General features: G+C 40.3%; 2 protein-coding genes and 1 non-coding gene across 6 annotated transcripts; 1 reads left to right on the top strand and 2 right to left on the bottom strand.

Moving 5' to 3' along the window:
- Positions 1–24,287: 24,287 nt before the first annotated feature.
- Positions 24,288–124,181, bottom strand: TLCD4 (TLC domain containing 4). Of its 4 annotated transcripts, XM_047871536.1 has the most exons (8): positions 124,107–124,181; positions 121,701–121,896; positions 74,186–74,351; positions 69,635–69,724; positions 67,911–67,969; positions 65,453–65,547; positions 45,035–45,108; positions 24,288–30,185 (listed from the first exon to the last, which is right to left on the bottom strand). In XM_047871536.1, the coding sequence occupies exons 3-8, from the start codon at positions 74,338–74,340 to the stop codon at positions 29,867–29,869; spliced, it is 792 nt and encodes a 263-aa protein (XP_047727492.1). In that variant the 5' UTR covers positions 74,341–74,351; positions 121,701–121,896; positions 124,107–124,181; the 3' UTR covers positions 24,288–29,866. The 4 variants fall into 4 exon arrangements, with proteins under 4 accessions (XP_047727492.1, XP_047727491.1, XP_047727493.1 ...); XM_047871535.1 differs by lacking the exons at positions 121,701–121,896; positions 124,107–124,181 and adding an exon at positions 96,056–96,366; XM_047871537.1 differs by lacking the exons at positions 121,701–121,896; positions 124,107–124,181 and adding an exon at positions 95,595–95,666.
- Positions 124,182–130,923: 6,742 nt separating this feature from the next.
- ALG14 (ALG14 UDP-N-acetylglucosaminyltransferase subunit) lies at positions 130,924–233,122 on the top strand. Its single transcript, XM_047873644.1, has 4 exons — positions 130,924–131,123; positions 137,154–137,305; positions 168,113–168,244; positions 232,252–233,122. Exons 1-4 carry the CDS (start codon positions 130,985–130,987, stop codon positions 232,480–232,482), a joined length of 654 nt encoding a protein of 217 aa, XP_047729600.1. The 5' UTR covers positions 130,924–130,984; the 3' UTR covers positions 232,483–233,122.
- On the bottom strand, positions 200,685–200,788 carry LOC125174176 (U6 spliceosomal RNA). Its single transcript, XR_007155305.1, has one exon. It is a non-coding gene; the product is annotated as a U6 spliceosomal RNA (small nuclear RNA).
- Positions 233,123–280,269: the final 47,147 nt, after the last annotated feature.

A 280,269-nucleotide genomic window follows, 5' to 3' on the forward strand; every position in this document is an offset into this window, starting at 1 on the left:
GCTTACCCACCCCAGCTACTACGCCAGATCCCCAGCACCACAAGCCTGGCAGTGTGCAAGTAGCCCAGACAGGCCATGCCACCCCACAGTGAATTCCGCCCCTAGGAGAGGGGAAGAGAAGGCACACACCAGTCTGACTGTGGCCCCATCGGTGGGCTGGGGGCAGACATCAGGTCTGACTGCGGCCCCGCCCACCAACTCCAGTTACACACCACAGCACAGGGGAAGTGCCCTGCAGGTCCTCACCACGCCAGGGACTGTCCAAAATGACCAAGCAGAAGAATTCCCCTCAGAAGAATCTCCAGGAAATAACAACAGCTAATGAACTGATCAAAAAGGATTTAAATAATATAACAGAAAGTGAATTTAGAATAATAGTCATAAAATTAATCGCTGGGCTTGAAAACAGTATACAGGACAGCAGAGAATCTCTTGCTACAGAGATCAAGGGACTAAGGAACAGTCACAAGGAGCTGAAAAGCACTTTAAACGAAATGCAAAACAAAATGGAAACGACGACAGCTCGGATTGAAGAGGCAGAGGAGAGAATAGGTGAACTAGAAGATAAAGTTATGGAAAAAGAGGAAGCTGAGAGAAGGAGAGATAAAAAAAAATCCAGGAGTATGAGGGGAATATTAGAGAACTAAGTGATACACTAAAAAGAAATAATATACGCATAATTGGTATCCCAGAGGAGGAAGAGAGAGGGAAAGGTGCTGAAGGGGTACTTGAAGAAATAATAGCTGAGAACTTCTAGGAACTGGGGAAGGAAAAAGGCATTGAAATCCAAGAGGCACAGAGAACTCCCTTCAGACGTAACTTGAATCGATCTTCTGCACGACATATCATAGTGAAACTGGCAAAATACAAGGATAAAGAGAAAATTCTGAAAGCAGCAAGGGGTAAACGTGCCCTCACATATAAAGGGAGACCTATAAGACTCGTGACTGATCTCTCTTTTGAAACTTGGCAGGCCAGAAAGGATTGGCACGATATTTTCAGTGTGCTAAACAGGAAAAATATGCAGCCAAGAATCCTTTATCCAGCAAGTCTGTCATTTAGAATAGAAGCAGAGATAAATGTCTTCCCAAACAAACAAAAACTGAAGGAATTTGTCACCACTAAACCAGCCCTACAAGAGATCCTAAGGGGGATCCTGTGAGACAAAGTACAAGAGACATCACTACAAGCATAAAACATACAGACATCACAATGACTCTAAACCTGTATCTTTCTATAATAACACTGAATGTAAATGGATTAAATGCGCCAACCAAAAGACATAGGGTATCAGAATGGATAAAAAAACAAGACCAATCTATTTGCTGTCTACAAGAGACTCATTTTAGATCTGAGGACACCTTTAGATTGAGAGTGAGGGGAGGGAGAACTATTTATCATGCTACTGGAAGCCGAAAGAAAGCTGGAGTAGCCATACGTATATCAGACAAACTAGACTTTAAATTAAAGGCTGTAACAAGAGATGAAGAAGGGCATTATATAATAATTACAGGGTCTATCCATCAGGAAGAGCTAACAATTATAAATGTCTATGCGCCGAATACCGGAGCCCCCAAATATATAAAACAATTACTCATAAACATAAGCAACCTTATTGATAAGAATGTGGTAATTGCAGGGGACTTTAACACCCCACTTACAGAAATGGATAGATCATCTAGACACACGGTCAATAAAGAAACAAGGGCCCTGAATGAGACATTGGATCAGATGGACTTGACAGATATATTTAGAACTCTGCATCCCAAAGCAACAGAATATACTTTCTTCTCGAGTGCACATGGAACATTCTCCAAGATAGATCGTATACTGGGTCACAAAACAGCCCTTCATAAGTTTACAAGAATTGAAATTATACCATGCATACTTTCAGACCACAATGCTATGAAGCTTGAAATCAACCACAGGAAAAAGTCTGGAAAACCTCCAAAAGCATGGAGGTTAAAGAACACCCTACTAACGAATGAGTGGGTCAACCAGGCAATTAGAGAAGAAATTAAAAAATATATGGAAACAAACGAAAATGAAAATACAACAATCCAAACGCTTTGGGACGCAGCGAAGGCAGTCCTGAGAGGAAAATACATTGCAATCCAGGCCTATCTCAAGAAACAAGAAAAATCCCAAATACAAAATCTAACAGCACACCTAAAGGAACTAGAAGCAGAACAGCAAAGGCAGCCTAAACCCAGGAGAAGAAGAGAAATAATAAAGATCAGAGCAGAAATAAACAATATAGAATCTAAAAAAACTGTAGAGCAGATCAATGAAACCAAGAGTTGGTTTTTTGAAAAAATAAACAAAATTGACAAACCTCTAGCCAGGCTTCTCAAAAAGAAAAGGGAGATGACCCAAATAGATAAAATCATGAATGAAAATGGAATGATTACAACCAATCCCTCAGAGATACAAACAATTATCAGGGAATACTATGAAAAATTATATGCCAACAAATTGGACAACCTGGAAGAAATGGACAAATTCCTGAACACCCACACTCTTCCAAAACTCAATCAGGAGGAAATAGAAAGCTTGAACAGACCCATAACCAGCGAAGAAATTGAATCGGTTATCAAAAATCTCCCAACAAATAAGAGTCCAGGACCAGATGGCTTCCCAGGGGAGTTCTACCAGACGTTTCAAGCAGAGATAATACCTATCCTTCTCAAGCTATTCCAAGAAATAGAAAGGGAAGGAAAACTTCCAGACGCATTCTATGAAGCCAGTATTACTTTGATTCCTAAACCAGACAGAGACCCAGTAAAAAAAGAGAACTACAGGCCAATATCCCTGATGAATATGGATGCAAAAATTCTCAATAATATACTAGCAAATCGAATTCAACGGCATATAAAAAGAATTATTCACCATGATCACGTGGGATTCATTCCTGGGATGCAGGGCTGGTTCAACATTCGGAAATCAATCAACGTGATACATCACATTAACAAAAAAAAAGAGAAGAACCATATGATCCTGTCAATCGATGCAGAAAAGGCCTTTGACAAAATCCAGCACGCTTTCTTAATAAAAACCCTTGAGAAAGTCGGGATAGAAGGAACGTACTTAAAGATCATAAAAGCCATTTATGAAAAGCCCACAGCTAACATCATCCTCAATGGGGAAAAACTGAGAGCTTTTTCCCTGAGATCAGGAACACAACAGGGATGCCCACTCTCACCGCTGTTGTTTAACATAGTGCTGGAAGTTCTAGCATCAGCAATCAGACAACAAAAGGAAATCAAAGGCATCAAAATTGGCAAAGATGAAGTCAAGCTTTCACTTTTTGCAGATGACATGATATTATACATGGAAAATCCGATAGACTCCACCAAAAGTCTGCTAGAACTGATACATGAATTCAGCAAAGTTGCAGGATACAAAATCAATGTACAGAAATCAGTTGCATTCTTATACACTAACAATGAAGCAACAGATAGACAAATAAAGAAACTTATCCCATTCACAATTGCACCAAGAAGCATAAAATACCTAGGAATAAATCTAACCAAAGATGTAAAGGATCTGTATGCTGAAAACTATAGAAAGCTTATGAAGGTAATTGAAGAAGATTTAAAGAAATGGAAAGACATTCTCTGCTCATGGATTGGAAGAATAAATATTGTCAAAATGTCAATACTACCCAAAGCTATCTACACATTCAATGCAATCCCAATCAAAATTGCACCAGCATTCTTCTCGAAACTAGAACAAGCAATCCTAAAATTCATATGGAACCACAAAAGGCCCCGAATAGCCAAAGGAATTTTGAAGAAGAAGACCAAAGCAGGAGGCATCACAATCCCAGACTTTAGCCTCTACTACAAAGCTGTCATCATGAAGACAGCATAGTATTGGCACAAAAACAGACACGTAGACCAAGGGAATAGAATAGAAACCCCAGAACTAGACCCACAAACATATGGCCAACTCATCTTTGACAAAGCAGGAAAGAACATCCAATGGAAAAAAGACAGTCTCTTTAACAAATGGTGCTGGGAGAACTGGACAGCAACATGCAGAAGGTTGAAACTAGACCACTTTCTCACACCATTCACAAAAATAAACTCAAAATGGATAAAGGACCTGAATGTGAGACAGGAAACCATCAAAACCTTAGAGGAGAAAGCAGGAAAAGACTTCTCTGACCTCAGCCGTAGCAATCTCTTACTCGACACATCCCCAAAGGCAAGGGAATTAGAAGCAAAAGTGAATTACTGGGACCTTATGAAGATAAAAAGCTTCTGCACAGCAAAGGAAACAACCAACAAAACTAAAAGGCAACCAACTGAATGGGAAAAGATATTTGCAAATGACATATCAGACAAAGGGCTAGTATCCAAAATCTATAAAGAGCTCACCAAACTCCACAACCGAAAAACAAATAACCCCGTGAAGAAATAGGCAGAAAACATGAATAGACACTTCTCTAAAGAAGACATCCAGATGGCCAACAGGCACATGAAAAGATGTTCAGCGTCGCTCCTTATCAGGGAAATACAAATCAAAACCACACTCAGGTATCACCTCACGCCAGTCAGAGTGGCCAAAATGAACAAATCAGGAGACTATAGATGCTGGAGAGGATGTGGAGAAATGGGAACCCTCTTGCACTGTTGGTGGGAATGCAAATTGGTGCAGCCGCTCTGGAAAGCAGTGTGGAGGTTCCTCAGAAAATTAAAAATAGACCTACCCTATGACCCAGCAATAGCACTGCTAGGAATTTATCCAAGGGATACAGGAGTACTGATGCATAGGGCCACTTGTACCCCAATGTTTATAGCAGCACTCTCAACAATAGCCAAATAACGGAAAGAGCCTAAATGTCCATCAACTGATGAATGGATAAAGAAATTGTGGTTTATATACACAATGGAATACTACGTCGCAATGAGAAAGAATGAAATATGGCCTTTTGTAGCAACGTGGATGGAACTGGAGAGTGTGATGCTAAGTGAAATAAGCCATACAGAGAAAGACAGATACCATATGGTTTCACTCTTATGTGGATCCTAAGAAACTTAACAGAAACCCATGGGGGAAGGGAAGGAAAAAAAAAAAAAAGAGGTTAGAGTGGGAGAGAGCCAAAGCATAAGAGACTGTTAAAAACTGAGAACAAACTGAGGGTTGATGGGTGGTGGGAGGGAGGGGAGGGTGGGTGATGGGTATTGAGGAGGGCACCTTTTGGGATGAGCACTGGGTGTTGTATGGAAACCAATTTGACAATAAATTTCATATATTAAAAAATAAATAAATAAAGAGGAGTTGTTCCGTATGTAGTGTGTCTGTGGGTGGAGATCAGTTCAGGATCTTCCTATGTTGCCATAATGAACTGGAACCAGGAGTCAATTCCATATAAGAGGAGGGAACACTTCCAAACTAATTTTATGAAGCCAGCATTACCTCGACACCAGAACCAGACAAGGATGCCACAAGAACATGAATATAGATGCAAAAATTCTTAATAATATATTAGCTAACCAAATTCAACAATGCATTGCATTAAAAGGATCACACACCCGACCCTGATCAATGTAATTTATCTCAAGGATGTAACAATGGTTTATCTTCTGCAAATCAGTGTGACACATAACAATAACAAAATGAAAGATAAAAATCATATGATCATCTCAATGGAAGTAGAAAAAGTGTAGAAAATTTTATCAAAATTCAACATCCACTTATGATAAAAACTCTCAACAAAGTGAATACAAAAGGAATGTACCTCAACATAATAAGGCCATATATGATAAGCCCACAGCTAATATCATACTCAATGGTGAAAAGCCTAAAGCTTTTCCTCTAACATCAAAAATAAGACAAGGATGCCCCCTCTCCTCATTTTAACATAGTGTGGGAAGTCCTAGTCAGAGCAGTTAGGCAAGAAAAAGAAATAAAAGGCATCCAAATTGGAAAAACAGAAGTAAAACCATCATTATTTGCAGATGACATGATATTATATATAGGAACCCCTAAAGATTCCATCAAAACACTGATAGAACTAATAAACTCAGTAAAGTTGTAGGATACAAAATCAATAACACAAAAATCTGTTGCATTTCTATACACAAATAATGAGCTATTAAAAAGAAAAGTTAAAACAATCCCATTTGCGATTGCATCAAAAGAATAAAATACCTAGGAATAAATTTAACCAGGAAGGTGAACGACCTGTATGTTGGAAACCACAAGACACTAATGAAAGAAATTGAAGAAGACACAAAAAAATGGAAAGATATTCTGTGCTCATGGATTGGAAGAATCAATATTGTTAAAATGTCCATACCGATCAAAGCAATGTACATATTCAGTGCAATCCCTATCAAAATTCCAGTGGCATTGTTCATGGAAATAGAACAAATAATCTTGAAATTTGTATGGAACCAAAAGACCCTGAATAGCCAAAACAATCTTGGGAAAGAACAAACCTGGAGGCATTATGCTCCTTGATTCCAAACTATATTACAAAGCTATAGCAATTAAAACATATTGGCATAAAAACAGATACATAGATCAATAGACACAATAAAGAGCTCAGAAATAAACCCATACATATATGGTTGATTAACTTATGACAAAGGACCCAAGAATATACAATGGGGAGAGGATATCATTCAATAAATGATTCTGGGAAAACTGGACCACTTTCTTACACCACACACAAAAATCAACTCAAAATCGATTAAAAGACTTGAACTTTAGACCTAAAATCATAAACTCCTAGAAGAAAACATAGGCAGTAAACTCCCTGACATAGATCTTGGCAATAATTTTTTTGGATGTGACACCACAAACAAAAGCAACAAAAGCAAAAATAAATTTGGAGACTACAAAATTAAATAAAATTGGAGACTACATCCAATTAAAAAGCTTTTGTACAACAAAGGAAACCATCAACAAAATTAAAAGACAACCTATTGAATGGGAGAAAATATTTGCATATTATATATTTGATAAACACACAAAGAACTCATAAACAATAGCAAAAAAAAGAACCACCCCACAATCCAATTAAAAATGGGCAGAAGATCTGAATAAACTTTTCCAGAGAAGACATGTATGACCAACAAGTACATGAAAAGATGCTCAACATTATTAATCATCAAGGAAATACAAGTCAAAACCACAATGAGTTGGCCCTTCACACTTGTCAGAATAGCTATTACCAAAAAGACAAGAAATAACAAGTGTTGGCAAAGACGTAGAGAAAAGGAAACACTTGTGCACTGTCGGTGGGGATGTAAATTGGTGCAGCCATTATGAAACATAGTATGGAGGTTTCTCAAAAAGTTAAAAATAGAACTGTCATATGATCCAGTAATTCCACTTCAGGTATTTATCTGAAGAAAATAAAAGCACCAACTTGAAAAGATATACACGCCACCATGCTCTCTGCAGGATTACTTATAATAGCCAAGATATGGAAGTAACCTAAGGGTACACTGATGAATGAATGGATGAATAAATTGGGGCATATATCCACATACAATGAATATTGTTCAGCCACAAAAAAGAATGAAATCTTGCCGTTTGTGATGATATGGATGAACCTCAAGGGCATCATGCCAAGTGAAGTTAAGTCAGGCAGAGAAAGAAAAATACCATATGATCCTTCTTATAGGTAGAATCTGAAAAACTAAATAACTAAAACAAGCTCAGAGATACAGAGAACAGACTGGTGGTTGGCAGAGGCGAGAGGTGGGGGATGAGAGAAAGGGGTGAAGGGGGTCAAGAGGTAGAAAAACATTTTTAATAATAATAAAAAATTATTCCAAGCTAATGGTATGACACAATCCCAGACAGAAGTGGGGTAGGGCCAGACAGAGCCAGAGTGAATAAGCTCTTTGTAGGCTGGGGATCGGCTTTGAAATGGAGTAGAGCTTCCAGATGACCATTTTAGATTGCTGCAGGGCCTGGCCAAAGATTCGGGAGCAAGAAAACACCGTTGGTTGCAGCGTCAGGAGCAATTTGGAGAAAGTTCTTGCTGGAGACCAGCAGGGGTGAAACGATTTAAGTTTAGCTTGGGTCCCGTGTTAGCCAGATGGTTCCAACAACTGGCGAGAAATTCGCCTGACGTTTTGTCATTTGGCAGCAATGGTGGAGCTGATCTCAGTCATTAGAGGGAAAGCGTATAGCTCTCCTAATCTAGTGGGAGGTGAGGGGAATGGCCAGGAAAGTGAGAAGCCTGACACCCCTGGTGGAGAAGCAGCGTCCAATGGCATTTTTGCCTCTTCCCCCCCCCCCGCCCCCCCCATTCAAACTACAATGAGAACTCACAGTGGAATATCTAAGAAGTACCAGGGCAATATGTTTTACTGCTGAGAGATCAAGAATGCAGGAGGAGGTTATGCCTGGCTGGCTCAGTCAGAGGAGTATGTGGACTCTTGGTCTCGGTGTCATGAATTTGAGCCCCACGTTGGGGGTAGAGATTTCTTAAAAATAAAATCTTAAGAAAATAAAAAGAAAAGGATGCAGAAAGAGGAGACCTGAACCAGAAAGTTGGTGAAAAAATAAACAAAACAGTTTATTCTAAACCTACCTCTTTGGCTCTTTTCTCTCTCCGTAAGAATAATGTTCTACAAAGGAAGGGACTGATAAGTGCCAACTGAGCAGTACGTTGAGTATCTGTTTACTATAAAAAGCTCAAAAGGAGCAGAGATCACAGTAGGTTGGAGCCACTGAGGAAACAGCGACTGGAACTTGGTCTTCAAGGATGGGTAGGATTCCCATTAAGTGGAAAGGGGAGGAAAAGGAGAGGCTTGCTATGTGAAGGAAGACGCCATATACAAAGGAAGCGGAAAGCACAAGGCCACTGTTACTCCTAGTCTTAACAGATGAGAAAAGGCTCAGAGAGACTAACTTATCTAAGGATACACAGCTCATATGTTACTATGCTGGAAATTAAAGCAAAGCTACTTGATGCAGAAGTCCACATCTCTTCTCTCAGGAAAAGGAAAAGAAAAAAGAACTGGCGTGTCCTGACACTACCCCGGGCACTGAATTTACTTCTTGGGTCTCAGGTCTCAGCTAGTACTCTGCAGCCAGGCATCTCTCCAGCTTGCTGGCACCCTGGCTGCCTAACCCACATCTGGGAACTGTAGCCCCGCAAAGAGACACCGAGAAGCTGAAAAACAAAACAAAACAAGACCAGCTATAACCTAGTGCCCAGTGTATGGCACTTCTGCGATCAGCACAGCCATAGATCAGACCAGCAAGGGCATCCCAACATCGTCCATCAAACTGCAAAACCGGTCTTCAATGGTGATACCTGTGGACTCAAACGGAGGCAACCGACTTATCAGAGTCCAGTGTTCACTTGATTCCTGGAAGAGGACAGACCCACAAAGCTCCGCGCTCGGGTTGAATCTGTACTTGCCATTATTGGACATTTTTGAGGAAGACGAGTATGGAAACTCCTTGCTAACATGGACTCAACTTATTAAACGAAACATGTGATCATGTTTGTAAATTTGTAAAGGTCACACCAGCGACACGGGTTTTGCTCTCTCTGCCTAACCCACAAATATTGCCATTTTGGAAGATTATGTGCTTCATCTAGAAAATTCCGTCCAGTCTGTCACTTTACTATCTCCATGTTATACGACTCTGAGAAAAAACGCAAAGGTAATTATATTTTTCTTCTGAAATGTATTGAGAAAGAGAAAAGCAGCTCTTGACCTCGGGAAATTGGCCTGGTACTGTCAGCTAGGCCTTGGGGCTCTCCTGTTGCACATCAACAATTTCATAGAACGTCAACATCAGGCAAGGCCACTTTGTGACCATGACCATGAAGGACCATAAAAAAGGCCACTCCGTAATCATGTCTGCACACAGGCATAAACATTGTGCAAACCACAGAAATTACTAAACAGCCTTCTATCCTGCCTGATATGAATGACTGCTGCTTCTTTACCAATTATAGTCTAGCCTCCATCTAGTCTTCTCTTTTTTTAATGTTTATTTATTTTGAGAGAGAGTGTGTGCATGTGAGTGGGAAAGGGGCAGAGAGAGGGGGAGAGAGAGAATATTTTTTTAATGTTTATTTACTTTGAGAGAGAGAGCATACAGGAAAGAGAGAGAGAGAGCAGGGGAGGGGCGGAGAGAGAGGGAGAGAGAGAATCCCAAGCAGGCTCCACACTGTCAGCGCAGAGCCTGAAGCCAGACTCGATCCCATGAACCATGAGATCATGACCTGAGCTGAAATCAAGAGTCAGACACTTAACCGACTGAGCCACCCAGTCACCCCTAGTCTTCTCTCCTTTTAGGTAAGATTGATTAAAATAATCATAGAATTACCTGTTTCCTGACAACATCCAATCCTAAGCACAGCCCTACTTCCTCAAGTTCTCCCCAAATCACTTAGCATAAGCCCAAATCCTATCATGTGGAGACACCCCACAGCTCCCCATGGTGTGCGTTCTTCCTTTCTGGCATGAGCGCTGCTAAACGATGGATTTTCCTGGATCTATCCAGACAAAAGAAAGTTTTGGCCGGCTTGTTTTATTTTATTTTATTTTATTTTAATTTTTTTTTCCCAACGTTTATTTATTTTTGGGACAGAGAGAGACAGAACATGAACGGGGGAGGGGCAGAGAGAGAGGGAGACACAGAATCGGAAACAGGCTCCAGGCTCCGAGCCATCAGCCCAGAGCCTGACGCGGGGCTCGAACTCACGGACCACGAGATCGTGACCTGGCTGAAGTCGGACGCTTAACCGACTGCGCCACCCAGGCACCCCTGGCCGGCTTGTTTTAAAGGAGAGTTCCAGATGGGTGTGTGATCATACGTAGCTCAACTACCAGCTCCCTGCCTCCCTTAGGAAGCATGAGCTCATGGGTGACATTGATACCATGTAGTACAGGGCAGATACAGCACCTCGCACAGTGAGAAGACTCAGATGTTGGACTCATCCTGTGGAAGCAGGAGCCCACAGTTCCTTTCAGAGTATTTGTGCTTGTGTCACATCAACTCCTTTGTTTTCTCCCCTTTTGGTAAAGCCTGCAGACAACATCTTTGTTCAGGTGGATTTTTTGAGGAAATGAGAGAAAGGCCAGGTCTCGCCTCTGAGTTCATTCCATAAATTGTGGGAAAATCTTTGGTTTTTCAGAGGCTACAGAATTAGTGATGTGTTTTGATATAGTTTTATCTAGATCTTGAGAGGGAAGAGAAGCTTTCTGTTGACATCTGGGTTGTACACATAATCTGAAAAATAAGCTGAGACTTTTCGAACTACAGTGGAGAATGGAAATGGCTGTCACTATGCTATGGACTTTCTGAGGACGGACCATTCCCCCATCCTTGCTACTCAAAGTGTGGTCTAAGGTACCACAGCATTGGCATCACCTAGAAGCTTATTAGAAACAGGAATTGTAAGTGATGAATCACGGGAATCCACCCCCAAAACCAAGAGCACACTGTATACATTTTATGTTAACCAACCTGACAATAAATTATATTAAAAAAATAATAAGGGGTGCCTGAGTGACTCAGTTGGTTGGCTCAGGTCACTATCTCATGGTTCGTGGGTTCGAGTCCCGCATCCAGCTCTGTGCTGACAGCTCAGAGCCTGGAGCCTGCCTTGGATTCTGTGTCTCCCTCTCTCTCTCTGCCCCTCCCCTGCTCACATACACTCTCTCTCTCAAAAATAAATAAACATTAAAAATAATAATAAAATAAAATAAAGAATAAAATAAAATATCCTAAAAAAAACCAAAAAACAGGAATTCCACTCAACCCCAGCACCAACCCTGCACAAACTACAGAATGAGAATCTGCATTTGAATAAAACCCTTGATTCTTTGTAAGCACAATGAGAAGAGCTTTGAGTCTGGTCCTATACCTTACTCATTGTGGAAGGAAAGAAAGTAGAAAGAAAGAAGGAAGGCAATCTTCCCTTATGCTAGGCTATTAATAAATGAGTATTTGAGGTCTTTAAAAATGGAGAGATAATAAGGAAAATATTTTTCACTGAAATTCATAAATGTTATCTAGTCCATAATATGCTTTTTGTTCTGTTTGTTCTCTAAGATCTCATATTGTTGCTACAAAACTTCTCCCAACTGATTTTTTTAACTTAAGTGCTATTACGGATGAAGTAATACATGAAATCATCTTTTTCTATAGCTTACTTAATTTGACACAAAAATGCTGCCAACTTTGACTTAAAAAAATAAGGGCATCTATACTCTCTCTTTCTTAGCTACCCTGATCAGCACTGCAGTTTTTACATATTATGTCCCTTTGATAGTTGTTGTTGTTGTTAATATTCTCCACCAGAGTTGAGCACCAACTTTCATTCATTTTGTTTTGGTAGACAGTAAGGTGCCAAAACTAAAGTTGTACTAAGTCAATATTCACTTTATAATTTCAGCTCCCTCAACATTGTGAAATAAAATTACAAGCACCCTTCAAACTTTTTCAGGCTTTGGTAAAATTAAAGAAATGTTGGAGGTCACAATGACATTTGATAATGAACCTTGTGCTGAAGTAATCCTTTTTGTAGAAGTGCTTTGAGAATTCTAAGTGCTGTGCTGGCTCTCATCCTCCTCAGCAAAGATAAGAGAATGTTGGAAGTGCTCACACTCCAGTGACCTCAAGAGCACAATAAACAGAGCACTAGCCTGCCGGGGTAAAGCTTTACTTAAATTTAATTGCACTTCTCCTCAACGTTTGCTGAAGAGCAAGAAGTTCTCCCAAGATAGTCAACCATTAGCTATAATTTTTTTGTTTATTTCCAGGAAATCAAAAATTATGTGAGGACCACGCAGCTTACAAATAATATTTGTTATAGGAAATTTTTTTTCCCCATGGAATCTGTTTAGGATGTTTATTATTTAAATGTTTGTTATTGAAACCATTTAATCAATAGATTATTTAGTATTTAAATTTAAATTGTTCAGCATTCTATAAATGAATCCACCAGACTTGTACAGATTACCCTCCCTCAATATTTAGTGTGAAAGTTCTCCTTAGTCAGACTCTAGCCTTAGCTTTCTACCAGCAGTCTGCTCAAAATAAAGGATGCCCCAGGTAGATACAATTCCAAGCACACCAGAAAGCCTCATTCTTCCACAGAACCATAATTACACAATCACTATTTTTCGCTAAGTTATTAAAGACTTTCCTTCCAACCAAAGTACTTCCCCACAATTAAATATTATTTTAAAATATTAGCTTGAAAATACTGTGTTCTGGGGGAAGAAGGAGAGAGAAGCTCTCCCTACAGCATAAAGTAAGTGTTTCAAGTGTTTTAGAACAAACTTTTAAATCCAATATTCTAAAGCCAAGGAGGGGTGTTGGTTCCCTTTTTGGGCAATGAATCCAAGAAGGCTCCAGCAGGGGATGTTGCTCATTATTTTCCCCCTAAAGGCTCATATTCTTTTATATCAAACAACTGTTAAAACAACCATTGGGAGCACACATTTACATGGTTTTATTTTAAGTAAACTTTTTATTGCTGTATAGCATCCAGAAGTTTGCACAAATCACCTGAATTTTACCAAATGAACTCACTCATGTATCCAGCACTGAGATCAAGAGACGGAACACGGCCAGATCCCAGAAGCCTCCATCCTGCCCCCTCCCTATATTTCCCCAGCCCCCATCCCTCTCCAAGGTAACTGTTAACATCATAGATTAGTTTTGCCTGTTTTTGAAATTTATGTAAATGCAATTATATGGTATTAACTCTGTATCTGTCTTCTTTCACTCAACAATAACATGAGTTCATGTGATTCATCCATATTATTCCTTCTAATTGTGTTCATACTTTGTCGTTGCCGTGTAGTGTTCCGTTGTGGGAATAGATAGTAATGGGTTTTCCATTCTATTATTGATGAAATTTGAGTTGTTTCCAGTTCAGGGCTATTATGAATCATGTTGCTACATATATGGTTTCAAACCCCAAGTATTATAATCAGTTTGAATAGGGAAGAGTTTGTCTGATACTTTCCTTTTCATCATTATTTTCTTCTAAAAAATGAAGCTATTGGATTAGAGCAGTGTTGAACCTTAGAGGCAAACATTCTATAATCCTACAATATCTTAGGAATACTTTCTTCTTTTTCTAAAAAGTAGTCAGCTTACCAAGTGCACTAGTTTCTATTGCTGCTGTAACAAATTACCACCAATTTGGTGGCTTAAGGCAACACAAATTTGTTCCCTCATAGGTCTGGAGGTCAGAAGTCCAGAATAGGTCTTAAGGAACTAAAAGCAAACCACGGGCAAGGCTGCATTCCTTCTGGAGGCTCTAGGAAAAACTGTTTCTTGCCTTTTCCAGCCTCTAGAGGCTGCCCATGTTCTCCGTCTCAGAGTCTCCAGTCGGTAATCCCATCCCTGCCATGGGCACCTCTTGTCACCTCCCCTGTCTCCTTCCCTATACAGATCTTCCTCAATTTAGGATGAAGTTACATCCTGAAAAACCCATCAGAAATTGAAAATAACATCAGACAAAAATGCATTTAATACTCCTAACCTACTGCACATCGTATCTCAGCCAGGCCTACCCTCAATGTGCTCAGAACACCAACGTTACAGTTGAGTAAACTCATCTCACACAAAGCCTATTTTATAATAAAGTTGTGAATACTCATGTAATTTATCGACTACTATAAAAATGAGAAACAGAATGACCGAATGGGCACAAAATGGTTTTGGTTGTTTACCCCCGTGATCACGTGGCTGACTGGGAACTGGGGCTGCCGCTGCCCGCCTCTCAAGAGAGCATCATACCGCATTCTGCTAGCCTGGGAAAAGATCAAAATTCAGAATTCAAAGCACAGTTTCTACGGAATGCATATTGCTTTCACACCATTGGAAGTTGAACCACTGTGAGTCAGGGACCATCTGTATTATAAGAACTCTTGTGATTACATTGGACCCATCTGGAGAATCCTGTATAATCAAGATCCTTAACTTAATCACATCCGCAAAAGCCCCTTCGCTATGTAAAGTAACATTCACAGACTACAGGGATTAGGACATAGACATCTTTGGAGGGCCATAATCAGCCTACCACAACAACCCTCTGAAACTACGTTCAGCTGTCTTTACCCAGTACATTTTGCCCTTCCCACTTCACCGAAGGAAAGCAGAAACTCAATGTCCTTTTATTCTGTGATCTCAACTCAAAAACATTTATAAATTACTGGAGAGTAGGGAAAGTAGGGAGTGAACAGCTGTATTGCTGTTTCCGTACCAACTGAATAATCTCTGATATACAGGGGGCATTCAGTGAGCACTGGGTGGTTGAATGACTGCATGAAGGACTATTCCCTACATCCTCACATCTTCTCACTGGCAGGTGAGAAGCAGCCATGTTATACTCATGGACCTGGGGATGGGCGCCTTCAGCTGTGGTTTTACTTCATACTCTGGTCTTAACCTCCACTTCCTCATCTGATGAATGAGGTAAGTGGCACAGGGGAAATCTAGAGTACCTGGCTAGCACTAATATTCACTTTAAGTGGAAACAATACTTATGATCTACTGTAAAGTGAAAAGTTGAGAATTCAAAATTCTATAAATGGTATGATTCAAACTGACTGTAAAACTATGTACCATAGTAACAAATGATAATAAAAGGGGAAACTGGGTTTGGTATACGTGGGCACTGTACTATCTTCACAATATTTCAATAAATTAAAACTGTTCTAAAATTAAAAGTTTATTTTTTTTTATTTTTTAAAAAAAATTTTTTTTTCAACGTTTATTTATTTTTGGGACAGAGAGAGACAGAGCATGAACAGGGGAGGGGCAGAGAGAGAGGGAGACACAGAATCGGAAACAGGCTCCAGGCTCTGAGCCATCAGCCCAGAGCCCGACACGGGGCTCGAACTCACGGACCGCGAGATTGTGACCTGGCTGAAGTCGGATGCTTAACCGACTGCGCCACCCAGGCGCCCCAAAAGTTTATTTTTTTAAAGTTATTTGATGGGGTGCCTGGGTGGCTCAGTTGGTTAAGTGCCTGACTCTTGATTTTGTTTCAGGTCATAATCTTGTGGTTCATGAGATCAAGCCCCACATTGGGCTCTGTGCTGACAGCAAGAGCCTGGTTAGGATTCTCTCTCTCTCTCTCTCTCTCTCTCTCTCTCTGTCCCTCTCCTTACCCCCTCTCAAAAAAATAAGTAAATAAACTTTAAAAAGATATACTTTATATTTTTTAAAAAAGTTGTCTAATGAGGAGACTGGATTTATAAACTCCTTGAAGCAAGGACCATGTTCTTCCTCATATTTGTTTATATAAAGCCCAAGACAATGCTTCAACAGAGTGACTAGTAAGTGATGAAATATAAGAGTATGTATTTTTGTGGGTTTGAGATTACTATAGACACAGTATCTAACAGTTATCAGAACCATGAAATAAGCTTTGCTGTATGTAAAGACCAATCGGGCTTGATGAAAGCCCTGGTCATCAAGGAATGGGGTCATGGAGTAAGTTTCAAAGTATAGAGATTTTAAAGAGATGCATCAGAATGAAGAGTGAAGGAGGCCAGAAATGACACATGTAGTTTGGACAAGCATGTTTAGTTATTATTTTATATTTGAAGAAAATTTTAAATCCTGGATGTTGGAGAGTGTATGGAGTATATATGTCCCAATCTGGGCACATATATGAAAGTGATGAGAAAATATGATGGATCATGTGTGTAGATATTTAAAGTTTGAGAAAGAGTGGATTAAATAACTGGGTTTCCCACTAAAATCCCCTATTATTACAAAATAAAGCTACTTATTAAGCATCGATGACCATGAACCTCACTGTTTCCAAATCTACTGATTAGCTCTAAACTACTTACATAATTCCAATCCTAAACAATTATCTGTATAAAAGCCTAGGTGATGACAAAAAAAATGCATAGAAAAAGTTACATTAAGGAAACATTTAAAACATTCATCATGGGGAGGCCTGGGGGGCTCAATTGGTTAGAAGCATCTGACTCTTGATCTTGGCTCAGGTCATGATCTCATGGTTTGTGGGCTGGAGCCCTGTGTCAGGCTCTGCCCTTGACAGTGTGGAGCCTGCTTGGGATTCTCTCTCTCCCCCTCCTCTGCTCAAGCATGTAGGCATGCCTCTGTGTGCTCTCTCTCTCTCTCTCAAAAATAAGTAAATAAACATTTTTAAAAAACAAACTTTCCTACATTAAAAAAAACAATCGTGGTCATTTTTATGCGGCCATACCATGGATCCCATTTCTTTTATTTTAGTAACCAGGCTTTACTTCTATCATGAAAATAAAATTAACATTTTAGAAGCATTTTTAAGAGTCTACATGAAAAGATTTTTTATTGTTGGTTTGTGATTTGCGCAATTAATGTTACACATATTCTATATGTATATGAACATTTGTAATCAGAATTTTTCAAAGTGTTTAAAGATTTCTTGATTTCCCCTCTACCCCTCCCTTCAGACATATCCCTTCCTTGGTCTTCCCCATCTCAGGATATAGAGCCATCCTCCCATTTGTTCAAGCCAAAATCATAGAGAATCATCATTTATCATGCTTTTTTCCTTACCTCCCCACAAGTCTGTCAATAACCGCTGTCAACCCTACTTCTAAAATATACCCCGAATCTGTTCATTTCTCTCCATCTCTACTGTCAGCACTTTAGTTTGAACTAGTATTTTACAAAAATCGCGAGTTGCAACCCATTGATGAGTTATGAAATCAGTTTAGTGGATGACAACCAGTATTTCTTCTTTTGCAGTGAAATCGAAAAGAAAATCTCAGAGCACATCACTCATGGTAAGGGGACTGTCTCATGAACTTGTTGTTTATGCATATGTGTTTACGTACAGAGTCATAACATAGAATATGTGTCTTCTTGGGTATTGTGCTAACAAATGTGTGAAAGCCTGCATGTAAGCCGCAATATTTCTCCCCTGGACTGCTTCCAACCTGGAATGCTTCGTCTAAGCATGATGAGAAGCCAAACACCTTACAACGGCCTAACGGCCCAGTATGATCTGGTGCGTGCTTACTTCTCAGACCACATCTTATCTCTCTCCTCCCCCTCACTAACCATACTCCAGTCACAGCGACTTCCTTTAATGAAACACACCAAAGCATCCCCACCTCAGTGACTTTGCACTGGCTATTTCCTCTGCCCGGACTGCTCAACACAACACTTGGTCTTAGTACAAGGGTCATCTCCACAAAATGGCCTTTCTAAAATGCCTCCCAATCCCCACTGTCTTTTATTTCTTTCACAGCACCTAGCATTGCCTGAAATTACCTTGTAATTTCTTTTTTTCGGGCTTGTTTACTGCTGTTCTCCAGTGGCTAGAATGTAAGTTCTAAGCAGGCAGAGCCTTCCTTGTCTACCTTGTTCAGTGATGTCCTCCAGAGCCTAAAATAGAGCCTGGCACATAGTAAGTGCTGACTAGATGTTTTCTGATCGCGTGACCTACTATATGTGAAACACTGTGCTAGATCTGGGATGAAAGAGGAAAGGAGACATGGCCCATGGAGTCGCTTGACATATATATGCTTTGCTGCTCCTTACCTCTGTTCCCTGTGGAGAAGGACCCGACAGTTTTGTTCACTGTTTATACCCTCTGCCTTGCATGGTACCTGGTACCTAATGTGTAAGTGTTTTTTAAGTGAATGACTGAGACCATGAACTTGTGATGACTCCAATTACACAGGCTTTCCGGCAGGTCTCTGGAGCCCGAGTCAAACATAGAAAATGTAGGCATTTGGTTAGATCCGGGATAAGGATATTTAAGAGTTGAAGCTAATGACTGGGGAGTCCGAAAGGGACGGACAGTGGAGTGTAGACTTATTTCTGGCTTTGCAGTTTTAATATTTTTTTAATGATTTTGAGAGAGAGAGAGAGAGAGAGGGAGACAGAGGATCCAAAGCAGGCTCTGTGTTGACAGCAGACAGCCCAATGTGGGGCTTGAGCTCAACGAACTGTGAGATTATGACCTGAGCCAAAGTCGGACATTTAACTAACTGAGCCCCCTAGGCACCCCAGGGTGCCTCACATTTTTAATACACAGCTTAGACGCCTTACTAAATAGAATGGTCCAAAGTTATAAATAAAAGTATTTTAGTCATTTTTAAAGAAAAAAATTAACATACTGACATATTCATTTTCTCACTCCATTCTTTAGAACATAAATCCTAATTAGTATTTATTTTTACTCATTAGAATGCTAAGGAATCATTCACATCTTCCCCTAGAGCAATGGAGATTTACTTATTTCATTACTTTTCTTCATGACATGGTGTCTTAGGGTGCAAAAACCTGGAGTGGATCTTTACTATAGATTATTCCATTACCAGTCAGCTGAAGACCAATAAAGTTACAGGAAACAACTAAGTGTACCGCCCAACTAAGTCACAGACAATAAACATTGTTAAAATAATTTCCCCATCCTAGTTGATCCTGGACTTCACTCTGCACAGAGCCCATCAAATAGCCCTAGCAGGCCATGATGCTTAGAGTCACTAAGAACACAGAAATCTTATGGAAAGTCTGATTTACCCAGTACTGAGTCAACCAAGGTAATTGACCTATTAGTGGTAGACTGACTTCTCAAGATAATTGGAGGATTCAGATTTTTTGTTTTGGTGAGACAGGAAAAAATAACTTACTATTTACATTTTCATTAGTTGTCTCTTTTCCTTTCTGATTATATTTTCTTGTGGGAAATAAAGAAAATGGGTTCCATTTTTGGATACCATGATCAAGATGTTTACATCTTTCAAAGGTTAACACTGGGAAGAGTATTTAAAAAATCAACTTGGCTTCAAGTATAGTGGGAAAGTACATCATTAAAACTTTATCTCTTTCCCCTAAGAATCTTGAAGCACTCAGCAAATATTATACTCAGCCTCTTTTGGCTAGGTTCATCGATTGCAAGTGATACCATCTCCTCCTGCAAGTGGGGAAGAAGGAGGCATAGACAAGGGGCCTTACTCAAGGGCACACCATCACAATCAAAGCTTGAATTTAAGCCACCTCCAAAAACTTATGCAACTGAAACCAATATTCTAGAATTGCTGGCTGATGAGAATTATGCTCATAGGCTGCCCAACCTCGATTCCAATTACTATTATCATAGGATGTTGGAATTTGAAAGAAAAGGGCCCTTCGATTCACCCAGCCGAACTCATCACCTGACAGATGAAAACCAAATGTCAAGAAGGTGAAAACACTTGCCTAAACTGGTCACTAGCAGGTGGTGAACTGGAACTGGAATCCAGGTTTTCAGACTCCCAGATGAAGTCCTTCCACCGTGCTACTCAAAATATGAAAGCCTGTGCAGAAGTCTGAGGAGGGCTGAGCTCCTACTACTTGCCCTAGCCGGTAGGGGTGGTGAACTAATGTCTTTGATCTTTAGGCTGACAGAAAACATAACAGCTTGGCTATGGCCGTAGAAGCTTCCCCAGGACAGAAAGTTCTGAGATCCAGGCTCAGTCAAGAATGAATTTATTTATCCTGGTTGTTCCAGGAACTCACTGGGCAATCTAGCCAGTGCTTAATAAATACTAACATGATTTAATGAGTGTATTCCTCTTAACTCTATCTGGACGTGTTTGTTTTGTTTTTAGTGGAGAAAAGAGGAACGGATTCTCTTAGCATGTGTCTTGAGGATACGTAGGTGACAGATTTGTGAGAGTCAAGGCCCTCTAGGCTACAGGCACAGCAAGTGTGCAAGGGTATGTGCAGCTGGCCGAGCAGGTGCAGATAGTGGCACCCGCGTGCTGGAACCTGGATGGCAAGATCATGGAGAACTTTAAATTTCCTTGTAGGAGTTTAGACTTGGGAGGAGAGTATTCTCAGAATATTCAGAAATTCTGAGCAGGGCTGTGACACATATTGAGGATGTGTTTGAAAGTGAGTCAGTCAGTAGCGTGTGTGACAGATGGGCAGGAAGAGAGTGTGTAGTGGGAGAGACCAATTAGGAGACCGTATGGCAGTCCAAGAGGGAACGTTTTAGAGTGCTTCTCCATGTCGCCTTCCTGGCAATTCATACACAGAAACTGGAGACCTAACACATTCACGGCAGCCTCTCTGTGCCTGCTCCAGGTTATACCGGCTTCCGCTCCCTGCTTTGAACCTTGCCCCCCACCACCATCCAAAGACCACCGCATCCTAGGCAGTTAACACCCCCCCCTCCAAGGCTGCAGCTCTCTCCATCTGCAGCAGCCCCCCAACTACCGGACCTGCAGCCAGACTCTCCAGAAGGGGCCTTAGTACGGTCTAGAGATGATACCCAGAGAATAAGTCCCCTGGGTATCATCTCTAGGCCGTACCCAAGCTCTGAAAGGACCGTGGGGAGACTATGGGTGACAGTCAGGAACCCGGAACACACAGATATGAGGGGTCAAGGCAAGGCCATGGTTCAGAAATGAGAAAAGCAATAGAAACTACAACAGTGAGGCATTTTGAGAGACTTCTTCTTTCCCCCAGATAGAATTCTTCACATTGCCATTATGTTAGAAGTCCACCCCAGGCTCTACTCTGCTCTTCCAACTACTGTACCTTGTCCTTCCTCATTTATAGAAAAATGCCTCAGTCCCTGACTTCCCTCTTTCCTCTCATCCACAGTGTCCCCTTAAGAGCTGCCGACAGTAGTCATTCTCCAACCTCCAGCTGAGTCCTGGGCTCCCCACGTTCTGACATCACATCCAATGGCATCTGTCACCTCCCCGCTCCACAGCCTTAGCCGTCAGTTCCGTTCAGTTTTTCTAAACCATTCTGGTTCTCCCTTTGCAATATTTACCAGATCTGGCCCTTTTGTTTTTCTTCCTTGTCCAAGGCCACACATCAGGCTTAACCATTTCACCATTGCTTAGTCAATTTCTCCATTACTGCCTATTTCTCTGTACTCCCATCTGAGAAACTCCCTCAGATGCCGTTCCAATCACATTCACTAAGCCTTAAAACTACACTTGCTCCGTTCTAATTGCTTTGTTTCGAATTAAAGCTCTTACTAACAGGATGGGAGAGTTGGAAGGAACATCAGAGATACTTGAAACATGATTTTACAGATCACAAAACTAAGACTCTCAGAAATGAAGATACTTCTTCACCGGTACCTTAGGCTCTCGGGCACCTCACTCTTTGCACATTGCTCTTTTCCAATTTACAATTCAAACAAAATCCTACCCTCTTGTGCCACATCCATTCAGACATCCTTTCTGTCCACAGCACAGTATACTTTTGAAACTGCTCATTTCATCTTCTAAAACCTCTCATGATGAACCTGACAACACAAATCATTCCACAAAGCTTAATCATTGGGCATAGTTGGGTTTTTTGGTAACTACAACAGACCAGGACTCGGGGTCTGCTGTGGGCTCAGGCAGTCCACCAGAATCACTGTTCCACTGGGGTGCCTGCTCAGTCCTGCCTCTGCATGGAGACATCCATCAGGGGCACCCAGGTGGCTCAGTCAGTTAAGCATCTGACTTCAGCTCAGGTCATGATCTCGCGTTCGTGAGTTCGAGCCCCACGTTGGGCTGTGTGCTGACAGCTCAGAGCCTGGAGCCTGCTTTCAAATCTGTGACTCCCTCTCTCTCTGCCCCTCTACCGCTCAGACTCTGTCTCTCAAAAAAATAAATAAATGTTAAAAAAAAATTTAAAAAAAAAAGACATCTGTCAGCAGTGGGTGACATACTGCTAAGGTGGAAAGATGATAGATTCATGCACACACACCATACCTGCATGTATATGCATACACAAAGACAAATACCATAGGATTTCACTCATAAATGGAATTTAAGAAACAAACCAGATGGTTACCGGAGTGAAGGTGGGTGGGGGGATGGGTGAAATAGGTGATGGGGATGGGGGGGGGGCAATTGTGATGAGCACTGGGTGTTATATGGAAGTGATGAGTCACTAAATTCTACACCAGAAACCAATATTACACTGCATGTTCCCTAATTGGGACTTAAATAAAATTTTGAAGGAAAAAAGGCATATACAATGAATGTTCATATTGCAATTTAATAAAGAAAAGACAAAAATTCTTGCAACGTGCACACGAATTTCACCGTAGTCACCTTTGAGAAGTTCGTGTCACCCAAAATGCAAAGCTTACCTGCATAGCATTTTATTACTTTGTTTTTCCTATTTCCTGAAGTTTACCTTGCCTTTTCTGTGTCGTTCTTCCCAAATTTCCATCTATCCCTGAACTTTATACTCCCTAGAAATGCAGCCCATCACCCATATTACATTTCATTTCTCCCTACAAGTCCTCTTTGAAAGTACTTCCCGGGTAACTTCTGGAGTGGTATAATTGGGTAAGAAGACAAGACTAGACGTGGAAGAATTTAGCGGGAGGCAGATGAGCAGAGGAAGGGGCTATTTCGCCAAGGTGGGAGTCAGGCTCCAAGCCTAGTAGCACTGTGCCGTAAGCAACCATGGGCTACTCAAGCAGCTGCGAAGAGTCTGATTTGTGAGGAGCATCTAGGAACAGATTATCAGTTACTAGAATGGGGGGAAATTGCAAATTTGCCAACTTGCTTATTTTGTGCATGTCCAAGACCCATGACAGGGAGGGAAAGCAGTAAGTTAACTTTGGTAAAGACGAAGGAACAGGAAATAAAGGGTGGCTCATCTTTGAGACCGCCTGAGGTGTGAGAGAGAGAGCACCCATTTACACTTGCTTCGAGGGGTTTTCAGTCCTTGTAATTTTACCTGTGGCCTATCTCCACTAACAGCTGTGGCTGCTATTTTAATTTTGAAATTCAGCTGTTCCTTTGCCAGTCTTGACACAACATTTTAGGCATGTTCTGAAGCATGACTCATGATACTCTTTCCAAAGGCCAAACCACTTCAGTATTCTATTCAATTAGCTCTCTGCTTCCTGATCTACTGGATATTCTCGGACCAAGATGCAAGATTAAGGCCAGGGGCAATTTGAGAAGGGAGGAATTTCAGCCAAGACATTTGGCAAAAAACACTTGAGACCGCATGAGAGGCCTAAAGGACACGGGGAGGGAGATTAAAAACATAACTGCCAAAGTTTTACCTAATCTAAAAGAGCCTATTGATTAGATAGCACCATTCCTTCCATCAACAAGCATGACTATGCTGTCTGCTGGGCCTTCCGGGTTGTTCCAAGGCGGGGACCTCAGGGAGAGAAGGGAGGGAGCAGGGTGAACAAGTCCTATAAGCATCGTGAAAAATAAATAGGAGCTTTAGGATTCAAGAGCTAGAAGAGAGGATTGGGTTGGAGGAAAGTAATTTTTCTCATCAATGTATTCATTAATTACTATTAAAGTGTACACTTTGCAGACTCGAACTTTTGCACTAAATAACTGTGGTTTTATTAATTTTCTCTCACAAAATACAAAGCTTCGCACCACATTAGTGTTCTAACACAAGAAAATCTGAAGGTTTTCCTTGGGAGGTGGGATGATTTATATATAGGATATTAATTTTATACACATTCTTAAAATTCATATCAAATAAAATTGTCATGATAAAGGAATGCCAACCTTGTATAACATGCAGATTATTGCTTAGGAGTTGCATATACCTTAAATTGGCACACATATAAAGTATACAAACATTTGAAAATGTTAAGGGAATTACCTAGAGATATTAAGTAATCCCCTCCAAATTAAGCACAACCAGAGACGAAAGTAAAGAATACTAAATTGCTATTTTAAATGCTGATAAATCCGAAGAACACTGATGTGTAAATTACCAAGTCTCACATTTTGTAAAGAAAACAAAGTTCTTCATTCAGCCTTATGGAAATAAATTAGAAGGCGTGTTCTCAAAGTGTTAAATGTATTTTGAAAGACTTCCAAAATCGTTCTAACAATTAAGTAGTAATGTGTATATATTCCTAGAAAAAAAATTGTATATATCACTATAGCTATCACATTTGCTGCAATTTTCGAGTAACTTTTTCAAATGAAATCTATGTCTAAAGGTTATTTTTACAAATTCTAATAATTACCAGAAAAACCTCATAACCATCCTAGTTACAAGTCAGTAAGAGAATATTATCTATGCAAAAATTCCTTAAGTAAAAAGCAGATATGACCACACTAGAAGCAAACCAAGCAAGAAACAGAAAAAATATAGCATATTTTATTTACAGTTATATTTTCAGGCTTCATTAACCAAGAAGCAGCAAACACCTAACGCGCGCTTAATTACAGAAAGAATTATGTAAAGATATAAAGAAAAACATATACAGATGATAATTAACGAGTTTTTAGCCAGAGGTATTGTATTTCTATCTTTAAGATTTAGAAATATTTCTCATTGTTTTTGGTCTTATATATAGGGCCTGATACCAAAACTGTCTACTGCTCAAAGGAATCAGTGTAAACATTTTCAATGCAAACAACCCAATCTTTAGCAGCTAGCCTTCAGTTCTTCATTGTTATCCAAAATATCTTCAAATAAAGGTACAACTTACTACCAGGGCTATATAGAGGCAGTTGGAAGTCTAGGCTGGAAAGGGACAGGGCTCAAGTCCTTGGGTGTTGCACTTGTAAAATATGCTGAGTAATCCACTTGCTGATGGGCTTGTTTTTAAAGGATACACGACCATAACTAAATTTGGTCAACTAAAGAGCAGGACTCAGTAACGCTGCCACAGACACCTCAGTTCCTCCTCTTCCAGTCATAGGGTCTAAGGAAGAGCATTTAGATAATGTGCATGCCTGCAATGACTCCCCAGCTGAAACGTATTCTAAAGCTCTTCCTGCTGAGCCAGTTTAAGAAAGAGACTACAGATGTTTCTCAATAAAACTATAGTCTCATTAGCCTTGTCTCATCTTGTAACAAGTGTTATTAAGTACTAAATGGCTTCCCAAAGCCTCTTAGCAATTATGGTTTGTCTGATTCCCACTTAAACTTACTGTAATGCTTCCCCCCCACCCCCCGCCCTGGAAGAACATACTTGAATACTTTGAAATTTGCCACAATAGGCTGGGAAGCTTAAGGGCATGGGGAAGCCTCGAGAGTTGACATTGAAAGGTGTTGGCATAAGAGATGGAGGTGCCGATAAAATTGTCAGGGTGTTAAGAGGAGGAGATGGAAGGGCTGGGAGGATTCAGAGAGAAACTTCTACATGATGGAGGAGCATCATGACTTTTAAGGGAAAATCAGTCGTGGTGTCTCCAACTCCAGGTCCTGCTGGCTTCCCACTGTTCTCACACGTACTACGTATGTTTCATGTCAAAACTCACTTTCGGTAGCTTTAGTGTGCCTGTCGTCAACCAGCTGTGGGTAAGGCTGGGCGGTTTGTGCGTGTGCCCACGGTCTCCAGACACAGGAGGGATCTCACTGCTGTGCTGGTTCATAACTGCGGAGAAACACTGTGCCACATTTCTGATAAAATTCTACGAGTTTGCTTCTTCTGGAATTCAAAACATATAAATGCATAGTCTTCCACGAATATAAGTGATGATGTCAACAATGACATGGACTTTTCCATTTCAAGCAACAGAGTAAACCACTGATAAGCCAATTCATATGTATATTTATGTATTGGAGTTAAGAGTAACCTAGAAACAGAAATTTGTTCAAACGTTTATTTTAATAGTGTCTTTTGGAACATGTTTATTTCCCTCAAAAGCAAAACAGAACATGAATATTACAACTCTCCCCTAGACATCTCCATAAGACTGTTTCTAACCCAGGATGACAAATGGTGTAACGCATAAAGCTGGCCCTTCATGCCCGTGAAGGGACGGTTCTCCAAACACCGGATACACCTCAAAGAAAGTATCCAATTTAAAAACTGATAGTTTAGCAAGAGATTGAATCAAGTAGGTTAAAATTTAGAAAAGGATTTGATTCAAACACCCATATACTAGGCAGTTTTTAAAACTAGACCTTTACAATAGTACTGGGGCATCCACGGTATATCAGTCACCCTTAGGAATGGTGAAGACATTATTATTTCTCTTAACACAGTGCTAGCCCATGAAACAACAAAACTAAACAGGTGGGATAAAACAGGTGGAATAAAAATTGCATCTTAACTCACTATAAGGTATCAAGACACAACTTATGCAGGAGTTAATTTTTTTTTACTCATATGTAACTCCATTTTGAATTTTAAATAAATGCAAACAATACTCACTAGAAAGATTTTCGACACAAGAATGCAAACTCTATGAACTCAAACTCACGATTTTTAAATTCTCCCAAATGTCAGATGCAGAATCTATGATCTTGCATGCTGATTTTCATTCATTTCTAAAATTTTGTAAGAATCGTTTATTTTTTTAGACTACTACATGTTCAAAGAACATCTTTATAGTTACAGGTTGTCACTAATCATTTTCTATAAAAATAGAGTTGCTTAAAAATTTATACCAATTTGCTTTTATGTTCTACAAATATTTTAATAGAGTTGTTAAATATCAGAACGCCTAATAGAATCATTTAAATTAATCCATGTAGTCAAAATATTTAATATGTAAAATGTCTAGCAAAAGTTTGTCATTTAATAAATGAAAAATTCATCGTTTAATAAATGATATGTTCTGTCTTTAACGCCTTGTATCTTAGGTAGGTGGACACAATCCTAGAAGAGCGAAGTATAGTTCCTATGAAAATCTGATTTAAAGTAGCACGGCAGTTTGCAGTGTCTCTTCCATTTCATGTGCGTTGTGAGAGGAAACATGGAGCTTCTACTTTTGGGTATTGAATCTGGATGTTGAATTAGCTGTCATGCAGCCAGCACAAAATAAGAATTGCTGACCAAGGGAATGACAAACTTTAGTTCAAAGCATTGCTATTTTAAACACACTTGCTCACTGAGCAGCTATACTGATGAAAAGTACTGTCAATGAAAGTAAAAATGAAGTTTTAAGCATGAAGTGGCAAGCATAAAAACCCAAACTACTATATGGAAACTCACTGAGCAGTGAGTTTTATATTACAATACATTGCAATATATTGCTTTATACTGACTTCATTTTGTGGTGGGTTTAAAATCTGTTCAGAAACTATAGAAATATCCAAAGAGTCAAAAATATTTATTTCAAGTTTTGCTTCTTTCTAAAGGAATTGATTTCCAAAATAGTTTTCTAATATAAATGTGTTCCTTTTAAAAAGTCAGTTTTCTTGCAAAAGAGCAAGAAAAGAACAAGATAAAACCATGTGCTTTCCTACCCTCTCTAAACCACCAATATACATTTAAGTGCCTATGATGTGGAAGGCACAAGATTTGGTAATAAATTATCAATGTAATATCAGTAGCTTTAAAAGCAAATACCTATACTTTACATTACTTTAAGTCATTCAAAAATAAGTATACCTAGTATAAGCTGATCAATTTGATTTTCTCACTGACTGAGATTTCAATTACCTTCTTTAAATGGTCTAAAACTTATCAGGCTCTATCTGCATTAGACAGCCAGATCAAATCAAATCAAATCAAATCAAGTCAAATTAAATCAAAGTTGATTCATCATAACATGAACAATGAAAGAGAATCATTCTTCTACCAACTGAGAAACTGAGTGGATTCGATCTTTTGGTTTGGGTTCAATTAAATTCAAGTATCTGTCACTGGTTAAATTTCTTTTTTTCTTACGTACGAACAATCATTAAAGTCAAGTACTTGAGAAAAATAAAGGCAATAATAGATAACTATATAATTCTATATTTGGGTTGCAAGAATCAAAGAAAAAGCAAACATATACTTATACACACACACACACACACACACACACAAAACCCAAAAAACAAAAAACCAGAGTCCCTAGTCATGTATTATCGCATAAGACAAGAATATTGATGATCAGAATACTTGGATTAAATTATCTATTTTTTTTCCCCCTGTACTTTAGGAAAGATAGAAAGTCAAAGCACTCAAAATACTGACTAAGCAAGCATGGGTGTGAACTGTGAGTAAAATGTGAATACTGATTTTTTAGAGTTTTGGTCTCATCAAGGAGAGGCCTACCTTAGGAGCATGATATATACACACTGCATAACACTTTGGTGCTGATGATGTTGGGTTCTGAACTTAAGGGAGGTTTTGCAAATAGAAATCATATTTTTTTTTCATGGAAAAAGTGCCAGGGAAACCGAGACAGCAGTGTTAAAGCTTTTTTCTTAATGATTCCTCTTATTAGCCTAAATAGTCATCTACAACATGCATTTTTAGAAAGAGGAATTCATCTCTCAAGGAGCTCTGAAAGATCTGTCTTAAGCCTTACTACAAATAAAAAAGCAGTACTTTGATAAAATGTTAAAAATAGAAATAATAAAGTGAGGTCTGAAAAATCGAAAAATGAAAGAAGGATTTTCCATGACTGAACTAATTAAATATTCCCAAAGCAAGCAAAATACTTCACCATTAATAGATGATAGAATATCTAAACAAAAAAAAAATACATTATTACTAATAGCCTAAGAAAAAGAACAGCTCAACAATTCAGAAATTAAACCCTCCCCAGGTATTGACAGCCATAGCACAAAATGAGCGCAGTACAATGAAAGGTGGAGAGCTATTTACAAATTTAAAAGCAGTTTCCATTCTTTCAGAAAACCTGGTGACACAAAACAAGTGCATCAAATTAGAATAGTCATCTTTTCACAGAGAAAAATACCAATGCAGGTTAACAGATTTCTGGAACGATTCTCCACTATATTTATAATTTTTTTATTTGAACCTTTAAGATTTTATCCATGCTTATAATGCAGAAGAAAATCAGAAACGAAATTTTGGACTAAGAGCTAAGTTTTAGTTTCTCTTTTCTAAAGGTTAAAAAAAAAAGAAAGCACTGAAACCCTCGATAACAAGTATAATTAATAAGAAGCACAAGAACATGCCGAGAATTCATCCTATCAGTAGATATAATGTGGGTAGTAATAAAGTATGCTTATCAATAGCCAACTTTTAGTCAAGTTTTCCATTCTGAAGACTACTTTTGGCTTTCTCTTGTCTGATGAGAGAGATGACTTTGACGCAACCTTTTGTAATTTTGATCATCCACATGACATTCATCACATCCAAAACAATACAAGTAGAGATCCAGGAGCATTGGGTTAAAAATCCAAGCCTTATGTAGGCTTCTGTTCCTAACACAGAATAAATGTAGCTATAAAAAGGAGGCATCGAGACAATCCGCACGATGAAGAACACCACTGTCATGAGAATTCCATTGATGACGTTAGCCTTGGAAAACTTAGGATACTTCAGAGCTTCAAAGAACCACCTGGAAAAAATTTTTAAAAGCATCACATTTACTCTGCATCGCTGAGGATTAACCATTTTAATTTTAGTTTCCAGTTTTTAAAATTCAGTGAACATCCCCCCTAAGATTTATATGGAGAGGCAAAGGGCCTAGAATAGCCAACACAATACCGAAAAGGAAGAAAGTTGGCAGACTCATACTACCCACTTTCAAGACTGACTTGCTATATAAAGCTACAGTTATCAAGACAGCATGGCATTGGTGAAAGATCAACAGTGTTAGCTTGGAAACAGACCCACAGAAATATACTGAGCTGACTTTTGGCTATGGTGTAAAGGTAATTCAATGGAGAAAGCATAATTTTTCCAACAAACAGCTGGAACAAATGGATGTTCAGATGCAGAAAGATGAACCTACACAGAGACCTCACACTTTGCACAAAAAATAACTCAAAATGAACCACAGACATAAATGTAAAATGAAAAACTATGAAACTTCTAGAAGAAAACCGAGAAAAAAATCTGTATGATCTGAGGTTTGGCGATAGTACTTTAGATATAACACCAAAATCATAAACCGTAGAAAAAAAATGTTGATAAGTTGGACTTTACTAAAGTTAAAAACTTGCTCTGTGAAAGTCACTGTTAAAATAGACACCCACACACTGGAAGAGAATATTTCAAAATACATACAGGATAATATACCCAATGTATGAAAAGAACACTTACAACTCAACCATAAGGCAACAACCCAATTAAAACATGGGCCAAAGACCTTAAACACCTCATCAGGGAAGATAGATACACAAAAGGAAAATAAGAATATGATAAGATGTTCAACATCATTGGTCATTAGAAAACTGTAAATTAAAACAATGAGATACTACTGCATATTTATAAACATAATTAAGATCCCCAAATCTGAAAATCCCGATTGCTGGCAAGGATATGGAACAACAGGAACCCTCAAGCATTGCTGGTGAGAATAAAATGGTAAAGCCACTTCAGAAAACAATATGGCAGTCACAATGCTAAACATATTCATAGCATACAACCCAGCAATCACACTCTTAGGTACTTTTCCCAACTGATTTATGTCCACACAAAAAAATGAATGCAAACATACATACAATATGGATCTAGAATATTTTTTACTACCAGAAAGTAAGAAAGTGCTCAAAAGCAAAATGATAAGGTTATATCAAAGGGCCACAGAAGCCAAGTGAAAGAATTCAATGGCAAAAGCTGTAACATTCTGAACAAAGTAAACAATGAATAAATAATGTGGTATTGGATTAAAAAAAAAAAAAACCTGATGTATAAAATAAATATTCATGGATCCATAGTAATATAAACAAATGAAGGAATTAATGATTGGAGGAGAAAAGATAAATATCCTGTACAGAATAATTACAAATGATTTATGTAGATATTGTAATCTCAACGAGTTGAAACATAACTCCCCACTGCTATTCACAGGGACTCCCTTCAAGAGTTCAGTATAGAAGGCAGGTGATGTAGTAAGAGTAACTTTAAAACAGAAATGTGACAAACTCTACTTCAGCCAGGTGAGCAAGGTGAACATCAACAGTGATAAGTCATGTTTATAGTGTTCAGGCCTGGCACACTGTCGTGAGAATGGCACTTTACTTACACTGTCTTCCTCCAAAAACCCATAACCCGAGTCTAATGATGAGGAAAACATGAGACAAATCCAAATTGAGAACTACTCTGCAAAACACCTGACCGGGACTCCTCAAAAAACAACCAAAGTCTGAGAAACCATCACAACAGAGAGGAGTCTTTGGGAACCTTCTGTAACTTCCTTGCAACTTTTGGAGACGTCTAAAATTATTTTTTTATTTTAATTTTTTTCAATGTTTGTTCATTTTTGAGAGACTGAGCACGAACAGGGGAGGGGCAGAGAGAGGGGGAGACACAGAATCTGAAGCAGGCTCCAGGGCTCTGAGTTGTCAGCACAGAGCCCGACATGGAGCTCGAACTCATGAACCGTGAGATCACGACCTGAGCTGAAGTCGGACGCTTAACCAAATGAGCCACCCAGGCACCCCTAAAATTATTCTTAAATGAAGCTTCTTTTTAAAATTGCAGTACTTTCTCTATTCTGCTTTTTTCTCCTTAAAAAAAGATCTTGCCTAATTTTACCTCATTATTTTAGAGATTAAGTTGTAACTATAGTAAAATATGTCCATGTATCTTAATATTTAACTTGGCTGAATTAGTTATGACTAAGCTAGAAACTGCTCAGCCTCGGTAGCTAAAGCTTAACAGTTAAGAAAACCTTAAAATATTTTACTAAGAGAGATCAAAAGATCAAGTAGGAGTAATTGGTAGGATAAGAGGTATGTTACAATTTCTAAGTGTACGTAGGGTGACAAGAGAGAAGCTCAATTATTCAAGGCAATTAAAAGAGAAACTATTTAGGCAGCAATGGTCAAATTAATAAAATATCACAAATGGGAAAAGCGTCACTGAAGCAGTCAAGTCAAAATCTTTTGTTCTAATCCAGATGTTCCATCCTACAGTCTCCTCTACTCCAAGGACTTCCCGTTACCCTCAGCCATTCACCTCTTCGACTATACGGTGGCCTTGGGATCACTCAAATGACCTCTGTCATCACAACCCTTAGCATCCCACGTTTCACTTTGCCTATTTCCACCTAAAGCCATTCTTTGACCTCCTGACTCTCAAGTCCCTCAGTATCAGCCTTCAGACTTTGATTATTTCCGTTCCTACCTCCCTGACCTTGGTTGGCTTCAGAAGACCTATCAGCGCCCTCAGGTCTCTCGCCACTTCACCCATCCCACCCTTGTTGCCTACCTCCAAAAGCTCATTACACCAGCTTTCCCAGGCACGTCACATACACCGCAGGTGGGTGCTGTGCTCTGCAGACAGGCTGCCGGGGCTCAGAGCCTGCGTCTGCCACTTAACACCTGCATGGGCTTTCCTGTTATTGACCTCTATGCCTCAGGTCTAGCTCTACAAACCTGGGGACGATGACAGGACCTCCTTTCTGCTAGGAAGCTGTTACCACACACAGTAAGAATCTCCCCCTGCCATATTAAGAACTCAATAAATAACTATTCCTCACCCACATATATATTTTTTAAATGTTTATTTTTGAGAGAAGGAAGGTCAGAGCATGAGCAGGGGAGGGGCTGAGAGAGAATCTGAAGCAGGAGCAGGTTCCAGGCTCTGGGCTGTCAGCACAGAGCCGAACGCAGGGCTCGGACCCACAAACTGTGAGATCATGACCTGAGCCGAAGCTGGACATTTAACTGACTGAGCCAGCCAGGCGCCCCTCCTCACCCATACAGATATTAAGGGAAATGGCAGGCACAACTATAATTTAAAGAGAGCTGGGCTTCTGCTGAATTCTCAAGTTTGCTTTAGTCCCTTTACTTAACTCTACACTCTCCATAAAGTGCTTCCAACCTCTGTGTCACCACTCAAGTCACTTCTCTTCCTCATTCCTTTCTACCTCTTAGTCCCTGCAGAGGAACTGGCCTCTTCTAACTACTGAGTTATTAAGGTTCCATCAAGCATGAATTCCCCAAACTCTGACCTCAGGGTCTCGAAATTTCTTTTCGGGCACCTTTACCTTTATACTCAGATGTATACTTCTTTGCCATGCTCAGGACCCCACTCCACCTTCTGGGACTTTAGTCCATCAATTCTCCCCTTCCTCTGTTCCATCTAGATCGATCCTTTCTTCTTTCTCACCAACATGCTCAATTCTAATCCAAAAGTCTCTCCTCTGCTTGTCTTCCCTATCAACTTTTTGAGAGAGAAGTCAACAGTATATTCACAGACATTTTTGTGATACTTCACAGCGCAGTACAATATGATCACATTCCCCTGCAAAGGAACTGGTCACCAGTGGCTTCCCCAGGCCCAAGACAGTGGGCTCACCTTAGCCTTCATCTCAGGTGGCCTTTCTATAGCATATGACACTGCCAACCATCACACTTCCGTCTCTCCTGACTTCCATGATACTATTTCCTCTTGATTCCCTATAATCACACTTCTCAGTCTCCACTTCTTCTGCCTGTCCCTTAAATATGTGTGCCCCCAGGGGCGCATGGGTGGCTCAGTCAGTTAAGCGTCTGACTTCAGCTCAGGTCATGATCTTATGGTTCGTGAGTTAGAGCCATACTGGGCTCTGTGCTGACAGCTCAGAGTCTGGAGCCTACTTTGGATTCGGTTTCCCTCTCTCTCTGCCCCTCCCCTGCTTGTGCTCTGTCTCTCCCTGTCTCAAAATATAAACATTAAACAAAATTTTTTTTTAAATATGTGTGTCTCCCAAACACCATTCCCTTCTATATGTGCTACCACGGTCATTTCATCCACTCTCAGAGGCTCACCACCCTAGCACAAATCTTTGACTTCAAGTTCTCTCACACAGACTACTTGTAGTTGCATATTTCTAAGTTACTGTTGAGCATTTTCACCTAATTTTTGGCGAGCATTTACAAATCACAAATTCTCAAATATGCCTAAAACTCAACATGCCAAGAATCAATACCTTACTCCCTGCCTGGCAACCCCTCCTCTACATTACCACCACCACAAAAACCGCCTGTTTCTCTTCTGACCCTCCCAATCATTTGTTTGTTTGTTTGTTTGTTTGTTTTTGACACATGGAAACATTTTTATTTTAATGAATAAATGCCATTCTAATATAAAAATTAAGGAATTTGCACAAGCAAGCTTTCATATAACACTGAGCCATACAAAATTGTTTTGTATAATTAAATGGCCATATTTCAGACAGCCAGATAAGACTAGAAAGAGTGCAGGGGCCATCTTTTCAGTACAGTTTGTGTGTTCATGTGTCACACGCATCCCAATGTCTGCTTTTTCTTTGTTCAAATTCAGGTCTTTCTGTGAAAAATGCGCGTGCGTGTGTGTGTGCGTGTGCGTGGTTTGTAGATTTTATTGATTGATGAAACTGAAGTATAGTTGACATAACATAGTATATTAGTTTCAGGTATACAACATAGTGGTTCCACATTTGTATACACCAGAATTGATCACCACAGTAAGTCTAGTTAATGTTTGTCATCATACAAAGCTGATACATTATTGTATTCCCCACACTGTACCTTACATCCCCACTCACTTTATAACTGGAAGTTTATACCTACTGATCTTCCCAATCTTCAACAACGGTGTCACCAATGACTTAGTCATCCAAATCAGAAACTTGCAGTCACCCTAGACTATTTCCACAGTCTGTAACCAAGCCCTATTTTATTTGCTAAAAGTCTTCCTTATTATCCCTTCCTGATTCATTCCATTCCCGCTGCTGCCATTATAATTTTTGGTCCTCAGTATGTCTTACCTCGATGACTACATTGACCTAACTGGTCTCCCTTGATTCTAGTCTTTTCTCTTTTCATAAGTCCTATATTTGGTCCAGACTACTTCCTGTTCTCCAAGCACTTCATGTACTTTCCAAATTTTTGATTGTGTGGAAAGGTGATTATGTAAAAATCCAGACTTATGGAACTTGTCCTTTGGCTTTACTATGCAATCACCAACCATATTCATCATCTGCCAATTTTTCCATGTGACTAGTGCCTGGTCTTTAAGTCAGTCTCTTTTAAAGGGAAGAGCTCATATATTAATACAAGGTGAAATAATATTTATATACTCTTATCTTCCTCTCTCACGTCATAAGGACCACTTATTTTGTTGGCATCTACATCTTCCCTAATTTGAACACACTTTCATTCCATCAAATAAAGGCCAACAGTTTGTGAACATATGTATTGAAGCTGAAAGGGAAACAGGCAGGAAGAAGAAGGAAGACATGCATGTGAGAAGAAAGAACAGAGGGAAAACACTCTTTTACCCACCATCCACAGTTATTACTAAGACAGGTGTACAGGAAAGATAGAAAATTGTAGGCGTTTATAATCTTCACCCAACCCCACAGAGAAAAATCTGTCTTTGGTCATTTAGCACTTCTTCCTCCACTGCCCTTCTAAAGAAAATTGAATCTTTCAATTAAGTCCTGGGAATTAACTGTGCAGAGTGTGGTACTAACTACAAATCATGTAAAAACAAGGTATTATTTGGTGTAATTCACATCTGGAAAGAGCAGGAAGGTTCTTTGCAGATAGAGAAAGAAAAAACGTGAGGAAAGAGGATGGGATCATAGAATCAATCCCTCCACACAGCAATGGTTCCGGGAGTTTCTGGAGTTGGGAGTTAAGGATCAGAAGTTTGAATGAGCCTTGGGAAAACTGCAGGGTCTTGGAGATATTGTGAGTTCAAGAGGAGCGAAGAGAATTTTAAGAAGTGTTTCTGTGAGTAACAAACGATCTTTGTTGACATCCTTGGAAAAACTCCAAAAAGGTTTTGGATGCTGTACTGTTTCTGGGACTCTACACAGAGACTGGGCAGTGAGCTGACTCTGGTTATATCCTGGTTGCAAATGTAATTCTTTCAGGCATGTAAACACTGGTATTTAATATTAATCCTGAAATTTTAGGGGTTCAGGAACTTAATTTTAGAAAAGTTGCCCCACACCCCAATATTATTTTGGCTCTCCTTCCCCTTCTAAACTATCCCTTCATTGTATGTAATCTTCCTTATCTTATGTTTCAATTCTAGACACTAAACTTTATCACTTAAATGCCATCTTTTCTCATGGCTTCAAATGTCACCTCTACCTGATCATCCCAAAATTCCTCTCTGTACCTCTCACTACATTTCCACTCAGATGCTCTGTTTGTCCTCTTATCTAACATCTCCAGGCCAAATCCACCACCTTCCCCGCCCCCAGTCTTCCTCATACTCCGTATATTTTCGTGGGTAAATTCCTCAAAGGTATATAGTTACGTGATCTTAAACTCATCCCTTTTATCTACCTCTAATTTCTCATCCATTGCCAAAATCCCCTTTTCTTCCCTGAAAATCTCTATTTCGTTGTCTTTTCTCTATCCCCACAGCCTAATTTGGACTCCTATTTATTTTCAGGACTAATGAAATCACACCATTCATTCACAAAACTAAGAGCTGTCTGCTATCCTCCTAACACTACATTTTGCCTCCAATCTTCCAATCTATCCTACAAATACCAAAAACTACAATTAACTCAGGGCTATTTTCAGAACGTCTTCCTCTACTAGACTACATTCTCACTGTCCACTGGATCAAGTTCAATCAGCTCTGACACTCAATACCCTCTATGCCTATCCACCCTCTTCCTAAGGCATACTCTTTAATCCTACAGGTCTGGGTTTCTCTTTCACATGGCATGTTTATGTCACTTTTTAAAAACTCGTGTTCATTTCTTCCTGCTTGAATGGAGGGCCTCCCCTCCCCACCCACTTCTAAAATCATCCCAAAACATTTTAAGGATAGCTCCCACCTTCTCAGGTGAAGACTTGCATGGCAAATATCAATCAATGATAGATCTTAAAATGTGGTCCCTGGACCTCTGAGACTTTTTGGAGGGGGCACAGGGGAAAACTATTTTCATAATAACATTAAAATATTATCCACCTTGTTGGGGCGCCTGGGTGGCGCAGTCGGTTAAGCGTCCGACTTCAGCCAGGTCACAATCTCGCGGTCCGTGAGTTCGAGCCCCGCGTCGGGCTCTGGGCTGATGGCTCGGAGCCTGGAGCCTGTTTCCAATTCTGTGTCTCCCTCTCTCTCTGCCCCTCCCCCGTTCATGCTCTGTCTCTCTCTGTCCCAAAAATAAATAAAAACGTTGGAAAAAAAAATTAAAAAAAAAAAATATTATCCACCTTGCTCCTTGGGCTGACTTCTATAACGACGGTGCAAAGCACTGGTAGATAAACCTGGCATCTTAGTGCAAATCATGGCAATGGCACAAAATGGTACTAGTAGACATTGTATTCTCTCCTGCCACACTCTTGCAGTTTAAAACAAGAGAGTGTAAAAAAAAAAAGAAAAAAAGAAAAAAAAAGTTAAAAAAGGGGTGGGGGGATAAAGCCAGTTTCACTTAAGAACGCCCCTAATGAAGAATAATAATTTCATTGAATCATGGCCTTTGAGTATATTGTTTTAATATTCTGTGTGATAAAATGGGAAGTATATACAACACACGTCTAAGTATACAAAGTATAATAGTTGTCCGGAGGAAATACCCTTGGATGATGATTTGAATTGTGAGCTAAACTACATGCTTTTTCCATGGACCATCATTTGTACTTGAAAAAAAAAAAAAAAACCCTGAAAAACTATGGTTATTTCAACTCGGGTATTTGGCAGGCGTTTTCTCAAAAATGAAAAGTGAGTTTGTCACATTGAGAGAAGAAGCTTGTATTTGTTGCCAATAACAGAATTTGAACTTTCAAATGAAAATCAGAATTTTGGAAAATTTTTATCTGCCACTATGAATTTGGTAGCCTCCCAATACTTAGACTCTTTAAATGAGATCAGTGGTGATACTAATGTGACTTTTTTTAATATTACTAATAAATGTACCAACATTTGGAAGACCTACATAACTCAGTGACCCAAACGGCCAAATGACCAAAGCATGATGTTACATAATTAGGCATGTGCAAAAGATTCAAAGCGCAAGAAAGACCAATGGACTTGAATGTAACTATGTATAGAAAGTTTGTTGATATGGTTTCAGATTCTACATTTAACTAACCTTTAAGAAACTACCTCTTGGTGTATTTTGGTGTAATGTTCAAGAAGAATATCCACAATTATGTGAAAAGGCTACTAACGTGTTTCTACCTTTTCCTACTACGTTATTAACTCTGAGAGGCCAGGATTTTTTGCTTTTTGTTTTTTATTCATGTGCTTCTACCAAAACAACATTTCACAACAGACTGAAAACAGAGCCAGCCCTGAGAATCCGGCTAAATACCATCATGCCAGACACCAGAAAGATCTGCAAAAATGTACACCCGGGACACTGTTCCCTCTAGGATTGTTTTCATTTTGGCAATGTAGTTATTTTTCATACAAAAAACACATTATGTTGACATAAAATATTATTGTTGCTATTAAATGAATTAATAAATATTTTTAATGTCGCAGTCTGAAGTTCCAATCTGGCAAATATCAATAGATAGAAGCCCACAGGAAATAAAAGTTCATTCAAGTCCTCAATAATTTATGAGATCTACAAGTTTGAGAGCAGCTGTTTTACACCATTAATACCAGCACTTTTTTGTTTTCACATAATGTCTTGTTTTACTAGCTCATTATTTTCTATTTTTAAGTCCTATTTTCTCAAACACAGACACACCACTAGACACCATACTTGAAGGTCCCGGAAGGCAGGGACTGGGACATTTGGGTACTGAGGAGGTATTTAGTAAGTACTGAATTCACATATCAAGGAGCATATGTACAAAGTTCTTATAAGATATTGAATTTTAATATCAATGCAATGCATAAATATGTCCTCATGACAGTTCATTGCATTTAGGGAAGAAAGAAGTTACCACCACTGAATTAGTTTTTATAAAAAGAAACCTGATGCACGGGTATAACTCAGCAGCAGAAATTTAACTGAAGCCCAGGTGTCTAAGCTTTATTTTAGTCCTCTTCCCTCTAGAAGCCACCACATGCATCCCATGTGTCTTCTTAAATTATACAAAGCTCCAAAATAGAGAAAACATAAAAATACCACAAACTCTAAAGAAAACAATTAACCAACAGAAAACTCTAAGAGAGCTTAAGTGGCTGCGCTTGATTTTGTTACTATCTGCTTGCTCTTCCGTGATACCATTTCTTGTTCACATTCCAAACACACTTCTCCCTTTCTTAATTTACTAAAGACTCAAAGATTTTAGATAAAGGTGTAGAATTAAGTTATCTCTAATTTTATGAGTTCTCAGAGAGTTTCAAACAAAAACAAATTGAAGTTCCTTTAAGCGTCAGTTAATTTTCTCCTGCTTCAAAGTCTCATAATCTGAATCACATTCAAGAGATGCTAAAGTTTAACTGATCACTTCCCAGGGGTCATTTTTTTCAAAAAGCAATTAAATGGCTACTATGTGCCAGACAATGTTGGAGTGCTGGACCATGCAAAGTTGAACAAAATTGCACCCTTGATCTAATGAACACAGAGATGAACCAGAAGAAACAGAGAGAGAGAGAGAGAGAGAGAGAGAGAGAGAGAGAACACATTATCATAAAATACACTAATCCTAATGGGGTAAATGTATGTCACTATTGTGGAAGCACAGGTGAGGGACACCCAGCTCAACCCAAAAGAGATGGGATTCAGTGATGGAAATAATCCTCAGGCTGAGTCTTGAAGGATGAGCCAGGAGACCTTTTCAGCATATGGACAAGTTGGAATGAGAGGAGATTTTGGAGGGAAAAATGTGGTGGAAAGAGAGAAGACAGCTATTCTTGGAAAATTTTGTATCACATTGAAGAGCCCACATCTTATCCTGTAATGCAGCAGGAGCCACTGAGGGGATTCAACCAGGGAAGCTGCATGTTCGTTTTTGGGTTTTAGGGGGATCATCATGGAAGATACTGAGAGAGAAGAGAGACAAAAGGGGAACAGGACGGGAGACAGGTAGACGATCTAGAGCAGGGATCAGCAAAACTTCTTCCACAAAGAGAGAGTAGACATAAAGTAAGAGGTTTTGGAAGCTGTATGGTCTCTGTCACAATCAACTTTGCTGTTGCAGTGTATCAGCAGTCATGTAAACAAGTGAACAGAGCTGTGCCCCAATAAAACTTCATTTGCGAAAGAACAGCAATGGGTTTGGCCCCCGAGCCTTAGTTTGCCAACCTGCAGTCTAGAACACCACTGTCCTAAAAAGCTTTCTGCAGTAACGAAAATGGTCTATGGATGTGCTACCCAATTCAGTAGACACTAGCCACATGGGGCTGTGAAGCATTTGAAATGTTACAAGTTAGACTGAGAACTGAATTTTTAACTTAATTTAAATGTTAAATAGTTACATGTGGCTTGTGGTTACCCTACTGGGTAGTACAGGGTTAGAGTACTGGTACAGTAGCTTAGGCAAGAGATGATGATCGAGGGCACTGACGGTAGAGATGGAGAGTCAGTGGCCAAGGCAAGAAATATTTAGGAGGTTTTCTGGTAAGACCTGGTGATGGACCAAATGTGGGTAAGGGAGAACAGTCAAAGGTGATTCCCACATATCGAGCGGGAGTGACCAAGAATGGCTGGGCCACATGCTGAACGAGAGGATATGAGACTACAGAGGGAAATATGTTGCATTCTATTTTAGACATGTTGAATTTGATGTGCCACCTGGGAGGAGAAAACACTTGACTAAGACACAAAGAAGTGCGTAGTATTAAATATGTTCTTTTTAAGGAGAAAACAACTGTAGTACAGGGATGTTAAATAACTTACCCAAGGTCAGGGCAGTTAAGTGACAAGGTTGAATTGCAACTTGAGTGTATCTGATTTTAAAACTCACACATTGCTCATTATGCCGAAATGAGCAAACAGGTAATCGCTGCTGCCTTGAAAATAGAACTCACCCCAGGGAGAAGCACTGGGCCACCCCAGAGGAAGATCAGTGGGCCCAGAAGAGAGCCTCAGGGAACACCAGCATGTACGGAACTGTCTCTTACTAAGGAGAGTGAGAGAGGATGGTCAGAGAAATACAAGGACCAGATGAGTGCAGTGTCATGAAAGCAAAGGGAGTTGGGCCTTAGAAGGAGGTGAGGAATAGCATCGAGTCCACAGAGAGACACAAGACAGGCACCAAGGGAGTTCACTCGATTTCGCAACTAGAAGTCACTGGTGCCTCTAATGAAGCGGTGCCAGCAGAATGACAGAGGAGGAAGCCTAACTTTAATGAGTTAAAGAGCAAAAAAGATACAAAAACGTAGAGAAAGTAAGTATAGACTATGCACTTCCAGTTTAGCATACTGAATATGTACGTCATTTAGAACTTATTGAACATATACCAAACGGCAAGCACGAAATCTCATTGAATCTCACAACAAACTGTGAGGCCTATAGGCATCGTTATCCCTGTTTTATAGGTAAGAAACCAGGCTTAGAGAGATTAAATAGTCTTCCACTCATGTCCAATGGTAAGTGGGAGAGCTTGGGTCTGAATGTGGGTCTTTTGACTTCAAAGAACGTGCTCTTTGCTCTATACTTCCACGATTTCAGTCTTTGAGGATTGCAGAAGAATTATTATTTTAAAAAATTAAACGGCAGAGCCCAAGGAACTGATTATCTTCCTCAAAAAATAAGATTACATAGGGGTGCCTGGGTGGCTCAGTCGGTTAAGCGTCTAACTTTGGCTCAGGTCATGATCTCACGATTCATGGGTTGGAGCCCCGCGTCGGGCTCTGTGCTCTCAGCTCAGAGCCTGGCGCCTGCTTCAGATTCTGTGTCTCTCTCTCTCTCTCTGCCCCTCTCCTGCTCATGTTCCCTCTCTCTCTCAAAAATAAGCAAATGTTAAAAAAAGATTACACCATCCGCAACAGTGGCATACAAAATAAGATAGTGTATAAGCACTTGGGAAAGAAAAGGTTAAGCAGCAGATCTATAACCCATTCTTTCCTGTTTTGCGGGTGGAAGGACCACTCCTCCCCCTTCCCCCACCACCTTTGGCAAGAAAAAAAGATCAGGCTAATTGCTTGGTAAGCATACTAATGACAGGCCTCCCAATAAATAGACTAATGGTATGTGTTGCTGGAGAGTCTCATCCACGAATGCTTTTAGGACTTAACCTACTCTAGGATTGCTTATGGCAAACAAACCTAGGATGTACAGATTTATGGGGCCTGACCCTCTGGGGAATGTTACATAAGTTATGTAATTATCTGAGTATTATATGGAGATGTGTCATAACCAAGAAAGGTCCTTCTATGTCCGCAATATGAACTATGCATATTGTTTATGGCCCTCATAGATAACTTCCAGAGTGTGCCCAATGCAAAAAGGACCCAATGCAAAAAGGACCCATTTTGATGTATCAGGATCCTTGAGATTATTAGTAAGGTTTAATACCGGATATATTCTCTAACTCACATGAGTCTGATTTGACAGTTTCAATTCTCTGGGTTATCTCTATACTACATCACAAAAGGCTACATGCAGTCATGGGAGCCTCCCCTGGCTTGGGACTTTGACCTAAGATTTTAAAGATAGGTAAATTTTTCAAAGATGGAGGGTAAATGGATGATGTGAATAAAGAAAGAAACGTCAGAATAACCCAGAGGTGCATGAGACAGTAAGTGTTCAAACCTGACTCTAATGAGTAGTAAGAAATAAGGCTGGAGACACAGGGAGCATGCTGCAATGAATGTCAAAGAGAAGAGTCTAAACAGGATTCAGTTTTTGGAAGAAAATAAGGTATAGAAAATGGAACACAGGGAACACTACGTCGGCAGCACTGTGAGGAAAGGATTGAAGAGAGGGTGAATCTGGAACAAGGGAAGTCAGTTGGAAGGCTATGGCAGTAAGTGAACCATGGACATCCCGAAGGTCCCCAACTAGGACCATGGATATGGAGTGAAAGGAACAGCCAACACTGCACAGAAAAAAACATCAGTAGACCTCGTTAAATGACAGGATAAGGGTAATAAAGCCTCATTACAAATCCATTGGCAAATATGAGTAACTACCTCCCTCCATGAGGTGGAGCTTAATTCCCTCTCTCCCTTGAGAGTGGGCTACATTTTGTATCTTGCTCTTAAAGAACAGAGTAAGGAAAAGAAAAAAACTTCACAGTGGAGAAACCTGGCAAATACCACCTCAACCATGTGATGAAAGTTCAAATCCCCACTGATGTCATGTGGACGCATGTACCTCCTGATACGATGTGATGACAAGGGCACTCTGCCTCCATGGAATTCCTCCCCAAACCCCATAACCTCCATCTAGTCATAAGAAAAACAGACAAATCCAGACTGGGGGACTCTTTATAGAATAACTGGACAGTACTTCTTAATACTGTCAAAGTCAGAAAAACAGGGAAAGACTCAGAATTGTTACAGACTACAGGAGACCAGGAAGACATGACAACTAAATGCAGTGTGGCAGTCTGGATTGAATCCTAGAACAAAAAGGAAAACACTGATGGAAAAACTGGTGTAATCCGACAAAGTCTGTAGGTCACTTAAGAGTGATGTATCAATATCGGTTTCTCAGTTTTGACAAATGTCCCAGGGTAATAGAAGACATCAGCAATAGGAAAAACTAGGTGAGGAGGATATAAGAGTTCCTGTGCTATCTTTGCAACTTTTCTGTAAATCTAAAATTAGAACACTGTTTTTCTTAAATGAGGAACTCAGGTAATGTCAATATCAGAATTTGGGAACAGGAGTAAGTTGGTGTCAAGAATATGAACAGGAAAGGCACCTGGGTGACTTAGTCGGTTAAGCATCTGACTCTTGATTTGGGCTCAGGTCATAATCTCATGGTTCTCGAGTTTGAACCCTGCGTTGAGCCCTACATAGGGCTCCCCACTGACAGTTTGGACTTGCTTGGGATTCTCTCTCTCTCCCTCCCTCCCCCATGCTCTCTCTGCCACTCCCTTGCTCGCATGCATGCACACAAGTGCTCACACATGCTCTCTCTCAAAGTAAATAAACTTAAAAAAAAAAAAAAAAAAGAATATGAACAGGACCCAAGATGAACCCAAGTATTATAAAGCATCATCACCTTTCTGAGAGAGCTCTGTTCAAAAGCTAGGACCACCACTTTCTAGCTAGGGGATCTTGGACAAGTTTCTCCAACCCCTCCAACGTTTACTTTCCTCATTTGCACAATGGTGGTAACAGTTCATATCACATATTCTCATTTTTATTTAGTAGCTTTAGGATCTTGGAAAAAAATTTCCCCAAACTAAAGGTAAACAGCATAAGTGTAAAATAATGATATCAATAACTTACCGCTGATTCACAAAGGGGCTGGAAAGTTCTGCAAGCAGGCGAAAATTCCCAATGTATGCCAGTACTCCATCCTTCTGGATGATAAACATAAAACACGATGTCAGGGAGGCCATTCTTATCAAAATTTCCAAATATTAAAGGAACATTCAATAACTTCTCAGCATAAAATAACAATCAATGTCGGGGCGCCTGGGTGGCGCAGTCGGTTAAGCGTCCGACTTCAGCCAGGTCACGATCTCACGGTCCGTGAGTTCGAGCCCCGCGTCAGGCTCTGGGCTGATGGCTTAGAGGCTGGAGCCTGTTTCAGATTCTGTGTCTCCCTCTCTCTCTGCCCCTCCCCCATTCATGCTCTGTCTCTCTCTGTCCCCAAAAAAATAAATAAACGTTGAAAAAAAAAAAAAAAAAACAATGTCAAAACAGACCAAGTCTCCTAATTTTCTTCATGAGAAATTAGAAATGTCACTAGAATTCTACATTATTTTTAAAAGATAGCATATTGTATACACTTATGTTCATTTATAAAAACAGATTTTAAGCTGTTGTCTCATGTTGAATTAATGAATTCTGCAAATAGCCATCAGTAACGGCATCCTCAAATTGCTGTAGAAATAATTACCAAAGTAGTATGAATTTCAGCACTTGAGGAATTTTAGAGCAATTAAATACCTAATAGAAACTCATTCTTATATCTATTAATGAAAGCACCTTAAAATCTCAAAAGTGTACTTCATATCCTAATTAACAACATGTGAGCCTGTGAGCCGATGCTTATCTGCCAAATGTAACAACACATGCTAAAACTGATCTATCACATTTGACCTGAAAAAATATTTGTCAATCGGAAGATCCTACAGCTAAAACCCATACTTTCAGGACCTTTCTGAATTTAGAAACATAATACCTGGTACACTGTATGAATTTAATAATAGGAAAAGTAGAGCAGAGATAATAAGCATTAGAAAGAACACCAAACGTATACATTCCAAAAATTCATGTAATTTAAAAACTGTTACTAGGTAAATAGAGTCATTCCACCACTTCCAGTTAAATCAGAATTATGATTGTACATAAAAAGAAATAATCCTACCTGCCCCCAAAACATTAGGTATACATGGAACTTCAGTCCTAAAAGCTATATACATGCTGCCTTCCAAATGGGAATATAAAGCAAAAACAAAAAACAAAAAAACCCTTTTTATTTGAAGGGTTTTCAGTTCTTCTCCACGGAAATTATTTTAGAGATTAAAAATTCAGAGCTGGTTTCAAGAATTAGCTTTTCCAAAACTAATCTAGAACTTTTTATAATCTCAAACTCACTGGCCTTAGGGAAACTGAAACGTGTGATGAGGAGAAACGGAAGGAGGAGGGACAAAGGGGCAAAGGCAGTGGGCAAGGTGAGTACTGTGCACAGGGAGTGACTGGCTTTACCTCAAGTCAAGAGAGGCATAGCCATACCAGTCCAAGCACACATGACAACATAGGAGAAATAACTATGTACATGTGTCACGACTTTATCACGGAAATATGAAGAGTCGGTGTTTATTTGAAATTATATATTTTTCTGTATTATTTACTATTCTGTTACAATAAAAGCTTTTATTTAAACAAACAAGATTAGTTAATAGTGGTAATTAGTCGTAATTAAAAATAGGACTAATTTAACAAATAAAGTGCGTGAAACTGTAATATTTTTAGGTTACTTTTGCCCTTTTAACTTTCTTTTGGATATTTAAATTTAGGAGGCTCCATTATTATATATTTTTAAGAGACATAAATCTGAGACTTTGTAAAAGGAGAATGTAAATACAATGGGACTAATTAAATAGTTGTTACCTATATTTAATAAAAAATAATAGTGACATCTTCTTATCCATAATACAGATTTTTCTTTTTCTTTTTCCAGTATTACTTCTCTGAACTGCCTACAGCCTTTGGTGTGTGTGTGTGCGTGTACACAAGCAAGTACACACACACACACACACACACACACACATATACACGCACACACACATATTTTTTTTCAAGAATGAAATACAGTCCAACATAAAATTACTTTGACTTGTAGCTCTGCTCTTAGGAATCCACATTACAGTATCACTCCAATAGGATGACCTCAACCTAAATATTTTAACAAAGGTGTGAGCATAAAATACTTGAGACTTTTACTAGCAACAGTAGGCTTTTTGGAGTTACAAGAATTAAGTTCCCAGCTCTCTGAAAAGGTCCATCCACTTTGTATCTATAGGCTTGTTTTGATAGACCAGCTATTTGTCTCTAAGGTCTTTTGCATGTACAAATTCATCACATAAACTATCCACTTCTAAAATATCCATCCTTTTTCAATACTGCAAAGCATACAAAATGGATTCCAAATAAGTTACAGTTCTAGTGAAGAAAATCCTCTTCAATGTGGCTACCATTTTCTGGCAATGCTTTTGAGTTCAGAAGCAGTCTTATTTCCCCAAATGAGCCATTCTTCCATTGTATGCTTGTCACAACCCTCAGACTACATTAACTAACAGAGGTGCTAATAGTTCATCCTTTTGTAGATGCTTACGGGTTCCTCAGCAGTCATCAGTTTTAAAGAAACAGTACATGAATATCTGATTATTTAATGTAATACTTTTCTGTTTTCTCATCCTCGATTTATTTCCAAATTAAAGAAGGACATTCTCTTTACCTCACACTCTACACATATGATTTTACGGCTGGCCAACGCATGCTGGCAATAATTGTAGCTATCTTATAGGCACAGGTCTATGGAAGCCATCTCCCTCCATTTCTGTGAAGTCAAAACTCTCATTGGTTCTTCAGGTTTTGAGGAAGCTAAAGGTGAGAAAGAACTTTCATTATGAAAGCCTCAACATAGGTAAGCAAATCACATCTCTTTGTGGCACTTTTCTACGCGAGGTGTAGAAGGTGTTTCACAGGTAGTATCTTTTCATTTTCTTTGGTGAGAAGTGTGTAGACCGAATGGAATTTGCCACGTTTACATTTGCACTGCCTGCCAAATGTGCAGACGTATTGAGCAAAATCTAATTCGTCTTTGAACAACACATCAACAATTGTTATTTCATGTGGTTTCTTTATAATCTTCATAGGAGTCAAAAATTCAACTTGAAACTCCATTTTTCAAATCCCAGGAGCTAAGAGCTAGGGGAACACGTTTTTATTGCTGTCATTCCATGCAACATCTGCTAGAGGAAAGAAAGCACGATTATTGGGAATATCCAACAGAATAAGCTCTCTCTACCGTGAGAAACCAACACATCTGTTATTAGAATTTACCCCTTTTTCGCCAACAGGATGTTTTCGTTGCAACCTCTGAATCGGGAAATGTAACTTTACTCAGTTTCATAGAACAGTCAAGGGAACAATAAAATGTGTATATCCATGTGGTATGTCCAAGTTTTATGCCTGCTATTATTTCAACTGAGCATCAGTGTCTTTTTGGAAGATGAAAAAAGTACAGCTCCATTTAGATGTACTTGTCTGTCTCATTTCAGACTTGTGAGACGCAGTCTCTTTAGGCGCTTTTCCATCCCCATCTCTAGCAGGCCTGTATTAGATTGCTGGGGGTGCCATAACAAAGTACCACAGGATGGGTGGCTTAAACAACAGAAACGTATTGTCTTAACAGTTCTGGAGGCTAGAAGTCTCAGATCAAGGTGTTGGCAGGCCCATGCTCCTTCTGGAGGTTCTAGGGAAGGATCTGCTCCAGGCCTCTCTCCTAGTTTCTTGCAGTTCCTTGGCTTCTAGGCATCCCAACTCCAATCTTCACATGGCATTTTCCCTACGTGCATGTATGTGTCCAAACTTCCCCTTTTTATAAGGATACCAGTCATGTTGGATTAAAGGACCCACCCTATTCACCTATGACCTCATGTTCACTTAACCAAAAACATCTGTAATGACCCTATTTGCAAATAAAGTCACATTCAGTGGTACTAGGGCTCAGATCCTCAATATAAGAATTTGGGGGTAGGATACAATTCAATCCGTAACAATGCCCAATCCTAAATTCTTTTCTGCATATTGTACAGTCTAGTCTCTTTTGGTTATCTAATACCCTAACCCATGTGTCTTTCCATCCACCCATAATAACATCATTATATACTAATGTATATAATAATATATATTATACATATTTCCATATATAATAACTATAACCTTCTTTATTGGTGAACTTTGGGGGCATTCTGGTGTTGGTATCATAGTGTTCTCATTCTCATCTGATCTTCCAAAGGGCAAAGATGACTGTTAATGCTCATGATTACAACACACTTCCACGGTATCATTCAGTGTAATGCGACAATAAATGATCCATTATTATGAACTGCAAATCGTGGGTGCCACAATTTTTTTGCATCAAAGGGAAAGACTTCACAGGATACAGGATTTTCAGTAGTAAAACAGTAAAACCAGAATGGACTTGGGCAGACCACTCCCTTCTTTATTATGAATTTTATTATAATGAATCCCAAATGGTAGGTAAACTTTTTCATTTTAATACATAATTAAAATCACATTCCTAGCTCTGAGAAAGAGGAATGAATAAAGAGTAAATGACTGACCTCTCTAACTCATCCAGCACAAAGAAGCACTTTCAAGTAATAGGAAGCAAATTGCCTTTCATATTCCAAGTTCCTGGATGTTTTATGGACTTATTTTTTAGTTTTGGTGATTTATTTAAAGTTTAGGTGAGTGTTTGCAAAGGAAGTGACTGGGATATTTCAGTTAAGAAAAGGTCAGAAAAATAAGTAATTGTGTTTAGTTGGAGACCATCCTGGTAAAATTAAAAAGCTGAAATGTTCTGCTTTCCTCTTCTCCCATAGTTAAATTCTTCAGTGACTAGGGGAAGGGAGAAGAGCTTTGAAAATAGTGCACAAGTAGAACATGACCCTTGGGGAGGCAACAAATGCAAAGAAAAGAGTTACTTTAGTGAGATTCTTACTTGAACCAGACACAAAAATTTCAGAAATAGTTGATTAGTATAATCCTCTATCATAATAACTTCATGTACTTAACACTCACTTTTGTTTTTAAAGATAAATTTTCCCATCTATAACATTGGCTTTCTCCCTCAGTTAAAGGTAGCTCTTTTTCCAATCTACTTTTCCTAACAATCTTCTTTTGTTTAGTTTTTTTAAAATGTGTGGCATTCTAGGTAACTATACCCAATGTTTAGAGAATATGACATACCAAATTGCTATAAAATATGAGTTAATATATTCCTAAGGTCAGCCAAAGCCTTGCTAAATTATTTACTATATCTTTCAAATAAATCATTTTATCCAAATATGAAATGCAATACTGAAATTTTTTAAGTTTTTGTTTGTGATTTCTAAAATATTTTTAAGCAGACAGTCCAAAGTCATGCAAAATATTGAAATAGTAGCAATCGCCTTACTCTTAGATTTTAAGAAACAATTGTAAACATTTCTCTCTAGTGAATTTTAAAAATACAAACTTATTAACTATACTATGTCTAAGACTTTTTTGAGAGTTTAGAATATTTCTTCGAACTCCTTTCAAGTGGTTATAAAATTAAAAGTAACTATTAACCAAAGTGTCAAATTAGTATCAGATAAAACCGGACTCTATAATAGTCTTTAAATACTAAAAGTTACTAGTAAAAATAGTCAATTTGATATGTTGCTTTCATCTAAATTTAGCCAAAATGCAGTATCTCCACACTGAAAAAACCTCTTGAGTTTATAAAAGAAATGGGCATAGCATCCTGGCTTTTCTTCTAATTTCTCTTCCCTCTTCCCAAAGAAAATGGTTCTCTCATATCTAACACAGTCTTTCTCAAAGTGTGGTCCCCAGACTAGCAGCATCACCAACACCTGGAAATTTGCTAGATGTATATTTTCTTGGGCCCCATCGCAGACCTACTGAGTTAGTAACCATGGAGGTCAGATGAGCAATATATTTCTAATAGGCCCTCCAGGTGATTCCAATATTGACTAAAGTTAGAGAACTACCATCCTAGCCTACAGATGATCTAGGCATCTCTAAGCCCTCAGGAAACTAGCTCCATACTTCTCTGAAATTGTAATTAGTGAAGATTTACAAACCCCCCATCAGATCCTACAGCATTATCAAGGTAGACCAGCTGCATCCCTCTAGAAATATTTTCCTGACTCCTGAATCCTGAGCTAGGTCAGGTGTTTCAACAGATTTCTCTGCCTGTCTGTTAAAGTACTTACACCCTTGCGAATTATCTATATTCCTTGTGTCTCGCTTACTGTTGTATCCATAAAGCCTAGTACAGTGCCTGGTGCATATTTCCTGAGTTGAACCTCGCCTACTCCTCAGTATGAAGCAAGGAGAATCACCTCCAAAACCAATTCCTAAGAGTCCTGCAAACCTATATCTGAGTGGGTGAGCACTCTGATGAGAATGTAAGTGTTCCATTGTAAAAGAAAAGGAGGAAAATATCCAGATTTTAATTTTGTAAAGAGATCAGTAGAAAAGAATTAGAGGTCATGAGAAATGTGTTATGATAAAAAAAAGTCTTGATATTTAATCTCCCAAACTTGATACCTTTAGATTAGTGAAACAAGACAGAAAAAAGTGGGTTGGCAAGTAAGAGGTGGGGAAGATCACCTCACACCCATCACATTGGCTAATATCAAAGACAAAAGTAAGTGCTGGCAAGGGTATGGAGAAAAGGGGACCCTCATGCACTGTCGGTGGGAATATAACCTGATGCAGCCACTGTGGAAAACAATAGAGGGTCCTCAAAAAATTAAGAATAAAACTATCATATGATACAGCAATTCCACTTCTCAGTATTTACCTGAAAAAAAAAAAACAAGAACACCAATGCACCCCTATATTCATCACATTATTTACAACAGCTAAGCTGTGGAAGCAACTGAAGTGCCCATCAATAGATGAATGGATAAAGAAGATGTGGTATGTATATACAATGGAATATTAGCCATCAAAAAGAATGAAATCTTGCCATATTTGAGAACAAGGATGGACTGGACCTGGAGGGTTTTAGGCTACATTAAATAAGTCAGACAAAGAAGCAAATACCATATGATTTCACTTATATGTGGAATCTAAAAAAACAAATGAATAAACAAAAGGGAAAAGAAACAGATTCTAGATACAAAGAACAAACTAATGATTGGCAGAGGAGAGGCGTGTTAGTTGGGGGGCGGTGTCAGAAGGCTAACAGAATGGAAAGGGAAGGGTGTTAAGAGGTACAAACTTCCAGTTATAAGTAGGTCATAAAGATATAATGTACAGCAAGGAGAATATAGTCAACAATATTGTAATAATTTTATCTGGTGATAGATGGTACTAGACTTAACATGGAGATCACTTGGCAATGTATAAAAACATAAAATCATGATAATGTAAGCCTGAAACTAATAGGATATTGTTTAAGTATACTTCAATTGAAAAAAAAAAAAAAAAGAGGTAGGAGAATTTGAGACCTGCATGACAGCTATGGATCAGAAGGAAAATGGCTAGAAGCTGGTTATGTATGAGCATGCCAGCAAACTAAGAAGCCCTTTCTTAACTGCATGATTTGTGACTATTACTGAACTTCTCTAACCCCATTTCCATATCTCTCTATAAATATGGTGAATACTTTTTAAAGAGCTGCTATTAGGAGTGTATGGCTGCCCCTCCCACCATCCTCATCTTCCCCATTTTATGAAACAGTGGAATGACAGAATTAACTGAGAAATGGAAGTGTCTATGAACCACTATATCCTGCTGCTGATGGCAGAATTTCCATAAATATTTATTGGCCAGCTGACTGCTAGAATCTTTCAAACTCTTATTCTATTTGGGCAATTCATTATGATAATTAAGCAAGTAAGTCTGGGGAGGCAGGGATGTTAGGACAGGATCACAAGCCTGTGGCATGGAGGCCAGGATTTGAACCCTAGCACTCCTGGGTGACCTCTGGCCAAGCTGATCTAAATTTCAGTTTCTCAGGACACCGAGATCTGGTTAAGCATCCGACATCAGCTCAGGTCATGATCTCATGGTTTGTGAGTTGGAGCCCCGTGTTGGCTCTGTGCTGACAGCTCAGAGCCTGGAGCCTGCTTCTGATTCTGTGTCTCCCTCTCTCTCTGCCCCTCCCCTGCTTGTGCCGTGTCTTCTTCTGTCTCTCAAAAATGAATAAACGTTAAAAAAATTTTTTTAAATAAATAAATTTAAGTTTCTCCATTTGTAAAATGGGCATAATACCATCTTTTTTGACAGAACTGATGTGAGAACAAGATATGTACTAATAGCAACCAAGAAAAATATGAAAATAGAAAAGGCACTCAAAAAGTGGAAAAAAGGGGCATATCGGGGGCTCAGTCAGTTGAGCATTCGACTCTTGATTTCAGCTCAGGTTATGACCCCAGGGTTGTGGGATGAAGCCCGATGTTGTGCTCCATGCGGAGTGTGGAGCCTGCTTAACATTCTCTCTCTTTCGACCCCTTTCCCCTGCTCTCCCACTCTCTAAAAAAAATAATAATAATAAAATAAATAAAAAGTAAAATAGTGGAAAAAATTTTGCAGTTAAAGGTGAAACTGAACCCAGTAGTTTTTCATATCCTGATTGTACAGAAGACTGATTAAGTTTAAGAACAAGTCCTAAAAGGGCCTATGCCATCCTGTCTATGTAGAAGTCTCCACCTCACTGATATTTGAGTGACTTCACAGGACCAAGGGCCCAGCCTGAAACGATAAGCAGAAAGGGATGATAATAAGAATGACAGGTTGCCATCACAATTAGTGAGGACTAAATGTTGGTTCACTATTGCTATTTCAAGATAAAACATAAATTATGTCCACACATCACTTCTCAAAAAGTCGTCAATCTTACTTTCTAATTGTTGCAGGAAAAAAACATCCAGTTTGAAAAGGAAAATAAATACTTCCACGGGGGAACAGTTTTATCTACCAAATAGGTGACACCAACTTTCCATCTCACAACTATATTTCACTCAGCTCAAATTTCACTGTTCAGGACAACTTTATGTTTCTTACCATCATAATGTGGTAGGGTTGAAATGGACTCTGAAGATGGCCTCGTTCTATTACCAACTGATATTTAAATCCCATCTACCAAAGCTCTTCCAATTTGCCCTTCAGCCTGCACAACTCCATGGTGAGAAGTGTAGCATCTCCTAAAGCTGTCTGCTCCTTCCTGGGAGTGCTATTCATAAGTTTCAGAACTCTAATGCACCCTCTCTGACTTCCATCTACCAGTCCTACTTCTGATCATGGTAATCCAAAATCTCTTCTTCACATGATAACCCTTGAAATATTTAAAGACCATTCATGTCTATCTTCTTTCCAGGTACCATTTCCAATTTGCTCAGAAAATTCTGGTCTACCCCCTTCAGAGTTCCTGAACCTTATTAACTGGCAGTCTTCAGACAACAAGAACAAAGAGGACAAACAACAAAAACCAACCAATCTCTTGGTGAAAAAAAAATGTTTACACACAATAATCTCTACACATTAGTCAAACATGTACAAACATCTTTTTGAAGGTGCAGGGTAACCTTTCCAAAGAGAATTTTAGCAGAACATGTCCATATACTTAAAAACGCATCCCACTTTCCCAGGATTTCCTCTCTACAGAATTGTTCTTTGAAAATAATTGTGTATGGCACAAATATGAAAAGATATAAGGATGTTCACGCAAGTTATATACAATAGTGAAACTCAGAACAAACGTATAACAATAGGGAATTGGTTAAATATGATTATATATCCACATGCTGCCAATAGAGCTAATGATCCAACCAGATGGCCTGAGAATAAAACACATTTTCAGAACTTACAAAAAACTTAGAGAATTTACCTCCTTCACACTCTTCCTTAGGAAATCATTTGAAGTTATGCTGCAGCACAATGAATGAGTGAACCAAGAAAGACAGACATGGAATCCAGGAAAACAGTGGCCCCAAACCAGGAAAGTCATGGCAGGAAGCCCGGGACACTGGGCAGCAGACCTAGAGAGCAGTCTGTTCAGACTGAAGTGGAGAATGGAGGGTTCCAAGGGCAGGTATCTGGGAAAAAACGATCGCAGAGATGTGATGCTATCCTTGAGAGTATGGAACAACTCAAATATATGATAAAGGCCAAGAACATGTTGCAAGAAAAAAGGGAAGCATTGGAAACTCTAAACAAAAATTAGACAGGAAATGTAATCTTGTTTGTGCAGTCCACTATTTTAATATGATTGTCATAATTGATTGTCATAATTTTCATATTGGTTTTCTCTGTGTAGGATCAAACAGATGTAAAGGAAAACTTGGTTCAAAATCTTGACAATACAACCCACCCCCCCACCAAATACAAATGACAAACTGAGAAGTGAAGTAGTGGTTAGAGACACAAAAAGTAGCATAGGAGCACTAATACCCTCACCTTAAAAAGTATCAAGAGGTGCTACAGAACCAGAAATGGAAGTTTTCAGAGGAACTTAGAAACTAAAATTCCTTTAACAACACTGAAAGGAAGAAGGGAAAGGAAAGAGAGATGTGAGAGTTAAATGCTTATCATAACAAGAAGATAATGTCATCCAACATTGACAAATAAGACGGTGACAGTCTCCAAAGATGGCTGCCATCACTTCCTTCCCTTCCTAGATGTGCGCAGTGCTCCTCATATGAAGAGGTGGAATCTTATTTTCCTCCCCTTGAATCTAGGCTGCCCTAGAAAACTCACGTGACCACCAGAATGCAGTGGAAGTAACATCCTGGGTCTTCTGAAGCTCAGTCATGAGAAGCTTCGCAGAGGGGCCACAAACAGGCACTGTAGGCAACAGCCCTGCTGAGGTCCCAGCAGAGAGCCAGCACCAATTGCCAGACACTGGAATGAGCCTCTTTCAACCCAGTTGAGCCTTTAGAGGACTCCAGTCCCAAATGCTACTTAACAGCACCCACATGAGAGATCCCATGCAAGAACTGTCCCACTTTTTCTTTTATATTATTAAGAACTCATGAGTCAATGGTTTTCAATGGCTATAATAGTTATTCTAATTGATGATCAAAATGTCACATTTTTAGCCAATGAGAGAGCTTTCATGTTAGTTCTTATGTCCTTTAGACATAACCCCATTAGTCTTTGATAGGCTTCTTGCTTTCTGACATAAGATTGCCAGTTATTTTGTTGTATGCAATACTTCAATGTGTAAAATAAATGTTACATTTTGAGCCCATTTTTGTCATATATAATCAAACACAGAATGCTATTTTTTACTTATGCATACACCCATTGGAAAAAAGTGGAAATACCTAAATGTAAATGGTAATTAAGTAAATATAGTCATCTCTGGGTTGTGGGATTTGGGAATTATTTTTTCTTTTTGCTTGTCAATATTTTCTAATCCTCAAATAAAAATTAATGACCTAATTTCTTCAAATGGCCTCTGCTTATACATTTTTCATAGCTTTTTTAAATGTTTATTTATTTTTGAGAGAGAGAGAAAGAGAGAGAGAGAGAGAGATAAGGGGCAGAGGGAGAGGAAGAGAGAATCCCAAGTAGGCTCCACACTGTCAGCGCAGAGCCGGATGCAGGACTCTATCTCATGAACTGCGAGATCAGGACCTGAGCCGGAATCAAGAGTGGGTCACTTAACCAAATGAGCCTCCCCAGTGCCCTTTTTCAATTCACAGTGTTGCTATAAGGGGCCTTAATCACGGTCTTCCCAAATGTATACTTTTGTGGTTCTCTTTCTACCTCTCTGAAGTTCTCCTCTGCCTCTTTTAGAGGATCATCCTTCTTCTGGTTCCTGCCCCTGCCCCCACAAGACAAACCTTACTTCTAATGCATATGGGCCCCTTGCCCCTGGGACAGCTGTGCTACTGCCACAAGGTCTCACAGCATCTCAAAGTATCTTTCTGCCCAAACGGTCTCCCATGTCCTTCCATGGTATCACATCCCTTTAGTGCTCTGGATCCTTTTGCCCTCTTCTTTCCCTTCATTCTGTGAAATCCAAATTAGTCACCCTGCTCTGTTGACTACAAAATGGCTTTTAGATTTTTTTTTCCCTTCATTAACATGACCACCACCATAACCCCTAAAATTAAATTCCTTCATAATCTATCACTCATATTATTCCAATAACCTCCTACAACATTTCCTCCCCCCATGTAGCATTTTTTTTCTACATATCACCATCAGTCTTATCTTTCTAGTATGCCAGTTGTATCAAGTTTTTTTGTTTTTTGTTTTTTTGGGGGTTTTTTGGCTAATGGGACTACAACAACTCTGTGAAAAGTGAAAATGCAAGTCTGGTGATCTGGGATGTTGACTCCATCAAGTGACTCCATCTTATTCATCCAAACATACAACCACTACCGAGCGCACACAGATCCACCCTGACACCCTAGTCCTTACTATCACCTCCGAAGGTCTGACTTCTCTTCAGGGATTTTCCTCATGTCTTCTGACCTAGGAAGTCTTCCCCACTTTTTCCTGCTAATCTAAACATTTTTTTTTTTGAGAATGAGATTAAGTCCCATCTACCTCAAAAGCTCTTTTAGAAAATTCAAAAAAGCACAAATATATATAGGAAAATTTATGCACAACTCATATTCACTACAAGAATATACATCAAGTATGGTCAGTAGTTATCTCTGAAGAATCAGACCTAGACAACATTGGATTTACTAAGCCCTATATTTCAACAGTCTCAGATTTTTTTTTACATATATCCATGTTCAGACTAAAAAAATTAACAGAAGTTAACACAGTCATCTTTCCGTTCCCTAAATTGTAATGGCATTACCGATTTATCAGTGGGCGATGTGTTCCTTGAATTTTTTGATAGTTTCTTACGCTCAAATCTTAGCTACCTAACGGAATTGCACAGGTTCCATCATATGCCTTGTCCCCTGTACCCCCAGAGTTCCTTCGTTCAAAACCACACAGGGGTGGAGGACTATGCTTCAGTCTTGCTTCTATATTTTCTGCTCCTGTATATCAATGACTCATCACCTGTTTAATCCAGTACACCTGTGACAGCATTAGGTGGGACATGGCAACCATGAGATAAGCTTTAGGTTATGCGTGATTCCTCACCACCGTATCCCCTTCTCTCCTACTCAAGAAAACCTACTGAAATACAAATGAGATAGATGCGATTAAAGGGACAGGCTCAAGTCTAATAGTTTTAGACAAATAAATTACAAATTTTGATACTTTACTGTTAGCAAATTATGACAAAACTCACAATTCACTTCTGGTCAATATGGCTTTTCCACCTCTGCCATCTACCTTTAAGGAGCTCTCTTCCTGTAGTAAAACTCATACTTGCCTTGGCCTCTACGTGATTCTGTGAGGGAAAACAAAACAGGATTTGTCTGATCCCTTCCGGAGCTTAAAAGAAAATTCTCCTTTTGGCCAGTGATTATGAAAATCTGGATTTTCTTACCATGGGAAATTTAATTTTCTAACAGCTGAGAGTAGCTAGGGTCAGGGCCTTCAAAGGGAAGGGAGAAAGAGAACTAAAAGTATGACGCACCTACTTCTGTTGGCGTGGTGCTACATACTGTGCTGCCATCGATGGGTGGGAGTGGGGTGGCCACCCTTTCCCACCATAGGGCTGGAGAGAAATTCTGAGCATCCCACACCGGACACTTGTGTAAAAATGTGACTGTGTTCCATGGGAGCAATAGTGAGGTGTTTTATAGGTTATTGCACGGACCCGGAGCCTTAACACATTTCCATGGAAACCCCTTTCAGAGTTCCACCAATCTAAAAGTGACATTTGGGAACAAAACCCATCCTATATTTAATAACTTTTTGCTAAACTTTAATCATTAAAGGTTTTTGATCATTTATTTACAAGACAATCGAAGGTCTGAGTGAACACACAGGATCAGATGATTGCCAAATCAGACTCATGTGAAACCGTGATCTTTCCTGGTACTGAGCTTTTAGTAAATGTTCCAAGGATACAGGCCATCAAATGATTCAGAGGACACAGAGAGAGGTGCGGGATATCAAAGGCAGCTGGTAAGTCAGGTCCTCCCTGTGCTGTACAGGCAACTCCAGCCCAGAAGGTATGAACACTCTACTAAGCGAGGTTCGCCAAGTTTCCCACACAGCAGTGAGAGTTTAACTTATAAAACATGTCCATTCTATACTCTCCAAAAGCTGTACAGTGCACATGACATTCTCCAAGGAGGCAGGCCTCACATTCCTCTGTTCTCTTTATCATGGGTTGTCTTTAGCCAGGGACATCCTAAAGGCATTCCACAGTTAAGGTCTCTTCTCCCAGCAAGTGTCAGTACTCTGTCTACCCAAAGGTCCTGCTGACAAGGTTAGACTAGAGTCACCGGCCCTCCTTTCTCCCAAGAAACAAATGGTATGGCAGGCCAGCTGCTTTCACCCCTTCCTTCCAGGGTTACTTAGGAACCTGGTGACATAGCTTAGCTTATTCTTACTTGCCCACTGCCTACCCCCCGAGCATTAGAACCAAATCAAATCATTTTAACAAAACAGCTGAATCACAGAATTTCATCATTAAAATAAAACTTCAAAGATTTTTTTTAGTGCAAACTCCTACTCAAAGTTTCTACTTATTATATCTATTTACGTATCTATCTGATTGAAGATATCTTATGGTAGGAAGAACTACTTTAAAAGGCCATTGTTATAATTTTCTTTTTATTCAATGGTGTCTCTTCTGTAAAACAGAAGTCTCACCTGCCTCACTTTTACTGTCCCCAAAGGTCCTAGTTCTAACACCTGAATTAATCCAGAATTAGTCCATTCTCTTCTACTTAATAATCCTCTCACATTCCCCAGGACCTTTCCAAACCATCATGTCCTACAACTTATCTTTTGTGGGCTGACCTCTCTGGGTCCTTCAATTGTTTGTCTCAGGACAATAGCTTCCTATTCTAATCTCTGCTCTGTCATCTGGCAGCCCTTTCCCCTACCCCCGGTATATTCAAGGTCAAGGGCTCCAGATAATGAGCTTGGGTGTGGTCTAACAAGGAAAACTGTAATTTTTGTTTGAATTGGATGCTGTGCCTCCCCTAATAGAGTCTAAATTTGAAAACAGCTTTCTTTTTAAGCAGATGTGACATGCTATTGGCTCAACTGAAGTTGTGGTCATTTATCACTTCCAGATCATTCCTCCCCACCTATATACATCATCATACCTAACCGCAAAACCTAACATTTATCATTATTAGATTCCATCTATTTGTTTCAGCCTACTGCTCCAGCTTGAAACTTTTTAAAAATGTAATACATCATCCAGCATATTATTAGTTCCCCTTCCTAACCTTGTTTCAGTCATTTGATAAGCTTGTTAAAAAAAAAAATCTTTTTATTGTGGTAAAATATACATAACATAAAATTTACTCTTTTAACTACTTTTTAAATGTTTAAGTCTCTAGAACTTTTCATATCCCCAAAACGAAAGTCCTCCATTCAACAGTAACTTTACAATACCCCCTCCACCCAGCCCCTGGTAACTATCCTATTTTCTGTGTCCAAGGATTTAACTGTTCTAGCACATCGTACAAGGAGAATCATATAAGACTGGGGTTTTTTTTTAATCTAATTAAGAAAAAAAAAATCACTAGCTTCACCACACATAAACTGTAAAAAAAAAAAATAATAAAATAAAATAAAAATCTAATTAAGAACAAAATATTGACCTGGGTAGACATGGCAATCATCTTGGCTGACATCTATTTTATCTTCACACATAAGTCCAATATATGAACTATTTCCTTTCCCGGTATTGAAAGGAAACAGGCTTCAAAAGCCAAGCCAGGTTAGAGAAAGAAAGGGAGACAGTTCTGCTAAAATGATCCAACTATGCAAATATGAGGGGATGCTTTTCCACACAGAAAAGAGTGAAGTGGTAAGCACAGTATAAGGAAAGAAGAGGTATACTTGAAATCTTCCTAAAACAAAATGGAGGAAGGCCTTAAGGAGGTTTGTTATGTTCATGAAATATCAGCAATGGTCACTTCAGATATTCTATAAGAAAAAGTAAATATTAGGGGCACCTAGGAGGCTCAGTCAGTTCTGTGTCTGACTCTTGATTTTGGCTCAGATCATGATCTCACAGTTTGTGAGATCAAGCCCTGCCTCAGGCTCTGTGCTTAGGGCAGGAGCCTACTTGGGATTCTCTGTCTCCCTCTCTCTCTGCCCGCCTCTCTCTCTCTCTCTCTCTCTCTCTCTCTCTCTCTGCATCAGGCTCTGCACTGATGGCAGGAAGCCTGCTTGGGATTCTCTTGTCTCCTTCTCTCTCTGTCCATCCCCCCACTCTTTAAAAAATAAACAAACATTTAAAAAAGTAAATATTAAAACAAATTCCAAAACCCAAACACATTTTTTCACCCCTACATATGTACATCACATGTCTTTACATAGATACACAAACATATATAACACATATTATTTTTTAAATGGCCACTTAACATTTTTACCACGACTAAATCCCTCAATTAGTAGAAAGAGTTATAAGCTCACTGTATAATTCTAGTTGTATGCAGATTTGAATAAGTAAGCTATATAAATAATAATAAAATACTTTGAGACTTACTTCTGCTAGTCTATTGCTCATTATAGTATAAGATGACAATATTTTGATAATCTTTTATTTCAGTGGAAAAAAGGTTAACATGTTATTCCAGTTTTTAAAATATTTTCTTTGATGTAAATATTTAATGTTTTTTTTTACTTAAAAACTTTTTTTAATGTTTTTATTTATTTTTGAGACAGAAAAACAAAGCATGAACAGGGGAGGGGCAGAGAGAGAGGGAAACACAGAATCTGAAGCAGGCTCCAGGCTCTGAGCTGTCAGCACAGAACCCGACGCGGGGCTCGAAGTCACAGTGTGTGAGCTCATGACATGAGCCGAAGTTGGACGATTAACCGACTGAGCCACCCAGGAGCCCCAATATTTAATATGTTTTTAAGTTTATTTGAGAGTGTGCATGTGGGGGAAGGACAGAGAAGAGGGAGAGAAAGAATCCCAAGCAGGATCCTTGCTGTTAGTGTGGAGCCCAAGTGGGGCTGGATCCCACTAATTATGAGATCATGACCTGAGCTGAAACCAAGAATTAGACACTTAACTGAATGAACCACCCAGGTGCCCCTAACATGTTATATCATATGAAAATTTAGTGGGAAATAGAAATCACACAGACCTTACTACTGAATCTTGCTTTAGTAAGCTATATTAGGTGGCTATTTTAATACTTGCCTAGTCAACAGAAATGTTAATTTTTGAAATTTTATTACTTTTAAAATGTTGTTGTAACAGCCATGATAGTTACTTAAAATTTTTCTTTAAGACTATCTTAATGGGAGAAAAGAAGGAAATACATTAGTTATGCGTAACTGAGAATAGGCAACACTATTCAAACCATGTTAAAACATTTAAACAGTTTAACACTGTTAATGATAAACTGTTAGTGAGTCATGGCATTTGTTGCATGGTGTTGTGGAAATTCTTTAGACTAAACCTAAGACTAATATTTTTCTAATTCTTGTCTCCTGATATAAATTACAACTTTACTATATCTGACATAACAAGCCTTTCATTTTTCAGCACCACTTCCTACATACCTCCTTGCAAAGTGTTTTTAAAATGTGGACACTGGGGCAGAACATTAAACAAGAAACAAGTTCTCACCTTCAAGGTATTCACACTGCACCTTAAATACCCTTAAATAAAGGCACTGAGAGCCTCTGAAACCAAATTTTCTTCCTGGATTGCAGCTGAATGGTGTAATGATTAAATTCCAGGGTAGTGTAACCAATGCATAAGAGTTGGGGAAAGTCTGTTACAGGAGTGCTTTTCTTTTCGAATTTAAATGTTTTCCAGTGTTATATAACTTGTTACCTAAAGATGTGATTTGGGGAGAGAGGGTGATTCATAGGAAACACAGAAGAAAACTAAGGCTACCAGAGAGATCACAATGGGAGTACAAAAGACAGTGGTTTATCCTTAGAAAGAGACCTTAAAGCATAAATGTGTTCACACCCTTTATAAGAGATTACCCTGTCATATTTTCCCTGACAACTAGGATCCTAACCAAGGGAGGAAAAGCTGAATTTTAGGGGAAAATCTGTAGGATTTTTACCTTTCTATATATAGAAGATTCCTTAAGCTCTAACTTATTTCCCCCAGAGAATCTTAAAATGCCAGTAAATACACTAAAGAAAGGTACAAAACTAGTGATCAAGACATTATATAACCTACATACAACTTATTTCATAACCTAAATCTAGAAGAATCTTACTTTTCAACTATTCAGTACAGCATATGTTTAAAACCTACGGATAACTTGCCTCCATTTTCCACTTTAAGTTTTATTTAGTTACAATCAGAAAATCTTTTAAGAAGCTGCTACAAACAGCTTAAACAGTCTCATACGTATCAAGTCAAAGTACTTTCCAAATACCAGTTCTCATCATATAAGTGAAGAACTTCATAAAAGTTTATATAAAATAATAATAGTAGTAGTAGCTGTTGTTATTTTGTTAGCCTTAAACAGCACAAAGTGACCTGGGAATTCATTATAGTCAAATAGGAAATGTAAAATCTATAAATGACACAGGATCACTACATCTATGAACAATTATTATTTTCTAATTTTCTTGTTTCCCTATGAATAGATTCACTTTAATTCGATAGACTTACTTCATATCATTCATTTCATACAATAGGACACAGGAAGGTATCAAAAAAGCAATCACCTCTAGAAAACACTGCAGTTGATTTTCTTATCAACTTAACTAAATGAAGAGTTAATTTTTTTAAAATATCCAGCATGCACTTTATTGATTTTTTTAATAAAGGCATAAAAGTCCAAAGAGGAAACAGTATCCATCCCACATAATTAAATACTCAACTTGCCAATGCACGCACAGCCAGCCGTTTGCCAAGCCCGTGATACAGTGGCCGAGGCACAATAGCAGCTCATAGTATTCACATTTACAAATCCACGTAAGTGACCTGTTATCTTTCCCCAGCTTATATTCTTTTCATAGCACAATGGTTATTTGTGATTCATGTTCAGAGAACATACTTCTACACTGCAGCATGATATTAAACTCACATGGGCACCCACACATTCTTCCCAGATTTAACCCAGATTTGTTAGTCAGCTTTCATGCTTTTTACCAAGTGTTTAGGAAATAAGCTCTTGTACACCAGATATTTAAGACCTGTAAAAGGTAAGAGTCTATATTTCACAACTACCTATAATCAATTAAAATCTAAAAAGAAGACAAACAGTAGGAAATGCCAGTTAAAAATAGCAGATTTCTTCAGAAAAACAAAGTGATTAAGGATACCTTTTGGGTATACATAAGCACTTATTGATAGCATTAAAACCAGCATAGTTTTTTAAATATTCGTATTAACTTTTTAGATTTATTACTTCAAGTGGGTGATACAGAGAGATATTTTGATATATCTGGTTCTTGCAGAAATAATGCCAAACTGACATCTGATTCACCAGCTATCTTTGTGCAGGCCAATATAAAGAAAAATAGAAGAATACTAATACACATTAATATTTTAAAGCCCTCCAAATAGTCACAGATATCTGGTAACATAAGGACTTTAGCAATACCAAGTCAGAAAAAAAAAAGCCAGTGGCTATATTTAAGTTTTAAAAAGGAGAAAACATGAAATGGTATACCATAACTATTACATAAAATTTATACTATTCTGGTTTACGTATATCTATTATTTCCAAATATCTATTTGGGGCTTGTTGGTATATCTAGATTGACTAAAAAATAATTGCTTGTGAAGAAACCTATCTAATGTAAAAGGAATGTAAAATCACTAATTTACAAATGTGTAATGTAGAAAAATAATTTTAGATCTAAAATTTATTATGCATTACTGCCTGAGATTTGCTGTGAGTATCCTCTATCAGCTCAGGCTTGGAAGTCTGATGAAGTCTCTGAGCAAGACTCCTCCACTGCTCCGGTCTACTTAAATGTAATCACATATGTACATGTAATTGTATGGGAATTGAATAGAGAAGAAATACTGAATCTAGTTATACAAGACTCTATCCCTAGCTCTGGCTTTAAGTCATAAACGCATCTAGAAAGACGGGCAAATACCAACAGCTACCCAATCGTAAACATTTTAAGTGAAAATTCAAGTGAAATTGAATTAAGTGAAAAAATTAAGTGAAATTAAGTGAAATTGGGGTCATCCGCCTTTCTTAAATTTTATGAATCCAGACACACTAATACAAACATACACGTAATTATTTTTGTTAATGAATAAGATAACCTATCACAAGCACGAGCCCTGAATGAATCTGGAGTTGGTCTTGATACACTGGGAACTGGATGTTTAGGTTTCTGCTCACCAGTAAGTCATTACTCCCAATCTTGTCTACTTGTCAGGCTACCACAGATCCTGGCACTCACCAGTACAATGGAGTATGCATACAGCGCTGTACAATGATGGATTATAAAATATTTGTCACCAATCACTTTCCAATACAAAATGAGAATCAACAAATCTGAAAGAAGGAAACATAAGTGAGATATCACATAGGAAGAAAGCTGTCCTGTTTCTCAAGTGTATTTAACTCTGTCTTCCTGACAACTGGTCACAGTCCACCCTGAGCCCACCCCACTTTGTTCATATTGCACCAGTCCCAATACCCACTTTATTGTAAAGTATCTGTTTCCGTACAGCTGTTTCCCCCACTCTACTGTGACTGCTCCAGGACGAAGAACAAGCGTGGGAGTCTAACACAATGCCTATATAGTTAATACTTACTTGCTGAATATATTCACAGGTTACATATTTGTTGAAAGTATAAATAAATAATTTGTTTCTGGGGTTAAATAAAATGGAAATACTATTGAATGAAAACAACTTTTAAGTAAGCTTAAATTACTGATGTTTGTTACTACAACAATTCCAACAGGTAAGCTGGTTGCAGAAAAGGTACATAACGACCAACTCGTTTATAAGACAAATTCAACAAACAACCTTTAAAAATTAAAGGATGTGATTAAATATTAATTCAAAACAGCTAAAAAAAAGGAAAAAACAAAACAAGAACTATGACTATTAAAAAGATATGCAAAGAAAGACATCAAGGCAATTTCTCTTTAAAAGATCTTGAACCTAAACACCACGATTCAGAAAATGGTTTCCTTTAACAAAACAATGTTTAACAAAACAGAAACTTCTCAAAAATGTAAATGCAATTATTTTCTTTACCAAATGGTTAAACGTGAAATTTAGACATGGAAGAAATGGCCATCATAGATGGAAACCAGGGGAGGATTCAGGTTTAATGGGTTGGAGCTTATATAATATGGGAAACTTTTTTCACAAAAAATAAAAATTACTGATGTGAATATGTATAAAAAGAAAAAATCAGATTAGAAATTTTAAAGGGAATTTTAAAGGGAAAATAAACAGCACAAATGTGCAAATCATATTAGTAATTAACTGCATGATATACCTCTCTGGATACATCTTCTCTATATACTTTGGCTGTATAGTCTTTGTTCACCAATTTATATGATAATGACCTTGTAATATTTTCCATAGAGTTCGCTTTTCATTTAGCTTGGTTTAAAAAAGTTTCAGTTCATAATTCATAAGTGCTTCAGATTATTATCTTATTTGGAGAAAACTTTATCAAGTTTCCTTCATATAAGACTTTTTGGGTACTGATTACTCTCTGAACTGACAACGCTCATCAACCAGTGCATGAGGCAAACGTATTATAAATTTTGTGTCATCTTTGTCAATGACAGCACATTCTGTGCCAAACAAGCAAATCTTTTCCTAATGTGTTCACATGATTCACTCTTCTTTTAATTGGGCCATCAAATAACTCAACAGCTTACTCATTATTTTAATTCAAAATTTATCTCTTCCTCATAATGAATGTGTTTGGGTATAATAATCTAATTTTTTCCTTACAATTCACTTCTTGATGGCAGAAAATTTTCTACTGAGTCCCATCACTCATCGTATCACTTCTGTTTCATATCTCCTTATTTTTATTTAGATTCTCTGTCAGCTATTTATTAAATTTGAAAATTATAAAACAGGGCTCTCTATAAAATGTCCAAATCAGGGAACTGTTCTTTCTTTTGTCTTACTGAGATGGTCTACAACATCTTTGCAAAGAGTTTAAATGGCACACCGTCACTTAATTTCCCCCTTTGTCTCATAATGTAAAAGGCTATTCCAACTCCACCCCACACAAGGGGAAATATGACAGAAGGAAACATGGTGTAGGAAGAGTTCTTGATCTTAACTGATTATGACCAAAAGTTTCCCTTTGCAATCTTTACCCAAACACTACAAACCATGAGCATAGGAACACGTTTCAAGGGTCGTTACAAGTGAGAGACTTTGATGCTTAGCTTCGTGAGTTTTCCAGGAATTCCACCTAAGAGACTCTTTAAGCCAAAAATGGACAATTGCTAGTAAAAAAAAAAAAAAGAATATATATATATACATATATATATGTATATATATATGTATATATACACACACACACACACACACACACACACATATATATATATGTATATATATATATATACACACACACACACACACATATATATATATGTATATATATATATATATATATATACATATATATATATATATATATATCCAGGCCTAACTGAGGCCCCACTCTGCAGCTCTATCTTCAAAGAGAACCAGAGAGCCAACAGGAAAAAAGTTTCATGCTCTACCATCACAGCAGATATTTTTTTTCCTGTGTATGAGTCCTACAAGCTACTTCTCAAATAAATAAACCAAAAGCATAGACTATGTATTCTTCGCAAAATCCCATGAGTAGTTTAAAAAGAAACAGACAGTGATCAACTTATCACATACCAGAAATGAGGTAGCCCGAAGAAATAGAGATATTCACTTTCACAAACGATGAGTCACCCCTATAAATATTTTAAAAAAAAATTCTTTTTTTAGCACATGCGTTATAGATGACAGCTACATTTATTCTACTGAAGAGTAGAATTAAAATGCTTTCTATAGATTCTTGAATGGTGAATTGTCATTTGCACAAGGCACTGTGTTAGCTGTGATATACTTCTAACTGCGCGAATGATCATAATTTCTTACATGAGCTAAAAGTTTTACATAAACAATTTTACCAAAAGATAACTTGTTATAAATGTGTTCTCATGTGATTTGTTTGTGAAAGGATTCCAACAGAATTCCAGATGCTGATGTTTTTTGATTCCTTATTCTAAATCAGAGACTCAAATACTTCAAGAAATCTTCTGGCCTGCCCCTGATCTTGAGACCATATACTATTGGGAAATGGTTAGAACAAGACAGCTTAATCCTGCTGTTTCAACACCTATACATATCAAGGTCCTACAATTTGCCTTAATAATCATCTTTACTCCAAGAAAAAAATACGAATTATCAGTCTTTTCATCAATTTATAATGTGAACTCTTGGTGAAATGAAGACAAAATTAAACTGAAATGCAAATGTAAAGGTTAGATGCCCTGTCTTCTTAACAAATGTTGATCTGCAAATATGGCCCAGGAAAATTGAACCTGGAATAAATTACAGCATCAAAGAAAATGTGAAAATATCAAAAATTACACAAGGTAAACATTTGATAGGGACAAAAATTGATCAGTGAATCAAACCTTTGTCAAAATTCATCTCCCAAAAGAACTGGTTCTGTTGACAACCATATTACTCTAATAAAATTATGAAAAAAAACCTTAGAAACTGTTTAGGTAGATTACATAAAAAACCTCATCATGGAATTAAATTCACTAAGTTGATTCACTGAAAAATACCTTCCCGATGAAAATTTACCAATACTGGTACTATCCTGATGGGCATAATTCCATATTTATTAAAATGACATCGTTGCAGTCAAACAAATAGTCAAAAGTTATATCGTCCCACATCCCCCAGAGCCCCACATCTACTGCATCCCTATGCAGGGCTTTCTCAAAACATACCTCACCTCTCAAAACAAGCTGAATTAAGCCCTCTCCTATAATTCTAGGGAACAGTTTTCAGTATCTCTGCCATTGCAACAACATTTAATTTTTTCAAAAAGAATCACCTTACAAATTATCCTATTATGGCTGAACACAGTTATTATTAGTGCTTCAAATCTTCTCGTGTGGTACTAAAGTCCTCTCACATGGATATGAATGATTCTCATTGTTATACCTTTGATATCAAATGATGGGTTAAACACAAAACTGAGTCTTCAGTAGATATTATCCAAGTTGACTATCCTATCTCAATAGGAACTCATTTTTTGCTCAGAACAGTGGTAACAACAACTTGGTTTTACTAAGTCAGTATAAATGTTTACATCGTTATCATCACATTCTCCGTCTTGGGTAACAATTGCAATGCTAGTGCAAAGTGGCCTTCATTATTTGTATTCAAATCTAAAATAAATCATTTTATTGCACCTCGCTAAAATAAGTCTGAGCACAAGCATTTTAATAAACCATGCACCATCAATACATTTTCCGTTTTAAAGTAAGAAATGTTCTTATTAATAATTAATATCAAAACATGAATCAAATGGACTATATTGGAAAGAAACAGCTTACCAAAGTGGATCAGCTTTTGCAGCCTCATCAAAAAAGAAAATGTAGAGGGCAAAAATCCCAGCCACCAAAGAATGGCATGTAGATACTACCCTGAAAAAAAAACAAAATACATACAAAGATTTTAGATTCTTTGCAATAAACTTTAATTCTGGCAAAGACATTTAACATTTGAAGATGTGAAATCTGGAAGCATTTACGTATACGAATGGAGTAGCTCTAAAAGCATAACAAAATTGTCACTTGGAAATCCAAGGGCTACAACTTTACTTTGGAATTAATAACGAGAAGGTTGCCCAGGTCTACAGTTTCCTGCTAGAAGACTGTGGAATCACTTATTCGTTAAAAGTTCCAAAGTGGAAGCATATCTGATGATGCAGCTGACAGAGTTTTGTGCAGACAGACGGCAACTGGTGAGCCCACTACCTGGCACCTGACTCCAAGCTCCATCACTAACAGCACTGCTGTGCCATTAGTTTCCCATTCCAATCAGTTAGGAATAACTTCCAAACCTACTGGCCTTAACCAATTCCATATCCTTGAATCAGGGTTCGAATGGATCATGAAATGAAAACTTACTACCTTGGAGATTTCAGTGTCAAATGCACATTCACATGCATTGCTGCACTTGATTCCTGTAACCAATTCATGAGGAAGCTAGAGCAGCTATTATTAGTCTCTTTTTGTCATTATTATGAAACCACTTCTAAACAGAAAAATTGAGGACCATGAATTTATACAGAAAATCTATTTTTAAAAGACATGCTCAAGCGAAGCAAAATGTTCACGAAATCCAGGCTGAATTTTCTTGTATAGAAGGAGAAAGGTTTAGATGAAAAACATGTTTCTACAAAGAAATCTTGCTAATAATTTAATGGTTCAACCAATACCCAAGCTCTCGGATTTGCTAAAGAACTGTACACAGGATGCAATATATTTATTCACATAATGAAAATGTTGACAAGTAATGAAGATTCTTTTCGTTAAAGGACAAAGGAATGACAAAACTTTCTCTTTAGAAATTAATGGGGCACAATAAACTTCTGTCTAAAATATGACCCCAATTCTTTAACAGTGAAATATATCAACTAATAGGGGTCCCTGGATGGCTCCGTCGGTTAAGCATCCGACTTCCGCTCAGGTCATGATCTCTCATTTCGGGAGTCTGAGCCCCGCATCGGACTCTGTGCTGACAGCTCAGAGCCTGGAACCTGCTTCGGATTCTGTCTCCCTCTCTCTGCCTCTCCTCCACTCAAGCTCTGTCTCTGTCTCTCTCTCAAAAATAAACATTAAAATATATATATATAAACTTAAAATATAGAACATAAACATAAAATACATAAAAATATATAACATAAACATAAAACATATAAACATAAAAATATATATTAACTAACATAAAGCTTGATATTAGAAAATTTTACTGTAACTTGAAAAATCAATATCCTCGATCTAATAAATGATGTGGTCCTAAATAGATATATCATGTTAAATCAAATCATATTTAAATGCTCAAAAATCCTCACTAATTTAAAGGCACTTTGTAATACCAAAGGATCATTTTGAAGTGTGAATAATTAACCCCGTTTATCTGGTTTACAAGTCTGGAATTTTCACGCCAAACACACCTATATACTGAACATAGCAGTCTAAGGATTTAAGTTCCTTTATGTCAAATAAAACACTCCATTTAAATAATCATACAACCAGCATTCTACTGCCATTCAAAAATTCTACGAAAGGAGAAACCACAACTTCTTACTAACTTGCTCTAGTGTTTAGTAAACTTAGATCAGAATGTTTCCCCTTGGAAAAATGACAGTTTTGTTCCTGATACTTAGTCCTCAAATTCCCTTTTGTGTTGAAATGTTACATGGTAAATGGGAAGGATTAAAAAGGCTTAGCTGATTGAAATGGCATATAATTCATGAGAGAAAAGTTAAAACTTAACTTGGGTCAAACAACCTCCCACTACAATGAGCAGAAAAAGAAAAAACCCTGTGCTTACATACTGCACGCTGAATTAAAAATCTATTCATTCAGAAACTTTTGTTAATAAACATTTCAGTGTATTCTTTAAAATCAGATTCCTGGTAAAGCAAGATGTAGATTCCTCACTGTCTAAAATGAAACACCAAGATTCTACCCAAAAGAACATACTTTTTTTTCAAAGAAGGTTAAAAAGAAATGTTTATGCTAATGAAAAGGCAGTGAAATAATGACCACCGTAGAACAGCAATTTAAAGTTACTGACTTAATCATTCACAAGTATTAAGAATATTGCCAAGAGAAATTATTTAGCTCAAACAGATAAGAGTTAAAAATTAGAGAAGTAGATTTCAAAATTAGGAGTATTCAACACAATTGGGCTTTCTATACCATAGGAAAACAAGTGGATATAAGAAAATGTTTTTTAATTATAAGATATAAATAATACCTACAGGTATGCTTTTTTCCAGAAAAAGCAACAATGAATTATACAATTTATCACTTATAATTAATTAAACTGTTATCCCTCGGGTGTGAATTTTCTGGTTTTTTTTCCCTCCTTTTGCTACTGTACAGCTTAGACAACTAGTTGTTCAGAAACTTTCCTGATTATTAGTAAGAATTATGTGAGCTATATTGATCTTGGTGTTTTAAGACTAGAAGCTGAATTTCAAGACATATACATGTACTTTACACAAAAAGCAGCCAATTTTTTTTCTTTCTTTGCACTCTACCTCACAGCTTAAGTCTCATGTAAACCAAGCTGGAGTGGGAACAGGAGTAAATATGATAGAGAAAGAGAGAGAAGAGAACATCATTTGAGTAGGGTAATGAATCTTCTATAATCCTAGACTCCTTTACAAATAGGAACTTGGTTTCCCAAATGGTGATTCCGTGCATCATAGAATGGCAGCGATAAGACTGAATAATGCAAAGTATTTTTCAATTTCGTTTCATTTTCATCTTTCCCCTCTCTCTGTACCATCCCTATTTCTTTGGCCTGCTGCTCTCCAAGATTCAAATGCCCTTACCTACCCTAACCATGGTGAAAAGGAAATGAAAAACAGTTCAAAATTGAATCTCAGCAAATCTGGTCTCCTAACCCAGTCCCTGGCCCCTTCCTTCTCTCTCCCTATTCTCCACCTATCTCCAGGTTAGAAAGGGTTTTTAAAAATAATGGTTAGTATCTTTTGTATCCCACATTTTAACAGCAGCTTCGCACTATTCTTAAGACAAAACAAAAATCCTACTTCTTATTTTTCAAAAATACAGAGAGAAATAATTCTCACTTTTGGGGTAAAAAGAGCTACAGCATGTATGAACTGGACAAATCACTGTAAGGTGCAGAAGGAAACTCGAGTCTTATTCCCAGTCTGAGTTATAAAAGTGGATGCCTACAAAACAATTTGGCTCAAAGACAGGGAATTTCTGGTCAAATGTGACCATCCTCAAATAAACACTTCGACTTTGGCAGAAGTTATTCTAAAAGGAAAATTCAGTGAGAAATCATTATAGCTATTTTAGAGACCTGCTGAATTCATTTTACAGTTAGCATCAACTTCAAGTAAGTAACAACAAAAGAATATACCCATAGTTGCTCCAATGCACTGCAGTTTGCAAATGCCCGGTGGTTTGGAGGCGAAATGCTCCAAAGCACATGAAGCACTCATCAGAGTCATTTTGTGTTTGACATATCGTGAAAGATTAATGAGTTGCACTCACACAAAAACTGTAAACCAACGAATTAAAACTCCTGCAGATTTCTATCACTTACATGTACTACTCATTTTCCCTTTATTCTTTGTTTAAAAAAATCTAAAAAGCAATTTTTATTTTAGCAAAAAAGTCGATTCTGGTCTCTGAATTATAATGAAAAGTTCATTAAAAGAGAGATACAGATGTGCTAACCATACACCATGTTCTTTGGTGAGTAGCATAACTTCCCCCAGTCTGGCTAAACCAGCCAACACTATATATAGGCTACTCACAGCCCTAACTAACGTTTATTTATGTTATCATTTCCAAAGACATGTGTTTGTTCTCATAAATGTTTCAGAGAAGAATGTAAAACAGGACTCTTCTGCAATCAGCTGAAGCCTACTTAACCTTCCCACACTTCCCCAGAAAGTTCAATTTTTTCCAACATCTTTCAATATAAGAATTTTTAGAATTTTCTCATACAAGATCTATCTACTTACTTTCCTTTTATTTATTCCCAAGGTCAAATTAAAAAAAATCTTACCGTAGGGGTGCCTGAATGGCTCAGTCAGTCAAATGTCCCACTCCTGATATTGGCTAAGGTTACAACTCACAGTTCCTGAGTTCGAGGCCCAAGTGGGGCTCTACAGCAGCACAAAGCCTGCTTGGGATTCTCTCACCCTCCCTCTCTGCCCCCCTCCCACTCAACTGCGTGCTCTCTCTCTCAAAATAAAAAATAAACTTAAAAAAAAAATCTGACCTTAAATTTTGTTAGATCTTAAATGAAAGATTTTTTGGAAATATTTTAAATGATTTTATTTCATAAAACTCACTTTTTAAAATCAATTACATTTTCATATGCTTTACCTTGAGTTCCATTCAATCTTCTTTTCAAAGCTGAGACTATTAAAACCTGGAGAAACTTTTGCTGAAAACCAGTAACTTATAAAGTGGAAAAGAAGCTGAAAGGTGAAAAAGCTGGTAAAAACAGTGCTGAAGATCAGTTTGGTGTTGGTATCCATATTTCTTCAACCTGTTAAGAGAAATAATGGCTATAAATTGCTTTAAATTGCTCATAATAAATCTACATTAATTTTTAATTTTAAAAGAGTATGTGGTTATATTTTTAGTAATTTATTTTAATTTAGCACAAATCTAAGAATACAAAGAAACTAAAAGACTTTTAAGTCTTTACCAGCTATTTGTCATGTATCTTATATCTGTATTAAAATAAAAAAGGGGAAAAATCGGTTATCTTAAATATTTCACTCTTACAAATCTCAGGTGGCAAATTTAATAGCATGATATTCAAAATTATCTAAGTCTTAGTGTTTAACATTAACAGGAAATTTCAAGTACTATAACTGAAGGTATTCTTTTAGTAATATTAATTTTTAATTAAACTTAGGACAAATCACCTGATTTCTCTATGCCTCTATTTCCTCATCTATAAAATGAGTTCATTAGATAATTTCTAGGAAACAAGCCAAAAATCATAATAAAACTAAGATTATCTGCAACAGCAAAACAAAAAATAATTATGTTATAAAAACTAATTGTACAGTGAGACAAAAAACTTTTAAACCAAAATTAAAATCTTAAGAAGAATAATACCATCTGGTTCTTTTCTACTTAAATTAGTATTTTACTTTTAAAAATAATTCTGCAATCACACACATCCTTAGACCAAAAATCCTCCATGACTTTTTATCTTTATAATAAAAGATTTTTATAAAAGCATTTCAGGTTTTAAGGGTAGAGTTAGCAGAAAGAATATGCATATATACACATTCAAAGTATGTTTCCTTTCTCATTGAACTGAACTTTATTTGTCTCCTAAAAATCTTAGGAACATTCAGACCAAAAGAAAGATACTAAAGCATTTACTCATATCTAGCAAATATAGCATTTCTAGAAATGGCTCCATCTTTGATAGAGCTGACCCTCAAATAAAAAGGAAATGAATCAATACATATTCCCAGCTGCCTAATGTGAAGAAATAAAGTCACCTCGTGGAGCCAATTCACTAGAGAAAAACCAAGTCATTGACTGCACTAGCAATAACCCCACTTCATTCCCTTCCAACCAGGACCTTGTAATAAGAATCAGGCTCCCACAGGGCCCCTTCTGACAGAACTCATGTGTCTGTAATGAGTTCTTTCCCCATTCTTTCTTTCTGGTGTGTGTGCTCAGTGAAAATATTGATAATACCATTCTTCTGCAGGAGGTTCCATTAACTTTATTGCTCATTTACTTTTTTTTTAATTCAACATGTGTTTTGGGGTATTAAATTTTTTAATTTGTGATCTTTTAGCCTATTAACCAAATAATACATAAAAGTAAGTTTTGTGCATAAATTAAACATCATTATAATTCACTAAGTGACATGTAAAAGGCAAAATGGTTTTCTAAGATTAAAGCAAATGGGGGCCAGGTGGACAGATAAATGAAGAAAATGAAGCCACTAACCAGAAAAGAGTGGACAGTCTAATCTTAAATGTGAGGATGGTTTGCCCTGAAGGGTTCTTTCTACACATTTCCTACGAGTCCTGGAGGGTGCTGGATGTGAGCTACTCATTCACTTTTGTTAAAATTCAACGTATATAATGAGCATTTATTTCATTAATGTTTGCTAAAATTTGTATTACAAAACATAGTATTACACATTATCCATTTTATGAACTGTTGGTGTAATCAATACATTAAAAAACAAAAGCACTCTAACAACTCACCATTAAGAAATTCCCCCATTCCTGGCACAAAAACAGACACATAGACCAATGGAATAGAATAGAAACCCCAAAACTAGACCCACAAACGTATGGCCAACTCATCTTTGACAAAGCAGGAAAGAACATCCGATGGAAAAAAGACAGCCTCTTTAACAAATGGTGCTGGGAGAACTGGACAGCAACATGCAGAAGGTTGAAACTAGACCACTTTCTCACACCATTCACAAAAATAAACTCAAAATGGATAAAGGACCTAAATGTGAGACAGGAAACCATCAAAACCTTAGAGGAGAAAGCAGGAAAAGACCTCTCTGACCTCAGCCGTAGCAATCTCTTACTCGACACATCCCCAAAGGCAAGGGAATTAAAAGCAAAAGTGAATTACTGGGACCTTATGAAGATAAAAAGCTTCTGCACAGCAAAGGAAACAACCAACAAAACTAAAAGGCAACCAACGGAATGGGAAAAGATATTCGCAAATGACATATCGGACAAAGGGCTAGTATCCAAAATCTATAAAGAGCTCACCAAACTCCACACCCGAAAAACAAATAACCCAGTGAAGAAATGGGCAGAAAACATGAATAGACACTTCTCTAAAGAAGACATCCGGATGGCCAACAGGCACATGAAAAGATGTTCAGCGTCGCTCCTTATCAGGGAAATACAAATCAAAACCACACTCAGGTATCACCTCACGCCAGTCAGAGTGGCCAAAATGAACAAATCAGGAGACTATAGATGCTGGAGAGGATGTGGAGAAACGGGAACCCTCTTGCACTGTTGGTGGGAATGCAAATTGGTGCAGCCGCTCTGGAAAGCAGTGTGGAGATTCCTCAGAAAATTAAAAATAGACCTACCCTATGACCCAGCAATAGCACTGCTAGGAATTTATCCAAGGGATACAGGAGTACTGATGCATAGGGCCACTTGTACCCCAATGTTCATAGCAGCACTCTCAACAATAGCCAAATTATGGAAAGAGCCTAAATGTCCATCCACTGATGAATGGATAAAGAAATTGTGGTTTATATACACAATGGAATATTACGTGGCAATGAGAAAAAATGAAATATGGCCTTTTGTAGCAACGTGGATGGAACTGGAGAGTGTGATGCTAAGTGAAATAAGCCATACAGAGAAAGACAGATACCATATGGTTTCACTCTTATGTGGATCCTGAGAAACTTAACAGGAACCCATGGGGGAGGGGAAGGAAAAAAAAAAAAAGAGGTTAGAATGGGAGAGAGCCAAAGCATAAGAGACTGTTAAAAACTGAGAACAAACTGAGGGTTGATGGGTGGTGGGAGGGAGGGGAGGGTGGGTGATGGGTATTGAGGAGGGCACCTTTTGGGATGAGCACTGGGTGTTGTATGGAAACCAATTTGTCAATAAATTTCATAAAAAAAAATAGACATAAAAAAATTATTAGAATAAACTGGAACTATAGTGCTCAAAAAAAAAAAAAAAAAAAAAAAGAAATTCCCCCATTCCTAAAACACCTAGTTTTTATTAAGTCTTTGTTATACTGGCTACTTTATATTTTTAATAGATTTCCTTTCACTTAACTGGGGTCTTTGAGGGACATGTTGAGAGTCTCCCTTCACAAAAACATTTCATTTAAAACTAAAGAGCTCCATATAGTCCAGTTGTGGCTTCTATTAAAGGCTCAACAGACAGAAGCTAATTAAATTGTTCTACTCTCAGCTTTGCTTCTTATTAAGCAGCTGCTTGCTTCATTAGTCATGCCAAATCAAGGACAAATCTTGTGATTTTTTTTTTATAAATTTCCCCCAGAAAACCAAGGCTTCTGGTAGAAAGCAAGTACCTCTGTTCATTCACCAAATCAGGCAAGAGAAGGAGGAAAATGGACAAAGCCAAACAACACTAATTACTGACATAGATTAAGAACTTTTGAGAGTTTGGAGATTATTGAGAAGAATACACAGTAAAAGGAGAAAAGTATTAGACCTGGTTCCTACACCTCTACATGTGGCTAGGAGCTGGTAGAAAGTGGGGATTCTAGGCTAGGAAGGAACAGCCAGAACAGGAAGTGGGAAATATTTCTGTGGCAATTTACAAGGGGAGTGTCTAGACATGAACTTTACAATGTAATTAGCCCATCTTGATTCACACTAGAGAAACTCTTCCAGAGGCCTCCAGAATGCAATGATGTTTGAACATTTTCTCCCAAGACGGTTTCCATAAGCTTCCATTCAAGCTGGTTTCTTAGAAGAAAAACATGAGAAGGTTTGAAGTACATCTCTTTGCCGTCAGCTTATACGAGCCCCCTCCAGCAGGACTCCCAGAGGCAGGGTCACCGGAAAAAGCGCAGCCAAACCGACTCAGCCCTCACTTCAGCCAACAGTTCATTAGACATCTGTCACATGCCCACCAGCCAACTCCTGTGCCAGGTCTCGAATACAAAAAGGGACACGCTTATAGGCCAGTAGGGAAGCAAAGAAACTGATCACTAGCACATAAAGTGCCAAGCTCAGGGTGCTAAGGGAGTATTCCCCACTTTCCGTGAAATAAATACCCAACAGAGAGGACACGTAAACAGTGAGGAAATATCGGAAGGTATTTAGTGCAAACCAACAGGACATCTTCTCTTCTGTTAAAGTCCCAACAAGACTCTTTAAGGCTGAAGTGCAAGACTCAGTTCCGCCAGCTGAATCTAGAACTACCAACCTGGAAACACAATGATTACTCTCACTTCCCATGTTCCTTATTCTCTTGTAATACAAGGGCTTCCCTAGGAAGTATGCCACTTCCAGACACATGCAGAACTGCACTCCTTCCCATTCTGACACAGCATGAACCACTGCGATAGTGATCAGCAGTAAAAATGTTAAAGAGGAAAAGGTCTTGTGTGGTTGTCTTTAAGGGCAGCAAGGAAGGGGGAAGCTGGGAAGAATGCTTCCTTGTGTTTAGCATTCCTTTTCCCGTCCTTCCTAAGTTCCCTTTCCTATTTCCCACATTGATTCCAAACACTCACTGGACTTAAATCTTCAGTTCTCTCTCTCTTATAATAGATATGGTTCCTTCGCATTTCACCAAAAAGTGGAGGCTGTCAAGCATGAACTCCCTCAAGTGTTGAAATGTCTACCTCCCCTGCCCCAACCCAGAACCTCTTCTTTGCACTCTATAGGCTCTGCCTGGGTATATGACCCAAATCTTTAACGTAGCTTCTGTTGTGTGCAACCAAACCTCACCATCCCCCAGCATACTAGTCCTGGATGATCACCTTCCCTCTGGATGGCTCCTTAGGGGCATCTTGGAGGCCCCATGGGCTCTACATGACTCAAGCTGAACTTAATCCCAAACCAGTACTTCTCCCAGAGTACCACAGCTCAGAGAATGGTGCTATCCACCACACTTTCCCATCTTCCAATCTAGAATAGCTCAGTCACTCTGGTCCCCTTCCTATCCCTTATTCCCACAATTAACTGACTGTCAAATCCTGGCAGAATGAAGAATACCAAATGAAGGATAACTTGATTCCAGGAGAGTTCTGAAAGTTCCTCTTGAAAGCTTTATGAATAATATGAAGAAATGTGGCTGGAAAACAAAATTAGGTAAATCCAGAGCTAGCTGAAAAACTAGAAGCAGCCTGTGGATTAATGAGCTAAAATAAACTTGAGAAATATATTCTAATATCCTATAAGGTTCTCTCTTTTTGGTTTGTATTAGTAACATTTTTACAAATATTTATATGATACTCAACCTGCACATAATGCAGAGCTGGGAAGGATAGCTAATGTAATGGGTTAACAGAATCAGGTTCCTAAATTCTCTTCATAAGCGGAAATAGTGAGTCCCAATCAAAAAGAAAAAGTATAACAGGAATAAATTGTCCAAAGGCAATGCCTAAGTATAGGACTTAACATATTGGCTACATCTCTCTCTCTCTCTGACACACACACACACACACACACACACACACACACACACACACAGTGGAAGCCTCAGCAGTTGAAGATACACAAACCTATGAGAGATGATAATGTAATGAAGATACTAATAACAAAAAACAAACTTCAGGCTCAGGTAGTTAGCATAAAAATGTACCTTTGGATCAAGACACTTACCAGTCCCACTTTACTCTGAATTAATCACAAACCATTGGGAACAAGATTACTTAGAAAGGACTCAAGAGCATCCTTCAAACATCTTCATGGTCGTGTAAAAAAGTAAAAGATGGAACTTATTCTGCATTACTCAAAAAGGCACAAATGGGCAAAAATTACAGGGAGAGGAGAGTTCAGCTTAATTCAAGGAAGAACCTTCTAACAATTTAGAGGTGCCTGGGCATCCATCACGGAAGAGATAAAAGGACATGGGGTGGGGGTGGGGGGAGAGATGTTGAGCCCAAGTCTAGCCTTCAGAGAGCTCTCAAAGATTCTGGGATTCTAGGACTGAACTGAACTTTGGTATCTAAAAAGACAATTTTGCATTAAATACTACATAAGCTTCTAATAGTCCATCATTTAGATTTTTAAAAATCACAACTACATCTGTAGGAAAACATTAAGTACACATAACATGATGGGACAAACACAGGCTCAGTCGTGGTCTTGGGATTGAACCTTATTCCACTGCTTGCTGTGTGACCCGGGACAGATTTCTAAATTTGCCTTATCTGGCCCTCAGTTTCCTGCACAATGGAGGTAACAGCAGTCCTAACCTGATACAGCTGTCCTAAGGCACAAACCACATGTGTGCTAGATACTTAGAACAGTACTCAGCATATAGCAGACACGAAGTTTCTGCTTCCACCATCATCCATCCCCGGCAGCAAGATGGCATGCAGTTTCTGGGTCTGTTACCACTCCAGCCAAGGGTAACAAGACCAGTGTCTGGCCACTAGCCCTAGGCCCCTAACTCATCCCTGTTTACATCAGTCAACACACACCCATGCAGGCAGACCCCACTGCAGAAATCTATCCTCTACCTCTGTCATGCTCCAAAGTTCCTTCCCGGCAGCCACCTGACCCAGTCCCTCTGTCCCTCCACCTCTCCAACCTGTCCACTAAACCCCCTGGGGCTGCTGCTCCCCACACATATCCCCTGCCTCTCCTCCACATGCTCCGAAGACACTCCTCCTCCCCAGCAGCCCCTCTCAGGGAGCAGATGCCTTAGTCTCCCACACTTCAGAGTCAGGAGGCCAGCCTATATACTCTTTGCTCCTTGTGGTCTCCTTCAGGCCCTACTCCTCCATCCCCCTGCTCCCTGGAAACACCCAGAGTGTTTTGGTCCTACTATTCAGTAATGCCTCCTCTTCCCCTCCTCAGTGTTATATTCTGACCTCCTGAACATTTCCTTCCATTCAGGGACTTTGGTCTCAGTTCACTGATCTCCAGCCCTGATATCAATCTGAGTGACTTCTTACTATGTAGGAGGCCAAGATTTCCTTAACAACTCAGTCCTTCTTTATCAGAAATGGCACCTCTTCCATGCCACCTCAACCAATCAGGGACCTTTATTGTCCCTTACTCATTGTTTATCTGCCTCAGAAACAGCATTTCAAGTATTCCCCTGTTGACTTTTCCTTCAGGTGTGCTCAGTATTACAACATTCTCAAGACTACTTGACCTCTTTGCTTGTTCCTAATGCATTAGTCCTTTCCTCTGTTTTATTTCCCTCTTTCATCAGCTTAGATCCTAGAGACCATCATTTCAGTAATACTCTTACTAACACCCCACATTCCCTTTCCACTGCCAAGAGCTGGCAAAACTCCAACCCCAGAGCTGCTCAACTATTTACTCAGTGATGAGTCCTAAACAATCAGAGCGCTGTTGGGAAATGTCACATACCCGCAGAGATTGAGGCTGGTGAGTGAGGAATGACAGTGGGATCAAACAACCCTCAAGGCTGCACAGTGCTCCCACGCACTGCCTAGGCCAACCAATCCTTTCCCACTCCACAAATGATTTTCTAAATCATCTCTACTTTTCAAACCTCTAACCATCCACCCCCATTCTTAACAGATAACCCCCATCTGACTTCACACACACACACACACACACACACACACACACACACACACACACAAATAGAAGCCAACATATGAAAACACTACCTGCACACAAACTACCTGCACCTTCACCCATCTGTCCTTCCACCTCAAGGCAAGCTCTCTAACCCGTGCACTTTGAATCCATCCTTTCTGGCTGCCTTGGGAGTCTTCTGTTCCCCATTACCCTTTATTCTCTGCAACTTGATCTTTCTATTGGCTACTCCCGAGTTAACTCTCAAACTTCTTCAGCTCTCAGGTCAACCCTCACTTCCTCAGAGAAGCCTTCTCCAAGCTCCAGCACCAGATCAACCCCCCTCCCCTCATCTGCTCTCAGAGTGCCAAGTCCCTCACCTTTACAGCTGCAATTTATTTTTAAAAATTTGTTTTTAACTTGAGTATAGTTGACACACAATGTTATATTAGTTTATGTGCACAACATAGCAATTCAACAATTCTGTATGTTACAGCAGGCTCACCACAGGCATAGCTACCATCTGTCACCATAGGACATTACTGCAGTACCACTGACTATATTCCCTACACCGTGCCCTCCATCCCCGTGACTTATTCCTTAACTGGAAACTTGTGTCTCCCTCTCCCCTTTCCCCATTTTGCCTACTCCCCACCACCCTCCCCTCTAGCAACCATCAGTTTGGTCTCTGTATTTATAGATCTGATTCTATTTGTTTGCTTGTATATTAATCTGGTTTTTTTTAGATTCCACATGAGTGAGATCATATGGTATTTGTCTCTGTCAGATGTAGCTGCAATTTCAATGAATGTCTCCTTCCCCCAGAGAAATGTGAGCCCCATAAAGGCGGGAAACATGAACATTTTCTCCCTCACCACTGCATCCCTATGCCTAGCGCAGGCCTGCCATATAGCATGTGCTCAATAAATGTCTATTAAATAAAATGACAATAACAGATACTCATATTCTTATATGTGCTTTTCATTCTGCTAGTATCTCATCAGCAACAGGTCCCTCATTTTACAGTGTAGTCAGAACATTGGGAAAACCTGAGAACATATTTCCTTCAAAAGGAAAATCACTTCAAATGTCCAAGAGCAAAAAGTACCCATCAATATTTTAAAGTGACCTAATACTGAATAAGTGCTTCAGTCCATTTGTACAGCTGTAACAAAATACCACAGACTGGGTGGCTTATAAACAACAGAAATTTATTACTGCCTACAGTTCTGGAGGCTGGAAGTTTGAGATCAGGGTACCAGTATGGTTTGGTGAGGGCCCTCCTCCAGGTCACAGGCTTCACCTGGCAGAAGGGGCAAGGTGGCTCAAGTGGGGTCTCTTACAAGAGGACTGATCCCATTCATGAGGGCTCCACCCTCATGACCTAATCACTTCCCTAAGACCCTGCTGGCTCATACTACCACCTCCTGGGGGTAGGATTTCAACATATGAATTTGCAGGGTGGGGAGGGGAAAACAAACATTTAGGTCATAGCAGTAGCATATATAGTTTGTCTACCCCAAATTCCTTACAACAAATAGTATGTGTTCAAAGGTTTCATAATAATTATCTGCACTGTATTTTCATACTCTTACCAACTACAGAAGTACTTACTGATTTATCTACCATGTCAGTAAGCCTAACACGTGAAAGTGTTTTAAAAGTGTCTACTTGCAAACTATAAGCCATTTATTTATTTATATATTTATTTATTTATTTATTTTTCAACGTTTATTTATTTTTGGGACAGAGAGAGACAGAGCATGAACGGGGGAGGGGCAGAGAGAGAGGGAGACACAGAATCGGAAACAGGCTCCAGGCTCTGAGCCATCAGCCCAGAGCCCGACGCGGGGCTCGAACTCACGGACCGCGAGATCGTGACCTGGCTGAAGTCGGACGCTCAACCGAATACGCCACCCAGGCACCCCACTATAAGCCATTTTTAAATGAACGCATGACTGCAGAAGATGAGACATTTACCAAACCAAACAAAAACTCTTTCAAAAAAGCCAAACCAGCACCTCACCTATTCATTCTGGTTTCTGTTTGCATTTACATATGGGTAAATGCTTATCTAAGTGCTTGTGAAATGTTAGTAATTAACGGAGACAATAACATCCCCCCCTTAGTAAAAAATAACTAGCACACTACCCACTTTTGTCTTTTTATTCTTGTAAAAACCATTAAACATCTAATCAAATATGTACAAAGCTCTCAACTAACTACAGTTATACTTTTTGTTTTTTATTGTCATTACTGTTATTTTCATTCTACATCAAAAGCTATATGAAAAAAAGTTAGGAAAACTATGTGCAGAAACATTCCACCTCCTTTCATTTCCTGAGTATCAAGTGCCATCAGCATTAGTGTGAAGGTCTACCAGAAGGCAGCTACATAAGAAATCAACCTAACTTCCATAAATCCTCCAATATTCATGGTACTGCTTTTTAAACAGAAGCAATGGGAAGAAAATGAAGACTAAACCAGGAAGGAGTAAGGAACCCTATATTAAAATGATTAAATTACACTCCCTTTCTCAGATATATGTTACTTAAGATTTAACAAGGAACTGCTCATGAGGATAAGAAAAGAATTCTCTATGGCTCTTCCCTGTCACTTAAGATACTAAACTTTGAATAAGGGTATCCTTTATATTTTTCCCATTCCTTCAATCCTTTTTCTTCCAAGAGCATATAACAGAATTCAAATCAAAGAGAAATCGTTCAATTCTCCATGTTACACACCCTGGCAATGGACACCTCCCTGAAATTTTTTTTTGTTTGTTTATAGATTGTCTTAATAACAAAATTTTAAATATTTAAGGTTAAATATTCATACTTTTCTACCTGACCTTTATTTTTCCCACCGTCCTATGTAACAATTACAATCACAGGATGTACAAGCAGGAGGGAGGCTAAAATTCTGTTCCCCAAACTGGCTCTGTAAAAGACCCCCACACTCAGGGGCTGTGGGGTGGCCCCATCTTGCAACAACTTGGAGAACTGTTGTAATAGCTAATTCATATTTCTACAAATCACTTTAGTCCAAGATTTCCCTTTTGTCTCCTTATGCTAGTGCCTTCTAGATCTTTCTCTGACCCTTCTCATTGTTTTTCAAAATTTCATATCCCAGAGCTTCTCCCTGCCCCTCTCACATGTGCTCATACAGTACTTTCTCTGTATGTATTCTTATGCAGACCAGTCAAGAAGATTCTGTAGTCTTCTTTTTAAAGTTTGGTTGTTGTTGGGGGGTTGGGAGGTTGATATTTTTCCACTCAGCCCAGAGTCCCCACCACGGCATTCTGGCACAGCAAGGACGGGTGGGTATCTCCTCCTTAACCCCTCCCTGAGAATTCCTGCTCTTTCAAGAAATAATTTCTCTCCTCTGTTTCCCACAGCACTTGATTAGGTCTCCCTTCTAGTACAGGTTTTGTTTGTTTGTTTGTTTGTTTTGTTTTGTTTAAGAAGGCTTCATGCCCAGCGCAGAGCCCAATGTGGGGCTTGAACTCACAGCCCTGAGATCAAGACCTAAACTGAGATCAAGAGTCAGAAGCTTAGGGGCACCTGGGTGGCTCAGTCGGTTGGGCAACTGACTTTCACTCAGGTTGTGATCTCACAGTTCGTGAGTTTGAGCCCCATGTCAGGGTCTGTGCTGACAGCTCAGAGCCTGGAGTCTGCTTCAGATTCTGTGCCTCCCTCTCTCTCTGCCCCAACCCACTCACATTCTGTCTCTGTCTCTCTCAAAAATAAATAAGCATTAAAAAAAAAAAAAAAAGAAGAGTCAGAAGCTTAACCGAGTGGACAATCCAGGTGCCCCTATTACAGGTATTTTCGATTAGGATTTTAATAAAACATTTATTCTTATTTTCCTAACTTATGCTCATTTATACTTTTTACATATTCTGGCTACTAACTTAAAAATAAATAAAATGAAATCTAATATAGTTAATCTATGTTGTGTCAACTTTTTAAGTTTTTTGTCTTATTTACATTTTTTAATTTCATTTTACACCTACTCTCTGATATGGGATTTGTTTTTTAATGCCTAACAAGAAGTATAAGGGAGTGACAATTGAAAAAAGGCCACCTTCCCCAGCTTTCCCTTCTACTCTGCTGGTTCCCAGCCCCCAATCCACCATAGAATTCTCCCCTTAGAAATTCAGTTCACTTTCTAGGGCCTTAAGCCTGAGAGCACGATGGCACATTTTATTTACTTGGTAAATGTTTCCTAGCATCTCAACCCACTTAAAAGTTTATTGTAAAGAAGTTTTTGTTTTTCAAACCTAAGAGCTCCAATGGTAGCCATTAGCTTTTGGTTAAACCAGAATGCCTTAAACCAAGAGACAACAGTAATTGGAAGATCACACAAATACAGTACTTGGCACAAATAATAAGGGGTTGAAAATGTGTACAATTGGAGGTGTCACCTTTAAGGAAATCAACATTTCAAATACAACAAACACACTCTCCTAGTCTTAGAAGAGGTTAGCGTGTGAGGAGCCCTACAGCTGAAGCAGGTGGTGTCATATCACCTGGGGGACTCAGGAAGAGGAATGAGGTTCTGCAGCCAACCTCTACCCAACTTTGGATGTCCTGATTTCCCTGCAATTCCCTTTCTGGAAGGGAGCCTCTTGGCTTGGGATATCTCTTGGGTTCCTGCCAACACTGTGAAATCAAGGAAAAGCTGGACAGAGCACGATTTTTCAAAATATGTTTTGTTCCTTTTCTAAAGGAATCACTGCCAAGCAAGCTGGGAAATCAGAACCTAGGAGAGAGGGAGGTCCATCCCACCTTCAAATTGTTGATCCAATTCCCCCTGAGAGAGTCTCTGGGATGCAGGGAAGTGGCTGAGGTAGAACAAAGCCTGCCTGCCTTCTATGTTTCTCTCTGTTTGCCTGCTCTATACAGGAATCAGAGACAATATTAACTGCGTTAGAGGAGCTGAAGAACAATTGAGCAAATCTCCCACCTGTTGAGTCTTAAAATGCATTTCATTCAACTAGAGAGAGACCTAGAATCAAATCCTAGTCCCAGGATTTATCAAGTTGCCATGGGCAAGAAGAATATGACCTTTCTAACTTGCAAGTCCGATGAAAGGGAGTAAGAACGCCTACAGTGCAGGAGGGTTGTCTGGCTTACGTGAGATGAAATCAATGCACCAGGCACAGTGCTCGACACACGTAGCTACTTGTGATAATTCCTCAGTAGTGTGACATTGCCACCCCTGTCACCCAGAAGTAAGAGTTTATGTCTCTGCCCCCATGAATCTGGGCTGACCTTGCCATCTGCTGACACGCAATCGGTAGGAGAGAGGCTGTGAGGTTTCTGAAGCATAGGTAGGCCTCAAAAGACCTTGCAGCATCTGCCTTTTGCTCTCTTGAGCACTGCTCTAAACCTGCCATGTGAAGAAACCGGTCTAGTCTATTGGAGCATGAGACCACCTGGAGAACCCAGACGCCCAGCTGATAGACAACACTCAGTACGGGCTCCCAGCCTCACTAGGAAGCCTGTTTCCATCTTCCAGCCCAACGGACCCTCCAGCTGAATACTGCCATACGAATGAGCCTAGAAGCGTCAGGGTAACTGCCTGGCCACCCACAGAGTCACAACAAATAAGAAATCATTGTTGTAAACCACTAGGTTCCGGGGTGGTTATTCAGGAATACATCAAAACACCACTCAATAAAGGATAGCACTTATTATCACCACCTTTTCCTAACCAAGAAATGTTACACCCATCTCTCAAATGATAGATATTTGGTATCTGAAGCTGTGTCATCGTTTCCCTCTCCTTTTTCACCTTCGGCTTAGGAGCCCGGCAGCTTACCTTCACCTCTAATCTGATTGGGCGGTGTAGTGGCTTAAATGAGAAGACAGCCAAGGAGTTTCTAAATTTTCTAGGTGAATTTTCATGCTGGTCCCTAAGGGCCACTTAACACCCTTACTAAGGTACTTTGAGAGCGGTTTCTCTTCTGACCTCTTCCCATAGATTGCCTTTGCCAAATGCACTGTTTCCCAATACATGTGGCACTTAGCAGCCTGATTCAGTATCTGGTTTGACACTTAATCAGGCAGCCAAAAAAATCTGAACACACAGACACGTTTCTCTGAAACACTTCACAAGCTAAGAGGTGATGTGCAAATCAGTCACACGTTGCTCTGGGTGACCTCAAGGTTAACACTGACAAACATACAAACCTCACGTTTAACTTTAGGGTAAGTCCTGTTAAAGTACCTCAGCTTGACCGACAGACTTGGTAACAAAGAACTGTCCTGGGACGATGTTCTGAGGCAAGACTTATGTGGATGTGGTCATGGAAACGCAGACCCAGGTGGCTCATGAGAGTGGAACTTTCCCAGCTTCACAAAACAGGGTCACACTGCCCCAATCTGTAGACCTCTGAGTCTTGCTAATACTCTCCCATGCTACCACCTAGTAATAACTGAAAGCTTGGAGATGCTCTCAAGATTTCTTGGAATGATGGCTCTGGGCCTTCTCACTTGCAGAGCTCCTCAGTGTCAACACATACCATCCTTCCTGCATGGACCAACTGCAGACTTGGGCATGTGTGTTTTTAAGAGGAAAATATCTTGTTCATTGTTACAGTCCCAATACATTAATGCCATTTAAACATAATCCTCACTTCTGGGAGGTGGGTGAGGGGCAGGGGTTAAATAGGTGATGGGGATAGAGAAGTGCGCTTGTCTTGATGAGCACTGGGTGATGTACAGAAGCGCTGAATCAGTAAATTGCACACCTGAAACTAACATTATACTGTATGTCAACTAGAATTTAAATAGAAACTATAACAATGGGGGCGCCTGGGTGGCTCAGTCAGTTGGGCATCCGACTTCGGTTCAGGTCCTGATCTCATGGTTTGTGAGTTCGAGCCCCATGTCGGGCTCTGTGCTGACAGCTCAAAGCCTGGAGCCTCCTGCTTCGGATTCTCTGTCTCCCCCTCTCCTTGCCCCTCCCCCACTTATGCCCTGTCTCTATCTCTCAATAATGAATAAACTTTAAAAAAAAATAAAAAAAAAACCATAACAATAAATATCCTCACCTCTTGCTTTGTAAGTTGCAAGGCTAGTAATCTTAGGGAAGTGGGTTCTACTCACAGAAATTCCACTAAGATTATATATCCTGTTCTACCTTGTAGAAAACAAGGTCTAAGAATAATACCAGATTGCTACTTTCATTGGTACTCCTAAAGCTCTCTCTGGATTAAACCCATGAACTTACCCCTCACCCTAATGACTCTTACTGAGGAGGGCCAAGGTATGTTACCCCTTGCTAGCAAGGAGGAACAGGACATGAAATGGCATCTTGAAGCAAGGTCACTAGGTTTTGTACAACATTGGGGACATCGTTGAGAATGCTGGCCATTGCATATGCAGTGTTTTCTTGCTGAAAATCCAAAGAAGTTTCTCTCACCTCCCAGAATCAGGAATAGATGGATTTCTCCAATTTGGTTTCTCTTCTGGACACCTTAAACCTTGCTGTGGGCTGTTTGTCTCTTCTTCTAGGCTGCTGCAAAGCCTACAGCCAGAACTTGAAGGTACCCTTACAACCTCACTCATAACTCCATCTTATTTTCTTTTGGCTTATTTTTCTTTCTCATCCTAAATCTACTGTATCTTGTCATATTGTATGGATCTTTGTAAGCCATCCCAGATCACTTTTGGAACAAGGTAGGGTATAAATAAAACTAAAGGCATTATGGGGTGCCTGGGTGGCTCAGTCAGTTAAGCGTCCAACATCGGCTCAGGTCATGATCTCGCAGTTTGTGAGTTCGAGCCCCGCGTCGGGCTCTGTGCTGACAACTCAGAGCCTAGAGCCTGCTTCGGATTCTGTGTCTCCTTCTCTCTCTCTCTCTGCCCCTCCCCCACTTGTGCTATCAAAAATAAATAAAATGTAAAAAATAATTTAAAAAAAAACTAAAGGAATTATAACCAGTGTTTATGCCTAGCCCCCCCCCCCCCTACTTCAGATGGGGAGCTCCTGGAAGCAAGGGCTGTGCATTGCCCCACTATGTGTCTAGCACTCTACTTTTACAGCTGAATATTTGGGGAACTAAATGGTAGAATATGTAAATTTTGATAGCACTGTGTTAACTAGATTATAAAATGAGCAGTATACTGATGATTTCATCTTTTATCATCAAAACAAATGCACAGATGTGTGAAAGGATGCATGTCTAAGGGTGTTTAATACAGCATTCGAAGAAACCCTAAGGTCCAATGATGGGGAAATGATTATACTGGCACAGCCACACCATCACAGCTTACACAGACATTCAAATGCACAAGATGATACAGAAGGGCATTCACCATTCACTATGGAGTGGGGGGGGGGGGGGGACAAAAGCAGGCTGTGAAATAATACATATTTCATAAATACCTAACTGGATTATTTCGGCATTTGTAGAGAAGAAGGGCTGTGCCCCCAAATTGCTACCTGGCTGTGTTTGGGAGTCAAACCAGAGGAGACAGCAGGTGGAGAAAGGGGAAAGTGTAAACTGTCATTCTCTTCAGTGTTGGCTGTTTTAATGGTTTTTCTTTTTCTTTCTTTTTTAAATGAGCAAGTTTCGCTTTTGTCATTTAAAAATAAAGAACACTGCAGAAAACATGTAGCGACTTGAGGGTTTTTTTAATTTTTTTTTTAACGTTTATTTATTTTTGAGACAGAGAGAGACAGAGCATGAACGGGGGAGGGTCAGAGAGAGGGAGACACAGAATCTGAAACAGGCTCCAGGCTCTGAGCTGTCAGCACGGAGACTGACGCGGGGCTTGAACTCACGAACCGTGAGATCGTGACCTGAGCTGAAGTCGGCCGCTTAACCGACTGAGCCACCCAGGCGCCCCACGACCTTAGGTTTTAAAGCATTTGCCAATCCTCAAGATGCCTAACGTCTCGAGGTTTTGGTTAGGAGATCCTAAGCTGGGATACTCCCAACCAGCTGCCCTTCAGTCCAGGCAGCCAGGCCTCCCAGGTGGGCAACTTGGTTCCCCCCCCTTATAGCCTTTATCCCACCCTGGGTTCCTCCACTAAGCAGGTAGGAAATTGGACTGTTTCCTGACATTCACACACGGTTTTAAAATTTGAAAAGGCAACGAATCTTTCTCAATTAGCATACAGCTGAAGTCTTTACAAATCCTTAAAATAGCAGGTAATAAATTAGAAAACATTTAAATTCTTTAACTGTCTCAATGTTTTTGCACGTATTAGAGCAAAACATGTTAATTGAGCAAGACCAGTTTGGGGAATTGTGTCCCTAAAATGTTAACACTTTGTAAAGGAGGATGGGGGGTTAATTGTTCTAAATTTTTCCCTGAATGAAAATTCCTTCTTCCCCATCGCACCAAATAAATATATACCAAATAGAAGTTTTCTCTGTCTTCAAAATGTAATTTTGAAAGGTATTTTTAAGCCTATTTGGAGAAGGTAATTAAATTAACTTGACCAAGATAGATTCTCCATGTCCCCAAAATGTAAAAATTAAATCAAAACCAATGTATTAACCCATCAATGTACAGTTATTTCTAGGGTGGCCATGACGGGATATGGTGGTGACCAACACAACACAGGCCAGAATCCAACCACAGGACTCTATGCAAATAGTCAGGTGGACACCGCTAAGTCCAGAGCTCAGAGGTAACAGTGGAGAAAGCATTAGATATATATACCAGACAGCTGAGGAGAAGTAAAGCCACACACTGAAAACATATCAACTGAGGTAAGAAAATCAAACAAAGCAAGGATGAGTCAAAGGGAGTCTCCACCTAGGTCAGAGTATGGATGATGAAAACAAGCAAATAAGGAGGCAACCAGAGTGAACCCTGACCCCCGTGCACGTTTTCTTCTGTGCTCTGTTGTGCTTGCCCACTAGTGATGGTGTCAGGTGGGGAAGGCAGGTGGTAATTGTTATGAAAAGGCGATCAAAGGCGTGCAGATACACTGCCCATCATTAACTCCAGGCCACAGATCCTGGAAATTAGCTCAAGGATGCTGCATGCTGCCTCACCTATTTCTCCAAGAAGCTTTTTTTGGCAATCCCAAAGCCTATGGATGATGATTCCAGTTTGATTGTAGATCTTGAACTAGAGGTCTAAGGAAGCTTTGATAACCTAACCCTTTTACACAAGGTAATGAGAGTACTTTTCCATTTCTCTGGGAGGCAAGCAGCTAATTTCCTAATGAGTTTGATCAGCACATGGAGTTTTGAAACAACACACTGCACTGACTTCTTCTGTAAGAACTTCTCAAAGCTGTGAGGAAAGTTATGAGCCTACACTTCGCACTATGAGCCCCTCTGCTCCCTATCCAGCTGATGAAAGTGGACGTGGCCTAAACCCACCAGCCAATTTGTTTTGGATCCATTTGTCCTCTTCACCTACAGAGAAAAATCTGCTCTAAAGACACTGTTTTCAAATTCAAGTTTACTCCTTCCACGCTACCTTTTCCCTCAAAACCATTTTGCTTTGAAGTGGATACAATTGATAGGAAGTCCCCTTTGGCACCTGTCCATCCAGGTGCGTTCACTAACGTGAGTCCTGCATGAATGAGCATACCAGATGGGCTCCCACACTCCCACCTGTCCCATGTGGACCAACAGGGGTCCAGATTTCCCGATCAACTCTGTGCTCCCCTCCACCTCCTCCAGCATCTCCAACCCAAATGCAACCTGTTTATCCATCCATTAGGCAAATGGTTTCCTGACAATGGACTCTGATCCACTAATAGATGATGACTTTTTCAGAACACTGAATAGGAACAGAAGCATAGAAACAGAAACCAGAATGCGGTACACAAGAGAGTACATATTGTTTCATGAAACTGGTTTCAGACTCACACATACTTACTTCTCTCCTGGGTCGCAGTGCAAAACCCATTCTGTACTGTGTTGTAATCCAAAAACGTTTGAAACACTGCTATAGACAAGCCTTTGTCCCTCTAGTCAGACTCCCCCCCCACCCCCCACCCCTTGCTATCCGTCTCACTGCTCAGCAACTCTCTTCCTCATGCTGGCTCAAGCTCTGAACTGACTTCCAGCTGTCTTCTTTACCCGCTGTTTTCACAAACCTTGGCCTTTTACAATGATTCACAAGCTCCTTCTCATGTAGCCACAGGATTGCCTTCTCCTTGAACAGACCAATGTTCTGAGAAAAAAACAAAAAATCCTTTGCTATTCCTGCCTTCTTTTCAGGTCTGGGATCTGCTTGCAGAACATCCAACTGTCTCCCTATGAATAACAAACCTCAGAGCAGTAGGACTCCATTTCTTTGTGTGCTACCTTTCATCTCCAACAAGAAAAAACCACCACCAAAGTCACTCTCACAATACCTCAGATTTTCTTACAAAATGAACCTTGCTTTCCTGATGTAATGCATTCTCTGGTGTCATACGTTCAGTGCCTGATAGCAATGGCAGGTGAATATAGCTCATCTCGAGTGGTGAGTTAAAGTCTGGTTCCCATCCTTGAGAACAGATGGTTACTCCACCTCCATATTGCTATCTTCTTCCACTCACAAGACAAATGGAAGGAGGGAGAGCACAGCAAGGTGGCTCCACGCGTGTGGTGGCATCCTTTCCTCTCTCAAGGACGAGAGCACAAGCTGTCCGGCACAGTTCCACCACCCCCTCCTGCCCTCCCTTGTACAACCGCCCACAATTCTCGCCCAGACAATTAATTCATTATCTTCCTCCACAGAAAAAACTAGTTTGCTGTATCTTCCTGTACACTGTTCAGTTTACTTTTTTCTGCCAAAATGACTACCCTACTTTTTAACCTTCCAAGAGATATCAAAGCTAAAAGGAGCCTTAATGTGTAGGATATGGGACACTGATCTGAGAAGAAGGGGGTGGGGAGACATGGAGGTCTGAAGTTTTCTGCTCAGTTTCTTCTCAGACTTGGAAGGCCAGCTTGGAGGGAGAAACATAAGAGCTGGGTGGGCCTCTTTTAGAGCACCAGGGGAGGGGAGGGCTGCACTAGACTCAGAATGGCAAGAAACACTCTCTGAGGGTAAGGGAGAGAAGGAGAGGTCACACCTAGGGCACATTCTAGAATTTGCCTGGAAGCTCCACTGCTCCCTTTCTGTAGCCCGACTCCTTTCCCACTTCCCAGTCGGGATTCCAGGGCCCCTTCACTACCTCTCTGGTTGCTGGGATGGCCCTCCATCCCCTCCCAAGTCGCCACTTCCTCCTCCCAACTCCGTTGCTGGGAATGCTCTCAACCAGTGTAGCTCGGAGTTACGTTTCTGATAGCTCCCTGCTCCCAAGGCCTCCGTCTCCCTTGGTAATCAAATCAACCTCTCTCCATGGAGGTTTCAAAAAAGCAAGGAAAAGATAAGCCAACTCTTGCACCATACCCCCAGGGTCTTTGAGAAGACCCAGCTTCTTTGGGTTACCTTCAGCTTCTTGACCTTCAGCTTCCTAGGCACCTCCAAGTGTACACAGCTTTAGCGGCAAAGAGCCTTTATTCTTTCCAACAAGGTCAAGAAGGCTTAGACTGAAATGCGTAGGCATAGAAAGCTCATAGTGTAAACAATTATGACCGCTGAGCGGCTGGATGCCAGGTGCCCAGCTCCAGCAGGTAAAACTCATAGGAGATCACACAGCAAGGATCCCAACGCTGGAGGGAGGTATTGCAGCAAAAGGAATTGCAGGGGCAGGAAGAAAAGAAGCACTCTCCAAATACATTCTCCGGATCATCTGATGATGGCACAGGAGCAGGGAGGTGGTAAGTCATCCGAAGTCCACCGCTCCCCACGCCATTCTTTCCAATTTTCTAGCACGGCAGGGGGCCACGTGTCTAATTCAGTTTCATCCCTCCAATTTAAGGAAAAGATTAACACGGGGAAAAAAATCTCTACTTCACACGTAAAAGGAAACTGGGATTCTGTCATGTTACCTTCACTGGCTCCACAAAGACGAAGCTGCATTCTAGCCTATACCATGTGCCCAGAAGGCAGTATCTTTCTTAACACACACACAATCCAAGATCCATTTGTCTCAACTCCGCTTACGACTGAGCGAAAATTTCACCAAAATGACGGTTTCTTCCTGATTCACATGTCAACTCCTAACATCCACACAAACTCTTCCATCTTGTCCCCAAACTGGTATCAGATTCATTTCAACCTGGTCACAGATCACTCTTTAAGAACAATTTTATAATTTCACATTAAAATGTGAGCTAAACTAACACTCAGATGTGTACTTCAAAAAAAAAAAAAAAAGAATACTGGCTAGCAACAGTGAGCCTTTCTTTAATGAACTTTGACAACTCAAAGTACTTTCACAGAGGGTTTCCCACCCTCTTGGGCTGTAGGAAAATGCTAGCATTAGGGATCCCATTTCAAGGCTGGGTAAACCGAGGTTCTCAGTTCAATAAACTTGAGGGGGTTACAATGGTAGAGCTGTAAACAGAACCCAGCCCCTTTCCCACTAGACCCTACTGCATGAGTTGGCTAAAAATGGGACCCACTTGAGAACTACAAGGGTGAATAAAAGCTTGTTTTATTTAGTAGAGGGGAGGTGGGAGAGGGGGAGACTTACCCACTTGATGCACCAGACTATGTACCGGCCTCTAACAAGAAAGCTTTCCCTGGCTGCCCCACGCACCCATCCCTTTGAGCTGAGACCGGAGAGGCACCGCCGGGCAGACCCCGCAGCACGAATCGCGCACACCGGGGGCGGGGGCGGGACGCTGAGCTCCCGGGCGGCGCGGGGCCGCGGGCCCCGGGACACGCGCCAGCGCCCCGAGCGGCGCCCGAGCCCGCGGGGCCGGGAAGATGCTGCGCGGCCGCACACACCTGCTGCAGCCCGCCCGGGCGCCCCTGGCCGCCTCCCGCGCTCGGGACGCCCACCCAGCTCCGGGCGCCGGAGCCCGCGGCCGCGCTAGGCCGGGGGCGGGAAGCCGCGGCGCCCCTGCCCGGGGACTGCGCTCGGCGGCGCGGGGGAGCCGCGGGGCAAAGCGAGCCCGCCCTTTTCCCCGAACCCCCTCCAAACAGCGTCACCTGTGCCGAGTCCCGGGGCGACTAGCGCGCGGGCGGCGGCTGCACCGGGCCGGGGAGGGCGGCGGGTGGTCACGGGCGCCTGGTCAGCCGGCCCGGCCCGAGGGCTGGCGCCGGCCAGAGCCGCCCCTCGAGATGCTCGGCGGGAGCCAGGGGAGCCGCGGGCCCCGGGCCGCTTGGAGGAGCAGTCACACGGAGGCTACAGCTACCGCCGCGGCCGCCGCGCCCGCCCGGACTGCGGGCTCGGGTTACCGCAGAGCGGCTTCTTAAAGGGGCCGCGGCGGCTCCGGCTCCGGCTCCGGCTCCAGCTCCCGCTCCGGCTCGTGGCGGCTCCGACCCGCGGCCAAAGGGGGCGGGGCCCCGAGGCCAGCTGTGGGGCCGACCTTCGGGAGCTGGGACTTGGGTCCCGGAAAGGGCTCGGAAACGGGAACACCCAAGGCGGGCTGCGGTGGGATCGTGCAAAAACCCACCTCGCTAGGGACAGGGCGTACGGTGCCTCGGTTTCCCAAAACAAGTAGCGAAACTAGCAAGTGACGAGAACGGTCTCAGTCCGCATCCGCAGCGGTCAGTATCCGGGCTCGCCACGTAACCCAAATTCTTTTCAGATTATCAATTTATATTGTATTTATAACAGAAAGGAGATGGAAGAGTAACTGCTGATTTTTCATGCCACGTCTGACTTGGCCAAATCCGAGTCAGCCCTATTCTTGCTTGGGGCTGCAGGTGCACTCCAAACTGGGTAGGGGGCGTGTGGAAGAGGCACGTTCTCTCGGAGCAGCCTCCTCCGGAATCCCTGAAAAACCCTAGAGAGTGCACTAGCAAAGCGCCTACACCCAACACCTGGAGCCCCTCTGCTGTCAGGGTGGGGAAGTAGGATTTGATTTTTGGTGCTGGTAGAGAATTCCAAGTTGTCCAGCGCATAAAGTTTGCCATTCAATAGTAGCTCTTCTGACCTACTAAATAGAGCCTCAAGAACCTTCAAATGTTCTGGATCAACAGGATGGAATTGTTTTGAATAAAACAAAACAATGAAGAAGTACATTTAGGCTGTTATAGTTTGTGAAAAGTGATCACAAATATTTTCTCAGAAAGAGGTGAGTTCTAATGTTAATTAGTAAGCACCTCTATTAATAATGTAGAGCAGTTATTTGTAAGAAATGCCTATCAAGGGGCGCCTGGGTGGCTCAGTCGGTTGAGTGGCCGACCTCGGCTCAGGTCATGATCTCGTGGTCCGTGAGTTCGAGCCCCGCGTGGGGCTCTGTGCTGACAGCTCAGAGCCTGGAGCCTGCTTCGGATTCTGTGTCTCCCTCTCTCTGACCCTCCCCTGTTCATGCTCTGTCTCTCTCTGTCTCAAGAAAAAATAACCGTTAAAAAAAAATTAAAAAAAAAAAAAAGAAAAGAAATGCCTATCAATAGAGCTAATATGTTTTGCCTAATATTTACATGCACACAAATACATGTTAGCTAACTGAACTTCACTGAGGCTCAATTTCTCCATCTATAAAATGGCGATAATAATTCACAGTTACCTATGGAGACCCAGTCTTGGCTAAAGTACCTCAGACTAACCTAGAAAGACAAAACCTATTCTACCCTATGGGGACAGGAACCTGCTTGCAGTCAAGCAGGGAGGAAGATCCTGTAGGCCTCCAAGTGCATTTCTCCATTCTCTCCCCAAGACTAGGGACATACCAGGGCACCAGTGCCGTTTGACCACAACCTGCCCCATCATATTTATTTCACACAGTTCTTGACAACTTTGGTTTGCCCCATATCTGCGTGGGCAGGATGGTTGTGTGTACACTTCTGTGGGGTCAGCCCTAAGTGTATAGACTGCACGTGTCATCTCAGGACTCTGCCTCAAGATACTTCCTCCAGACCCTCCCCTGTGCCTGTCTCGTGTCTGATAGTTGCTTTTTTTTCCCTGATAAATGCACCATCATTATCTTTAATATGCATATTTTCTAAAACACCCACAGCAGCAGCCAAAGCCAAGTAAACCCACAGAAATCCACTCTACTCTATGTCCCACTATATTCCTTCATGTTAGGCCTCTGCAAATGCACCATCAAATCTGCAGGATTATTGTGAGATTATACAGAGCATGTAAGTGAATACATCAAGAACAAGGCCTGAGATAAGGAAAGGAATTCAGTAAATATTAGGTGAATTTTGAAATTTTAAACTAGTCAAAACTCAAAATGACCTTAGGAGGTAGAAAAATGTATCAACTGCATATTTTTCATGAAAACTGTAATGCAGCTTAATTTCTTTAAAAATAGTCATTTCATTATTCCCATTTAAGTCTTTAATCATTCTTAACTTTGTTTTCCCAATATTTCCATGGAAAGTTCCCCCCAATTCTATATTTACTATCTGAAGTTTGTCTGCTTGTTAACTGTGAACTATCAAAGCTGAGCAGTACTTTTCGTACTTTTGTTCATTGAAACAGAGAAATGAAATTCAGAGAGATGAAATTTATCTTTGCTTAAAAATAGAGGAAAATACAAAAATTCTTGAGGCAAATTTTTCTGATAAAATTTTTTTCATAGTCTCTAGACAAGAGATATGGTTTATTACATCTGTTCCTCTCTATGTATCTTTTCTGTATTTGTTTTTTTAATTTGTTTTTTTAATTCCAGTATGATTAACATAAAGTGTTATATTAGTTTCAGGTGAGCAATATAGTGATTCAACAATTCTATAATTCTATACATTACTCAGTCCTCATAAGTGTACATTTAATCCCCCTCACCTATTTCACCCATCCTCACACACGTGTATATACACACACAATATCTACTTTATCCATTCATCTGTCAGACACTTGGGCCGTTTCCATAATTTGGCTATTGTAAATGATGCTAAAATAAGCATACGGATGCATATATCTTTTCAAATTAGTGTTTTTTGGGATTCTTTGGGTAGATACTCACTAGTGGAGTTACTGGATCATATGGTAATTCTACTTTTGATTTTCAGAGAAAACTCCATACTGTTTTCCACAGCGACTGTTTATCATACATACTGTTTTCCACAGTTTGCATTCCCACCAACAGAGCATGAGGGGTCCTTTTTCTCCATGTCCTTGCCAACACTTACTGTTTTTTGTGGTTTTGATTTTAACCATTCTGACAGGAGCAAGGAAAATATCTCGTAGTTTTGATTTGCATTTCCCTGATGAGTGATGTTATGCATCTTTGAACACGTCTGTTGGCCATCTATCTGTATGTCTTCTTTGGAGAAATGTCTGTTCGTATCTTCTGCCCATTTAAAAATTGGATTATTTGTTTTTTTGGTGTTGAGTTGTATATGTTCTTTATATATTTTGGATACTAACCCTTTATCAGGAATGTCATTTGCAAGTATTTTCTACCATTCAGTGGGTTGCCTTTTAGTTTTGTTGACTGACTGCTTCCTTTGCCGTGCAGAAGTTTTTTGTTTGTTTTTGTTTTTGTTTTATGTAGTCCCAATAGTTGGTTTTTTTTTTTTGTTTTGTTTTTTTTTGTTTGTTTGCTTTTTCTCCCGTTGCCTTAGAAGACCTATCTAGAGGGGCACCTGGGTGGCTCAGTTGGTTAAAAGTCCAACTCTTGATTTCTGTTCAGGTCAAGATCTCACATTTCTGAGATCGACTCTTGTGTCAGGCTCCATGATGGGTGTGGAGCCTGCTTAAGATTCTCTCTCTCTCTTTCTCTCTCTCTCCTTTTGCCCCTCTCTGCCCTACAGGCACACAGGTGCTCTCTCTCTCAAAAAAAAAAAAAAAAAAGAAGAAGAAGAAGAAGAAGAAGAAGAAGAAGATGACGACGACATATCTAGAAAAATGTTCCTATGGCTGACATCAAAGAAATTACTGCCTGTGCTCTCTTCTAGGATTTTTATGGTTTCAGGTCTCACATTCAGCTCTTTAATCCATTTTGAGTTTATTTTTGTGTATGCTGTAAGAAAGTGGTCCAATTTCATTCTTTTGCAAGTTGCTGTCCAGTTTTCCCAGAACTACTTGAAGACAAATTTTCCTGATGAATTTGTCTCCAAAAATTCCTAACCTACTAAATAGAAACAATTATTTAGCAAACTGAGACCAAAAGCTGCTTCTCTCTAAAATAACAAGATAATAAAAGTAAAAATATTTTGGAAGACTGCTGCAATATCCACTCTGCTCTGTTAGTGAGGATATAACCAAAATAACACCAAGCATTTGATCAGAAAGATTGATTTAGTCAAAAATTAATAACCGGTACTACTTTTTATAATTATTATTGGTAGTTTTAATTATAAAAAATTGTGAGGGTTTTTTTTTGAGTATTTAAAAGTCCTTTCATTTGTTTTTCCGAATTTTTGAAGAAAAAACTATTTCAGGATATAATGGTTATCTCTGGGTGGGTGAGATCTTTACATATTTTGTGTACTTTTTGCTTATCTTCTTTGATTTCTTTCCTATATGTATGCAGTAATTTGTGTGTATTTTTATTTTTAATGAAAGTAATACATATAAGTGAAAATTCAAATAGTTCAGAAAGGCTTATAGCAAAAACACCAAGTCACATCAATCCCCTGCCCAACTTTCCCCCACATAGCATCACCCCACGTTTCACATGACCCTGCTAGGTGTTCATTTCCTAAATGATATGCTTATGCCAATGTTTTCTGACTCTCAGTGTTAGACATTATTCATTGACTTCTTGCAATGGTATTGAGGATTTAGCTCTTTTCCACATACCACCACCACCACTTTGCCTCCACCCCTCCTTCTCACACAGCTACATCACAACTTTTATTCAAATCAATAATTTGTGTTTATATCATCCTGTCAGTGTAAATACAGTCCATTGCTGAATCAAGTAAGGTGCCATGATAATGCTTCTCTTGACAATCTCGTGTTCTCCCTGGAGTTAATAACTGCCCAGCTTTTTCACTTTTTTTTAATGTATCTAACCCAAATTTCATTCAGATTCCTCAACATATCTATCAAATGCCCATCAATAATATCTTCCAAGCCCAAACATTGGAAGTTCACTCTCTGATTTAAGCTAAAGCAGATTTTGGTAGTTGACTAAGACACTGTTCTGGAAGGTAAATTTTTTAGAGTGCTAGCATATCTGAAAATGTCTATATTCTAGTCTCATCCTTGATTGATAATTTGGATAGGTTGAAGATCATGTTCCCTCAGCACTTTAAAAGCACCGTTTCACCGTCTTTTACTTCCTGTGGTTGCCAGTGAAATACATGCCTAGTGCCTTTCCAGTTCCCCTTCCTCTGTATCTGGCCTGTTTTTCTTTCTAGAATCTTCCTACTATCTTTATACTCTCAAATTTCACAACGATGTACCTTAGAATGGGTCTTTTTTCTTTGATTGTGCTAGACCCTCAGGGGTGCTTTGAATCTTATCTGCAAATTTTTTTCTTTTATTATTTCTTCACTAATTTCCTCATATTGTATTTTCTCTCTTTGTGAACTGTTGTGAGCAGGATGTTGGGACTTCTTTATTATTCTCTAGACTTGTTGTCCTTTTATTCCACTGATGATCTCTGCATCTTTCATATTCTATTCTTTATTGTCTAAGATAGAGGTTCTCAATTGGGGCAAGGGCAGGGGGTGTTGATTCATTGCCATTTGGCAATGTCTGGTGATACTTTTGGTTGGCATGCATGGGCATCTAGTGAGTAGAGGCCAGGGAGGCTGCTAACCACGTTACAATGCACAGGACAGCCTCCCACAACAAAGAATTCCCAATCGCAAACGTCTGTCATGCCGAGATTGAGAAATCCTGGACCAGGAGAATTACTTCCAACCTTCTACTGAAGTTTCCATTTCAAACATCTTTTTCTTTCCCATTCTCCAATCAGCCCTTTTGTTATGGGAACTCTCCATCAAAAGATAAACTCCTTTCTCCCAGAAAAGAAACTTCCTACTTCATGGAGGGACTTCGGTGGTAGTACAGTCAGTGTGAAGTGCATGAATGCAGGATGGCTGAAGGAGAGAGAGAAGGGACCCAGTGGTGTCCAAGAACTTCGTAAACAACTTGAGGGCAATTCTCCTTCTTCAGGTCTGCACCTCACTCCTGCTTTCCATGCCTCACCTCTGCCTTTGTGGTACACTGATGGCCAAGTGCTAAGTCTCTTTGAAGCACTTTGGTTAAACCCCTCTTCCACTTTGTCAAGTCAATTATCTCTACTCCATCCAACTTCTGGAATTTATTGAAATCTTTCATCTATTGTAGACTTTTCGCCTGTTTTCTTTTTCCTTGTGGATTGTATCCTGTTAACCCCTTTCTATACTATCATTTTAGTACCACTTTGCAAAGAATAAGGATAAACAAAAAAAATTTTTTTAATAACAGAAAGGGATACAGAACAGAAAAAGGGAAAAACACAAATCTATTTTTCTTAACTGTTTTTCTTAACTTGTTTTTAATTGTTCTAAAATATTTTCATGAACTTTTAAAAATTTTTACAAATTTTTCAAATTAGTTGAAATTGATGTTACCAATCACCAGTTTATATTCATAACTTTTTTCCATTTTATAAACTTATTTATTCTTCTTTTCCTTTCTTTTTTATTGGAGCATAGTTGACACACGATGTTACATTAGTTTTAGATAGACAACATAGTGATTCAACAACTTTATACATTATGCTATGCTCATCATAAGTGTGTTGCCATCTGTCACCGTGCAATACTATTACAGCACCATTGATTATATTCTCTAAGCTATACCTTTCATTGCCATGACTTATTCATTCCATAAGTGGAAGTCTGTCCCTTTCACTCCATTTCACCCATTTTAAACATCACCCATCCTCCTCCCCTCTGGCAACCATCAGTTTGTTCTCTGTTTATAGATGTTTTTGCTTTGTTTGTTGTGATTTTTAGATTTCACATGTAAGTAAAATCATATAGCTTTTGTCTTTCTCTGTCTGACTTATTTCACTCTGCATAATACACTCTAGTTCCATCCATGTTGTCGCAAATGGCAAAATCTCATTCTTTTTTATGGCTAAGTAATATTCCACATCTTATTTATCCATTCATCCATTAATGGACACTTATGTTGCATCCATATTTTGGCTACTATAAATAATGCTACAACAATATATTTATAACTTTTAGACTAGTTTGTTGAATATCCTCCCAGATACTTTTCCATGCGTATTTGTGTATACTTTGATTTTTTTAAACAAAAAGGACTAACACATACATATTATTTTGTAATTGTTCAGACTATCCCATTCACCAGATGCACCATAATGTGCAATCCCTTACTGCTAGACATTTATGGACCTTACTGTTGGACCAAACTGTCAGTTTTCCAGGAAGAGCAAAATAGCAATGTCTGACTAGCAATTAATTCTAAGATTCAAAGTCAGTTTAGATTAGATGGAGAAAGACTGGAGGGTTCCGCTTAGGTAGAGGAGGACAAGGGGATACCCACTCTCCCACTGATAATACAGTGATAATTGAAGTATCAGTCAAGGTAGTGAAAGAGAAATTGGGAACTATTGGGAAAAAATTACAAAGTTGTCATTATTTGTGGATTATATGATTATATACCTAGGAGACCCAAGAAAATCAACTGAGAAAATATATAAACAACAGAAAATTAAGTATGGAAGCAGGATATAAAACTTATGAAAGTCTATGATATATATGTGTGTGTACATATAAATATATATATATATATGCACACGTGTATATTTGTACACATACACCTACACAATATCCCCTTACAAAATAAAAGAAAGAAAAGACTCCACTTACAATTATAGCAAAAATGTAAAGTTCCTAGGAATAAACTTAACAGGGAATATGCAAAGCTTATATGAGGGAAACTTTAAAACACTCCTGCAGGAAACAAAAGTAGACTGAATAAATGAAAAGACAGACCATGTTCTTAGATAGGAAAAGTTCATGTGTGTCAAGTCTCCCTAAATTTTAATTTTTAAATGTATTGCGATCTCAATGAAAATACCAAGAGGCTATTTTTTTAGAATAGGACACGCTGATTCTGAAGCTCATATGAAAAAGTAAACAAGCAAGAATGACCAGCAAAACACTTTTGAAAAGGAATAGCCAATACTACAAAACCTCAAAAATGAAAAATTAGGGATTACCATAGGAATAGACTAACGGAATTGAATAGAAAACCCAGAAATAGACCCAAATAAGTGGCATCTCAAATCAGTGAGATAAGAAGGACTTTTTAATAAATGTGTATTATCTGGAAAAAATGAAGTTAAAACTATATCTCACATTGTATGAGACAAATTCCAAATGGGTCAAATATGTAAAGTATGAACACTCAAATGTACTTTAAGAAAATATGAGTGAGTTCTCTTCTTACCTTGGAATGGGAAGGTCTTTCTAACTAGGACTTAAAATCTAGAAGCCATAAATATTAATAAATCTAACTAATTAAGAATCAAAAACCAGTGGCGCCTGGGTGGCTTACTTGGTTAAGTGTCCAACTTTGGCTCAGGTCATGATCTTGCAGTTTGTGGGTTGGAGCCCTGTGTCAGGCTCTGTGCTCACAGTTCAGAGCCTAGAGTCTGCTTCAGATTCTGTTTCTACCTTTCTCTCTGCCCCACCCCTGACTGCGCTCTGTCTTTCTCTCAAAAATAAATAAACATTGGGGCGCCTGGGTGGCGCAGTCGGTTAAGCGTCCGACTTCTGCCAGGTCACGATCTCGCCGTCAGGGAGTTGGAGCCCCGCGTCGGGCTCTGGGCTGATGGCTCAGAGCCTGGAGCCTGTTTCCGATTCTGTGTCTCCCTCTCTCTCTGCCCCTCCCCCGTTCATGCTCTGTCTCTCTCTGTCCCCAAAATAAATAAACGTTGAAAAAAAAAATTAAAAAAATAAAATAAAATGAAATAAAATAAAATAAATAAATAAACATTAAAAAAAAAGAATCAAAAACCACTATGAGGTTAAAAAAAATACCAGTAATAACATATGCAAAGTCGAAACACAAATTACAAACCAAGAAAAAAAATTTTGATGCTCAAATCACAGATAAAGAAGGCCTCCCTCCTTAACATACATAACAGGCTTCTAGAAATCAAGAAGAAAAAGACCTGTCACTCCAAAGAAAAATAAAGGGCATTAACAGACAGGTGACAGAAAAAGAAATACAAAAATGACCTGTACACATTATAAGTGGCCCTCATTCATAAAAGACATACAAATTAAAATTAACCAACTTCACCCCAGAAATAGATTGTTATTCTACTTTCCCACTACTCTGACTCTGGAGCATTTACTTCTCACTATGTTCTCTTCTGATTGGCTCTATCATCGTTTTAGGAAAAAGTGGGAAATTTATGAAGCTATATCTTTAAAAAAATTTTTTTTAACATTTGTTCATTTCTGAGAGACAGAGAGAGACAGAACGTGAGTGGGGGAGGGGCAGAGAGAGAGGGAGACAGAATCCAAAGCAGGCTCCAGGCTCTGAGCTGTCAGCACAGAGCCCGACATGGGGCTCGAACCTACGAACTGCGAGATCATGATCTGAGCCAGAGTCGGACACCTAACTGACTGAGCCATCCAGATGCCCCCCACCTTCTTTTTTTTAAGTTCTAGATCCCAAACACCTCTAAGAAGGCAGATAGGATTTAACTGGGTAAGAGTAGAGTATTATTGTTTATCAACATATTAAAATTCATGCTTAATGTTTTAAAGCATGAAAAACCCATATACCATATGATAGAAGTCAGAATCTATTCCCTATCCTTTTCTATGAACAAAGATGTTCTTTAAAAATAAAGTTGATAGTTGAATTATTCCTAAGTAGTTTTCACAGACCTTACAGCTAAATGCAATTTTAGAATTTAGAAATATTCCTTAGTATAAACATCTGCCCCACCACATCCACTCATAAGCATATTAAATTCCAAATCAAATCTTTGTAGTCATATAAATCTACTACTTCACTGGTTATATGTTTACTTGCACTATTTATATGAACTATCCTAAAAATAACTGAAAAGAGAAAAAAACAGTATTTATTTAATATACATATTCTCTCCCTTACATGTCCCAATCAAATTGATTTCCCAGTGTCATTATAACAAATGCTCATGCAATATACTATTACTATAATAAACCCACGCCCATACATCTAAATCGTGGTCATCACCAACATATGTTCCTGTTCTAGACACTCTACATGAAAAGTTATAATTATTATTTACATAGAAAATGTATATGCTGCATTCAGATCTCCCACTTAATCTTGAGGTCTGCATTCTTTGCATTTTGGTAAAAAAAATTTTTTTGCCCTCCAGCAAGTAAATGTTTTGCCATCTCTTTTCAAAATCCTTTTGTTATACTTTGCAATATACTAAGAAATTTTTCTTACTTCAAAAAGAAGCCAATATAGTTTTAATTAAAAAGAAATCACCTTGTGGGAATTTATTTTCCACAAGGAAAGGTATGATTCTAGTCGCAGATTTTAAAATTCACATTGCTACAAAATATGAGGTAAAAAAAGGTTTTTGAAAGATGGTTACAATGAAATATTTTCAATCTTTCTCAGATATGTTTCATAACAACACATGGAGTATCCCAAAATGCTAACATAATGTTTAATAACCAAAATGTAGGAAGAAATTGATTGTGGGGTACGGGAAAGGTTAATTATTAGTAGTAACTATGCATAATGCATTAGAAACTATAATATCAATAATGAAAAGACCATCAGGATATTTAACTTAATCACTGAATTCTTCCCCTAAAATATAAATCAAACATTTCACAAAAAATATTATGTACACCAAATTGAAACAAAATGTCCAAATTTTTTGAAGAATAGAAATTATTTCTTTTGATGTAAATATGAAACTCATTTTTCCCCTAAATAGTTACGGACACAAGTTAAAGCCTCCAGGATTTGGGCCTTTGGAACACTATCTTCAGTGGTTCTCAATCTCTCTGCAAGGCTACATGATCCACCAACCACGGAGTCACCTCTGACTCCCTACTGCCCCACAGAAGCATCTCCTGTGTGCCTCAGAGCCACCATCACCAAACTACTCTCCTTGGCTCCAGCCCTCTTTGTACAACTTCTAATTCACCTCTGTTATCATCAGTAGGAAAATAATAAATATTTTCTGCATTTATAAATAAATTAGATCATATATTCCTCCAAAGTCCAGCTGAGTTCTGGACAAGTGCCCCGTTATCAAGGCCCATCGCTGAAGGAAAAGGCAACATTATGGTCCATCAGAGTCCAAAGCACAATTGAGAGTCTCACAACTGTGTTCTGGGAGATCAGTCACTAAAGACACCTGTATTTTAAGCTGCCTAAGGACAAAGTTTCTGTCTATACATCTTTGCACCTTATACTGCACCCTGCAAGCGGGGTGCTCTACATGGATTCTCCCCTCACATCTTTTCCCTGCTTTTCCCGGCCTGTCAAGGAATTCTTTTGGGAATCCAAAATTCTACAGCTCAGGGAGAATCCTAACCATAATCTACACCCTACAGAGGAAAAGAGCAAAAGAATGACTTATTTCTCCTCCTTTTTTATCCTGAGCAATTAAAGTTAATAAAAGGCAATCAAGGGGCACCTGGCTGGCTCAGTCAGCTAAGCATCTGAACTCTTAGTTTCCACTCAGGTCATGATCTCACAGTTTGTGAGTCTGAGCCCTGCGTGGGGCTCTGTGCTGATAGCGGGTAGCCTACTTGGGACTCTGTCTGCCTCTCTGCCTCCCTCTCCCTCTCTGCCTCTCCTCCACGCTCTCTCTCTCTCTCTCTCAAAAAATAAAAAAAATTAAAAAAATTAAAAGATGAAAAAATCAAGTAATTTAAAGAACTACTTTGCCTTTCCTTTTAGAGCCCCTACAGAGGAACTGACCACTGGTTTTCACTGGAAGTCCTGTAGCAGATGACATTTTAAAAACTATCAGGATGTGGCTTTTAACACAGTTTTATGCACACATTATTCTACTAGGAGGGAAAGGGAAAGTAGCCTCCCAATGTATCAATGTAGAGGTGAAAGGAATTCCATTTCAATTCACCCTGTCTTAACCCAAATTATTAATTCTTTCAACAAAGAATACACATTTTAAGAGCATCCTGGGAGACTTTTAAACAATTGTGTAAATTCTGATTGCTAGCCATGTAAGAAATTCTTAGAAATAAGTAACTATAACCAACAGTTAAAAACAATTATTTACCTTTAACATTTGTTATACTGATTTGGAAAGTGGAGGGGACAAATAGAGCTAAAGTTCAAAACCACGTGTCTCCTAAACAATGGAGCCGCAGATGTGTGTGTTTGTTTTTTGTTTGTTTGTTTGTTTGTTTGTTTTTTGCAGATCTGCCCTTCTTTGGTTTGTAATGACCATTCCAACAAGAAAAACTAACCATTCTTTGAATTTGGAAATCAATATAAAAATACAGAGTTAACTCACTGACATACCTGTTATCACCTAATCATCCTGAACCCAGAATTCAGCCCTTCCTAGTTTCTGTAGAAGATTATCTCCAAGAATTTCAAGATTTTTCCCCAACTTCACCTAACATTAGGGAGTTTCTGGAGAGTTGAATGGCCTCCCATCAGCTCTCTCTTTTCTTCCCTCCATGGGAATTGAAGGAGTATTTTCTGTCGCTTAAACTCCTTGGGAGCTTCACTGCTCACCGAAAGTAGCTCTTCCAAACAAATGTAGCAGTAACCCCTAAAGTCAGTCCTGGGAAACACATTCTCTAGTGTGATCCCCCTTCTTTGCTCTCATTTCTTAATAAGCTCTTGCATACTCCTAGCCCTTGACCTTTTCATCTCCAAGCTTTGATGATTCCTTGCACCCAATACCACATGGGCCTTTCTGCTTAATTCTGAGCTCCAAAGTCTGCAATTAACCTTTTGCTCAGTTCACTTCCACCCACTCCAGGAAATGGCTTCGTCCAATTTGGACCCGATCTCAGCTTGTATTTATCTTTGTCCTCTCTCTTCTCCCAAACACTGAGGTATATCTGGTACCAACTCAACTTATACAATACCTAACACTCTCTTTCTTGAGCTCCAGATCTTTATTCCCAACATCCTACTACATAGTATGTTCTTTAAATGCAATAAAAGGTTCCAGGTTCTTTAAATGCAATAAAATAGATGACCTGGGGTCATCAGGCCTCTAATCATCAAACCTAAGAAACCTCAATTTTCCTAGACTCTCCCTCCACACTCTCCTCCGCATCTAAGTAGACAACAAATTCTGTCAATTCTACTTGCTAATCACCTTCCGTATAATTACCTCCTCCACCCTTCCTCCATGACTTTCCAAATTTAGACCTGTATACCTTCTCAGACAACCTCTGATGTCTCTCTGGCATCTTCCCTTTTTGAGCCTTTGTATATCAGGATAATAATTTCTCTTCCCATGTTCTTCTAGTGCTTAGCACTTCGTTTCACACACAACAAACCCTTAGTAAATATTCATTAGTTAGACATCAAATCCTTGTGATCTCACATCTTTCCATTCCTTGGCATTCAGAGATTGACTCTGTCTCTCCATCCTCATGTTTCTTCAGGATTCTTCTAACTTGCTGTTGATGATTTTACTCTTTCCCTTTCAGTCAGCTTTCTTTATTACCTATCAAATACATGAATGGCATGAAAGGCCTCCATTCCAGCTGGAACCTATCCTTTCCAGGCTTATGGTTCATATTCTCCCTCTCACATTCTTTACTCAGTCTAGCTAAATCCAGCCACTATCCATTCCCCCAAAATGCCATGCATTTTCCTGACTCCTTGCTTTGGCTCATGCTGTGTTCTGGAACACAGAAAGTCTTTTCTTCCCCCTCTTTCCCCGCGAAAAGCATTCCTAGTTTAAGACCCTAACAGAATGCCACTTTCTTTTTTTGTTGTTGTTTTTAATTTTTTTTTTCAACGTTTATTTATTTTTGGGACAGAGAGAGACAGAGCATGAACAGGGGAGGGGCAGAGAGAGAGGGAGACACAGAATCGGAAACAGGCTCCAGGCTCTGAGCCATCAGCCCAGAGCCTGACGCGGGGCTCAAACTCGCGGACTGCGAGATCGTGACCTGGCTGAAGTCAGACGCTTAACCGACTGCGCCACCCAGGCGCCCCAGAATGCCACTTTCTTTACAAAACTTACAGATTCCTCCAGACAGAATCTCCCTCTTCCTTTTCTCTCCTTCTTTGAAACTTAATTTACAACTCACTTTGTACAGGCATTTTATTTCTTCTAAAAAAAGTTGTTCAAAGAGTGTTTTTCAGACCACCTGGAACAGAATAACTGGAACCTTGTTAAAAAAAACTAAAATATAGGGGCGCCTGGGTGGCTCAGTCGGTTAAGCGTCAGACTTCGGCTCAGGTCATGATCTCGCGGTCCGTGAGTTTGAGCCCTGCGTCGGGCTCTGTGCTGACGGCTCAGAGCCCGGAGCCTGTTTCAGATTCTGTGTCTCCCTCTCTCTCTGACCCTCCCCCGTTCATTCTGTGTCTCTCTCTGTCTCAAAAATAAATAAACGTTAAAAATAAAAAATTAAAAAAAAAACGAAAACAGAAATGCTACAGAAGCAGAGTCTCGGGAGGTCAAGGTAAGAGCTCTACAATCTAAAAGCAAAGCGCCCCAGGACAGTGTGTGGTGATCCCGGAGACCTCAGAGTTGCAGAACTGAGCCTGGAAGTCAGTCAGACTGGGAGTTGTATTCCAGTTATGTCTCTGTCAAAAGATAATTTTCAGAAAAAGCTAAAACTATGACTCTGGTACAAAATAAAAAAAACGTTAAAGACTTCACTTAACTCATTCAATGAGGGAACCAGGCAGATGTTGTAACCTGGTCGAAACAGAATCCAAAAGAAACACAATTACAGGGCTATAAAATGGCTTGAACATGACAAAAGGCTACCATCAGATAATCCAGAAAGATGTGCAATAGCTCAAAGACAGTGAATCGGGTGGGTCTAGAAAATGTCCTCTGGGCAATGCAGTTCTCCACTGAAACATAAAATTTTTTCTACAACTCTTGCTAGCTGTGTGACTTTGAGTATGTTACTTAACTTCTCTGAGCCTCAGTTGCTTTATCTATAAAATGGTAATAAGATTTCATAATTTAAAAAAACCATTTTAATGGGGATAATACTAATATTGCTCTTGTGAGAATGAAATGAGTTAATGAGCACCAAGCGCCCAGGATGATGTCGAGCACGTGATACTCGAGAAACATTACATAGCGGTGCTAGGACTAGTGGTAGTCTTACCACTCACTCTAAGTTCCTTGAGATTCATCCTCATTTATTAATGGCTGTATTCAGTCAGTCAGTCAACCAATGTGTGTGAAATACCTATTCATGCGAGGTTTGGGTGGATAATAAAATAGTCCTTGTCATCAAGAAGTCTGGACTAGCAAAGGAGATGAGAACTTAGGCAAATGATTATAAGGGGATATAATGAGTGAAAATAAAGGTATGTGAGCACAACTGACAAAATGGCCAACCATGTGTGCAATGTACAGAATGCTCACAGAAAAGCATTATAAAGGGGAATTCGAGCTGAATCTTAAAGGGTGAGCAGGAAATCACTAAGAAAGCGCAGTGTGCTCACAATTACTGTGCTAGATCATTATGCTTGTTAATCTTATTTAATTCACAGAAGAGCCATATAATAATAGCTGAATTATTCACTCTAACTGAATACTTACTTTGTGCCAGGTGCTGTTTTAAATAACCATCACTATCCTATTTTATGAAGAAAAAATCCTGAGGCTTAGAGAAATCAAGTAACTCTCCCAAGATGATACAGCCAGTGAGTGGCAAAGCCACAATGCATCCCAGATAACTCTTTCCAAAGTGTAGGAAATATCATCTCAATTTACTAATAGAAGAATCAAAACCGAGAGAGATTATGAGATCTCCCAGAGAGACTGATCAGAAATTGTGTCCTTGGTTTTAAAGGCCAAGCAGATAGGAAGGAAACATACTGCGGAAACAAGGAGAACACGCAAAACCCTAGAAGCATGGAGGAGCTTAGCATGGTCCCAGGAACCAGAAATGTTTGGAACTCAACATGCATTTATGGAAACAGCAATAAAAGATAAGACCAGTCAAGTAGGCAACGACTGTGAGAAAACAAATTATGCCATACTAACTATTGCAGACTCTGCTCAGGAGGGTATGAAAGCAATGACAGATTTTAAACAAGGGAATGGGTTCAAAGGTTTAGAAATTGGGGGTAAGGCAAACACTTATGAGACAGCAAAGACTAGTATTATTGAGATCAAGACTTTTGAAGTCAAACAACCTGCCACTTATCATGACCTAAGTAAGGCAAACCCCTTTGAGGAGAACCTCTCGTCATCTGTAAAATGAATATAATAATAGTGTCATCATGAGGCTTAAATGAAAGAAGGTAGGTAAGCATCTGCTACTGTACTTCAGATCTAATAGGCATTCAGTACATGACGGTGGTGGTACTAACAGCTGTTTATCGCTACTTTTGTTGTGATACAAATACACAGAGACCTAGTTTAGGTGTTTTTGAAGGAAGAACATATTACAATACTCTTTTACCTGGGTTGTTTGATTTGTTCAGACACAGTAGATTGATTTATAGCAAAACAGCCTTATCCGAGAATCTTGGCCTCCTCTCTTATTTACAACCTCACCTTCCCCTAAGGTCTTATTCTTACACTACTCTTGCAGAAATGATCTTGGTTTCCCTACTTGGTTACCTGCCCTTCTCCTCCACCTTGGACTACTTCCTTTCTTGGCTATTCCAGCTGGACATATCACATTACACCTATTTGATCCAAACCTATCCTTAGTACCCTGGTTCTGAGCCACCTTGTTACTATGGTCAAGTTAAACCAATTTTCTCAACAGTTGGTCCTAGAAGTCTTCTCAGAGGAAAGCACCTAGATGAGTTATTGTGAGTAGATGGTTTGACCAAGAGCTGGGCTTAGCAAGAGACAGGATCATAAGAGACCAAACTGTTCCACATCAGACACTCACTTCGGTATATGAAAGAAATAGTTAGAAAAGAGAAGAGAAAGAGAGGAAAGAGATGGAAGACAGAGTAACTTCACAGCACACCTAAAATATTTTCATAATATTTATAATAAAATAGTATATATTTTTATAACACTCTATCTTCTTTGCATTTTTTGACTCCTCTCATGTCTTCCAAATCTTCAGTAAACCTTCAATAATCCCTAAGCTCCCATCCCTCTCCACAAACACATACACCATGTGAGTGGGGGTGGGGGTGGGGTAAGTGAAGAAATGACGGGACCAAGGTCCACTCTAAAAGAGAAAAGGAGCAAAATGGAGACAGCAAACCCTGAACAGAGTCCATAACTGAACCCAATAGTAGGAGCAGGGCCCAAGGTAATGCTCAAATCATACATGTCTGGGAAATTGGCAAAACAATCAGCAGGTACTGTGCTCATTTAAGAGTTGTGTAATAGGGGCCTGAACCCATTTTAACGTGTTAAAAAACAAAACAGATGATCTTAGCCGATATCCGGGTCATGATTTCTTGACACTCATTCATGATTTGGTACAAACTCCATAGGTATGCCTTTCCAACTTTCCTACTGCCTTCCCCACAGCTGACCACCATTGTCCTACCCATGTCACTGTAACAGTCACCATGGGATCAGCAAACATTTTCTTGAAAGGGCAGGACAGTCAGAATAGAAGCAGCTAAAGACAATATGTAAATGAATGGGTATGGTTGTGTTCCAATAAAACTTTATTTACAAAATCAGGTGGTGGACTTTCTATCCTGCTCCTTCTGTTCTCCACATTATAATCAGAGTACTCTTTCAAAATGTGATTCCTCTGCTTAAACACTTGATTGGCTTCCCATTGGTCTTAGGATACAGTCCAAATTCCTTAACAGGGTAAATAAATTTCACCTCATTGTCTCCTCTCTAGCCATTTCTGGCTCTGAACTCAATTTTTCAGCACTATTGAACGGCTTTAAATCCCACAAAGTTCTGGTTATCTCTTCCTTCCATGCATTTGCATATGCTGTTCTTTGGCCTGGAATCTTCTTCTCTTCCCCCAATCCTCTGACTAGTTGATCCTTTCTATCTAAATTTCAAGTTTCACATTAAGTCTAACTTCCTCCAGGAAGGTTTCCCTGATTCCTAAATTCTCACAAAGTGCTGAGATTGCTGGTTTCATTGTCTGATTCTCCTGCTAGTTTGAAGCTCTAGGAGGACAGGAAACTGGTTTGCCCCTCACCACTGTATTCCAAAGTACTCAATAAATAATTGGTGAATAAATGGATTCTTGACTGATGAGGAAAGAAAAGACAAGAACCAACCTAAAAATGAAGGGGGAGGGCCCTCAAAGGCTAATTGGTGGAAGGCAAGCTGAGATTTGTTTGAATTGTTCCCTCTAATCCAAAATCAGCTTCTAGAGCACTTTGCTTTCTATTGTAGCTTACCGAGAGGTTTGGGAAACATACACTACATTGTCCAGACTTTCTGATGCGGCAACCACAGTCCTGAACAGTTTCACTTCTGCCTTGGTCTCCAGATGTAATCTGTTCACCCTCTCTTTGGCACCTGATCTCTCACCTCACATGCTGTTTACAGTCTTGTATATAGTGTACTTTATATTTGGTAATTACCCTCGCAGAGAGATCTTGGCCTGCCTTTCTGACCAATACTCAATTTCGGATATCACATGGCAGGCATATTCTACAGGCCAGGCTCATGGGCTTCCTCTATACGCCAGGCCTCACTTAATCACTTAGTCCTCCTAGCCTCACAATGGTATCAGAAATCTGCTCTTATTATTTCCACTTTACAGTTCACAAAAAGTAAGACCTAAAGGGAGAGAATAACTTGCAAAAGAAACAGAACCAAAGGCAGAGCTGAGATGGAAGGGATGCAAGTCTGACTCCAGAGCTCGAGTTGCTACCCTCATACTACTTTGCAGTTCTTCTAGGACTGTGTCTGCTTACCTGTCTGTGTGCCCCAGAGGGCTTTGGTGGGGCTCCCACACAGTTCATCCTAAATCTCACAGACAGCGTGCAAACAAGGCAATCATAGTAACACCACGGTCACTGTGCTAAGTGCTGTTTATGTAAGTGTTCCCTCATTTAACCTGCTCAGACCCTGAAATGAAAGATAAGGTTAGCCCTATTTTACAGATAAGGAAATAGAGGCACAAAGAGGTAAAATAGGTGTCCAAGGTCACACAATTAGTAATGGGAGGACCTAGGATTTACACTTGGACACTCTTGACTCCACAACCCACATTCCTAGGCAAGAAGAGAATACATAGGGAGATTAAAAGCACAAAGGATTCCTCAGGCCTCATAAGATGATGTGACAATATATGGGTGAGGGTGAATGATTCAGGCTTTACTCATCCCAGATAGGAGATTACAATCAAGGATTTCTTAGTTAGTTATTGCTGCCTAAACAGTCACAAAATTTCATGGCTTAAAATAATAATCATTTATTAGCTAACACTTCTGTGGGTGAACAATCTGGGCTGGACTTGGCTGAGAAATTCTGCTGGTTTTGCCTGGGCTCACTCATAGTGACAGTCAGCTATGGCAGCTTAGCAGGAGCTTTGATGGCCCAAGATGGTTTCTCTAGGGTCAAGGCCAGCTTCATGGGCATGCAACTTGTGCTGACTTTATTGTTCTGCTATTCCTGTCTTGAGATTCTCAATAATTATAGAATAAAGAGGCTACTGGGCCTTGTAAATTATGTCACCGGTCATGCTGGTGGTTCATGCTGGATGCCAGCTGGGCATCTTTTACCACATAGCCTCTCATTCTCAAAGAAGTCAGCCCACATTTTTTCACATGATGACAGAAACTTGCCAAGAGGGTGACAGAAAATCTTGCAAGGCTTCTTACTCTAGACTCACAATTCCCACCTCCTTACTTTTGCTGCATTTTACTGACCAAAGCAAGTCACAAAGCAAGCCCAGATATTAGGAGGTGGAGATCCAGAATCTACTTCTTGATAGGAAGAAAAGTCACAGTGCAAGGGGGCATATATAGTGGGGGGATGAGTTTGTGACCATTAATTGCAATCTATCACAGAGCAGGTACATGTTTAAACAAAAATAATTTTAGTCTTGGCCATATTGTGATTATGATCTCTCCTGCGGTCAGTCCAGGCAAAGGTATCCTGGATACCTTTGGTACAGCTGACCCTTGAACAACATGGCGGTTAGGGGCACTGACCCCCATGCAGTCAAAAATCTGCACATAAATTTTGATTCTACAAAAATTGAACTACTAATAGCCTATTGTTGACTGGAAACCTTACTGATAACATAAACAGTCGATTAACACATTTTGTATGTTATACACATTGTATACTGTATTCTTACAATAAAGTAAGCTACAGAAAAGAAAATGTCAAGAAAATTATAAGGAAAATATATTTACAGTCATGTACTGTAAAAAAAAAAAAGTCACATATAAGTGGACCTGTACATGTTGTTAAGGGTTAACTGTAGTTGGATAATACAGATCTAGAACATAAAAGGGAATCCTGGCGTGACATACAGGTTTGGGAGTTGTCAACATGTAGGTGATAGGTTTCTGAATAAGCAAATCAGAATCCCCAGAAAGATTGCATTAATTAAGGCAAAGGTGAACAAAGAAGTTCACTTGATCCTTCAGACACTCAAATATCTGAGTGTACTCTTCTTCCCAAACCTCTTGACCTCTCTAAGAGAGACCATATGTGGCCCTATCCAGTTTCTGTACCCAGCTCAAAGTGCAGTATCTCTGGGAAAAGTATAGCCTTCTCTATTATGTGTAGATGTAGCTACATACGGTCCAACAATCTATAAACTAAAAAGAAGTTACTCGATTCCCACTCTTTTTTTTTAAATTTTTTTAATATTTATTTATTTTTGAGACTGAGAGAGAGACAGAGTGTGAGCAGGGCAGGGGCAGAGAGAGAGGGAGACACAGAATCCGAAGCAGGCTCCAGGCTCTGAGCTGTCAGCACAGAGCCCGATGCGGGTTTCAAACTCACTGACCATGAGATCATGACCTGAGCCGAAGTCGGATGCTTAACTGACCGGGCCACCCAGGCACCCCACTTGATTCCCACTCTTAACCCAATATGCAGTGGTGAAACAGGAATAGAATTAATTATAACAAAACTTCCATTTCAAAAAGGACAGAATGGGAACATGCAACAACCAGTAGTCCTTCATAGTTTTTTTTGCAGACAGAAATTCCTGCCCTGGCCATGGAAGGAGTTCCCTGATTAACCCACCTGGATGCATTTGGTTATGCCCACAGTGCCCCTGGGTTCAATACTCCGGGAGGTTCTCCCTTGCCTGTAATCCTCCAGGTTCAAAATTTCAGTGAATATTGGAGAGTATGCTTTCCTGGAGATGGCTTGAGGACACAATGATTGGCTTTTGCACGTCAGATTTTGGGTTTCTTTGGCAATACAATTCCTCAAGATCTTAGGAGGCTTCCATGCTATTCATCTCCAATCTGTTACATGTGCCAGAAACTATACCCAAAGTTCTTTTCTGGACCGAGCTCTTAAACTTGCTTATTCTCTAGTTTCTATGCTTTATTTGTTCTTCTTTTCATTCTTTTAATGGTGGCTACTGTGAGGTAATCTTTAAAAAAATAAGTGAGGGTAACATCCCTAATCTGACCTTTGCTGCAAGGCTAGATTTCTTTGGCTAAGGAATCTTAACGGGTGGGCTTTAAGAAAGTCTCTGAAAAACAGTCTTCTCCTGTTTGACTATAGAAATAATTGGATTTTCCAACCTTGTGAGGCCCCAATTTTCTATATGCTCTATTGCCTTCCATCTCTCTTTGAAAACCCATCATTTCCTATGTGAGCTCATTTCTTTCTTGAAAAACCTTCCTAAACTAACCAAGGAACAACAGTTACACATTTGTATTCTGGTTCTTTCCAAATGCTTCCTCTAAAATGCAGCCATATGAGAAACATGGTCAGTCTTCCAAATTGAGTAAGATTTTTACCAAATGTTTTGCAATGGCACTATAAGAATCACCAGTTTTCCAGCTTGTAAGATCTGTTTATTCACTGACAATTCTCTAACCATTTAGGTAATACTATATGTTTTAAGATTTTGTTAGAGGTCCCCCATTTCCAGGTATCAATTTTTGTATTAAAGGCTAAGTTGCTGTCACAGAAACCCCAGAAAGCAGTGAAAAATGAAAGTAAAGAAATGAAAAATGAAAATAATTCCTTCCCTTCTCACCTAATAGTTGGGCCTAGACTGAAAGGGCACTCTGTTCTGTGAGGTCATTCAGGACCCAGATTCCTTCTATCTTGTTGTTCCAGTCTCTCCTAGGATGTTTTCCTCATCTTGATGGGTGCAACTGGTCATAGACCCATCCATGGAGGAGACAGCAAACAATGCAAGGCAAGCCGCCTTCTTTCAAAAAGGTAAGGACAAAGTTGTACTCTCCACTTCTAGTTATAGTCCATTGGCAAGAACGTCCCCACAAAACCATACTTACCTGTAAAAGAGGACAAGAAGGAGTCTCCAGCTAAGCGAACATGCACCAGAAAGAACAGATGTTATGGTGGCAGCCATTCATCTGCCACAGAAGAAGAAAGGATTACCAAAGTTAAGAATCCTTAGAAATTCAAAGACCAAAATGTGGTAAGTAGGAATTTATTTCTTAGAAGGAAAGAGAACAGCAGCGTGGAAAAGAATAAAAGAAAGGGAAAATCCAGCTGGTGGCTACGCAAGTTTCCATTTTATTATTTCTAGTATCTTCCAAATATGTTTTTAAGGTTTTTTTTTTATTTTAAGGGAAGTAGATAAAAGAAAAACTAAAGAAGAATATCAAGATAGAACAATAGTGATGTGAGGAGAATCAGAAGAAAATATAGTAATGAAAGTCAATGGGAGAGGGGTGCCTGGGTGGCGCAGTCGGTTAAGCGTCCGACTTCAGCCAGGTCACGATCTCGCGGTCCGTGAGTTCGAGCCCCGCGTCAGGCTCTGGGCTGATGGCTCAGAGCCTGGAGCCTGTTTCCGATTCTGTGTCTCCCTCTCTCTCTGCCCCTCCCCCGTTCATGCTCTGTCTCTCTCTGTCCCAAAAATAAATAAACGTTGAAAAAAAAAATTAAAAAAAAAAGTCAATGGGAGGAAAAAAAAATGCAATTGCCTGAGAGAAGAGAAGAAAGGCTAGAAAAGGAAATGCTCTTCTGGACTCAAAAATCTAGAGGTTCCTGGTGAATCACTGTGGCAGAAGCTAGATTGCTGCGAAATACAGAATGAAAATGAACAAAGAAAAATGAGGCAGCAAACATGGACTTGTCTCTTTTAAAAACACTGAGTTTTTGGCAAAAAAAAAAGAGAGAGAGAGAGAGAGAGATAAAATGGTAACTAGTTATGACTAGTTCCACTTACGTGTGGACTAAGATGAGAACCAGCCCCCAGGGATCAATTGGGGTATCGGGTTCTGGAGAAGAGGGTGACCTCCAGTTCCAGCTGCCCAGGATATACATAATGTGTGCCCTGAACAGCTGGAAAGCAAAGTGCTCTGCATCTTAGGCTGGTAAAGTTTTCCCCAAGTTCAGAACTACTCTTGGATACAGTGGTTGAATCCCACAGTAATGGGGTCCTGGGGCCTCCAGAGACAGTGCCTCCATCTACTCCACTCTCAGTTGCCATGTCTGCATGAGATAGATGGCTTGTTCCCTGGATAATCAGGGATCTAAGCTCGCGTGGAAATGAAGGACCCAAAACATCTCAGCCACAGGTGGACTTTGGGCAAAACCCTTCCTCTTCAGAATATCAATTGTGGGGAGTGGAGGGGGGCAATAAATCAATAGATATGAATGAACCAGAGGAATATGAATCAGCAATAGTAAAATATAAACATTAGGTACTTTTGTTTGGCAGACCAAACTAAAAATAACTCACTTCTACCCCAAACTCCCATAAGAGACCCAGAATCAACAAATTCTACTTAAAGTTGCTGCTGTTTCTGCAAAGTGGAAGAGAAAGTAGCAATCTCTTGTTCTTATACTATAAGGCCAAAATTCTTTAAAGAAAAAAGAATATTTCATGAATAATGGAGAAGAGTGTATTGTCTCTGAGGAAAAGAAGTGCTTCTTGTTGCAATGTGTGCTTACATTTCAGAAGACACAGAGATCACTTTGGTGGGAGACTAACCAACTATCGGAAGATTCACCTTCACCCTCAGTCATGAGGCTTAAGCCCATTATCCCCTGGAGCCCCAAATGACTGAGTTAAAAAGAAAAAAAAAAAGAATGCTCATTCTGATAAAGTCTGAGGTATTGGGATATGGAAAAAGAAACCAAGAAATAAAGCCTCCTTTGATGGAAAGTGGTTGAATATTTCTGAAGGATGAGAGAGACCGCCAGAATGAGAGACTTAGAAGAAAGAAATGTAAAAAAAAAAAAAAAATGGAGAGGAAGCATCTGAAAATCCCTTTCTTGGGTGGTTTGTCAAGTATTTTCAGAAAGTTATGGCATAGCCATATGGTGGTGGCTGCTAGGGAACACAGGCTAAGATAGGGCAAATCTGACATACCCCATTTATTTGAAAGTTTTATCAGAGAAAGGCTCTGTTTCTTTTTGTAGGAGCAAATCAGGTCTGCTCAAATTCAACCAAGCTCTTAGACACTCAGACACTCTTTGGGTCAGTACACCATAGAGGGATCCATTATGCATAGGACAGTGTCATTCTAGGGCAAGGCCTGTGTCAATCAATACCTATTTCTGTATTGGTATTGAGAGGAATTGAGAGGGCCATGCTTCCTCCATATGCTGAGAGGAACCCTCCACATGCTAGGAGTCCACAGAATAGGCTGCCTGGCTACATGATGAGGATGACTGCCTCTCAAAAACTGAAATAAAACTGCTCTGTGCTCACCAGAAGGCTTCAGTTCCATGAAATAGCCCAATTGCATAGAAATAGACTGGGAGTGGAAAAACACTCTGGCAAAAGTGTAAAAGGTGTGGTTAAAGACTGGAGTGCCATTTTCATGTGGTTGGGCTGTGCCTGGCTGGTAGTTTCAAGGAGTTATGCTGAGCCAGACTGATTGAGGGAGGGTTTTATTGATTTTGCTTTTATTTTTTTAATGGGAGAGACTTGAGCTTTATAGGCTAAGGATAAAGACACAGCGAGTCAGTGGTTACATATTCAGGAAAGACAGGGCATAATTGATGGAGGACACTGACCATAAAAGGTTTTATTTAGTTTATAGCATTTGTTCAGAAAGGGAAATTTAAAGATTCTTTTAAATTTCCAAGTTAAGATGCAGTTATTCCACAGTTCCCTAGGTAAATACTAATTAAGTATTACAAAGTCGTAAGACTTTCTCAGGTTCATTTAAGTTGTCTTTTAACTTACTCCAAAACAAATACAACCAGCAAAGTCCCATGGGAGTACTAGTGTGGCGAAGGGAATCTTAAGTTTGGGAAACAGCTAAGTCATCTGAGATTTCTATCAAAAGCTGTTGTTGGTAAATTAACAAGCCTGTTTGTAACAAATTGAGAAGGGATTCCCAATGAAGAGGGTACCTAATGTTGAGGAAATATGAACAGGATATTAAATAAATCATGGAGATGCTGGGAACAAACAAGGTTAAAGGGCACAGCAAGAGCTATTTACCTGCTGTTGTAAAGTGTATTCACATATTATTTACACAACACTTCCAAGAGAAAATAACACTAACCTTTAAGAAGCACATCTGTATATTTCATTCTTCTTATCCCCTTCTTCTAATGTAACATGTTTTCTGCATTAAGTCCCTTCCCTAGGTAACATCACCATATTCCTGAAGCCACTAGATGGCCACAGTATATCCACAGGAAATCAAATCAAAGCAGCAGCAGTGATGATTTAGCGTGGTAAAGCCTCAACTTCCTCACCTACAAAATAGGGATAATAACAGTGCTTAAGTTCATAGGAGGTAATGAGGGGTAGTTGGGAAAGTACATAAATGCCTACAAAATGGTAGCCTGCATGTTTTATCATGCATGTGAATTTCACACGTTGACCATGTTTTCTCTTCATAGAAAGTTAAGGAATAATGTATAGTCAGATAAGAGAGAAGATATAAATTTGTGTGTTTGACAAGGACAAAGAGCACTGCCGCAGCAAAAAAAGAATTTGGGGGGGCGGTGCTGGGTGGCTCAGTCAGTTAAGCATCCGACTCTTGGTTTCAGCCTAGGTCATGATCTCATGGTGCATGCGTTCAAGACGGGACCTGAACTTTTTGGGCTCCCTCTCTCTGTCCCTCCCCCACTCATGCTCACACATGCACTCTCTCTTCCCTCTCTCAAATAGACATTGAAAAAAAGCATATGGCAATCAAGTTTCAGGGTCTGTAAATAAAGTTAAAAAAAAGAATTTGGGAAAGATATTGTAAAAAGGGCAGATGTACAATGAAGAAGACAAGACAGACTTGATAGACGTGCCAGGCAGAGGCTTTGCTGGGAAGGAGGGTTTGGATGAGAAGAAAACTAATTCGCAAGATTTCAAAGACAAACAGTGTTTAGTACAGAAACAGAGTTGTTTCTGATTTTATTTATAGGTCTCAAACTGGAAATATGGTAACTGAAAGGAGCTTTTACTGCTGTGGTTGTCATTAATAAACAGTACGACATGGTGTGATACCATGATTGTCTGGAAATGTATTTTTAAATGAGATTTTAATGTCTAGTTAAATTTGGAAATGATAAGGCATTTTGTGTGTATAGGGCTAGGGCAAGGAATTTATAAAGATATCTGGAAAGATGTATCTGAGATAAGTGAACATAAGGTAAGGCAATAAAATTAGTGTGTCTAGTAATTTCACTGCAAATTTATCTTTTTAAAAAAAATTTTTTTTAACGTTTATTTATTTTTGAGACAGAAAGAGACAGACCATGAACGGGGGAGGGTCAGAGAGAGAGGGAGACACAGAATCTGAAACAGGCTCAAGGCTCTGAGCAGTCAGCACAGAGCCCGATGTGGGGCTCGAACTCACGGACCGCGAGATCATGACCTGAGCCAATGTCGGCCGCTTAACTGACTAAGCCACCCAGGCGCCCCCACTGCAAATTTATTTTAAAAAGGCATGAATCAAGAGTGATTATACACAGAGAGACAGACAGACAGATATCTATTTAACCTGGTATCATTTTGGAATGCAGTTGGACAAAAATCTAGAAAACAGAGAAGCAACTCTTTACTGGAATATGAAAGAGCCACTGAAAAAACAATTTTTTTTGGTTGGCTCTAAGCCCGACATGGATCTTGAACTCACAACTCCTAGATCAAGAGTTCAGTTTCACCAACTGAATCTGCCAAGTACCCCTGAAAAAGCCACATTTTAAAAATCCTTTGCCTGGTATTTAGTTCTAATTTTATAAAGGAAAAGTTAGTCATAGTAAATAGCATTATATTTCTATCTTCCTTCCTTTGGTATATATAGCACAACAGCTGGTGTAAATAAATGATGAATACTTTTAATGATACTGTAGAAGGGAAGAGTGTGAGCCTTTTGGAATTCTGACTGCCAATTCCTGGCTGTGTGACCCAGAGCGAATGATCTCTCTATACCTTAATGTCTTCATTTGTAAAATGGTATCATTATAATGCCTACCTTGTAGGGTTATTGTGAGAATTAGTTAATTCATGCTCCAAGTGCCTGCATACAGTAAGCACACAATAAATGCCAATTACGTATTAACAATTGCCTTAGCCTTCAAGGGTTAGCATTCAAGGAATCCTAGCAAGTGGCTTTATCCAGGAAAGAGTGCAATGTAAACATATATTAGTATATCTCACAAGGACTTGGCTATAATGCAGATCATTTGGGTTGTACGGGGACAATTTCTATCACCTATCCTACCCAACCTTGCAGAACATCTTTAATGGTAAGGCATACTACCATCAGTCCTGGTGTTCACAGTTCTGTCTGTGGCCCACACTAAGAACTCCCTTCCAGCTTTACCCTACCATGTCATGGGCAAACATAATGCTGACCAAAGCGGTCTTTCTGGCTCTTGCAGAACAGCTTCAGTCTTCTTTATCCCGAACTTTACTACCCTCATTAGGATTGAAGATTGTTGAACTCTGGTGGGAAGGGGCCTACCTGACAGGGTCCCTAGTGGCCCATACTCCAAGCAGTCCATGAAAGCATGGGTTGGGTGGCTTTTCTCTAGGAGGCCCTGTCAAGAGGTGTGCAGTTCACATAGTCAGGCTCATTGTTAAGTCACTGCTTGGGTATTAACTCTTACTGCCTTACCACTGTACCCCCAGCAAGTTGCACATACTAGGTACTAGTAGAACTGAACTGAAATGAATTGAGAGCCTGCCCTCATCCCTATTTACTTCAATGCCCAGAAGCCTTCCAGATTAACCATTATCATCCTGATTCTTACCTCCACGGTTATTTGTAAATTCCCCCAATCTGAACCAACTCGCATTCCTCACCACCCTTCAAACCCTTTCACCAAATTCTTTGAAACCTCCTAATCTGTAACCTGCAAACCCCTCCTACACCTTCAACTTCTTTCTGAATGACTTCTCCACTTCCCGGCAGAAGATGAAGACTTGCTCTCCCACATTTCCTCAATACGTCTCTCAAATAGAGGCCATTTGTTTCTCACACCTCCACAGAAGGCGGGGAAACTCAATTCACATCACTGCCTCCAAGCCACTGGTCTCCTTCCTTCAAAAGCTCTAGCTCCTCTGAAGTTCTTCTCATGCAGTTGTACTTCCCCAACAGGACAGAGATGGTACATTTGTATAAAGTTGAAGATGATTTAACAAAGGGACTATTTACAGAGGTGTGAATGAGGTAAAGAAAGCACGAGAAATAGTGCAGGGATTCAGGGCTGGTAACAGTGGAACTCTTACCACCCCTTGGCCTGAAGGAACAAGGAAAGGAAGATCTGGGGCCCAGAAGGAGAGAGGTGCGTAGAAGTCATGTTGAAGAGCAGAAATCTCCCATTCAGGGACACGGCCTCCCTGCATCAGATCTGCTGAGGCTCTCCACTGGCCAAACCCAACTAGAACCAGAGAGCAAGGAAAACTGTTGATTGAATCCATAGGTTTCAGCTCCCATGGCTCTGAGTGGGGTGGAGAAGCGTGAATCTTGAGGGACAAATGGAAGATAATCCAGCTTATACCCAAAGTTCTTTTTGGTTGCTCTCATCTTCCAAACTCTTACTTTTTGAAGACTTGAGCTCATTATCGTCCTCTCCACCCCTTAGTGACTTCAGCATCCATGTGTGTGGCCCCCCCATATCTTTTTCATCCATTTTTATAGTCATACCCTAAAAACTACTACCAATAATAACACAACAGTGACTTCAAGCATCCCACTCTCTGACCACCACCACTTGTCTCTACAGTTCACTGGCTCTAGTTCTTTCATTGCAATTTTCAACCTTCTTTTGGCCTCCAACCCCCTGACCTCACAGTCTGCCACTATTCCTCCACTCTCCTACCTTTATTCTCCTGTCTTCACTTCCCACTACATGCAGAGAAAGTTCCATGGACCTCACCCCCTTGAGAAGAACCTTATCTCGCTAAAATATTCACCTGCCAAAAATCTAACTTTGGTTAAAGTCAACAATCTGCCTTTTCCAGTAGGGGGAAAAAGACATAAAATTAGGCTGACTGGTTTCTCTCTAAATTTGTTATCACAAGCTTCAAATGGACATTCCAATCTGCCCAGAAATCCTACGCTGATCCTAATGAATATGCCAATTACTTTTCAAGACAATTATTTCATATCTTCTTTCTCCTCAAGCCTCTCATACTCTGTACTCCCATCTCAACACCCTCATCTATTTACCACCAATTCTATAAACCTCTCAGTACCTGCATTATGTCCCTGCAGGATATGACAAGGGTCCCTCCTTCTATCAAAGCCCAACCACCTCCACTTGTGCTGTACATTCCAACGCTTTTCATCTTTTGAAGAATTTTGTTCCTATTCTCATTCCCTTTCTCTCCTGCATCAACTTTCCTCCACTGGATCATTTTATTTTTTTTAATCTTTATTTATTTTTGAGAGAGACAGAGACAGAGTGTAAGTGGCGGAGGAACAGAGAGAGAGGGAGACACAGAATCAGCAGCAGGCTCCAGGCTGTCAGCACAAAGCCCAACTCAGGGCTCGAACTCACTCGAACTGTGAGATCATGACCTGAGCCGAAGTCGGATGCTTAACTTACTGAGCCACCCAGGCGCCCCTCCACTGGATCATTTTAAAAAGCAAATGAGTATGTCCAGTAACTCCCATATTAAGAAAATAAGTTTCCTCAATTCCAAATTCTCTTTCATTTCCCATCCAGTTTATCCATTACCTTTCAAAGAAAAACTTGAAGTAATTGTCTACAGACATTGATTTTCTTCATCTTCCATTGACTCTTCTGCCCATTTCCAACTGCTTTCTATAACCACCATTTCATGGAAATGCTACTCCTGTTTAGATCCTCAGTGACTAGCTTGTTTTCAAGTCATTGTGTCCTACCTATGAACAGCATATGACATAGCTGACTGCATTCCCATTCTTTTTTTTAATAAAATTTTTAAAAATTTATTTATTTTTGAGAGACAGGGAGAGACAGAAAACAAGTGGGGGAGGAACAGAGAGAGAAGGAGACACAGAATCCAAAGCAGGCTCCAGGCTCCAAGCTGTCAGCACAGAGCCCAAAGTGGGGCTCAAACGCACAAACCGTGAGATCATGACCTGAGTGAAAGTCAGATGCTTAACCGACTGAGCCACCCAGGTGCCCCTGCATTCCCATTCTTGAATCATTTTCCTCTCTTGGTTTTGTGGACACCACCCTTTCCTGATTTTCCTCTATCTCCCTGGCTTTCCCTTCTCTATCTTCCTTGCTGGCTAAATCTCCTTTATTAGACCTCAAAATGTTGATGACCCCATACTCTTCTCAATCCTGAGCTGTCCAATATAGTAGCACCTATCCACATGTGTCTATCTAAAATTAAAATAATTTAAATGAAATAAAATTAAAATCAAGTTCCTCAATTGTACTAACCACATTTCAAGTGCTCAGTAGGTGCATGTAGATAGTGGACAACATGGACGTAAAACCTTTCCATGAAAGCAGAAAGTTCTATTGCACAGGTCTGACCTATACTCCCTCCCTAGGTAATCTCACTCATTCCCATGGCTTTCAGCACCATGTTTATGCTGAGTTCTAAATTTATACCTCTAGCTCTGACCCAAGCTTCAGATTTGTACATGAAACTACCTATTTGACATAACCACTTGGATGTCTAACAGGTTATTCAAAATAACATCCAAACCAGAACACTTCATTTTCATCCTTTCCTCCCCTTTCTCTACCCACAAAAGGCTTGTTTCTCTTCCTGTCTATTCTTAGCAAATGACACCATCCAACCAGTTTTGAGGTGAAAACTCTAGAAGCCATCTTGATCCCCAATATCTAATCCATCACCAAGTCTTAATGACTCTATCCATAAAATATATCTCAAATCTACCCTCTTCTATTTCCGCTGTCATCTTTCTAATCTAAGTTTCTTGTCTGGGCTATTGTCCTGTCCTATTCATATGAGATCCTCTGTACCTAAATCTGGCACATAGCAGGTTCTGAGTATTCAGTATAATCCTACTGAATAGTGCAAAATAATCCTAACTTTTAAAATATTCATGAATTACAGATATTTGCCAAAGAAACTTAAGAAAATAGAGTTAAGAAGATAATAAAAATCACTTCCCACAGACTTTACTTAAAATTAGTTATGGCTCAAAATTATTATTCATTTTGTCAATTATTCATACATTTTTCGTGCTTTCACAGCATACAATTTACTTTCATCTATCTGTAATTTGCATTGTCAGTGCAACTTACCTGCCCAAGAGGAATTTTAGTTACTGCCTCTTGCCACTAAGCGTTGCCTTTCCTGATTAATCCAGGACAGCTCCTTGACCTTGTGATTATCTATACATTTTGCACCTGTCGCAGCCCAATAGACATTGATTTTGCTCAGGAGTTCCCAACTTCGTTCCTGTCCCTGCCTGCCACCTAGCTCCTCTCTGCATTCCTCAGCTTTCTTGTCAGGAACACTGAACAGTTTGACCCTAGCCTTAATTCAGAATAACTCAACCAATAACTCTAAACAATGTCTGCTACTCTACCTCCATTCACTCCGTTTATTGGCAGCCCCTAAATGCTTGATCATCTCCATTCATTCCAGCTGCATGCCAATGTGGTCAAGCTGATATTTCCTACAGATACAGGTAACTACAAAAGTGAGGAGATGGGGTAAAGGAGAATGCATGGGTGTCTTCTGAGACCTGCAGTCTAGTAATTATTAATATGCTTGACATCTACATTGCCTGTGTCGGGTTACAAAGCCATCTGGAACACAACAGTCTCACAGCAATCCAAACACTATTATTTGCCTAACCAACAATCATCTCTCCTCTACTCTCTTCCAACTTCTTCTCTCCAAGAGAATGACCGTTGTGTTCTGTACCCACCCTCCATCAAATAGCCAGGTACAACAGGTAACCGTACGCCATCCTCCACCCGACCCCAGCCAGCTCTGAGGTATCATTCCTTTTATGAATAATCAAGTGATATAAACACAGCCAGACAGAGTGAAAGAAAGTCTGCTGTGAGGGGTTCCAGAAAAGGTTTCCTCGCCCTTAAAAAAGAGACCCAATGACAAGATAACTTCTTTTTTTTTTTTTTTTGGCTCCAGAGATTTCCCCATCTGGATGTAATTTCTAAGACCTTAACATCTTCTTTTAAGTATGAGGGGAGAGTCTTAGGTTGAAACGCTTGTTGGGAATAATAGAGTGGGCAGATGAAAGAAAACTATATCCTTTGTAATATACTTAAGTTGTTTTTTATACCGTGCCAGAGGCCCTACCTCTGGACTTTGAACTATGTATTTATAAGCCCAAGGGATTCTGAATTCATCAAAATTTGATGCACTGAATTCTAAGCCCACAATTATTACTAGCTGAGAAATCTTAGGCAAACTAACTTTTTTTAAATGTTTATTTATTAATTTACTTTGAGAGAGAGAAAGCACGAGTTGGGGAAGGGAAGAGAGAGAGGGAGAGAGAGAATCCCAAGAGCACAGAGCCTGACGCAGGTCTCAATCTCAGGAATCATGAGATCATGACCTGAGCCGAAATCAAAAGCAAGACACTTGGCCGACTGAGCCACCCACGTGCCCCAAACTATTTGTTATAGAATCCGCGTCTTTATCTGTAAAGAGGGAAATAATAATCACTTTTTGGTCTTATTGTAAGGATGTAGGGTTAAGACGATTTGATGGAAGACTGAATATTCCGTGCTGTGAGGTCCATTAGCCAGAAAATGATGCTTTCATATCCCTAAATGTTTTCCACACTTGCCTAAGGGAAATTGACACACTGGTTAAATAACCTGATCCCAGGCCTCTCTTAAAAGACTGCATTTTAGAAGACACATTCTAGGGGCACCTGAGCGGCTCAGTTGGTTGAGTGTCTGACTTCAGCTCAGATCATGATCTCATGGTTGACGAGTTCAAGCCCCACATGAGGCTCTGTGCTGAGAGTTCAGAGCCTGGAGCCTGCTTCAGATTCTGTGTCTCCATCTCTCTCTGCCCCTTCTCTGCTCATGCTCCATCTCCCTCTGTCTCAAAAATAACTAAACATTAAAAGACACATTTTAGGGGTGCCTGAGTGGCTCAGTTGGTTATGCATCTGACTCTTGATTTTGGCTCACGTTATGATCTCATGGTTCCTATGATCGAGTGCCGACAGCACGGAGGCTGCTAAGGATTCTCTCTCTCTGCCCTTCCCCCATTTGCTCATTTGCTCTCGCTCTCAAAATAAGTAAATAAACATTTTTTAAAAAATTTTAAAAAGGGAAGACACATGCTAGGCTCTAGGCAAATGTGATAATCGAGCAAGTCTGAGCTTAGCAAAGGAATACACAATGTAACACTCCTATGAAGCAGGAGTTAGGATTTCTGATTTCTAAACCTAGATTTGCCACTGTTTCACTTGAGCAGTCTGTTTCATCTTTCAGGACCTGTTTATCTGTACACTTGTCCTATCTAACCTATAGGTCTGTACTGGACTGAAGGCAAATTACACTTGGCGTGAAGGGACTTCTGTAATCTCAGTATTTTTATATTGCTGCCATGTGGATTAAATAGACAACAAAAATGAGCAAAATTGGAGCTGGGGGAGGTTTTGGCTTTGTAGTAACTGAATACTAATTGTAGGACGCTGCCTTCTCTATTCTGCTACCTTGAGCCACTGAGCGTCCACTCCTCTCAGGACCATGGCATAACTGGAGGTGATCACCCTCTGCCACTCTGATCACACTGAGATCTGAGAAAATGCCTAGAAAAAGTTAAATACACGAGTGTTCGGAAAGAGATTCAGATGAGGGCCCTCAATTCAACTTTTTGTACCAAGGTACCTTTTATAGGCAAGCACAGTAATGTCTGCATGTGCAACAGAAACATTTTCCTTGGCAGAGAGAGAGAGAGAGAGACAGAGAGGGAGAGAGCAAGGAAGACAAAAAAAAAAAAAAAAAAAAAAGAGGAAGAAGGAAAGGGGAGAGGAGAGAAAAGAGAAGAAAAAAGGCTGTATGTGCTATTGGCCTCAGGTGGAATTCACAGTTAGTGGCGCTGGAACACCTCCTAACTTGGGAGCTCTGGGGCCTTTAGGGCGCACAGGCGGCCTGACTTCTTCACGGGGGGAAATCACACTTTTGCGCTTTACTTGCCGAATTTCACTTTGTGCTTGGACGGCAGCAGCGCAGAAACCGGAAGGCAAGCCATCAAACTCCTCGGGGCTGGGGCTTCCGCGTCTCGCCCCGAACTCCTCCCAGCGTAGACAAGCCCCGCCCATCAAGAGGGTCGCCACGCCCTGGTTGAGTCTCCACAGCGCCCGTACTTGTTGAACTTTGACCTCGTCTCAGAGGCCGCACGGGTGGGGGCTGTACGTATGTGTCGTAGCTACGCATGGTTAGCGTCCTTATTCTAGCCGCGGCGGGAGCTGCGGTGGCCGTGCTTCTTCTGGCACTGCGGCTGTGGGTAGTGCTCCATTCTCGGGTCCTTGAGCCCCGTCAGTCTCTCAGTCTCTTGGTGGTGGCTGGGTCCGGTAAGTAGTGGGGCGTGGGTCGGTGACTACAAACCCCAGAGTGCACCGCGACGCTCTCCTCTGGTCTCCTTAGCACTTTTGGAGCATTGCATGCTGCAATTTGTAGTTTCCCTGCGTTACCGGACCCGGTCAGCCCAGCCAGGGCGAAATGCTGGTTTGCTGACGCGGCCCAGGCATCTTTTAATGACAAATGAGTAACTTACGCTTGTCTATAATTGAGCTTCCCTGTAGCGTATATTTTTCTAACAAATTATTATATTACTATATTATGTATATTGAACGGAGGGGACGCAGCAGCTTTATGATGCCAGCTTGCAATTTTCCTGAGTAGTAAAAGCTGTTTTGCGTTGTTAATCTAGGCATGTTGTGTTTCGTTTAGAAATCACGAACACTGCATGATAAATGAAGCAAAGTGAATTGCCACATTTATAAATACACAAAATCCATGAGGATAGAAACAACTATCTCCTGATCATAGAACAATACACGTTTCAGAATATTGTGTCACAGTATGAACAACAAGCTGTCCTATCGGGTAATACAGTCAAAACAGAGATTACCAGCTCTGTAGGCGTTTACAATTTGAAATGGTCTAGTTCTGACAGAGACACATATATTGTGTATATCTAGAAATGCTAGGAGATTGCATCCAGATACAATAATAATTTTAGTATGAGCAAATGTTGTAAACTTATGTTCAAGTATAATTCATTACATTATTCGCTTAATCACGTGGAGATTTAGGAGAGACCAGGTATTATGCTAAACTCTGGAAATAACAGAACTAATACTACTACTTACGGTGGAGTAGTGACTGTGTCCCAAGCAGTGTGAAAGGTGCAAGGGTACGGCAGTGAAGGGAATGGAGATTAGATAAAACTAAAACAAAAAAACAGAATAGGTAATTGCTGTAATCTGGGACATACAGACTGCTATGGAAGTCTTCAGGAAGGGCACCGCTTTATCTGAATGTGAGACCGGAAAATTCTGGGAAGAAGTGCTGTCTAAACTGAGACTTGAGAGATGACCAGGAAAGGGGAGCTGGGGCTTTGAGGACTGGAAGGGTGTGAAAAGAAGTTGATAGCACTTGCAAGGGCTGGCGGTGGGAGGGCACTGTTGCTTTGAGTTCAACGTGGAGAGGTAAACGAGGCGAGGCGCAGATCCTGAAGAGCATTGTAAACCATGCTCTATAAAGCTATTAGCACTACTCCATTGCTTCGTTCCATGTAGGGGTTAGGAACACAGGTTCTAGATTGACATAATCCTGGAGTGGAGTCACATCTTTGCCACTTACTGACTTGGTGATCTTGGGCAAATTATTTAACCTCAATGAGCCTTCTGTTTCCACCTTAAAAAATACGGGATGAGAAGAGGTGAAGAGAGATTAAGTATAGAAGTATTAAAAGGGTTTAGCAAAGTGCTTGGCATATAATAAGCATTTAAAAAAAAATTAGAGAGAGAGAGCAAGCGTGCATGTCAGGTCAGGGCAGAGGGAGAAAGAGAATCTCAAGCAGCCTCCATGCTCAGCGCAGGGCCCAAGTCAGAGCTCAATCTCAGAACTGTGAGATCATGACCTGAGCCCAAATCAAGAGTCAGATGCTTAACTGACTGAGCCACCTAGGCACCCCATTTAGTAAATGGTGACTGTCATTAGTCCTGGTAGCAAAGGATCTTTTAAAACACTTTTGAGTGGAGAGTGACCCAATTAAATCTAAGCTTTTACATAGATCATTCAGCCTGCATTGTCAAGGGAATGTTTTGACAAAGATTGAAGTAGGGAGACAAGTAGGAACATTTTGAATAATTCAGATGACAAATGATGACAGCCTAACTAGGGTGATGGGTTTGGGGATGGAGAGAAGTATATGCATTTAAATAAGATTTAGGAGATAAAAAAATTACAGATCTTGTGGTTTGAAAGTAGGAAGTAAGGAAAGGAAAGGTTCAGGAATGATGTCCAGGTGTCTGTCTTGAACAAATGGATGAATGGATGTTACCGCCATTCATTTGACAGTATTAGATTTGGTGGACTGAGAACCAAAATTAAGACTGATAATTACTCTGGTAAATGGTCCTTGTCATTCAAACCATTCAGGGTAGGGAGAGGTCAAGGCCCTCAAAGAATCATCCAAGTCAAAGAAAGACTTATATTCAGATGAACAGTTTAACACTTCATGCCCAAAATGTTGGAGGAGGGGGAAGGCATTTTCACTGTTTACCTTGACTACCAAAAAAGTAGTCTTTAGATACCATAAAACGATATTAATCAACCACTTACATTCAAAGAACATCAATCGAAATGACTACTTTTCCTTGAAACAACATATGATCTCCAAATTTTAGATTTAATATCAAATGCTCATCTACCCATTCATTCGATAATAGGAGTGCCTACTGTTTTCTAAGCACTGGAGATACAGTAGTAATAAAATGAACAGAAGTCCCTGCCGTCATGTCATGATTGAGCAAGGGTAGGGGGAGACAAAAACAAAAGAAATGAATAGATTTCATATTAAATTATATGGTGATAAATACTAGGGGGTAGGGAGGGGGATTGCATTTTAGAATTGTAAGGGAAAGCCTCCTTGGGGGAATGACAGGATGTCCAACAGCAGGGAGGCCACAGTGGCTGGAGTAGACTTAAAACTGGGTAGAAGCAGATGAGGCCCATAAGGTAACAAATTAAGGGGTTAGATTACAAGATGACTTTTATTCCATGTGAGAAGGGAAGACACAGGAGGGTTTTGAGCAGAGGTAAATCATTTGATCAACTCTTTCTAATAGGGTCACAGTGGATGCTGTGTTGAGAATAGATGGATGTAGACACTTGAATAGACAAATGGAGCTGGGGGAGCAGACCAGGAAGCTATGGTCATAATCAATGTGAGTAATATGGCTTGGAGCTGGGTAGGAGCAAAGGAGATGGAGAGAAGAGATTGCATTCTGGGTGTATTTTTTTAAATACAATTTATTGTCAAATTGGCTGACATACAACACCCAGTGCTCATCCCAACGAGTGCCCTCCTCAATGCCCGTCACTCATTTTCCCCTCTCTCCCACCCCCGTGTCCACCCTCAGTTCTCTGTATTTCAGAGTCTCTTGTGGTTTGCCTCCCTCCCTCTCTGTAACTATTTTCTCCCCTTCCCTTCCCCCACGGTCTTCTGTTAAGTTTCTTAAGATCCACATATGAGTGAAAACATATGATACCTGTCCTTCTCTGACTTATTTCACTCAGCATAATACCTTCTAGTGTCATCCACATTGCTGCAAATGGCCAGATTTCATTCTTTCTCATTGCCAGGTAGTATTCCATTATATACATAAACCACATCTTCTTTATCCATTCGTCAATTGATGGACATTTGGGCTCTTTCCATAATTTGGCTATTGTTGAAAGTGCTGCTATAAACATTGGAGTACATGTGCCCCTATGCATCAGCACTCCTGTACCCTTTGGGTAAATTCCTAGTAGTGCTATTGCTGGGTCACAGGGTAGATCTATTTTTAATTTTTTTTATGAACCTCCACACTGTTTTCCAGAGTGGCTTCACCAGTTTGCATTCCCACCAACACTGCAAGAGGGTTCCCGTTTCTCCACATCCTTGCCAGCATCTGTAGTTTCCTGATTTGTTCATTTTAGCCATTCTGACCAGTGTGAGGTGGTGTCTCAGTGTGGCTTTGATTTTTATTTCCCTGATGATGAGTGACATTGAGCATTATGTAAGGTAGAACTGAGAAGATTTTGTTCCCAAAGAATATATCTTAATAAAAGAGTAAAATGGAAGACAAGGCCCATCATTGTAACGACTTCAGTTGGTGGCAAGGTTAAATCTTCAAAGAATGTATTCAGTAAGTGTTTCCTTTTAAGAAAAGAAAAGACTGTTAAAGCAGGTATAATGAAGTTTTAATTGCAGTGGAAAATGTGGAAATTATCCTTTTTATCCTTAATTGGTCCAGCTGTGAAAGCAAGTACCTACTTTGCAAACCACCACACTTTCTCAAGGCTAAAAACAAAAATACAAAAATGAGCATAAATCAGATGTGTAAATTACATGCCCCAGACACAAAGATGGGTGACAAGTTACAAAGCTAAAGTATGATTCTAATTCCTGAAACTCACACATAATCTATGCCAATTTTATTTCTACATCTAGTCCCTTCTGCAATGTAGAGAGTAATCCTTCCCTTTCTACTATAATAAAATATGTGTATGGGGAGAAACCACACGCTTAATTTGTTCTATATGTCCACTGTTTTCACTATCGAAAGCACTTTCTTGCAACAGTAGCAGTGGAGGAGAGTTTAGTAGGTGGGGGGAACAGTGTGACCAGAGACAAGGAGGAGATAACAAGATGAATAGAGAGAATGTTAAGGACATCAACCTGGCTGAGGCTGAGAGATTGTGAAATGAAACTAAATGGGTATGATAGGGCTCGTTGAGAAGGAGTTTGATTGCTTTGCTTAAAAATGCTGCATAGTTAATGCGATAGATTGATGTGCTTTTGTGTTTTTTTTTTTTTTTCATGAAGGAAACCTCAATGTACACAATCGATTTTTGAATTCATGGTTTTGAAATTAAAGCATTAAAATGTTGGAGATTGTACAGTTTCAAACTTTGAACCATTGTTTGGTGAAACTGGTAAATATTTGATGGCCTGCAGTGTGCTGAGACTTCTCTTAGGAGCTGGGGTTACAGTGATGAACAAAAGTCTTCCTTAGGAATCCCCGAGCCCTGCGGGTCAGTGCTCATGCCCCCCTGACATTACTTCGCAGCCCAGAAACCTTCAGTGACAGTTTTTCCATTTTTCAACCTACTTTCCTGATCTGCTTTCACTCTCGTCCTTCTCCCCAGTATTTCCCCCATTCCTTGAGCCCACATCTCAGATTTTGCCATCTCATGTCCTAATGATCCCACCCAGTGGCCTCCCTACTGCTCTGTGTCCATTAGCTTCGGCTTCAGCTTTATCAGGGATCTCCCCTACTCTTACAAGGTTGTTTTCATAACCATTTGCTTGCCTCCCCTCTGCCCTCATTTAAATTTTTCATGCTGTCTTGCATCACTCTTAACATGTCTGTGTGCATTCTTTCCCCTCGTACCAGGCTTCTTGATAACAGGAGTTGTGTCTTCTACTTCTTTGTGCCTCCTTAGCACCTACTGCTAGTGCCAATTTTATTGTTTTACTTTTATTATCCTCTTCCCCCATATAAAAGCAGTATTTATACAAGGGCATCGATTATTGTTTCCAGATGTTGCTTTTGTCTTTTGAGGAATACATAAAACATAACATTAGTATAGCAGAGCCAAATGGATATGTCCGTTGGGCATTTCTTTCTTCTTTTCAATGTTTATTTCAATTCCAGTTAGTTAACACAGCGTAATATCAGTTTCAGGTGTAAAGTACAATGTACATTCAACACTTCCAGTGCTCATCCAGTGCTCATCACAACAAGTACACTGCTTAATCCCCATCACCTATTTAATTCATCCCCCCACCTGCCTCCCCTCTAATAACCACATTGTGGCATTTTTAATTCTTTAAAATTTTTTTTAAATTTATTTTTGAGGGGCGCCTGGGTGGCGCAGTCGGTTAAGCGTCCGACTTCAGCCAGGTCACGATCTCGCGGTCGGTGAGTTCGAGCCCCGCGTCGGGCTCTGGGCTGATGGCTCAGAGCCTGGAGCCTGTTTCCGATTCTGTGTCTCCCTCTCTCTCTGCCCCTCCCCCGTTCATGCTCTGTCTCTCTCTGTCCCAAAAATAAATAAACGTTGAAAAAAATTTTTTTAATTTATTTTTGAAAGAGAGACACAGAGAGACAGAGTGCAAGCAGGGGAGGGGTAGAGAGAGGGGGAGGCACAGAATCTGAAGTAGGCTCCAGGCTCTGAGCTGTCAACACAGAGCCCGATGCGGGGTTGGAACCCATGAACGCTGAGATCATGACCTGAGCCAAAGTCAGATGCTTAACTAACTGAGCCACCCAGGTGCCCCCACATTGTGGGATTTTTAATCTTAGGCCTTTCAATATTTTTTCCAGGTGGGCACACCACTGAGATCCTGAGGCTGCTTGAGCACCTGTCCAATGCTTACTCTCCCAGACATTATATCATTGCTGATACTGATGAAATGAGTGCCCATAAAATAAATTCTTTTGAACGAAATCGAGCTGATAGAGACCCCAGTACCATGGTAAGTGATCATTTCTATTTCTAAGAAAGTTAAAAGTCATATATTGAGTTTAATTATCTCTGGAAACAATCTTGTGGCACCTCAGTGCCCTGCCCTTACAGGGCGGTCAAATGTTTATTGCTGATGAAATGTATTTCCTCTACTACCAAAAGATAAGACTTCCTTTAAAGTGTATCTTCGAGTGGTAGCTTAATTTGTTATATTCTTTTTTATTCTTGTAAAGGAAGGAAATTATTTTTCAGTTAAGTCCAACTGGGAAAATTGTTTTATTTAAACTTACATAAGACATCCAGTTGATGTGCTTATTGGCTCTTCACTAAAACTTCTTTATCAAGGTCCTGCATTTCTCGATGATTTATCTATGACAACTTCTTTGTCTTCAAATTGTCTTTGTATCTGCCTTTACAATTACTTCTGTACCTCTGGCTGCTCGCTTTAGCATTTTAGTGAGAATTTGGGGTAAAAGAACCCAAGTGAAACTGTGCTTTATCATGAAGGAAACTGGAGCTAGTGCTTGTGTAGATTGTCTCCGTCCATCCCTCCTCTGGTGCCTTCCCAGCCATGGGGTGGCAGCAGGTGGTTCAGGAGTGGAAGCTGACCCCGCTCAGGCCCCTCAAAGTGTTTCACTGGGCATTTTGGACTTGGGGACCCAGAAAATGGAGACAGTCTTTCTTTGGGGGCAAACCCTGTGAAAGCTAAGACTTGGGAGCTGCTGGCAGTCATGTTTTCATGTGGTGGGTAAAGACAGACTACAGTTGGAGAAAAGAAGGAAATTAATGCACAGGAAGAATAAAATAAGAAACCAGATGGTGAGTCCTGCCTTTAGTAACTCCAGACGCCCAGCTGCATCTGCATGGGAAAATCAGGATCCACTAATATCACCCCTCTCTCACTCCCCCTCAAATCCCTCTCTCACCTCCCCACCCCACTCCACTCCATTCCCAGGCCTTTAAAACTCCAGTTGAGTATTAGTCACTTGTAAACATGATCCCTAACTAAAACACTATGGAAATGTGTTCTTGGAGAGTCCATGTCAAACAACATTAGAATCTGCCTGCTGTGAATTGAGCCCTAACAAAACGTATGGTATGTTTTTTCTATGTGGGAGATGAGCCAAATGCTTCATTTCTGTTTTAGGCATCAATGCTGTATTTGTTTCTTGTGGTCTGCTGTAACAGAGTACCACATTCTGAGTGTTCAGGCTACAAGTCTGCAGTCAAGGAGTCTGCTGGGCTGTGTTCTCTCTGAAGGGGACAGAATCTTCCTCACTTCTCATGGTTGCCAGCAGTCCTTGGTGTTCCTTGGCTTGTAGCAGCATCATTTTAATCTCTGCCTCCATTGTCATAGAGCCATTTCTGTGTCTCTGTCTTCACGTTCCCTTCTCATAAAGACACCAGTCATTGGATGTATGGCCCACCCTAATTCGCTGTGACCTCATCTTAACTTGATCCATCTACAAGACCTGTTTCCAAATAAGGTCACGTTGACAGATCCCAGCTGGACAGGAATTTGAGGGGGCACACTACTCATCCCTGTGTGCTAGTTATTGACCCTCTTAATAATGTGTGAGACAGATAACGAGATCCTTATTGCACAAATGAGAAAAGTGAGACCGAGAAGTAGAAGTAAGGTCCTGCCTAATACGTGTCGCTTACCTAAACGTGTCTTCTCTGAAACTTTTTCTTCATAGGCCTCTTTTGTGTACTCTTTTCCAACCCAAAAAACTAAGTTAGAAAAGAATGCTTCAGGGTTTATTCGCGGCATCAGAGACTTAAAAATGTCATTGAATCATAGAGTATGTTAGAATTGGTAGACAATTTGGAGAATATGATGGTGATTTTTTGCACAAGAGGAATATAGTATTATACTACAGCAATGATAAAGTTTACTTAAAAATATAAAATTAAAAAAATTACAAATTCTTGTTTTCAACATAAGGAACAGGTAGCTTTTTACCCAATTATTAGTGTATATATTATTTTCTTCTTTCTAAAGTTGCATCCAATCAGAGGCTCCAGTTTTAATTCAGTATATATACTGAATATTTCCCTCCAAGTCCATCAGCATATGGATTGTTTATTTGCTGAATTTCATGGTTTAATGAAACATTGGGAACGTTGTTGTAGATACTTTAGAGCCCAATAAGTTGGGTGTCATTCACTTTATTTTATTTATTTTTTAATTTAAGTCTAGTTGACACACAGTGTTACGTTAGTTTCAGGTGTAAACATAGTGATTTGATAACTCTATGTGTTAAGCTGTGCTCACCACAAGTATAGCTGCCATCTGTCACCATGCAAAACTGTCACAGTACCACTGACTCTATTCCCTATGCTGCGCCTTTCATCCTTGTGACTTACTCATTCCATAACTGGAAGCCTGTACTTCCCATTCTCCTTCACCCATTTTGCCCATTCCCTCGCCCTTTCACCTCTGGCAGCCACCAGTTTGTTCTCTGTTTATATGGGTCTGTTTCTGCTTTGTTTCTTTTGCTTTTTAGATTCCATTCTAAGTGAAATCGTATGGCACTTGTCTTTCTCTGTCTGACTTATTTCACTTAACATAATATCATCTAGGTCCAAACAAGATTTGATTCACCTTAATACAAAAGCCAAAGATTTTGAATTTTTAAAGTGCCGTTATTTTTTCTTACTATCAAAGTGGTACCACCACTGTAGGACTAAGCATTTCTGTTAGACTACCTCCTTCCATCAGTTAATTTACTGCTGGGGCAATGCAAGTCTCCTTAGAAAAGAAATACTGTCTCATTCCTAAAAGGTTTTATACTTATGAATCTGAAGCTGGGTAGAGTTTCTGCAAAAATGCAGAGGAGAGCCACTGAGGGTGATAGCATGAACATGCCTGTTGTCCTTTCTGCTGGCCACCCCATGTGCCACACTTAGAGGAGAGGGCAGGTGGAGAGACACCTTCCCACCAAGACTTGATAAGGGGAGGAATCCACTTCCTCTTCTCTTGTTTTCACTACAGATTAAGGGGGGGGATGTACCTGCAACCCCCACCTCCCCCACAGACAGCTATCCATTGTGTATCTTCCATGGGGCTCACAAGACTGGGAAGAGGGAGTCTTGGTGAAGAAATCAGTAGTGATCAATACATTTGCTGGCAGAGCCCTTGTTAGCCAAGAATATTGAACAGTCTAGATCTGCACTGTCTAGTACAGTAGTTACGAGTACTGGCTCAGCACCATTTACTGAATGCTCCTTTTTTCACTAATGTGCAGTGCTACCCCTGTTATATCAAGTTGCTGCGTATGTATAGATCTGTGTGTGAGCTTTCTTCTTTGTTAACTGGTTTGTCTGCTGCTAATATCAAGCTCCCATAGTCTTACTCTTCAGGAGTATTTTAGGGGTTCTTTCTTTTTCACATGGGTTTTTGAGTAAGCTTTGGCAAGTTCACAAAGAAACATACTAAAATTTTTGTATGAATTGAATTGAATCCATGCATCAGTTTGAAGAGAACTTAAATCTACGTGATGGTATCTTCCTGTCCCAGGACATCATCCATCTCTCCATTATTTAGGTTTCCTTTAATGCTTTTCAGTAACATTTTTAATTTTCATCACAAGAGTTTTGCATATTTTTTGTTGTTTTTATTTCTACGTACCTTGTATTGTCTCATTATCATTGTGATATACCTTTTAATGATCTTTCCTGTGTTTCAGTATATAGAAATATAATTGATTGGAGTATAGTGATCTTGTAAGAACCACCTTGCTACACTCTAATTAATTCCAATAATTTGTACACTTTTATGTTATCAAGATATCATATTATGTTAAGTACACTTTTATGTTATCAAAATAATATCATCTGCAAATAGTAACAATTGTGATTCTTTCTAATCTTTACACCTTTTCTTTCTTTTTCTCATTTTGTTGTTAGACTCTCCAGAACAATAACTAATAGAAGCAATGTACTGGTCATCCTTATATTCTTTCTGATTTTAAAAATTTTCCAAGAGTTTAATTTTAAATCATATTTAGTTGATTTTTATCAAATGTCTTTTCTTCGTCTCAAATAATCATATTGTTTTTCCCATTTTATGTGTTTTCATGGGCAGTTACATGGTATAAACTATTGTGGTATTCTTGGAATAAACCCAGTTTGTTCATAGCGAGTTATATTTTAACACATTGCTGGATTTTGTTTACAAATATATTTGTAGGGTTTTTTCATTAATGTTCATGAATAGGATTCCCCTGTACTTGTCCTTTCTTGTGCTGTTCCTAAGTATCAAGGTTAAACTAATCTCATTATGTGAGTATACAGCTTTTTGTTCTGTGGAGAAATTTGGGTAAATATCAGTTGCTCTTTCTTTTTTTTTTTTTTTTTTTTTTTTTGAACAGAGTCAATCTTTTATATATTTGCTTATTTTAAGTGAGCAAAGATCTTTTTTTTTTTTTAATGTTTTTATTTATTTTTGAGACAGAGACAGAGCATGAGTGGGGAAGGGGCAGAGAGAGAGGGAGACACAGAATCTGAAGCAGGCTCCAGGCTCTGAGCTGTCAGCACAGAGCCCGACGCGGGGCTCGAACTCACAGACTGTAAGATCTGACCTGAGCTGAAGTCGGACGCTTAACCAACTGAGCCACCCAGGCGCCCCGAGCAAAGCTCTTTATAGCATTGAACAAAAAAGAAATTCAGTTCTTTACTAGAATGGCACTACAAACTCATTTTTGCATCATAATAATCAAAGCGCAGTTGCTTTTTAAATTTTGTAGAACTTGTCTATAAAAATACCTAGCCCTGATGTGTTCTTTTTGTTGTAGTTATAGACTCCTCAGACTTTCTGTTTGTTCTTAAGACAATGTTGCTAAGATATTTTTCTACGAATATGTCCATTTTTTATGAGTTTACAAATGTGTTAACATAATTATTTTCATAATATTCTCCTGCCACTTTTGTAATCTGTGCTACAGTGTTCACATGGTATATCTTTATCCATCTCTTTATTTTTACTTATTGATATGTTGTGTTTTAGGTGTGTCTTTTATAAATGACATATAACACTTTTTAAAATTAAAAGACAATGATTTTTGGTTTTGAAGTAGCTTGTTTGGTGCCTGTACATTTATTGTGATTATTAATGTATTAAATTTATTTCTCCTATTTTATTTGATTCTTTCTACTTACCGAAAGATTTTTGACTCTTTTCATCCTCCCTTCCTATCTTCTGTTTGGATTAATTAGCTTTCTTTATATTCCCTTTTTTCCTTCCCCTGGAATGGAAATTATTCTATTCTCCCAAGACATTATTTTTAAATGTCTACATGGATACCTAACTCAAAGTCAAAAACTTAATATCTCCATCCTCCTCCTGAAAAACAAGGCTTTTAGAATTAAAACAAATTTTTTTTAATGTTTATTTTTGAGAGAGAGAGAGAGAGAGAGACAGAGTGTGAGCGGGGGAGTTGCAGAGAGAGAGAGAGGGAGACACAGAATCCAAAGCAGGCCCCAGGCTCTGAGCTGTCAGCACAGAGCCTGACGTGGGTCTCGAACTCACAGATAGCAAGATCATGACCTGAGCCGAAATCAGACGCTTAACTGACTGAGGCGCCCCTAGAATGTTTTAAGTGTAAGCACCCCTTCCCATCTTACATACTATTGTTTAGTGTTTTGGTTCTACCTTGTTTTTATACCACCCAAATTACTTATTACTATTATTTTATACAGTCAGTGCTTATTTAGATTTATATAGCATTTTCTTTGCTTATTCTTTCTATGCCTTCCTTTTGGATCAAATGTCTTTTTTCCAGAGTATATCTTTTATTAATTCTTTCATGGAAGGTCTGTTAAGTGATTTATTCTTTCCGTGTTTTTTGTTTTCCTGAGAATATATTTTGGTTTTGATCTTCCTTTGATTGCATACTGCATTTGGAATTCTAGGTTGAATTTTTTTCCTTCATAAATATATATTTAATATTCATTAATTTATTTAACAGATTCTTATTGAACACCTACTGCGTGCTGGTGATATAGTAGTAAATAAAACATGCAAGAATCTCTGCCCTCATGGTGGCTGCATTCCAATGGGGAAACAATAAACAGGATAATCAAGTAAAATTTGTAATGTGTTAGTGATAAATGCTAAGGAGAAAAATAAAGCAAGGCAAGGAAATAGGGAATATTGGGTTAAATTTTAGGTTTGGGAGGTTGCAATTTTAGGTTAGAGTGGCCACGAAAGGTGGCATTTGAACAAAGACCTGAGGGAGGTGAAGTATAAAGCCATCTGGGGAAAGAGAATTCTTGGAGAAAACAATAACTGCAAAGAAGATCTTGAGGTGGGGCTATGCCTGGCATGTTCTTGAAATAACAAAGAGGTCAAATTGGCCAAAGCAAAGTAAGTGAGGAAGAGCTGAACAGATTATGAGCCCATAGACATCAAGGTGGGCATGTTGGGATCAGATTTTTTTAAGGACATGTTGTCCGTTTTTAGTCTTAGAATTTTTTTCCCTGTGTGTGAAATGGGGAGCAATTGGGAAGCTTTAGGTAGAGGAGCGATGTGATCTTTTATTTTTATTTTTATTGTTATTATTTTTCCTTTTTCTTTAGTTGAAGTGTAGTTGACACACAATGTTACATTACTTTCAGGTGTACAGCATAGTGATTTGACAAGGTTGTATGTTATGCTGCGTTCACCACAAGTGTAGCTGCCATCTGTTACAATAAAACGTTTTTATAGTACTATTGACTATATTCCTTGTACTGTACCTTTTATTCCCGTGACTTATTCATTCCATAACTGAAAGCCTGTATCTCCCACTGGCTTTCACCTATTTTGCCCATCCTCCCAGCTGTGTTCCCTCCCTCTGGCAACCGTCAGTTTGTTCTCTGTTTATGGGTTTGTTTCTGTTTTTTGTTTATTCGTTTGTTTTTAGATTCCACATGTAAGGGAAATCATAGCCCCACACACCAGGGCTATGGTATTTTTATAAACAAGTTCTACAAAATTTAATTTTTTTTTAACGTTTATTTATTTTTGAGACAGAGAGAGACAGAGCATGAACGGGAGAGGGTCAGAGAGAGGGAGACACAGAATCTGAAACAGGCTCCAGGCTCTGAGCTGTCAGCACAGAGCCTGATGCGGGGCTCGAACTCACAGACCGTGAGATCATGACCTGAGCCGAAGTCGGCCGCTTCGACCCAGGCGCCCCATGTTCTACAAAATTTAAAAAGCAACCGCACTTTGGGGTGCCTGGGTGGCTCAGTCAGTTGAGTGTCCGACTTCATCTCAGGTCATGATCTCACGGTCTGTGAGTTCGAGCCCCACGTCGGGCTCTGTGCTGACAGCTCAGAGCCTGGAGCCTGCTTCGGATTCTGTGTCTCCCTCTCTCCCTGCCCCTCCGCCGCTCATGCTCTGTCTCTCTCTCTGTCAAAAATAAATAAACATTAAAATTTTAAAAAAAAGCAACTATTCTTTGATTATTATGATGCAAAAGGGAGTTTGTAGTGCCATTCTAGTAAAGAACTGAATTTCCTTTTTGTCCAATGCTATAAAGATCTTTGCTCACTTAAAATTAAACACATATATAAAAGATTGACTGTCTTCAAAAAAAGAAAAAGAAAAAGAAACTCATTTCACTTAGCATAATACTCTCTAGGTCCGTGCATGTTGCCACAAATGGCAAGATCTCCTCCTTTTTATAGTTGATAATCCATGTGTATAAATCTTCTTTACCCATTAATCTGTCAGTGGACACTGGGTTACTTCCATATCTTGGTTATTGTAAATAATGCTGCGATAAACGTAGGGGTGCGTATATCTTTTTGAATTAGTGTTTTTGTTTTCTTTGGGCAAATTCCCAAGAGTGGAATCATTGAATCATATGGTATTTCTATTTATAATATTTTGAGGAATCGTCATATAGTTTTCCACAGTTGCTGTGCCAATTTACATTCCCACCAACAGTGCACAGGAGTTCCTTTTTCTCCACATCGTCACCAACCATTGTTATTCCTTACCTTTTTGATTCAAGGCATTCTGACAGGGATAAGGAGATATTTCATTGTGGCTTTGATTTGCATTTCTCTGATAATTAGTGATGTTGAACATCTTTTCATGTATATATTGGCTATCTGCATGTCTTATTTGGAAAAACGTCTGTTCAGGTCTTTTGTCCATTTTTAATCAGGTTATTTGTTTTTTTGGTGTTGAGTTGTATAAGCTGTTTATATATGGGGAATATTAACCTTCCATTGAATATATCATTTGCATATATCTTCTCCCATTTATTTGGTTGCCTTTTGTTTAGTTGATGGTTTCCTTTGCTGTGCAAAAACTTGTTATTTTTATGTAATCCCAATATTTTATTCTTGCTTTTGTTTCCCTTGCCTTAGGAAGCATATCTAGAAAAATGTTTCTATGGCAGATATCCAAGAAATTATTGCCGGTGCTTTATTCTAGGAGTATTATGGTTTCCTGTCTCACCTTTAATTCATTTTAAGGTTTTTTTGTTTTTTTTTTTTTAAGGTATGGTGTTAGAAAGTGGTCTAGTTTTGTTGTTTTGCATATAGCTGTTCAATTTTTCCAGCACCATTTTCCAGCACCTCACTGTATATTCTTTCCTCCCTTGTCAATAGATTAACTGACCGTATAAGCATAGGTTTATTTCTGGATTCTCTATTCCGTTACATTAATCTATGAGTCTGTATTTGTGCCAGTAGCATACTTTTTTTATACTATAGCTTTGTAGTATATCTTGAACTCTGAAACTGTGATGTTTCCAGCTTTGTTCTTCTTTCTGAAGATTGCTTTGACTGTTCAGGGTCTTCTGTGGTTTCGTACAAATTTTAGGATCATTTGTTACAGTTCTGTCAACAGTGCTGTTGGTATTTTGATAGGAGTTGCAGTGAATGTATAGATTACTTTGAATGTTATTCCAATCCATGATTGTGGCATGTCTTTCCATTTGTTTGTGTTGTCTTCAGTTTCTTTTATCAGTGTTTTATAATTTTCAGAGATCAGATCTTTCACCTGTTTGGCTAAGTTTATTCATAGGCATTTTATTTCCTTTGGTGCGGTTGTAAATGAATTGTTTTCTTAATTTCTCTTTCTACTACTTTGTTAAGTGTATAGGAATGCAATCCAATCTCTGTATATTAATTCTATCCCCTGCAACTTTACTGAATCCAATTATTATGATAGTTTTTGGGTGGAGTCTATAAAGTCTTCTATGCATATAGTATCATGTCATCTGTAAATAATGACAGTTTAACTTCTTTCTTACCAATTTGTATGCCTTTTATTTCTTTTTCTTGTCTGATTGCTGTGACTAGGTCTTCCAGTACTATGTTGCAAGAAGTGGTAAGAGTGGATATGCTTGTCTTGCTCCTGATATAAGGGGAAAAGCTCTCAGTTTTTTACCATTGAGTATGGTGTCAGCTGTGTGTTTTCATATATGGCCTTTATTATACCTCACTTTGTTGAGAGTTTTTATCACGAATGGATGTTGAATTTTGTCAAATGCTTTCTCTGCATCTGAAATGATCATGATTTTTATCCTTCATTTTGTTTGATATGTGTATCACATTGATTGATTTGTGAATATTGAACCATTCTTGCACCCCTGGAATAAATCCTACTTGGTGGTGGTGAATAATCCTTTTAACATATTGTTGAGTGTGGTTTGCTGACATTTTGTTGAGGATTTTTGCATCTATGTTCATCAGAGATATTGGCCTGTGGGTTTTTTATTTCCTTGTGGTGTCTTTGTCTGGTTTTGGTATCAGGGTAATGCTGGCCTTATAGAATGTATGTGAAAGCTTTCCTTCCTCTTCTATATTTTGGAATAGTTTAAGAGGAATTCTGTATATCTATCTGGTCCTGGACTTTTGTTTTGGGGGAGTTTTTTGGATTACTGACTTAATTTTGTTACTAGTAATCATTCTGTTCAGATTTTGTCCTGATTCAATTTTGGAAGATTATCTTTTTCTAAGAATTTATCCATTTCTTCTAGGTTGTCTAATTTGTTGGTATGTAATTTTTCAGAGAAGTCTCTTACAATCCTTTATATTTCTGTGGTGTTGGTTGTTACTTCTCTTTCATTTCTGATTTATTTACTTGGGTCCTTTCTCTTTTTTTCTTGATGAGTCTGGCTACAGTTTTATCAATTTTGCTTATCTTTGCCAAGAACCAGCTCTTGGTTTCATTGATCTTTTCTATTGCTTTTTTAAAGTCTCTGTTTCACTTATTTCCACTCAGATCTTTATTATTTCCTACCTTTTATTAACTTTGGGTTTTGTTTGTTTTTTTTTCCTAATTCCTTTAGGTGTAAGGTTTGCTTGCTTGAGATTTTTCTTGTTTCTTGTGGTAGGCCTGTATTGCTATGAATTTTTCTCACAGAGCTGCTTTTGCTGTGTCCCAAAGATTTCTGGACCATTATGTTTCCAGTTTCATTTGTCTCCATGTATTGATTTATTTATTTCTTTGATTTCTTCATTGACTCATTGGTGGTTTGTAGCATGTTGTTTAGGCGCCCCTGATTTATATTTTAGTAGGATCATTTTGGCTGCTGACTAAACTAAAGAGGAGAAGGGCAGAAGCAAGGAAGGGGGTTTGGAGGCCTTAGCAGTAATCCTGTGAGAGAGCAGTGTGGTTTGGACAAGAATGGCAAAAATGGATGTGATGCGAAGTGGTCAGATTCTGGATAAATTTTGAAGGTAGAGATAAATTTTGTCTATAGGCAGATACGATGTGTGTGGGTGTGGGGAAGAGATAAGTAGAGGATGACATCTAGATTTTTGGCCCAAGCTATCAGAAAAAAGCAAAGAGGATTGCATGAGGGAGCAGGAGGACCAAGTGTGCTATGTCTTTAAATATACATGCAAAGATGTTGACTATGCAGTTTGAGCTGTGAACGCAAAGTTCAGGAGAGAGCTCCAGTCTGACTGAATGTGAATTTTGGACTCTTCGGTGTTTACATGATGGTACTTAAAAGAAGAAACTGGATGAGATCACCAAGGGATTGCGTATAGTTAGAAATTAGTGGAAGACTAAGAACTGAGCCCCAGGGTACTCTAACTTTCAAATATAGGAAGCTGTTATTACCCTACAAGTATCAGCTCTCAGTTTGTTGTTTCTTTGTGGCCTCTCCCCCCAAACACAGGACGGGGGTCCTCAGAGCCCAACCCAGGGTCACTGGCATAGTTATATCTTCCTCCCAGGCCTCTGTGTCAAAGGCTGCCTCTCCTTTCTCATTTTTTCTTATGTCTGGCAAGTAGGGATTTCCCTTCTTTCTACTTCAGATAAAACCATATTTTGTTACATTTATTATAGCATTTTAATCTGCTTACAGAAGGAGGGTTTTCAGGTTAGTTTATATTGCCGTCTTGCCAGAACCAAAGCCACATTAATTTTCTAATCAAAGTTGGAGTTTTATTGCGTTCTCTGTGTTGATGTCTGCTCTGGGCTGTTTGTATAAATAGCAACCCCCGCTCACCCAATTTGCTTTTTTTTTTCTGATATAACTGTACCAACTGCAATTTCCTAGCTACAGATAATATTCTTGTGGTTAAAGACTTTGACTCTCCCTTTATAGTTTGATTTTCAGCCTTTTTAAGTGAAGCAGAAAATCTGCACCATTTGAAAGCATTAACAGTAATTGCACTCTGTGCCTGGGCAAGGTGTCTCATTCACATCGCTCAGAGCCCTTTAGGAATAAAAGTGCATCGATTCACACTTGGTTCTGGTGAGAAGCCAAAGCCCACATTTGCAACACAAGACTGCTCTTCCAAAAACAGATAGACCTTCCGTCTCAGAAATCAGGAGATACAGATTACCAGTTGTTAATCATACAGCAAATTTTTAAGCTAAATTTTAAATTAATGTAATTTTGCTAATGAAATGGTAGGGATGACCTATTTTTGTTGCAGAAACTTCATTCAAATTTCTCCTGATTCCTTTGATTGAGTGTAATTTTTAAAATGGTATTTAAAATCTTAAGGCGTGCAATTCACCATATTTATAATTACACAGGAGTAAAGAGAAATAATTACTTGTGGTGTACTTTTTAACTCTACTCGTAGCTTATGTTTCTCTGCATGGTTGGCATTTAAAGAGAAACGGTGTTTCCTTGGGAGAAACATCTCAATCCTACTGGAATGACTGAGATTAGAAAGATGAGCAAAAGCTAAGCCAAAACAAACAAACAAACAAACAAACAAGGAAACAAATGTTTAGCTGTGAAATGACTTCTATGAAAAAAATATCTCAAAAAGCCTTCTGAAGGAAATGTAATTTCCACTGGGATTAGTTCTAAAGTAAAGTGTAGCTAAAGTAATATCTTTCAGAAAGATTGGATGGTAACTTTCCCAAGTAGAACCAATTACTAGAGCTGTGTTATATGAAGGGAGGTGAAAAATCAAACCAGAGCTTTCCTCCTGGAGAGCAACAGTGTCCCCACACTGGCCTTTGTTTCACCAGGGACGCCCACCCCTGCGAGATGTGGAAGGAAACGAGGCTCAGGGCATTGCACGGTGGATTTTGGTTCATCCTTCCGTTTGCTTCTGTGTCTGAGCCTTATCTGTTAACTGCCTTTCATGACAACCATTACTCGGAGCAACTTCTATTAGAGCATGAGTTAGCCCTTTTAGATCATATCATTAAAGAAAAAAGCTCAGCAACACTTGAATAAAACATTTTCAAAACTGCATGTAAAAATTACAGAGTAGGCATTTTTCTTAAATAAAATAACAGAATGTGCTGAAAACTGATTTGAAGCCAGCTTTACTTTGGGGTCATTTAACAAGATTTCCCACTGCTCTATAAATAAGCTTATACTGTTTTACCAAGAAATATTATTTGTTCATTTATTCAAAAAATATTAAATGAGTGCCCATTCTGTATAAGACACTATACTTATGTGTATATTTCAGCAAATCCTTATTAAATTTGCCCCACAATCAACCGAGGCAGGATTGTAAGTGATTATTTTCTGTTTCTTTACTCTTTTCTCTCCAAATTTTCTTTCCTATAGTTTTCTTTTTTTTTAATGTTTATTTAGTTTTGAGACAGAGAGAAGGGGGAGAGAGTGTGAGCAGGGGAGGGGCAGAGAGAGAGGGAGACACACAATCCACAATCTGATGTAGGCTCCAGGCTCTGAGCTGTCAGCACAGAGCCTGATGCAGGGCTCGAGCTCACCAATGGCGAGATAATGACCTGAGCCGAAGTCTGATGCTTAACCCACTGAGCCACCCAGGCACCACCCCCCCCCCATTTTTTAATTTCTTAATTTAAAAACTTTGGACAGTAAAGAACTTCTTTACTTAACTTTATGTAAAATAAAAAGTAGGAGCTCCCTGTTCCTGCCCCAGTCCCACTCTCTAGAAATAAACACTGCAAGCTCGAGTTATACCTGCTGGTATGACTTTTTCTCTCTTGTACATTTACTATAAGAAAATACTATGAATTACATGTACACATACACACATAGCTACATAAATGGGTTGGGGGCAGGGTATGGCTAGTTCATAAATCAAACCTATCTTTTGTTTTCAGTGTTTTTGCATTTAACTCTATACCTTGATGGCTGTCCATGTTGGTACATATAGGTCTACCTTACACTTTTTAATGATTGCATAGTGGTTTGTGGTATTGATGTACCATTTCCCTGTTGCAGTTTTCAGCAGTTTTTCAATTTTTCACTGAATACTGCAGTAAACATTTTTGTACTTACACACACACACACACACACACACACACACACGCAAGTATTCTTTTAACTTTCCAAATTGTCTTTAGTATGTAAACGTGGGTTTCTATAATATTCTAAATGTGGGTTTTACCTTGATTAGGGAAAAAGTTAACAAAAAAGCCCGAATTAAGTAACTTGCTGACATTGAAGGGCACGTCAACCCTTTCGCACTTCGCATTCTGCTAGGTTGTTGATTGAACTCTTGTTTTAGAGTAAATGTAATAAACTTATTAAAGAGTATAAATATCATGTGGGGCAGAGACAAATAGAAGAGATATCCCAAACAGTTGTTGTTCTGGTCACTAAGTAAAACCTGTTATGCCCTCTATTCATATCCATAGATGTTAAATATGACAGGAATAAATACAGAAACGGGTTTCTGATGTTTAATCTTTTACAAAGATGTTCACTTTTCCAGGTCCCTTGGTTGGCTCAGTAGGTACAGCATGCGACTCTTGATCTCAGAGTTGTGGGTTTGAGCCCCAATTTGGGTGTAGAGATTACTTAAAATAAAATCTTTTTTTTTTAAGGAAAGATTTTCAGTTTTGCAAAATTCATAATGCAATAGTAGTCAGAATTCTAATGTTTTCCTTCTTTTTTTAAACTTTGTTTATTCAACAATAAATATTTGCTTTCCATTGACCAGGCATTATTATAGGCAGTTGGGATACACCCATGAACAAAACATACCAAAAAAATTCCTGCCATCATGGAGCTTACTGAACGTGAGCTGGATCAGAAAGACAGTAACACTGGACATAGTAAATAAAAAAATCTTACAGCTTGTTAGAAGGCGGTCAGTGCTGTGGGAAGATTGCACAAGGGTAGTGGGATTGGGAATTCTGACAGGGAAGAAAAAAATTGCAGTTGCTTGTAGGTCCTTAAAGAAGATGGGGATACCTGGGAAAAAAAGGGTTTTGGGCAGAAGGGATAGTCTCTGGAAAAGCCATAGAGTGGGGCATTCCTGGATGTTGGGGAAACAGCAGAGGATCCTGGTAGCTGGAGGGGAGTCAGAGGAGGGAGGCTCTAGAGAGGAGATGGGAGGGGTTGGTGCAGGGGCCAGATGATATAGGGCCTCATCAGCCACTGTAAGGACTCCCTGTCTTACTTTGAGGGAAATGGGGAGCGGTTTTAAACCGATCACTCTGTACAGATAGACTAAGGGCAAAGGATGAAAACAAGGAGACCACTGAGGAGGCGTTTGAATCAGTGCACAAAAGATGTGGTGTGGCTTGCACCGAAAGGGGTAGGAATGGGGGAAATGGTTGGACTCTGGATATTTTTTTAAAAATAGAGTTAATAGAATTTCCTGACAGATTGGATATGAAGAAAAGAGAGAAATGAGAAATGTGAAGAAAAGAGAGAAATCAAGCAGAACTACAAAGCTTTGGGTCTGAGCAATTTTAAGAATGAAGTTGTCATCACTGACCTGGGGAACTCTGTAGGTGGAGCATCCCTGTGTGTCAGTGTCTTTGTAAACAACATTTCGCACCACCTAAAAGAGTCAACAGCCTCTGCCTTGAAGAACTGACAGGCACCCTGGGAGTCAGAGGGACTGCACGGGCCCTCCCTGCACTGATTCAAAACCATTTCCTGAGTCCTGCGCCCTTGCGCTCTGTCCCTTTTTTTCTCTTTCCTCTCCCTCTCGCCCAACCGAAAAGGTCCTTCAGCCTTTAGAAATGGCCCCCGAGAGCCCTTCCAGGTGTTGAAAGACTTGCATCGTTGTACTGTGCGGCCTCCTCAGCCGTGTCGCTGTTATCCCCTCCTGCTCCCACCAGGTGGCAGTGCACCGCTGAACATGGAGTGGTGGCACCCTGCATCACCGCTCCATGGAGGCCAGAGGACCGATCTTCAGAATGGCTGCCAGAGGGGACATTTCTAGTATGTGTTACAGACTAATCCGTGTGGGGAGGGTGACGAGAAGCGGTCTCATTTCTTATTTAGAAACATAGATCCTTGCTAAGGATAATTTTCCTCTCCTGACTTGAGAAGGCTTTATATGGCTTGAGAGCAGTCTTTCCACCTGGAGAGTATTTTTATTTAAAGATTTGATTCACCAAGCACCTTGCTGAGGCTGCAGTACTGGCATTTGTGTAATAGGCTCTTCTTTGTTTGAGATGGGCAGAACAGCTCCTAGAAGTTGCGGCTTCCCCAAGGTAAAATCCTTCTTGAAAATTGAAAGTGGATGTTGGTTGATTAGCTTCTATGTGCAAAATTTGGACCAAGTTTTACAAAGAACTCAAATAAGGAAAGGAAGTGCCCTTTTGCCTCAAGAAATGTTTTGTGCAGTTGGAGAGGCGTAAGCACAAATACTGGCAACCTTCAGAATTAATTAACAAGTGAAGTGTCATTGGGTAGTGCTAGTTAATTAATCAAAGTACCCCTGGGCAGTGCTACCTCTGGAGGCCGGAGTACAAATTGGGGCTGAAACGAGGCCTCTTGGTTGAAATCTGCCTATAGACCAGGTAGACCCTCTACCCTATCATGGTAGAAAACCCAACATTTACCCCTGGAGAGGTTGAACTAAAAAGGTTTTGGCTCTGGGAACACCCAGCCATATTTTGGATAGACACTGCCCTGTGAACAGAAGATGTAAGGAGAGTGAACAGCTAACTACTCCTTGTCCCCCCAATATGCACCCCTTAGATCTCCTTTCCAATAAGCTCCCAGAATGCTACATTTATTTCCCCCAGGCACAAGATTGAAGATTAGCTTTCAGAAAACTGATTTGCTCAGGAGAATAGAAGTATAGATTCTGATATTTAGGATTTCCCCCAGTGAAATGGCTATTTCACTATGACTATTTTTATCTTCCCCTTGACAACCCTACCCAGGGCATAGAGCTTCGAGTCTGCCTTTTAATGCCTCATTCTTTAGTATGAACCAGGGTTTCCAAGCCTCGACACTATTGACATTTGAGGTCAGGTAAATCATGTGAGGAGGCATTGTGGGATGTTAATTAAGCAGCATCTCTGGCCTCAACCACTAGATGCCAGTAGAATCCCTGTCTTCCTAGCCCCTCACCACCACCCCCACCCCTGCCCCCGCCAGTCTTGAAGACTAGACCTTGCTTGAATGTCCCTGGGGGAGAAATCCACCCCCCATCCTGAGAATCACTGGCGTGAACTGACATCCACAGTTACAGACATTGGAGGGAAGTCTCAACATAAGAAAAAGCAAAACTATTTGAGGAAGCAACTTTGAGAAAAGGAATCAGAGGAAAGGGCAAATCATGAGCCAGGGCATAGGGGAAGGGCTTAAAGGAAAACAGTATCTTCGGGGAAATGAAAGGACATTGTGTCTTTAAATAAAGAATGATATCCATTTTAAAAAAAAACCTCATATAGCTAGAAAGATCCTTCCCTATTAAAATTTTGATGTAGGAATAAAAAAATGAAAATATTGGAAGGTCATGTTGAAGAATTCTGGTATAAAGCGGAACAAAAAGATAAAACCAACAGAGAAAAGATAATAAAATTAGATAATCAAACTGGATGTTGGAAGGCTACTATCCAGAAAGAACAATAACACAGGCAGGTGTCATTAAAAAAAAAAAAATCACCCAAGAAAAATGCCTACAACTAAAGGATGTGACCTTCAAACTAAAGGAATATCCCCAGCCCAGTAAAACTATAGCCACAGAAGATATATCATCATGCAATTTCAGAACTAAAGATAAAATTTCCAAAAAGCGAAGGAAAATGAGTCACGTTCGGAGTCCAAGTGGCATTCAGAATAATGATTAGAGCAATCCTCACACCAGTTCCCATACGACGTTTCATAGAGGATGTGCTCCACCAAAACAAGGAGGACCTAAGAAGGAGGAAGACTGTGGTCCTAGAATCTAGGTTCCAGCCCAGAAGAGAAATGAAGGAAATTTTCAGGATGGCAGTGAAGGGAGTTTCCATATGAAGACCACCACATACAGCAGGCCTAGAGAACAACTGGTTGGGAGTTGGAAGTTGAGCAGGGGGACAGAGAACTCCAGAAAGGATGCTTCCAAGAAGCCAGTAATGATGATGAATTACCTCAGGTGTCTGACCAAACTGAGAGTCTCATAGGAAACTTCAAAACCGTGTGTGTGTGCACGCATGCATACATACAAATATATGTGTGTGTGTGTGTGTGTGTGTGTATACATATATTTATTTATATAGCTTTGATTTAAAAAAAAAAAGTAAGTGCTTTGAATACAGGGGAAGGAGAGGTCTCAGGGCTAGGAAATTGGAAAACACAGGACACATTCGGACAAATGGTGGGTGTGTTTTTGAACCATGACAGGAGATTGGGAAAGAAGTTGGTGAAATTAAAAGATAAAAAATTATTTCAGTTTTTTTTTTTTTTAATTTTTCTACGTTTATTTATTTTTGGGACAGAGAGAGACAGAGCATGAACGGGGGAGGGGCAGAGAGAGAGGGAGACACAGAATCGGAAACAGGCTCCAGGCTCTGAGCCATCAGCCCAGAGCCCGACGCGGGGCTCAAACTCACGGACCGCGAGATCGTGACCTGGCTGAAGTCGGACGCTTAACCGACTGCGCCACCCAGGCGCCCCTATTTCAGTTTTAGAAACCTGAGGTCATCTTAGAATGCTTTCAGTTACAGAAAGGATTTAAGTGACCCAATATTTTTTTAAGTTTGTGCAGAGGATAGAGGGATCATCTATTGGTTGTGAATAATGGTTGATGTTTGCTTTTGTCTTTGAACATTTTTCTGTATTTTCTAAGTTACAATTAGAAAACAATTAAAGTTATGTTTTGAAACAAACTAAGAAGTGGTAAAAGCACCTGTGGAAATAGTAATCTATGCATAGGAAATATTTATTTTCTAAATAACCCAAACACATATCATAGGGACCAGTCTTTTGGGACGGGTATACTTGTATCTTGGAAACACATTAGTTTTCTGCTACTTTAATAAATAGAAATATTTTGTTTTGTATCTTTTATTTTACGTATGTGTATAACTCAGTGGCAATTTGGTGGTTGCAGGATTTATCAAGCATGGCCTCTGAAATTAACATGGCGTGCTTCCATTCAACAACACCTACTATTTTCCACAAGGTGGGGTGCTAACTTCACAGAGTGGGCTGAAGTTGGCTATAACTTACTGAAACTTCTAAATCTAATGCATCTGCTCATTCTCTTTCACAATTCCCAAGCAATCCTGAAAGAAATACTTTTGTAAATTATATAGTTGCAATCGTGGGTTTCGTTTCAGTTTGTGAATTCTGTTAAACTCGTGGTATTCATTTTTAGAGTGTGATTAATCTATATAAACACTTTTCCTCTTTAGAGTGTATCTTGACTGCATTCAATTATAGGTATAAAGAATACGTCTAATTTGGTGAAGGCCATTATAAATGAGTGAAATACCAAAATAAAATGTTGGTAGTTTATTGCAAACAGAGATCCTGATGTGGCTGTTTCAGTGAATAGATGAGTATTTTCAAAATGCTGTTATCAGGTAGATGTATACATGGTTCTGAAGTATTTTAAATAGCTGAGTCTCTTAAATTCTTTCCTAAATCTTAATTATCCCATTCTCCATCTCTACAACAAAGGCAAGTCAGGTTAAACTTTCTCTGCATCAGATTCTGAATTGATGGAATTGAAGAAACTATGAATAGCATTGCAGTTGTTCGACTTTCTGATCATGTGTCCAGAATGCCTGTGCCAGTTTAATATATGTGGGGTTCTTACAACATGCAGAGCCAGTAGCAGTGTAGAATACAGTGCTGCTACTTCTCCATTTTGAAGTGAATTAGAGACATTCTAATAACCGATGTTTACATGTAAACATTTACATAAAGCATATTTTTTTAATGTATACTTATATTATGGTCCCGAGCATACAATAATTTGTCATCGTTGTTGTCATAAAATCAGGATGTGGCCTCTTTCCCTTTGTCCTTCCTTTTGCATAAACGAAGGTTCTTTCGTGCGTTTTAGCCATTAGGCACCAGGAAATAATTATGGAGCTGGTAGTTAGAATCATGCCAGGCATAACATAATTCCAAGCCACGAAACTAATGAGGTTGACTATTGTACTTTCACTTTCAGGATTGACCAAAGGGCAGATCATGGTCGGGAAGTGAAAGTGATGAGTGCAGAGGCATGTCTACTTGTCTGTCAAGGACCTGATAGATGCTCAGTTCATGGCAGCTGATGAGGAAGTGCCACCGAGTGACCTGTGGGTGGAGGAGCCATGGGTTCCAGACTGGGTCCTGCTGATAACCAGGGGAGGTAGCTTCTCCAGACCTCATTCTCTTACTGCGAAGTAGAGGCCTGGATGAGATCAGGGGGTCCTCAGAAAGCCACCGTGATCCCCACAACTGGCTCTCAAGCCTGACTTACGAAAGACAAATGAGGCTGCTGCTCCAGGTAGGGCCCTCTGGTGCCTTCCTAGAACCTGCATTTCTGAGCGCTCCCTTTTCCTGGATTCCTAGGTTATCTTGTTCTGTGTACCTGCCAGGTCAACCCATTGCCCCATTTTAGGTACAAACCCATCTGCCCCATTTCAACCTAAAAATTATCTGTAATATCTTCTAACATTGATATATTTTATACTTACTGTTTTACTGACTCATAAAATTATGCTGAAAACCAGACCATAATGAATAATGATATGCTCTCAGCCTATTTCCCCTTTCACCATTCACCCCACCTAAAAACCTGAGAGTCACCCCAAACTCTCCAGCCTCCCTGAGTCCCTCCTTCCCACCATTGGCCCTCTCCATTCCTTCACCTCAGTGCTGCAAGTATCCTTTAGGCCTTGGACATCGTTCTCCTGATATATTTCAGGGATCTGCTTCTGGGGGAGCCCCACCCCTTCTGCCAGAGTGGTGGTTCCTGAATGCAGATGTGGTCACATTGCTCTCTTCATCCTCCAAGGATTCCTCATTGCCTTTAACTTCATGTACATGCTCCTCAGCATGGCTTTGAAGGCCCTGCCTCCCTAGCTCCATTTTCTGCTGTTCTCTCCTGTGCTCCTTGTATACCAAACAGTTCCCCCCAAATTTCATGCAATTTCATGTGTCACTGCTCTGAACATGTCTGGAAGACCCTTTTCCCCCCTCTGCTATCCCTGGTAAATTTCACATCCTGCCAAGAAGTGAGATCAAGTATCTCTTCCATAAAGCCTGATTTAGCTTCTCAAAGTATAGTGCATCATTTCTTACTTGGTGCTAACATATTCAATACTTATATCTCCTTTTGTATTATGCTCTTTGATTGCAATTGCTAGTTTTTCTGTGTTGCTCTGCTACTCTCTACTGAATTCCTTATGAATGCCTTCCTCACCCATGTGTTTCCAGCCCCGTTCCTGTCACCTGGTAGGTATTTAATGAATGAAATGAAAAACACAGCACTGCAATTCAGTGTTCATCTATGATATTGATATATTTTCTTTTGTAAAAAAGGGAAATAGTCTTACATTTATTTATTTATTTATTTATTTATTTATTTATTTATTTTAAATGTTTATTTATTTTTTAGAGAGAAACAGAGTGTGAGCAGGGGAGGGGCAGAGAGCAAGAGAGACACAGAATCTGAAGCAGGTTCCAGGCTCTGAGCTGTTAGCACAGAGCCCAATGCGGGGCTTGAACTCATGAACTGTGAGATCGGATGAATCATGAGCCAATGATGAATCATGAATCCTGAGCCAAAGTTGGATGCTTAACTGACTGAGCCACCCAGGCGCCCCCCCCCTTTTTTTTAATTTTTTAAACATTCATATCGTTTTAAAGCTAAAAGGAAGGGTGTTTAAGTTGCAAGTGACATAAAACTAAACTCAAAACTGGCTTGAACACTAAGGGGAATTTGTTTACTTGCAAAGGGGAAAAATTCAGTCTTATTTCTGGGTGAGACTTGGTCCACGTGCCCAGCAATTTCACTAGCGATGGGCAATGTCTGTCTGCTCTATCTTCTGCAGCCTCACCTCCATCAGGCTCCCCACAGTGCTGGCTCCAGCAGCTATGCTCTCCCCTCAGGGTGGCAAAACCCAGTAGTACCTCCTGGCTTTCTATCTTTGCACTAGCCTGCAGGGAAAAAGGTCTCTTACAACGTGTAGAAGATAGAGAGAGAGGAAACTTCTTTTTCCCAGAAACTCCAGCAAATTCCTAATGTCTCCAGTCTCATGGTCTTCAGCTGGGTTATAGCCCTGTCTTTCAGCCAGTCATTGTGGCCAGGCATGAGGGTTATTCCCATGTTGCTTAAGCCATTCCAGGCCTCCTCATGGTACTAGAGGTTTGGAAGTGAAGGAGACAGGGGCTAACATCCCACCAAAACTGTGCCTGAGAGTGTGAGAGGAGTGAGTTACCCAAAAGAAAATTGGTTATTGTTGGCAAAAGAAGGGGGCAGTAAGAGGCTGAGAAGAGGACAACTAATATTCATTACAAAGGACATTAAAAATTTGAGTGGCCAGAGTCCCATAATTGTTTTAAGAACAAATGACTTTTTTTATTTCCCTGCTGCCCTGACCTCCAGGAGTGGAATGCTTCTAAAGGTGAAGTGAGGAGTGGCTTGAAAGCCATGGGACAAGCAGGGAGCATCAGCCTTGCTTGTCTTTGACGAGTTCAACTTGAGGGCCAGTTGTAGAATCATGGTGGCTAGTTGAGGATCCTGATCTTGCAAGGCCTCCTTGTGAAAGACTGAGGTCTAGAGAAGTTGACTTACCCAAGGTGACAGAACTGGTTATCAGCAAGACCCAGTCTGGGACCCTTGGCCCCTTCGCTCCTTCATCAGCTACCATGAAGTGAGCACCTACCAAGTACTTAAAGGAAATGCACATAAGGACATTTTTGTGTGTACAGTGAATTATGGTCATCTTGATTTCAGAATGATAGAACCATCCAACATAGTTTTCTTTTAGTATGTACATTATACTTTGCCTTGTTAAGAAAACAGTTATAAAAGAAAGCTGAAACCCTTTTTGGTTGAATGAAATTTTACCGTTTTAGTTTTGTCTTGTTTCCAAGATTCTGCAATAGTGTGGCATTCATTAAATAATAAACATATTGTACATTTCAGTGTGTGGTAACAGCAGAGAATGACTTCATAGACCACTTAATCTGCTCTGTTGTGGTTTATGATGCCATCTGGATTCCTTGGTGGAATTATTTCCATCTAAATCACTATAAACTTCTATTTAGGTTGTCACAGATCTAAAGCCAGATATGTTTGTGGGTTTTAGCAGTGATGTAATTCTGGAAGATACTTTGAAAGTTACAAGTTGTCATATACTATTAGCATTTAACTCAGTGTTTCACATAATTTCAGACAAACTAGAGACTGAGGGAAAAAAATCCATTTCTCTACTTTATTATTATTATTTTTTTTAGTAAACATTCTCCCTTTCTTGGCTGTCTTGCCACTCTATGTCTAGTTAGGCATCAGTCAAGCTTGTGTAGGAAACACTGGGAGGCTCTGTGGGTATACATACAGTACTATAGCACATGGCCTCTGCCCCTTCTTAATTAGGACGTTTAGATAGATGGATGAAAAGGAGGTTTCACTAACTAGTATGTGTCTTTTTCTAAGATATGGTGCAGAGAGAATAAGGGAGAGAGAGAATCTCACTTCTTTGTCTTTTATATTACTGCCGGTTGCGTGAAAGAGACCGAATCATGTTGCAAGAAATGCACACACTGCAGGATATACACATAGAACTGCACAGAAAGAAAGGAGTCAGGGGGTGCCTGGGTCAGTTAAGCATCTGATTCTGGATTTTGGCTCAGGTCATGATCTAACAGTTTGTGAGATCACGCCCCACACTGGGTTCTGAGCTTGACAGTGCTTAAAGACTGTTTGGGATTCTCTCTCTCCGTCTCTGTCTGCCCCTCCCCTGCTCACATTCTCTCTCTGTCTCTCTCTCTCTCTCTCAAAATAAATAAACATTAAAAAAAAAAAAAAAAGGACTCAAGTAGAATATACTTTCTATGTAACCCAGTTGGCTACCAGGCAGGAGCAATAGCAAAACAACAGGACTTGATAAGGTTCAACAAAAACTCTGAGGATTTCTGAGTCCCTGTATTTTTACTCTGTTTTGTTTGTTTGTTTGTTTGTTTTCTTGGGTTTTTTTTGTTTGTTTTTACCAAAAAGGCTTGGAGGCCGGGAAGGACACGTTGGTAACAGTGGTAGTTGGGGCTGGTATGCCAAACCTACAGCACAGAACAGGGTATGAAGGAGAAGGTGACCGGAGGGCGCAGGGAGCTCAGTCCCCACAGAGCCAGGGAAGCAGGCAAGCTCTGTGGGTTGGAGGCTGTAGATATAGAGGGTAGGTGAGTTGAAGAACAGAGAAGGAAAAGAAAATGGGTCAGAATGGGTAGCTGGCTATATATAGAAGCAACAGAAGGCAGGGAACACGGCTCCATGGGAAGTTGGTTCAGCTCATTATGTATTCCTCAGAACTGAGGTGCAGAGATAAAAGAAGGGCCTTTAGAAGGGTGAGTCAGGAGCATATTTCAGGGCACATGGAAGACCTGTTCTACCACTTGCTGGCGGTGTCACCTTGGGAGATTTCAGATTTCTCATCCGTGAAGTGGAGAGGTTGGATTAGTTGGTCTCTTACAATCCTGAGATGTTACAAGGTAAAGAGTCAGCATCCTATCCAGCATAGACCACAGACTGGACTTCTAGAAACTATAGTGACAGTCATTTATCTGTTCAGCAGGTATTGACTGAGCACCCATGATGTATGAAACACCGTTCTGCACAGTGGGGTTACAGCAGTGAGCAAGATGAAATCCTTTCCTCTCATGGAGCTTGTGTTCTGAAGAGAGAGGCAGACACCAGTCAAACACACAAACAAGCAAGTTAATTGGAAGTATGAGTAATTCTGTGAAGATGGCAAAATAAGACAGTGTGGTGGAGGGTGACCGTGTATTGGGGGAGGGGCACGTGGGGAGCCTGCCTCCTCTCTGAGGAGGTAATGTTCAAGCAAGACCTGGATTGATCCAATCTAGGGAACACGGTAGACCACTCAGAATGAACCGAAAAGGCCCTCAGGAAGGAATGTATTTGACGTATTCACACAACAAGAAAGAAGGCTGATGTGGTTGGTGAGTGAACAAGGAACCATTAGAGAGATAAGGCAGCCCAGGTTACACAGGACCTCAGAGACAGTTGTCAGAAATTTGGATTTTATCCCAAGTGCATTGGTAAGCCTTTGGAGGGTTTTAAGCAGGAGAATGAAAGGAAAGATCTGCTATACATTATAATCTCTGGTGATTCTGTAGAGAATAAAGTGTAGGGGAGCCAGAGGAGAGTTAGAGATGAGTTGAGAGGTTATTGTAGTCATGGTGAGAGATGGTCTTAGTTTGGACCAAGAATAGCAGGGATGTTGGGAATAAGTAGCTAGATATGGAATGTGTGTAGAGGTTTTAGAAGAAGGAGCCACAGGAGCAGGTGCCCCACCCTCTGTCCCTGCCAATGCCAATGTATATTTTCATGATCTTCATATATAACCAGGAAATTTATTTATGATAGATTCTGCTGTTCCTTTGTCGATTCCTGGCTTGGGAATGCGGAATAGCATGTTTTGGTGGCAAATATGATAGTACTTTTGAGTCATTATAGAAAAGCCTAGTGAATAGAGGAACACTAAAGTATGCATTTCATGGCCCCAGTGGAATGGATTCAGAGCCAGTTTAACATCCCACAGTGTCTTTCAAAGGAATTACTTTTCTTGGGTCCAGGATCCAGGGAAGACTGACCCTGCTTGGGTTGTGTGGCCTCTCCTAAACTAAATATTGGGTCTAGAGGTGAGGGGTAGGGGTGGTAAAATGATGGATGAGGCTTCCTTTGTGTCCTGCATCCCATTAGTAGGACATAAAAGAGGGTCAGGGACATTTCCCTCAAGGCAAAGGTACAGACTAACAAAAATAGTTATGTCTGTGAGGATGCCTTCATTTGGATTTCTCCAGATGCCCCAATCCCTGAGAATGTCTGGCCAAAGGTCATAGCCAGGCCTGAACTGTCGCTCTCTGAAACTCCATCCCATTCTTTTGTCTTCAAAGGAACTTTTGTTAAAACCAAAATACAATCTTTCTATTAATAATTTTTCCTTGTTGATTTCTTCATGTATTTGATTATTTTATATGTAAAAAAAAAAAAAAAAAAAAAAAAAAAACCTCTCAAGATTTTTCCATGGCCTGACCCTTAGTATTTCCTTTAGGCAATATGGGACATCAAATACCCTAGCACCAGTTTCTGTGTGTTAAGCATAGTTAATCTGAGAGCCCTGTTCTTACCAAAATGGCCCAGGTTCCCATCCACTTCAATACACACCCGTGTAGAAGGTATAATACCGAAACTGAAGGCATAGAATTTTCCAAGTAGTGTCAGGTGCAGAATGGGTTGCTGTTCTTGTCTAGCCTAACAGGCTCCCTTCCCTTATATGCTCAGACCTCAAAGCTCTGGGGACACTCTTCTCTCATGGATCTGTTTTCTAGGGAGAGGACCCACAAAGGTTGAGACATTTGTTGAAGCCCTTGTGAGTGGTCAGTTTCATAGAGAGCAGTCTAGGCTCTCTACCTGGGACACATTGTTAGGGAAGAGGGCATTGGTCTTTGGTTCATTGTCATTCTCCCTCCTGTTTCCCCAAGCCCTTAGAACTTGGTGCCTCCTGGCTCTGGCTCTTTATAAACTTCCAGTCCCCCACTTTGCTCAGGTTTTTTCTCTAGCCCCAAGAATTCCATTCATTTTAATCTGTTTACTGAGTGGCCCCTACAAATAAGGCCCTAAAGGTGCACTCTGAAATCACTGTCTTTGTGCCCTTTTATATCGTCCGTCTAAATATACCTCAGCTAGGTGACAAGAAGATTGGATTAATATCTATTAACATGCAATAAATAACATTGAATCACTCATTCAATAAATACTGAGCATCAACTGTAAACCAGGTACTCTTCACAAGCGCTGAGATTGCAGTGATTAAATTTCCTGGCATCCTCAGGTAAGTTATATTCTAATGGGGCAGACAGGTAGTAAATAAATAAGTATATAGTATGCCAGTAGAGTGGCATAGGTGACTCATTTGGTTAAGCACCTGACTCTTGATTTTGGCTCAGGTCATGATCTCATGGTTCATGAGATGGAGCCCTCTGTCAGGCTCCCTGCTGATAGTGGAGCCTGCTTAAGATTCTCTTTCCTCCTCCCTGCCCCTCTCTCTCTCTCTCTCTCTCTCTCTCTCTCAAAAAAAAAGCCCAAAATACAAAAACAAAAACGTAGAGCAAGCCTGTCCATGGGGGAAGGAAGAGTACGGGTACACGTGGGGTGGGGGTATCTTAGAAAGGTTAGTCGGGAAGGTGTGTCTAAGGAGAACTGGCCTGCTGTAGTGGGGGAATGGGTGGTGAGAGACTTGGATTTAGAGAGAAATCTTTTGGGTAGGATTTCCAATTATCTGAACTTCTTATCAAAAAAATGATAATGTAGGCAAGATTTGGATGGGATCTGGAGCTGGAGGGCCTCTCCAGTATAGAGCTGTGGACTCTGTGGACTGTCCTGTCCCTGCCAGTCAGGGTCATGGTTCTGATCCCTTGTCTAGCTCCTCATCACTGCCCTTCCCCGAGTTCATCATCACCTGACTCTTTTCCTGTTTATCTCACTGACAAAACTTTCAGCTTGGCTTTCTTCCCAGCTACCACTTACACTCTTATCCTTAACGGTAATGCAGATTCTCCCATCATGTTGCCTCCTGCTGTTCTGAATAAATTTCTTTCCCTGTGACTTGGAAGAACCTACTCATTGTCCTGCCCTGTGGGTCAGTACATAGTTTATCATTTCAACTGGGACATTTCTGAGAGCAGAAGAGGTGCTGTTAATAATTATACTGGGACTCTCCTCTGCAAACTGGGTGATTGGCCACTGTAGGTGTGTGATCATTGGCCCAGTTAGCTCCAGCCACAAGTGGAACTGGGACTCCGCTCCTCAGCCTGGCATCTGATCTGGAGGCTGAGGTCAGGCTTCTTGCATGCACCTCCAGAAGCAGAGGCCATCATGCTGATCACTAACCTTGTTTTTCACCCTCAGGCCTGTTTTCTAGTTTCCGTCTTGGAAGTCCCTCAGTCTCCACCCCAGAACATCCCACTACTAGTTTCTGTTCCTCCTCTGAGAATGGACAAGACTTCCTAAACCCATCTTCTCTGCTTCTTCAAGCTGCTTCCTGGGATGAGATGTAGTCTCTTTTTCCATGTCCTAGTCTGAGACTGCCGTCTTCAGACCCAGACAGACGCCCTTGAAAAACCCCTCCCTACCAGGCCTGTGTGTTTGCCCCTCTGGAGCGCAGATGGAATTTGAGGAGTTGGGCTGCTAGAGCCTTAGTCAAACTGCTTCCAGCCCCTCAAGACACTAAAAATATCCAGAAATATTGCACATTGCTTCTTTACAAAGTTATATGCTTGCAGCTTTAAGAGATTCAAGGGACATTATAAACACCCATGCATTTTTGAAGAAATTTTTATAGATACGGAGATCAGGCCTCAAAACTGGGAAGTAACATCCAAAAAACCTTTGGAATGAGACCCTACTGGGTTATTTTTGCCGTAATAATAGCAATGACATCTTATTGGATTCAAATGTGTTTTGCAGTACAAGTTCCACAATCCCATATCTAAATTACCAAAAAGTTCTGAAAACTGGGGGATGGAGGGGATCTGAAGTTTGTCACACCTTTGGCAGCAAAACCTGATTTGAATTGGCCTAAGGCTTATAGTCTTTATTTATCCTTGTTAGTGTGAATATTCATGTTTTGCTGCAGAGATATTAATATGTTTGGTTACTTTCCCCCAAACTTCCAAGGATGCCCCATATTACCTGTTAAAAATACTTCTGACCCAAAAGTTTTCTGATGAGGGATTTTGGCTCATAGTACAGTTTTGCCAGTTATGTGTTTTCCAATTAATAATCATAAATTAGGCAAGCACAGATCTCAAAGAAAACACCTCACAGGTTTGTCCCCACTTGGTTATTTACTGCTCCCTGTTTGCTCTGTAGTTTGGGAACTATTCGGTATTATTTTCTAGTTCAACATTTAGTACTTTAATCCTTTGGAAGGAAAAACAATGTTGGTTTAGTAAGTGATGAATAAATAGAAATAGTGAATAATATATTGAATCCAGATCTCTCCTTCTCCACTCGTGTAACATGAAAGGAGGAGGAAATAGTCTTTACAGTCACATATGAAACAAAGTAGTCACATGTGTAGTACATTTTCATTTTGTGCAGTATATATAAGAACTATACTCATGCCTTCCTGGGGTATGAGGAAGGCTCATACTGGAGGCTCATACTGGAGGCTCAACAAAAGCCTCCAGACACAATTTCATATCTTTTTCTAAACACACAATCTCAGGACCAATAATTGTATGTCTTCCACTAGTTTAGGAAAAGCCTTTTCTATTTTCTCAAGGAGTATATTGTACCTCTAAGCCAATAGGGGGATGGGGAGAAGAGTGTATTAAATACTTAGTCCTTTACTGTCTGACTTAACCTGTGTGGTAGCCAAGCTCCAAGAAACCCCCAGGGTTTCAAGCCCCCTGTGTAGTCTCTTTCATATTAAATAGGGTTGACCTATGTAACCAGTAGGACTTTGTGCAAATGACAAAGTGTGACTTCTGAGGTTAGGTCATAAAAGACATTGTGGTGTCTGCCTTTCCCTCTCTCGAATCACTTGCTTTTGGGAAGCTAGTTGCTGTGTAATGAGAATACCCAAGAAGCCCTATGGAAAAGTCCATGTAGCAAAGAAGTAAAATCTTCTGCTAAAAACCAGCACTAAATTGCCAGCCATGTGAGTGAGCCACCTTAGAAGTGGATCCTCCAGCCCCAGTCAAGCCGTCAGATGACTGCAGCCCTAGCCAACAACTTGACTTCAATTTCATGAGAGATTCCAAACCATAATAATCCTGCTAAACCGCTTCTGGATTCCTGACCCCCCCAGAAAGTTAGAAACAAAAATATTTGTTGCTTCAAGCTACTGGGTTTGGAGGTAATCTGTTACATAGCAAAAGATAACAAGTATACCAAGAACTTTGATTCAAGGAGAAATGTTCATTTCTTTTATTATGAAAGTAACAGTACATGCTTGTTGCAAATTTTAAGTGTGGACATACATGACCTGGAAAATAAAAATATCCCCTCTTTGCAGTTTATGGTGAATAGTTCCAGATTTTCTCTGAGCAGATACTAATATGTGTACATCTGTGTATACCAACACACATGTGTTGTGATTTGTTAATACACCCTGGACCGTATTAAACATACTGTCCTGCCACTTGCATATTCTTTTTAACAATTTAGCTTGGCACATCTTCCATGTAAGCTCATATAAATCTGTCATTTGTTAATTTATCTTCATATATTTTGTTGTGTGAACATCTCCATTTCCTATTGGAGGATATTTGGGCTGTCTCTGATTTCCACAAATACAATGCATGATACAGTGAATAAGCATGTAGGTGAATCTGTGGGATATATTTCTGGAAACAGAAATGTGGATCAAAAGTAGACACACTTAAAATTCTGATAGATATTTTTGGATTGCCCTCACAAAAAGCTGTAAGCAAAAGTTGTACCAGGGAATGTAAGTGTCTATTTCCCAGCACCCTCAAAAAACACTGGGTAACCATGGTCTTTGACAATTGGGTAAGTAAAAATGATTTATTGCTTTCTTTTATGTTTAATTATTAACCATCTTTTTGTGTTTATTGGCTGTTTGAGTTTCTTCTGTTTGGGGTTCTCTGTCCATCTCCTTTGGCCATCTTGGTATTAGATTATTTGCCTTACATGTTGGTTTGTAAGAACAATTTGTGGTATTAGCATGTTAACCTCTTTGCCTAAAACATATTTTGTAGAAAATTTATCCCAACTTATTGTCAACACCAACTTTAACATTTTTAATCATATTTAGGAACTTTTCTGTCATAACCTGATGATGTGTGTCATATAAAGCATGGAAAGGGCTTTGTAACTTAATTTACAAGTAGTTAGAATGAAAATTTTAAATAAAGCATGACCTGGGTCTACAAGCATTAACTGTTGCTGTGTTTACCTTGGTTATCAATGGCCCGGTTGACTTGGATTGTTACTATTTTCCTTCTAGTTTCCCGAATACTTTATTCACCGCATCCCCAGAAGCCGTGAGGTTCAGCAGTCCTGGCTGTCCACAGTGCTCACCACTTTGTACTCTATGTGGCTCTCCTTTCCCCTGACTCACCGAGTGAAGCCAGATTTGGTATGTATGACCATCACTAAGGAGAGGGACAGTCAGTCTCCTGTGGGTCTTTCATTAGTAATGGAACATAGTGTTTTCTTACACAGCTACCCTTTATCAGTATGCCAGATTCTATACTGGACCTTTTTATGATCATATGCTAAAATTTATCATGCAATGCACTTTGCTGAAAGAGGTGAGAAATTTGTCTTCCCTTTCTAGCTGTAACTTAAACTCTAAGTTTGCCCTCTTCTCCCCCCTCCTCTTGTGATAAGCCCTAACAGAGCAGTGTCTTTAACCAATTTGTCTTCCTACTCACCTATGGTTCCTGAGCCAACATCATGTGCTTATCAGCCAGAGGAGAGCCAATTTTTTATTCCTTTTCAGTACTCTTCTTGTTTTTTGTCAAGACTGTGTTACCAGATATGGAATGCAGTGGGCAGAATGTTACACACACCCAAGTTTTATAGGAGAATAATACAGAAAATAAAAATCTAAAAACATAATTACTGCACTGTGTTCAAGCTTACTTTCCTTATCATCTTAAGTTCTCTGTGGTCTTTAGGATGAAGTTCTGTTATTAAATTCTAAATGCATTTTAGTAGACCATGGAGAGTGGTGGATATGTTATCATAGGAGTGTACACAGTTCTTAAATAACACTTTCTTTCCTATTTTAAGACAGAATCCATTCATCAGCATATCCTGAAAGGAAGCTCTTCACTTGCCCTCCACATACACAAGTTCTGGTCTAGTGGGTATTATTCTCATGAGTAGTTGGAACAGAAATGTGTAGCTTGACTTTGAACGATCTCTGAGTTTGGTCATTGCCTTTCATCAGCTGAACTGCAGTTCACGTCCCTTCTTTGGATGAGAATTTTAAAATCTGAATTTTCTGCATGAGTATTTAGATTGTTTTTAAAAGATACAGTTTAGGGGCGCCTGGGTGGCGCAGTCGGTTAAGCGTCCGATTTCAGCCAGGTCACGATCTCGTGGTCCGGGAGTTCGAGCCCCGCGTCAGGCTCTGGGCTGATGGCTCGGAGCCTGGAGCCTGTTTCCGATTCTGTGTCTCCCTCTCTCTCTGCCCCTCCCCCGTTCATGCTCTGTCTCTCTCTGTCCCAAAAATAAATAAAAAACGTTGAAAAAAAATTAAAAAAAAAAAAAAAAGATACAGTTTACAAACAGTGAGATGCACAGATCTTGTGTATAGTCTGACTGTGTCCTTCTCAAGATAGAGGACATCTCTGTCACCCCAGAAAGTTTTCTCCTGCTTCTTCCCAGTCATTCCCTGGCCCTGAGCAACCACTTTCTGATTTTTGTCACCATAGATTACTTTTGCTTATATTTATTTTTAAATTTTAGACAAAGTGAGTTTATTTCACAGTCTCCAGCCACATTTTCAGTGTGTAGAATTTAGATATTTCCCTAAAAAAATAATTACTGCCCAGAAAAGTTTAATTATTTCTAAAATTCAAAAGGCAGAATGGAAGGGAGAAAAGGTCTTGATATTTTAAGCAGGAAATCTGGTGTTTATATTTACTAGATCACTAGAGGCGTGGCCACCATCACTGGCAGCAGCTAGCTTGAGTGTGGTTTAGGACTCCAAAGGGTTAAGGCTCAGAAGGAAGTAGTGACATGATGGATGATGGCTGTCATAGACACAGAGGAGCTCTGGTGACTGCCTGGCCCGCCATTTGATACCCTTGTAGTGGGAAGAGTAACCCGTGGGGCATTAGGACACTTGGTCCCAGGCCACTTTGGCTTTCATTTCATTTTCGTCAGTTCCCTTCTGGGCCTCATTCTTTACCTTAAAATGAAAGAATATATTAGATATACTCTCAGTTTCCTTCTGACTTAGTCTAAAATTTTATGAATGCTATAAATTTGCTTGTAAAAGAATGGAAGGAAAAAACTATTATGACGTTTCTAAAGGAATAAGAGTGAAAAGGGGTTGGGGGATGTGAAGTACTTATTTCCATTCTTAGCTGAGTTAGTGAAAATCATTTCAAACCTGAGCGTTACCTGATCAGCTGTTCCCATACAGTTGGCTTCACAAAATGAATTTGCACTTAATGTATTTCCCTTCACTTTACAGAGAAAAGTTAAGGGTCAAGAGGCCTTTTTTACAACATGCAGATCTCTCTGCATTCATCCTTGACTTTCTTATGACTTTCGTCACAAAGCACTATTCCTTTTTTACTTCTTTAAAAAAAAAAGTGAAAGAAAAACCCACTCTTAGAAGGGATAGCAGCATCATACCTTAAATCACTGGAGTTGCCTGAATGGCCAGGTGCCTGTCTGCTCTACTTTAACTGTGTGCACCTGAGTGTACTGCTCCATTCAACTGTCTCTGTACCTCACTTTGCCATCTATAAAATATAAACACAGACACTTCCCTGTTGTTCCAGAATGAGTGTTGAATAATAGAACATTTTAATCTTTTTTAAATGGAAATTCCGTCTGGAACATAATAGGTAATGTTTATTGAGCACTTATATATGCCAGATGTGGCACTAAGCGATTGCCATACAAGATAGGTGGTACTGTTATTCTCGTTTAATGGCTGAGGAAACTGAGGCACTAAGCCGCAGGAGGTTATATGGCACCTTTATATTAAAAATCTGGGTCAAGGAGCATCAATAATAGCAAAAATGAGATTTCATCAAATGAACTGAGATCTCTGGTCCTTTCAGTCACTTATTCTTTTCTGTTTATCTTCGTTATCTTGGAAGCAGCAAATAGAGTTAGCCAAATTTGGAATGCTGTATTATATGTTTGATTTGTAGATGAGTCTATCCCGAAAGTGGTAATTTTTAAAAGTATGCAGCAAGTGCCTGCTGTGTGCTACTTTTCCAGTTGGTTATCTAATAGACATCTGAAACTTTCTTAGTCCAGAATAGTAGATATTTCCTCTTCTTTCCCCGTTTTAGTAAATTTGCTCGAGTCAGATCCCCAGGAGACATCTTTGATTCTTCTTTCCCACACCCTACTTCCCGTGTTCAGTAGCAAGTCCTGCCAGCCATGTCTTTGAAGTTTATCACCCATCTGTCTATTTCAGTCCATCTTGACTGCCTCCATGCTGTCCGCCCCCCCACCCCACTGCATAGTCTCCTAACTTGTCTGCCTGTGGAAGGAAGTTCATGATCCCCCACAATTTTTCTTTACCATTTAACAACCAATGTAATTTTTTTATTTTTTTATTTTTTTTTAAATTTTTTTTTTCAACGTTTATTTATTTTTGGGACAAAGAGAGACAGAGCATGAACGGGGGAGGGGCAGAGAGAGAGGGAGACACAGAATCGGAAACAGGCTCCAGGCTCTGAGCCATCAGCCCAGAGCCTGACATGGGGCTCGAACTCACGGACCGCAAGATTGTGACCTGGCTGAAGTCAGACGCTTAACCTACTGCGCCACCCAGGTGCCCCCCAATGTAATTTTTTTAATGTAAACTAGATTCTGTTACTTCATGCTTAAAATCCTCCAGTGGTGCTCTTAGAATAGAGTTTAAACTTAGGATGGCTTGCATGCTCCAGCCCTGACCTGCTTCTTTGACCTTTTCTCCTCTCTTCCCTTAGTTTACTATGTGCCAGCCACACCTGCCTTTTTTTTTTTTTTAAACAAACCCAACTGATTCCTATCTCAGAGCCTTTGTACTTGATGTTCCCTGTACTTGGGACTCTTTACTCCTGACCTAAACATGACCGGCTCCATTTTGTTCTGAGCTCAAGTATCATCTCCTTACAAAGGCCTGACTACTAGTACTTCTCCTTATTCCTCTGTCGCATTGTTATGCTTTATTGTCTTCATAGTATTAGTCCCAATAAAAATTATCCTTTTTTATTATCCTTTATTGTCATTCCATAAGAAACTGTGACTGCCTTGTCCACTGTTGGAAAACGATACCTGGCCCATGGTAGCCTCTCAGTACATATCTTTGATAAATGTTCCACTCACTGTGCTAGTTACTGAGGGTGCAAACATGAGTGAGACATGGGCCCTGGCCTCAAAAAGGTTACACTCTACGGGGCGCCTGGGTGGCGCAGTCGGTTAAGCGTCCGACTTCAGCCAGGTCACGATCTCACGGTCCGTGAGTTCGAGCCCCGCGTCAGGCTCTGGGCTGATGGCTCGGAGCCTGGAGCCTGTTTCCGAGTCTGTGTCACCCTCTCTCTCTGCCCCTCCCCCGTTCATGCTCTGTCTCTCTCTGTCCCAAAAATAAATAAAAACGTTGAAAAAAAAAGGTTACACTCTAATGGAGGAGACAAATGGGAAAATAATTATAATTCAATATACCAAGTTCCTTAATGGTAGCAAGTAAAAATTGCCATGGGAATATGGCAGTGGTTGGTTCATTCACAAATATTTGTTGAGGACCTACTCTGTGCCAGGATTTATACTGTGTGCAAGAGATTATAAAAGTTAGCACAGTAGAGCAGTCTTGCCTATAGCTAGATGGTTGTAGTGTGATACATCCTCTCTGGGAAGTGGGGTAAGGCTTCCGAGTAGAGATGACATTTAAGCAAAGGTGGATAAGAGAGAATACAAAACTGTCATTTTAAGAAGAGTCAAGATTAGGGGCACTTGGGTGGCTCAGTCAGTTAAGCAGTCCAACTTTGGCTCAGGTCATGATTTCACAGTTTGTGAGTTCGAGCCCTGCATCAGGCTTGCTGCTGTCAGCACAGAGCCCACTTTGGATCCTCTGTCCCCTTCCTCTCTGTATCTCTGCTGCTCTCTCTCTCTCTGTCTCAAAAATAAATTAAAAAAAAAGAGTGAAGATTAATAAGTCAGCTAGGTAAGAGAGTCACATAATGTACATAAAGTCGAAATCTTTAGACTAAACCTTTATTAATTGAAATTTTACATATAATATTTTATTGTTATTAGAAATTATTAGGACCTGGAACTTAACTCAGTACAAGTAATAAGTAGTCATTTTTAAAAGGCTAAATATCATAGGTACTTTTAAGATGGTATATTGGGCTTTTTTCTTTAAAATCCCCACAAACAGGGACGCCTGGGTGGCTTAGTCAGCTAAGCATCCAACTCTTGGTTTTGGCTCAGGTCATGATCTCATGGTTTGTGAGTTTGAGCCCCATGTTGGGCTCCATGCTGACAGTGCAAAGCCTGCTTGGGATTCTCTTCCCCCTCTGTCTGCTTCTCTCCTCTTTGTGCTCAATTGCTCACTCTCTCTCTCAAAATAAATAAACTTAAAAAAATTTAAAATCCCCACAGACTTTTTTCATTGAAACCTAGTAGTTAAAGGAAATAACCACTTAACCATTTTATTGATTATCATTTTGATTCATCAGAATGGATCCACCTAAAAGTCATATTTTTAAAATCTTTTAGAAAAATAACATTGAGCTATTCTGATTTGTCTGGCACTCTTCTAAGTACTTTACATACATTAACTCACTTAATTTTCCTAACAGTCTTCTCACATAATACTCATTATATTCATTCCATAGATGAGGAGCCCAAAGTCCAGAGAGGTGTAAGTAACCAAGGTCGCAAAACTAGTCAGTGTAACTTAACTCTAGTTCTCTTTATAAATGTATCGGATTCTGCCAGAATTAGCTAACTTGCTCAATTCAAAACTAGTATTTTATTTTTAACATCTGTATTGCCATAGGCACTGAAAGGGGTTACTAGAATAGGGCCTATGTCCTGGAGAAGCTTTTATTTAGTTAGCTTCAAGAAAAATAGAGTAAAGAAATGATAGGTAGACATGCAATAGAGAGTATGGAAAAAAATGAAATCAGAAATTGTTCTTCCATTTCTGCAGCCCAGCTTGTTCTGCTACTCAAGATTCTTTTTAAAAAGCATTTGAACACATCATTTTTTTAGCTTTTTAAAAAATTTGAAACAATATCACAAGAAGTTGCAGAAATAATACATAGATGTTCCTAAAATCTTCACCCAGCTTTCCTTAAAGGTGACATCATATATAACTGTAGTACAGTGTCAAAGCCAGAAGATTTATATTAGTATGATACTGTACTGTTAACCAGACTACAGACCTTACTCAGTTTTCACTGTTTTTCTGTATGTATTCGTGTGCAGTTGTATGTGTGCATATGTATAGTTCTATGCTATTTTATTCGTGTAGTTGTGTAACCACCACGAAAATCAAGATACAAAACTGTTCCATCACTGCAAAGGAGCTTCCCTGTGCTCCCCCCATCCCTGTCTCCTGGCAGCCACTAATTAGTTTTACTTCTATACAGTTTGTCATTTCAAAATGTTCTGGAGAATGTTAAGATGTCAGAAGTGTAGGGCAACCCTAATCTTGCCTCCTGCCTCAAGCACAGCTAGAGAAATATCAAATCATTCTGAACACTCAAGAAATCGATCAGATGTCTTGGAGAACAAAGCTGCACATCTACAAGCAGAAAAAATGACCCGTGGAAGGGAGGAAATGCTGAGAGTTGATTTGGGGAGAAAAGAGCCACGATTGCAGCAGTGGGGAAGGAGCCCTGATCACAGAGAGAGGAGCAAGAGAGAACAAGAGAGAAAGAGTGGGAAAAAAAGGGTGAAAACATTCACAGGGGACTGCACAAAAAAAAATTTCCCCAAAACCATTGACTGGAAAAAGGAGAGGATTTCCTTTTTTTTTTTCTTTTTTTTCTTTTTTTTATAATATATGAAATTTATTGTCAAATTGGTTTCCATACAACACCCAGTGCTCATCCCAAAAGATGCCCTCTTCAATACCCATCACCTATCCTCCTCTCCCTCCCACCCCCCATCAACCCTCAGTTTGTTCTCAGTTTTTAAGAGTCTCTTATGCTTTGTCTCAAGGAGAGGATTTCAATACCGCTAGTTTTTTATAAACAGCAGAGTGCAGTGTCTGAAGTTTTGGAGGTCAAGAGCATTACCAGGATTGAGCATGGCTGTGCTTAGTGGGGGACGAGGGAGGAGCCCCAGGAGTGGGCAGTGCAGTCTGAGGATTCCCTGTGGTTCACGGGGAGAAGTGGTTCCCCTGCTTGAAGAGCATTTGGTAGAGGTGATACAGCAGCTCCACAGGCAAGGGATCCTGCGGGCACCATTGAGCTACTCCATTCACCAGCATAGGAACAAAGATGCTAGCTGAGGACAGCAACCCTGGTGCTGGCTATGTATTACAATTTACCATAAACTCTGAACCTCTCTGCAGTCATGTAACTATATTCTGGGACAAGCCAGCATCCAACACAGCGCAGTGAGACCCTCCCCCAGAGGATCAGCATGGGTCTCTGCCACAAGGGTCTCTGATGTGTGGGGTTTGAAACCTAGCTGTGCCTAAGATAAAACACAGGTGTTCTGTGCTGTCTGGCAGGCAGACAGCTCAAAGACAGGGACCCCCTGGAGAGGCAATGTTTGTCTGTGAGGACTTCCTGAGGAGTGGTGGGCACGAGCTCCCTGTTCCAGAGAGGAGAGAGCAGGGTGGAACCATTTTTACCCCTTGCCCACCAGCAGTGACCGACCTCATTGAGAGAAAAAGAGTGCCACCAAATGAAGACCTGAGCAACTTACACCTAGCCCTGCCCCCACTGTACCCTACAGGTGTATTTCCACTAGAGTAAGTCCACCTGAGAATCAGAGCAGTACACCCCTCTCCCAGACCAGCATAACCCCCTTGCACGCACCAAGTCTACTGATCATAGAGTGCTGCAAAGCTTCAGCTCTGGGGGAAACAGGATCTAGCTTCCTTTGGGTTTGTTTGTTTTGGTTTCGTTTTTTTTTGGGGGGGGGGGTTATACAGAAAGAGCAATTTCTTTACTTTTTGAATTATTTTTAAGTTTTTATATATGTATTTTTTTCTATCAAGCTTCTCTTAACAATCAACCCAAAACACATCTAGGACCTTCCTTCCTTCCTTCCTTCCTTCCTTCCTTCCTTCCTTCCTTCCTTCATTTTTCACCTCCAAAATGACAAGATGGAAGAATCCAACCCAAAAAAACAGGAAGAAATGTTGGCCAGGGATTTAATCAATACAGATATAATAAAACATCTGAACTAGAATTTAAAACAACAGTTATAAGGATACTATCTGGGCTTGACAAAAATATAAAAGACATTAGAGAATCCTTACGGCAGAGATAAAAGAACTAAAATCTAGTCAGGCCAAAATTAAAAATGCTATAACCAAGATGCAAATCCAAATGTATGCCATAAAAACAAGGATAGATGAAGCAGAGGAACAAATCACTGATAAAGAAGATAAAATTATGGAAAATAATGAAGCTGAAAGGAAGAGAGAAGCAAAAGTAATGAATCACAAAAGTAGACTTATGGAACTCAATGACTTATTAAAATGTAATAACATTTATATCATAGGAGACTTAGAAGATGAAGAGAGAGAGAAAGGAGCAGAAGGTGTATTTGAGCAAATTATAGCTAAAAGTTACCTAATTTAGGGAAGAACACAGACATCAAAATCCAAGGTGAACAGAGAGCGCTCATTAAATTCAACAAAAGCCAGCCATTACCAAGGCATATCATACTCAAATTCACAAAATACACAGACAAGGAAAGAATCCTGAAAGCAGCAAAGGAAAAAAAGTCCTTAACCCACAAGGGAAGACAAAGCAGGTTCACAGCAGATTTGTCCACAGAAACTTGGCAGGCCAGAAGGGAATGACAGGATATATTCAACATGCTGAATGGGAAGAATATGCAGCCAACAGTACTTTATCCATCAAGGCTGTCAACCAGAATAGAAGGAGAGATAAAGTGTGCCCCAGACAAACAAAAACTAAAGGAGTTTGTGACCACTAAACTAGCCCCACAAGAAATTTTAAGGGGGAGTCTTTTGAGTGGAGGGGGAAAAAAAAAAAGACCAAAGCAACAAAGAATACAAAGGACCAGAGAACATCACCAGAAACACCAACTCTACAAGTAACACAATGGCACTAAATTCATATCTTTCAATAATCACTCTGAATGTAAATGGACTAATTGCTCCAATCAAAGACATGTATAGGGCATTAGAATGGATAATAAAAACAAGATCCATCTATATGCTGCCTACAAGAGACTCTTTTCAAACCTAAAGACACCTGCAGATTGAAAGTGAAGGAATGGAGAACCATCTATCATACTGATGGACATCAAAAGAAAGCCAGAGCAGCCATACTTATATCAGACAAACTAGATTTTAAAACAAAGACTGTAACAAGAGATGAAGAAGGGCATTATATCAAAATTAAGGGGTCTGTCCACCAAGAAGATCTAAGAGTTGTAAATATTCATACCCCCAACTTGGAAGTACCCATATATATAAATCAATAACAAATACAAACTATCTCATTGATAATAATACAGTAATAGTAGGGAACTTTAATCCCCTGCTTAAGCAATGGGCAGATCATCTAAGAGAAAATCAATAAGGAAACAGTAGCTATAACATAGTCTGGATGAACTTAACATATATTCAGAACATTTCATCCAAAAGCAGCAGAATATACATTCTTTTCAAGTGCACATGGAACATTTTCCAGAATAGATCACATACTGGGTCACAAATCAGCCCTCAACAGGTACAAAAAGACTGAGATCATACCATGTATATTTTCATACCATAATGCTATGAAACTTGAAATCAAGCACAAGAAAATATTTGGAAAGATCCAAAATACATGGAGGTAACAGAACATCCTACTAAAAATGAATGGGTTAACCAGGAAATTAAAGAGGAAATTAAAAAGTACATGGAAGCAAATGAAAATGAAACACAGCAGTCCCAAACCTTTGGGATGCAGCAAAGGCAGTCCTAAGAGGGAAGTATATTGCAATACAGGCCTACCTCAAGAAGCAAGAAAACTCTCAAATACACAACCTAACCTTACACGTAAAGGAGCTAGAAAAGGAACAGCAAATAAAGCCAAAAGCCAGTATAAGAATGGACATAATAGAGATTGGAGCAGATATAAATGATATAGAAACAAACAAACCAACAAAACAGTAGAACAGATCAACAAAGTAAGAGCTGGTACTTTGAAAGAACTAATAAAAGTGATAAACTCCTATCTAGACTAATCAAAAAGAAAAGAGAAAGGACCCAAATAAAATCATGAACAAAAGAGGAGAGATCACAATGAACACCACAGAAAGGCAAACAATTATAAGAAAATAGTATGAAAAATTATATGCCAACACACTGAACAATCTGGAAGAAATTAACAAATTCCTAGGAACATACAAAGTACCAAAACTGAAACAGGAAGAAATAGAAAATTTGAACAGAACCATGACCAACAAAGAAATTGAATCAGTAATAGAAAATCTCCCAACAAACAAAAGTTCAGGGTCAGAAGACTTCCCAGGGGAATTTACCAGACATTTAAAGAAGAATTAATACCTATTTTTCTCAAACCATTCCAAAAAATAGAAATGGAAGGAAAACTTCCAAACTCATTCTATGAGGCCAACATTACCTTGATTCCAAAAGCAGACAAAGACGTCACTAAAAAGGAGAATTAAAGGTCAGTATTCTTGATGAACAGGGATGCACAACTTCTCAACAAGATACCAGCAAATCAAATTCAACAGTACATTAAAAGAATTATTCACCATGATCAAGCAGGATTTATTGCTGGACTGCAGGGCTGGTTCAGTATTCAGAAACCAATCAATATGATATACCACATTAATAAAAGAAAGAATAAGAACCATATGATCCTGCCAATAGATACAGAAAAAGCATTTGACAAAGTACAGCATCTATTCTTGACTAAAAAAAAAAAAAAAAACCAAAAAACCCTCGACAAAGTAGGGGTAGATGGAACATACTTCAATACCATAAAGGCCGTCTACAAAGAACCCACAACTACTATCATCCTTATTGGAAAAAAACTGAGAGCCTTTCCCCTACAGTCAGCAACAAGACAAGGATGTCCACTCTCACTATTACTATTTAACATAGTACTGGAAGTCTTAGCCCCCACAATCAGACAACAAAAAGAAGTAAAAAGCATCCAGATCAGCAAGGAAGAAGTCCAAGTTGGACTATTTGCAGACGACATGTTCCACTAGGTAGAAAACCCAAAACACTCTACAAAAAACTGCTAGCACTAACTCATGAATTCAGCAACCTACAAGATATAAAATCAATGTACAGAAGTCTGTTGTATTTCTATACACCAGCATTGAAGCAGCAGAAAACTCAAAGAATCAGTCCCATGTATAATTGCACTGAAAACCATGATACCTAGGAATAAACCTAACCAAAGAGGTAAAAGATCTGTACTCTGAAACTTCATAACACTTACGGAAGAAATTGAAGAGAACACAAAGAAATGGAAAAGCATCCCATGCTCATGGATTAAAAGAACAAGCATTGTTAAAATGTCTATACTACCCAAAGCAATCTATACATTTAATGCAATCCCAACCAAAATAACATGAGCATCTTTCATAGAGCTAGAAGAAACAACCCTAAAATTTGTGTGTAACCTCAAAAGATCCCAAATAGCCAAAGCAATCCTGAAAGAGAAGAACAAAGCTGGAGGCATCACAATGCTGGATTTCAGGCTATATTACAAAACTATAGTCATCAAAACAGTTTTATGTACTGGCATAAAAAAACAGTCTCTTCAACAAACGGTGGGACAACTGGATAGCAACACACAGAACAATGAAAGTGGACCACTTTCTTACACCATATACAAAAATAAAATCAAAATGGATTAAAGACCTAAATGTGTGACAGGAAACCATCCAAATCCTAGAGGAGAACACAGGCAACAACCTCTTTGACCTTGGCCATAGCAATTTTTTACTAGACATGTCACCAGAGACAAACGAAACAAAAGAAAAAATGAACTATTGGGACTTGATCAAGATAAAAAACCTGCACAGTAAAGGAAACAGTCAACAAAACTAAAAGTCAGCCTTTGGAATGGGAGAAGATATTTGCAAATGACATATGTGATAAAGGGTTACTATCCAAAATATATAAAGAACTTGTAAAACTCAACACCCAAAAAAATCCAGTTTAAAAAATGGGCAGAAGACATGAATAGACATTTCTACAAAGAAGACATCCAGATGGCCAACACTCATGACAAGATGCTCAACATCAGTCATCATCATGGAAATACAAATAAAAACTATAATGAGATATCACCTCACACCTGTCAGAATGGCTAAAATCAACAACTCAAGAAATAAGAGGTGTTGAGGAGGATGTGGAGAAATGGGAACCCTCTTGCATTATTGCTGCATTATTGGTAGAAATGCAAACTGGTCCAGTCTCTCTTGAGAACAGTATGGAAGTTCCTCAAAAAGTTAAAAATAGAACTACCTTACAATCCAGCAGTTGCACTACTAGGTATTTACCCAAAGGATACAAAAATACAGACTCGAAGGAGCACATGCACCTGTATGTTTAGCAGCATTATCAACAATAGCCAAACTGTAGAGAGGAGCCCAAATGTCCATTGACCAATGAATAAAGAAGAGGTGGCATATATATATACAATGGAATATTATTCAGCCATCAAACACAATGAGATCTTGCCATTTGCAATGGTGTGGATGGAGCTAGAGTGTATTATGCTAAGCCACATAAGTCAGAGAAAGACAAATATATGATTTCACTCATATGTGGAATTTAAGAAACAAAACAGACGAACACACAGGAAGAATGGAAAAAAGAGAGAGAGGGAAATAAGCCATAAGACTCTTAATGATAGAGAACAAACAGGGTTGATGGAGGGAGATGGGTGGGAGATGGGCTAGATGGGAGATGGGTATTAAGGAGGGCACTTTTTGTGATGAGCACTGGGTGTTGTATGTAAATGATGAATCACTGAATTCTACTTCTGAAACCAGTATGGCACAGTATGTTACCTAACTAGAATTTAAATAAAAAATTTTTTAATGTTCTGTAAATAGAACCAAAGAGTTGTAAACCTTCTGAGATTGACCTTTTTTTACTGAGTATAATGCCCTTGAGATCTCTTCAGTTTTTTGCATGTATCAGTAATTCCTTTTTATTGATGAATAGAATTCCGTTGTATAGATGTACCACAGTTTGCTTAGCCATTCATGCATTGAAGGACATTTGAATTGTTTCCAGATTTTTGCTGCTATAAATAAAGCTACTGTGAATATTTATGTACAGGTTTTTCTATAGGTGTTAAGTTTTCATTTCTGTAGGCAAATGCCTACAAATGAGATTGCTGGGTCTGATAGAAGATTCCAGTTTTGGCAAGAAACTGCCAACTATTTTCCATAGTGGCCAAATCACTTTACATCTTACTAGCAATGTATGTGAGATCCAGTTTCTCTCCATTCTCTCCAGCATTTGATGTTATCTCTCTTTCTTAGGTGTGTAGTGATATGCCATCATGATTTTATTTTGTATTTCCTTAGTTGCTAATGATGGTAAGTATCTTTTTGTGTGCTTGTCATAGTATCCCTTCTTCATTGAGGGGTTTCTTGATGTCTTTTTGCCCATTTTCTAACTGAATTGTTTGTTTTACTTTTGGGTTTTGAGAGTTCTTATATATATTCTAGATATGAGGCTTTTGTCCAGTATTATGGTTTACAAATATTTTCTTCCAGGTCATAACTTCTCTTTTCATCTCTCTAACAGTTTTTTTCACAGGCAAAAGTTTTTATTTTGATGAAATCTAATTTATCAATTGTTTATTTTGGTTGTCACATCTAAGAACTCAGGTGAAGAGTTCTAGATTCCAGGTAGTCCTAGATTCCAAAGACTTCCTCATGTTTTTTTCTAAAAGTTTTATAGTTTTGTTTTACTTTTGAATCCATAGATCATTTTGAAAAAATTTTTTAGTGTTTATTTTTGAGAGAGAGACAGAGTATGAGTGGGGGAGGGGCGGAGAGTCAGGGAGACACAGAATCCGAAGCAGGCTCTAGGCTCTAGGCTCTGAGCTGTCAGCACAGAGCCAGATGCGTGGCTCAAACCCATGAACCGTGAGATCATGACCTGAGTCAAAGTCAGATGCTTAGCTGATGGAGTCACCTGGGTGCCCATGAATCCATAGATCATTTTGAATCAATTTTTGTGTAAAATATAGTGCTTAGATGAAGCCTCATTTTTCCTATAGATGTCGAGTACAATTTGTTTTAAACCTTCCTGGGGCGCCTGGGTGGCTTAATCATTTAAGCGTCTGACTCTTGATCTCAGCTCAGGTCATGATCTCATGGTTCATGGGACACAACACTGACATAACACTGACAGCGCAGAACCTGCTTGGGAATCTCTCTCTTCCTCTTTCTCTCTCTGCCCCTTCACCACTTGTGCACACATGCACACTGTTTAAATAAACATTTAAAAAAAAATTTTTTTTATATTTATTTATTTCTGAGACAGAGACAGAACATGAGCAGGGGAGGGACAGAGAGAGAGAGGGAGACACAGAATCCGAAGCAGGCTCCAGGCTCCAGGCCGTCAGCACAGAGCCCAACGCGGGGCTCGAACTCACAAACCGTGAGATCATGACCTGAGCCAAAGTCGGTCGCTCAACCCACTGAGCCACCCAGGCGCCCCAATAAACATTTTTTTTTAAACTGTCATTTCTCCATGGAATTGTTTTTGCCTCTTTGTCAAAAATCTGATGGAAATTTTTTTAAAAAATCAGTTTGGTTGGTGTGTTTGTGTTGTCTATTCCTGGATTCTTTGTTTCATTGATCTCTGTGTCTGTCCCTCTGCCAGTTCGCTATTATGAATGCTATAGCTGTATAGGAAGTGTTAACAGTGTGATTTCTCCCACTTTATTCTTTTTCAAAATCGTTTTAGCTATTCCAGTTCCTTTGCCTTTCTATCAGATTTTAGAATAAGCTTGTGTACATATACAATAAAATTTTGTCAGGATTTTGTTAGGAATTACATTATATGTATAAATCATTTCTTGGGAAATCAGCATTTCTACTATATTGAGTCTTCCAATCCATGGCCATGGATGTGTCTGCACTTATTTAGGTCTTCTTTTATTTCTTTCATTATCATTTTGTAATTTTCAGCATACACACACACAACATACATGCTTTTGTTTTAATTGATATGTTGGTATTTTACTTTTTTTGGAATGATTGTAAATTTTAAATGGTAATTGCGCTTTTAATTTTGGTTTTGGTATGTTTGTTGCTAACATAGAGAAATACCATTGACCTTTTTTTTTAATCTCATATCCTGTGATCTTGCTGAACTCACTTATTAAATTCTAGGAGTATTTATTTTTTATTTAAAAAAACATTTTTTTAATGCCCATTTATTTTTGAGGTGGGGGGAGGGGCAGAGAGAGGGAGACACAGAATCCAAAGCAGGCTCCAGGCTCTGAGCTCTCAGCACAGAGCCCATTGTGAGGCTCAAACTCACGAGCTGTGAGATCATGACCTGGGCCAAAGTTGGACACTTAACCAACTGAGCCACCCAGGCGCCCCTATTTATTCCTATTTTTTTAAATATAATTTGTCAGGTTAGCTAACGTATGGTGTATACAGTATGCTCTTGGTTTCAGGAGTAGATTCCCGTGATTCATTGCTTACATACAACACCCAGTGTTCATCCCGACAAGTGCCCTCCTCAGTGCCCATCACCCTTTTTCTCCTCCCCTCCACGCCCCCATCAACCTTCAATTTGTTCTCTGTATTTAAGAGTCTCTTATGACTTGCCTCCCTCTCTGTTTGAAACTATTTTTTTCCCTTTCCTTCCCCCATGGTCTTCTGTTAAGTTTCTCAACATCCACATATGCGTGAAACAGGTGATGTCTGTCTTTCTCTAACTTATTTCACTTAACATAATACCCTCTAGTTCCATCCACGTTGTTACAAATGGCAAGATTTCATTTTTTCATTGCCAAGTAGTATTCCATTGTATATATAAGCCACATTTTCTTTATCCATTCATCAGTTGATAGACATTTGGGCTCTTTCCATAATTTGGCTATTATTGATAGCTCTGCTGTAAACATTGAGGTACATGTGCCCCTATGAGTCAGCACAAATCCTAGGAGTTTTAAAATAGATTTCCTGGGACTTTCTAGATAATCATGTATTCTGCAAAAAGAGAAAGTTTTATTTTTTCCCTTCCAACCAGTATATCATTTATTTCCTTTTCTTGCCTTATTACACTGACTACTACTTCTAGTACTATATTGAATAAGCATGTATCTTTCTCTTGTTCCAAATTTTAGGGCGGTGCATTCAGTCTTTCACCACTAAGGATGATGTCAGCTGTGGGTTTTTTATAGATGCTCTTTGTCAAGTTGGGAAAGTTTCCATTATGTATTAGTTAGGGTTCTCCAGAAAAACTGAACCAGAGCCAATAAGATAGGATATTACTCAGGCTTTTTGTTCTAGTCAGGTCTTCAATTGATTGGATGAGGAACATCCACATTAGTAGGGAGAACAATCTGCTTTACTCATTCTACCAATTCAGTTATTAATTTCACCCCAAAATACCCTCACAGACATACCCAGCATGAAGTTTGACCAAATGTCTGGGCACCCCATTGCCAAACTTGACACATAATATTAATCATCACAACTTCTGTTCATGATTTGCTGCAAATGAAAAAAAATTAATATCATTAATGACACAATGAGTTTTGTCACTTTTTTTTTTTTTGAGAGAGCAGGGCAGAGAGGCAGAAGGAAGGAGAGAGAGAGTTTTAATCACTGTGGAGCCTGATGCAGGGCTCAGTCCCCCAACCCTGAGATAATGACCTGAGCCAAAACCAAGAGTTGGACGCTCAACCTACTGAACCAGCCAGGTGCCCCTTGTCATTTATTTTTGTTGCATCAGTTAATACATGGGATCATGTGATCTTTCTTTAGCCTATTAATATGGTGCATTACATTGATTTTCAGATATTGAAACATACTTTCATTCCTGGAATAAATCTCACCTGATCATGGTATATAATTCTTTTTATATATACATGGATTTGATTTGCCAGTAACTTGTTGAGAATTTTTATGATGATAGTTGTGAGGGATGTTGGTGTTTAGCTTTCTGTTTTGAACTGCCTTTGTCTGCTTTTGGTCATGAAATTATATTGGCCTTATAAAATGATTAGGAAGTGTTTCACCCTGTTTGTTTCCTGGAAGAGATTGTTTAGAATTGATGTTAATTTTCCTTTAAATGTTTGGTAAAATACCCCAGTTAAGCCATCGGGCCCTGAAGATTTCTTTTTCAGAAGCTTTTTAGCAGTCATAAGAATATTCAGATTATCTGTCTCATTTTGGGTGAATTTTGGTAGTTTGTGATTTTCAAGGAATTGTTCCATTTCATCTATATTATCACATTCACATGCATAGAGTTGTTTGTGTTATTCCCTTATTGTCCTTTTGTTGTTGTTGTTTTTACAGCTTTAGGATCTGTAATTATACCCTCTGTTTCTTGATATTGGCAAAGTCTGTCTTCCCTTTTTTCTCTTTTTATGTTTGTTAGTCTTGACAATAGTGATCTTTGTAAAGAATCAGCTTTTTGTTTCATTTCTTTTCTCTGTTCTTTATTATTTCTTTTCTCCTGTTTGCTTTAGGATAATTTTGCTCTTCTTTTTGGGGGATTGTTTTCTGTTTTTTAAGTAGGCTCCATGCACAGCACGGAGCCCAATGTGGGGCTTAAACCCAGGACCCTGAGATCAAGACCTGAACTGAGATTAAGAGTCAGACACTTACACGACTGAACCACCCAGGTATCACTTTTTTTGGTTTCTTAAGGTAGAAGCTTAGGTTATTGATTTAGGACCTTTCCTCTTTTCTAATGTAAGCATTTAGTGCCACAGATTTCTCTTTCAGCACTGTTTTAGTTTCATCCTGCTAATGTAGATATGTTGCATTTTTATTTGGTTCTGAGTATTTTTTTATGTCCTTTGAGACTTCCTCTTTGACCGATGGATTATTTAGAGTGCTTTGCTTAATTTTTGACTATTTAGCGTCTTTTTTCCTATTATACTTCTGTTACTGATTTCACGTTTGATCCCATTGTGATCACGAAACATGCTTTTGGGTTTTTTTTGGTTTTTTTTTTAAATTTTTTACATTTATTCATTTTTGAGAGACAGAGAGAGACAGAGCACAAGTGGAGGAGGGGCAGAGAGAGAGAGGGAGACATAGAATCTGAAGCAGGCTCCAGGCTCCGAGCTAGAGCCCGATGCAGGGCTCGAACTCACAAACCGCGAGATCATGACCTGAGCCGAAGTCAGACGCTCAACCGACTGAGCCACCCAGGCGCCCCTCATGCTTTGTTTTTAAATATGTGGAGGTCTGTTTTATGAGCCAGGATACAATCTATCTTGGTGAATATTCCACGGGTGCTTGAAAAGAATGTGTATTCTGCTGTTGTGTGGAGTGTTCTGGAATTTCCTGTTAAATGGCATTGGTGGACAGTGTTGTTGAGTTCTTCTGTGTCTTTGCTGATTTTTTATTTAACAGGTCTACTGATAGCCACAAGAGACACGGAACACGTTTTTGTTAGCCCTTCTAAAACCATGGCTAAAATAGTCCCCTTGATCTTGGCCCTTCATACTCTGTTCTAAGCCCTTTCCCCCCTAGTGTAATAGACATGTTGATATTACAGTAATATGAATTTTCAGTATTCCTTGTAGTTCATTGTTTCCATCTTAAAACCCAAATATTTCTTCACTATTGTGTCTTCTTTAGTTTCTCCTGAAGGTAGGCCTCTTTGAGTCAGTCTTTGAGTGAGTAGACTGATCTCCTACTCTCTTGAAAACATACTCCTAAGGAAAAATTAGTTTGTTTCAAGGAGAAGAAGAGAAAGTTGAATTTGTGAGGTTGCTAATCATTAAACTACAGTAAAAGGACTGCTTATGTTGGGGGGAAAATCTGTACAGTTCTTTAGGGCAAGGGCTGTGTGTTTTTGTGTTTCCCATGGTCCCTTCCTAGAAAAGTGCCTTCCACATATTTGTGGAATGACTTCAAAATAAATGAATGAATACTGGATGATGTGAGTCATCACAAAAACAAAGCCGCCCACTCCCTAAACTGGTACTCTTCTCAGGCTTTATTGAGAGTTTGGAAAACCAGAAGGGTTTCCCAAGTCTGCGGTGTTTGATTACTGGCTTCATTCCAGCCTGGCTATTGTTAAATGAAATATGCAAAGAAAGCATTCTGCATACAAAAATGAAACCTGATTTAATTTTTAAATCAAGTAAACAATAAATTTCAGATTCTACATGTATAACAAATTGGAAAGAATTGGTCCATTTCAGCCTAATACTCTGCCTCTTTGCCTGAAGCTGAAGCTGGTTTAATTCACCATGACAAATTTAGATGTATTTATTACATGTACGATCATGCTTTGTATGAAAGAAGGCCATTATTTTACTTAGTTAGTTTTTCCCATGTTCCATACCCAGTTGGAGGAGTGAAATTTCTAAGTTCAGTAGCAAGTTGATGACATGGAGAGTGGGTTATTGTCCATACCATGATTTTTTTTTCATTAGATAGTTTCTGTGGTGAGCCACAAACTATAATTACCACTGTTTGCATAGTATATAAAAATTTTATTGGCCTGTTGATTGACATGTGTTTGAAACATTAAGAAGTCAATTAACTTCTTGTTGATAAGCCAGAATCCTTACAGTAAATTTCTTTTCCCGCTGGATTGCTGTTAGTTTCATTCTCTTTGTATAATGACCTTCATCTGGTATTATATTTTTGGGTGATCAAAAACCTTTATAATGTGTTCAAAGGAAACTTAGCTAGACAAAGAAAGGGTCAGCTGACCCAAGATGCCTATCTATAAATGGAGTAAAGTGAGAATAAGACTTTTCCAGCCAAGTCAAATAAGAAACGATTAGACCACAGTTGTCTACAATTAATGAAATCATACTTGGGAGACATTTGTTTAAATTCATTCAGTTCCTGTACCTCTGTTAACCAGTCCCCTGTACCACCTTAAAGTGATGCCAGTGTTCCTTTTTCCCAGCTTGTATTTCTCCTCAGTACACGCATTGTAAACTTCACAACTTTCATAAAGGTATGGAAGAACAAACTGAGTATCGTGATACGTGCATTTAGCAAGTCTGACGATGGTCAGAGTCCACTGTGAGAAGTGATTTTATGTGAAAATCCTCCCACGTATCTGGTTTCTTATGACTGACAGACTGCCTTTCCCAGCTGCATGGTGAAATTACCAGCTGTGCCACTGACACATTGGCTGGGTGACAACCCGTAGCTGCTTCCATCCACAAATGAGGTATTTAATTTAAACGTTATGACTTCTGTTTCACATTTTGAGTGACCTCAGAACAAAATCTGGGTCAAAATTAGGCTGTATATCATCAGAGATTGCTTTGAGTTGTTTTTCTTTTTCTTCATTTTGGGGGACTCTCCAAAGCTTGAAAATGATTTTTCTTTCCTTTCTAAATTGATCCTTTTTCCACTTGGCAAACGTGACGTTTTTCCTCTCTGCAGAAGCCAGCGTGGCTTTGCCTACCGGTTTTCTCTCCCGTTTCACTCTGCCTGCGTCACTCTCTGACTTGTCACTGTGCCAGTCCATCACAGGCACTTGTGAGCTCCAGGGCCTGGTGGGGCCTCTTCCTTTCAGGGTGAAAGCTAGCATGTTTTCCTAAGGATAACAATGTGGCTACAGTGAAAACAAAAATGAACGCCGAAGGAAAAGGAATTCAGTGGCGAGAGGATGAGAAAGGGAAGCGCGATGAAAACAAAGCTGTTTCCAAAGAAAGGGCTCACGTGTGGTCAGAGGCAGGGAACTGGGAGAGCTCTGGCCTTGCGGGAGAGAATGGTGGGAGGCACTGGTTGGCTAAGTGAGAACAGAGGGTGGGATGAAGAGAAAGAAAATCTTTGAAACAATCTTCAGTTAAATATGTGATTCCTAGAATCAGTTTCACAGCCTCTGAAGGGCCTTCTTTAAAGTTTCAAATGAATGGGGATAGCTCTATTTCTATAGCATCTGAAAATCAATAAACGCCCGTTTTAGCTTAGCATTTTAAAAACCTCCATCTGGTGTGAGGGAAAAAGGATTAAGAAGGGAACGCAGAAAACACAAATAATTGAGTATGGGATGGGAGCGGTCCCAGTCAAGTGCCCTCATTAAAGATTTGGAGATGTCTAGAACCAGAGCTCCTATGGAAGCAGCCTGGAGAAATTAAATGCAGTCTCTGAACTTGAGGAAAGGTGGGATGTGTTACTCATCTTGGCAATCCCAGCACCTGTTAAAAAGAAGTTGGCGAGGGAAGGATATAGGAAGGAAAGAGTCAAAGCACTGCATAACTGCTCCTTGGTTAACTTTTGCCCCCACTAAATTAATCCCTGGAATTCATCTAAGGATTTTTTGATAACATTTAAATATTGCCTTTGTCAAAGAAAGCAAAAGGAAGTGGCAAGTTTCACATTCATCTTAAGCAGAATACTGTTGCTTTATTTTCTTCATTGAGGTGAAATTCACACAGCATAAAATTAACCATTTTAAAGTGTACGATTCAGTGGCAGTGAGTACATGCACAGTGTTGTACAGCCACCACCTGTATTAGGCTCCAAAACATTTTCATGAACAGTTGCTTTACTTTAATGCCTGAGTGTCCTGGAACAACTTAGGGCTTTACCTTATTTTAAAAAATACATAGATATAGATATAAATATATAGATATTCATGTATAGATATGTGTGTATATCGATAGAGATTTATCTAGATATATATCTATAGAGATAGAGATACACACACACACACACACACACACACACACCCTAAGTATACATGCATACAGTGTATACATGCAAACACTAGTCAGTGTTTTGTAACAGTCTCTGGGGACTAAATGCCATCTTCTTCATAGTCTGTCTTTTGGATTTCTTATTGCCCTCCCCACAAGTCATTGGGTGAAACCATACCTTTTTAGGCTAGCATTTCCTCTTTGGTAGCTGCTTTTTTGTGATTTTTCTCCTGGCCTCCTGGTATAATCCTTATTTTTTGTAGCATGAATACAGTGAAGCTTCCTGGTCATGAATTTCTTTTTCTAGTGTTAGACATGTATGAAGTTAAATCAGCTGTGGAAAAGTTACTACTTCACTACGTGGAGTATGGGTGTTAAGATTCTCCTTACACCAGGACAGCATTTTATTAGATGTCAGCCACATGCTTCTCGCCTTCCATGGAGCCTTTTCCACAGGGTCAAAAGGACAAACTCTGATTTTCTCTAAGACACATTGGCAAATAATTATAAAAATATTCTTCAAAAAGACTTTCCAGTCAGCGTTGATAACTATGATTATCCTTGGTTTACTAAGGGGAACGAGTAAACACCTTGCAAATTTCAAACACTATTGTGGCTTACACAAAAAGATACTTTAGCATTCTTGTTTAAAGGAGTGGAAGGGTTGGATTAGAAATAGGCCAGAGAACTTGAACTGGTATTGCACACTCTTAAAAACAGTAGGAAGTCGGGTGCCTGGGTGGCTCAATTGGTTAAGCATCCGACCTTGATCAGGTCATGATCTCACAGTTCGTGAGTTTGAGCCCCGCATTGGGCACTGTCAGGGCAGGGCCTACTTGGGATTCTGTCTCTCCTTCTCTCTGTCCCTTCCCTGCTTTCACTTTCTTTCTCTCTCTCTCAAAACAAATTAATAAACTTAACAAATAGCAAGAAGTTCCCTGCTGATAAGACCTTTGAATTATAGGAAGAACATGTGGATCATTCCTTTTGAGAAGTGTGAATACTACGTTTATAAGTTTCATATGTCATGATGTCACAAATTCCGTATTCTATCATAAAGAATGAAATCTGTGGCAGGATCAGCTGTAGAGTTGCAAAGGGCAGCAAATTCCATTTGTTACCAGAATACCGTTTTGCATTCTTGGTCTTCCTGATTTCACCTTTAAGCCATTTATACAGATGTTTCACAAAGCAATTTTTTGCAAGTGTTTATAGCTGACAGTTTGTGAAAACACATTTGCTCTTATGGGCTAAATAATTGCTTTTCTCTAAAGACAGGTGTCACATGCTCAGATCAATTGTGTCCACATCTTCAAAGCTCCAGATGCTGTTTTTCTAAAGATTTGCTTACACGATACCGGATTTTGTAGATAAGTCTTGTTAGTGGAGGCAGCACCCGAAGCTCAAGGGACTTGATCTGTTGCTGTTTTTATTATTCCTAAGCCAACTGTCCTGTTTTAGCTTTTCAAGGAGCTGTGATTCACCTGTGTGCAGTCACATGGGGAGAAAAAAGTTCCTCACTGTTCACTGCCAAAGGAGGCCAGAAGTGGGGCAGGGTGGGGGCTGGGAGTCCGTGGAGGTGTGGATTTCCCTTCTCTCTCTGGGAACTGGGTGAGGCTTCTATGTGGCACACTTCCAATCTTCGGGTCATAGGAGAATTCCCCCTTTTTATTTTACAGGCTTCATGAAGAATTTCCCCTGAGTATTTGCTTCACATTTTTTCTTTAAATTTCCATAGTATTGTTTTCTCTGGTTTGCATCCATGTGCTATATCTTAGTTGTGGTACGGGAGAAAAAGTGCCATACTGGGAATCAGGAGGTTTGGGTTTTACTATCAGCTTTGTCGATAATTAGGTGTGTGACTTGAAACTAATCATCGGGCCTCTCTGAGCTTAGTTTCTCCTCCCTATCAAATGGGAATGATAAAAGACCACAGTCTAAGAAGCACAAATGTCAGATCCACTTGCTTTTAAACAGGCCACTCTCTCTGCTGAGAAGGTGATTGCCTACCACTCAAAACTGCTAACTCCTCACCTCCTGCTGGAATGACTTCATGCTCCTTGAACGTACTACACCTCATAGTGTCATAGATAGAGTGGAAGCCCAAAATGTGTTCTTGAAATTGTGATGGTGACTTAGCTCTTAGATTCTTTCTGGGGTTCCTCACAGTTTATTCAAGGAACACCTATCACTCACATACATGCATTCAAAAGCTTGGTTATGCGCCTGCCGTCTTGCCTATCCAATAGCCTTCTCTCTTGTGTCTCTTTTCATGCTTTGACCATTCTTTCTTTCTGCCTCTCTCTCATTCACACCTCTGACCTCCCAGAGGGATCCACGTTGAAGCCCCAGTTTTCATCTTCCCCTTGACATCCTCTCCTACCTTACTTTCTTTACAAAGACCCTGGGGTTTAGCCTGTTAACCTCCAATCTTGGGCAGCTGCCTTGATCAGTTTCTGCTACGGAAACTATACTGTTACCTCAGGTCTATTGAGAAATAGAACTTAGTTTTAATTTTTAACAGTTCTGTCCCTTTTTTCTGTCCCTGAACCCAGCGCACTCACCTTTGTTTGAAGGGTTTTGTTGCTGTTGGCTGTAGGAAGCAGATAGGTGTTGACAAAAACTCGAAGCATTATGAGATAGATGTGTAAGAGCTTATGGGTCACTGATGGACTTCATCCAGATGTGAATTGGATAAGGTTTTTCCCAGTGCCTATTCTTCGTCTACTTCAGTAAGCTCTTTTTTTCATTTCTAAGACAAGCACTCCTCAGGCCTCCTGACTCTTCTTTTTTATCAGCTAATTCTGAAGCAGACTGATGCTCTTTGGGCCACATACAGATACAGACATGTTTTGTCTTATTCATATAGTTGGTCAGTAGTTGGACCATGTAGTTGATCAGCATATTTCACATTGCACAAAACCCACATTTCTGGCTCTTTTTGAAAAATTGGAAGGGCACGTGACCACAGTGCAAAAATTAGCCAGAGCTCACTAGTGACTTCCCCATGCAGGATATGTGGTCTGTGTGGTCTCTTACCTCTGTTTCACTTATGTGTGGGCTCCCTGAGTGGACCGTGTTGCTTTCTAGCCTTCACACTCTGTCTTGAGGACCATAAAGGGTGGTAGCAGTATAAAGGGGTGACTGGTAGGTCTCATACACATCATGAAGGACTAGACGCAGGTCATGTTAGTGAGGGCAGTAGGCTTATTATGCACAGTATCAAGACAAATCTGCTGTCCCTGAACCCTTCCTCTTTAGAGTCCTAGAGCCTGTGACAGAAGAGTTAATACTTGTAAAATTGCTTATTATTATTATCTTGGTGGATTTCTATATACAAAGATCAATGTGTTTCTTCATATTTCCCTTCTTCTTTTTGTTAGAATAGTCACAGTAAGTTATTCCCTGGTGGGGATACTTGTACACATAGAATCATAAACTTGTACAGATAATACCTTAGCAATGATTTAATCTCATACTCTCTTTTTAAAGCGTAGATAATAGAGTTAAGAGGGGGGGATGCCTTGTCCAGAGTCTTAGGACTAATAGCAAAGCATGCACAAGAAAAACCAGTTCTTCTCACTCCCAGCTCCAGGCTCAGCTCTAGGCTACACTACAAATGAAACATAGATTTCTCTCCTCTCTAAGGGTAACCAAGTATATATTCTTTACATGGAAAAGAGGAAATGGGCTTGGGCAACACACATACTGGGGTTCAGAATCTAGGTCTGCCATTCTGATATTTAGGCAAGCTTAAGTGACCTGTTTAATGTCCATAAACTTCCTTTTCTTCATCTTTACAACAGGAACCATAACAACTACTTCACAGTCTTATGTGAACAAAACTAGTATGTACATAAGGGTCCTTCGTGATAATTCCTAGGTCCTCCTCCGCCCCCTTGGTCACTAGGTTAAATGTTCTCTTCCAAAAACCGAGAGGCTAACAAGGAGTTAATTTTTTTTTTTCTTTAACTTAAGCCAAGGAATGTCTGCACAGTGCCCAGCTTGGATGATGTGGTATGCCTAACTGTTTTCATGTTGATTTTCATGCCACAGTGAGCCCCTTCAGGCATGAAAACAACCAAGGATTATTTGCTTCTCTGTTCTTTCTTTTTTGGCTCTCTTGTTGTATTTTCATCACAGTCTCCAGCCCTTCCAAAAGCAGTCTGTCAGGATTTACCAGTGAATCTCAGCTTTCTTCTGCTGGGCCACCATTCAAGGACATCTTTCTGAATCAAGGAGGAGCTCATCAACATGGGACTGATTCTCAGTTACATAATTCATTCCCTCATTTCTGGAAGCTTCTTCTGAGCTTTGCCTTATACTGTCATTCTATCCAGATCTGTCCCTTCTGTGAACTCCTCTTGAACTTATAAGTTAGCGTGTAATTGTTTTCTAGTCATCTTAACCTCTGTTAATTTTCTCCTTCCCCAGATTAGATTGTGAGCACTTTAAGGTTCAAAAACTAAGTCTTCTGGTTTTGTCGTTATCCCCTACAGAGTTTAGTGATGTGTCAGGTGCTTAGAGAGGTCTTTCATTAATAACTCACACGGAGGGAACTGGAACACACTGTGATAGAAATTAGCCACTCCTGATCTCAGCTCCCACCAAAGCACTGTCTTCCTTCTTGGTCGGTCAGCTAAATATCTCCGCTTCTACTACCCCCCTTTTGTCCCTCTTGATTCCACTGAGAAGTGAATTGTGATCCACTGCTTCCTGGGACATCTTTATTACTGGGACTCTCTCCATCCCCACTAGCCAGGTGTGCCGTGTCCTCCTACTTACCAAAAAGCATGGGATCTTGGACCTCACCTCTCCTCAGAGTGCCACGGCAAGTTTAAAATGGCTGAGCTCTCTTCATATTGAAAAGGGTTAGGAAACATAACCAAGCCTTAGGAACTCAGGTCTTCCTTTATTGCCATTCTGCCAAAATGCTGCTTGATTCTTAAGGAAAATGTTATTCATTGAATTATTTTTTATTTTTGAAAAGGACCTGCAACTATCAATGTAGACTTTTCTTTTTCTTTTTCTTTTTTTTAATGCTTATTTATTTATTTTGAGAGAGTGTGAGAGAGAGAATTCCAAGCAGGTTCTGCTCTGTGAGGACTCAATCTCACAAACTATGAGATCATGACCTGAGCCGACATTAAGACTTGGACACTTAACTGGGGCGCCTGGGTGGCGCAGTCGGTTAAGCGTCCGACTTCAGCCAGGTCACAATCTCGCGGTCTGTGAGTTCGAGCCCCGCGTCGGGCTCTGGGCTGATGGCTCAGAGCCTGGAGCCTGTTTCGGATTCTGTGTCTCCCTCTCTCTCTGCCCCTCCCCCGTTCATGCTCTGTCTCTCTCTGTCCCAAAAATAAATAAACGTTGAAAAAAAAAATTTAAAAAAAAAAAAGGCTTGGACACCTAACGACTGAGCTACCCAGGCACCCTGATGTAGAATTGCTTTCTGATGCCATCTCCTTGGATGTTAAGACCTAGGTATCAGAGCAAGATTTTACTGATTATAATCTGAACGTCTATCCTTTGAAGTTCTTTATTTCTGAATTACTATTTTATAAGCTTGCTATTATTTACAGCTGGTTATAATTATTTGCAAATAAATTATTCACAAGTGTGTTACTATTTTTCATCAAATAACTGCTGTGAGCTGGGCACCGTGGATGACCGAGATGACAACGAGACATGGAGGGCATTTATGCTCAGAGGGGTATAGAATGTAGGAAGCAGGCATGGCCCCAAGAGCAAGGCTAGGAAGGAGGGATCATGCGGACTAGGGACTCAACTGGCTGACTTCCGTCAGGGTTCTAGACAGAAACATCATTGCGATTATTCGGAGGTGTTTTAAATCCCAAGCCCTCTTTTGGAGGTGAGAGCAGGTTTATGAGCCATTATCCCATTTTTCCCGGCTGCACAAACTACATAGTGAAGAATATGGCATGAGGCTTCAGCATGTCTGTCAGAATAGTTCCAGAAGGCAGGAGCAGCAAATGTACTTCAAAGAACCTAGAACAAATAGCCATTTAAGACAGTTTTTAAATCCATAGCAGATCAGGCACTACAAGAAGAAGCCTGTTTCCCAGCCAAACAGTGAACAATCCTAAAAGTCCAGGCTCCCTGGACTTGTGGGAGTAATTAGAACTTGTTCAGTAATCAGCCAATTTGGATTTCTGAGAATGATTCTAAACGCAAAAATATAAAAGTTGGGTAAAGTAAACTAACCATTGCTTCATAGTTGAATCGCATAATTCATTTAGAGAATCATAAAGTTAGAAATGCTGGAGGGTCTTTTATTTGGTTTTTGGGTTTTGGGTTTTTTTTTTTTTAAGGAAAAGTTATTTAAAAGCAGTGCTATTAAAATAAAAATAACTCCTGGCTAAAAATACATGCTAAAACATTTATCTCACTAGGGACCTGAAAACAGTTGAGTGACCAAGTTGGAGTCTAGCCCTCATTAGACCAATAAATTGGTTTTGGAACTCTGAAGTAATTATTTGATTTCTTTTGTCTACATAGCCAGTTCAGATTTGGGGTATTGTTTGCTTTAGTTGTTGGAAAAACTCTGTAAACATCCAGGTTCTGGTTGCTGTGTTTTTATTATAAAGCACGGGAAAATTACTTCCATCAGAAGAAATGAAGGGTTAGGATAAATTGTGAATAAACAATAGGTTTTGGTCAAGTTCCGATACAGGCTGCTTTTGATCCTGCACTGGAAAAATGAGACAATTCTATATTTACACATAAAGCAACCCTGATATCTGTAATAAAAGGGGAAGATTCTTCTGGATTATTTGTTTTGTTTTGTTTTGTTGTTTAATCAACAGGGTAGACACAAGAAAGGGTTGAACAGCATCTTACCAGATTATACTTTTTCCTGTGATATCATTTTTGATCTTTAAGTTTCCTCCCAGCTTTAAGAGTCTTTGATTCTTGATTCTAAAATGATGTACTAGGAAAGTCCACCAAAGCAGGGCTATTTGGAACAGGCCCAGTTGGCTCTGAAGCATAGATGTTCTCAAGAGGGGAAGCCAGTATATGAAGATGTGGTATGTGACTAACTTGTAGAATATTGCCTGATTAGAGGTACCCCAGAACTTTTCCTAACTCTGCTAACACACCCTTGGGGACCACCATATCTGGCATTTGTATGTCTTAGTAACCAATATGGAGAACTAATTATTAACTTAATGAGCAGCAAAACCTTACTGAGCTCTACTACAACAACATGGTAGCTTACTCTAATAAGAGAAAATGACTATAAGATAGTTCATAAAAGTTTAGTTCCAACTCCACTTCTGATTGAGTTGGATGTTATTATTTCCCTAAACTAGAGATTTGGGATTACAGTGACATTCACCAAAAGATCTAAATCATGTTTACATGAAAGTTCATATGATAAAACAATAATTAAATGAAGTTTGGTTAAATGTTTTCATGATTTTTACTTTCTATCACTTTGATTCATTAAAAGTGACGACTGAAGCAATAGTCACATTTAGTTTGTGAATTTCAGTAATAAGGAATGGTAAAGAATCTTAATCCTGTTTTATATGGAAGTAATTAGGGTATTTAGGTTTCTAGGCTAATTCAGATGCCCCCACCATCCCTCATTCTTTTCTGAGTTGGCTTTCTGATCATAGTGTGGCCAGATCAGCACAAAGTATTCTAAATATATGGTCAGAACAATTCCTCTGACTTTATTCAATTTCATTGTTTATACAATGAAGAACTTTTCTTGTTTTTATTTCTGCTAGGCCTGGTTGGAATTGGAATTCTATCTTCCAAATTTGTACAACCTTTCACTAAATGTGGAATGATATTCTGATATTTTTTTTTTGCCTTCCAGTCAACAATAAATTTCTTTTCTTTGTAGAACTTAGGAATAGCAAAAAGAACTAACTCATCCTTATGGTATTTTCTAATCCATAATACACAAATAGATGATCACATGGCTAATAGAAATGTTAGTATACTCGTTTGTTTCTTTCTCTCACTTTTTAAATTTTTTTTTAGAGCAATTTTAAGTTTACAGCAGAATTCAGCAGGAGGCACAGAAATTTCCCATATGCCCTCTGCCACTGTATACGCATAGCCTCTTCCATTGTCAGCATCCCGCACCAGAGTGGTACATTTATTACAACCGATGAACCTACACTGGCACATCATTATCACCCACAGTCCATAGTTAACACTATCTTTCACTCTTGGTGTTGTATATTCTGTAGGTGTTGACAAATGTATAATGACATGTATTTAGCATTGCAATTTCATACAAGATAGTTTTACTGCCTTAAACATCTTTTGTGCTATGCTTATTTATACTTCTTATGGGTGTGTACCCATTCTTATGGGTATTTTGTTGTTTTAGTTTGCATTTCCATAATGACATATGATGTGGAGCATCTTGTCATATGCTGGTTTGCCATCTGTCTATCTTCTTTGATGAAGTACCTGTTAAGATCTTTGGTCCATTTCTTAATTGGGTTGCTCATTTTCTTACTGTTAAGTTTTAAAACTTTTTTTTTTTGGTATATTTTGGGTACCAGTCCTTTACTAGGCACATATTTTATAAATATTTTCTCCCAGTCTGTGGCTTGTTCTTTCATTCTCTTGACAATGTCTTTTGAAGGAGAGAAATTTTTTATTTTATCGAAGGCCAGCATATCAATTATTTTTCTCATGGATCATGCCTTTGGTGTTATCTCTGAAAACAAGGTCATCTAGATTTTCTCCTATGTTATCTTCTAGGAATTTCATAGTTTTGCATTTTACATTTAGGTCTGTAATACATTTTGAGTTAGTTTTTGTGAAAGGTGTAGTGTCTGTGTCAAAGTTCTTTTTTGCACGTGGATATCCAGTTGTTGAAAAGGCTGTCTTTGCTCCATTGTGTTGCCTTTGCTCTTTTGTCAGATGTCAATTAATCGTATTCTGGCTCTCTGTTCTATTTTTTTTTTTATGTTTATTTATTTTTGAGAGAGAGAGACACACACACACACAGAGCGTTAGCGGGGGAGGGTCAGAGAGAGAGGGAGACACAGAATCCGAAGCAGGCTCCAGGCTCTGAGCTGTCAGCACAGAGCCCAACGTGGAGCTCGAACCCACGAACCGTGAGATCATGACCTGAGCCAAAGTTGGCTGCCCAACTGACTGAGCCACCCAGGCACCCCTCTCTGTTCTATTCTTTTAATCTATGTATCTCTTCTTTCACCAATACCACACTGTCTTGATTGTGTAGCTTTATAGTTAGTCTTGAAGTTGAATAGTGTTAGTCCTCCAACTTTGTTCTTCTTCAGTGTTGTGTTGGCTAGTCTCTGTCTTTTGCCTCTCTATTCAAACTTTAAAATCAGTTTGTTGAAATCCATAAGATAACTTGCTGAGATTTTGAGTGGGATTACTTTGAATCTGTAGATCAAATTGAGAAGAACTGACATCTGACAATATTGAGTTTTCCTATACACAAACGTAGAGTATCTCTCTATTTATTTAGTTCTTTGATTTTTTTTCATCTGAGTTTCATAGTTTTCTTCATATAGACAGATCTGAACATATTTTGTTAGATTTTTACCTAAGTATTTCATTGTTTAGGGTGCTAATGTAAATGGTAATATGTTTCTAACTTCTAAAGTCAGTGTTTAGTAGGAAAGTGATTAACTTTTTATGTATTAACCTTATATTCTATAACCTTGCTATAATCACTTATTCTGGGAATTTTTTGGTCAGTTCTTTCAGATATTCTACATAGATGATCATGCCATCTACAAACAAAGACAGTTTTATTCCTTCCTTCTTAATCAGTACATCTTTTATTTCTTTATCTTATTACATTGGCTAGGACTTCTAGTACAATGTTGAAATAGAGTGATGAAAAGGGACATCCCTGCTTTGTTCCTAATCTGAGTGGGAAAGCTTCTCACCATTAAGTATGTTAGCTGTAGGTTTTCTAGAAATATTCTTTATCAAATTGAGGAAGTTTTCATCTCTTCCTACTTTACTAAGAGCTTTTATCACAAATGGGTATTGGATTTTGTCAAATGCTTTTTCTCCATCTATTGATATTATCATGTGATATTTCTTCTTTAGCCCGTTGATGTGATACATTACATCAGTTGATTTTTGAATGTTGAAACCACCTTACATACATGGGATAAATCCCACTCGATTATGGTATATAATTATTTTTAAACATTGTTGGATTTGATTTGCTAATATTTTTATTGAGGATTTTTGCATCTATCTTCATGAGAGATACTGGTCTGTAGTTTTCTTTTCCTGTAATGTCATAGTCTGGTTTTAGTATTAGGGTAATTATGGTGTCCTAGAATAAGTTAGGAAGTATTCCTTCTATTTCTGTCCTCTGACAGAGATTGTGGAAAATTGGTATAATTTCTTAAAAATATGGTATACCTCAGGGACATCTGGGTGTCTCAGTCAGTTAAGTGTCCAACTCTTGATTTCGGCTCAGATCATGATCTCAGGGTCATGGGATCGAGCCCCACATTGGGCTCTGCTCTGAGCGTGGAGCCTGCTTAAGAGTCCCTTTCTCTCTCTATCACTTGCACTCACTCTCTCTTTTATTAAAAAAAAAAAAAAAGTGGGGCGCCTGGGTGGCGCAGTCGGTTAAGCGTCCGACTTCAGCCAGGTCACGATCTCACGGTCCGGGAGTTCGAGCCCCGCGTCAGGCTCTGGGCTGATGGCTCGGAGCCTGGAGCCTGTTTCCGATTCTGTGTCTCCCTCTCTCTCTCTGCCCCTCCCCCGTTCATGCTCTGTCTCTCTCTGTCCCAAAAATAAAATAAAAATAAATAAACATTAAAAAAAAAAGTGTACTTCATAAATTTGCATGTCATCCTTACACAAGGGCCATGCTAATCTCTGTATCATTCCAATTCTGGCATATGTGCTTTCAAAGCAAGTACTTTCTCCTTCAAGAAAAAAAAAATGTGTTTTCAACATTGAAAATGTTCTGAGTTTATAAGTACTGCTTTCTACAATCTCTTTTGGCTTTTTTGGGTACAAATTCACTGTGTCTATCACTGATAAAGATGGCTGGATTTCAACTTTATATTTTAGCGAATGGAAGATATTGAATGTTATACTACAGTATAGACCATGGTAGGATGGTCTGTCTGCTCATAGGAGTAGGGATGGGGATGATTGAGGACAAGTCTAAGCTGAGTCCTACATTTCTGACTTGGGTAAGTGAGTGAAATGAAGGATTAGCTTTAGATACATGCTGAATTTCAGTGGCCTTTGGAAGTGGGGATGTCCAATAGGCCAGTGGGTGTACTGTCAAAGCTCAGAGAACAATCTGGACTGTAAACATTGATTTGGCAACAGTTGAAAAGGATGGTTAAGAAGATATAAATGTTCGGCGCGCCTGGGTGGCTCAGTCAGTTAAGCATCTGACTTCGGCTCAGGTCATGATCTTGCGGTTTGTGGGTTTGAGCCCCGCATCGGGCTCTGTGCCGACGGCTCAGAGCCTGGAGCCTGTTTCGGATTCTGTGTCTCCCCCTCTCTCTCTGCCCCCCATGCTTATGCTCTGTCTCTCAATAATAAATAAACCTTAAAAAAATTTTTTTAAAGAAGATATAATGTTGGGAGAGCCTTCTTAATAAAGTCTGAGTTAAAAGTGTTGGGAGGATGGATCTAGAAGGAAGAAACGTAAGGCCAAGATGGCAATAGGGTGCAAGAGAAAATTGGTTATTGGAGGCACTAACTATAAAATTACTGTCTTTTCTCCTCTTCGTGAATGTTGAAGCCTCTTTTCAAGGAAGAGACTTATAACTCCAAATTTATTATTGCTATTTCTGATTATTTGGCTTAACAATTTCAGGTGCCCACTAAAGTCCAGAGATTATAATTCTTTTTAGCGTTTATTTTGGAATCACTTAAAATTCACACAAAAATTGCAGAAATGGTAGAGAATTCCTATATATCATTCATCCAGCTTCCACTAGGGTTGGCACCTTATGTAACCATAGTATAGTTATCACAATGACGATATTAACACTGGTATACAGTACTGTTAGCTAACAGTCTTTATTTGGATTTTACTAGTTTTTTCACCATTGTCCTTTTTCTGTTCCAGATCCAATATCAGAGCTCCTTAGTTCCCTACTTTCTTCAGTCTTCCATTATCTTTCATAACCTTTGCACTTTAGATAGGTACTGATCAATTATTTTGCATACAAAAGAGACCAGTTGTGTGATCCCATCCTGAGATTTATTCTTACACAATTTAGGAATAAAAGTTTTAAGTTTTATTAAGACTATATTTCATGTGTGTAAAGATTCTGGTGTTTACATTTTAGCAAGTTGCAGTTATTGTGACTTCTTACTTTTGTGGGGACTTGTAGCTACTTGGAAATTCCTGTTCCCTCCTTTACTACAGGGAAATGATGTATCTTCTGTTCTATTTAATACAGCACTCTTTCTGTCTCCAGTAATGATACATGAATTATTAGGTGAAGAATAACTTATTGCTTATATAGTTCCTAAGTTAATAAATTTTTACTTCATAAGTCATTTTGAAAAGCTTTATACAGATTCCTCAAAATGTTAAGCATAGAATTACTGCCTGATCCACCCAATTTCACTTCTAGGTATACCCAAGATAATTGAAAGCAGGGACTCAACCAGATACTTGTACCCCAGTGTTCATAGCACAATAGCCAAAAGATGAAAACAACCCAAGTGTCTGTCAACAGATAAGTGGATAATAGAATGTGGTACATACAAATAATGGAGTATTATTTAGCCCTAAAGAGGAATGAAATTCTAATACATGCCACAATATCGATAAACCTTGAAAATGTGTGCTAAATGACATAAGCCAGACAAAAGGAGAAAATATTGTATAACTTATAATTCTAATGTAATGCAGTCATAATTCTAGTTAATTTGCCTAGAATAGGCAAATTCATAGAGACAGAAAGAATAGCAGTTACCTGGAGCTGGGAAGAGCGGTGGAAAGGCGAATTTTTGAGTACAGAGTTTTCGTTTGGTATGATAAAAAAGTTCTGGAGGGAGGTAGTGGTGATAGTTGCACAGCATTGTAAATATACTTAACACCAATGAACTGTGCACTTAAAAATGGGTAAGAGGGTAAATTTTATGTTATATATTTTTACCACAGTTTTTAAAAAGCCTTAAGCAAACCATAACTTTTCCTGTCCCCCCCCCCAATCTGTTGGATTATTTTAATCCAATATGTATTTTTTTCATATTTCACAGATTAAAATTTTTTCTGAGGAAACAGAAAAGCTGACATTATAAAAACTGTATTCCATGTATCATAACTTTGAAAAAGTTTTATCTCCAATTTATTTGAATGTGAATAAGATAAATTCTGGTACTGGTATTACCTTGTTGGCTTGGGTTTCATGATGAACATTCATATAAAGTTTAGTCTCTGAATGATGTACTTGCAGAATGTACCCACCTACATTCATCAGCCCTCTTGACATCATGACTCAGATTCTCCAGAAGTAAGGAGTGCAGATATCTGCTTAACTGCAGGGAATCTAGGGACTAGGGACATGGAGATTAATGAGCTCCAGATTTATGACATGATTTCCTACCTTGTTCAGTCTCATGATTGGGAGCCCCATCAGAATAATGTGGAGTAGGGAAAAAGCAGTTCTCAAAAAAAGGAATGCTGGGCAAAACAAAGATAGATGTCTACCATATCTAAGCATCTGTTACGTGCTAAGCACTGTTCTAAGGGGGTGGGATACATCAGCTAACAGACCTGCTCTCCTGGTTTACCTTCAAGCTCGTCTTGTTCAGCTGCAAAAGCATGTTGGAACTTGGGTGGCCAGTAGAAATGACATAGAGTGCTTAGACTTCTGAGGCTAATCTGTCCCCTATTCCTTGGTCAGTCATTCGAGGGCATTGAATTCATGGTGGATAGCAAGCTAGTATTTATGCTTCAGTGATGTCTTTGTAGAGGTTCTCTGTGGCTTCCAAAGTTTCAGACCAATGGATGGTGTCACTGTGGTTCAAGTGTCTGTAGCATCAGAATAGGGAGATGAACTGGGATTGTTTCAGCCCCAGGGGACAGCCTGTTGTCAGGAGCCAGTGAGGTTACTGCAGGGTTTCAGTCTCAGACCAAAATGAGATGAAAAAATAAGGAGCCTAGGTGAAATTATCCGTATGGTGGGGCTCAAGCAGAGGTTCACTGGACACACAGGAATTCAGGGGCTTTCCACACACACATCGGATCCATCCTTAAGGCAGAAATACTAACTCCACTTTATGGACCAACCCCCTAGAAAAGGTGGTGTACCTGCCAGTCTTGGTTAGATTGACTTGGGACGTGGGGAGGGCCCAATCTGTTAAGTCTTCAGATAAGAAATTACTATACAATGGCAGTATGCACATCCTATCAGCAAATAAAAATAATTGCTAGTGTTGGGGCACCTGGGTGGCTCAGTTGGTTAGGCACGTGACTTGATGTTGGCTCAGGTCATGATCTCATGGTTTGTGGGATTGAGCCCTGTGTTAGGCTCAGCACTGACAGCACAGAGCCTGCTTGGGATTCTCTCTCTCCCTCTCTCTCTGCCCCTCCCCTGCGCATGCACACTCAGACTCTCCCTCCCTCCCTCCCTCCCTCTCAAAATAAATAAGCATTAAAAAAAAAATAATTGTTAGTGTCTTTTAATAAGACCCACATTTTCATTTAATCCTCAAAACAAAAACTATGAATAAAAGACACAGAAATCAGAACTGTAGTTGCAAGTTTAGGGGCACCTGGGTGGCTCAGTCGGTTAAGCATCCAACTTCAGCTCGGGTCATGATCTCACAGTTTGTGAGTTCGAGCCCGCGTTGGGCTCTGTGTTGACAGCTCAGAGCCTGGAGCCTGTTTCAGATTCCTTGTCTCCCTCTCTTTCTGCCCCTTCCCCACTTGTGCTCTGTCTCTCTCTGCCTCTCAAAACTAAATAAATTTTTTTTTAAAAATTCAGATGTAACTTGCTTAAAAAAAAAAGAAAAAGTTTTCAATATTGGCAGTACAGTGATGATTAAGATAGGTCCTCCCCTGCTCCCTTCTCCATCCTGATCTCACTGTGTGGAGCGATAACACTTCCCCCTTTTTGGGATATTAAGAAATACAGTTCCATATTTCAGCTCTGGAAATCACATTTAATGCTAGGTACCACACTTTTTAAAGGGCCGCTGAGAAATGGGAACATGTTCAGAGGAAAATGACCCAGATGGCGAGGGAATATGAAACCAAGTTATAAGAGAAACAGTTGGAGGAAGTAAGGAGATTAGCTTGAAGAAGAGATTAACCAGAGACTATTAAAGAGACCACAGTTTTTAGATTCTGGAAAAGATACTACATGGGCTAGAGATTTATCATTCTCTACCTACTAGAACTTCCCAGAACAAGGGCCACTGCAGGGGAGAAACAGGAAGAACATCAAAAAGAACTTGATAAAAATCAAAGTCATGCCAAAAGGAATGGTCATCATTGGAGGCATCAGGTTCGAAGCCCCACATCTGTGTAGTTCTTCTAACAGAGGACATCAGTCAGTGCCTGCTCACATTTTCCTTACTCCACGGATCTTTCCAGATCCCCCATGGCCAATAACATCTCTTTCCCTTGTTCTCCCTTTATACTTTTTCCTCTCTGAGGTATTTCCGTGGTTGCCTTGTGTTTTAGTTGCACTTACCTATGTCTGTCTCTCAATAGGGTTCTCAACCTTTAGACATAATGTATCCTTTACCTAACACATATTCTGTAACATGCCCCTTCCTATGCTGAACTGAAATTCATAGTTAATATAACCCTCTCCTGTATCACAGAATTCCAAAAATGCAATGTAATGCCCTAGCTGTAATAAAAAGGAGAAATAAAAAGCAAGCGATTTGTCATCACATTACATGTTTTATAGTATCTCCAGGCATGACCACACCAGGAGATGCAGTCAAGGAGGTAGATGAGAATGTGGAGTCTGCAGGATTAGGGCAGCTGCAGTGCAGACTGATGCATTGTATCATATGGTAGCTCGAAAACAGTGGGTTTGCTGCCTGCCGTGTAATTATCTTTTTTCTTTCTTAACTTGTAACTTTTTTCTTTTAAAATATATATAACATAAAATTGACCATTTTAACCATTTTCAAGTAGACAATTCTGTGGAATTAAGTACATGCATGTTATTGTGCAACTATCCCTGCTCTCCATCTCCAGAACTTTTTCAACTCCTCCAATTCTTGATGTAATTTTCTTAAATAGTGAACAGCTAGCTCTTGGGAAACAAAGCAATGTATAGTCTTTGCTCAATTCTCATGGTACTTCTAGTTGGGAAAATTCAATGTGTATATGAAACTTGCAAAAAAAATTTTTTTTGTCCTTCTATGTGAAAGACGATTAGGGTGTGAGCTCAAATACTTATCACCTATATGGACATCCAGTGGGATATAAGATAGTGCTTTGTTTTATTAAACAAATATCCCAGATATTTGTCCCAAATATCACAGAATGTCTGTATCTGTGGCACTTGTCTGCTAAGCACAAATAGTATCACCACCACCACCACCGCCCCCCCCAGGTCACTATCACAACCAGAAATTATCCTATTAGTTGCCCGACACATTGCCACCATTAAGAATAAGACCACATGGTACGTAAACTCCAGGAAGGCAAGACCCAGTTTTGTTCTCTTGTGGCCTCCTTAGTACTTGGTACAAAAGGCGCTCAGTGTTTGTAAACTTGTGGTAGAGCAGATACCCAGGTATCCCTCAAGTGTCTGTAACTCAGCTTTTCTAAAACTGAACTGAAGTGTCCTCTTCCTGTTCTTTACTCCCACTCCCAACCTGTCTTACCTCCATCGTTGTCAGTCTTTACAGCAGTCTAAAATGCTAGCCACTATAGATTCCTCTCCCTCCCTGTGCACATCCAGCCAGTTGCCAGATCATTTTGCTTCTGCCCTTGCTAACTCTGGTGGCCTCTATTTCCCCCACTCCAGCCTCCCTCTATGTCTCCACTCGGCCTCTTGTAATCTCCTTGTTTCCCATTCCCATACTTGCCCCATCAAATACACGGTGAACTCTGGCACCTCCACACACATGCCAAGCCCTCCATGCTTTGGGAGCGTAGCTTCCTATGCCTGAAACAACGTTACCTTTTTCACCTAGAAAAACTCTACGTCCTGTGTCAAGACCTGCCTTCAATGTCTCCTCAGCTCTCAGACCTGAGACAGAATCTGTGTCTCTGTTCATATCTTGTTGTGGCTTTCTTGCATTAAACTTTATTTGTCCACATGCCTGTGGTCTCTGCCAGACTGAGAGTTCCTGGGGCGGAAGCTAAGTGCTCAGGCTTGGGAGACAGTGGCTAGAGTTTGAATGCCACCTGATTTAGCAGTCCTGTGGTCTTGGGCAAAGTCGTTAATCTCTTGAAGCCCCAGTTTTCTTATCTGTAAAATGGGGATAATGTAACGCTTATAAAGTGTTTAAAATAAAGCTTGAAATGTTAACCATTATCATGGGCTTTGTATCTGCCCAGCACCCCAAATAAGCATTGTAGAGAAATTGCTTATCAGCCATTTTGAATGAAGGAAAGAAAGAATTGCTACTATTGTCAAATTTGAGATTTTATTAGTCACAAAAGCGGATGTTCTATTTGGCAGTTATAGCCAATTTTGTCACCAATAAAGTTAACCTTGGAAAAAAATATTTTTAAGTGATCTATTTTCCTAACTTTTTTAGATGCATTAAAAAGCATTCATTCTGAAACAGTAATGTGAAAACTCCTGGGCTTGTAAAGTCCATATCTGCTGTGGAAAAACTATATGCCTACAAACTCCCGTGTTTTAGACCTTTGGCTTATGTCTTCCGAAATGTGAAGTGCAGGGAACGTCCACTTCCTCATACTAATCTGGAACAGTAAAGAACAGCCAGCACCACTGGTTTGGTGAGCTGAACTCAGTAACTGCCCTGCGGCTGTCTCACCTTCAGTTAAAAATACATAGTCGCATTCAGCTTATGGCTCAATTGTTTCCTTGCTTTAAGAAGACTTTCTTTTCTCTGTCTCAAGTCCTGCTTGCAGTCTAAAGCTAAATCCTAAATTTTAAAAACTTCCATAGCTAATACTCTGCTAAATGTTTAAAGCCTGACATTTAATCTCCGAGAACTGAAGCTCTCTGATTTCACTGTTTGCAGCTAGTAAATGTCACTCTAAACATTGTTGCTTTCACTCACACTTAAGCGCTTTCATCTGCAGTGGGTGCAGCGTGTCAGAGAATTCTTTGTGTGCCACTCCAGCCAGGGGAAAAAAAGACTCAGCCGGCCTTTAAACGGAGCGAAAAAAACTGCTTGGAAGGCAAAGACGACCCTGTTTTTATATGGTGTTTGTGAACACACAATCCTGAATTCTACCAGATACTCTTAAAAAGCAACTATATTAGCTCAGCCTGAACAGGGTCCCCGCTGAGATCATACATGGTTGCCAGCCAGACAGCTCCCCACTCTTTTGTGACTGGAGGGAGATGGGAAGGTAGGGGAAAGGGGTAGGGGATGCTGTCATTACTTTAATTTCACTTTTGCCTGCAGGAGGAATCTTGTCATCTTCTGGCTCCCCAAACTATTTTCAACCTGGGTGTTTTATTTCTTAGTTCCTGAAGGCTACTGGCACACAGATTAGCTCTCACTTTTCATCATCTTGACATGAAATGGAAAATCAGTTTGTGGCTATTTTCATAGCCTGTGATTTACTCCTGTTCTTGTATCCATCTTCCCTTCGTGTTCTTTGTTTGGACATATTTTTATCTCCTGTGTCTGTGGCCTTTTGTTCTGCTGGGATTTTCATGATCCTTCTTCCTTCGCCTGCCTCCTCCCCATTCCCGCAAACCCCCAGAGCCCTGTTGGGCCTTCGTCCTCTCTTGGTCCCCAGTTCCTTGCCCTGCCCCTTTTTTGCATTTGCTGCTTCTTGCCCCGCTGCCTGTCTCTCCTGTCCCTGTCTGTTCCACACACTGCTGGTGCCACCTTCTCTACTTCTCCGTGTCTTCTAGGTCCATCTCATGTACCTACAGGGCTCCCTCAGTAGTGGCCCACGATACAGCTGAGAACAAGCAGACATGCTGAACCCACCCGTAACCACTCTTGTAGACGAATGGATTACCCGCCAAATTGTTAGGCATACATGTGTTTTTACGGCAGCGGATGCCAGGGCTTCCAGTTTCCTGGCCGCCATGCAGAAGCATGAATTGGAACCTGGAAATAGAACATTCGACGAGAAGCACTAAAGTGGAATTTTAAGAAACCATGGGCTTTTCTGTCAGACATAGATTGAAGTTTCTGTTCTTTCGCTTATTAGCTTTGTGGCCTTGGGCAAATTCATTCATTCATTTAACAGATATTTATTGAGCACCTATGATGTACCGTGTTTAGTTTTTAGGGAGCCAGTTAATAGCCCTCTGTCTTCCCCTTTTATGTTCATAACCAATTGAGAAATAAGACCTAGAGAGGAAAATATTAGCTTTATCGAGTGATGAAAGCCAGATTGGAGGGTGTGGCTTTGATGTGCAGCCACCCTAGGTTTACTAATCTTCTCCCCTGAATTAGACTGCAGGCCTGCCTCTCTTCTCTACCCAGCACACAAGCCAGTGTAAAGGGTGGGTGTAGAAGAAGGGCTAGCGGGACGAGAGTGAAAAGGCCCATGGGCTTGGCAGGGCTGCGCATTCTTAGTCTGTTCTCCTAAACTCACTGCTCAGGCAAGCCTGGCAGTCCTCCTCCCCAGGGAAGGGTTGAGTGAGAAGGCTGAGAAAAAGGCACTTTACTCTCCCATCCAGGGAAACAGGAGGGGTGAGTTTTCCCTCTTAACTGTAAGCATTACACTTAATCAGTGATTGCCATAGTAAGCAAAATTAATATTGCTGCTGTGTTTCTTCCCCTGTAGAATACAGACAATCATACCCATCTCTTACTGTGGCCATGGGGACTAGAATGACATGAGATACTATTTACAAAGAATATGAGTCCCTGTAAACTGTCCTGCTTTGGTCAGGACCAGCCTGAAGTACAAATGGTCATTCAGGAATCTGATACGTCTTTGTTGCCCTCTCTCTCTTCTCTTTCTGAGCCCTAATTTGGTCATTTCTCCCCTCCTCATCCCCGTTAAAAAAAAAAAAAAGGAAGTGGGAATACCGGTCCTAAAGTTTTGATTTCCAATATGCACACTGGCCAAATCTTTTCTAATCCTGGCTTATGTGTTTTAGAAAAACTCATTAATTTGGACAAAGAAAGCATTTAGAACAATTAAGTCTACTTTAGAACTACAAAACCGGTTGTACCTGAAGGGTCACTAAAATACAATATGTAGTCACAAACAGGTATTATTATTTGTGAAATATATGTCTTGATTCCTCACATTTATTGTTGTTATATTAACTTCAATGATAATCATGTGTTTCTCTTTTACTATAGAAAGTAATTGAGGTGAGCCTTGAAACCACAATGATGAAGCTAAGGAGTTTCGGGAAAGATCTTTCAGGGCATTTGGACTTTATGTTCAGCAGGAACATAAAGCAGGAGTCTGTTGACGATAACTGACAACACGATCAGGTTTGTATTTTAGCAAGAAGTCATGCAGCAGCACTTGGAGAGTGGAGTGGAGGAGCAAGAGGAAGCAAGCCCGGGAAAACAGGTGGGGGGCTCTGAGTGAGTCAGGTGAGAGGCTCACCTCAGGTAGTGGAGATCAAGGGCAGGGCCACATTGAAGAGGGTTTAGGAACAGAATTGGCAAGGTTTGGGTGAGAGGGAGAAAGAGAGTTGTATCAGATAAAAAGACTGTTTTTTAAAATTACAGGATTTCAAATGGTAGTCCTGCCAGAGGCCCTTTCCCAGCAGGAGTAGAGGGTTAAAATGGGGAATCCAGCCTAGGAAGACAGTTGGAGCCAAAAGAAAGATGGAGTTGGCCAATAAAAGGGGTGGACCACTCCCCCAGGAGGGAGCTGGAGAAGGAACCCCCTGCCCAGCCAGAGCTTCAGGGTCTGGCATAACAGTGATTTGCCTGCACTGACTGCAAAGAGAGAAGAGGAGAAAGGAAGGCAGAAAAAGAAGTCACTCTGTTAGGGACATTTGGGGGCCACATGCTTTCGAGAATGTGAGGATGTTATAAACTCTCCTCACTCTTGCATAATTATGTCTACCCAGTTTTGTTTTGTTTTGTTTTCAAACACAGATCTAGCAAAAGTACTTCATTAGATACGTTGCTAGATGTTATTTGTATCGTGGACTGTATCTTTATCTCTGGGTTTTTTTTTTATTGGATTCTTCTTTTGCCTTAAATTGCCTGGGTTAGAAAGAATTCAGTCCCTGCGACAGGCTCTCTCCTTGTAGTCTGTTTTTATAGGATGCTACAAGAACGCTTAGATTTTAAAAACAAAGATCTAAAAACTGAATAAGAAAAGATCAGTGAATACTCTTGCAAAGTGGAAGGGGAAGGAGAGGGGAATGATTTTATGGCTTTAGAACAGCCCATGATGTTCTTCTCACCCTTTTATATCTATATATTGTCTAAAGGATTTTCCTGATTGAACATAGTGCTCTGGTCCCTCGTAGCAGAGCGTTATTGGCATATCAATGGTGAACATATGCTTTAAATTTTAGAAGTGATTATATAAGGCAGTGAAAAACTATTTCCTCTGTTGAAAGACTAAAACTTTTCTGTTCATTTCATAGTTTTTAAAGACACTCAGTATTGGAGTGGATAGTTTTTAACTAATGACATGTTACAAAGCTTTTGTTCTTATTTATAGAAGCAGTGTACAAAGCATTGTTGTTGTTGTTGTTGTTGTTGTTGTTTGAGGTATTTTGTGATGCTAAACTGCCCAGCACCACTAGAGATCCAATAGTGAATCAGCAATTTCTGCCAACTCTCCCTGAGACTTTTTTTAATGTTTATTTATTTAATTTGGCACAGAGAGAAATATGTCATGTGCGCATACGTGAGCAAGTGAGGGGGGGATAGAGACAGAATCCCAAGCAGGCTCCATGCTGTCGGCACAGAGCCCAATGCAGGGCTTGATCCCACAAACCATGAAATCATGACCTGAGCCGAAACCAAGAGTAGGACTTTACCACCTGAGCCACCCAGGCGCCCCACCCCTCAAAGACTTTTTCTGTGCACCCATTTTGTGCAAAGTACATGATAGGAGCTGAATACAGTACCGTGTTTATGGATTGTAGGCTCCCTGGTGGTTCACTCATCTTCCCAGGCCCCTGTGTCAAGAAAAATGCCAGGCATCATTCCAATTCCATATACATGTTAATTCACTTAATCCTTAGAACAACCCTATGAGTTAGTTACCTGCCGTTTTTTTTTTTTTTTTTTTTAGCCCCATTCTGTGGCTAAGAAAATAGGGGCATAAGGAAAAAAATTGACTTGCCCAAAGTTTGATGACTACTAAATGGCTGAGATAGGATTCAAACCGAAATAGTCTGAAACTGCAGCATCCATACTGTAATCATTACACCGTGCTTCCCATTCTGCTCAGGCCATAACTGTTGAATTCGTGAAGAAATTTCTTAATAAAGTCATAGCAGGTTGAGAAGCCCAGAGTGATTGGCTGGTGGTAGCTATTAGAACTGCAACGTGGGTTTTAACACACTTGATTGTAATTCACATCAAATTTAAACTTTGCGTCTGTCAGGTGTGTGAGTGAGTGCCTTGCTCCAGCTCTTCTCCAGAATTCCCCTTGCCAACATTTCCCCCAACCAAAAGTACCCCGGTTTTGTCTTTGGACCCAGCTCCTTGTTTCAAAGACTCAAGCCGCAAAGAGCTGGCAGGCGAGGCTGAATGGGCTGACAGTCAGTGGGGGCAGGAGTCAGGAATGACAATGTGGCTTGAAAGGCTGCATGGCACTCACTCTCCCTGGAAACGCTCTGTCAGACTCAGGAAGTGTGATTTAATCCTGGTGGAGATAATTCTATTTCATACCCTAGAGTGGATTTCTAACAGAATTTTATTTTCAGTCTCGCCCTGGGAAGCTTTACCAGTAAATAATTTGGAGGGCATTATATTTGCCCTGGTAGCTGAACTACACAAAATAGGGGTTTGTTCTTCTGCCAGCCTATGTCCTTTTCCCTTAAAAGGCTCTTCAGAGGGGACCTGAGAACCTGCTGCCCCGACAGAAGATGCCTGGACCGTGGCCCAGCAGTGCCCTCCGCAGGGTTTGGGGGAGGAGGGAAGACTGTAATGAAATCAAAAGAGCCACTGTTGATCTTGAAAGAACATCAGCCGTACCGATGACACAAGGATTCTTTTCCCCCGTCAGCTCTGAGACCCATCTTTTGGTATTTGTTGTGAGGCAACCCTAGGCAGAGAGACTAAGAAAAAAAATAGCAAATATGCATAAGGGACTTGCTGAGTTCTAAGTGCTTTGTAGGCCTTACCCCACTTAGTCCTTATGTCGAAAGCACTGCTTGAATCCCCCTTTTGTAGATGATGAAACTGAGGCACAGAGAGGTGAAATAGTTCCCACCAGTTCACACAGGTAGGAAGTGGCAGAGCCAGGATTCACTCCCAGGCAGTGTGGCTCCAGAATCCATGCTCTCACCTCAAGTCATGCCCTTTCCTTGGACTGTCAACTGCTCGGAGACGCCATCTTGTTCGCAATTAGACAGAAACTATTGTTTCAAAAAACAGGGGCTCCATATTTGAATTAGAAAACCCAGGGGTTTGGTATTCTCTCCAGAGTGGTTGAGAATCTCTTCTTTAACAAGATTTGGCTTTGGGTCAGGCAGGATATTTCTCAGATTACCTGCTAGATTAAAACCTGTCGCCCCTGCCCTTGAGATGACTCTGGCACAGCCCCGCTACTGAGGTCCCGCTTGTCCAGCAAGTCCTCCTTCCCAACAACCCAGGTTGTTATGCCCAAAAGCAAGCAGCAAACCATTCCCCACGTCTGCACAGATGCTCTTTTAGCCCAGGTGAAATGGGGCCCCTTGGCAGCTAAGATGACTTTGAGTGACAGAAGAGATGCTGCCTGGACACCTGCTACCTCCCTATTTAATGTCCCTTTCTGTCCTCAGGTGCCTTCTCTGTCTCCTGTCCTTACTCTCAGAATGCTGTTAACTAATCCTTTGTAAAGCATTAACAGATAATTAAGGAGCTAACTTCAAGTCCTTTAAGATAGGTCTCCTCCCTATCTTAGGCTACTTGATTTTAAAGAGTCTAGCCAACAGAGTTCTGGCAGTTCTCTCTGCTAGTAGGAAGCTCAGACTCACTAAAAAACTCCTCCAGATGAGTTCAGCTGCACTCCTGCCCCCAAAATGGTCTTGCAGGATGAGAGAGAGGATGGCCTTTGATGGATCACAGGTAGCCACATCTCCTTCTCCCTTAGCACACACAGACCCCTTTTGCAGGAATAAATGTAGTTGGGGTGCCAACCCCTTCTTATAGTATAGAACAGAGGTTTACAAGCTATAGTTTGCACCAGAATCACATGGGAGCTTGTTTCAAATGCATATTCCAGGATTCTGGACCCCGAGATTCTGCTTTAGAAAGAATACATTTTGGGCAAGTGCCCCTGGGTGAATGTGATATGGAGGCCTGAGAAATGCTAGCATAGAGTCATCTCTCTACTTGCTGGTTTATTTTTTTAAATATAATTTATTGTCACATTGGCTTACATACAACACCAGTGCTCATCCCAACAAGTGTCCTCCTCAATGGCCATCACCCATTTTCCCCTCTCCCCCACCCCCATCCACCCTCAGTTTCTTCTCTGTATTTAAGAGTCCCTTGTGGTTTGCCTCCCTCCCTCTCTGTTTGTAACTATTTTTTCCCCTTCCCTTCCCCCATGGTCTTCTGTTAAGTTTCTCAAGATCCACATATGAGTGGAAACATATATCTGTCCTTCTCTGACTGACTTATTTCACTCAGCATAATACCTTCCAGTTCCATCCATATTGCTGCAAATGGCATGATTTCATTCTTTCTCATTGCCAAGTAGTATTCCATCGTATATATAAATCACATCTTCTTTATCCATTCATCAGTTGATGATGGACATTTAGGCTCTTTCCATAATTTGGCTATTGTTGAAAGTGCTGCTATAAACATTGGGGTACACGTGCCCCTATGCATCAGCACTCCTGTATCCCTTGGATAAATTCCTCGTAGTGCTATTGCCGGGTCATAGGGGTAGTTCTATTTTTAACTTTTTGAGGAACCTCCACACTGTTTTCAGAGTGGCTGCACCAGTTTGCATTCCCACCAACAGTGCAAGAGAGTTCCCATTTCTCCACATCCTCACTAGCATCTGTAGTTTCCTGAGTTGTTCATTTTAGCCACTCTGACCAGCATGAGGTGGTATCTCAGTGTGGCTTTGATTTGTATTTCCTTGATGATAAGTGACATTGAATATCTTTTCATGTGTCTGTTGGCCATCTGGATGTCTTCTTTGGAAAAGTATGTATTCATGTCTTCTGCCCATTTCTTCACTGGATTATTTGTTTTTCGGGTGTTGAGTTTGGTAAACTCTTTATAGATTTTGGATGCTAACCCTTTATCCGATAGGTCATTTGCAAATATCTTTTCTCATTCTGTCAGTTGCCTTTTAGTTTTGTTGATTGTTTCCTTTGCAGTGCAGAAGTTTTTAATCTTGATGAGGTCCCAGTAGTTCATTTTTGCTTTTAGTTCCCTTGCCTTTGGAGATATGTTGAGTAAGGAATTGCTGTGGCTGAGGTCAAAGAGGTTGTTGCCTGCTCTTTCCTCTAGGTTTTTGATGGTTTCCTGTCTCACATTTAGGTCTTTCATCCATTTTGAGTTTATTTTTGTGTATGGTGTAAGTGATCTAGTTTCATTCTTCTGTATGTTGCTGTCCAGTTCTCCCAGCACCATTTGCTAAAGAGACTGTCTTTTTTCCTCTACTTTCTGGTTTAAAGGGGTCCTCTCTGAATGGAACTGGGATAAACTCATTGCTTCTCTCAGCCCCTGCTAAGGTACCTGTCTTCTGAGTCTATAATACGAGAGAGTCATTAGTGCAGTGAAACATACTTATTAACAAAACTCAGCTAAAGATTGAAGTCAATAAAAACCTCAAAAAACACCCTGATTTTGATAAATGTGTGATGGACAATGAAAGGAAAATAACTTTTGAATACCTGAAAACAGAGTGAAGCACATGTTCCTTGGAAAACCTTGACAGCTTATTCAAGGTGTAGAGTCCAGGCTTGGCTGCAGAGTACCGTGTTTAACCACAACAAAGTACAACTACTTAATGCATCTAAGTTTGTTGAATATTATCATTTTGCCTCTGTTTCATTGTCTTAGTGTCTCTCTCTTTTACACACACACACACACACACACACACACACACACACACACGAATACACAACCAGAATATCGGAAACAAGTGCTTTTATGTATCCTTTTGACTCAGAATTAAAGAATCAGATAATCCCCTATAAAAATTCATAAACATTTCTTTATACATAGGTTAAAGATATTGCGGGTTTAGTTCCAGGCCACAGCAGTAAAGCAAATATCACAATAAAGCAAGTCAAATGAATTTTGTTGGTTTCCCAGTGCATGTAAAAGTTCTGTTTACACTCTACTAATATTCTGCTAAGTGTGTGATAGCATTATATCTAAAAAACAAACAGTACAAATGCCTTTATTTAAATATACTTTATTGTCAGGGCGCCTGGGTGTTTCAGTTGGTTGAGCGTCCAACTTCGGCTCAAGTCATGATCTTGTGGTTTATGAGCCCAAACCCAACATCGGCCGTCTGCTGGTAGCGTGGAGCCTGTTTGGGATCCTCTGTTCCTCTCTCTCTCTGCCCCTCCTCCACGCTTTCTCTCTCTCTCTCTCTCTCAAAAACAAACATTTAGAAAAATAAATACACTTTATTGCTAAAAGATGCTACATCATCAGAGCTCTTAGTGAATTGTAATTTTTTTGCTGGTCGGGGGTTTTGCCTTGATGTTGACTGCTGCTCAGTGATCAGGGTGATAGCTGTGGAGGCAATTTCTTAAAACAAGACAACAGTGAAGGTTGACACATTGATTGAATCTTCTTTTCATGAATGATTTCTCTGCAGCATATGAGGCTGTTTGCAAGCATTTTACCCACAGTAGAACTACTTTCAATATTGGAATCAATCCTCTCAAACCCTGACACTGCTTTATCATGTAAGTTGATGTCATATTCTCAATCCTTTGCTGTCATTTCAACAGTCTTCACAGCATCTTCACCAGGAGTAGATTTCATCTCAAGAAACCACTGTCTATGCTCATTCATAAACAATTCCTCATCCGTGAAAGTTTTATCATGATTACAGCCATTCAGTCTCATGTTCAGGCTCCACTTCCCATTCTAGTTCTCTTGCTATTTCTACCACACCTGCTGTTACTTCTCTCACTGAAGTCCTGAGCCCCTCCAAGCCATCCATGAGGGTGGGAATCAACTTCTTCCAAACTCCAAATCATGTTGACAATTTGACCACGAATCATGAATGTTCTTAATGTCATCTAGAATGGTGAATCCTTTCCAGAAGGTTTTTAATGGACTTTGCCCAGGTCCACCAGGGGAGCCATATATCTATATCTATATGTGTTGTGTTAGGCATGAAACAACATTAATCTTGTTCTACATCTTCCAGGCTCTTGGGTGACTAGGTGCAATGTCAGTGAGTAGTAATATTTTGAAAAGAATCTTTTTTCTGAGCAGGAATTCTCAACAGTGGGCTTAAAATATTCAGTAAATTATGTTATGAACAGATGTGCTGTAATCCACGCTTTGTGGTTCCATTTCTAGAGCACAAGCAGAGTGGGTTTAGCAAAATTCTTAAGAGGCCTAGGGCTTTCAGAATGATAAGTGAGCAGGGTGCCTGGGCGGCTCATCAGTGAAGTATCTGACTCTTGATTTCAGCTCAGGTCACGATCTCATGGTTCATGAGCTCAAGCCCCACGTTTGGCTCTGTGCTGACAGTGCTGAGCCTACTTGGGATTCTGTCTCTCTCCCTCTCTCTCTGCCTCTTCCCCACTTGTGCACTCTCTCTCTTTCTTTCTTTCTCTCTCTCTCTCAAAATAAATAAGTAAACACTAAAAAACATATTTAAAAAAAAAATAGTGCGCATTGGCTTCAGCTTAAAGTCACCAGCTGGATCAGCTCCTAGAGAGTCCTCCTGTCCTTTGAAGCTTTGAAGCCCAGTATTTGAAGCCAGGTATCTCTAGCAGTGAAAGTCTTAGATGGCATCTTCATCCAATAGAAGGATGCTTTGTCTACATTGAAAATCTCATTTAGTGGAGCCCCCTTCATGACTTGACTTAGGTAGGTCTTCTGGATACCCTGCTACAGCTTCTACATCAGCACTTGCTGCATTACCTTGCACTTTTATTTACTGAAATGGCTTCTTCCCTTAAATCCCTTGAAACAACTCCTGCTAGAATTAATTGCTTCTCTCATTTCCTACCAGTGTTCCTATTTTAGGAAAGAGTCATTAGTGTCGCCTTCAGCCTTCTTAGAATCGAAGAGAGTTGGGGTCTGGCTCTGGGTCCGGCCTTGCATTAAGAGAATGTTGTGGCTGGTTTGATCTTCTATCCAGACCACTAAAACTTTATTCATATCAGCAATAGGATTGTTTTGCTTTCTTATCATTGGTGTGTTCCCTGGAGCAGCACCTTTAATTTCCTTTAAGAACTTTTCCGTTGCATTCACAACTTGGCTAACTGTTCGGCAGCTTTTGGCCTATCTCGGCTTTCATCATGCCTTCCTCACTAAGTTTAGGTCATTTCTGGCTTTTGATTTAAAGTGAGAGACATGTGCCTCTTCCTGTCACTTGAATACTTGGAGGCTCTGGTAGGGTTATTAATTGGCCTAATTTCAACACATTGTGTCTCAGGGAACCAGAGAGGCCCGAGGAGAGGGAGAGAGATGAGGGGAACGGCTGGTTGGTGGAGCAGTCAGAACATAACACATTTATCAGTCACGTTTGCTGTTTTATATGGGTACAGTTTGTGGCACCTTACGACAATTACAATAGTAACATCAAATATCATTTGTCACAGATTGCCATAATAAATCTAATAATAATGAAAACATTTGAAATAGTGCAAGAATTACCAAGATGTGACCCGGAGACCTGAAGTGAGCAAATGCTGTTGCAAAAACAGCACTGATGGACTTGCTCGATGCAGGGCTGCCACAGACCTTCAGTTTGTTAAAAACAAAAGCAAAAACAAAAACCACTGTATCTGCGGAACATAATAAAGCAAAGTGCAGTAAAACAAGATATGCCTGTAGTGCAAAAATAATCTCTGCATAAATTATCTAAGAAGAACTGCTGACTAGATCGTGAAGACTATCACTTATCTAGTTAAGAGAGGGCCTTGACAGAAGTCAGGAATTATATAACTGCTCTGATCAAGCCAGTTCTTCCTGTTTAGAAAGGGTACTCCCTTTTCTTATAAAAATGTTAACCATTTTTTTCTATTTAATCTGCTGAAAGCCTTTCCTAATCCATCCGAGTCCAGTGGTATGTTCTGGTCTGCCACTTATGTCTCTATTAAAGCTATAAAATATTAGTAACAGTTGTCAGAATTTCACCTTCAATTAAACTCCCTGAGTCCTATCTGCCCTGGAGCCCTCCTTGCCTTTAAGCCTACTTCCAGCTAATGTCGGATCTGGTTAACAGGTGCAGGGCAGAGCCAGACCGGGATGGTGGACAGGAGAGACTCGTCTTCTAGAAGTTGGGTTGGAGTCTCAGCTGTATGATCTTACATAGGTCATTTCATTTCTCTGTGCTTTAGTTTTCTTGTCCAGAACATGAAAGCAACAGCATCCACTCCAGAGAATGATTGTGAGGTGTAAGTGAGGTAATTATGCAAAATGTCACACAGGTCCTGTGCCTGGCAATAGTAGGTGCCTGTAAAGGTCGAGGTCTTGCCCTTCTTCAGGCAATAGGGAGAGGATTGAGCTAAATGACTCCCAGAGGCCGCATCTAGCGCTAGCCATCTGCTTCTGGGAGAGCAAGTGAGTATAGGGTGCAGGGAAAACAAAGGAAAAAATACTGACTTACTACAATTCAAAGATCTCTGTGAAATCATTTCAGACCATGGAAAATACAGTGAAAACAAACAAACACCAAGAAGGCAGGAAATGAACGTCACCTTGACCGTTTGGTCCTGAGAACCGGAAAACTAAAAAATTCAGTTTCCTCAGCTGCTTCCAGGAAGGGTTAGGAGAACAATGTTTGATTAGCCTGGCAATGATCTTTAATATTGATGCAGAGCAAGCATGGCTTAACCAGACCAAAAAAAAAAATTTAAGTGTTAATTTTACATACGTATTTACTTTTTCATGATGGAAGATCAGGGCAAGGAAATGAAACGCCAACCCAGTGTGTCCCCAACAAGCTCTGAGTTCCTTCGCCTACTCCGCACTCAGAGTGGGAGGATTGGCCGTCAACATGTATAGAGTGCCCAGCTCTGTGGAGCCTTGGTCTGTACGATCCTGCTGACACGTACTGAAACTACAGTTGACCATCCCTGAGTTATGGAGGGGACACTGGAGCCCAATGTCTGCAGCATGTCTCTGCTCCCTGTTTACCTGCCACCCCTGTTGCTGAACCCAAACCCGACAAATCAGGAAGGTCGCCAGAAGGTTGGGAGTCTAGTTTCCCATGCAAGGATAAAATAGCCCTCTCCTGTTTTGAAATGAACAAGATGAGGCTTATTCATCACGTTATCAGGCTTGCTGACCGTGTTGCAGCCGCCTACTTTCACGGCCATTTGGCCACAGGCTGAGAGATACACTACTGGGGCTCCACAGGCCCAAAGCAGGGATGCTCAAGAGTCCTTCAGTTGTCTACCGTCTGTGGAAATCCGGAAAATACCACTGCTGGTAATCAGGCTCCTTCCATCATTTTCTTGCACCGGCGTCACTTGTAGGGGAGCAGGCAGGGCAAAAAAACATGACTGGAAGGTAAAGACAAAATGGATGGTTGGGTTACTCTTCTGAGGTGTCCTCTGACGGATAGGATGAATCGCGCCAGGTCAGCACTATGCCTGTGACAGAGTGAGGGAAGAGCCTTGTGAACACTCTCAAGAGTTTGAAAAATGCCATAATTACACTCCTTGACTTTTGGATGGATCATAATAATAACTGCCACTTATTGAATTTTTAAAATGGCCCAAGCACTACATCAGATGCTTTTACACGTATTAGCTTATTTAATCTCCACAGTAACACTATTAAGTAGATGCCGTTTTCCTCATGTTCTGGTTTGTTTCTGGTTAATGACTCTTCCCCACCCCTGACATTCTCTCCCTACCTACTACAAGCTCCCAAGAAGAAGAATGCATTAAAGCTTATTATTTGCCTCCCCACGACACCGTCATGCCAGTGTCATCTGGCCCTGTGTGTCTTTGTTTCCAGTATTTACCACGAGAAGCCAAACCCCGAAGAGTTTCACCTGGACGTAACAGCTCTGTGAGATTATGATCTGTCTCAAGCTCCTGCCCCTCCCTAACCCCCCAAACCCTTTCATTAGCCCTCAGTAACTTACAGTCAGTCCACAAAATCTGCCTTTTCTTTCCTACCTCTTGCTCTGGTGTCTCTTTTCCTCAGAAGACCACACCACTTCATCACATATTTGCTTACAAGTCACCTCCTCCCAGCTCTTACTTGACCTCCGTATCTCCTCTTTCCTTAGCCTGCTCTGTGTTGTATGTTCACACATGCATCTGTTATTTTCTGTCTACCCACTGGAACGTACACTTTGTGAAGTCAGGGACTTTTGTTCATCAGTACATTCCTAATACCCAGAATAGTACCTGGCATGTTATCTTTGCTCAATAAATACTTCTTGAATGAAGTAATCCATAAGTGAGGAAACTGAGCCATGGAATGGATAAGCAGTTTGTCCCTGGTCACACTGCTGTGAAACAGCCAACCCATGTCTGTGTGATCGTAAATCCCTGGCCCATAAGCACCATGTTGTCCAGCCTCTTGATGGATTGTGTGAATGCAACATAAACAAGAATATTCTGACTGAACTGGAGTAATCAGTGTCAATATAGGGAACTTAACTGGAGAAGATCCTACAGGATGAAAATTTACTGTTGTTTTTTTGTTGCAATGTGTGATATTGTGATTTAGAAGAAAAGCATGTTTATGGCCATTCAGGTGACCCAAAATATATTTCTCGTATATATTTGGTCTTAATCCACAGTTCCTGACTCAAAGCTCCTCTAAAGCCCTTAGAATTTCCTAAGTGATGAGAGCAGTAAAGGTTTTATTTGGAGAGTCCTTAAGATGGGGGCTGGTTGCCAGTGTAGCCAACCGTGTGATTAGAGGGTTAGCACTTTAAGTGCCAACCCCCCTCCCAACCTTCAGAGAGGGGAGAGAGGCTGGAGGTACATTCAGTCACCAGTGGCCAATGATTTAGTCAATCATGACTGTGTAAGGAAACCTCCACAAAATCCCGAGAAGACAGGGTTCAGAGAGCTTCTAGGTTAGTGAACACATGGCGATTTGGGGAGAATGGCAAGTTCCAAGAGGGCATGGAAGCTCCACATGCCCTTTCCCCATACCTTGCCCCGTGTATCTCCTCATCTGGCTGTTGATTCATATCCCTTAACATCCTTTGTAATAAATCAGTAATCTAGTGAGTAAATGGCTTTTTCTGGGTTCTGTGAGCTATTCTAGCAAATTAATTGAACTCAAGCAAGGGATTGTGGGAACCTCTGATTTAGAGCCATTCAGGCAGAAGTACCAGTAACAACATGGGCTTGTGGTATCCTGAGTTCGAGCAGGTAGCTGGAGCCTCCAGTTTGTAGCCTGTCAGCCAGAAGCACAGGTACCATCCTGGGTGTGTGACTGGTATCTGAAGTGAAGGGTGGACTTACAGGACTGAGCCCTTTACCTTTGGAATCTGATTCTGTCTCTGTGTAGGTAGTGTCAGAATTGAGTTAAATTGTAAGACACCCGGCTGGTATCTAGATCACTGTTGGTGTGGGGAAGCCTACACACACACACACACACACACACACACACACACACACACAACACACACACGTTGGAATTTGGTCCAGGAACCTAATTTACATTAGGAACAGTTTTTTTGAGTTGTCACCAAGCGAAGTACAAGTAATTGATAATTTGAGGAGCCAGCAATAAAATCAGTATCCTTACAACATGAGCACATTAGCCTAGATAAAAAGCAATTTATTAAATTTACCTTTTTAAAACAAGATGAAAGCAAGATCATGACCTGAGTCGAAGTCGGACGCTTAGCCGACTAAGCCACCCAGGTGCCCCAGGAATGATTTTTTAATGGCAAAGAAGGAGAAATTAAAGATAGTGTAAAGGATGTCAATTTTTCATTGAAATACTGTGCATACATTTGTTGTATTAGTTTTAGGCATACATCGTAGTCATTCCATATGTCTATAAATTAAGTTGTACTTAACCACAAGTGTAGCTATCATGTGAAAGCACACAACAGTATTACTATAGGATTGACTCTATGTCATTGGCTGTACCTTGTATCCCTAGGACTTACTCATTCCGTAGCTGGAAGCCGGTATCTCTCTCTCAAAGGTGTCAATTCTTTATCTAACCTAAGTATTTTGGTGGTAAACACAATTACCTCTTGTTCAGCATGTGTAAATTGGTGGTCTATTTTTCTGTGAACACTGCTTAAAGCATCATTACAAATGATGTCATTACATTAATAAGTTCGGTTTCATTCTTCACTCACAAAAAAAAAAAAGAAAATGAAAGCTATACCTGTGTCAAGAGAAGCTAGGAAGTATCCAGGTAGACTATAGCACGTTCATGCTGCAAAGCAGCGAATGCCTATGTAGCACATGGAATGGAAGCAGTGATGGAATTGGAAAAGTAGACCTCAGAATGCTACATACACAATGATGACAACTCTGAAAATTCTATGTGTTAGCAGTGGAATTGTAAGAGACCTTAAGGTTCATAAATAGCTGTTGATTCTAGTGTTTAGGATTCATTTGGTTATTTCACATTATTTTTGATATTTAGATGTTTCTGTTTAACTGTTAATACTCAGATGATCAAATATCCATAAAAAAGAAGAAATGCAATGTACCACATTGTGAGCCAAGGAATACGTCATCCCATCTGCTACTCATCCTTTTCCTTCCTGCCGTCCACTTCCACTGGTCGTGGACACTCAGCACTGCCTTTCCTCAGGCTTCACCCGAGCTTTCTGGTCCCCTGACTAACCTCGACTTGTTACAGACCACCTGCTCTCCAACTGCATTTTCTTCCTCCCTCCCTTGATTATTCACAGATGCTTCTCCCTCCAGTTTTCAGAGCTGTTTCCTCACTGCTCTTGCCCTCCTCCTCTGTGGCTGAGGTCTTTCACCTCCCCTTCCCATACTGGAGTACTTGTTCACCTGGCCCTTCCTGTGGCATTGCCCTCATCCATGTCTCACTGTGTCTGCTCCCTGTGCTTCGGTGCTCTTAGCCCTGCCAGCGCAAATGTTGTTTCTGCCCTGACATGATCCATTCCTCGTCTGACTCTGCATTTGCTACTCTGCGTCTTTGTTCTTCCCATACCAGTACAGATTCTTGGTAAATATACTCTGGCTGGGGCACCTGGGTGGCTCAGTCGGTTAAGCATCTGAAACTTGGTTTCGGCTCAGGTCATGATTTCACAGTTCAGGGGTTCGAGCCCCACATCAGGCTCTGCACTGATGGTGCAGAGCCTGCTTGGGATTCTCTGTCTCCTCTCTTTCTGCCTCTCTCTCTCTCAAAATAAATAAACTTAAAAAAAAATTTTTTTTTAATCCACTCTGGCTAATTGAAATAGGAAAAGAATTTAGTGAAAGGCTATTGAAAGCTAAAATTATGTGATTTTTAAGAAATATATTATTTGGTCATTTGAATGAATGAATGAAATGAATATATTTCTCATATGTATTTAGTCTTGGTCCAAGATTCCCAGCTCAAGGCTCCTAAAACCCTTGGAATTTCCTGTGATAGGGCAATGAATGAGTCTTGTGTTACAGTAATGAAGGTGACTTTCGGGTCCTAGTTGCCAGGAGGACCAACCCTGTGATTAGAAGTTTGGAACTTTCAAGTTCCCCCCAAACCCCATCTCGGGGGAGGGAAGAAGGGCTGGAGGTTGAATCAGCCAATGGCCAGTGACTTAGTCATGACTATATAGTAAAGTCCCCATAAACACCCAAAAGGACTGGGTTCAGAGAACTTCTGGGTTGGTGGACACTTGGAGATTGGGGACAGTGTCGTGCTATACCTCCCCCTTCCTCTGACTATTCACGTCCTTTAATAAATTGGTAAACATAAATGTTTCCCTGAGTTCTGTGAGCTGCTCTAGGAAATTAAAAGAACCTACCGAGGAAGTCATTCTAACTTCCAGGCTATAGCCTGTCAATCAGAAATACAGGTTTAATAGCCTGGGGCTTGTGACTGATGTCTGAAGTAGGGAGTGAGGAGCATTCTCCTAGGACTGGTCCTTAAACTTGTGAATGCTGGTACTATCCCCAGATAACGTCAAAATTGAGTTGCATTCTCAGTCATGCTGCTGATATCCGAGAATTGCTTGGTACTGTGTGTAGGGACACCATCCACACTCCTCCTCCCTCCACACACACACATACACACACACACACACACACACACACTTTGGAATTGGGTCTGGGAACCTTAAAAGAAGAGCTCTCAGAATTACTGAGAAAGCCAGTGAGGTTGGACTAGAAAACATGGAGGGACAAGATGGGAGCAGAACAGTTAGGGCCATGGCCAAAATTCCATGGCCACAGACCTGGTTTGGGAAGACACTTCTGCCACTACTACTGGAGAGTGAACACTGTACCTGCCACTGCGAGTACTGGACAGGAGTCTCTTCAATGGCACCTTTGTCACAGAAACCGTTTCTTCTCCAGAGTTGCTTTTCTACACCCCTGGCTTTTGGTCAGATCTAGACAGAAACATCTGGCCAAGTCACTGGCCCGTCCACGAGCTGCTGAGGGGACCTAGAAAGGAGTCTCACTTAGGCCATGAGAGCTGGGCTCTGCTTGCTGCCACAGTTCATATGGTAAGAAATTGTTCAAACAGATTCTAGGCAGGAGCAAAACCCAAAACACCACATGGCCCATTCCCAATTCATGACAGTTGTTTTAATAAACTTTCTGCAACTTCCTTAAGTCCTTGAAGCTGTTTCTTCTAACCTCTCCCTCAGCAAGAACTCTGGAACGTAGTTCAATCCAAAATTAAAACATTAGGGGTCACAGATATCTATACAAAGACATCAAACAGCATGATTTAGAACAGAAAGAAAAGGAGTCAATCTAAATTTCTAACAGGGAAGAGTTAATTGAATTATGAGCTAGCCATAGAATTAAATATAGGCAGTCATTAAAAATCATGGAATTTTAAAGACTTTTTATAACACACAAAACTATAGCTAACCAGAATTCTACAATATTTCTATATAAGCTCTCACAATTATGTATGTGCATATGTGATCCTATTTTCTAGTAAAATATAAATGTTTATATAAAGACATTCACTGAAAGAGAATACACCAAAATTTAACAGATTGATGAGATTGGAAAGGTTACTTTTTTTCTTTATGCTTTTCGTGGTTTACACAATGAGCTGAAAATTATTAGCATTTAAAAGAAAATCCACTGGGAGCAAACTTCCAGTGGCATCATTCTTATCCTTTGTCGTGTTCTCAAAAAATACAATTTTTCCCAAACCAACCTCAAAAATACTCAGAATTCTAACTCTTTTCTCCTGGTGTTGAAAGAACTCACTCTTTTCTGTAGAGTAAGTTCCTCCCTTACCACCAGTTCCGCTGATCTTTATGTTCACATATAGATCATTCATTACTTTCTATAAACCTTTTCCCCAGCCTGCTTCATTCACCCAGCTCCTACTGGAGCTCTCTTCCCCTTTGGGCTCCCTCTTCTCCTGCCCTGTATTTTAGCCCAAAGATTCACTGGAATAGCTATCCCTGAGGTGTCCATTACTCTTCTCTTGGCCAAATCTGATGATCTTTATCTTTGTAGCTTTCTTGGCTATAAGAAACATTGATTCGTTATCTTTGACACACTTTGGGTCATAGGCTAAGTCCGGTGACCTTGTGGGTTTCTTATTTTTCTAAAATAAGAAGATGCGCTCTTAAGCACTTTATCTGACTTTGCTTCCTGTTAAGCCTTATATCTATGACGTTTTTCTCCCTGTGTCTCTGGACTATTCCTCCACCTCAGTGTTTGCTCCCTCCCGCATCTTCCCCATTTACCTGTCTACAAAGTGAAACCAGTATCCTAATAAACAGGACTGTTGATTTTGAAACCTGTGACCTCCACAGAGACTACCTGCTTAAGCCAGCTCAGCTTTGACAGTGGCCTCTAGTTCTCCAGCTTTATCCATGACCCTGGAAGCTCTGCAGAACCTTCCCTGCAGCTCTGTCCCTGCCGTTCACGAGGTGTCTCCAGCCTCCACCTCCACCAGCAAGAAGCTGTTTGAAAGCCTAGCTTTCAGGCAGGTACCTCAGAGTCAGACTCTGCTTTTCTGCCCATTCCCTGAACTTGCAGCCCTAGTTGGGCTCCCCATCTGGCTTTTAATCTCTCCTTCACGTGCTCCCTGTTGGATTGCTCTCAGCTTCATGGTCTCTTACCTTCAAAACAATCCAGACCCCAAAGGTCTTGGCCCACATTGTGTGTATGGAGTTCCCACTAGGCCAGAAGTTGAGTTCAGACTCCCCAAATTAACTACATTTCTTCATACATGCCAATGTTACGTTTCAGCCAACAGGACTTGGGCCTGTGGTGACCCACATCTACAGAGCAACAATCCTTTTGTAACCATTGATCCTTGATCCAGCTCATCTACCCTCATGACTTTATATTAGCCCTGACCTCTTTCTGTTTTCTTGACCTATAACTTGTATTATCCTTAGTACATCTCTTGGATTTTCTGCTCTCAGAGAAAGTTTATTTATTGGCTCGTTAATTCATCTAGCAGGCACATATTGAACACTTAACAGTTGGCACTACAACTAGTCAGAGGCTAGTCAGGGAGTTAGACAAAATCAAGGGCTACGTCAATTAGTACACTTTTTATTACTAGTGACAGAAGTCCTGATTCATGCTGTCTTAAGTAAAAATGGAATGTATTCCCTCACATACCTGGCAAGTCTAGAGATAGATCTGGTTTCCTTCAGGCACAGCTGGATTCATGGATCATAAATGCTACCTTTGGGACCTGGCCTGTCTTCATCTCTCAGTTCTGCTCTGTTCTGCTTTGTGATGGCTTCATTCTCAGGGTAGCAAGAGAAGTGTTAACAGTGCCAGGCCTACATCCTCCAAGGTTTTCGTATAGCAGAAAAGTCACTGCTCTCTCAGCAGCCCCAACAAATGTCCCACTCCATCTTGTGGTTTCTCACTGGACTAGGTGCTCTTCCCGGAACAAGTGACTTTTGTCAGGGGAATTCGATGCCAGGACTGGTCAGACTGGAGTCATATGTCCTCTCCTTATAGTTGGTTGTGGAGTCTACCCAAGCACTTAAGTTGAGAGAGGGAGAGAAATACAGTACGATGGTTCCCTGAAGAAAAGGCAAGTGGATGTGGGATGATTTTCTAAAAAGCTGTCAGTTACAGATGAATGGATAAAGAAGGTGTGGTTTATATATACAATGGAATACTACTTGGCAATGAGAAAGAATGAAATCTGGCCATTTGCAGCACCGTGATGGAACTGGAGGGTATTATGCTAAGTGAAATAAGTCAAGCAGAGAAAGACAGATACCATATGTTTTCACTCATATGTAGATCCTGAGAAACTTAACAGAAGACAATGAGGGAGGGGAATGGGGGGAAAAGTTACAGAGAGAGAAGGAGGCAAACCTTAAGAGACTCTTAAATACTGAGAACAAACTGAGCGTTGATGGGAGATGGGGGAGAGGGGAAAGTGGGTGATGGGCATTGAGGAGGGCACCTGTTGGGATGAGCACTGAGTGTTGTATGGAAACCAACTTGACAATAAATTATATTTAATATAAAAAAAGCTGTCAGTTACAGCCTTTATGTTTATGGTAAGTGTGTATGATAGAGTTACAAATGGAGTTGAGTGTAGCAAATGGAGCATTCCACTCTATATACAATGGGCAAAGGATTCCCCCCCTCCTTTACCCCTTCACTCCTTCCTTTGAACAAAATTTAGTGAGTGCCTTTTGTTGTTCCAGGGGTAGAACATAGATGGTCCTAGAAGTTGCCCATAAGGAGCTTACAAAGTAGAAAGGAGGAAAGACAATAAAAGCAATGCCCCCATATTTCTTGAGAATGTCCATTTTAAGAAATAGAAATATGAAGAGTATTTCTGTGTTTTTTTAAAAAGACAAGATCAACCATTATATTGTTTAACATCTTTTTTACTTAAAATTCTGTTTTGTTCAATGCTTGGAATAAGTCTTTCTGATATGCTTTGTTAAACAGTGGAAACTCCACAGTCCACAATTTTTTAATTGTCTCGCCTAGGCTTCTGTAAAATGCAGGGTCAAAACCTGTGCTTAATTAAAAGTAGCTTTCCTTCGCCAAAGTTTTCCTCAAGATGCATTTGCCATTGTTAAAAAGAAAATTTTAATGTTTATTTATTTCTGAGACAGAGAGACAGAGCATGAGTGGGGGAGGGGCAGAGAGAGAGGGAGACACAGAATCCGAAGTAGGCTCCAGGCTCCGAGCTGTCAGCACAGAGCCTGATGCGGGGCTCGAACTCACAGACCGCAAGTTCAGGACCTGAGCTGAAGTCGGACGCTTAACCAACTGAGCCACCCAGGCGCCCCATGCCATTTTTTTTTTAAATACTTGATTTATGGTTTTGTGGTTTTATCGTATCGAGGACTTTGATAGTAAGGTGCCTCAAAATAGAAATAGAGGACAGAGATAAACAAATGAATACCTTTAATTTCCACTTTTAACTTAACAATCTCTATTTCTGATCTGTAGCAGGTTGTTAATGCATCTCCCACCAATGGCCAGTCATTTCCCTGCCTGTATACAGACATTTCCATCAGAACATTCACAGTTTGTATGTTCAGGTAGTGAAATGAACACACATGGATATGTACATTTGTTTCAAAGGCAACGAACATGAAAATATTTTTGTGACATTGAAGACCCAACAAGCATTCTTTACATTATTTTTTAGCTGTAGGTTTTATTTTGTTCAGTTCCATGGAAAAAAAGATTGAGAAATGCAACACAAATAAGCCAAGGATCAGGGAATACATTAATGCAGTGGTTCTCAACTAGAGACATTTGGCAATGCCTGGAGACATTCTTAATTGTCTTGCCTACTGGAATCTTGTGGGTAGAGGCCAGGGGTGCTGTTAAACATCCTACAATGTGCAGGACAGGCCACCACAATGAAAAATTATCCTGTCCAAAATGTCAGTAATGCCACTGTTGAGAAACCTTGCATCAATAGGATTTTTAGAATTCTGAACTCTGAAAGGATTCAGAACAATCTTGTAATTTAGGCATAAGACAAAACTAGAAGCGAATTAGAGTCATAGAATTAGAAGAATCCTGGAGCTGACAGGGAAAGTCATTGAGTCCACTTTCCCTGTACATATGGTAACCGAGTCCCAGGTAAAAAGTGACTGAAGCAATAGACGTCCTCCACTCCTCAACATGCTTATCAGGCAATTTGCCAAATCTCTCTGTGCCTCAGTTTCCTATTCTGCAAAAAGGGACAAAAAAACTTGCCTCAAATGATTGCTGTGAGGAGTAATTAAAATAATGTGTGTGGACTGTTTAGTACAGTACCTGGCCACAGTGAGTTGTTGATAAAGAGTGGCAGTGAGAGCCTAGGTGGTGATTCTCGTTACTGTCCCAACAGTAAAGAGACAGTAATTGAACCCTGTTCAGTTCAACACTGTTGAACAGGGTTGTACCCTGTTCCCAACTCTCAGTCCCATGTTCTTCCTATTACAGTGTCTTCAGGGTCTGTGAAGAAAAAGTTATAAGGGCAACTCAATAGGGATCAAAGAAGATTGGTCTGGAGAGCAGCTTAGTAGCTGGTAATTCAAGAAAAACTAAACAAAAACTCTTCATAAAGACAGGGGGTAGGTAGGTAGCCACTTTAAGGAAGGCATAAAAAAGATTGGTTCCCACCTGAAACAGGCTACCTTCTCTCTTCCCAAAGTCCTGTGGATGGTGTGTCAGGTGGGCTTGCCTCCAGGAAGAGCGGAGCCTAGATCAGATAACTTATCAAACCCTGAGAGCCCTGACCGAGGCTTACATCCCTGGCAGAATGTCCGTCCAGTCCATCGTCTATCGGGACAGTCCCTGAAATGCCGAGATGGTCAGACAGTATATCTGGAGACCCTTTCAACTCTAAGATTCTCTGATGTCTGATAAGTTTTGTGGACTATGTGCTGGAAAGATCATGTGACATTGTAGATAATGCCCAGCAGGCACGTGTAGACAGCCACAAATCTCCTGTTTTATGATTTGTGGAGTAAAAAAAAAAAAAAAATGCTTTATTAGGCTTTGCTAAGTAAATACGGGCCCATGATTACAATGTTGTGCAAAACAGTTTTTCTCAGAAAATAATAATAAATTATCTTACCGACAATTCCATGAAATAGGCTTCCTCTCATTTTCTTAAAAGTCTTCTAAACAGTCTTTGCAGTTGCTCTAGGAGTTGGATTTCTGTTTCTCTTGTTACTTTTGCCAAATAACAATTGTTATTTCTAAATTGTTTTTAACCGGTGGCTTTTTATAAAAATTAGCAAAATTCAAAAGCATCAAAATCTCTGGACCACAAACACAGATTAAATTCTCGTGGGGGGAAAAAAAACCTCATTCATTTAGTAGCCTTCTCTCAAATATCCCATTTGTTGGCCTGGACTCCTAAAATGATTATATATACCCCACAAAAATACCCTACATAGTCATTTAAAGACATTTTCTTCTACATCTTACATGTCAATGCTCCAACCGTTATAAAGATTATTTTAGAAAATCAACAAGAACAAGTTGGTACATGAGAAAATAGTGACTCATAGCTGACTTTATCTGTCTTCTGTGTATTTGTGTGACCCGCAAGCAATTGGAGAAGAGCAACACAACACAGTGGATCCTGGCTGAGCATCAGGCACTGTGCTAGACACCCTGTGGTAGCAGAGAAGTTAAGTTGTTTGCCTGGAGCCACACAGCTGGTAAGCAGGAGAGCCAGCACGGAGCCCTGTCTACTCCTATGTGCATGGGGTTTGCTGCACACTAGATCTTGACAAGGAATAATTCAAGGCTTAGAATAATAAAAAGTCTCCTCTAAGATGTGACTGTTTTTAACTTTAAATGCCTCATTTAGATTAGTATTCTGTATGTTAATTTGACCTTCAACTTTTTTTTTTTTTAAGGTGTTGTGTAATGGACCAGGAACGTGTGTTCCTGTCTGCGTATCTGCCCTTCTCCTTGGGATACTAGGAATAAAGAAAGTGATCATTGTCTATGTTGAAAGCATCTGCCGAGTAGAACATTTATCCCTGTCCGGAAAGATTCTGTTTCGCCTCTCCGATTACTTCATTGTTCAGTGGCCGGCTCTTAAGGAGAAGTATCCCAAGTCGGTGTACCTCGGGCGAATTGTCTGACAAATGACAACTTTCTTCTCTAGAATTTTGCAGTCAAACATATTTATCATAATTGGGGGAGAGAAAAACTACATGTTTATTATAAAAGTTTCTGAAGGTCCTGAGAATTATTGGTGGTGAGGAGTAAAAAATGTGTAACTCAGTAAAGAAACTGAGGGTGCTCTTATAAAACAAACGTTTATAAATCATTAAGTATTTATGCTTCTGTGCACCAAATTTCTTTTCTTTTCTGTCACTACCTGCAAGTTATCTGCTGACTTGACTTAGTAATATTTTTCCTACAACTAAATATAGAATTAGTATGATTAGTAACATTTCCTGTTCTGCAGCTCTTTGTTTTGTTTTGTTTTGTTTACAATATTCTGCATTGTAGCAGAGAAAGATATTTCTTAGTTTTTGTTCAGATACAACAGGCTTTATTTCCTGTATGGAAGCAGTAAAGTCCCTAGTGAATCCTTTCAGTATAAAGGAAGCAGTTATATTAAATGGGCTTCATGACAATTTGCATTCCACAGGCTTCCAGAACCGTGAGCATACACCAGTATCTTTTTTTATTCTTTGGTTTTGCTTTGTGAGTAGTTGCCCTGAATCCAGAATATGTTTTGAAATGTCTTGTTTAATTGTTAAAATAAATTAAAAGGTGACTACTGTCATAGTAATAAAAACATGATTCTGTGTTTCAGGAATCCAAACTCAAAACATTTTTTTCCTTTGTATTTTGTATTTGTTTATGTTAAGTTTATTTATCTATTTAGAATGTGTGTGCAAGCACATGAGTAGGGAAGGGGTGGGGTGGGGGTAGAGAATGAGAGAATCCAAAGCAAGCTCTACACCGTCATCCCAGAGCCCAATAAGGTTTTGAACTCACAAACTGTGAGATCATGACCGGAGCCGAAATCAAGAGTCGGACACTAAACTGAACCACCCAACCCCTGAAACTCAAAAACATTTTTACAAATGTTCAAGTGGAGGGGTGCCTGGGTGGCTCAGTCGGTTAAGCATCCAACTTCGGCTCAGGTCATGATCTCATGGTCTGTGAGTTCGAGCCCCGTGTTGGGCTCTGTGCTGACAGCTCAGAGCCTGGAGCCTGCTTCAGATTCTGTGTCTCCCTCTCTCTCTGCCCCTTCCCCACTTGTTCTCTGTCTCTATCAAAAATAAATAAATGTAAAAAAAAATTTTTTTTTTTAAATGTTCAATTGGGACCCCTGGGTGGCTCACTTAGTTAAGCGTCTGACTCTTGATCTCAGCTCAGGTCTTGATTTCAGGGCTGTGAGTTCAAGCCCCACATTGGGCTACATGCTGGGCATAGAGCCTACTTTAAAAAAAAAAAATGCTTTAGTAAATTCACATTGTCATGGCTGTAACTGTCCCTAGCATTTTGGGATGTTTAGGCTTGGCAGAGTATATTTAAAAAAATTTTTTTTGTTTAACGTTTATTTATTATTGAGAGACACGGAGACACAGAGCATGAGCAGGGGAGGGGTCGAGAGATGGAGAGACACAGAATCTGAAGCAGGCTCCAGGCTCTGAGCTGTTGCAGAGCCTGACGCGGGGCTCAAACTCACAAACCGCAAATCCATGACCTGAGCTGAAGTCGGATGCTTAACCGACTAAGCCACCCAGGCACCCCTTGGCAGAGTGTAGTTTTACTAAGCATTTAGGTAAGTTCTTGCTGGCCAGGTATTCTTCTAAGCACTTGTCAAATATTAACTCATTTAATCCTAATAACAACTCAGTGAGGTAGGGACTATTACTATCCCCCTTTTACAGGTGACTTATCTAAAATCACATGACCAGAGGGGCGCCTGGGTGGCTCTGTCGGTTGGGTGTCCGACTTCGGCTCAGGTCATGATCTTGCGGTCTGTGAGTTCGAGCCCCGCGTCAGGCTCTGTGCTGACAGCTCAGAGCCCCGAGCCTGTTTCAGATTCTGTGTCTCCCTCTCTCTGACCCTCCCCCGTTCACGCTCTGTCTCTCTCTGTCTCAAAAATGAATAAACGTTAAAAAAAATAAAATAAAATAAAAATAAAATAAAATAAAATAAAGTAAAATCACATGACCAGATTCAAGCCTAGGGCAGCCACCCTAGGGCTGAGAGCCTAGGGCTTGAGAGCAAAGCCAGTTTCATGGGCATGTGGCCTGTGCAGCCACATAGGGACCCACACTCAGAAGGGCCCTGCACTTGGGTTAGTACTCTGCTGTCACTCTCAAATTTCTTAATGCATATGGGACAAAGGACCCATGTTTTATTTTGCACTGGACACCACCAATTATTTAGTTGGTCCTGCTTGAGAATCTGTGACAACATGCAGCGCAGAGCCTGCCTGGTGGCTCCTCAGCGAACAGACATTCCATTCCCCCTTCTCTAAGCTCTCGCCTTTAACAAGGCAACAGACAGTGAGAAGAGCTCTTGTAGTGTTTGAGTTTTTATTTTTCCCTTCTAAATCTGCTTAATAAGGATGATGTAAACCTAATAAGGAAATTAATGAAGAGATCGACTGTCAGTGAAAATAGGCATGAGTACCTGAGATGCCGTGAAATTAAAATGCTGAGGCTGATTCAGCCTTTATTGTTCTCTCGGAACATCTCTGGCTAAAGTAGGAGCGTCTGTTGTCAGGACATTTTCCTAGGTGTTTGGCTGAGAAAACTCTCAGAATAAGGATGGTATTTTGCCACAGGTCAGCCGAGTGGTAGTTCATTGTGTGCCTTGACTTTAATCATCAAATCTCAGGTGCTGTCCCTGCTTCCATTGATGGAAAGGCCTAGAATGTCAGATGAAATAAGCCTCTACTTTTCTAGACAGAAAGTGATCTTTTTAGGGATAATAGCATGTATATTTCTTCACCTTTGAATTTTTTTTCTGCACTTTGTTTAAGTGGCCCTAGGTAAATAAGTGAAATTGGACTGTTTTCAGGTCAGTTAATGCCTGTCAGTGTGCCAGTGCAGCTTCCCCTGGGTCCCCACAGGTAATCCTGCTGCAGAGAATCCCGTCAGGCCATGGAGAGTTGTAGAAAAGATGCCATAATTTTTTCCAGCAATGTATGTCCCAGATGTTTTGCAGAGCCTTAACCTAGACCGTGGTTAGCCTGGAATGTCAGAGAAAGAATCTCGTGTGTGTGTTATCACTAAAAATTTAGGAAAATCTTCCTGGGTTCTGACTACTGTGGACACATTCAGAGTGAGGTTGGCTCGGCTCCAGATTATTTGATAAACGAGTACATGGTCTGGTGTGTGTTGTGTTGGTGTTATGGCTAACTCAGGTCCTCAAGGTCACGTTTGCAAAGGGGCCTGGTTTGAGATGATAGTGGGGGCACAGCTTCCTTGCTGTGTCTTTCTGTGACATTAAAAAACAGTGCTGTAGTCTCGACTCAAACTGAGGATCAGGACCTAGCTTGTATTTTCTGATTTCTCTTGAAACACTCTGGAATGTACCTCTTACTGGAAGAGACTGTTCATGAAAAATTAATTGCATCAGTCTTTAAATGAGAGACAAGGAAACCACACATCCTGCCCACACCTACTTCCCTGGAAGATTTTTATCTACAGTTCAGTTGTCCTATAGGGTCTCAGCAGTTTGCCAGGGCAGAAAGTCTGACTGTTTCAAATAGGACATCCAAAAGTCATCACAGGAAGCTTTAGCCAGGAACTTAGAGTGCTGTGAAACTGTGTCAACAAGAGGAATGTTGTGCCATTTTAGACTGAAGGGCAAGACTGCTAGGAAGGAGATGACCCTCGCTTTCCCTCATAAAAGCAACTTAAAACATGGTGTTTATTTGGCCTTCCAAAGATAGATTCAAACTGGGAAATGTACTACCCCCTTATTGTGCAGTTCCTTAGATTGAATCAGTGCTTTATTTCTTCTGAAAAGCGCCATCTCACCAAAAGGAGTTTGACAGCAATGTATTAAGCCTCTTTTATCCACAATAAGAACATCTTTGTGAGTGTTAAAGAATACTGTCCTCGTCCATACAGTTCAGTATTTGGGGCCAGGTGGAGTTTCTTCCCCGTGATTTTCAGCTCTGTCCAGCAGTGAGCAGACACCCAGATTTTCTTGTCTGCCCTGAACTTTCTTCTGTTCAGCCTGTCACTCTAGCACTCTAAAGACAAATTATCTACACTTAGTTCTTGCTGCCAACTCACTTTATTTTTTTTAACGTTTATTTATTTTGAGAGAGAGAGTGTGTGTGTGTGTGCATGTGGGAGTATGAGCAGGGGAGGGGCAGAGAGAGGGAGAGAGAGAATCCCAAGCAGATTCAGCACTGTGTGCAGAGCCCGAGGTGGTGCTCAATCTCATGGGATGACCTGAGCCAGAACCAACGGAGCCACCCAGGTGCCCCTTGCTGCCAGCTCACTTTCAACGTGGATTAGATATAGTGCTCCCTTTTCCCTCCAGAGTGGTTAACAGATCCTAGCCTCCGCCCTATCTCTCAAGCAACAAACTTTGGAATCGTTTTTGTTTTCTACTCTCTTTCCTTAATCTATATGTAACTGGTTGCCCTTCCCCCCGCCCGCTGCTTTCTATTAATGTCCCCAGAATTTTCCCTTGTCTTTCTGTACTCTTGTCTCCTTGTCATCTGAATTCACCTATTTAATCTGCCTTTGGACTAGTTCACATCCACCCTTTCCTCTTCAGTCCCATGGTCACAACCTAAGCTAACTCTTCAACATAAATTCCTCATTTTATTAGCACATTTGTTGAGGAACTGAGGCATACAGAGATTAAGTATCTTATCCAAGATTTTATAACTAGAAAGTTGCAGAGCTGGGATTTGAACCAAGGCACTCTAGCTCCAGCCAGACTTACCTTAACAGCGAGGTTAGGTTTAAAAAAAAAAAAAAAAAATTGCTAGGAGTGCCTGGGTGGCTCAGTCAGTTAAGCCATCTGACTCTTGATTTCAACTCAGGTCATGATTTCACAGAAGGTTTGTGAGTTTGAGTCCTGCATCATGCTCTGCACTGAGAGTGTGGAGCCCACCTGGGTTTCTCTCTCTCTCTCTCTCTCTCTCTCTCTCTCTCTCTCTCTCTGCCCCTCCCCCACTCACACCCACATGCCCTCTCAAAATAAATAAACTTAATAATAAAAAGGCTAGAAAGGAGAGGAATAGGGTGCTGTGATGGAGGAGAAGGTATTGGGTGCTCTAGCAAGGGATATCAGGGAAGGCCTCTCTAAGAGGCACATTTTAGCTGAGATCTGAAGGATAAGCCTTGAATACGTGTCCTCCTTCCACTTCCCCTCCCAACTTACTCCCCACAAACTTTTCCCCACCTCCCACAGCCTTGTTTTAGCAACTTGTTCTCTAAACACCTCTGTGACATAGCCACCCATACCGAAGATTAGCCCTGAGCTACATACCATCATATTGCAATACCTTGTACTTAGAAACGTGCTCCACTCTTGGTCACACCTGCCACAGTGTTGGACAAAATGTAGGCACTGACCAAACATAAATTCTCATACCTACAGACTTGGTCTAGACCTACTTAGTACAGCTCTTCTAGACCAGTAGTCTCAAACTTTTTGGTCTCAGGACATCATTACACCCTTGAAAACTATTAAAGACCCCAACAAACTTTTGTTTATGGGGGATATATTTGTCACCATTTACTGCATTAGAAATTAAGACAGGGAAACTTTTTAAACACAAGAATACACAAGGACACATTCTGTTAGCCATCAGGGCAATGATATCCTCACACATCATGTAGCATCTAGAAAACTAAAATCAGGAGAGAATGAGCAGGAAAAAGGAAAATGACATCTTTGTATTATTATGAAAATAGTTTTGACCTCCCAGGCCCCTGAAAAGGTCTTGAGAACCCCCTGGGGGTCTCTGGGCTACATTTTAAGAACGGTTGCTCTACACAATGGCACATCAATAACTTCCATCTCCTCTACCAGCCTTTAGTCAGTGATCCATCTCTGTTACTAGTTTTTTTTTAAGTATTTTTTTTAATGTTTATTATTTTGAGAGAGAGACAGAATGCAAGTGGGGGAGGGAGGGACAGAGAGAGAGGGAGACAGAATCTAAAGCAGGCTCCAGGCTCTGGCACAGAGCCCGATGCGGGGCTCAAACCCATGAACCACGAGATCATGACCTGAGCCGAAGTCGGACATTTAACCAGCTGAGCTACCCAGGCACCCCAGTGTACTAGTTTTCTATTGCTGTGTAACAAATTGCCTTGTATTTAGCGGCTTAAAACAACACCCATTATCCCACTGTTCTGTAGGTTAGAAATCCAGGCAGGGCATAACTGCTTCTCTACTCAGAGTCTCATGAGGTTTTAGTCAAGGAGACAGCCGGGCAGAGTTCTGATCTGGAGCTCTGGACCTTCTTCCAAGCTCATTCAGGTTGCTGCTGGCAGAGTTCATTTCCTAGCAGTTGTAGGACTCATGGTGACCTGTTCCGTAAAGACCAGAGAGAGAGTCTATGTTGCTGCTGGTCTCTTTTGAGGACTCACATGACTGGGTCAGGCACACATAGGATAATCTCCCGTGTAATTAACTCCAAATTAACTGCTGAGGGACCATAATTACATCTGTAGAGTCCCTTTTGCCATGTTAATGAAACATAATCAGGGAAGCGATATCTCATGATATTATTCATAGACCCCGCCCATACTTGGGGATTGTAAGGGTGTAGATGCCATGGTCTGGAATTTTGGCGGCCATGTGAGAATTCTGCCAACCACAGCCTGCCAGAGGTGTTTTGTTTTGTTTTGTTTTGTTTTGTTTTGTTTTGTTTTGGGAAGAAAAAATGTTTTTCAAACCTGTCACTGAAACTACTTAATTCCTACCTTAGTATCCATGTTTTCTCTTTTTTTTTTAACACAGGAAATGCATGTCTTCCAAACTGCATCCCTTTTCTAGCAATTTATTTTGTGCCTTGGTTTGTTTTGCCATCAAATAGGCATAATGATGGTCCCTGCTTACAGACTTGTGTGCACCAAACTAAGGTGGTACATGTGCTGCCTTTACCACAGAGCCTGGCACACAAGAAGCCCTCAATAACTCCACGTAACCAAGGTGACTTCCATGGTACGTAAGTGGCCTGAAGGCAGGGTGTCCTTAAACAAAGTGTAACCACCATTTCCCACTCTCTAGGATGGCTATTAAAAACGTTTTAAGCAGAAAATAACAAGGATCGCCAAGGACGTGGAGAAATTGAAACCCTCGTATGTTGCTGGTGGGGATATAGGATGGTTCAGCAGCTGTGGAAAACAGTTTAGGCATTCCTTAAAAAGTTAAACATAGGGGCACCTGGGTGGCTCAGTCAGTTGGGCGTCTGACTTCAGCTCAGGTTACGATCTCACAGTCCGTTGAGTTTGAGCCCTGCATTGGGCTCTGGGCTCACAGCAGAGCCTGGGGCCTGCTTCAGATTCTGTGTCTCCCTCTCTCTCTCTCTGCCCTCCCCTGCTCATGCTCTGTCTCTCTCTGTCTCAAAAATGAATAAAAACATTTTTTAAAAAGTTAAAAAAAGTTAAACATAAAGTTGCTGTATGACCCAGCAGTTCTACACCCAGGTATATACCGCCAGAGAATTGAAAATATACATTCACACAAAAACTTCTACACAGATGTTCATATTGGCATTACGTAATAGGAAAAAAGCAGAAACAACCCAAAGGTCCCCTGAGCAACGACAGATTAACAAAAGTGGTATGTCCATACAAGGGAATATTACTTGGTCATAAAAAGGAGTGAAATACTAATACATAACCTGCTACAACATGGATAAATGAACCATGAAAACATGCTCAGTGAAAGAAGCAGCCACAAAAGGCCACATATCCTACCACTCCCTTTACATGAAATGTCCAAAGTAGACAAATCCACAGACGGAAAGCAAATTCATTGTTGTCAGGGGCTGTGGAAGGGAGCAGTGGAGGTAACTCCTAATGGATATGGGATTTCTTTTTAGGGTCATGAAAATGTTCCGGAAGTAGATAGTGGTTATGGTTGTACACCTCTGTGACTATACCAAAAAGTACTGAATCATATGCACACTTTAAATGGGTGAATTTTATGGTATGTGAATTATTTCTCAAAAAACATTATTTTTCAGTCAATAGTCAAGGAATCTATCCATATATATAGATATTTGTGGGTGTGCATGCAGATAAAAAAAGACCAAACAGAAAAGTAAGCACAGCAGCCAGGAAGCTGCCACAGGGAGTGTTTTTGTTTATTGTGATTCCAGCTCTGCCCACGGCCAGAGACTAAACAAAGACTGAAGGTGCTGGAGACAAAGCATGGCTTTGGGGAAAAGCTGAGTAAGGACTGGATGAAATAGCATAGTGAGGGGGCCCAGAGGAAGAAGATGGTCTCAGCATGAAATAACTCCTTCCCCAACCTCCTCACTAAAGACGCCCCATTATACAGTCTCACAACCAGCCAAGAGCCAAGATGACTGTGTAATTGTGTTGTCAAAGTCAGCCATCCACGTGTTCTTCTGCAGAATGACCTTGACTTCCCCGTCAAGAGGTAGAGTCCAGTGGCGCTCCCTTTGAATCTAAACTGGCCTGAGTGATTTGTTCAGCCACTAGAATGCAGCAAGAGTAGGAAGTGATGTTCTGACTTGGTCTTGAAATGCTTGCCCTCTGGATGCTCCACCTTGGGATGTCCTCTCGGTATCCAGCCATCATGCTCCGAGAAGCCCAAGTCACACGCAGAGACCACGTGGGAGTGTTCCGGTTCCCAGTCGCCTCCAAGTACAGACTTGGAGTCATCTTGATCCAAAGTACTAGACGTGTGAGGAGAGAAGCCTCCAGATGATTCCAGCCCACCATTTTCGTCACTCCGTGACTCTCTAGTCCTCCCAGCTGAGGCTTAAACACTGAAAGAGAGAAGAGGCCCCTCTGTGCCCTGTGAATTTCTGACCCACAGAGTCCATGAACGAGATGAACTGGTTGCTGTTTTCTGCCACTAAATTTTGAAGGATTTGTTGCAAAGCAAGAGGTAATTGGAACAATAACCTCTCAGAAGGAGCCAGTCCTTCCAAAGTTTGGTTACTTTGGCTTAATATTAGGAGAGGAAACGATTTCTTGCCCCCAAGGCAAAAGGAAGAAAATGTATTTCTACACCATGGATAGGAAAAGGATTTTTTTCAAAACCCTTGCTCCTTGGCCTGCATGTAGCAGTGAAACAGAAACCAATGAATTCTTTTAAATCTTTTAACCATATGCAGATGAATAAGCAAATGGTTGGACTTGGTTCCTAATCTCTTTTCCTTCCCTGAATACCTTTTTTTTCCACTCTAATAAACTTTAGCATTTAAACAGAAGTCATGTGTCACATATATGACGATTAACAGCAAGAATGTAGAAAACGAGATAGTTGCTGAGCACAAAAACTTAATTAATAGCCAAGCCATTCAACCGAAAATAAGAACAGTGTTTCTGGCAGGGAAATGTGAAATCTTTTTTCTATCTTGGTATTCTTCCCCCCACCCTCACCCCCCACCCCTGAGTCTTTTTAGGGTAATGATTTAAAATTCAGTGCCTACACAGATAACTTTTTTTTAAGTTTTCAGTTGAACCCTAGTGATTGAAGCGCAATAATCTTTCGAAGGCATTGACTAGGGCCACCCTCCCCGCCCAGGGAGACCCAGGGATTTGCAAAAGCCCAGAATATGCAAACTGAGACTTGTGCAGGAACCAAATAGAAGGAAAGCTGAACAGCAGCAGGAGGGATGAAGGAGTCTGGAACTGAGACCATCTTCTCTCTGAAAAAAAGGGAAAAGCAGTTTCATTCTTCAAATAAAAGGGAAAGAAAACAAGACTTTTATGGTAATACCATATACAGAGTTGGCAGAAATTCGGCATGGAATAAAAAGTATCCAAAATGGTCCCTTATTCGGTTCCCACCAGGCAACCCAATGAAAAGAGGCTCCATTTTCAAGCTGATAAGCCTGAATTCTCTGGATGTGTAACCGTGCAAGGCCTCTAGAAAGGCCCAAGCTTTGGTCCGTTGACTCCCCTGCAGAACAGGCTGAATCTGAAGTGGCCAGATGAAGAGAGAGCTTATAACGTTCGCCAAAAATCTTAAGAGAAAACAAATTACTGGATTTATGGATGAAATGATAGAAGCTCTGAGATTTGATTCAGAACTCATCTCCAGGATAGGGAAAGAAGGAGAGTTTATGGATAAAACAGGATTAGCTGTACATAATTACTGCAGAAACTGGGGACAGTGGATGCATGGAGCATCATACACCAAACTCATCATGTTATTCCCTCTACTTTCCTATGTGTTTAAACATTTCCATAATGAAAAGTTTTAAAAATATAAATCATGAAGGGGCACCTGGATGACTCAGTCAGTTAAGTGGGTGACTCTTGATCTCAGCTCAGGTCTTGATCTCAGGGCCGTGAGCTCAAGCCCTGTGTTGGGCTCCTTGCCGGGCTTGAAACCTACAAGATAAAATAAAAATAAAAATAAATAAATAAAATAAAATATCATGTGAGAAATCTACAGATGCTAAAGAGTCAAAGAAGGTATTATTAGAGATAAAATGAAACAAACCAGGGTTTACAATGAGAACAAGAAAGGAAATTTCAAAATTACTTTTAGTTCATATTTAACTCACAAAAAAGAAATTCAGTCAGTCTACAGATCTGATACCTGAACCAGCATAGGTTTTTCTGACTTAAAGTATTCACTCCTGGACCTTTCAATACACTGCTTTCAAGTACAAAACGTCACCTTCTTTATCCGTGTGCTTCTCATCATTCGGTAAATATTTGTCATGTTCCAACATCAACATGGGGAGTTACTCACAGGAGGCCTCGGAGCGCTGACCCCCACTGAAGGTGCCCCTTTCTGCAAGGCGGACACACTCCCTCCCCCTTTTCAGAAAATCACAATAGCACAAGTCACCTCTGTGGACCTTGACTATTAAAGGTGATTCTGACCCCACGTGTTCATGTTGCTGAAGAGAGCGCCTTGCGGAGCAGAGGAAAGGCAACTGCGTGGTAAGAGCCCTGGGTTCAGGTCCTGTATGTGCTTCATAGTGGTGAGTTTTAATATTTCTGTGCTTCCTCACCACATAACATGAAGGACTTGAAGTCTCATCCGAGAATTGAACTGCCACCATGATTATTGTGGCCATTAAATCTACCGAGCGCTAGCAACGTGCCAGGTGCCGCACAAAGCACCGTACGTGTATCGACCCATTTAACCCTCAGATCCAGGCAATAGAGGCCCCACACTTGCCACTTCCCTCCTTGCAGGGCCAGAATGGCGTAACCACCTGGGCCCATACTCCCTTTCTAGACCAAACCCTGGCTGCCTTGGACCCCTGAATCACCTGCTTCAGTGGCCCAAGCCTCCTTGTAGGGCTTGCATGGGCCTCTTCCCCAGGTATGCTTTCCCAAGTCTGGCTTCCTGGAAAGGGTGGGGGAGGAGGCAGGGTGGAAAGATATGGACCTACAGGTGGGAGTGTGGACACTTCAGAAAGGTCCTCACAGTGTGAGACAGGGACCAGGTAGAAAGAAAAGGGGGATGGGCTGTGGGCCTGAGGTGTTTTATTTATACTCTTGGCTGGGGTCCTGTAAGTGTTAGAGGTGGGCCTAATGAGCTACTTATTATTATTATTATTATTATTATTATTATTATATCTATTTTCCAGAGACTAAAACGGAGATGCAGAAGCTTGAGCCATTTGCCCAAGGTCACACAGCTGGTCAGTGGCAGAGCGGGGCTCAGGTTACCACCTTGGGATTCAGGCTCTTCCCTTTCATGCTGTCACCCAACAAAAGCACAGGATCGGCCATCCCAGGGGCTCTCAGGAGACACAGAGCCGGTCCTGAAAAGCTGTCCGCCACCCGTCAAGCTGCTTTTCTCCTGCATGCTGTGTTCTCCGTGCCAGCTGAGAATGCAGCAGACGGCCCTGGTGGCAAAGCCTCATCCAAACACAATTACCATGGGAAAGTCAATTCAACAGCAAAGTATTTGATACAAGAGTATGACAGTTAATCCTAGGATTTCACTTTTTGTTCCGAACTTCTGACCCACAGCTGCGGGTCCCGCCACGGAATATCAAGAAGGTAACTTAACTAGATTTTGACCCTGTCGGACAAGTGTTTGACCAATCCAATAAGTGGGTCTTTGTTGACTTCCTTTAAACTCTAAAACCAGGAAATCACTTCAAATATGTTAAGACCCCCACCTTCCCTCCAAGGACATCCTGAGGCACAGAAATAAAATCTAAACAAACATACTTTCAATTACTCTTCGTAATGAAACATCCAGCAAATTCGAGGTCGTTTGAAAAAGCACATTTCTGAACAAAACTATAAAAATAATCTTAGAGTATTTTTAGAAGGCATAATTTGATGTACTTAATACCAAGTACTCGATCTAGGTATGTTTGGATACTAACCACAAATATCTGAAGTTAGTGATAAGAATAGTAGCTAGCAGTATTGAGTACTTACAGTGTGCCAGGTACAATTCTTCATCTTTTACATGTACTCTCTCGCTCGACCCTCACAACAACCACGTGAAGAGACAGGTTAGTAAGCTTAGAACTAAGTCTATACACAAAGGCGTTTATCAGGGTATCATGTATAATAGAAAAAAAAATTGGACACAATCTAAATTGAAAAATGTTCTATACGTTGTATGTCCAGACAATGGACTAGTGTGCAGGCATTAAAAATCATATTGCTGAAGAATAATTAATGGCATAGAAAATGCTTAAGATGTTATATTGAGTAAATTTTTCAAAATGATGCAAAAAGTGTATATTATGAACACGGTTTGAAACTCTAAATATATGCAAAGTTGTTAAAGGGCTAAAGATGTATCTCTGAGTTGAGGAATTATGTATCAAGTTTCTCCCATAATTATTTAACTTCTATTTTGATTATATATAACATAATGAAAGAAAATAAGATTTTCAAAAATGACTGTCTTCTTGGGAAGCATCAGTTCAGGAAGTAGAAAAAAGGAAAACGTAATATGTCCAAAGAAATACCATACTGGCAAGTGTAACAATTACGAATAGAAGTAACTACTTAATAAACATGTGTCTGACACTTAGTGTCTTACATGCAGCTTTCACAACATCTCACTTGATCCTGCAAAGGCACTGAGAGGTAGGACTCTTAGCCCCCATTTTTCAGATGATGAAAATAAAACTTTGAGGGGTTGTGGCTTTTCCAAGGCTCCACAGACGGTACGTGGTCAAGCCAGGGCTAGAGTCTTGGGACATTCAATCACAATGAGGCATCTGTGAACACAGGCCCAGTGTGTGGGCAGCCAGAAATGTGTTGTCCCGACCACAGTCTGACTTATTCAACATGAAATTGAGTAAGTATGGCAGCCGACTAAGCCTCATGCCAATTTATGAGAAGGTCAGTGAAATTGGATCTAGAGATCTGAGTTCTAGTCTAGTCTGCCATTAATTAGGTCTGTGGGCAAATCCTTTGACCTCTCTGTTCACCTAGATCCAACAGAAATGTAATCGAGCTTCTTAGGCCCAGTGCCTGTCCTGGAGGTCAGCTGCCTGCGTTGTCACATGCCCAAATCCCCTAATACGATTCCAGAAGCTTTGACTGACAATGTTAATTTCTCCTGATGATGGGGGGATGGGGGGGTGGGGTTGCATCACATATCACCAGCAAAACACCCTTAAGGTTTCCTTTAAGGAAACCCCCCCCACCACCCCCCACCCCCACCGCCAATTCCCTCTTCCATGACCAGCTGCCAAAATTCTCTTTTTCTATTTCTTTCTCCCTTTAAAACAAAAACAAAACAAAAATCTTTTCGCCCCTTCTTTTTCCGAGTCACACTCTTTATGATTTCTCCCTATTCCAAGTCTATTTGCACTTAACATATTTATTTCATGCCTGCCGTTTCTCAGGACTGTTCTTGATGCTGGAGGATACAGCAATGGACTTTACAGTCCATCCTTTCTTGCACAGAGTAATCCAACCTGGTCTCAGCTTCCGTGTGCATCCAGCCAAAGGCAGCCTGTGGGGGAATAGGGAGTCCTTGAATTACTAATCATTTTTTTTAGTATTACATATAAAATAAGAGGCGAGTACTTATTGCTCTTAAAGGAACTCCTGGCCCTGTTTGTTTTTTTTTTTTTTTTTTAATAATTCTGTGACTCCACTGAAGTAAATGCATAATGCTGTGGGGGGAGGGGGGAATCCCTCTACCCTTCTAGGTTTTTAGCTGAGACGCCCCCTGTAAAGAGAGATTAACAAGAATAAAATAAATTTAATTTAGTACATACGGGGGCCCCAAAAAAGGGAGGGTACCCTTCACATGGGGAATTTATTACCTGCTTCCAGGGGGACAGAGGGGGTCAGAGGATCCTTCTCATGCTGGATGTTGCCCAAGTAATTTAAATTCAAAATAATCAGTATGCCAGAGTGGCACCCCCTGGGGCAGCCTGTCCTGAGCCCCATTAGTTCCCTCCTCTGAAACTTCCCTGGAAGTTTTACAGTTTAGATGCTGAGTTGGTATCCATGTCTCCTTGACTCTCTCTCAGCCCAGAGAATAGGTCAGTCCAGTTAAATATCTGTGTCTATAACTTCAGTAGGTGTTCTTGCAGGTAGGCTTCCGAAGTTAGTCCTGTATGGTACAAGCAATCAGGTGTTTAGTGATTTAGTGATCAGAAACAAACGAAAAGCAGTGGTTAATAGAGCAGACTCTATTCTAGTTTCTGAGTTCTGGAGGCAGTTAGTTGCAAAGATTTCTAGATGTCTGGCTCAAATTATCTTTAGACAAAGGGAGGGCAGGCAGGGGCAATCTGACAGATTCCCCTGATATGCAGTTTGAATGTCTGAGTGAGATCTCTCTGAGTGGCCCATATAGCAATAGGGATGAAGATTGTCCACACATGAGCTGTTGTGTTGATTTTTATTTTATTTTTCTTTTCTTTTCTTTTCTTTTCTTTTCTTTTCTTTTCTTTTCTTTTCATGTTGTTGTGTTGATTTCTGTAGTTCATATCAAGTTGTCCAGGTTTAGCTTGTGTAGCTTTGGAAACTGGGCAGCTTTAGTCCTCAATGATTTTAAGTCAAAAGGGTGGGAGAAAAGTTGGAATGTTAGTTTGGAGGGTTGTTGCCAGATATTGGAGGAAACTAGAAGAATTCAAGATCCAGTCCAGTTTACAGGTAGAAAATGAAACCTCAAAGACAATTAACAGAACTAGAATCTAATATATCCACAAGGGCATATTATAGTTTTTACTGAAATGTGTTTTTTCTGTCTACAATCACCGCATTTCTGTCAACAATAACCACAGTAAGACCAATTTATTTACAAATTGAGCTTGATTATTTGTATAAGTGCAGCAAGAATACCTTTTGATCATACAGAATCTTTAATCTGCTTTACTGGAACTTTTCATAAGGAATTTCAGATTGGACTTTTAAAAGCCTCTCGAGGCTAAGAAGCCAACCCAAGGACCAGTCATCAGACTTCACTGTAACACCTATAGTTTTGGGTAAATTGTTGACTTCATAAGGTCCCCAAAATATTCTGAGACTCCTGGTCTTGCCAGGAAGTAACCTTCCTTACTCACTGCTGGGAACTGTGTAAACAAAGTACCAGGCCAATTTTTCCAAGAGACTTTATTGGCTCCATAAAGTCAACCGTAGTTCCTTAAAGCTGCCTGATTGTTTCTGAGTCTATGCATGTCTCTCTCAAACATGACATTCCAGTCAACATCTTGGTAATATAACGAACGCCTCCAGTGTCTTATTATAAGGAGAACAAATTCTGATTGAACGCATACAAATATAAGAATACTCACTGAGAGTTTCCAAATTCTAGGGGGATGAAGTGGGGAGAAAAAGATAAATGGGTCATACTTGTTCACAAAGGCATATTTTACTAAATTGCTCTAAGTCATAGTTAAAGAGAAAATAGGGTTTCCTTAAATCTGAAAGAACAAAAGATTTTTTAAATCAGCAGTGTTTCAAAGTCATAAGTATAATTATCCTACTCAATGCATTCAGTTCCATTTAATAGTTCTTGTTCTGCTTAAATCCAGTGTTTCCATTAGTTCTGTAAATTCTATCAGTTTCGTTTGATGATCTCAAAGTTATCAGAAACTGTGTTCTAGAGTACTTGTCAGAATCCTTTCCATGAATCTCTCTGAAGGTGAAATACATTTGCAAAAGTATCAGAGGAAAACAATAACTGTCTATAAATGACCAAAGATTTAAAAATGCCCATAGTTAAATATCTGATGAGAGTTCATTATAATGTAACTGACAAGGAAATTTGGTTATTTTTATGCCATACAAAATTTATGATAATAACTACAAGTATGACTGATAATATTATACCAGGACATACCAGATTCTTAGAAATTTTATATAATTTCTGTATACTTATATTAATAACATTCACCCATTTAATATAACCTAGGAAGGTTTATCACCATTTATTTGGCAAATGCTTCCCATGTAATTTAAAACAACAAATAAGGCTAATTAGTGTAACATCTCTCTTCTTATTAGGAGAGAGAACAAATCCTTTAACTTGTCCCAGGAACCCTCTGGAAATTCCCAAAGTTTGTTTGAGGTCAAAGAGACGTCATTTAGAATCTGATTGGGGGGAATTTTGTCAAAAATATCAAAGAAGTTTTAAAACACTTGGTCAGATAGGATCATAGGTCACTATGAAACAATACTTACCCATTTAACCATGGTAACAAAGATTTTGCAGGCAAATACCAGAAGTTAAGTAGTTGTAAGTAAAACTGAGCTTTTTTAATAGAAAAGACTCAGTTGTTGGGTTGTTTTTGTGTGTATGTTTGTTTTAAGTAATCAAAGGCCTGAACACATTAAAACACAAAATTTGCTTTCTAGGCAGATTACTTAAAAGGTAAGGGAAAACCTTTTATAATCCCTTATCAGGAACAGACCAAGAATCCAAGCAAACTTTGTCCTTTTAGTGCATGAAAGAAAATTAAGTTTCAGTTTTACATAAGTACACTATTGGTATAAAGCTTACGTTTAAAACCCTGTAATAAATCCATTCAGTTTCGCTCGGGTTGATCACACATAAAATTCCTTTTCCAAGGTCTTTTTTTTTTTTTTCCCCAGAAACGTTCGACAACTTTCTATGTCCATTTTAGTTTGTCCCCTGTCATCTTTCCCACTCATAAATAATCAGCTTTACTTTAGGACAAAATTACTTTCTTTTCCCTCAACAAAAAGATGCATCTCCATTCTCCATACCTTTTCTCACCAAAAAACAAACAAACAAACAAACAAACACCCCGTGTATCCTACATTGCTTGCATATGGAGATGTTTCCCTTATTATTTCAAGTAACTTGAATTGCATATATTAATTAGAAGTCTTAATCCTAAGAAACCTTAATTTCTAGTGAAAACTAAGTAGTAAGCAATTGTGAACTGTTATACCAGCACTCTTTAGATTGGCAAATTTATGAATACATTTCATAATTTCTAGAAACATAATTTCCTTATGGCAGAGTTTTTAATGTGGCATTAGACATGTTTAATAATTGGCCCCAATATCCTTAGTTCCTCTGTAATAAAAGGTCAGAATAGGTGAGCTTAGATTTGTTTAGCAATTAGTGTTTCCATATGTTATCTTATTTGGAAATGCCCCTAGACATTCGTTGAATTCCCATCATCTGATTTAATTTAGATGGTGGAAGTTACCAAAAAGATCTGGAAAACTATTTAAGCAGTAATCACTGCTGAAAAGTGCACCTAAAGACTCATCTCATTTACGTGTATTGAGTTTATTTGTTCTTAACAATCATGCTTAGATTACTCTTCAAGATTCCATGAAACATTAGTTAGCCACTATCTTAATTTTTTTTCTTTGCTGACAAATTTTTGTAACAGATAGCATGAGCTTTTTTGATTTTTAGTAAACCTAGGTAGAATAAAAGTATCACACTAACTGCTGAGAACTCTAAAAGTATAATACATGTCTGTATTAATTAAACCAACAAATTTAAACTACTTTTTATTTGCCAAAAATTATCCTAGATAATGTGGGTTTGAAAAACCTTTGGGTTAGTTCCTACTATTTTCTGAGATGTAGAAATACTTCAGTTAAAAGCGCTTATTTTTAAGCCAGTTAAACAGAGCTCTTTTACAAATTAACTTTGGCAATGCCGTTCGGAGGTAGATAAATGGCCATACTGCTAATCACACACATAGACATACATACAGCCAAAGACAGATACCTTACATTTTACAATTTTAGCTGTGAATCAGATATGACAATAAAAAACTCGCTAGTTTATAAATAACAGCTGGAATAAGTTTATTCATTCAGATGCCTAAAGCTTTTTACTATTTGTGAAGATGACTTTTCAGATGTGTATTTGCCCTTGAGAAGTAATCTTAAGGAGGCTGTAGTCTATAGAGTTTAAGCAAGAGAGCCTTCACAGCCATCCATCTGTATTTTAAAGAGGCCTCTTTCTCTTTATTTCCCAGTCTCCAGTGAGTTTTAGTTACCTCCTTCGGTGTTTACATTTCGAAGACGTGGTAAGATTTACGTCTTCAAGGGACAGAGAAAGAATGCAAGTTTTCTTCTAGGAATTTGGATATATTTCTCCATTATCAGAAGTCTAGGGTAATTGCTATCTAAATTCTTTTTATTCTTCTTAAGTGCAGGACCATTGTACTTCCAGTGCCCTGATTTCTGCGGCATCTATACATGTCTGAAGGCAGGTAGGAAAGGGTCTGAGTGGATTTTGCGTTGCTTTCAGAGTTATGCTTTTGTTTTTCTGAAAAGTTAAGTTGTAAATTAAGAATTATTGGGACACCTGGAGTATTCAGTCTTGATCTTGTGGTTGTGAGTTCAAGCCCCACGTTGGGTGTAGAGATTACTTAAAAATAAAAATTTAAAAAAAAAGAATTATTGACTTTTAACTCTTTTTTAAATTTTCATTCCTGCAAGCTGTCTTCAAAGAATTGCATAACCTTTTTCATTAAAACACTTAGAGGTTCATTTGCCTACTCAACCGTACTATTTTGAATTTGCCTTTTTTAAAAAAAAATTTTTTTTTAACGTTTATTTATTTTTGAGACAGAGAGAGACAGAGCATGAATGGGGGAGGGTCAGAGAGAGAGGGAGACACAGAATCGGAAACAGGCTCCAGGCTCTGAGCAGTCAGCACAGAGCCCAACGCGGAGCTCGAACTCACGGACAGTGAGATCATGACCTGAGCCAAAGTCGGATGCTTAACCGACTGAGCCACCCAGGTGCCCCTGAATTTGCCTTTTTATATCAGAGAGGAAATTTCCAACTAAGATGGGAATCAAAAGATAATGATGTTCTGTTGTCCAGGAGACATGAATTCTTTGGGTGGGGGGCCTAGAATATATCCACAAAGGGCATTGCTTAGGAAGGCCTGAAGCCAGCAGGTCCTGATTATAGAGGCCAGCAAAATGAGCCTTATTGCCCAGCCCAGGCACTTCTGCTGAATTTATCTCTTGGCTTTTAGCATTTACATGAATAACCTGCAGACCCTGGGCCCAGAGATTAGTCTGGAGTGTTCTCTGTATATCTTGTAGGGAAAGGGAAGTTAAAATAAGCAGCTTGGTGTTGAAGGGATTTTCTGGGGAAGGTGGAGGAGTTAGGGGTGCTAGCTTTCTTGCTGAGGAGAGAGAGCCAGGTTTTAAGAGAGGGAATGTACACTGGATATGAACTTTAATTTTGTTCTAAGTTTAATCTCTGCTCTTTCATCTAGTTAAAGGAGTCCCCAGGACTAGCCATTCTACTTCTTTGAATCCACTTTTTAATTTGGTCTTTCCAGAGGTACTAATGAAACAATTGTTTAGAATGAATGCTCCTAAAAAATTTTTTTCAAACCAGAAGTTTTTCAAATTCAGAAGATGCACTGTCTGGCCATTGACTACTGGATCTATGAATCCCCATAGCCACTCAAACCAACAAACCTGTTTTTGGCTTCATCAGGATATAAGATGCATCCCCAAAGGAGGGTGCAAAAGACAGAGTCCTCTCAAGATCCAGGAAGCAAAGACCTTTGTTGTCCTAGGTGGTGAGAATTGTGTAGTGAAAATAGTGTCTCCAAGTTTCTCATGCGAAAACTAACCTGTGGCACGGGGGCACATACTACTGCAATGGGACTTTTCCAGCACTAACAAGACAATGAAGTTTGAGATTACAGAGGCCACTTATGTACTGGGACCCCTTGTAACAAACTCCCCTGATTGCTGGCACAGTCTACAAAGAGAGCACTGCTTGACTTTGTGTCTCAGAATCCCAGTCTATTCACCTGGCCACCAGATGCATGCCGGTATATACACCTTCCAGATGGCCCAGGCCAGAGGGAATATTCTTTTTTTTTTTTAATTTTTCTTTAAAAAAATTGTTTTTTCTTAGTGTTTATTTGTTTTTGAGAGAGACAGAGAGAGACAGAGCTCAAGCAGGGGAGGAGCAGAGAGAGAGAGGGAGATACAGAATCTGAAACAGGCTCCAGGCTCCAAGCTGTCAGCCCAGAACCCAACATGGGGCTCGAACTTGTGATCAGCTACATCATGACCTGAGCCAAAGTCGGACGCTTAACCAACTGAGTCACCCAGGTACGCCGAGGGAATATTCTTCGTGGTCATAAAGCCAAACTCTCAGGACGTAGAATAAGACAAAGGAAAACCTCACAAGACCCATGATGTTTCCCTTTATGACAAATGACACAAAAGACAGAGACAAGAGAAAATAATGACCGTCTCTGGGAGGAAGAGGATCAATAGAAAACAAGAGTTCTCGTTACCAAATCTTCACCAGAGTTCCTATAGAAATAGCTGCCCAGGTATTTTCTCCTGCCAATCTCAATTTTTTTTTTTAATGTTTATTTATTTTTGCGACAGAGAGAGACAGAGCATGAACAGGGGAGGGGCAGAGAGAGAGGGAGACACAGAATCGGAAGCAGGCTCCAAGGCTCTGAGCCATCAGCCCAGAGCCCAACACAGGGCTCGAACTCACGGGCCGCGAGATCATGACCTGAGTTGAAGTCAGACGCTTAACCGACTGAGCCACCCAGGAGCCCCCAATCTCAATTTTTAAAAAGGCCTTTCACCACTCATTTCCAACAGACCCTGCAGGCGGAAGTCCAGGAGACTGACACAGTAAGAATTCCTAGCTTCTTCCAGTGCTTGTCAGGAGTCCCAAGATCTCTTAGCTAAAGCAGCCCTGGAGCAAGCAGTGTCCAGCTGGTGAAATCTCCTGGCTGGCTTGCCACATCTGTAGGGGAAAAAATAAGTTTCCCTCTACCCTTCTAGTTTCTTGGCCAAGACACACACTGTAATAAAAGAGATGAGTAGGAGAGCAACACGTTTAATTTCATCTAGTACATACAGGGGCCCCAAAGTTATGACACCCAAAGTAGGGAGCAGAGCAGAGCTTTTGTACCTTTCAGACAAAGAATACATTTATAAAGAACTGACAAGACAAAGGATGCCTCTGCCCTCCAGGTGCGGGGAGGGTACCCCTCACATAGGGACTTTGTTTCTTGCTTTCAGAGGCACAGAGGAGGGTCAGAGTGCCCTTCTTGCACTTGCTGTTTCCCAAGTAATCTTAATTCAAAATAATCAACATGCCAGAGTGACACACCCTGGGCTAGCCTGCCCTGAACCCCATCAATAGCATCTCCTTCGAAGATAACTGATAATTATAGCAAATATTTACTGGGCACCCACAGGGCTTCTTAGCACTAATTACCTTACCTTGAACTTTCACAATCCAGTGGACTGTAGGTGCTATTATTACACTCCTTTCCTCAGCAAGGGTATGAGGTTTAGAGACTTTTTGTGACTTGCCTAAAGTCAGACAGCCCCTGGGCAGCAGCTCCAGGATTCAGCCCAGACCTGCCTGAGTCGAGATGCCGTGCTTTGAGCCTCTGTGCTTTACTGTACCACTTCCCCACTCCTGCTCCTTCCTCACCCCAAGTGTGGGGTTTCTGGGACTACTCATATGGTTTTAATTTTTTTTTTTTTAATTTTGGAGAGAGAGCCTGCAGGCAGGGGCGAGGGGCAGAGGGAGAGAGAGAATCCCAAGCAGGCTCCCAAGCATGGAGCCTGACGTGGGGCTTGGTCCCAGCACCCTGGGGTCATAACCTGAGCTGAAATCCAAAGTCGGATGCTCAACTGACTGAGCCACCCAGCTGCCCTGTTACTGACATGGTTATAGAGTCTATTTTCCTGTTTCATTTTTGCCATGTCTTCTTTGTTAGTCTCTCCAAATTACTATAACAGAAATACCATGGACTGGATGGCTTATAAACCACAGAAATTTATTTCTCACACTTCTGGAGTCTGGGAATCCAACTGGCAGATTTGGTGTCTGGTGTAGATGACTTTCTGGTTCATAGATGGCCATATTTTGCTGTATCTTCTCATGGAGGAAGGGAGGGACAGGACAGCTCTCTGAGGTATCTCTCTCTTTTTTTAAATGTTTATTATTATTATTATTTTTTTTTTTTTGAGAGAGAGAGAGAATGCAAGCAGGGGAGGGACAGAGAGAGGAGGACAGAAGTTTGGAGGCAGGCTCTGCACAGACAGGCTGACAGCAGTGAGCCCAAGGTGGGGCTTAAAATCTCAAACCGTGAGATGGCGACCTGAGCTGAAGTCAGCCGCTCAACAGACTGAGCCACCCAGGTGCCCCTCTGAGGTCTCTTTTATAAGAGCACTGATCCCATTCATGAGGGCTCCACCCTCATGACCTAATCACCTCCCAAAGGTCTTTTTTTTTTTTTTTTTTTGATTTAGAAAGCTCCATTCGTGATGCTGTTTAGAGAAGTAACTTGTCTGCCTCTCAACATGCTTTAAAGCCATGGGCTTAATAAAGCCACTCTAGATCTCTAACGTGGAATCTCTTTTCCTCTTTCTTTCTGGTTTTCTCTTTAGATACTCCATGTTTCAAATTATTACTACAATCTCCAGTCTGTGACCTTTTTTTTTTTTTTTTTTTTTTTAAGTTTTCTTAGAAGACTGCCTTTCTCTGGAGATCAGTGAGAACTCCTGGAGGGATTCATAAGGAGCCAGGATAAGTTTTTATTTCTATCCTAAAAACAATGGGGTAAGTGGCCACATGTCTTTGGTGAGCTGCCAGCACATTCTTCACACCAGCATTGGCTAGAGGGATCTGGCACTTCTAACTTGATATTAATTGAGATAATTCTGATTTAGCATCAGGGTTTTTATGAAATTGTTGTTTCTTCCATCGTCTAACAACATTTTAGAGGTGAATGTCCATATAATTAAAGTACCTAAGGGCTACCAGAGTCCTGGCTTACATAGGATGCCGAATGTATAGATTTAAGGCAGTGTGTGTTAAAAGGCATATTCCAGTTATGAAAAGGAAACAAGTCAGTTACACAATGGAAGGATTTCCTTACTTTTTCCTCTACTGTTCCAACGGGTACAATGGTCTAAAACTCAGATTTGTTTAACCAAATCTGTTAACTTTTCATAAATTCGCTGGATTGTAAATGGGAGTTAATCTACACCATACACAAATAATGTATTAAATAGTTTGAAAAACTAAGGGTCTGGCTTACCATTATTACCTACATAAAGTGCCTGCTAATTATACATACAATATTTTAAAATATTTTTTCCACAGTGACCAAGCCAAGGATTCTTAAACTGGAGTCCACAGAAAGGTTTGAAATTTGGGGGATTTATCTATGTATTTTCTGGAAGGATTGTCTATAGCTTTCATTAGATTCTCTGTAACCCTTTCCCCACCCCCACCCCCCCCAAAAGGATACAAAACTTACACTTAAAATTTATTTTATTACCTTTTTTTTTTCAATCCGAGGGTTGAAGTTTAATGAAAAAACAATCTAATCTTCCTTTCTCTTTATGCCTGTTTGGTCACCCCGCACATCTGAAAATGAATGATGTGGTGGGAGGGGGAGGGGTGGTGCATCTGTAAACTTTTCTCTGAGGGCAGCAGGATGCAAAAAAAACCCAAAAAACTTAATGTTTATTTATTCATTTTGAAAGAGAGAGAGAGTAAGAGGGGAAGGGGCAGAGAAAGAGGATCCCAAGCAGGCTCTACGCTGTCAGTGCAGAGCCCAATGTAGGGCTCGAACTCACGAACCATGAGATCAGAACCTGAGCTGAAATTAAGAGTCCGTCGCTTAACTGATTGAGCCACCCAGGTGGCCCAGAAAAACAAAACAATAGAAAACAAAACTTTTTTTAAACGGTGGTAGAAATTTTCTTTTTTTTAACAGAAATCTGCCTTTATTTATTTATTTATTTTTTACTTTTCCTCCTGAGTTTCTTGAGGATTACTATTGTTATTTAGTACTCTTCACTGTAAATTCTTCTGTGGATGACTGTAAATTACTAGATTCTATTTTGGCTAACAGAGCCGACACAGCAAATTTCTGTTCTGGTATAAATTAAGTGATGTGATGACATATGCTCAGTGGTTAGACTGACATGCAAAATAAATCAAGTGTAATCATTTGAATATAAGTCTGAGATATAAAATAAACCATTTTGGGGTTGAAACAAAAGACAGAACGATAGGAGGAGAAGCTTGCCAAAGCACGAATAAGCTAACCCTGCTTGTAGTCAGCAAAAGAAAAATAATTTCAATTGGATATTTTATTTTCCTTCTTCTGTGAGTACCATACAGAGAAGTTAATAACTCAGATGTGAAAGCGTGGAATTTAGAGGTCCAAGGGTTGGAAGTGAGGACACCCCTTATTATTTTTCTTTAACAGGTGAGGACACAGGACAAAAGACATTTCAAGACCCAGAGCTGTAGAGTCACAGAAGCTCTAACTGACACCCACATGTTGTCACTCCAGGCTTACTTTCCACCGCATGTCACCCAAGGAACGAAAGTGAGGACACTTGACTTGACTTATGATAGAGTTCTTTTCAAGAGCACACAGATGAAACACTTACGATACCTAGAACTCAGGTAACAGCATGAACCGTGAGAGCTAAAAGAAACACTGCCTACCTCTGAATAACTGATAATGAGAACACAAAGTAGAGTCGAGGTCTAATGTTGTCATTCTGGTTCTTTGGGCAGAAGCCATTTTTTAAGTTGACTTTATTAAAATCATTTTCTGCATTTAAAGTTGTACTTGTGGAGAAGATAAAATTAGGGGACTTTTGAAGGTATGGAGTTTTGTGTATCTGAATTTTCTCCCTGGTCATGTGATCTTCTGTTTCTTGGATAATTGAAGTTAAAAAGAAAAAGAATCCTATACCCTGAGGTCTTTGTTTGATGCACTATGGCTCCGGTGTTCTGTTCTACAAATCTGATAGTGGCTAGCAGTTGACTGTTCTCAATGCTCAGCCCATCTAAGGAATTCAAAAGAAGAGGAAAAAAAAAAAAACCTCACCCTTTTTGTGGTGGAATGTAATTATGCCTCCTTTCTTTTGGCCTTAGAAGGAAGAAAGACCAAAAATGTGATTAAAATAGAATTTATAAGGGTGTCTGGGTGGCTCAGTCTGTATAGCATGTGACTCTTGATCTCAGGGTCATGAGTTCAAGTCTCATGTTGGGCATAGAGCCTACTTAAAAAAAAAGAACAGAAGAAACTTTGGTGTCACTTGGGCCAACTTATAATTTACTAGACGTGAGGAAGCAGACCTCCTGAGGCTACGGGGCTCCCTGAAGTAAACAAGGTTGCCAGCGCTCACATCCAAGCCTGTACTCTGCCACTGGTCTTGCCATTGCCCACAGGGAGTGTGTTCCTGCAAGGGAGCAGTCCTGGGCGTACGTTATCCAGCTCGCTTCCTCTGGTTTTGTGTGGCCTGCCTTGGGTAAGCCCTGGTGAGGCAGCGTTCTGCTTGTCTCTGTGTGTCCTCTTCCTCACAAGGTGCGAGGGTGTGAATCAGAGCCTGGCTAACAGTTGCCGTGTGCGTATAATGTTTCAGGCACTCTGCTGGACATGCTACATACGTTAGCACATTTACTCCTCAGGACAACCTGATACAGTAACCACTGCTACACCTCGTGTCTCAGTGAGGAAACTGAACTCTAAGAGGTGAAAAAACTTGTCTAAGTCCTACAGCTGGTAGGTGGCAAGACTGAGACTGAAACCTGTTTATGTATGATTCCAAAACTCACTGGAAACACTGGTGGTAGGATTGTGCTTTATGCACCTTTGAGTAGCTGAGAGGTGCTAGCACGTTACTATATAGGTATACAGCAGGTACACAATAAATGCTTTGGAAAATGTATGAATGAATAAATGATAGATTTAGTAAGAACGAAGCATAAGAGCTTTTTAACATGTTATTGTCAACATTTCCAGTATGTTTTGTTGACCTCTTAATTTGTGGGGCAGGGGTGGGGAATCAATGTACATAACCTAACATTCAGCAACCCAGGAATAAATCGTGTGTCCCTGTCCTCTTGACAGGCAGTGTAGCAGAGTGGTTTAACACCAGGGCCCTGGTGCCAGGCTGCCTGCTTTGACTTCTTCTTCTTTATTTTTTTTTAATTGGAATATAGTCGACATATAATATTATATTAGTTTCAGGTGTACAACATAGCGATTGGACATTTATAGACGTTACAAAATGCTCACCACGATAAGTGTAGTCACCAGCTGTCACCACACGACGTGATTACAGCATTATTGGCTGGATTCATTGTGCTGTACTTTTCATCCCTGTGACTTAATTATTTTATAACTGAGAATTTGTACCTCTTAATTCCCTTCCACAACTCGACTCAGCCCCTCCCACGCACCCCCTTCCCCGCCTGGTTTAACTCTGTCTCTGCCAGTTACCTTCACCCTGGGCAAGTTCCTGAGCTGCTTTGTGCCTCAGTTGTTTCATTTGTAAGGTGGGGATTATAGTTGTGACTTCTTTATGGGGTCGTTTTGAAGATAAAGCAAGTTAATAGATGTAAGGCACATTGTAAAACACAGTAAACACTCAATAAAGAGCTTTATTAACTTAAATACGTTTCTTCATAGCCCTTGTAAAAACCCTTACCATCCTTTTGCACTAAAGCCTTTCCAAAAAGTGCTTCATACCGGGGTTATGTCTGTGTCCTTTTCCTGGAGTTTCCTGAGTGCGCGCTGTGTTGACATCACATTATTCATATCTTCTGCTGCCTGCCCAAGTTTTTCAGCAGCCTCAGATACCCCCGGGGTTTGCTGCACTTCAGTGGACCTCAAAGCGTGATAACAGGAACTGAAATGGCAGAAACTGAAAGCAAAATAGAAAAATTCAGCCAAGAAATGCTTGGCTATTTTTCCCTTTCCTGTGTATTAAAAAAAAAAAAAAAAAAAAAAATTGGTAAATTGAAAACCTATAAAACCTATGAAGGCAGGCATGATAAATTTCAGGGTTGTTTTGGTTTAATTTTCTAAATATCAGTACAGAGTTTTCGTTCCTTCATTGAGCAGACATCTATTGTTTCCTGGGGGTAGGCCCTGGTTCCCTATATACATCTGGTGTCCATCTAGTCTGGATTTTCCAGAACAATCCTAATTTTAAACGTCTTTGGCGACTTTTCATGGAAATAAATTAACAAGGCAGGGGGAGAAGAGGCTTTGTCAGACCTTCTGGCCAGGATTTTGCTCCATATTTCCATTTAGCTGTGTTTCTGCTTGCCCTAAGTTAGGAGTCACCGAGTAGGAAAGTCTCCCCCAAGTCCTGCCGGGCCGCGCTGGAGCCGGTAAAGGGAGTTAGCACCCTCTATCCTCAGTTCCCCCTTGGGAGCAAGAGATTTCAATATTACAGTTTTCCTCTATAATTCTGATGGTTTCTCTGGGGCCGGCAATCCTGGAGAGTAACTTTTTGTGCTATATATTCTTATAATGTTGCTTTCTAAAATTTTTACAGTGAGAGGCATGACCATGGTAAGCAGAAAAGGAAATAAAATTTTTTCAGCTGTTGACTTATTACCACAAAGAAAGTGGGCATTCTGTTTCTAAGCGGTCCGCTAGTAAGGAGTGACACTCCAGAAAGCCAAGAACCACACAGTCCATGAGGACACAGCTCATCTGCTTTTCTTATCTTCGTCTTCCCACGGAGGGACACTTGATAAATACCTGCTGAGGAATGAACAGAGGTCTCTTTACTATTCTTTTTTTTTTAATTTTTTTTTTAACGTTTATTTATTTTTGAGACAGAGAGAGACAGAGCATGAACGGGGGAGGGGCAGAGAGAGAGGGAGACACAGAATTGGAAGCAGGCTCCAGGCTCTGAGCCATCAGCCCAGAGCCCGAAGCGGGGCTCGAACTCACGGACCGCAAGATCATGACCTGAGTTGAAGTCGGATGCTTAACCGACTGAGCCACCCAGGCGCCCCTCTTTACTATTCTTTTAAACATCTTTACTGTCCCAAATAAAAAGACCAAACACTGTAGGTCACCTTAAACATGTCCAAAATTATATATTACACACACGAAATATTATACATTTTATATTTATAATATAAATCTATCTCTATACCTGTATATATCTGGATTGACACACAGACTAAATATTATTTACTTAATGAGAGGATTCACCAGATCCTCATATATAGCAAATCTCCATAGGTTTAAGGTATAATTTGAGGAGGTGCCTGGGTGGCTCAGTCGGTTAAGCATCCGACTCTTGATTTTGGCTCAGGTCATGATCTCACAAGATCGAGTCCCACGTGGGGCTGTGGACTGACAGTGCGGAGCCTGCTTGGTATTCTCTCTCTCTCTCGCTCTCTCTCTGTCTCTCCCTTGCTCATTCGCATTTTCTCAAAATAAATAAACATTAAAAACAAAAAAGCTTTAAAGTATAATTTGATTTTCATTTTTCCTATGAAACAGTGGAGTCAGTTGAAAGCACTTTGGTAGTGGCACTTGGATGGCTCAGTCAGTTAAGCATCTGACTCTTGATCTCAGCTCAGGTCTTGATCTCAGGGTGGTGAGTTTAAGCCCCATTAGGCTCTGCTCTGGGTGTGAAATCTACTTTAAAAAAAAAAAACCACTTCAGTTAAACAGTAGCCCTGGGTCAAATTCAACTTCTAACTCTGACCTATTGTGTGCCTTGGGCAGGTTTTCATTTGTCTCTTTTACCACTGTGGGTCTGCATCATTTCCACTGTGAAATGAGAATAATTACAAATGTTCAGGGTTCGGCATTAAAGTCCCTGGGATAGTGCCTGGAGCATAGCTATAAATGGTAGCTACTGTTGTTGTTTATTAAAGCTTTGTGGAACACCCAGTGCAGGAATCGAAGTATAATCCCAACGATAACCCCAAGTCCCAAAACGCATCACAGAGGTTCACGTTTAATTGGTATGAAAAAAGAGCGCTTTCCATGCCTTGTCCCGGCCAAATGATATAAATGCTTAGACTCGCAGCACTTCATGCTTGGAGTTCTGAGAGTACAGAGGCCTCCTTCACTTCCTTGTTTATGTGACAAGAGGAGGGGAAATCCCACCCTCCTGCAGCCTCTCCAGGCTGCCCTTTTGAGGCTCAGCCAGGGAAAAATAAAGCAGCAGTTAAATTCGGGAGCGAGGGCTGGAAAACTGAGATGTTGGAACTGTAGCCTAGCCAGAGGAATAATTAAAGCTTCCATTCAACAAAAATACCTAAACTTAAGCGTAAACTTTTCAGTCTGATAAATAAACCAAGAGCTGCACCATATGGTGAGGTAGGAAGTCTCCCCCTGACTGCCCCCCTCCTCCCTGAGGCATGAGAGGCGCCTGAAGGGCTGACAGTCCTGTGGGCTGAAAGCCTAGATATCCCCCCAACACTGTCAAGCAGGGAGATTTGCTCCAGAGTCATGGTTCCAACCCCCACTGAGCTTCAAGAACCAGGCACAGGGAAAAAAAAAAAAATGAGGGGGAGGGAGGCAACTGACAGGTGTGTTTCTTTCCCAGAATCTGGTCTCCAGAAGTTCCGGTTATATGTATACCAGCCAAGCTGGTACGAGCTTGTCATGTGCAAGATTCCCTATGGTCTGGGGGCGCAGTGGCTCTGCCCCTTTGCTAAGCTCTTTTGCAAGTCAACAAACTAGCAGACTTCCTCCTTATACCACACCTGTCAAGATCTTCTAGAATTGGGGTGGGACCTTCAGGAAGTGCATAAGGGGCCATAGGCTACTGGGCATGCCCACCTCAACCCCTCAAATTAGATCTGTGTCCCCTCTTGTCCTGGTAGTGAGCATGTAATGCCATTACAATTCAAAGTCAGAGACACACAGTAGCTTTCAAGGGAGGAGACCCAGAAATCCGGCCCCCTTGTAACTGGTCACAGACAAAAAGTGTTTAGATACTTCAGCCAAGGAAAGTACAGAAAGGACACAGGGTTCAAGTAGGATAGCATTATTTTTTAAGTACATGTGCATGCACATATCCACACAGTGTAGAGAGAGAGTTTATGGAGATATGTGACACCACGCCCTGTGCGTCTCTGAATTATTTACAATTACCTGATACAGTGTTATATCAATAGTTGATTCTCAACTGCTGATTGTTGAATAAATGAATATACACCTGTTGAAATAAAGAGTCTGGGGTGGTTGAGAGTGAGTTCATGGAAAAGGTATTAAGTTACCTAGATCATTATGGGGCATTGACCAGAATGTTGGTTATGGTAAATTTATCAGTGTTATCGTGAGAACTACAAAGCCTCTAGCAGCCAGTAAATATTCAGAAACAACACCAATTCCCTCTGCTTCCATCTTGTGTGACATGATGGGGGGGGGGGGGAGACCACTTAGTTTTTGACTGATCTTTTTGCTACTGAAGGTAAGGAAGATGTTTCCAGAGGTCCATATGTATAGCTGTCCTATTTTCAGTCCTGTTTTTCTACTCTGCTTACAAGCTTCTTAATAAGAACCAAGACATAAAAGCCCAACTGGTGCCCAACAGAAGTCAGGTGATCTTCCTCTAAGAGCCTCTCATGGCAAGAAAACACCTTGGTGCTGTCAAAGATGGACATGCAGGGCAGTGTCCTTGGTGATAATCTTCACTGTGCCTGATTCTAGGCAGGGAGATCAATTGGTCAGTAAAGCGCCGGTGACCGTATCTTTCCTCAAGTAAACGTGACAAATCATGGTGTAATGACTATAGTGTATTCTCCAGTGCCATTTCAAATATTGTATCTCTGTAGAAAGTTTCATGTGTTCAGCATATTTTGAAAATAACATGTATTCTTGGGGCACTTGGGTGGCGCAGCTGGTTAAGTGTTCGACTTCGGCTCAGGTCATGATCTCACGGTTCGTGGGTTCGGGCCCCATGTCAGGCTCCGTTGACAGCTCAGAGCCTGGAACCTGCTTCAGATTCTGTGTCTCCCTCTCTGCCCCTCCTCCACTCACACTCTGTCTTTCTCTCTCAAAAATAAATAAACATTAAAAAAAGAAAAGAAAAGAACATGTCTTCCTTTACCAGAGTAGGAACCATTTCTGGGTGAAGGCAAGGGTATGAGAAATACGCCATTTCTGCAGGTGTTGGTGGCTAGTCTCAACACATTTTGGTGTATATTAAGGAAGTACTATCTGCTTGTGATGGTTAACTTTATGTGTCACCTTGGCTGGGCTGTGGTGCACAGATATGTAGTCAAACATTATTTTGGATGTTTCTGTAAGGGTATTTTGGATGAGATTGATATTTAAATGGGTTGATTTTGTGTGAAGCACATCACTCTCCATGATGTGGATGGATCCAGTCAGCTGAAGACCTGAATAGAGTAGAAATCCGACCTTCCCTGGGCAAGAGGGAATCCTGCCAGCAGATGGCTTTTGGACTTGAACTGCAACATCAGCTCTTTCTGGATCTCTAGCCTGCTGGCCCACCTTACAGGTCTGGGACTTGCCATCTATCAAAATCACATGAGTCAGTGCCTTAAAATAAATTTCTCAATAGATTAAGGAGGTAAATAGATAGATACACACATCCTATTGGTTCTCTTTTTCTGGAGAACCCTAATGCACTGCTGTAACAAATAGTCCTGCACATTTCAGTGACTGGACACAAAATTAATGTCTTGCTCAAGGAGCAGTCCAGTGCCAGAGTTCCTTGTCAGGGGCTGGTTTTTCACCCTGTGGTGATTCAGAGACCCAGGCTTCTTCCATCCTATGAGCCATTATCCTCCAGACCCTCCCAAGTCCTCTCTGTCTAGCCAGCAGGAAGGAAAGTAAGAGTAGAGAGGCACATGTGCTTCTCAACCACTTTGGCCAGATGAGACACACAACATTTCCACTCACTTTCCCTTGCTGGAAACGAGTCACGTGACTCCCCATCAAGAAGGATGGTGGGGCTGGGACATGTGGTCCTTGACTAGGAAGCTACCTGCCAACAACTTTCTACCATAGAAAAAGAAGCAGGAATTTGGCAACTACCACAATCTTCTTCGTGAACACTCACTTTCTTATCTGTGTGTTTAGGACTTCACCTCAACTGTCATCCCTTTTGGGTTTTCTTTGGTGAATTTGCTTCCTTCTGACATGACACAGAGCTTCTTTTGTCAATTTTCTGTGTGATTAACCTCATATCATTAGGCCTTTACAGATTTGAAATCTAATAAGGAAGGCAAAGATGGGGCACCTGGGTGGGCTCAGTCGGGTAAGCATCTCACTCTTGATTTCAGCTCAGGTCATGATCTCATGGTTTGTGAGTTAGAGCCTCGCATCAGGCTCCGCACCAACAGTGCAGAGCCTGCTTGGGATTCTCCTCTCCTGCTCTCTCGGCCCCTCCCCTGCTCTCTCTTCTCTCTCTCCCTCAATACATAAATAAAGCTAAAAAAATAATAGAAGGCAGTTTATATTATTGTATGTGTCAGGAGCGGGACAGATGGTAAGTACAATGGGTGTTCAGAAAAGGGAAAGAATTCTTGAGTTGTTATGTTCTGAGAAAGCATTTAGGGAAGAAGTGTACTTGAACTGAGACATTACATATGAGTGGGATTTCAATAGGCACAAGGGAATGGGGAGAACATTCCAAGGAGGGTAAATAGGAGGCATGAGCAAGAAAACAGAGTCAGGCATGAAAAAGGAATTTTGGAAGAAGTCAATAAGCCAATCTGACTGGAGGGAATACTAGGAAGAATACCAGTTTAAAAGAGGGGAGGGGTGCAAATTAAACCTAGGTTTTGTTTGAAGTGAATCAAAGTAGTCTGTAAATACTGGAGGTCCTTGGGAGATTTTTTCATGAAAAAATTAATATTTTCAAAGAATAACATAGTGGAAGTATACAGAATGGCTTAGAGGGGAGCCCACAGGGGCAGAGCCCAGAACCTTCATGACCCCTGATGATACAATCTTGTGATTGTCTTTGTGTTAAGTCAGAACTGTTTTAGTTGTGTGTGAAAGAAGTACAACTTAATCAGGCTCAAGCAAAAAGAGAACGTCTTGGTTTATATAAAAGTGTGATCTAGGCTGCATCCGTTCTAGGCATGGCTGGAATCCAGGAGCAAAAGCACACCATTAGAGTTCAGTCTCCCCATCTCTCAGCGCCGCTTGACTCTGGATGCAACCCTTGTCTGTATGATGGACAACACGGCATTGGCAGCCCCACCCTCCCATCCTCCGCAGGCCTGGCAGAAAGAGACAGCCTGCCTAGATCTCGTCTGTAGGGAAGTCCTAGGGCAGCTGCTTCTTGTCCAGGTTTGACTCGTATGTGCCTGAGCCTACCCTGTGGAGAGGGGTGGACCCCTCTGGCAGGTGCTGGGACATGTGCTACCCCGGGGGCGGGGGGGAGAGGATAAATGTATTTTGCACAGGGTGTGGTGAGGCTAACCTGTCCCATCTGAGATATCAGAATGGGTTTACCATGAGAAAGATAATTTATTATCAGAAGAAGGAAAAGAGGGTGGTTCACTACAACTTCCATTTTTTTTGCATTAGGCTTTCCTTTAAAAAAAAAAAAGGCATTTATTATAGGGGCATTTGGGTGGCTCAGTCAGTTAAGCGTCTGACTTTAGCTCAGGTCATGATCTCACAGTCCATGAGTTCGAGCCCTGCGTCGGGCTCTGTGCTGACAGCTCAGAGCCGGCAGGCTGCTTCGGATTCTGTGTCTCCCTGTCTCTCTGCCCCTCCCCTGCTCGTGCTCTGTCCTTCTGTCTCAAAAATAAATAAATGTTAAAAAATTAAAAATAAAATAAAAATAATATTTTAAGTTCTTCATTAAACAAGCAAACATTTGAGTGCCTTTCCCTTGGCTGGATCAGGTTTTACTAATCTCTTACATCTCATCTCCCTACAGCACCCGTGCTAGTGCGAAAGCATATAGTAAACACTCAGCTCTGTCTCTGAATAATGCCCTCCTGCTTCTTGCCTGGCCTCCTGAAACAAACTCCCTGCTGGGCTTCCTGCCTCTAATCTCTGAACTCTCTAAGTCATCATGTACAAACCACCAGAGTCATCTTCCCAAAATGCAGGTCTGATTGTGATGGACCTTGACATAGAAAGAATTCCATAATCCTTACTATGGTGATGTGGTCGTTTGTTTAATGCACATAAATTCCTCCCCTCCCTGTATTACGCTCCTTTGCCACATGACTTCACGGCTTCTCTTGTTGAGGCATGGAGCCTGTTTCCCTGCCTCCTTGAATCTGGGCTGGTCTTGTGATTTGGTTTGACAAATGAAATGCAGCAGATGTGACATGAGCGTTCTGAAGCTCAGGCCTAACAGGCCTGGCAGCTTCGGCTTGGCTTGTTTGGAGAACTGCCCTGAGACTCTGATGTAAGGAAGCCCGTCTGTCCCAGTGGGGATAAGAAGCCACGTGGGGAAGAACTGAGGCTTTCTAGCCAACTCCCAACACCAACTGTCAGACTTATGAGTGAGGTCGTCTTGGACCTCCCAGCCAGCTAATTCTCTGGCTGTATGCAGCGTCTCTAATAAGCCCAAGAAAAACAATAGCGAGATACGGGGCCAAACTGTAGTATCACGAGAAATACTAAACCATTGTTGTTTTAAACCACTAAGTCTCGGGGCAGTTTGTTTCGTGGAAATTGGATAACTGAAACAGATAGAATCAATAGGATTTGTCTGAAGGTGAGGGAGAAGAAGACCAGAATGACTCCCATTAACTGAGGCTTAGGGAAATAGAGAATGAGTTCGTATGAGGGGGTAATGAGCATGGGGAGCCTTTGGGATTTTCCAGTGGGGCTGTCCAGCAGGTAGTGAGTGCGTGGATCTGGGGATGCCTGGTTGCATCATGAGTTTCAATAGCTGGGAGTGGATGAAATCACCCAGGATCACCCAGTGAGTGAGAGGGGGCAGAAGCCAAGGTCAGAAGAGAAAACCTTGGGGAACACTGACGTTTAAAGATGGGCGGAGGAATGAAATGCAGTAGAGGAGATAGAGTTTTGTAACACAGTTTAAAAAAGGGACAGAGTGTTTTTATGCTTTGCTTTTATTCTTTACTTCTTTCAGGTTGGTCAAAAAGGAAAAAAAGAGAAGCAGTACAAGAAGCCACAAAGCTACCTGGGATGGTAACGTAAGGCTGTCCCAAGGACCTAATTGGTCATTCTCAGGATGCAAACCACCCTTGGAAACGCAGCAGGTCAGTGGTGAGATGTAGCCCATGGCAGGGCACAGGTGAAATGCTTAGCTGAGTGGCATGGCAGACTGTGTGAAAAAACAAAAAAAAACCCAGATTTTTTTAAACCAACTTTGCTGCCCATACCCTTCTTTACCCAGGCAGAGATCTGAGGAAAACCCAAACAAATTCAGAGAAATATAGACAAACTAGCCAGTCTACTCGATACCGGAAGAGGCAGAGGTGTGTGCAGAGGTGGTCAAAGAGGGACACGAATCAAAATCTGTAGAACACAGAAACAGGATGAAAGATACATGAAAATAGCAGAGAGGTGTGTTTCTTGAACTGTCCTACCTCTCCATAAACTTTGTATCTCTATCAGACACAACACCAATATAGCTTTACGAATACTGTCCTGTGGGAAACTTGATTATTCCGCTTTGATTCCGGGATATGTAAGTATACATTACACATTTACGCCAGAGTCAGAAACTCTCCATCCAAAGCTCCACCATAACAGTTTAAATTAACAGAGCCACTGATACTTTTTATGATATGTGGGGTATGTGAATGTGTGCTTAGTAATTATATCACATCCCCCAAACAAACTCCACTATCTTGGGTTTGGTCCCCTCATTTCACAATTTTTTCGACATTTTTTTATGAGACTGCAGCACTGTTTACAACTTCCTGCCTCTTAACCAAAGATTCAATGTAACAAACATATACTGAGGACCTACACTGTGTGGGGCTCTGTAGGACACACATAGATGTAGGCAGTGGTATCCTGGTAAATCAGCACTCCAGGAAAAAAAAAAAAAACCAAAAACCTGATTTTATAGTATTTGCTCATTTTTTCAGTATAAACACTTCCATCATGGCTGATTTCAAGCTACCAGTGGTTTAACAACTGACTTACAAAAATCCTGAATACTTAGCTTCTCTGGGACAAACATTTAGGAACAAGTTGCTGCATGGAGGAAATCTGAGGTGCCCCAGACAACAGCCAGTATCAGCTGTCGGCTATGTGTAGGAAACTATGTTGGTCTTTCCAGCCCAACTGACTCTCCAGCCAAAGTGTGTCCAGGCAAACCCAGCACAAGAACCTCTCAGCCAAACCGAAGAGTCATGAGTAATCATAAGCTGTTTATTAAGCCACTAACTTTTGGGATGGTTTGTTATACAGCAATAGCTAACTACTACACATAATGTACAGATTGCATGGGGAAAGAGCTGCCCAATAGACAAGTGGGGCCTTTTTTAGCCTTCCTTTCCTGTAGGCATCATTGTCCTATCACAGGCTATCTGGGCAATTTTGATCTTCCTTTTTGCAGGAAGCGAAACTTCCTGGCCACCTGGTGCTGAACAGAAACATTGGCAGCTCTTGATGTCCTTGGGCCTTTGAATATGCTGCCCACTCAAACTTTTAATTGGACTGAGCAAAGTGGAGATCCATATTTATAAGCAGTAGTTTTAGGAAAATATGTTTTGTTGAAAATCAGGAGGGATGACTTCATGAAGTGAGGGGAATCAGAACGGCCATGAGCAAGACCACCCACAGGCAGGCAGAACATTAATAACACTATTCTTGTTTTATTGTCTCTCCTGGATACTGACCTTTCTTATCTGTCAGTAACAGACTTTAACCAGCTATAACTGATCTGTTAAATATTGACTTGATACAGTAACAAAGATCCAGAATTCATTTATTCTAGTACGCTCCACTCCTAAAGTGTGGGGCTTGCCTCTGTTCCTGCACAATTTTGCATAGCAGGCTCCAGGTGGACTCCTCTAAGGGACTTTCTCCTGCTAAAGATTTCCACAGACAAGATCTGTCCCTTGGCCTGTGTATCATTATCATGTGTGAAATACTGGTGACTCCAAAGTATCAGAAACCAGAGTAATGAAAAAATATCACCTCAAATATTCAGTTTTCCTAAAAAAAAAAAAAAAGGAAGAAAATGATGACCCCCAAAGTCAAGATAGTGTTTCCTCCCAGGGGGAGGGAGAGTCTTAATGATCAGGGAGAGAGGGAGAGAGAAGGCTTCCAGTAATGTTCTATGTCTCATCTGGGTAGTGGGGTCACATGGCATTTGCTTCATAATAATTTTTTAAAGTAGTCACCTAATGTTTATACTCTTTTGTGGATATAGGTTTTGTTTAAAAAAATTTTTTTAATGTTTGTTTATTTTTGACAGAGAGAGAGAGACAGAGAGACAGAGCATGAGCAGGGGAGGGACAGAGAGAAAGACACACACAGAATCCGAAGCAGGCTCCAGGTTTTGAGCTGTCAGCACAGAGCCTGATGCAGGGCTCAAACTCACAGACCATGAGATCATGACCTGAGCTAAAGTCGACGTTCAACTGACTGAGCTACCCAGGTGCCCCGTGTGGATATAGGTTTTACCTCATGATAAGAAAACCCATCATTTTAAAGGTAACACATTTTGTATTCTTATTTCTTACTGTATCACTTGAAAACTTGTTAGAGATAAAGAATCTGGATCCTTCCTCAGACCTAATAAGCCTACTGATCCCTAGGTGGTTCATCTGCACATTAAAGATTGAGAAGCACCGTCCAAGATTAAAAGACCACAAGTCACTAGTCCTGAGGTATTGGGAAAGTTACCTTATCCTTGCCTTAGTTTCTCATCTGCAAAATGGGCATAATACAGACTGGCCTCCCTTCTAGGCTGCTGTGAGGAGAATGTAGGAAGATATGTGTGAAAGCACTTTGAAAGGATAGGAAAACCCCATCCAAATGTTAGGTACTGTTAGCACCTTGGGACAGAGCCCCGAAAGAATGGATTCCAAAGAAGCAATCATCACTCCCTTAAATTTCATACTTTCTGAAATCCTTCTCAACTCTGCTTCTGCTTTGTCAAAACTTGCTTCTCCCCCTGCCCTGACGGTATTCCCAGCTTCGTGACCTCTACGCCCTTTGCAGCATCTCTAGGGCAGATAGTCTTCTTTCCAAAGGCATGGGAGGCTCCGAGACTTTTTGACAAAATTGAAGCATACTTGCAATGGCTCATGGCTTTTGCTTTTTTTAAAAAAAAGCAGTAATCCTGTGCTCTGCACACTGGTAAGACTCAAAAAGGGATGATGAATCTGTGTATTATTCCATAAGGCATTAAGTTTTCTAAACTTCGAAAAATACTACAACAATTCACAAAAGGCCACACAGACAGATACAGTACTTCGTGGTATGACTGACCCAGGTTTCTTGCATTAGGGCTCCTTCTACTGAATTTCAAGGGTTAACATGTTGGTATCTAAAGATGCGATACATAAATGCTAGATATTCGGTTGTTATGCTTAATCATTCATTCATTTCAACATGTATTTGAAAGTCAGCTTGTACTAGGTTCTGTACTTGGTTGTGTTTGTGTCCTACCAACACAACATGGAGAGAAAGAGAGATGTGTGTGCACGCGTACGTGTAAATTTTTTGATGACCACGTGAGAAGAAAGGAAAAAAAGAAAGAAAAAAAAAGTGTGGGGTGAAATTTTTAAGAACTCCCCGCTGGGCCCATGTTTTAAAGTCAGCCCCTCCTAGTCCAATCCTAGCACTACCAATTATTAGTTGTAAGACTGGAGCAAGGTATTTAACTGCATTGGATCTGATGTTCTTATCTATAAAATGGGGACAGAGACATGACCTGCTTTTTAAGTACACTATAAAAATTAAATGACTTTCACCATGGGTCTGGCATGTGATAAGGGCTCCATAAACATTAATTACATAATGCATAATGATTAAAGAAAGGGACTAGGGGTGCCTGGCTGGCTCAGTCCATGGAACGTGCAACTCTTGATCTCAGGGTTGTGAGTTTGAGCCTTATGTTGGGTGTAGAGATTACTTAAAAATGAAATCTTTAAGAAAAATAAATAAATAAAATAAAGCAACTAGACATCAAACTTATTTAAAATTTTTTTTTAATGTTTATTTGTTTTTGAGAGAGAGACAGAGAGAGAGAGAGAGAGAGAGAGAGAGACAGAGCACAAATGGGGGAGGGGCAGAGAGGGAGACACAGAATCCAAGGCAGCCTCTAGGCTCTGAGCTGAGCCCAATGAGGGGCTGGAACCCACGAACTGTGAGATCATGACCTGAGCCAAAGTCAGGTGCTTCACCGACTGAGCCACCCAGGCACCCCGAAACCATCAAACTTATTAACATCATTATCACAATTATTCATACTCTACTGATGGCGTTTGTGCAGTAAAAAGCTAGCATAGCAGGCCTGAACTGTTGTTATCCACAAAGAGGCCTGCTTGTAAGATCGGCCCTTGGCTGTTGTCTAAGAACTTAGGTTTTGAGAAGGTTCCCACACTTAACTGATGAGGGTGGCTTGCTGCGCCTAAATTACATATACAAACAGTGTGATTTATGCTGAACACCTGCTTTCCTTCTGAGAGTCTGGCATTTGTGTGTGTGCCAGGCAGAGGCTGCCTCTATGACCAGCCCCCAGTCAAAACCCTGGGCACTGAGTCTCTAATGAACTTCCCTGCTTGGCAGTATTTTACATGTGCCGTCACCCCGTAGAACTCGTTGCCTGAAGGATTAGCATGTCCTGTATGGAAAGGACCCTTGGAAGCTCATGCCTGGTTTTCCCCAGACTTTGCACATGTGTTTCTTCTTTTGCTGACTGGTTGGTGCCCTTTGGTTGTAATAAAGCAGAGCCGTGAGTACCATGGGAAGCGGGGTCCTGTGAGATCTCATGAATCATCCAACCTGGACGTGGTCTTGGAGACCTCCCAACAGAGTGCTAAACTAGTTGCCTCTGAACAAAACAGTTTTTGGGAAAATACCACAGCACTATCTAACGTAATGTCAATAAATGAACATACCATTCATAAAAAGACTCTGAACCATAACATCTGAAAAAATGTCCCGGAAGAAGTAAAGAATACAAATGCTGCCAAGCAGCGTTCTGTCCTCAATGACTATTCTCTAAAATTAGGAGCTGTTAGGAATCTTTCAGCACTGTAAAAGTTAACTGTAATGTTTAGAGTAAAGCAGAAAATGACAGTGCTATCATTTACGATGTTTATTTTTATTTTTTATTTTTATTTTTTGAGAGAGAAAGAGTGTGAGAGGAGGAAAGGGGCAGAGAGAGAGAGAGAGAAGGAGAGACTCTTAAGCAGGCTCCTTGCTCAGCACAGAGCCTGACGCAGGGATCGATCCTATGTCCCTGAGATCATGACCTGAGCCAAAGTCAAGAGTCAGATGCTCAACTGACTGAGCCACCCAGGCACCCCCATTTACAATTTTTAGATCACAGAGCTTTACAAGTCCTCCTGCTCCACTCATACTATTCCTACCCAGCGGACTTGATTTCATTCCCACTATAAATGAAGCTGATTTTGATATTCATTCACAAATCCCGTGTGTTTTAAGAGTGAAATGTTTAAATGTATCATGTTATAGAGATTTCTAGACTAATGGTTTCAGCATCAGTTTGAAACATACCTATTCAACAAGAATTAATTGAATACCTTCTACATGCCAGGCAGACTTGTAAAGTTCTTGGATATAACTTGAATCCTGCTGTTTTCATTATGATATCTCAGAATACAGCTTATAGGCCCTTGTTAGGCAAGCCTCTCAAAATCCCCTGCTTTATTTTCTCTTCAAGAATATCAACAAAAGCATGGGTTTGGGTATGTTGTTATGCTGGGCTTTGTATCAAATGAACTAGTCAAGAGTATTGTTTTCCATCCCTTTGATGAAATGCAGATTTTTCCATTAAAAAAAGCAAATCCTTCATTTAAAAAGCATTTAATAGAATGGTACTTCTTTCCAGCTGGTTAAACTTAGAACACTGAGAAAAGTTGCATGTAAGACTCTTCTCCAAGTCGAGGCTAGAGCGTTTTCATTTGAGGGTGAGCTGGAGGCATCAATATTGAATGCACACATCACAAACATTTGTCCAGGCACAGGAGGGAGGGAGACCTTCTAGTCTTCCTGGTTTACATAACCGTGGCTGAAGATGGCCGCCGCCTTGGTGCAGCGGAGCACAACCCCACCCTCGGAGCGCTGACAGATTTCAGGAAAGGGCCTGTGCCAAAACTGTTAGTATTCTCCTCTTCCAGTCTCAGACTGAGACATTCTCTGATCCTCTTGTAGGCCCACCCTTTCTGTTCTTTGAAGTAATTTGGAAGTCTACAAACTATCACTGGCAAAAATAAGGGAGACAGCTAGTAAATGCACCCAGCTGCAAAAGGATACATAAGTTCAATCAATATTTATGTACAGAACTTCAGCACTATGGAAACCCTGAGTAGGAACAACAACAACAAAATGACTGTTGCCTTCTAGGAGCACATCACCAGGTTGACTGTCTTAGACATGGCTTTTTGGTGTCAAGGAACAGAGGTTCCCTGGGCTGGCTTATGCAAAGCCAAGGACTTATGATAAGCAAGAGAAAGCAAGCTGCTGGTAATCAATAAGAGACTGAAACCAAGAAATGGGTGCCAAAAGGAAGCAGTGTGGCTCTCCTCGCCTCAGAGGTCCCAAGTCTCTCATTGCTGCTTTTTTCTCATTGTCTCTATTTCATGTTGACTCTTTGCTGACCAGCTGTGTGAGCTTGAAAGCAGCTGAAGCTGCTTGTTGTCTTGCCCCTTCTATGAGGATAGAGTTTTAGCCAGACGCAAGGCTACCCAGCTAAAGGCCACTCTTCCAAGCCTCCCTTCTGCTAATTGTAGCCATTTTATTAGGCTCCGGTCAGTGCAATACAGACAGAAGTGATATGCACAACTTCCAGAGTATGCTCTTAAATGGAAAAAAAATGAGCTCCCCTCTCCTTTCTTTTCTCTCCTTACTGCCTGCACATGGATAAAGATGGTGGGACCTGAAGCCATCGTCTTTGACCTGGAGATGAAAGCTGCCGGTAGAGGTTGTTGGAGCCATAAGGTAGGAGCTTGGGTCTCCAAATGCATGGAGCTGTCATATTAGCCCTGGACTCTTATGTGAAAGGGAAACATGCTTCTATCTCATTTAAGCTGGGGTTATATTGGGTCTTTAATAAAGAAGCTGGAATCTGGAACCTGACCAATAAACCTGCTTTATTTGCTTTTCTACATATAAAATGGAAGGTGACCACCTTATAGCTTCTAAATTTATAGGAAGTTGAAGTGACCGGCCAAGAATCAAATACCCAGGCAAGAGAATCAATTGCCCTATCTTGGTCTTCTAGTCAGCTATGCTGTCACGGGAGAGTCAAGAAATACAAGTGCCAGGAGCCTGGGTGTCTCAGTTGGTTGAGTGTCCAGCTTCGGCTCAGGTCATGATCTCATGGTTTGTGAGTCCGAGCCCCATATCTGGCTGTCTTCTGTCAGTACAGAGCCCACTTTGGTCCCCTCTCTCTCTGCCCCTCCCCTGCTCTTTCTCTCTCTTTCTAATGTTTTTAAATAAACAAAAGAAAGAAAAAGAAAGAAAGAAAGAAAGAAAGAAAGAAAGAAAGAAAGAAAGAGAGAAAGAAATACAAGCCTCACTGCTGGAACTCACCCTGTGGACAAGGTGAAGGGAGAGGGGTCTTTAGAGGACAGTTGTCTGCTTTATTGACCCAGGCTTCTGTCCTGAGACTAACAATTCCTAGAGACACGTATGAGTTATTTTAGAAATAAATAATCTATAATAGGTAAAAGTAAAGTATAAGCATTAAGTGGTTTAGTGAATGAGAAGGAAGTCTCAGAAATTGGAAAGGAAACCAACATCCCTCTCCCAATTAATAAGGTCTCCTGTGGATGTGAGGTGGACTGGCTAGCTAGGGGGTGACCTCATCCTCCCACAAAGACCTTCTGTAGCTGCCTATTCTGCCAAAGAGGATGACAGTCCCAATTAAGAAGAAAGACTCTTCAGTCAAGCATAGTCAAGGAGCTATGTTGTCCCTCTAGACCCGAAAACCACATATAATTAATATGAGATGTTTTTGGTAGGTAGGGGGAATTTTAGCTAAAAGCTAGGAATGTCAGATTGAAGAGCAGCACTTTGAGGATTTTGGTGGGTCATCCCCAGGAAATGCGATAATAGCAGTAAAGGATGATTTAAAAAATTTTTTTAAATGTTTTATTTTATTTTTGAGAAAGAGAGAGAGACAGAGTGCGAGTGGAGGAGGGACAGAGAGAGAGGGAGACACAGAATCCGAAGCAGGCTCCAGGCTCCGAGCCGTCAGCACAGAGCCCAAAGTGGGGCTTGAACCCATGAACCGCCGTATCATGACATGAGCCAAAGTCTGACGCTTAACCAACTGAGCCACCCGGGCGCCCCAAGAATGCTTTTCTTGAGCAGGGCAGGGGATCCTTATGTTCATCATCTTGTCTCTTCCACTATTCTCTCCTCTCTTGCAGCCAGCAACCAGCAGGAGGGAGTGATAATTCAGAGAATGGGCTCTGAAGCCCGCTCAGTAACTTGGCAGGTCACCATCGCAGGGCCACAGTGTCTTCATTTTCTTCTATAGAAGGAATATACTGTGCCGCGTCACAGGGTTGTAAGGATCAATACAGATAATGTATAGAAAGTGCTCAAAACAATACCTGGCACAGACTAAGTGCTGTATATGTTAACTATCATATTAATTAAGCCTCTAACAATCATTATTATTCTTTCATTAAGCAAGTGTTTACTAAGCACTTATTATTAAGAGTAAGAGGCCCAGCTGAGTTAAATAACTTGCCCAAAGTCTCTTATCTGACAAGTACTGGTGCTGGTTTGGACCAGGTGGGTCTGCTTCCATTAAAAAAAAAAAAAAAGAGTGGGGGCTCTGAGGCGAATTCTTACCGATTTCTACACACATCCACCCTTCTTTCTTTTTTCCCTTCTTTTAATATGGTCATCATAGATGTAAAAGAACGAGTGTCTAAATTTAAGAAGCACACAGTTTAGCGAAAAGAGAGGCTAGACCGGTATAATATAGTACAATCATTTCTAGGACGGAGGTTAAAGTCCTAGGAACCCAGAAGGGTCCTTAACCAGACTGAGACTAGGAGCAGGGAAGGCTTCCCAGAGGAGGTGATTAATGAGCCTAGTGGAAGCGAGCCAGGTAAAGCAGAAGAGAACATATGGAAAAGGACACAGCTGTTTTCTGGACACAGCTGGTTTCCTAAATTATTAAAAGCTGACCCTTGCGTAGAACACAGAATACAAAGGTGAGACACAGAAGGCTCAGAGAGCATTTTTTGGTTGTTGTTGTGTGTGTGTGTGTGTGTGTGTGTGTGTGTGTGTGTGTTTTCAGGCTAGTTATTAGACATTTTATGTAAAAAGGGCTTTGTAAACTCCAAGTGGTTTGGAGTTTATCCTAGAAGCACAGGTGAGTCCTACAGTAACTAGAAAAAATAACTAGATGTGCTGCTATCCTCGGGCACGTGTCTTTGGGTTAAATGAAAGATGTAAGGACAAATATCTTGACTTGCCCTGAATCAGTTCAGAGAGCAAAATCCAAGCAGGGGAAGCCACAACTTTGAAGTTATGGACTTTGTCTTGCTGACTCCTGTCGCTCCAAAGTCTAGGAGGGAACTTGGCACACAATAAACACTCAACAGACATTTGTTGAATGAATAAATGAGTTGGATGAAAAGATGAGTGTTTTAAGAGCACATTTGCCAATCTTCATTTATCTTTTGGGGGTTGATGCTGACTAGAACAGTATCTTGTGTTTACATCTGAAGGAGCTGACAAAGTAGTAAGTTATTTATTAACCAGTCTTTCGGATGGGTATATAAATGACTCTGCAGTCCTGAGGAGGTAACAGTGAAATTTCTTTTGAGGTATAATTGACTACATCACAATTTTTTAAAAAGTTTTAAATGTTTATTTATTTATTTTGAGAAAGAGAGAGAGCTGGGGAGGGGCAGAGAGAGAGGGAGAGAGAATCCCAAGCCCAGCTCCACGCTGTCAGCGCAGAGCCCGAGACAGGGTTCCATCTCATGAACCATGAGATCGTGATCTGAGCTGAAATCAAAGAGTTGGACACTTAACCGAGTCACCCAGGAGCCCCAGTTACACCACAATTTTAACTCATAAATGTAACTGTGGCCACTTGCTGCACACTTGGAATGCTGATAGGAACCAGTAAGGAGCAGATATATAACATGAGCCCCTCCCATGGATTTAAGGTGTTATTTTGAGGTGGAGACAATTAAGAAACAGCAGACCCAGGGGGAACACTCTGCCCTCCCCCATTCTGCCTAAAATCAAGGCACAGATTGCCCGTTGTGAAGGTCTCCCTCCTCCCCTCTTCTGTACCGAGAAGAGAAGAAGGATTCTTTTAAAAAAAAAATTTTTTTTTTAATGTTTATTTATTTCTGAGACAGAGCATGAGTGGGGCAGGGGCAGAGAGAGAGGGAGACACAGAATCCGAAGCAGGCTCCAGAAGTCGGTTGCTCAACCGACTGAGCCACCCAGGCACCTTAAGAAGAAGGACTCTTAATCACTGGAGAATCTTATCGCTGAGTTTGCATAACAAACCTTACTAAAATAACCCTTCTCTCTACTCATTCTTCCCCCCATATATTTACCTTCCCACAATTTAATACCCCTGGAAGCCAAAATCTTTTAACTTTGTCCCTTCTCCACAATTTATTGCCCCATGCTAAAATAGTATAGAAGTTCTCAAGCCTAACCCTGTCCTTTGGGTTTTCACTTCTCTGAGAAGCTCCCATGTGCATGCAGATAAATCTGTTGTGTTAATCTGTCTTTTGTTGGTTTAATTTGCAGTCATCATTTACAAAACCTAAGAGTTTAGAAGAAAAGTGTTTGCCTCCCCTAAGCGTGCATCATAGAAAGGTGATCACTACCATGGCTGATTGTGTGATAATAATGAAGGGTTTAACACACATGTACCAATATAAGGATATGTGAATAAATGGAGTGCAAGATAAATAATTGAGAGTTAGGTCTTAATAAAGTGCAATTTCACCTTGGGGACATATGTTTAAAATGTAATACTATGCAGTTGACTCTTGAACAACACGGATCTGAACTGTGCGGGTCTCTTATATGCAGATTTTTTTAATTAAAATTTTTAAAAATGTTTATTTTTTAGAGAGAGGGAGACAAGAGTGTGAGTGGGGGAGGGGCAGAGAGAGATGAAGACACAGAATCTGAGGCTCTGAGCTGTCAGCACAGAGCCCACAGTGGGGCTCAAACCCACGAGCCATGAGATCATGACCTGAGCCGAAGTCCAGCACTTAACTGACTGAGACACCCAGGCGCCCCTGTTATATGCAGATTTTTTACAGTACAGTACTATAAATGTATTTCCTCTTCCTTAGGATTTTCTTGGTAACATTTTCTTTTCTCTAGCTTATTTTATTGTAAGAATATAGTATGTAAAAACCTAACAAGGGCATCTTGCTGACGCAGTAGGAAAAGCTGGCAAACTCTTAATCTCGGGGTCGTAAATTCGAGCCCCATATTGGGTGTGGAGATTACTCAAAAATAAATAAATTAAAAAAACACACAATGTACAAAAAATATGTTAATCAACTGTTTATGCCAACAGCGGGCTAATTACGTTTCTGGGGAATCAAAAGTTGTATGTGGATTTTTGAGCATAGGGACGGAGAGTAGGTGGTAAGATCCAATAACCCCTGTACTGTTCAAGGTTAACTGTGTTATCATTTAAATTCCATGTAAGTAGGGGCGCCTGGGTGGCGCAGTCGGTTAAGCGTCCGACTTCAGCCAGGTCACGATCTCGCAGTCCGTGAGTTCGAGCCCCGCATCAGGCTCTGGGCTGATGGCTCAGAGCCTGGAGCCTGTTTCCGATTCTGTGTCTCCCTCTCTCTCTGCCCCTCCCCCGTTCATGCTCTGTCTCTCTCTGTCCCAAAAATAAATAAACGTTGAAAAAAAAATTAAAAAAAAATAAAAATAAATTCCATGTAAGTATATGTTTTGTTTTTATTTTTTTGACATAACTTATGGCAAGACAGCAGTAAAATGAAACAACTCAAAGGTAAATTTTAACAGCTGAAATGGATTTATTTTTGTATTGGGAATAATGCCCATAAATCGTACCATACCTTCTTCAAGCTGAAAGTAAAGTGCACCTGCATCACTTTACAAAGCAGTTTCCTTGAAAACTTTTTGAAAAAAGACTAGGTGAGGCCACAATATTTTTCAAATCTATGATCATGATCCAAGCATTTTAAAATGCGAAGTTGGAGAAAGAAATGGAAACTAGTAGAGTCGCCAATTCTAAACACACACAAAAAAAGAGTGGAAAAATTTTTCCTACTGTGTTGACCACATTCCTCTCCTAAGGAATAAGGATTTTACTTGAACAAACATAATAATATAATAGGTGCTTATTTATCTAGAATGGCTGGAAAATGAGTCCACCTACTTAATTTCATTTGTTT

The sequence above is a fragment of the Prionailurus viverrinus genome, chromosome C1 (assembly GCF_022837055.1).
Source record: "Prionailurus viverrinus isolate Anna chromosome C1, UM_Priviv_1.0, whole genome shotgun sequence".
Taxonomy (NCBI): domain Eukaryota; kingdom Metazoa; phylum Chordata; class Mammalia; order Carnivora; family Felidae; genus Prionailurus; species Prionailurus viverrinus.

Coding starts and splice junctions, on each gene's coding strand:
- ALG14 (XM_047873644.1), top strand. CDS start 130,985: ATGGTTAGCGTCCTTATTCTAGCCGCGGCGGGAGCTGCGGTGGCCGTG. Junction 131,124..137,153: donor CTTGGTGGTGGCTGGGTCCG/GTAAGTAGTGGG, acceptor TATTTTTTCCAG/GTGGGCACACCACTGAGATC. Junction 137,306..168,112: donor ATAGAGACCCCAGTACCATG/GTAAGTGATCAT, acceptor TTTTCCTTCTAG/TTTCCCGAATACTTTATTCA.
- TLCD4 (XM_047871536.1), bottom strand. CDS start 74,340: ATGGATACCAACACCAAACTGATCTTCAGCACTGTTTTTACCAGCTTT. Junction 69,725..74,185: donor AAGATTGAATGGAACTCAAG/GTAAAGCATATG, acceptor TTTTTTTTTCAG/GGTAGTATCTACATGCCATT. Junction 67,970..69,634: donor GCAAAAGCTGATCCACTTTG/GTAAGCTGTTTC, acceptor AAATATTTATAG/GGGTGACTCATCGTTTGTGA.